At 42.5% G+C, this 284228-nt stretch overlaps 23 protein-coding genes, 1 long non-coding RNA gene and 1 pseudogene across 34 annotated transcripts; 10 read left to right on the top strand and 15 right to left on the bottom strand.

Moving 5' to 3' along the window:
- Positions 1-13129: 13129 nt before the first annotated feature.
- Positions 13130-16968, top strand: LOC100136485 (elongation factor 1-alpha, oocyte form). The gene is given in 9 exon segments (XM_014141923.2): positions 13130-13433; positions 14220-14380; positions 14916-14961; positions 14964-15094; positions 15218-15514; positions 15616-15766; positions 15871-16127; positions 16225-16459; positions 16555-16968. Coding segments are annotated over 8 exon segments (1383 nt in total). The 5' UTR covers positions 13130-13433; positions 14220-14236; the 3' UTR covers positions 16677-16968.
- Positions 16969-17276: 308 nt separating this feature from the next.
- ef1a (elongation factor 1-alpha) lies at positions 17277-21001 on the top strand. The gene is given in 8 exon segments (NM_001141909.1): positions 17277-17304; positions 17874-18023; positions 18607-18786; positions 18897-19193; positions 19355-19505; positions 19606-19862; positions 20094-20328; positions 20665-21001. Coding segments are annotated over 7 exon segments (1389 nt in total). The 5' UTR covers positions 17277-17304; positions 17874-17879; the 3' UTR covers positions 20790-21001.
- Positions 21002-21387: 386 nt separating this feature from the next.
- LOC106570029 (cyclic GMP-AMP synthase-like) lies at positions 21388-28749 on the top strand. 2 transcript variants are annotated; one of them, XM_014141921.2, is made up of 7 exons: positions 21388-21845; positions 22251-22558; positions 22852-23084; positions 26514-26742; positions 26990-27274; positions 27421-27520; positions 27652-28749. In XM_014141921.2, the coding sequence occupies exons 2-7, from the start codon at positions 22258-22260 to the stop codon at positions 28187-28189; spliced, it is 1686 nt and encodes a 561-aa protein (XP_013997396.2). In that variant the 5' UTR covers positions 21388-21845; positions 22251-22257; the 3' UTR covers positions 28190-28749. The 2 variants fall into 2 exon arrangements, with proteins under 2 accessions (XP_013997396.2, XP_013997397.2); XM_014141922.2 differs by having other exon boundaries at positions 22254-22558.
- Positions 28750-32232: 3483 nt separating this feature from the next.
- Positions 32233-36609, top strand: LOC106570028 (60S ribosomal protein L11). 2 transcript variants are annotated; one of them, XM_014141920.2, is made up of 6 exons: positions 32233-32287; positions 33004-33154; positions 33288-33394; positions 35591-35722; positions 35850-35960; positions 36530-36609. In XM_014141920.2, exons 1-6 carry the CDS (start codon positions 32282-32284, stop codon positions 36557-36559), a joined length of 537 nt encoding a protein of 178 aa, XP_013997395.1. In that variant the 5' UTR covers positions 32233-32281; the 3' UTR covers positions 36560-36609. The 2 variants fall into 2 exon arrangements, with proteins under 2 accessions (XP_013997395.1, XP_013997394.1); XM_014141919.1 differs by having other exon boundaries at positions 32249-32314.
- Positions 36610-37359: 750 nt separating this feature from the next.
- Positions 37360-47933, bottom strand: LOC106570027 (kelch-like protein 31). 2 transcript variants are annotated; one of them, XM_014141917.2, is made up of 6 exons: positions 47634-47933; positions 42239-42740; positions 41746-42092; positions 41078-41377; positions 40736-40911; positions 37360-39343 (listed from the first exon to the last, which is right to left on the bottom strand). In XM_014141917.2, the coding sequence occupies exons 2-6, from the start codon at positions 42678-42680 to the stop codon at positions 38557-38559; spliced, it is 2052 nt and encodes a 683-aa protein (XP_013997392.1). In that variant the 5' UTR covers positions 42681-42740; positions 47634-47933; the 3' UTR covers positions 37360-38556. The 2 variants fall into 2 exon arrangements, with proteins under 2 accessions (XP_013997392.1, XP_013997393.1); XM_014141918.2 differs by having other exon boundaries at positions 47650-47852.
- Positions 47934-50176: 2243 nt separating this feature from the next.
- LOC106570026 (elongin-A) lies at positions 50177-85099 on the top strand. The gene is made up of 12 exons (XM_014141916.2): positions 50177-50360; positions 51413-51469; positions 52082-52197; positions 52326-52846; positions 53243-53568; positions 53784-53895; positions 54180-54335; positions 54846-54943; positions 66603-66783; positions 76557-76686; positions 78149-78294; positions 84282-85099. The coding sequence occupies exons 1-12, from the start codon at positions 50250-50252 to the stop codon at positions 84341-84343; spliced, it is 2016 nt and encodes a 671-aa protein (XP_013997391.1). The 5' UTR covers positions 50177-50249; the 3' UTR covers positions 84344-85099.
- An 895-nt stretch (positions 85100-85994) lies between these two features.
- Positions 85995-88946, top strand: LOC106570142 (PITH domain-containing protein 1-like; annotated as a pseudogene).
- A 209-nt stretch (positions 88947-89155) lies between these two features.
- On the top strand, positions 89156-100122 carry lypa2 (Acyl-protein thioesterase 2). 5 transcript variants are annotated; one of them, XM_014141500.2, is made up of 10 exons: positions 89156-89231; positions 91414-91506; positions 95174-95205; positions 95921-95986; positions 96186-96233; positions 96697-96767; positions 96960-97033; positions 97220-97321; positions 97565-97741; positions 98035-100122. In XM_014141500.2, the coding sequence occupies exons 2-10, from the start codon at positions 91429-91431 to the stop codon at positions 98083-98085; spliced, it is 699 nt and encodes a 232-aa protein (XP_013996975.1). In that variant the 5' UTR covers positions 89156-89231; positions 91414-91428; the 3' UTR covers positions 98086-100122. The 5 variants fall into 5 exon arrangements, with proteins under 5 accessions (XP_013996975.1, XP_013996974.1, NP_001133254.1 ...); XM_014141499.2 differs by lacking the exon at positions 89156-89231 and adding an exon at positions 90920-90971; NM_001139782.1 differs by lacking the exon at positions 89156-89231 and having other exon boundaries at positions 91429-91506.
- Positions 100123-108478: 8356 nt separating this feature from the next.
- On the bottom strand, positions 108479-121028 carry LOC106597201 (golgin subfamily A member 4-like). Its single transcript, XM_014188421.2, has one exon. It carries the CDS (start codon positions 121026-121028, stop codon positions 109134-109136), a length of 11895 nt encoding a protein of 3964 aa, XP_014043896.2. The 3' UTR covers positions 108479-109133.
- On the bottom strand, positions 120753-122301 carry LOC123726615 (trichohyalin-like). The gene has a single exon (XM_045693761.1). It carries the CDS (start codon positions 122299-122301, stop codon positions 121135-121137), a length of 1167 nt encoding a protein of 388 aa, XP_045549717.1. The 3' UTR covers positions 120753-121134.
- LOC123726614 (trichohyalin-like) lies at positions 121881-123892 on the bottom strand. The gene has a single exon (XM_045693759.1). It carries the CDS (start codon positions 123890-123892, stop codon positions 122321-122323), a length of 1572 nt encoding a protein of 523 aa, XP_045549715.1. The 3' UTR covers positions 121881-122320.
- On the bottom strand, positions 123650-127367 carry LOC123726608 (trichohyalin). The gene has a single exon (XM_045693753.1). It carries the CDS (start codon positions 127365-127367, stop codon positions 123903-123905), a length of 3465 nt encoding a protein of 1154 aa, XP_045549709.1. The 3' UTR covers positions 123650-123902.
- LOC123726611 (cingulin) lies at positions 127020-129612 on the bottom strand. Its single transcript, XM_045693756.1, has one exon. The coding sequence runs from the start codon at positions 129610-129612 to the stop codon at positions 127402-127404; it is 2211 nt and encodes a 736-aa protein (XP_045549712.1). The 3' UTR covers positions 127020-127401.
- On the bottom strand, positions 129109-134468 carry LOC123726607 (trichohyalin-like). The gene has a single exon (XM_045693752.1). The coding sequence runs from the start codon at positions 134466-134468 to the stop codon at positions 129666-129668; it is 4803 nt and encodes a 1600-aa protein (XP_045549708.1). The 3' UTR covers positions 129109-129665.
- Positions 134469-136179: 1711 nt separating this feature from the next.
- LOC123726610 (intracellular protein transport protein USO1-like) lies at positions 136180-139369 on the bottom strand. Its single transcript, XM_045693755.1, has one exon. The coding sequence runs from the start codon at positions 139320-139322 to the stop codon at positions 136800-136802; it is 2523 nt and encodes an 840-aa protein (XP_045549711.1). The 5' UTR covers positions 139323-139369; the 3' UTR covers positions 136180-136799.
- Positions 139370-142942: 3573 nt separating this feature from the next.
- LOC123726613 (trichohyalin-like) lies at positions 142943-144914 on the bottom strand. Its single transcript, XM_045693758.1, has one exon. The coding sequence runs from the start codon at positions 144912-144914 to the stop codon at positions 143244-143246; it is 1671 nt and encodes a 556-aa protein (XP_045549714.1). The 3' UTR covers positions 142943-143243.
- A 3919-nt stretch (positions 144915-148833) lies between these two features.
- LOC123726584 (golgin subfamily A member 6-like protein 22) lies at positions 148834-151095 on the bottom strand. The gene has a single exon (XM_045693684.1). It carries the CDS (start codon positions 151093-151095, stop codon positions 148834-148836), a length of 2262 nt encoding a protein of 753 aa, XP_045549640.1.
- LOC123726585 (trichohyalin-like) lies at positions 150601-154227 on the bottom strand. Its single transcript, XM_045693685.1, has 2 exons — positions 153509-154227; positions 150601-153366 (listed from the first exon to the last, which is right to left on the bottom strand). Exons 1-2 carry the CDS (start codon positions 154225-154227, stop codon positions 151260-151262), a joined length of 2826 nt encoding a protein of 941 aa, XP_045549641.1. The 3' UTR covers positions 150601-151259.
- Positions 154228-154933: 706 nt separating this feature from the next.
- On the bottom strand, positions 154934-158696 carry LOC123726609 (trichohyalin-like). Its single transcript, XM_045693754.1, has one exon. The coding sequence runs from the start codon at positions 158694-158696 to the stop codon at positions 155232-155234; it is 3465 nt and encodes a 1154-aa protein (XP_045549710.1). The 3' UTR covers positions 154934-155231.
- On the bottom strand, positions 158349-160745 carry LOC123726612 (trichohyalin). The gene has a single exon (XM_045693757.1). The coding sequence runs from the start codon at positions 160711-160713 to the stop codon at positions 158731-158733; it is 1983 nt and encodes a 660-aa protein (XP_045549713.1). The 5' UTR covers positions 160714-160745; the 3' UTR covers positions 158349-158730.
- On the bottom strand, positions 160201-169621 carry LOC106596609 (trichohyalin). The gene is made up of 2 exons (XM_014187881.2): positions 166229-169621; positions 160201-164326 (listed from the first exon to the last, which is right to left on the bottom strand). Exons 1-2 carry the CDS (start codon positions 169619-169621, stop codon positions 160751-160753), a joined length of 6969 nt encoding a protein of 2322 aa, XP_014043356.2. The 3' UTR covers positions 160201-160750.
- LOC106570020 (trichohyalin) lies at positions 168938-172932 on the bottom strand. Its single transcript, XM_014141907.2, has one exon. The coding sequence runs from the start codon at positions 172930-172932 to the stop codon at positions 169651-169653; it is 3282 nt and encodes a 1093-aa protein (XP_013997382.2). The 3' UTR covers positions 168938-169650.
- Positions 172933-181386: 8454 nt separating this feature from the next.
- Positions 181387-183021, top strand: LOC123726616 (uncharacterized). Its single transcript, XR_006758673.1, has 2 exons — positions 181387-181604; positions 181883-183021. It is a non-coding gene; the product is annotated as an uncharacterized lncRNA (long non-coding RNA).
- A 19760-nt stretch (positions 183022-202781) lies between these two features.
- On the top strand, positions 202782-231048 carry LOC106570021 (splicing factor, proline- and glutamine-rich). Of its 4 annotated transcripts, none has more exons than XR_001320599.2 (12): positions 202783-203701; positions 204349-204537; positions 204658-204959; positions 205061-205156; positions 210683-210879; positions 210968-211052; positions 211135-211249; positions 211342-211384; positions 211607-211701; positions 229760-229811; positions 230728-230807; positions 230940-231048. XR_001320599.2 is itself a non-coding variant. In XM_014141909.2 (11 exons), the coding sequence occupies exons 1-10, from the start codon at positions 202913-202915 to the stop codon at positions 229784-229786; spliced, it is 1938 nt and encodes a 645-aa protein (XP_013997384.1). In that variant the 5' UTR covers positions 202783-202912; the 3' UTR covers positions 229787-229811; positions 230728-230808. The 4 variants fall into 4 exon arrangements, 2 of the variants coding, with proteins under 2 accessions (XP_013997383.1, XP_013997384.1); XR_001320600.2 differs by having other exon boundaries at positions 230964-231048; XM_014141909.2 differs by lacking the exon at positions 230940-231048 and having other exon boundaries at positions 230728-230808.
- A 15130-nt stretch (positions 231049-246178) lies between these two features.
- LOC106570019 (zinc finger MYM-type protein 4-like) lies at positions 246179-273615 on the top strand. The gene is given in 30 exon segments (XM_014141900.2): positions 246179-246791; positions 247110-249162; positions 249419-249565; positions 249781-249842; positions 250090-250251; positions 250419-250470; positions 253288-253558; positions 253825-254011; positions 254251-254454; positions 254721-254871; positions 254969-255084; positions 255316-255483; positions 255661-255811; positions 255920-256092; positions 259056-259206; positions 261708-261839; positions 262113-262150; positions 262901-263036; positions 264255-264367; positions 264605-264803; positions 265163-265222; positions 267720-267799; positions 267801-267930; positions 269123-269247; positions 269509-269686; positions 269871-270022; positions 270115-270229; positions 270478-270738; positions 272062-272194; positions 272371-273615. Coding segments are annotated over 30 exon segments (6168 nt in total). The 5' UTR covers positions 246179-246758; the 3' UTR covers positions 272606-273615.
- The last annotated feature ends 10613 nt before the right edge of the window (positions 273616-284228 follow it).

Below are 284228 nucleotides of genomic sequence, written 5' to 3' on the forward strand. Positions count from 1 at the left end.
TTTGTGGAGTGGTTAAAAACAAGTTTTAATGACTCCAAACTTCCGACTTCAACTGTATGTTTGTGGAAAGTGCGCGAAGACAACGAAGAAAATAATCGTCTGCCACAAATGTTAGTAGCAGGACACTTTCCAAAATCCCCAAGTTTGCAGCATGCGTAAAATCCCACACGGACGGAATATGGCGCACGAACTATGAAGACAGATGTTGATGCATTGGCTGCATTTTCATCACATACAAAACAAGTGGCCTAGTACCTCAACATGACTGCAGCATATCAGCTGGGAAAAGCTTCATGAATATATAAGTATAGGCTACAGAGTTTGATGATGGATGAAGTTATGTGGTCGTTGTTTACATTGAATTTACAAACAAGTACTGACTGTATGTAATGTGTAACCAAAACGAGTGAACAAAATGTAGGTTAAGCATGAAGGTTACGCATGTAAAATAAAAGGTGTTATAGCTTATTTTGGATTAATAATAATAATAATAATATTTGAATCTCCAAAATAAACAATGTTTGAGACAAAATAAACACCGAACAACTAAATAGGACTCTGACTGACTGCACATGCTAAAATAAATAGATTAAAGTTTGGGCAATCAATAAATTATACATGTTGAAGGTGGGCAGCAAGGCTTCTGTCTTTCCAAATTCAATTGTGTGCGTAATTTTGAGATGGTTAGTGCTATTCTTGGGACGTACCTACTCTGAACCTTAACTTCTAACCTATCCTTAATCTAACGCTAACCTAACCATTTTAAACGTCAACGTCAATGGGTGACATCAGAGTTGGGCTGTCCCAGGAATCCCTGATAGCAACTACCATTTTGACCCTCCAAAGTTTCACCAGTAAAAAAAAATGTATTCTGGAAAAAGATATTCAAGCACAATTTTCCCCCTTATAAAACCTTGATTTGGAATATAATAAAAATTAATTGGAAATCCATTTTCAAAGGCCTTTGGTTTGACAAGGGTATTCATTTTGTATGTGATTTGTTAGACAACACTGGGGAGTTTCTGCCGTTTGATGAGTTCATTGGTAAATGTCTGGTTAATATTACTCAGAGAGTATATTAAGGTTTGCAAAGCAAATCCACTTCCTTTACTTAAACATATTAAGAACACTTTGCTATATTATGAGGTTGTTCCCACTTTTAATGACTTGAAACAAGAAGTGGATACAATTGGCAGTTAATGAAGTAATTTTTTGTGATTATAATTAAATATATTTCTATGGAAGTGACCAACCCATGCTATGGTCAAAAGCGAGACAACTTTTTACCTTCATTGTCCAGTTATCCCAAAAGTTAAAGAAACTAATTTTAAAATATTTTCTTCTATCTACCCTGTTAATGGTTTCTTGCACAAAAGGGTTCGTTTTTTGTTCCTCTGATTCAGAATTTATAGAGCATTTATTTTTTTCATGCCGCCATTCTAGTAAACTATAGCTTGAAATTCATGAATGGTTGTGTATAAAATCTCCAGAATTACCTATGTTTACCTTTGATGAGGTTAAATTGCATTATGCTTATCCTTGTAATTCCGAAAATAACTATTTCATTAACATTATTATTCTCTTGGGCAAAATATTATATTCACAAATGTAAATGGGGTGGAAAAATGCCTTATTTTGTAGTTTTTTTCATAAAACTGTTACAATTTTATAAAACTTAAAAAGTTGGGAACATTATTAGAAGTCATGTCTCTGAATGTCTGTTAATGTCTCATTGCTTTGTCACATATAAATTATGTCCTGAATTCTTTTTTTTTTTTTAATTGGTCGGGATTCGTTTTATTTTTTCATTGCATTCACAGGAATGTCCCTGTATTGATTTGTAATATTGTTTTTATTGTTGCAATAAATAATACCAAATTATAAAATAGTTACATTTTGAGATTGCGACAGTTGCTTAAACTCCCACAAGAGGGCAATGAATAAAGACGTTTCTATTCTGTGTGTCAGGTGCTTGCCTCAGACATTGTGAATGATCCGGATGTACATTGCCTGGCCCGGTCGTGCGTAAACGTCATTGAGCTATAATAAGAAGTCAACTTGCGTAAACTATTCATTTGCGTCACTGTATAGAAATGTTACGCCACAGATTTTATATTATATTGACAAGATACTCGAGTGACTGTTCTAACAATGGAAATTCCGTGTCCTCAAAGATGGAAGGCAGGCGGAAGGAGGCGCGATCAGGTGGGACAATGGTAGCCAATGAGAGGGCAGATACGAGGGTGACCAACAGGCACAACTCCAATATAAAGTATATTTTTTCAAAGTTGCCGAAATGCCACGTTTGTCAACTTACATCAGTGCATTTGTGACAACCTAACCATTACAAAGCATCTACTCGATCAATAAGCCTCTCCCAGCAACTTCTCAATTGCCTATTTTATTCATTCAACCATGACACTGATTGACCTCCATACAAAAATTCCTCCCTTATGGGTCTTATTTTTGTTAATTCGTGGACAGATTTTGGGCGGAGTAAACCCTCTCGCTTCGCCTCTTCCTCTCTGACTACACAAACCAGTAGACCCAACACCACCCACTGCCCATACCTTTTTAGATCATGCTGATGTGTCTGCAGACACAAAGTCATTGGGGAAAATGTGTCATTCGTGCTCTGAGACAACAACTTAATTTATTTCCAAAATTGTCCCTTTGACTAGGCCTAACTGTTCTGTGACCTGGCTGTCACTTATAAAACCTCTATAAAATTGGATTCTCACTACAGTCAAATGGATACATGGACATAATCAGTAATAACTTAAAGGGTGACTGCACTTCCTAATTTGGCCTCGTTTTACATTTGGTCAGAGAGAAAGAGGCAAAGCTTGGCCGGATTTACTCCGCCGAAGCGGCACCAGAGCACCAAGTCTGGGACCAAAAGGCTCCTGAACAGCTTCTACCCCCAAGCCGCAAGACTGCTGAGCAGTTAATCAAATGGCTACAGGGACAATTTGCATTGACTCCCTTTTTTTTGCACTGATTCTCCTGCGCTGGCTCTACGGTAGGCATACTAACTGGACTCTACCCACACACTCACACATACTACACTGACACGCCAACACACACACACACACACACACACACACACACACACACACACACACACACACACACACACACACACACACACACATGCATATTGATGCCACACACACACACACACACATATACACACTTTCACACTTTTCACACACGCTGCTGCTACTCTGTTTATTATCTATCCTGATTGCCTAGTCACTTCTACCTCTACCTACATGTACAGTGCCTTCGGAAAGTATCCAGACCCCTTCACTTTTTCCACATTTTGTTACGTTACAGCCTTATTCTAAAATGGATTAAATTGTTTTTTCCCCCTCATCAATCTACACACAATATTCTACAATGACAAAGCAAAAACAGGTTTTTAGAAATGTTTGCTAATTTATTAAAAATTAAAAACTGAAATATCACATTTACATAAGCATTCAGACCCTCTATTAAGTACTTTGTTGAAGCACCTTTGGCAGCGATTACAGCCTTGAGTCTTCTTGGGTATGACGGTACAAGCTTGGCACACCTGTATTTGGGGAGTTTCTCCCATTCTTCTCTGCACATCCACTCAAGCTCTGTCAGGTTGAATGGGGAGCGTCAGGTTTCTCCAGAGATGTTTGATCGAGTTCAAGTCTGGGCTCTGGCTGGGCCAGTCAAGGACATTCAGAGACTTGTTCCGAAGCCACTCCTGCATTGTCTTGGCTGTGTGCTCAGGGTTGTTGTCCTGTTGGAAGGTGAACCTTCTCCCCAGTCTGAGGTCCTGAGCACTTTGTATCAGGTTTTCATCAAGGATCTCTCGGAACTTTGCTCCGTTCATCTAGTTTCCCAGTCCCTGCCGCTGAAAAATCTCCCCACAGCATGATGCTTCCACCACCATGCTTCACCAACACCATGCAATAACCTGATGGTCACTGTGAAGCATTGTGGTGGCAGCATTACGCTGTGGGGATGTTTTTCAGTGGCAGGGACAGGAAGACTAGTCAGGATAGAGGGAAACATGAACTTGAGAGGATCTGCAGAGAAGAATGGGAGAAGCTCCCCAAATACAGGTGTGCCAAGCTTGTAGTGTCATACCCAAGAAGACTCAAGGCTGTAATCGCTGCCAAAGGTGCTTCAACAAAGTAATGAGTAAAGGGTCTGAATACTTATGTAAATGTCATATTTCCGTTTTTATTTTTAATACATTTTCAAAAAATTCTAAAAACCTTTTTTCCCTTTGTGAATATGGGGTATTGTGTGTAAAAAAAAATATATTTAATCAATTTTAGAATAAGGCTTTAACATAACAAAATGTGTAAAAAGTCAAGGGGTCTGAATACTTTCCAAATGCACTGTATGTTCTGTGTTAAGACTTTCACCCTTCACACTTGGCCTGAGACCAAACAAAAGAAAAGGCTGACCAAATGGACTTTGTTTGCATGTGTGAATCAACTCCTTGATATTGCCAGAGGGTGACAGACTGTACAGACTGCTCAGACTCAGTGAGCATAGCCTTTCTTGCTATTGAGAGAAGATGCCGTAGACAGACCTGGCTCTCAAGAGAAGACAGGCTATGTGCGCACTCAGTGACGACCAGTCATCCAGTGCACTCTGCCCCACCTGTTTTGAGCCCCACCTGTTTAACTAAAAAAAAAAACATAAATTTGCAAACAATATAAAAATAATAATAATTGAGTTAATAAAGCCGCATACAAACATGGTCTCTTTTTTGCTTTCTTGAGTAAGGCAGCTCCAAAATGCAGGTGTTTCAGACTAGCTCAGTGCTTTCTGTGGTGGTGGGACAGCCAGTGGAAAATATGGAGCATAGGGGTTGGTAATGTTCTCTAGTTGCGACGTGATTGGCTCAGTGTTCTGTCACTCATGGGGACACTACGTCACAGTAAAATCTACGGGGAGAGCTTGAAAATAAAAGCCTCTTGGGTGCTGCCATAGATTTACATTAGAAGTGCCCATCCAAGAAAGCTCAAGGTCATTGGCCACAGATAAAATGATGTCAAATCACATTATATCTACCGTAGCATGTCAACATCATACTTTCAAAATATTAGCAAGTAAGCTAGACAAGCAGTCATCATTGTGAATCTAGTCAACAATCTACTGGCAAATCCTTTTCAATAATTGTTACATGAAGAGAAATTATAGATAAAACGTATCGGTGCTCATCGGCCATTGGACACAAACATTACACAACAAGTTGGAAATCGCAAATTCAACAATGAGTGGTTTGGAAGGAATCAGTGGCTAACTGCAAGCATTGCAAAGCAATCACTAGCCTGCGATTCAGTGGAGTCTGGGTTTAAGGGTCTCTTTTTCAAGCTTAAAAGGATAAACATTCATATGCAACACCATGGGCCAGAAAAAGGTTGAATACCTTGGCAATGCTGTCAATCCAGCATGACTTCTGCCGTGTTCAAAACAACTGGAAACTCAGAACTGGGAAATCTCAGACTTCAGTGAGTTCAAGACAAATGGGAACTATGAAAAAAAAAAACTCTGACTGGGAAAATACGTTTTTGAATGGTCATCCAACTCAGAATTCCAAGTCGGAAACTCAGGCCTCTTTCTATAGCTCTAACCTGAAGATCACTGACATTGTGATTCTAGCTTTTTTTTTTCCAGTTCCCAGTTGTCTTGAAAGCACCATAAATCCAGAGAATGCCAGACTTTGATGACAAAGTTTGATGACAACATTTGCCCACAAGAAGGGTTGCCACGCCACCTTCCTTTTCAAGTGAGCACAGTACAACAAGGTGAGTCAGAAAGTAATAATAATTGTATATTATGTAGTAAGCTGTAAGTAGCCATGTGCCTCACCCTAATAATTTGTTCCCTTTCCCCCTCATAACTTAGCCTCCTGTTCTGACTTGGTGGTGCACATGTAACCTATAGCCTGTTTTCGAGAAATGTAATCATTTAATATTTTAAGAGCTTTCATTGTCTGCTTATATGCCCCCTTTATTTATCCTACGGTTCTGACTTGGTGTACAGAGAGAATACTGTAAGAATGGCCCATGTTCTGAATTCTGTTGCTGTACATTCCATAAGTGCTGAACAAATTATTATATTGAGTACATTTGTCCTAGATCACTCATTAATGTCTTAATCTAAATTATGGATTGCCTCTTATCGTTCCCTTATGCCATAGTTTGTACAATTGTCAGTAGAAACTACATTTGCTTAAGCAAGTCAGCCATATAAAACAGCTGGAGGCAGGGCTGTCTCCTATAGAGCTACATTTTTATGGAAATATGTGAGAGACTCAGACTCGGTCTCGATCTTTAAGTCTTTACTGAAGACTCATCTGTTCAGTAGGTCCTATGATTGAGTGTAGTCTGGCCCAGGGGTGCGAAGGTGAACAGCAAGGCACTGGAGCGACGAACTGCCCTTGCTGTCTCTGCCTGGCCGGCTCCCCTCTCTCCACTGGGATTCTCTGCCTCTGACCCTATTACGGGGGCTGAGTCACTGGCATACTAGTGCTCTTCCATGCCGTCCCACGGGGCCACAGTGTCCCCTGACCCACCCCTGTCTCCAGTATCTATGCTGCAATTGTCTATGTGTCACACCCTGATCTGTTTCACCTGTCTTTGTGATTGTCTCTGTGTTCTCTGTTTGTCTGTTGCCAGTTCATCTTGTTTGTCAAGTCAACAAACGTTTTTGTGTCTCAGTGCCTGCTGTTCCCAGACTCTCTTTTTCTCGCCCTCCTGGTTTTGACTCTTGCCTGTCCTGACTCTGAGCCCACCTGCCTGACCACTCTGCCTGCCCCTGAGCCTGCCTGCCAACCTGTACCTTGCCCCTACCTCTGGATTATTGACCTCTGCCTACCCTGAGCCTGCCTGCCGTCCTCTACCGTTGCCCCACCTGAGTCTGCCTGCCTTGACCTGTCTATTGCCTGCCCCTGTTGGATTATTAAACTTTGTTAATTTGACGTTGTCTGCATCTGGGTCTTACCTTCACACCTGATACTATGTGCCGGTGGGCTAGGCACAGTCTGTTATATCTGGTGTAATTCTCCTGTCTTATCTGGTGTCCTGTGTGAATTTAAGTATGCTCCCTCTAATTCTCTCTCTCTTCCTCTCTCCCTCCCCTCCCGGAGGACCTGAGCCCTAGGATCATGCCTCAGGACTACCTGGCCTGATGACTCCTGGCTGTCCCCAGTCCACCTGGTCGTGCTGCTGCTCCAGTTTCAACTGTTCTGCCTGTGGCTAGGGAACCCTGACCTGTTCACCGGATGTGCTACCCTGTCCCGCACCTGCTGTCTCGACCTCTGAATGCTTGGCTATGAAAAGCCATCTGACATTTATTCCTAGGGTGCTGACCTGTTGCACCCTCTACAACCACTGTGATTATTATTTGACCCTGCTGGTCATCTATGAACGTTTCAACATCTTGGCCATGTACTGTTATAATCTCCACCCGGCACGAACAGAAAAGGACTGGCCACCTCTCAGAGCATGGTTCCTCTCTAGGTTTCTTCCTAAATTCCTGCCTTTCTAAGATGTTTTTCCTAGCCACCATGCTTCTACATCTGCATTGCATGCTGTTTGGGGTTACCGTTTCTTACCTAACAGTTTGTGAGCACCGTTTGTTATCGTTATAGTGCAATGAATGTATTGTTTAGTGTTGTCGTTTTGCTGGAATGCATAAAAAAAAATGTTTACCTCACCAAGATTTACATGCTAAAATCGCTACTGTGCATGACTATATTAGAGACACATATTTCCCTCAGATTACACAGACCCACAAAGCATTCGAAAAAAATCTAATTTTGATAAACTCCCATATCTATTGGGTGAAATACCATATTGTGCCATCACAGCAGCAAGATATGTAACCTGTTTCCACAAGAAAAGGGCAACCAGTGACGAACAAACACCATTGTAAATACAGTTGAAGTCGGAAGTTTACATACACCTTAGCCAAATACATTTAAACTCAGTTTTTCACAATTCCTGACATTTAATCCTAGTAAAAATGCCCTGTCTTAGGTCAGTTAGGATCACCACTTTATTTTAAGAATGTGAAATGTCAGAATAATAGTAGAGAATAATTTATTTCAGCTTTTATTTCTTTCATCACATTCCCAGTGGGTCAGAAGTTTACATACACTCAATTAGTACTTGGTAGCATTGCCTTTAAATTGTTTAACTTGGGTCAAACGTTTCAGGTAGCCTTCCACAAGCTTCCCACAATAAGTTGGGTGAATTTTGGCCCATTCCTCCTGACAGAGCTGGTGTAACTGAGTCAGGTTTGTAGGCCTTCTTGATCGCACACGCTTTAAATGTCAGTGAATTATAAGTGAAATAATCTGTCTGTAAACAATTGTTGGAAACATTACTTGTGTCATGCACGAAGTAGATGTCCTAACTGACTTTCCAAAACTATAGTTTGTTAACAAGACATTTGTGGAGTGGTTGAAAAACGAGTTTTAATGACTCCAACCTAAGTATATGTAAACTTCCGACTTCAACTGTACAACCCATATATATTTTAATTTATTTTCCTTTTGTACTTTAACTATTTGCACATTGTTACAACACTGTGTATAGCCATAATAAGACATTTGAAATGTCTCTATTCCTTTGGATCGATTCTGAGTGTAATTTTTTACTGTTCATTTCACTTTTGTTTATCTATTTCACTGGCTTTGGCAATGTAAACATGTTTCCCATGCCAATAAAGCCCAATGAATTGACAGGAGGGCACTGCCTTGCAAAACATTCTATTTGCATTAGCAATTAGACCCCTGAAGGTAAAATGTGTATGTGTACCTCACACATATATTTCAGATATCAATACTTTAAGTGTATGGCTTTATCAGTAGGCTAAATGAAGAACATGATTGTTATTTCACTAACATTCTATGCTGACACTTATGTAACTGCATGACCCAGTCTTATGTAACTGCATGACTAATGTTTCCATTCCATTAAGATTGGAATCTATACTGTCTATTGCTTAATAAGCCACACTAAGATAACAATACTGTTGCTAGCAGTCACAATCTTAACTGCCTGTTTAGTCATCTGGAACAGAAGGTTCAACCCTGCGCTGTGAGCAGGAACTTTGAAGAGGGCACAGCTAGCACCATGACATCCTCACTGACACTCTGCCAGACACCGTCCACTCTCTCTTCCTGAGTTAGTGTGTGAAATAAGACCTCAGCTGTCGTTTGTTGTAGGTGTGTGTGCTACTGACATTAAATCAAATCATAACCTCAGCACTGAATTGGAATCACTGTCTGAGGTTGACTTATAATAGTGTCGCCTGTGTGTGAGGCGGCCGGAAAGTCATGAGTTTCTCATCTACAGTGGCACCCGACAGGGGACAAAGGTTGTGTGATATTTATATGCTGGTGTGAGCCACTCAGGGACATCCTGACTAATTGGTGAGCGCAAGTATGTGTCTAGGAATGGGGAGGGCTGTGTGTGTTGTTTAGCCAGCCACACGGACAGCTGCAGTTATTCCTTTCAACTGCATCCAATCTCCCTCAGTTAAGTTATCCACTGCTCTTCAGTGTGTGTGTTTCTGTGTGTGTGTGTGTGTGTGTGTGTGTGTGTGTGTGTGTGTGTGTGTGTGTGTGTGTGTGTGTGTGTGTGTGTGTGTGTGTGTGAGAGAGTGTGTGTGTCGGTGTGTGGGTAACTGTGTTTGCGTACGTGTTCATTATCTGGGTGTCACTTTGAGTGCTTGAGCTCAACTTGGGTCTTTGCCAATGTCTGCGCTCCACCTCTCTAGCACTTCTGCTGGCCACTTGGAATGCTCAGCCCTCAGTAAAACTAATTTCCCTCTCTCTCTCTGAGTCTGCTGTACTGGTAACTGGACTTACAGGCAACTTCTGTTTTTTGCTGTAGAGAACAGTTAAAGTAGGGTTCTGCCCCAATTAAACAGTTATCTGCCTTGTCAATGTGATGTACATGATGTACAAATACAACATGATGTATTAGACAAATAAGGCAAAACTTGTCAGTTTAGTGAGGCCCTAAGACAAAATGACAGTAGCTAAAAGTAGTCTATTTGGGGTAAACCCTGTCGTTAAAGTGGCACTCCAGCCTTCGTTTCACCTCATTTAACAAAGGCAAATTGCAACAGCTGATCCAGGTAAATCATGATATAGCACAAGTGGGGGGTGGACCTTTCCTCTTTTGTTCTCTATTGCTCCCCTATTGTTCCTCAAGCAAGGGGGAAGGCCGATGACAACACGACTTCCCATCAAACCAACTCCTTGAATGCCCTACTCCTTGAAGTTTGTAGTTGTATCTAAAATACACTATTTTGCTAAAAATATGTATTTTTTTACCCTTTAGTGTGTGTACTTTAATGTATTTATACCTGGGAAATTGCTTTTCAACAGGAAAAGTTTAAAAATCACTGGAGGACGTCTATTACAGCATCATTTTCTCCTAGTCCCTCTTTATCAGTCACTCCTGCTGTTAAACTTAACTAAATATTCATAATACAACATAGGAATATGTTATTTGTCATATTTTATTATCATAACTGTTATGTCACATGTTAAAGCTGCATGCTTATTTTTGTCACTGCTTCCTTATTCAAACAGGACTGTATCTAGGAGCCCAAGAGAATATATTTTCATAACATTGTTGGGTGTGGTTTAGCAATGGTTTAATTATACAAGTTTGGGTGGTATTGGACGTCAGCAAGACAACCCAAGGCTGTAGCTTTAACAAATAGCCCTTTTGTAAAGAATTATGTAGTTCAGTTACATGTGCCTGATCTTCTGGTTTTAGTGCTGCAACCACCCTTTACTTGTTGGCTTTTTTACTATACTAGCTCCTTCCTCATTCTAAAAGGAAAATACAGTACTGTATAATCTTTGGGGATTAGAGACGACCAGTGCACATTTCCTGTGTTTAGTGTATTTATGATAAGTGCTTTAACATTTTTTCCACATAAAACCCAGCCGAATATGTGGGCCAGTATAATGTCATCGGGAAACTTTTATAGAATAAACCATTTGTCCTATTTTTACGATGTATCACGCCAACACTTTTAACAGACCCTCCAGAAGTCTCTGAAGCTCTGAGGAAGGCGTCTAACACGCTGAATTGTAAGCCTATTAGTTTGCCCTGGATAAACCTTAAGATCAATGTTGATATCTAATTTCTTCTCTGGGATAGTCATCTTTAACCTGGGGTAAGATGTTTATTTCTGGCTTCCTGAAATCCTGTTCCTGGCCAATGCCTCTCTGCTTCTATTCTCCTTTGCTTCCTTCTCTGTTTTTTTAACCTCTCCTGGCTTCCCATCCTATATCTCCCCTCTTCCTCAGACACAGTGCAGTTGCGGCAGCGTTCATACTGACCTTTTGCACCCCTACACTCCCACCTATTCGCTGCCCTACTCTGACACTGGCCTCCTCCCCAACTCTGGAACTCCCTCCCTCTCCATGTCAGAACCTCACAATCCATACACATATTCAAGTCCACACATAAGACACACCCCTTCACACAGGCTTACCTGGATTCTCTGTTGTCTTAGCTTTTCTCCTATGTCTAATTCACTTCCTTGGTTAGTCTGCCATCATGTTAGTGTCCTCCATGGTTAGTCTATCCTTATGTTTAGTGGACTTTCACATACTTACTTATTTTAACGTGTGATTTTATAGCTTTTAATCCTGATGATTTTCTTGTGTATGTAAAGTGACTTTGGGTGTCGTGAAAAGCAATTTAAATAAAATGTATTATTATTATTCACCCACTATCTGTGGTACGGTTTGCGAGTACCCTTCACCCTCGCACTCACTCTCTCCCCCTCTCTCTCTTTCTCTCTCTCACCTGCTCTCTCTCTCTCTCTCCCCCACTCACTGCGCTGTGAGCTGATTGAAAGCAGCAGCTGCTTTCTCAGTGGCTGTTACCTGAACTGAGGGAGGAAGAGATAGTTGGGGAGAGCCGTCAACGCGCCAAGGGATGACAGCTGTCCTATATCGGGAATTCAACAGTGATGGGGACAGCAAGGAGACTGCAAGGCCCTGAGTCTGACCTCTCCACAGCACCCAAAACACAGAATGGACTTCCACAGCATCCTTTGGAACAGGCTCTATAGATTAGAATATATTGATCATATATTGGGAAATAGCAATATGCACATCACCACATCTTTGTGATGCTGGAGATGAGATACATCAATGTTTACATTGTTGTTGACTGTTCTTTTGAAAAAGGTTGACTGAAATGTTGTAAAAAAAAAACACGCAGTCATTTTTATCACTATTTGTCATAAAACACAGTCACTGACTAGGGTATGGGGAAAAGGAAATGTAGACTGTAGAATGAAATGTAGAATGTAGAACTGCAATCACAGTTACATCACCCAACTTTGCTGCAGTGTTATTGAATTTAACATTGCTTTTGGACTGGGTGGGCAACACATAGGCCTACAGCAAGGAGAGGTTTAGAAAGCACTCAGCATTACAATGTGAATGGAGAATCTATCAGGACTCCCTCACACTTATTGATCACTGTAGTCACTCACCTTGGCCTGGTCTGAACCTCTTTTTGAATCTGAATGTGTGTGAAGGTGCCCTCCAGGTCATTGAAACAAGGAGTCTGGGTCTCCCTTCTCAGTGCACTGTTTGAGTGCAAATCTCTGAATTTGAATACTCTTGTTATACTGATTGGGTCACCTAGAATCAATACCGGGCCATTTCCTACACGCCTGCTCCTAAGGCAATAATCCAAGACAGTTTATAGTCCATTGAGAAAACTGTATAATCGAAATCTCTGAATTTGAATACTCTTGTTATACACTTGTATACTCTTGTAGGTCTACAGTCAACTGACTAAATAAAAAATATGATATGACAATTGTAAATGCTATGTGTTCATGTTGAAACCAAATTGATTAAATAATATCATTTCATTTCCAGAAAGCAGGTTTTAATAATCTCACTCAGGGTTATGAGACAACGGGGATTGGTTTGTTGAGATATCTAACCACACTCAACATACAGTGGGGTAATCTACTGTCAGATTTTTGTTAAACTCTTGTCAATTGAGTTATTGAATGAGTGTCTGGTCATTTTTTTCTCGTGCCAATAAAGAGTGTACTTGACCACATGTGGTTATTTAATCAATTTATCAATTACCTAGCTATATTGTTTTTAAACATTTTGATTGAATCAGAAAGGATTTCGTTCAAAATTGGAAAATGTTTCAAACATCATGACGTTTCACGACGGACGGGCATAGTTTTTCGCTGAATTGTGTGTGATTTGAGGGTTCGAGTAGGGAGGGGGAAGGGAAGCGGGGACGCAACCCAGTCTAGCCACCTCCCAGTGTATAAAAACTCAAACTCAACCAGCATTCTTTCTCTTTTTGTTACCTGGGTAGGGGCATCAGCAGTGGTCGAGTGAGCGCACAGTAACACCGGTAAGCGCGTTTATCCTATTTAGCCTCTAGCGGTTTCAAAAACAGGCCTAACATGTTAGCACGTTTGTTTTTGTAACTTGTTAGACACATTGCGAAAACGTAAGCTATTTCCGATAGTATTTAATGGTGTGGACAATGTTTCAATTAAAGTGAATTGGATGGTGTTGGGATGCTTTAACGTTCATTTTTAAGTTGGCTTATAAAATGGCGATGTGGTTTTAGTGAACTTCCAAGTTATATTTTGCCGGGAGAAAAAACGTTTTTCAACTGGGGGAGGGGGAACTGGGGGGGGGGACAAAGGATACTAAAGCGGTGGCCTGTGAGGATGAGTAGGTAGTTAAATGGAATGTCTTCCATGATCTGAACAACTGCACGAAAACCCAGGCGACTTTTGTCTAGTAAGGATAAATTCCTTCTGGATATTTGGAGTTCTTTCTGTAACTCTATACGATGTGGCCTGGAAGTAACACGTGTCGCTTTTGGCCCATGGCCGACTGAGGCCTAACAGTACGTGATCGTAGCTCGCTCACACACCCTTTGTCGGATGAGTTTAACGACTGAGTAGTTAGCTGTCAGTTGACTTTTTTTTTTCTCTCGATATAATTTTAATGGGATGTTGACTTTCTTTTTTGAATTTTTTTTGTTCATGGCCCATCGACAAATGATCGAATGCATAGTCTGAGTGACCCGGCGTTTTAATGCTGCACCCTTGTTCCCCAAGCAAATTATGTTACACTAACGTCAATGTTGCCTAGTTAAGTGGTATATCTGCTCATTTTATTTCAGAAACGAATTAAGCAACCATGGGAAAGGAAAAGATCCACATTAACATCGTGGTCATTGGCCATGTCGACTCCGGCAAGTCAACCACCACAGGCCATCTGATCTACAAGTGCGGAGGCATTGACAAGAGAACCATTGAAAAGTTCGAGAAGGAAGCAGCTGAGGTAAGCGGTTTTTTTCTGTTTGTTGAAGCTTTCTGTTCTGGTTACGTTACTTTGGATCAAAGATGGCGGCGGCAGTATTTAAAAAAAAAAATAAACTGGTGAAGCCGGCAGGGTGTGGGTAACGGGTGCGCGCATGTGGGATGGTGCTTGCGCAGTCCTAGCGTCCGGGTAATGACGATGCACTTTGTGTAATGGCGGCTGAGTACTTTATAGCGCTCATGGCTAGGAGGGATACAGTTTACATATTTACATCTCAAATATATATATATAACCTTTTCCTGACCTTGACATACTTATTAACCTGCTACAGACAAAAGCTATCCCGTCTAGTCAACATTAATATAATTAGTTCTCTACACTTAAGTTGTTGCATACATCAGAATCTGTTAAATTCTGTTAATGATTTGGGCCTTGTTTCCCAAATCCAATTTAGGCATAACCCTAAATGAGCTACTTGCTCACTATATTTTTGCTGTGTAGCATAGTTCACTGGTAAAATGAATTATTGAACAATGTGCCTTTCCTCTAATTTTAGATGGGCAAGGGCTCTTTCAAGTATGCCTGGGTGCTGGACAAGCTGAAGCTGAGAGGGAGCGTGGTATCACCATCGACATTTCCCTGTGGAAGTTTGAGACCGGCAGGTACTACGTCACAATCATTGATGCCCCTGGACACAGAGATTTCATCAAGAACATGATCACTGGTACCTCTCAGGTAATTGGGCCCCCAGTGCAATCAGAATATACTGTAAACCTGACAAATTAAGGTGATAAATGAACAAGTGTGTTGGGCTGACATGACTTTTCCCCTCCGATATCTTTGATTTCATCTTCTCAGGCTGATTGCGCTGTGCTGATTGTTGCTGGTGGTGTGGGTGAGTTTGAGGCTGGTATCTCCAAGAACGGCCAGACCCGTGAGCACGCTCTCCTCGCCTACACTCTGGGAGTGAAGCAGCTCATTGTTGGAGTCAACAAGATGGACTCTACTGAGCCCCCCTACAGCCAGAAGCGGTTTGAGGAGATCCAGAAGGAGGTCACCACCTACATCAAGAAGATTGGCTACAACCCTGCCACCGTTGCCTTTGTGCCCATCTCTGGATGGCATGGGGACAACATGCTGGAAGCCAGCGCCAATGTGAGTAGCCTATGCTCAGTGCATTCTACTACATTGAAAGTCTCACCCTGTCACTTGCATATGTCATGCTTTGTACATAAACAGAAATTATCCTATTCTAGATGGGCTGGTTCAAGGGATGGAAGGTCGAACGTAAGGATGGTAACGCCAACGGTGTGACTCTGCTGGAGGCCCTGGACTCAATCCTGCCCCCCTCCCGCCCCACAGATAAGCCCCTTCGTCTGCCCCTCCAGGATGTCTACAAAATCGGCGGTAAGAACCAGTCCTAGACTTCATGTTTGTATACGGACTGTGTACTTGCAAAGGCTTGCTTCTGCTCTTGATCGTTAATCTATTCTCCCCTGGTTTCCCATCAGGTATTGGAACAGTACCTGTGGGCCGTGTGGAGACTGGCACCCTGAAGGCAGGTATGATCGTCACCTTCGCCCCCGCTAACGTCACCACTGAGGTGAAGTCTGTGGAGATGCACCACGAGACCCTGGAATCGGCTATGCCTGGTGACAATGTCGGCTTCAACGTCAAGAACGTGTCCGTCAAGGATATCCGTCGTGGCAACGTGGCTGGAGACAGCAAAAACGACCCCCCAATGGAGGCCGGCACCTTCACCGCTCAGGTAGGCATGCTGTTTAAAATTGTTGGGTGGGTGAGCTGTCTTCCCATGACAATTTAATTGTTTTCATGCTCTAATCGACCATGTTTTGTTTTTACAGGTCATCATCCTGAACCACCCTGGCCAGATCTCCCAGGGCTATGCCCCTGTACTGGATTGCCACACTGCTCACATCGCCTGCAAGTTCAGCGAGCTCAAGGAGAAGATCGACCGTCGTTCCGGCAAGAAACTTGAGGATGCCCCCAAGTTCCTGAAGTCTGGAGACGCTGCCATCGTTGACATGATCCCCGGCAAGCCCATGTGTGTGGAGAGCTTCCAGGAATACCCTCCTCTTGGTAAGTAATCCACAAGCCCTCTTACCAAAGACGTTCCATTTTTAAGTATCTTCTATGCTTGGAAAAGGCCTCGTTCCTAATTCTCTTTCCCTCAGGTCGTTTCGCTGTGCGTGACATGAGGCAGACTGTTGCTGTTGGTGTCATCAAGGCCGTCGACAAGAAGGCTGCCTCCAGCGGCAAGGTCACCAAATCCGCCGTTAAGGCTGGTAAAAAGTGAATTCTCCTCCCACAGGACGTCCCTCGGGTGGTGGGGTCTGCAGCCCTACATCCTGCGGAGTCTCAAAACCTGAGCTCTATACTTAAGGACTGGTTAATGCTGATTAAAACCCATCGTAAAAGTTTTCGCAGGAAAAGAACCCAACGCAGATACACTTTGTCATATGACTGACAGTGCCTCTTTCAGTTACATTTGAGTAAATGGTTTAGAACTGCACCTGTTTGATGCCACAATTAAATTGGAAGAAAGCTGCTGGTAACTAATAAAGGTCTTTAAATGTCTTGACCAAAAAGTTTGCTCTGTCGTTTTCCTTAATCCTTGTTCTTGTTGTAGAGTGGGAGCTGTGCCATAGGATAGAACAAGTGCAGCACTGTATCTAACTTGGTCTTTGCAGCTGTTTTGACACAAGCTATCCCTGACTGCTGCACGGCTGTGCCCAGTGATGGTTTTTGCCAGCCAATCACCTAGGTGGGCTTACACTGGCATAACCAATGGCACTTTAATTCTCGTGACACCAGGGCTGTAGCTCCCGCCTCCCACTACACCGGTATAAAAAGAGATGTGGGCTCATATTCTGTCCTTTTTCTCCGGTCTAAAGCAGGAATACCCGTTATCTGTATTGTTTCAGGTTAGTGAAGAAAATGCTTATTTCAGGATGTAATTGTTACGTAGCTTAACTAAATGCCTCAATACTACTACACAAAAATTGCGGCATGGTTATGAAAGTGTTGTGGCAGCCTCATCTGTTGGGGGGGGGGGCGCATAATTTTTAGGACCGGTTTGATTTTTACAAGATGACTAAGTGATTTATAAAAATTGGTCAGTCTCATTGCAGACCACTAAGTTTAGTGGGTAATTGAAATTCGTTCATGGAAATGAAGTTTAACTGCATTGCTGTAATATTGCCTAGCTAGAATTTGAGTAGTCGGCTGTGCACGACGGCCGTAGAGCGGGGGTCGTTGATTTGCCTCAACATGGCCGGCTTGCTAGTCTTATGACTGAACATGGAGGGCGGTGGGAGGGGAATGATTTGTGGATAGCACATGGTGCATGAGTCAGTGGCACCTATCGGCAATCTGTCGAATTCATCAATTGATTACACCATTAATTTCTACTCCTGCAGCCATGTCGGCCATGTGTGTATTTTGTGTAAATAAAATTGTACATCGGTAGTTATGTCAGTTTCCTTTTCATCAGTAAATCATGGGAAAGGAAAAGATCCACATTAACATCGTGGTCATTGGCCATGTCGACTCCGGAAAGTCAACCACCACAGGTCATCTGATCTACAAATGCGGAGGCATTGACAAGAGAACCATTGAGAAGTTCGAGAAGGAGGCTGCTGAGGTATGTTTGGGAGCCCTGACATTTTCTAGGGATTCTGAGTTAGCTAATGCTGCTATCAATTGCGATGTTCCATAACGGGTGTGGCTAGAACAGAAAATCCTTCAACTGATTGCCTTGACACGAGCGCCGTCTACTGTACCACATGTATTGTTAGGGCCATTGTGCACTAAAGGCAAATGGAATATATTGATATTTAACTGATTAAAATCTTAAATCTATTTTTGTCAGTGCATTATGAGTATTGGGGAACACACACACATGAATGTTGGCAAATGGGATTGAGTGATCAGTTTGACTTTAGTCAAGACAAATATGGATTTTGGTAATGGGACTGATTTATTGCTCAGCTAGCAGAAGTTTATCTGATAAGGCAGTCATTTTTGGAGTAATTTTGTTGGTGGGATTGATTGTCAACTTGCAATTCATGAGTAATACTGTTGTAAATGGATTAAATTATTGTGATTGCATTTCATTAACTGACAAACTAGTACAAAATTCTATACTTTTGTAGTAGATGTAATTGGATCGATTTAGTCAACAAAAGAACTGTAGACAAAAGCAAACTTTTTTTCTGGTTGTGTAGATGGGCAAGGGCTCTTTCAAGTATGCCTGGGTGCTGGACAAGCTGAAGGCTGAGAGGGAGCGTGGTATCACCATCGACATTTCCCTGTGGAAGTTCGAGACCGCCAAGTACTACGTCACCATCATTGATGCCCCTGGACACAGAGACTTTATCAAGAACATGATCACTGGTACCTCTCAGGTAAAGACAAGCTTTAATGTCCAATCTGTTTCCTAACTGAAAGGATCTATCACTAGGTGCATTTTACCACAAGGTTTGGAGTGTCAATATCTATGACTTCATCTTCTCAGGCTGATTGCGCTGTGCTGATTGTTGCTGGTGGTGTGGGTGAGTTTGAGGCTGGTATCTCTAAGAACGGCCAGACCCGTGAGCACGCTCTCCTCGCCTACACTCTGGGAGTGAAGCAGCTCATTGTTGGAGTCAACAAGATGGACTCTACTGAGCCCCCCTACAGCCAGAAGCGGTTTGAGGAGATCCAGAAGGAGGTCAGCACCTACATCAAGAAGATTGGCTACAACCCTGCCACCGTCGCCTTTGTGCCCATCTCTGGATGGCATGGGGACAACATGCTGGAGGCTAGCCCCAATGTGAGTAGCTCATCTACACACGGTACACTAAACCACAGCAATGTAGGTCTAGGTGGTTATATGCATAAATGATTAGGGCTGGAACTTTATAGAAGGATAAACTCTGACAGGTAAGCAAGTCTGTGTAATTTTGATCTTGTTTCTTCTGTTGCCCATTGCAGATGGGCTGGTTCAAGGGATGGAAAGTCGAGCGTAAGGAGGGTGGGGCTAGCGGTGTGACCCTTCTGGAGGCTCTGGACTCTATCCTGGCCCCCTCCCGCCCCACTGACAAGCCCCTCCGTCTGCCCCTGCAGGACGTCTACAAAATCGGCGGTAAGAACCAGTCATAGATCAATATGTTTGAATGTACTGGTTATTTTCTTTAGACATGAATGGGTATGTGTCTTGTGGTTAAATACTTGTTTCCCATCAGGTATTGGAACAGTACCCGTGGGCCGTGTGGAGACTGGTACCCTGAAGGCCGGTATGATCGTCACCTTCGCCCCCGCTAATGTTACCACTGAGGTGAAGTCTGTGGAGATGCACCACGAGACCCTGGAAGCAGCTCTCCCCGGTGACAATGTCGGCTTTAATGTCAAGAACGTATCTGTCAAGGATATCCGTCGTGGCAACGTGGCTGGAGACAGCAAGAATGACCCCCCAATGGAGGCCGGCAACTTCACAGCTCAGGTGAGAGATGGAACTGATTTTGAATGTAGTTTTTGGAAAGATAATACAAAATACTAATATTCTAAGTCTACTTTACTACATGTCTTGTTTCTGGCCATAAATTAGAACTTTCATAAAAACATATTTTTTTTAAGTGCACTTTCTGAATTCAGTTTTGCCACGTCCCAAACCCCTTTCACTGTAGTTCTAGAGTCCAGCCCATCCTTACCCAAACTTTACCCCAATCTTCAGGTCATCATCCTGAACCACCCTGGCCAGATCTCCCAGGGCTATGCCCCCGTGCTGGATTGCCACACCGCTCACATCGCCTGCAAGTTCAGCGAGCTCAAGGAGAAGATCGACCGTCGTTCCGGGAAGAAGCTTGAGGACAACCCCAAAGCCCTGAAGTCTGGAGACGCCGCCATCATTGTCATGGTGCCAGGAAAGCCCATGTGTGTGGAGAGCTTCGCCGCCTACCCTCCCCTTGGTGAGTCACACACGAATGCCTAATGATGACGATTATGGGTTTTATTTATACAGTGCTATTGAAAAATGGAATGTTACGTGTTGGTTCCCATCACTGTATAGGACCCATCTGAGTATTGCAGCCTTTTGGTGTTGAAAGAATTCTCCACACATTTACTGTTGCATTGCTTGTAAGATGGTGATGAGATCTTACTAGTCCCAACCTTACAATGTCACTTACAAAAACAGTGAAGTAGGAACTTCAATGACTTCTGGAATATGCTGACACTCCATTTAGCAAAACCACACAAAAAATTGTTCAGACCCGGCCAGTAACCATTTCTCTTCGCTGTTGCAGGCCGTTTTGCCGTGCGTGACATGAGACAGACCGTTGCCGTTGGTGTCATCAAGGCCGTCGACAAGAAGGCTGCCAGCACTGGCAAGGTGACCAAGTCTGCCATTAAGGCCACAAAAGCCAAATGAATTCCTGCTCCAGACATCCAGCAACAACAAGGCGTGTCACCGGCATCCCATCCTGCAGTGTCTCAGAACCTGAGCTCTCTACTCAAGGACTGGCTAATGCTAATAAAAACCCATCGCAAAAGTTTTCGCAGGAAAGGAAAGCAAATGTTCGAAGAATTAATGCTTTAGGGAAAATTATGATAAAACCAAAAATAAAAAAACATGAACATTAACTGCCAAAACGCTGCTGTTTCTTGTTTCTCATAAGCCAAACGCTGAATCAGTTACTGTTGGATACATACTGGTATCTATCATGAAATTATATGTTGTGTTAGAATATGAAAATAAAGTCTGATTTCTGTTGCTGTGAAACATCGAGCTAGTTGTCAGATTTTGGATTGATTTGCTGAAAACGTTCCATTGGTTTACAATATTGACTAAAACAGAAAATAATAACTATCCATTTCTTTGGGGAATATTCAATAGATATGATTCACTGCCTCGGTTTTTCTCCTTAGAGTTACTTCAGAAATGTTAAGTGCTGTTGCTAAACATGTCAATACTGTAGATGCATACTTTCAGAAAAGTGTTTGCCCTGTAGGAAATTGTACACCAGTAAATATCGGCTACTGTTAAGTTATGGGGTTGTGACAGAAAGATAAACTAATTGCCAGTGGGTTTTTTTCTCTTAATATTAAAGCTTTCGCACAAAACGGCAAGCTTTCGCGAACCTAGTAGAGCATAACATTTTTATGACGGTACCTATACAATCCTCTGGTGAAAACCTCTTTCTTACAGTTTCATGTTCAGTATCAACCCATCACCTGGAATGCATTTGTGCGACCCGTAATCCACTGCTAAAAAGACAAAGGCGGGGCAATGCTCTTTCATCTTTGTTTCATATGTGACATCATACTTGGGAAAAAGAAAGCGAAAATGGGAATAGTGGCAGGAAACGGGGATGTGCTTTCACAGAGAGAAGCAACACAGTAAGTGAGCTGACACGGAGAAGAGCAATAGCGACGTCTGTCTGTCACCCTACCAAGCTGATATTTGTGACAAAGACGACAATAGCAGGTAAATCTTCACAACCCTTGTAACATTTCACAATGGTTGAATGATTCTTTAACAATCAGTCTGGGATTATGAATAAAATGTCTTGAGTAACATGTAGCCTGGGTTGGGGTCATTGTGGTTCAGGTAAGGTCTTGGAAACAACAATTATGTTAATTCTTCATGGCAGGACCTCAGCATTACTTTCATTGTACTAAAATTACATATAATTTAGTAATTTATTCTGATCTCTGTGGTGCTATGTTTATAAGCACCCACTAAAGGTTGAGTGAGGTAGTTTTTATTATTGAGCAGTCCTATCCCATATACATTCAACCTAGAAGGAAGAGGATATTCAAATTATATTTACGTCATACTTGCAGATATAGTTTCTCTGAATTGATTTGTGTTTGTGTGCGTTGATCAAAGTAGAAAGATGAACAGAAGCACACCTCAGAGGAGATTATCCTCCAGGAGACAGAGCTCAGTTCCATCCACACCCTCTGGAGAGCACCAGACAACTCCATCACGGGCCCTCAGAAGGACCCCATCCACCCCCATTGACCTCCAACCTAGCCTGGGCAGAGAGGCAGAGGAGGGTGGGTTTCTGGATGGAGATGGAGGTAGCCCTATAGAGGACTCTCAGACTGGGGCATTGCTGGGTCAGGATGATGGAAATGCCAGTATCCCAGCCACACCCACCTCACACCTCCCTAGGCAGAGACCACACCTGGCAGGTAATAGCATGGTAGACCTGCTCGCTTCAATGCTATTGTTGATTGTTCTCATCTGATGTGTGTATCAGTGTATGTCAAAGATGCTAAGACAATCAGTAACATGTTATATTCATAAATCTAGCCAGAATTGATATTCTGAGTTGAGTGAGTTTTTGCCTCTGAGACAGAAATATGTTTTGTAGATGAAGTTCATGTGTGCATAATCCTGTAAAACAGGGTGAAAATTACACCATTCATGCTTCAATACTATGCTCATCTGAGACAGTCCAGCCAATACATCAATCTGCCCACAGCCGAGAAACCCAAACCAGGGGACGAGCTGGCCCCTATCTCCCCAGAGCTGGCCCGCTGGATCAGGCTTCGGGCCCAGGACCTCAAGCTCCGCCAGAGTGACCGCCAGTGGGCCGTGGACCTGGTCAACCATCTCCGGGAAAGCCTGCTGGTCTTCCTCAAGAGCAGTGACGAGCAGCCCTACTTCCAGTCAGCCTCTGTGCTGAGCAGTGGTTCATACTACGAGATGGTCAAGGTAACTCACAAAATGAGACAGGATATGTATCTGGCTGTCGGCTCATTTAAAACACATGAACACAAGAGAACAAATTATCCACATTTCCACTTAAGGTGTGTTTTAAAAAACATGGATTAACCTTGAGTGACTGATTAGGCAGTATCGATGAGCCAATACTGCAATATGGCTGTCTGTCCTGCATTACCGGTAAATCTCTTACCCCCTCACCAATGCCCCACCTTAACACTGATAGGAATGTTTACTGTCCGTCAACAAATTCTTTCCACAAACATATACAGCAACAAAAAAAACTCACCCCCCAAACATATTCAGTTGAAGTAAGAAGTTTACATACACCTTAGCCAAATACATTTAAACTCAGTTTTTCTGAATTCCTGACATTTAATCCTAGTAAAAATTCCAGTGTTAGGTCAATTAGGATCACCACTTTATTTTAAGAATGTGAAATGTCAGAGTAATAGTAGAGAGAATGATTTATTTCAGCTTTTATTTCTTTCATCACATTCCCAGTGGGTATTTGGTAGCATTGCCTTTAAATTGTTTAACTTGGGTCAAACGTTTTGGGTAGCCTTCCACAAGCTTCCCACAATAAGTTGGGTGAATTTTGGCCCATTCCTCCTGGCAGAGCTGGTGTAACGGAGTCAGGTTTGTAGGCCTCCTTGCTCGGACATGCTTTTTCAGTTCTGCCCACAAATTTTCTATAGGATTGAGGTCAGGGCTTGTGATGGCCACTCCAATACCTTGAATTTGTTGTCCTTAAGCCATTTTGCCACAACTTTGGAAGTATGCTTGGGGTCATTGTTCATTTGGAAGACCCATTTTAGACCAAGCTTTAACTTCCTGACTGATGTCTTGAGATGTTGCTTCAATATATCCACATAATTTTCCTACCTCATGATGCCATCTATTTTGTGAAGTGCACCAGTCCCTCCTGCAGCAAAGCATCCCCACAACATGATGCTGCCTGCCACCCCTGTGCTTCACGGTTGGGTATGGTGTTATTCGGCTTGCAAGCCTCCCCCTTTTTCCTCCAAACATAACGATGGTCATTATGGCCAAACAGTTCTATTTTTGTTTCATCAGACCAGAGGACATTTCTCCAAAAAGTACGATATTTGTCCCCATATGCAGTTGCAAACCGTAGTCTGGCTTTTTAATGTTTTTTTATGTCAGTTTTGGAGCAGTGGCTTCTTCCTTGCTGAGCGGCCTTTCAGGTTATGTCGATATAGGACTCGTTTTACTGTGGCTATAAACTCAGCAAAATAAGAAACGTCCCTTTTTTTGGACCCAGTTTTTCAAAGATAGTTCGTAAAAATCCAAATAACTTCACAGATCTTCATTGTAAAGGGATTAAACACTGTTTCCCATCCTTGTTCAATGAACCATAAACAATTAATGAACATGCACCTGTGGAACAGCTTACAGACGGTAGGCAATTAAGGTCACAGTTATGAAAACTTAGAACACTAAAGACGCCTTTCTGCTGACTCTGAAAAACACAAAAAGAAAGATGCCCAGGGTCCCTGCTCATCTGCGTGAACGTGCTTTAGACATGCTGCAAGGAGGCATGAGGACTGCAGATGTGGCCAGGGAAATAAATTGCAATGTCCGTACTGTGAGAAGCCTAAGACAGAGCTACAGGTAGACAGGATGGACAGCTGATCGTCCTCGCAATGGCAGACCACGTGTAACAACACCTGCACAAGATCGGTACATCCGAACATCACACCTGCGGGACAGGTACAGGATGGCAGCAGCAACTGCCCGAGTTACACCAAGAACGCACAATCCCTCCATCAGGGCTCAGACTGTCCGCAATAGCCTGAGAGAGTCTGGACTGAGGGTTTGTAGGCCTGTTGTAAGGCAGGTCCTCACCAGACATCACTGGCAACAACGTTGCCTATGGGCACAAACCCACCGTCGATGGACCAGACAGGACTGGAGGGTCCGTCATGGTCTGGGGCAGTGTGTCACAGCATCATCGGACTGAGCCTGTTGTCATTGCAGACAATCTCAACGCTGTGCGTTACAGGGAAGATATCCTCCTGCCTCATGTGGTACCCTTCCTGCAGGCTCATCCTGAGATGACCCTCCAGCATGACAATGCCACCAGCCATACTGCTCGTTCTGTGCGTGATTTCCTGCAAGACAGGAATGTCAGTGTTCTGCCATGGCCAGCGAAGAGCCCGTATCTCAATCCCATTGAGCACGTCTGGGACCTATTGGATCGGAGGGTGATTGCTAGGGCTATTCCCCCCAGAAATGTCAGTACTTAGTACTGCAGTACTTAATGCAGCTGGTGGTCACACCAAATACTGACTGTTACTTTTGATTTTGACTCCCCCCTTTGTTCAGGGACACATTATTCCATTTCTGTTAGTCACATGTCTATGGAACTTATTCAGTTTATGTCTCAGTTGTTGAATCTTGTTATGCTCATACAAATATTTACACACGTTAAGTTTGCTGAAAATAAACGCAGTTGACAGTGAGAGGACGTTTCTTTTTTTGCTGAGTTTAGATACTTTTGTACCTGTTTCCTCCAGCATCTTCACAAGGTCCTTTGCTGTTGTTCTGGGATTGATTTGCACTTTTCGCACCAAAGTACGTTCATCTCTAGGAGACAGAACACGTCTCCTTCCTGAGCGGTATGACGGCTGTGGTCCCATGGTGTTTATACCTGCGTACTATTGTTTGTACAGATGAACGTGGTACCTTCAGGCGTTTGGAAATTGCTCCCAAGGATGAACCAGACTTGTGGAGGTCTACAATGTTTTTTCTGAGGTCTTGGCTGATTTCTTTTGATTTTCCCATGATCTCAAGCAAAGAGGCATTGAGTTTGAAGGTAGGCCTTGAAATACATCCACAGGTACACCTCCAATTGACTCAAATGATGTCAATTAGCCTATCAGAAGCTTCTAAAGCCAAGACATAATTTTCTGGAATTTTCCAAGCTGTTTAAAGGCACAGTCAACTTAGTGTATGTAAACTTCTGAGCCTCTGGAATTGTGATACAGTGAATTATAAGTAAAATAATCTGTCTGTAAACAATTTTTGGAAAAATGACTTGTGTCATGCACAAAGTAGATGTCCTAACCGACTTGCCAAAACTATAGTTTGTTAACAAGAAATTGGTGGAGTGGTTGAAAAACGAGTTTTAATGACTCCAATCTCAGTGTATGTAAACTTCTGACTTCAACTGTAGTATCACATACTGTACATAATAGGGAAATATGACATGCAAACATGGAGGTCCTTGTTCTTCTTGTGTTGAATGTTAAGTGTTGCTGTTTTTAAGTTCATCTGGGTCAGTCAAACCTGCCCTTTGCATTCAGTGAGTATACTTTACTTTTATTATAATCCTGTGAATGAAACTAAATTGTATATAAATAGTAAATAGTACTTATTGCCATTGTGTGCCAACAGATACTCAACCCAAATGAGTTTGACATGATGCTGAAGCTCCAGTCTCCTTCCCGCCTCAAAATGACTGAGCTGGACCAATACCACGGCCTCTTCTACGAAGTCGCCCTATCCCGACCAACCCGTTCCCACATACGGTCTTTCCTTTTGGACGATGGGCTCACCATCTCAGCCAGCAAGATCATAAGTGAAATGCACCGTCTGGTCCGCAAGTTCATCAGCACCTACAGAGGTGTGGTAACTGGTCTATATTCACCTGAGAGTATACGAATGCAGTCATACAAATGCTCACATACCCATACTGTATATCTTGTACAACTGGTTTGTCTGTAGATGCTATGTTGTTGAGGGGTCAATATGATTATTTGAGCTTTTGAGGTCAGTGGTCGTAGTCCACATCTCCAACCACCTGGGGCATTGTTTTGTCTAAATATGACATGACGTTGCCTGTATGCTTTTGTGTGTTCTTTGATCACCAGTGCCTGGAAATAGCTGGCATTGGGTTGTGAATAGGAAGCGTCCAAACTCACCAGCGGTGACCCTTTCCCTGTTGGAAGTGGATAATGAAAAACAGGAACTACTTTCTGTGGATGTGGTGCCCGCCCTGGAAGTGCCCTCCTCACAGGGCTGGCCTCTGGCTGCCCGCGCCGGCCCAGATGTGGACAACTGGCTGGGGAAGAAGACCCGGCGCTCTCTCACCCACCAAACTTGCTTCTTTGTGCCCAAGAAACCACCGGGACGAAACCTTAGTGAGGCAGCTAAAGGTGTGCGGAACATTGTTGTTTTGTGTCAGAGCCATTGGTGCATGACTCTGGATGTGTATAGTTTTTGTGACTGATACATGATTGATACACTGAATGTGAATGATATTTTCCCTTTGATTGAAAAGTTGCTGCTTTATCTCATGCAGAGAGTTGGAGGATTTCCTTTTCTCACATAGAAAAGGAACTGATCAAGACTCATGGGAACAAGAGGACCTGCTGTGAGAGCTCTGCCACCAAGTGTTGCCGGTCAGAATTCACTCGACTACACCGTTTACTATCACCTGTGACTCATTTAGCCCTAATACCGAACAAATAACTTTATGTGAAGTGATCGATATTATGAACAATGGCTCTCTTTCTCTCCTCCTCTCCTTTAGTAAGCAGTGCTTCAAGCTCCTTAAGTGCCTGATCGAGGGACTGAAGCAACGCTACCCTCAGGAGCTGGATGCTCTGTGCTCCTACCACGGGAAGACAGCCTTCCTACACACCCTCTCCATCAGGGCCCAGGACTCCCTCTGGACGCCTCGTCAGCTGCCTGCCTGCTTCATGTACCTCCTAAGGGCCCTGGAGGGCCACGCAAGCAGTGGTCTGCTCCCCCACTTCTTTGTCCCCACCTCCAACCTCTTCGCCCCACCAACCTTCCCGCGCAAAGCTTTGGTGTTTCTGATTGAGGCTCTGGAGGAGCAGAGGAGACAGTGGCTTCCCCTTTTAATGCCCCCGGCTCCTGCCCCACCACTGGCAGTACACTCCCACAGTGACTCCCAGCCCCAGCTTTCCCCTGTTGTACAGCAGACTCCTGTTATCCAGTATCCTGTCATCCTGCCACCCCAAGTTGTTGATATGAAATCCTTTGCGCAAATATTCAAAATTGTGGCTTTTGTTGTGGCTCTTATCTATGTTTTTTACCTCCTGTAGAGGTGTCTGTCCTGCCCATCGGTGGTAGGAAGGTGGCAGAGACAGTCTATCTACAGCAGATGGTGGTAAAACGACATGCAGCTGTAGAAAATGGTACGCCATTTTGAAACAGTATAACATAGGATAGGATTCCAGATTTGTATTTCTCTCTAAATCATGTCTTTGCTCTAGACAAACACAATGAAACATTTAGCCCAAAAGTTAAAGAAATTGTATTTGTATATACAGTGCATTCGGGAAGTATTCAGACCCCTTCCCTTTTTCCACATTTTGTTATGTTGCAGCCTTATTCTAAACTGTTCCTGAATAGTCTGAATACTTTCCGAATGCACTGACAATTATGCAAATTACCAAGAATATAGTAGCTACGCAATGTATTGTTAACTACTTCTGTTCACTACTCCAATGTACACTTACAGTAGTGCATACATTTTCATACGTTCTTCATACTTGTACTTCACGACAAACATTTAAATAAACATTATTATGTATCACTTGTCCTGCATGTATGATCTTATATTTTCTAATATGGTGTGTGTAAATTAAATCCTTGTTCCTTGCAGTCCTATAAGAGAGTTGTTGGTCTGTCGGTGATGAAATCTGTTTTACGGTAGGCCCTTCCAAAATCGGTAAAAAAATAAATATAAATAATGTATTGTGGGAAAGGTGATGGCAATTTCTGAAATCAAAACTAATGTAATGGCATAACTAAGATGGATGACTAACTGATGAACAGAGTACCACTGTATGTCATAATACACAAACAACCTAGTGGTTAAACAAGGAAATGGTTCCAATAATTTCCCCACCATTTATTTTCAGTGGCATGCATTCATGGATGCCAAGGGCAGCCAGGCAATTCTTTTACCAAGAAATATATATTTTTTAAATCTTTCATCTCTGTGTTTCATTATTTTCCTCCAATTCGCAAGAGGCTGAATGTATTTTACCAGAGAAAACATCAGAGCGAGCGAAACCGTGCCCCTCTGTATCTGTAGGCCACCTATCTGATACTGTCTAGTTAAAAAGAGTATGACATTGAATGCAAGGGAAACCAGAGAGCATTTGGCTTCCATTTATATCTTTTTTTTATAACATAATAGCCAATCAGCGTTGAGCTAAACTGAGTGAGCTCAACTGTATATGGTCCTGGCTCACCAAAACAAAGTGTCAAGGGAAACCAGTTTGGATTTGGCTTTACACCAATCACAAGCCAAACATCATTTACAGAAAAAACTTGTTGCATCTCCTTGTGTCGTTGTCCTCCGGTGGCTAGCTAGCTTGCTAAAATTGTCCCTTTCCTAAGTTAGCCATGGATGGAGATAGGGATATGGACTTCTGGTTTTACTTAATTATCCGTACTGGCAAATGATTATAACTGCGATTCTGATCTAACCATAAATTCATACGTTGTGCCCCTGGCCTGAGAGGATGGAAGTTCAATATGTAGCTAGATGTAGTAGGCTAAGAAACTAGCCTGTCGCGTTGTTGCCCATGAAAGGAAGCTAGGCTAGCGAGGAAGCATTTTAACCAGGTAGCCTAGGACAACAAAAACTAAAGTGTGATCTGCAGTGGCAATTTTAGCATGTAAATCTTGGTGGGGCAAAAATAAATAAACGCATGCCAGCAAAGCAATAACACAACACTAAACAATACATGAATTGCACTATAACGGTGACAAACAGTGCCCACAAACTGTTTAAATAAAGCTATCCCAACAGCAGAGCTTTCTTTTCAGCACCATGGAGTGAAACCTTACAACTATTACATCTGGCTATCAGCGGAGCCTTGTCTGGCAGCGAAACAGTTAATTCAGCCTCATTTACTGCCTTTTAAAAAAACAGAACTGATATGGCTGACTTGCTTAAAAATGTGGTTTCTACTGACAATTGAGATGTACAGACTATGGCATAAGGGGATGACGAGTAGATACGAGGAAATCTGTAATTTCAATTAAGACATTAATGAGCGAGCTAGGACGGACGTAGTCAATATAACTATTTGTTCAGCACTTTAGAAATGTACAGCAACAGAATTCAGAACATGGGCCGTTCTTACAGTATTCTCCCTGTACACCAAGTCAGAATCGTCAGATAAATAAAGAGGGCATATAGAGTGCATTCTGAAATTGTATTCAGACCCCTTCCCTTTTTTCACATTTTGTTACATTACAGCTTTCTTCTAAAATGTATTTTGTTTTTAATTGTCCTCATCAATACCCCATAATGACAAATAATGGAACACTAGTCACTTTAATAACGTTTAAATAATGTTTACATACTGCTTTACTCATCTCATATGTATATACTGTATTCTATTCTACTGTAATGAATGCCACTCCGACATTGCTCGATTTAATATTTATATGTTTCTTAATTCCATTATTTTACTTTTAGATTTGTGCGTATTGTTGTGAATTGTTTTAGATACTACAGCACTGTTAGATACTACTGCACTGTTGGAGCTACGAACACAAGCAATTCGCTACACTCGCAATAATATCTGCTAAATATGTGTATGTGACCAATAACATTTGATTTGAGGCTACATGTGCACCACCAAGTCAGAACAGTAGGCTAAGTTATGAGGGGGAAAGGAACCAAATTATTAGGGTGAGGCACATGGGCTACTAACAGCTTACTAAACAACATACGCTTATTAATACGTTCTTAGCTACAGTATACATATCTCCCTGGCATTTTACATAATTTATGCAGCAGCATACTATACATTTTTGGACTCACTTTGTTGTGCTGTGCTCACTTGAACAGGAAGGTGGCGCAGCGGTCCTTGTGGGCAAATTTTGTCATCAAAATCTGGCATTCTCTGAATTTATTGTGCTTTCAAGACAACTGGGAACTGGAGAAAAAAAAACAAGCTAGAATCACAATGTCAGTGATCTTCAGGTTAGAGCTATAGAAAGAGGCCTGAGTTTCCGACTTGGAATTCCGAGTTGGATGACCATTCAAAATGGTTCCCAGTTGTCTTGAACTCATTGAAGTCTGAGATTTCCCAGTTCCGAATTTCCAGTTGTTTTGAACACGGCAGAAGTCATGCTGGGTTGACAGCATGAATGTTTATCTTTTTAAGCTTGGTAAAGAGACTCTTAAACCCAGACTTGGACCACACACCCACTCCACTGAATAGCAGGCTAGTGATTGCTTGCAACGCTTGCAGTTAGCCACTGATTTCTTACAAACCACTCATTGTTGAATTTGCGATTTCAAACTTGTTGTGTAATGTTTATGTCCAATGGCCGATGAGCATCAATACATTTTATCTATAATTTATCTTCATAAGACAAGGATTGAAAAGGATTTGCCAATAGATTGTAGATGTGATTCAAAATGATGACTGCTTGTCTAGCTTGCTAGCTAAGATTTAGAAAGTATGATGTTGACATGATCAGTCCAATCAAAGCCATGGTAGATATAACGTGATTTGATGTCATTTTATCTGTGGCCACTGACCTTGAGCCTTCTTGGATGGGCACTTCTAATGTAACTCTATGGCAGCACCAAGGGCTTGAATTTTCAAGCTGTCCCTATAGATTTTGCGGTGATGTAGTGTCCCCATGAGTGACAGAACACTGAGCCAATCACGGCGCAAATAGAGGACATTACCAACCCCTACGCTCCATATTTTCCGCTGCTGCCCCACCACCACAGAAAGCACTGAGCTAGGCAGAAACACCTGCATTTTGGAGCAGCCTTAGTCCAAAACAGAGACCATGTTTGCATGCAGCTTTATTAACTAAATGATTATATATATTTTTTTACATTGTTTGCAAACTGATATGTGACACATATTAATGCCAAAATAACATGCAAATCAGGCAAAAAAATACGGATTACATTTTCCACTTGTAATTTTGCTTTAAATAAACCATTTTATTGTGTTCTTGAATCAAAATATTCTTTTTCAGCGCAACTGAATAATGATATATACAGTTTTACTGTACTTTATTATTGAATATTTGCGCCTATGGAACCTTTCTTCAAATGCATGATTTTACGTAGGGCTAATTTATTTAAACACTTCCCTATAAATGCGCTGGCCCGGAAATGTGTCGTCCTCTTCAAGTGATCAAACATGGCGGTGAGTGCAGGTTTTACGCATAAGGAGGCAAGATTTCGCGGTTTACCTTTTAAATCCACAATCATCATCGTTATACGGCCAATAACCCATTGTTTTTATAACCAGATATGAGTAGGTTCATGTTCACTATTGAAACAAAGTTGTATTACGCACAAAATATGCGTCATTGATTTTAATTGAAGCGTATGTTAGGGAAAGTGACATGGCTGTTGAAGTCGAGGTTTCTCCGACTATGTGTCTCAGTACTTTGTTACAGTTGACGCGACATCGGTAGAACGTTAACATGCGAACAGTGAAAATATGAACATTCACGAAATGGTAAAATTGACTGCAACATTGTGAACATGATACCTTAGCAAGGTGGCTAGCAGCAGCCGGCGATAAGCCATAGGATATGCACCGGCATGTCCTGGTGGCAGGAAACTGGCTATTTAGCCAGGAAGTTAAAGAACATATTGAATCACGTTTTTGAATATAGTGTAAACATGTGTGGCTGTTTGGAAACGGCTTAAAGATCACCAGTTGGGTATCTATTGACATTGACCAGGATTTATTAGCTAGTTAATATCGACATGTTGCTATGTTGGCAACTAGCTAGCTACCCAGCCAGGATGCAATGCGGACTGCTGATGTAGCTAGCGAAACATACAAAATGGAATAACGAAACGTAACTGTTAACCTCCCAGCCACCTAATGCCAACGTTTGAATTCAACAGGAACAGGGCGAGAAAAAGGAGAACCCCATGCGTGAGCTTCGCATTCGCAAGCTCTGTATGAACATCTGTGTAGGGGAGAGTGGTGACAGACTGACCCGTGCTGCTAAGGTGCTTGAGCAGCTCACAGGCCAGACCCCTGTCTTCTCCAAGGGTAAGTATCTTATATCTGTTTTGTTTATGATGTTAATCTGTGGCTGGGTGTTTGATTGTTACCCTGTCGATTGAAACATTGTTAGTGGAAAATGTTTGTACTTAATAAGTCTTCCTCCCCCTGTACCCCTCAGCCCGCTACACTGTGCGATCGTTCGGCATCCGCAGAAATGAAAAGATTGCTGTCCACTGTACCGTCCGTGGAGCTAAGGCTGAGGAGATCCTGGAAAAGGGACTCAAGGTGAGTTCAATATTTTATACACTGTCCATTTACTACACATTTATTACAACCACTGCATGAAGTGTTTTGAGATGTGGCCTTGTTGACTACGCAAAACTCTTAATCGCCATTCATCTGTCAAGGGAATGTTTCTTTCTGACACCCTTTAGGGTAGAGCTTAGTGTAGTGGGAACATTTGCCCCTATTTGTAGCTTTCTAGAGTTCCGCATACTAGATGTTGACCGATTATGATTTTTAAACGTCGATTATTGGAGGACCCCAAAAAAAAATATATATATATATATATTAATAATGACAATTACAACAATACTGAAGGAACACTTATTTTAACTTAATATAATACATCAATAAAATCAATTTAGCCTCAAATAAATAATGAAACATGTTCAATTTGGTTTAAGTAATGCAAAACAAAGTGTTGGAGAAGAAAGTAAAAGTGCAATATGTGCCATGTAAGAAAGCTAATGTTTAAGTGCCTTGCTCAGAACATGAGAACATATGAAAGCTAGTGGTTCCTTTTAACATGAGTCTTCGATATTCCCAGGTAAGAAGTTTTAGGTTGTAGTTATTATATTATTATAGGACTATTTCTCTCTATACGATTTGTATTTCATATACCTTTGACTATTGGATGTTCTTATAGGCACTTTAGTATTGCCAGTGTAACAGTATAGCTTCCGTCCCTATCCCCGCTCCTACCTGGGCTCAAACCAGGAACACATCGACAACTGCCACCCTCGAAGCAGCGTTACCCATGCAGAGGAAGGGGAAAAAACTACTCCCAAGTCTCAGAGCGAGTGACGTTTGAAACGCTATTAGCGCGCACCCGGCTAACTAGCTAGCCATTTCACATCGGTTACACCAGCCTAATCTTGGGAGTTGATAGGCTTGAAGGGGTGGGTATAATTTGTGGAACGTTCCAACAGGAATCTGTTCCAAAAAACGTAAAGGAAAAGGTTGCCAGCCAACAACGCATACAAAGTAGCAACGCATACAAACCTAGCTGCCGAATAGGCATCAACTCACCACGTAGCTTATTCTTAATGTTTGTCCATAGGCAAACAGACATGTGAGGACAGACATTTTTCGGAATAAACGTGATGAGTGAAAAACGCAATGAAATGGACCACTCCCTACCCGGTATCTTATTCTGCCGCTATACAACTTTGTATGCGTTGTTTTTTGGAAACCTTGTTATTTACGAAGTTTTTGGAATCGATTCCTGTTGGAACGTTCCACAAATTATACCCACCCAGGTTGAAGTCATAAACAGCGCAATGCTTTAAGGGCTGTTTGAATGAATGCTTACAAGCCTGCTGCTGCCTACCACCGCTCAGTCAGACTGCTCTATCAAATCATAGACTTAATTATAATATAATAAACACACAGAAATACGAGCCTTAGTTTCCAGATTCGACCCTATTAATGACCTATCTCGAAAACACTTTTTTTTTCTTCAGTGACATACGGAACCGTTCTGTAGTTTTTCTAACGGGTGACTAAGTCTAAATATTCCTGTTAGGCATTGATGTTTATGGTTTGGTACATTGGTGCAACGACAGTACTTTTTTCAATGAAAATTAACAGGCACCGCATCGATCATATGCAACGCAGGACACGTTAGATAACTACACATGGTTGATGATATTACTAGTTTAACTAGTGATTATGTTAAGATTGATAGTTTTTTATAAGTCTAATGCTAGCTAGCAACTTACCTTTGCTTCTTGCTGCCCTCACGTAACAGGTAGTCAGCCTGTTAATCCTTGTGGAGTGTAATGTAAGGCAGGTGGTTAGAGCGGTGGACTGGTAACCGACGGTTGCAAAAACAAATCCCCCCTGAACAAGGCAGTTAACCCCGTTTCTAGGCCGTCATTGTAAATAAGAATGTGTTCTTAATCTGACTTGCCTAGTTAAATAAAGGTGTACGTTTTTTTTTTTTTACAATTTGGCAAATCGGTGGCCAAAAATACCGATTGTTATGAAAACATGAAATCGGCCATTCCGATTAATCGGCCGACCTCTACCGTATACTTATGGTTAAGTTGTATCACTCGTGTTCGTCCTCAGCCAATGGTGTTTTGGCGCGGTGTCAACTTTGACCATTGTCCACATGGTTAGGAATGTATTTAGGCATATTGCTTAATGTTGCAAAAATGTTGCCCCTGCTAAATGGAATACCTCTTGCTTCCAAAGGTGCGTGAGTACGAGTTGCGGAAGAACAATTTCTCCGACACCGGTAACTTTGGCTTTGGCATCCAGGAACACATTGATCTGGGAATAAAGTACGACCCCAGTATCGGTATCTACGGACTGGACTTCTACGTTGTGAGTGGCTTCACGTACTTTAGAATTATTTTGAAATAGTTTTAATTTTACCTGCCAGTTGGGATACGATAGTGTTTACATGTCTTCTAATCTGAACCACGCTCTTTCTCACGCTTTTTGTTTTCAGGTCCTGGGCAGACCCGGTTTCAGCATTGCTGACAAGAAGCAGAAAACAGGTCGCATTGGTTTCAGGCACCGCATCCGCAAAGAGGAAGCCATGCGCTGGTTCCAGCAGAAGGTGTGGCTCTGTTTATAAAAAAAAATATATGTAGTATGTATGTATGTATGTGTGTATGTATGTATTATGTATGTATGTATGTAATATGTATGTGTATGAAGGGGTTCTCTTATACAGGGTGGGCAATCATACCTGCAAATGACTGTGGATGCAGATTATTTGCTGTGTGTTGCCAACCAAAATATCAGCAGTTTTTCACCGACTGTGTACCTAGTATCCCCGTTGGATTGTATCCACTGTTCTGAGGACCACATGAACTCGGTACTTGTTCCAGTTAAACAGTAACGCACACCTGAGTCTACTAATCAACAATTTGGTCTTCAATGTTCACTTTGATCATTTTGAATTGGCGGGTACGGTTTGGCTGAAATAAAAGCCTGCACTCAGTGCCCCCATGCAGGTATGATTGCCTACCACTGCTTGAATGCTGTTGGTAAGAACTGACTTGTATTGTATATTAAGGCTGAATGACCTGTGTAATATAAAATTGACAGCTTTTCTTGTGTGCAGCATGAGTAGACTTTCTTGCTAAGCATCTAATTGTTGTTTTATTTTTATTTTTTCTTCAGTATGACGGTATCATCCTCCCCGGGAAGTAAAGGACCATCATTGACCTTGTTTATAACTATAATAAAATGGAAAAATACCACTGTTTGGTTCTGTGGTCATTGAAGTGATATGAATCATATGCTGAATTTGATTATGTTCTTGAGTAATCCACATTTATAATTCTGCATAATAGGAAACTGTTGGCAGTAACATGACTCAAGGGACAGACTACAGTAATGGGTCTAGATTCTGGAAAGAATGGTGCTTGCTCCTTACAAGCACATATTAGTATGTTCTTAGTCTGCTCTCAAAACAGAATACTAAGGGTCTGTTGAGAAGCTTTTGCCTCTGAAGCTCAAATTGTAATTATACCATAGGAAGCTATTAAAGGGGAAATTAATATATAATCAGAATGCATGATGGAGACAATGTATTTGATTTTGAGTGATTTGCCCGACATGTACTTTCCTAAATGCAGCCAGTTGTATTGAACGGTTTGTGTATGTAGTACTTGGTGTTTCATTCTTCTGCCACATGATGGCAGTATTGGCTCTTAAAATGAATAGTCTGGGTGAATTGAGTATGTCTGGCGACACGATCTTTGGAGGTCACGGCTTTTGAAATCACGAATTAAGCAGCTGTCTGGTGTCTCTTCAGAATGCTTTTGGAAGAGTGTCGGAGACGAGTTGGTGCAGGCATAGGGGATTTTATACTACCAAACGCAGTGATGCCATGGCACTTCATCAGAGTTGGCCATTTTATATAAAAATGTGGCAATGGACAATGCAGAAATCGTTTCTTGGTTAATGTGACCACAAGTTAACTCAGGTTTGAAATAAGACAGGTCCCCTTAGGTCAGTTTAGCTTTATTCAGTGAAACACCAGTGTTACATTGCTTCTGGAATTGCTTGTCTGGACAGAAAATGGCTGTTTACACAGGCAGCTCAATTCTGATATTTTTCTACTAATTGGGCAAAAGATCTGAATTGGGCTGCTTATGTAAATGCCAAAAGCACCAACATACACTTACCCTGTGCCAGCAACTCTCAGTAAGACTAACACAGAGTGATTCCTCCAATCAAATAAGGCTAATTAGCATCCAATTACATTATGGTTGAGTCCTCATTTACTTGACCCCAATTTTTGCTAGGCAGGTTCCCATCTTTGGGCGTTTTACTGATTCCTGGTAGCTTGTCATTGTATCGCCTGGATGGAGCTGGCAAAGGTCGACTCTATAACAAACACAGGTGAGCTGGAACCCATGGCCTAGATACAAAACATGACCTGAGCCAAATCTAAACGGTCATCCATTTAATTTCCGAATCAAAGGTCTGCTGTTTTGTTTCTGGTAGGTGGAAATTCCTGTGAATAGGTCAGGGTCACAGGTTGCTGGGCTATCGCCCTGTCAGACATTCTCTACTTGTTCGTCAGTGGGTGACATTGTAATCATGTTATTTTGACCTCTAACCTTGTCCACCTTCCTTCAGCAGTCACAGCAACTCTCACTTCATTGCACTTAAACATTTTTAAATGATGTATAATAAAACTTTTCTGAGCTAAACTACTTTAGACAAACATACTTTACAGTACTGTTATACATATATTCGCTGATTGTATTTAATGAGAAATGTTGAACGTTTTGCTGAAAATCATATTGCAATATTTGTCATAAGATTGTATGGCTTAATGTAGAACACCCAGACACTATCATTCACTCCAGAATATTCACACTCTTGCAACCACACACACACACACGTAATCACCACAGTCGTTACATGTTCCACCTTACTAACTGCAATACATAACATACTGCAAATTGATTTAATTTACAGTCATATTCACATTCAACAACCACATAGGCCCTATTCCATTGAACTCCCTAATGTACTGTTGTCATACCAGTATAGGAGTTAATTCACTCTGCCTTCCATCTTTAATTTTCCTTCCTTTACTGCTCTGTTCCTCTATCTACAGCTCTCTTCTCTCCTCCACCTCTATCACTCCTCCCTTCCATATTCCTCTCTCCCTTTTTTTTTTTATCTCACTCTTAGGCAGTGATGGGCTGTGGGGCCACACTGCTCTCTCTCTGTGGCGGTAGCTGCTCCTCCTTGGTTGCTGGGGTGTTGCGGTGCTGTTGCCTGCGGGGGGTGTGGCGGGGTGGGAGGGTCAGGGTGCAGCAGGACACGCCCACAGTGGCCTCGGGCAGATTCTCCTCCATGGACCAGCTGTCAGTTGCCGGGGTGTACTTCTGCACGGCCGCCTTGTAGCGCTTCTCGGCCTCGTTCCAGCCACCCAGCAGGTACAGTTGTTCCGCGAGCGGCGACAGGCCTGCCGTGCTCACACCCAGGGGCAGGGGGGAGGCCCGGCTCCACTCGCTGTTCTCTGGGGAGAACACCTCCATGGACAGGACGTCCACACGGTCTCCGCTGGGGCCCAGCTGGCTACCACCCACCACGTACACCTTCCCTCCCAGGGTGGAGGAGCAGTGCCAGCCTCGGGGGGTCTCCAGGCTGGCCTTCTCACTCCAGGTGTCCGTCTCAATGTTGTAGCAGGCCACGGAGCGCGAGTAGGCGCAGTTGATGTAGCCGCCGGTCACCAGGATGTCTCCGGAGGGAAGCACGGCACTGGCGTGGCAGCAGCGTGGCATCTCCATGGGCGTCTTGAGCTGCCAGGTGTTGGAGGAAGGCAGGTAGCTCTCGGTGGTGGCCAGCAGGCCCTCCACGTTGCGGCCGCCAACAGCATACAGGCGCCCGCCGGTGGCTACCAGGCTGAAGTGGGTGCGGCGCTGGCGCATGCTAGCCAGATGCAGCCAGGTGTTGAAGCGAGGGTCGAACCTGAGGAGGAAGAGATTAACAGTGACAAGTCAGAATATGAAGTTGTCTAAATTGAAATTAAATCTACACATAACTAACAGCTTACAGACAGTAGGCAATTAAGTTCACAGTTATGAAAACTAGGACACTAAAGAGGCCTTCCTACTGACTTTGAAAAACACGAAAAGAAAGATGCCCAGGGTTCCTGCTCATCTGCGTGAACGTGCCTTACGCATGCTGCAAGGAGGCATGAGGACTGCAGAAATAAATTGCAATGTCTGTATTGTGAGACGCCTAAGACAGCGCTACAAGGAGACAGGACGGACAGCTGATCGTCCTCGCAGTGGTAGACCACGTGTAACAACACCTGCACAGGATCGGTACATCCGAACATCACACCTGCGGGACAGGTACAGGATGGCAACAACAACTGCCCGAGTTACATCAGGAATGCACAATCCCTCCATTAGTGCTCAGACCGTCCGCAATAGGCTGAGAGAGGCTGGACTGAGGGCTTGTAGGCCTGTTGTAAGGCAGGTCCTCACCAGACATCACCGGCAACAACGTCGCCTATGGGCACAAACCCACCATCACTGGACCAGACAGGACTGGCAAAAAGTGCTCTTCACTGGCGAGTCGCGGTTTTGTCTCACCAGGGGTGATGGTCAGATTTGCGTTTATCGTTGAAGGAATGAGCGTTACACCGAGGCCTGTAATCTGGAGCGGGATCGATTTGGAGGTGGAGGGTCCGTCATGGTCTGGGGCGGTGTGTCACAGCATCATCGGACTGAGCTTGTTGTCATTGCAGGCAATCTCAACGCTGTACGTTACAGGGAAGACATCCTCCTCGCTCATGTGGTACCCTTCCTGCAGGCTCATCCTGACATGACTCTCCAGCATGACAATGCCACCAGCCATACTACTCGTTCTGTGCGTGATTTCCTGCAAGACAGGAATGTCAGTGTTCTGCCATGGCCAGCGAAGAGCCCGGATCTCAATTCCATTGAGCACGTCTGGGACCTGTTGGATCGGAGGGTGAGGGCTAGGGCCATTCCCCCCAGAAATGTCCGGGAAATTGCAGGTGCCTTGGTGGAAGAGTGGGTTAACATCTCACAGCAAGAACTGGCAAATCTGGTGCAGTCCATGAGGAGGAGATGCACTGCAGTACTTAATGCAGCTGGTGGCCACACCAGATACTGACTGTTACTTTTGACCCCCCCCTTTGTTCAGGGACACGTTATTCCATTTCTGCTAGTCACATGTCTGTGGCACTTGTTCAGTTTATGTCTCAGTTGTTGAATCTTGTTATGTTCATACAAATATTTACACATGTTAAGTTTGCTGAAAATAAACGCAGTTGACAGTGAGAGGACGTTTCTTTTTTTGCTGGTGTTATACAGGATATCCATGTACCTGCTGAGGGTGCTGACAGCGTGCTTGGCCTGGTTGCGTGCATCGTTCTGGTCCTCTCCTCCTGCCACGTACAGGAAGCCGTCCATCACAGCCACACACTGGTTGAAGCTCTTAGCGGGCAGCTGGGACAGGTGGCGCCAGGTGGCCGCACCCTCACGTGGATCTCTCCACAGCACCTGGAAGGGAACCAATGTCAACAACTTAGCACTTCTCATTTTGGATAATACTGTTGAATCATGGTGATTGGTGAAACAGTAGTTTTCTAAAATGTTGGTTTACTTCTTCATCATGTCTTTGACTTCTGCCTAAAGTTTAGCCCACCACAAGATCCGCCACACTCACCACTCTGCTCAGTGCCCGCTCGGTGATGGAGGGACGCCCCCCAACAGTCAGCAGGGTGGCCTGTCCTCCACGCACCTGCGTGCGACGAGACTGCAGCGTGTTCTGTCGGTGGGGCAACAGGTGGTAGTTCATGGCATCCACCAGCAGGCGGTGGCAGTGAGGGTCCGTCATCATCCTCGCCACGGGTTGGATCTCGCTGACCAGCTCGCTGGCAGGGATGGTCTCGAAGCGCACGTGGGACAGCAGCTCGGCGGCGTGCACCTGACGCTTAGGGTCGAAGTCCAGCCACTTCATGGCCAACTGTGGTTGAATGAAACCAGAAATATACTTAGAATCCTATTCGATTCGGTTTGTAAATACCGCTCCCTCTCTGTTTCCTTGCAAAGTCTCTCATCCCTACTGCCCTACTGGTTTTGTGTATTAATAACTATACATACAGTGAGTTATACTGACTGAGTATTTCTATACACAGTAGGATGTCAAATAGCCAGGCAAGTGTCTGTTTACTAGGGTCATGTGGTTATATCATGTCCTTAACAGCTGGTTTGAGGATTGATTTAGGTTTCGCTCAAAATGGTTGTAGTTGGGGGTAGGGAATGAGGAGATCTGATCCTAAGTCAGTTATTACATGCAGAAAAGTAGGTTAAAGCAAGGTGAGCAGAGCTGACCTGGAAGGCGGTGACTTCAGATGGCAGAAGCAGGCTGTCCTCCTGGAGGAAAGCTGTGATCTGTTCCAGGGTCAGCTGGTTGAACAGGGGCGTCTCGGTGAACGCGACAAAGTTCTCCAGCACAAAGCGGCGGGCTGCGTCACGCACAGGAATCAGGCCGTAGGCGGCGGCGATGTTCCACACGTACACGCACGTTTGCACGTTCATCTCGGCCAGCAGGAAGTCCATGCACATCTGGAGCAGCTGGGGGATCTGGAGGGTGGCAGCAGCTGACACAGTGCAGCCGATGGTGTACAGGGACATGTGGACGCGGCCCAGGTAGGCAAAGGTGATCACGTTGGCCAGGCCTGGGAATAGGTGGACAATATCATCGCTTTATTCATGTGTTTTTGTCTATTAATGTGGACTTTGACAAATATGTTTCCAAACAAGACTGTTCCTGCCTTTAATAAATATCAGCTATAGATGCTAGGCGGTTAAGTTTGAAACCTACCGAGGGGGGAGAGTGAGGACAGCTCTAGACGCTTCATTCCGGGGTCCTTGGCCAGGATCTCCCGGAAGTACTGGCTGACGGAAGAAATGACCAGCTTGTGCACGTCGAAGGCCTTGGTCTTACAGGCTAGCTCCAGGTCAGTGAGGAAGCGCTCCTGGCGCATGCGGCTCAGCTCCTCCAGCAGGGCATTGCCGTGGAGGGGGCGGGTCACCTCACAGCCCAGACCCAGGCCCTTTTCTCCGGGCTTCATGATGGGAGGGGGCAGGGGGAGGTTGAGGTGGTTGAGCTGCACGATATCCAGTGCAGCCATCTCCTCGATCTTCTTCACGCTCTCCACCACCACCACTCCTCCTGCCATCTGAGTAGTAACAGTGGTCACCTGGGTGACAACTGGCTCAATGGCAATCTTCTTTGTACGATTGACCTTCTTCTTGGGGGCCATGGCGACAGCTACTTTAACAGTTGGGTTAAAGATTTTGGCTCTCGAGTTCTGACTGAAGCACTGAGGGATGAGGACAGAACAACTAATCAACAAATTGACAAAGCAGACTTTTTACTGAGTGTGATAAGGTGGACTTTCTTCATTGATAATCAACCACTGAAACACTGAGTGACTGTTGGACTAGCTATGTGTTCTCTACTGCTAACAGAAGGGGAACACTAGGAACAGATTGACAGACACCAGTGTGTAAGGGTGGTGGGTAGGTGGGGTTGGTCAGTTTCAGTGCGATAGCACACAGGACCTGAAAAAGAGAAAGTACTAAGTACCACAACATCAGAGAAAAAGGCCATGGCAATACAGTAACGACATATACTCTTTATCTCGCTCTCTATCACAGACGGAGTCTAAAAAAAGAGGGGTGTCTGATTGACAGCTGCAGGTTTCTGGGGGTGCTTCGGGTCAGGTTTATGGCTTATAGCAGCCAGACATACATGTGCTTGTATTCATACAATTCAGTATAAACGTTGCTTATACACATGCTGGTTATTCAAGTTTCAAAGTGTCTCAATCATTACGACAAACTAAGCACACACTTGTAACACATACCTGGAAAAATACAAAAATCTCACTAGCTCAACATCTTTGGCAACTTCAATCACAGATACACAGGCGCGCTCATGTCACCTAAAAATACACTAAGGGCAAAGCGAGTATAGTGGCGCCCCTGCCCCTTGGATTACTACCCAGTAAACCACCTCTCTGGTTCCACACCACATACCTGCCCCTCATCATATCCTCCCAGTGATTTGACATACTATACCCAAATGACTTTCATTCAGTGCTTATCACTTTGTAAATAAACATAGAAGGACAAGCTGGGACTGTGGCCTTTATAGATATAAAATACAAAGGATCACAGGCAATTAAAAGGATCATAGTGGGACAACCTAATCATGACTAACCCTTTGATTACAAGGGTACAGTGTCATTATCATCAACAGAGGACCAAAACCTGGAAATACTGCTGCTACTCTGTTCTTTTTTGAACTCTTATTATCTATCCTGATGCCTAGTCCCTTTACCCTGCCTTTATGTAAATATCTACCTCAAGTACCTCGTACCTCTGCACATTGATCTGGTACTGCTCCTCCCTGTATATAGCCTCATTCTTGTTTATTTTAATCCTCCTGTTATTATTTAAATTGTTCTTATTTTTAACTCTGCATTGTTGTGAAAGAGCTCGTAAGTATTTCATGGTAATTTGTTGTAATGGAATTGACCCCTGGGTCAATACTCTGGCAAAGAGTCTAATTTTGCTTCATGCCTGTTTTGAATTGTACAAATAGAAACACATGCTTTTTACATAGCTTGTGATATTCCTCTGCAGATTAATATATATATTTTTTTAAATAGAGTGGCAAGAAAGGAGATAATATGTATATGTTTTGTGTGAAAGGACATTTGTTTCTCTCTCAAAAACCAAATCAGATAGGCTAAATGGAGATGTTTCACTCCATGCTGCTTGTCACGTCCTGACCAGTGAAAGAGGTCATTTGCCATAGTAGTATGGTCAGGGCGTGTATGTATTTTGGGTTTTCTGTTTCTATGTGGGTTTTGCTAGTATTCTATTTCTATGTTTTGTTTTCCATGTTTTGGCCGGGTATGGTTTCCAATCAGAGGCAGGTGTCTTTCGTTGTCTCTGATTGGAAGCCATACTTAGGCAGCCTGTTTTCCTTTGGGGTTTGTGGGTAGTTGTTTTCCGTTCTAGTCTAAGTACCTGACGGGACTGTGTTGGTCGTTTTTGTTATTTTGTCAAGTGTCTTCATTAAAAGATTGAAAATGAGCACTATCCACGCTGCGTCTTGGTCTCCATTTCACGACCCGTGTGACACTGCTGATGTTCTCAGTAAACAGAATACCTTTCCATGGCCAGAGTCAGCGTATAACAGCATGTCAGAGTGCAGGTGCTTTCCACCACGTGTGTTATGAAAATACATACATGGAGATCCTGTCGGAGATTGACCCTCAGCCAAGGTTATTTATGTCCAGACTGTTGTTTACAGATCACCCACAGAAGCAGTGGATATGGGTCACCAATCATCCTTGACCTATCAAAGGGGTGTACATCTCCTCAATGTACTATGCTATATGAAGTACCAGTTTTAAGAGATACTAATTTCATTCAATGAATAGATGTGGTGCTATTTTTGGTTCCTGTGATGAAGTCTGATGTTGTTCTATTGTTGTGTCTATTTGCCATGGGGCGTCCAGTATGGGGGATGACACAGCAGCTGTGACTCCCACCAACCATTGTTACAGATATTTGTGAGGGTTAATGTGCTATGTGAAGGTTATTTTCATTTGATGTAATCACGTCGCATTGTTAGCTACATTTCTAGAACCTTGCTGAATATTCTAAGACCTTTGCAAATGTCTTCCTTTTGGTGGTCAGGTTCTTGCCCACCAGCAGAGAAGATTTAAGAAAGTGGTCTCAGAAATATCAGGTTCTTTCTTACATAAGCAGCCTCTACTTGTGTTGTTGAGGATGCTTATTGTTTCAAGGAGGATGCTTATCTTCACTTGCACTTCTCAAGAATGCCTGGCCAATCAACAATTTAGGTCAAACCGTCAGGGATCACTTTCCCCCATCATTCCAATAGTTCTCATCCCACTGGGCACACACTGGAACCAACGTGGAATAGACATTGAATTGACGTCCGTGCCCAGTGGAATCTCTGGTGCGGACCAGCTATAGGTCAGTAATGGTAGGTTATAATTTCGGCACCCAGAACAAATCTTGCGTAAGAGGTGGCCTCTGGCCATCTACTCGATTTTGGCAAGTCTGTCACAAGATATTATTAGTGGTACAGTACATCACTGGTCACTGCTGTTTCATCTCTTTTGGGGTGTGTTGCGACATCCAACTAGGTGGCTACTCACACCCTCCCTCTGGCATGTAACCAACTTATCTCCCAGTGTCAGCTCTCTCTCATATGACACCAACAACAGCTGCTGTCCTGTCCCCCTCTCCATATGGGGGGAACACAGCCCAGTCACAAGCATCGTCCACTGCACTGACCGGGGATATTTGAAAACATCAAGTTCAGAGAGAATGAGTAGGAGGGGAGGGAGCGAGGCAGAGAATCTAATACAGTATGCATGTGAATCTTTGTAAAAAGTAATGTAAGCTAGTTGAGGTCTGAGGCAGAGCTTAATGTTGGGAGGTTATGGTGTACATTTTCATTGGTTGCTGTTTGAGATTTTAGCCTGGGTTTCTGTATAGCACTATGTGACATCTGCTGATGTAAAAAAGTGCCTTATAAATAAATGTGATTGATTGATTGATTGATTGAGTGTACTTCTCAAATGTGTATCTCACGTCACCCCGCTCCTCCGCTCTCTCCACTGGCTTCCAGTTGAAGCTCGCATCCGCTACAAGACCATGGTGCTTGCCTACGGAGCTGTGAGGGGAACGGCACCTCCGTACCTTCAGGCTCTGATCAGGCCCTACACCCAAACAAGGGCACTGCGTTCATCCACCTCTGGCCTGCTCGCCTCCCTACCTCTGAGGAAGCACAGTTCCCGCTCAGCCCAGTCAAAACTGTTCGCTGCTCTGGCACCCCAATGGTGGAACAAGCTCCCTCACGACGCCAGGACAGCGGAGTCAATCACCACCTTCCGGAGACACCTGAAACCCCACCTCTTTAAGGAATACCTGGGATAGGATAAAGTAATCCTTCTAACCCCCCCCTTAAAAGACTTAGATGCACTATTGTAAAGTGGTTGTTCCACTCGATATTATAAGGTGAATGCACCAATTTGGAAGTCGCTCTGGATAAGAGCGTCTGCTAAATGACTTAAATGTAAATGTAAATGTATTGGAGTGACCGAGTGTGCCATAACCTCCATACGGAAAATATGTATTTGTCGAGGATGATGAGGGTCAGAATTGGTAGGAAAACAGGACAATAATGTGAAGGAAAGATGAACTACCAGATCCTATGAAAAACTTTGTATGGGATAGGTTAGGAACAGAGAGAACATCTTATGAAGCTAAAGAAAGAGGAGGACAGAAATGAAAAGGGGACATGAACATAAGGAAAATAGCGGAGATGGATCAAAATTGGCGGGAAAGATATTGGAACGTGGTAGAGGTAGCTGAGTAGGTGACACCGTGACAAAACAAAAACAAAGCCTGGAAGAATGATCATTAGCACTAACACCACCTGTTGTTTACCGGTGTTGATGCAAAATTTGGGCTCCCGAGTGGCGCAGCGGTCTAAGGCACTGCATCTCAGTGCTAGAGGTGTCACTACAGACCCTGGTTCGATCCCAGGCTGTATCACAACCGGCCGTGATTGGGAGTCCTATTGTGCGGCGCACATTTGGCCCAGCGTCCTCCGGGTTAGGGTTTGGCCAGGGTAGGCCCTCATTGTAAATAAGAATTTGTTCTTAACTGATTTGCCTGGTTAAATAAAATCTCAAAGCCCAGAACTCTGTGCGGTACACAATGCCATCATGCGTCCGACTCCCACCTCCCCCAGTGTCAGAATTTCTTTGCCTATCTCCAGAGATTATTTATAGATGCTGAGCAACACTGTGCCTTTGAGGCTATAGCTCGTATGCATCCTGCTATCAACTTGGCCTCATATTAACTGTTTGTGAGTGTGAGTGAAATAAAATGCAACTTCAGATTCTACATGGTGTGTAAATTGATGCTAGAATTATTGTGATTACATCCATTATTTAAGGTGATGAAATGTTTGAAAAGGTTCTTATTTGGGTATGTCTTTCATGCCAATGTCTGCACACTTGTATTTTGTATTATTGGCCATGGTTAATATAATATAGAAATGCTTTATGATTAGGATAGGCTATCTCATCAAGTTGGATAAATCATGACTCGAAGAATCATGCAAATAGTTAGAGAAAAATACAGTCAATATGCTTTACCTGTCTCTCCACTCACTTTCCTCTCACTCTTCTTCCTTTTCTTTCTTTGTTTCTTTCTTGGCTTTCTTTCACTTTGTTGATTTTCTCTCACAGGTTGCTCTCTCTTCCTGTTTCCTCTGTCCCTCTGTCCTCTGTCTGTCTTTCAGTGCACTGTGGTTCAGCGTTTGAGTGAGTCAAGGTCCAACCAAGTCTATGAAATGAGACCCCCTCCCTCTCTAATTTCCAGCTCACACCCCCTACAACTCCAAATGCAGGCACCCCCTCCCTCCCCACCAAAAATACTCCATATGTGGCCAGCCCTCTGCCATCCACCCCCTTCAGCCACTAGGCTGAGCAGAGTATGCCAATATGCTGTGCTCAAGTTTCTGTTGTCTCACAGTCTATCTCTCTGTGTTGTGTGTGTGTGTGTGTGTGTGTGTGTGTGTGTGTGTGTGTGTGTGTGTGTGTGTGTGTGTGTGTGTGTGTGTGTGTGTGTGTGTGTGTGTGTGTGTGTGTGTGTGTGCGTGCGTGCGTGCGTGCGTGCGTGCGTGCGTGCGTGCGTGCGCACTCGCGCACACGCATCAGGAAGAGGCTCTGGTGCTATTTTAACAAAGTAGTGGAAAAACTTGATGGGGTTGTTGACACACCGGATGTTGTGAGATTCTATCAACAAGAAAGGAGGCATGCACTATGACACTGACAACAATATCATTTTATTGATTATTAATACATTAGCATCTGAATACCAGTATTGTAAGGGCAATATCTAATGATGGTAAAAATATATGATAAAAACTATAAGATGTGACATTTCTATAGGGCCATATCAGTACATTATCACCAATATCATTATGATGTCACAAAGGATATTAAAGGCCCAGTGCCGAAAATATGTAATTTGCCTGTGTTTTATATATACATTTCCACACTATGAGGTTAGAATAACGCTGTGAAATTGTGAAAATTATGATAATCCCCTTTAGTGTAAAATAGTGGTTCCCAAACTAGGGTTTGCGAACCCATGTGGGGTTGCTGATATGAAAATGGGGTCGTGGGAGAATTTCCAAAATCCGGAAAAGAATGTAACATTATAGTAGACACTCTTATACAAAGTGACTTACATGAACAATTAGTGTTAAGTGCCTTGTTCAAGGGCACATAGACAGATTTTTAACCTAGTGGGCTCGGGGTTACTGGGCCAACGCTCTTAACTGCTAGGCTACCTGCCACCCAGATAATATTGTCTTTGTCTCTCAAAATCATTGTAATGTGGTTAACTTATAAAATCTAAATGAAAATGATTTCAATATAAAAGTTAAAACTCAACCAGAGAGCGCCCTTAGATCGTGAATGTGTAAGCTTGCTATGCTATGAAAACACACACTATTCCAGATACTTTGATATTACCAGCCACAATTGATAAAGTGAAGAAAATGTGTGGGAGGCAGAGGCACAGAAACTCACATCAATACCTTTGTCAGATAACACTGTGAAACTAAGAATTGATGCTATGGCTAACAATCAAGAGGAAACTGACTGAACGACTCAAAAACTCCCCACCTTATGCTCTCCAAATGGATGTTAGCTGTGAGGGCCGAGATGCCCATGCATTGACTTTTGTTTTCTAGGGGGAGGCTATTCACAAGTAAATATTGTTCTGTCTCACGATTCCCAAGCATGAAATGACACAGGGGATATTCAGTGTGCTGCGTGGCTATTTTGACAAAAAACAGGTTCCATGGGATTGAATGGTGGGCTTTTGCACAGCTGGGGCTACATCTATCAAGTAGCTGCAGAAAGCCTCTGTACTCTAGTTATGAATGTGTCTCCCTCTGCTATGTGGACGCATTGTATGATACACCCTCTGAGCTATAATGGATACACCGAGAGCAACTGGGGGCGAAAGAGCTGAGCGCACAACTCGGTGTATATGCAGCAGGTAACTTCGATTGTAAACTAAATCGCGCACACCTGTTGGCAAAACTATGTGGAGATATGGGATCAGAGCATGACAATGTTCTATTTCACACTGAGGGTTGGTGGTTATCGAGGGGGAGTGTTGGAAATATATTTTTAATTGAGAGAGAAATTGCTGTCAATCACAATGTATGTTAAACAAAAAAAAGACTTGACTTTCTATGTAATAAAATAAAATGTGGCTCCTTGGCTATGTAACAGACATATTTGGGAAACTGAACGAACTAAACGCAAGCATGCAGGGGAAATACACAAAAATTATACGAAATACTTTTGACTATGATCCTGGCTGTGTTGACATGCTGGTAAATCAAATCAAACCGCTGATCTAGCTGTCATGTGACCAAATGCTGCAGACTACACATTCATGGGCCACAATGTAGGAGTTTTGGTTCCTGACTCAAAGGGATATTTTTTTCTTTTTTACCTTTTTAATTGAACTCAATCACAGTAAGGTACTTAATTGTTACCCAGAAATGATTTTACAATGAGATAAAAAAAAAATATATAAAAAAACGGCTGCATTGGACCTTTCATCGTCAAACAGGTGTCTGGTTTATCCTTTGTCAGCTGTTTTATGACGTAGTTCCGTTAATCTCCATGTCAACTGCAGGCTGACTGAAGCAGTGGTTAGGACAGCGCTGACCCATTTCTGTTGTAATGAAGCAGCTTCCGGGTCACAGGACACCAGCACTAAACATGGCGGAGGAGCTGTTGGAAGTGGTGGAGAGACTTCAGTCTCGGCTCTCCGAAAACCTAGAGCCTCGCAAGGTAATAATCGTAAGGCCCAGAATGGAACGGCAAGGCTGTGGCGGATGGCTTGCGCTCGCTAGAATGTTTTCAAATATTGTCGCGTGGCAGGTAGTTCCGCGAATGTAGCTAGCGACTGATTTTTTTTCTTCTCCTAAGATCACGTCTCGATGCGTAACTTAGCCAACTAACTGGGTTTCTTAATCATAGTTCATGTTAAGTTTAACCGAGTCCTCGAGCTACCTGCCAAGTCCGCAGAACTGTACTTTATGCATTGGAGCCATTGGACATTGCCACTTTCAAATGCTAATAATGTAGCCATCTAGCTAGTGTTCAAGAAACGACACCGATTGTATAAGCTCTACGATCGAGTGACAGCGACATCAGCACGGGCCTAGTTGTTAGATTGTTGCACTTCACTCATGGACCAGTCCAAATTTTAAGGGAAACAACAATACATTGGGTTGTGGTGCGTTATTGTGATGTTCAACGAGACACAATCAAGAATAACAACGCAATCCCTGCACACACTGCCGTGTCGGGCTGGATTTTTATCAGCTGATCGACTTTAGTAAACACAACCCCCTCTCCGGATACGCGTAACTAGCCTACCTCACAACCCCCATAGGCCACGACAACGGACACATCTCGATGAGCCATGACAGTGCGCAATTCGGGCACATTTGTCAATTTCTGACCCAAATACATCCTGAATGTACTGCACAGTTTGGCATATATATAGCCTACAAAGTCAAACTACCAGTAGGCCTACACTTTTACACAGATAACGCTAGCGTACACTTTCACACAGTAGACCCATGTTGTCATCAATGCTGTGGTTTTGTAAATATTGTTATGTCGCTATGTTTTCTTTCATTCAATGCTCAGCAGCCTTGAATTAACCTGACCGTTACCTTTAACCAGCTATATCCTCCCTTTTGGCATACCTGAAATTTTGTGCACTTTGCTAGTGTGTAGACTGTTCTGTTTTTCTCAGAATCAGGCTAGTTAGGTCAATCAGTACCACGTATGTAGTGAGCACTGTGTAAATCTTCTGTATTTGCACTATTTAGCTCTTGAAGACCCTCAAAAGGCTGGGGGAGCTGCCTATGACTGTGGATATCCTTGTGGTAAGATATTGAAATAATGTATTGTCCCGTGTGGCTCAGTTGGTAGAGCATGGTGCTTGCAACACCAGGGTAGTGGGTTCTAAAATGGTTCTTTTTTTGTTAATAAATCAGTGCATGCTCACTACTGTAAGTTGCTCTGGATAAGAGCGTCTGCTAAATGACAAAAAATGTAAAAATGCTCATGTCACGATTTTGATAGCATCTCTTTCTTTAGTCTCAAAGCCCCACGTTGATTGCATTGCACCCTAGTTCCTCAGTCACTGTGAAGTGTTCTTTAGAAGAGGAAGACAAATACAGTCTTTGGTTTTGCAACCGGATGATGTGGCCCTGTGTAGCCAGTTTCTCTATAGGAGTTGATGTGCTTTTCAATATTGTTAAGTAACCTTCAGAGCATGCTCACTTCCTTTTATGATGGGCAATAATGCTAATGTGGCCTGTTTTATGTGCAATACTAAGTGTGCTGGCCTGCTCACTTAACCATTAGAGCTCCTGAATCTATACAAACCACCCATGTTGCTCTCAATGACACTAGTGTCAAAACATAATGTACTGATGAGGAGGACACCCTACTACTATCTGTGTCCCGCTTATATTTTGTTCTCTCTGGTGCAGGAAACTGGAGTAGGAAAAACTGTGAATTCGTTCCGGAAACATGATCTTGCTGGAGATCTTGCGAAGAGCCTTGTGGCCAAGTGGAAGAAACTGGTTCCCGCCCCGTCTGCTGAAAGGTACATTATTACTGAGGGATTTGAGGATATCTTCTGATTCTTCGTCTTCATTTTTTTCATTGTCTAGTGTATTTTCATCTGAATTCTACTGAAGTGTAGCTTTTTAATGTTTTTCTTTTTCCTCACAGACCCGGCAACGCGAAGGATGTACGGACGCACGCGCACCCTCGCAGCTCCGAGGGAAAAGACGGGAGGCGAGAACGTGTCCGGGAACTATCCCCGGAGGAGCCGCCTCATGTAGAGGAGGACGAAGAGGAGGAGGAAAGAGGCTACCGTACAAACTACTCCCCCTCCCCCCCTCAGCACCACTACAGCCCCCCACAGCTTGGCCACGGTGGCCAACGAGGGGGGTACCAGTCGGAGGGCTACGAGAGCCCCACTGAGGAAGAGCCAGAGCCCGCGCCCAGCCCCCCTCGCAAAGAGGTCCGACATGCCAAACCGCAAAAAGAGCCTGGGAGGGAGCATCACGGTTCCCACGGCGACCGGGGCGAGGAGAGACGGCAACGTCACGCCCAGGCGAGTAGCCGTGGTGGCGAAGGGAAGAAGAGCAGCGTGGGTAAGGAACCGCAGCACAGCGGCAAGGCCTCCAAGCACAGTCGGCACTCCACGCAGCACGAGAGCAAGAAGGACAAGAGAGGGGGAAGTGATGGTGAGTGTGCTGCTGAGAGAAGTTCGCTGTGACTTCTGTGTCATTGTGACATTTACAGAGAGGCTGGTTCTCAAATGACATCCTATTACATAGATGCCTCTTTCAATCTTTGAGTCAGTATTGGTCTGTTAATAGATGGTTTTCCAATCATGTATTATATTTATACATGTGGGATAATAAGAACTTTACTGTATTGTGGATATGGTGACCCATGGTCTTTTTCATCAGAACTCTGTAACAGTACTGCTATGGTTGATTAAAATATGCAATGATACTAGTGATTGTTACCATTTCCCCATTCATTTGACCCTTAAAGATGTGGGTTGTCTCACACTTCTCCCCCCCCAAAACAAGATACATCCCATAACATCCTTCCTTGTTCTCCTTACTCTCTAGGGAGGTCACGTGAGCCTAGGGACTCTCCTATATTAGCCCAGACACCTGAGGAGCAGGCAGAAGAGGCATTTGATACCCCCACCGTGTCGTTTGAATCCTTCCTCACATATGACGCCCCTACACCCACTAAGAAGAAGAAGAAGCCCGGCAGCAGCAGTCGGCCCTCCTCCCACCACCACACACCTCCTCGTCTGCCTGTCCAGCCTTCGCCTGCTGCTCCTTCCTCCTCCAAGGATTCCAAGCCCAGCAAGGCAAACGGGAACCGCAGCAAGAGGGCTGATCCAGCCCAGACGGCAATGACCCCGGTGCCTGAGAAACGCAGGAGGGTAAGAACAGACTTTCACTGTACTTTTCCTCTCACTCGATCATGCGTATGTTCAACTGGAGAATGTTATATTTGCTGTAAAAAAATGTTGGGTGCTGGACAGTAAGTCCTTACGATCGTGTATGTTTTTATTAACCAGTTGCCCTGACCCTGATGATGTTCTCAGGTTCTTGACTGAACTCTTCCTCTTTCAATGTACTCTTTCTTTTACCCCAGGTGGTCGAGGTTGTGTCCACACTTCCTGATATCCCTCTGCCAGCCATCCAGCCTAACTACAGACCTCTGCCTTCCATTGATCTCACACCATTGTCCCCTCAGCGGCGCAAAGGTACTTAAAAAAAAAAAAAGTTGGTTCCTCCTTCACACTGTGTGTATGTCTATGTGGGTACGTTCCAATATCCATAATACTGTACAACAGATTAATTCTATGTATTGGGAATGCAATCAATGTGTTATGATAGCGTGGATATTGGAAGTAGAATTTGTATGTGTTGGACTTTAATTTGGGTAAATGTGTATTAAGATACAGTATGTATTACTCTCTAGGCCTAAACCAGTTAGTTCTGATTGTCAGCAATTTGTCATGTTTAACTTTTCACCTCTTTCCGGCAGGTCCTGTGTCAAATGACGCCGAGGAGGACACCGGCTTCACCGGGAGACGCTTTAACTCTAAAATGACGGTCTACTCGGGTTCAAAGACGTCCTATCTGCCCAAGATGATGAGTCTGTACGAGCAGTGCATCAGGGTGCTACAAAACAACATTGACTGTGAGTGTTGTCTCCTAGCGACACTGTGAATGCCATGTAATGGCACTGTTATCATAATGCTTAGTTTATATTTCAGCGTCTTATCACATTATGTACTTCATTTAGTCAAGTGATAATGTCCTACACCTAACATCTCCCAGAAGGGAGAAGGCAAAGACATGGATTATTTACCTCATTTATAATGGGCTATTGTTCAAACACCACCAACTTAATTGTTGTGTGGATTCTTATGGCTGCTGGCCAACTTAGATCCACTTGTACACACTCTTGAAATCATTTAACCAAAACTAAGAGCAACACGTGATGTTCTCTTTAACATTACATTGACTGTTAGTATGTCTTACTCATCTAGGACTTTTATATTTCTCTAAATCCAGGAAATGTATTCTAACCACAGCTCTGTTCATGCCACAATTTTCAAATCACACTATCATTGTTTATCTTAGAGGTGCTTGACACTCTGCTGATTGTGTCATTGTATAATGAGACGCTTACTGCATGTTTGTCCAGCAATTGATGAGGTGGGAGGCGTGCCTTTTGAGATTCTGGAACCAGTACTAGAGCGATGCACCCCAGAACAGCTTTACCGCATTGAGCAGTGCAATCAGGTAACACAGACACACAAAAGTATGAATGCACAAACCCTCACCCAGTATGAAATGGTCCGTTTACATACACTTAGGTTAGTCATTAAAACTCATTTTTCAACCACTCCACACATCTCTTGTTAACAAACTATAGTTTTGGCATGTCGGTTAGGACATCTACTTTGTGCATGACACAAGTAATGTTTCCAACAATTGTTTACAGACAGATTATTTCACTTATAAAAGCTTCTGATAGGCTAATTGATATCATTTGAGTCAATTGGAGGTGTAATTGTGGATGTATTTCAAGGACTACCTTCAAACTCAGTGCCTCTTTGCTTGACATCATGGGAAAATCCAAAGAAATCAGCCAAGACCTCAGCAAAAAGATTGTAGACCTCCACAAGTCTGGTTCATCCTTGGGAGCAATTTCCAAACACCTGAAGGTAGCACGTTCATCTGTACAAACACTATGGTACCACGCAGCCGTCATACCGCTCAGGAAGGAGACTCGTTCTGTCTCAGAGATGCACATACTTGTGCAAAAAGTGCAAATCAATCCCAGAACAACAGCAAAGGACCTTGTGAAGATGCTGGAGGAAAAGGGTACAATAGTATCTATATCCACACTAAAACGAGGCTTGCAAGCCGAAGAACACCATCCCAACCATGAAGCACGGGGGTGGCAGCATCATGTTGTGGGGGTGCTTTTGCTGCAGGAGGGACTGGTGGACTACACAAAATAGATGGCATCATGAGGCAGGAAAATTATGTGGATATATTGAAGCAACATCTCAAGACATCAGTCAGGAAGTTAAAGCTTGGTTGCAAATGGGTCTTTCAAAATGGACAATGACCCCAAGCATACTTCCAAAGTTGTGACAAAATGGCTTAAGGACAACAAAGTCAAGGTATTGGAGTGGCCATCAAAGCCCTGACCTCAATCCTATAGAAAATTTGTGGGCAGAACTGAAAAAGTATGTGTGAGCAAGGAGGCCGACAAACCTGACTCCGTTACACCAGCTCTGTCAGGAGGAATGGGCCAAAATTCACTTAACTTATTGTGGGAAACTTGTGGAAGGCTACCCAAAACATTTGACCCATGTTAAACAATTTAAAGGCAATGCTACCAAATACTAATTGAGTGTATGTAAACTCCTGACACACTGGGAATGTGATGAAAGAAATAAAGCTGAAATAAATCATTCTAATTTTCTGACATTTCACATTCTTAAAGTGGTGATCCTAACTAACCTAAGACAGGGAAGTCTTACTAGGATTAAATGTCAGGAATTGTGAAAAACTGAGTAAATTTACTTGGCTAAAGTGTATGTAAACTTCCGACTTTAGCTGTCGTACCCTGCCAAGACATATTGTATACCAGGAACACCCTAGGTGAAGTGTGTAAACAAACTTGACTCCTAACTGTAATGCTTTAAGCATTGAATGGTGTTTACTCTCACTACTAAATTGTAGATAATAGTGCCTTTTTCCACATTTTAGTTGTGTTAGACTGAATTTAAAATGGATACAATGTAGATTTTTTTTTTGTCACTGACCTACACACAATAGCCCATGAAGTCAAAGTGGAATTATGTTTTTAGAAATGTTCACAAATTAATTAAATTTGAAAGCTGAAATGTCAAGTATTCAATCCCTTTTATGGCAAGCCTAAATACGTTCTGGAGTTAAATGTGCTTAACAAGTCACATGGACTCTGTGTGCAATAATAGCGTTTAACATGATTTTTGAATGACTACCTCATCTCTGTACCCCACACATACTGTAAGGTTCCCCACACATCTGTAAGGTTCCTCAGTTGAGCAGTGAATTTAAAACACAGATTCAACCACAAAGACCAGGGAGGTTTTCCAATGCCTTGCAAAGAAGGGCAAAAAAAATATATATATAAATTACACTTTGGATGGTATATCAATACACCCAGTCACTATAAAGATAGTCATCCTTCCTAACTCAGTTGCTGGAGAGGAAGGAAACCGCTCAGGGATTTCACCATGAGGTCAATGGTCCCATTGAAACAGAGTTTAATGGCTGTGATAGAACTGAGGATGGGTCACCAACATTGTAGTTACTCCACAATAATAATCGAATTGATAGAGTGAAAAGGAAGCCTGTACAGAATAAAAATAATCCAAAACATGCATCCTGTTCGCCACAAGGCACTAAAGTAATATTGCAAAATGTGGCAAAGCAATTAACGTTTTGTCCTGAATACAAAGTGTTATCTTCGAGGGAAATCCAATATAACACTTTACTAAGGACCACTCCTATTTTCAAGGATAGTGGTGGTTGCATCATGTTATAGGTATGCTTGTCGTTAAGGACTGGGAAGTTTTTCATGATAAAAAAGAAACGGAATGGAGCTAAGCACAGGCAAAATCCAAGAGGAAACACCTGGTTGTCTGCTTCCCACCAGACACTGGGAGATGAATTCATGGCGCCAGAGAAGATGGTTGATGTTTTACATGCTCCTAACCAGGTTTTTTATTTTATTTTTTGTAACCTTTTAAATTTTTTTTTTTTAACTCATTCTGTACATAATATTGCTGCTACCGTCTCTTATGCCCAAAATAACTTCTGGACATCAGAACAGCGATCACTCCCTACAAACTGGCAAAAGCTTATTTTTTTTTCTTTAACGAGCCCGACGTACTGCTTTCCCGGGAACAGGCCCAAATCCCCATTTGCGTAAAGAGAAGACAGAGAAAAAGAGGATGGAGGTCAGGCTGCCTTCTGACACCGTACACAAACCGGCCGCGCGCCAACATGCACAAATTGATTTTGTCCCCCCCACACCAAACGCGGTCACGAAACGCAGGTTAAAATATCAAAACACACTCTGACCCAATTATATTAATTTGGGGACAGGTCAAAAGCATTAAACATTTATGGCAATTTAGCTTGCTAGCTAATTTGTCCTATTTATCTAGCTTGTTGTTGCTAGCTAATTTGTCCTGGGATATAAACATTGAGTTATTTTACCTGAAATACACAAGGTCCTCTACTCTGACAATTAATCCACACTTAAAACAGTCAACCGAATCGTTTCTAGTCATCTCTCATCCTTCCAGGCTTTTTCTTCTTTGGACTTCGTATGGCGATTGGCAGCTAACTTTCATAGTTACCACGACGACCGACCTCAGTTCATCTTTCAATATAACCAATGAGGAGATGGCACTTGGGTATCTGCTTCTATAAACTCATGAGGAGATGGGAGAGGCAGGACTTACACCGTGTTCAGCGTCACAAATAGAACTGACTTCTATTTTAGCGCTTGGCAACGCAGACACTCGTTGGTGCGTGTGAGCATCTTACCGATCCTCGACTTCAGCGATGTCATTTACAAAATAGCCTCCAATACCCTACTCAATAAACTGGATGCAGTCTATCACAGTGCCATCCGTTTTGTCACCAAAGCCCCATATACTACCCACCACTGCGACCTGTACGCTCTCGTTGGCTGGCCCTCGCTTCATACTCGTTGCCAAACCCACTGGCTCCAGGTCATCTACAAGACCCTGCTAGGTAAAGTCCCCCCTTATCTCAGTTCACTGGTCACCATAGCAGCACCCACCTGTAGCACGCGCTCCAGCAGGTATATCTCACTGGTCACCCCCAAAGACAATTCCTCCTTTGGCCGCCTTTCCTTCCAGTTCTCTGCTGCCAATGACTAGAACGAACTCCAAAAATCTCTGAAACTGGAAACACTTATCTCCCTCACTAGCTTTAAGCACCAGCTGTCAGAGCAGCTCACAGATCACTGCACCTGTACATAGCCCATCTATAATTTAGCCTTAACAACTACCACTTCCCCTACTGAATTTATTTATTTATTTTGCTCCTTTGCACCCCATTATTTCTGCTTTGCACTTTCTTCCACTACAAATCTACCATTCCAGTGTTTTACTTGCTATATTGTATTTACTTTGCCACCATGGCCTTTTTTGCCTTTACCTCCCTTATCTCACCTCACTTGCTCACATTGTATATAGACTTTATTTTTCTACTGTATTATTGACTGTTTTACTCCATGTTGTTGTATGTGTCGAACTGCTTTGCTTTATCTTGGCCAGGTCGCAATTGTACCTGGTGAAATAAAATAAAAATGGCTACCCAGACTATTTGCATTGTCCCTCCCCACCCCCTCTTTTACACCACTGATAATGTCTTATCTATGCATAGTCATTTTAACTACCTACATGTACATATTTTCTTGAATTACCGGTGTCCCCGCACATTGACTCTGTGCTGATACCCCCTGTATATAGTCTCGCTATTGTTATTTCACTGCTGCTCTTTACTTCCTTTTATTTCTTACTCATTTTTTAAACTGTATTGTTGGTTAGGGGCACGTAAGGAAGCATTTCACTGTAAGCTCTACACCTGTTCTATTCAACTTTCAGCAGTACAATAACCTAAAACACAGTACAATAACCTAAAACACAAAATCTATACTGGAGTTGCTTACCAAGACAGTGAATGTTCCTGAGGGGCCGAGTTAGTTTTGACTTATATCTGTTTGAAAATGGTTGTCAAGCAAGCGTCACCCAATTTGATAGAGCTTGAAGAATAACAGGAAAATATTGTACTTAGAGATTTACCCAGAAAGACTCACAGCTGTAATTACCGCCAAAGGTGACTAACATGTATTGACGGGCGTGAATACTTGTGTAAATGATATTTCTGTATTTAATTTTAAGTTGCCAAAAAGGTTAAACATGTTTTCATTATGGTGGCTCAAAGTGCATAACAAAAAGGGAGACAACGTGGAGATAAGGAATAACAAAATATTTATTAAACTAAAGTGAACTAAATATAATTAACAATTGTGTGTAGTCAGTAATCAGTAGTGTAAGTGAGTGGTTGCGTGCATAAATGTGATAATGAGCGGTGTTGAAAGGTGCTAACGCAAACAACCAAAAATGCCACAACCAAAATCTGTGTCTGCATGGAGAGAGTCTCCTCAATGAATGGGGAACGAGGTGCATTTACCTGGGACACACCCGAACCCAGGTGTGTCCCATTTCACTGACGACCCTCCCGGCTCCACCCACCGATATCCTATTAAGGAAAACGAGCAAAGAGAAAGAATTCGCTGAAAAGTGGCAGGTGCATTACGCAGGCCAAACTCATAGCCAAATTGGAGTACAGACCAGAGGGTGTAATAAAGGCAGAGATTTCACGTGCCCTACTCGTCAGTGGCACCTGCCAATAGCCCTTTAACAGGTCGAATTTGTTCAAACTTAGCTGCTCCGACTTGATCAATGCAGTCCTCTATCCGAGGAAGCGGAAATGAATCTGGCTTAGTGACACTTTACCTTACGGTAGTCCGTACAAAATCTGTTTGTCCCATCCAGTTTACTGACCAAGATACAGGGAGAAGCCCAACTGGAGAAAGAAGGCTCTGCCATCTCACTCTCCAGCATGTACCTGACCTCAGCATCCAGACAACGCAGTTTCTCTGCAGAAACTCTATAGAACCGCTGACAAATGGGGTCAGCATCTCCAACGTCAATATCGTGTTCTATTAAGTTTTCAGATACACCTACATGTACAAACCTGGAAATCTCAGAATCAGACCTATCATCTCTTCCCGCCCATCAACGGGTAGATGAGCGAGAAGGCTGTCTAAAATATCCAGTGTCTGAATTTTTTTAATCTACCCTGCAATCGTCAGGACCAGGACCATCTTCCTCCGCATGCACGGACCTAGCATGACAAGAACCCAGCGAAATAACGGTATCGGCCAAAAGAACAGGTTTACTGTCCTCTGTAGAGTCCCACTGTTCAGCCTCAGAGAAACGTGCATAATAGGGTTAACTAATTTACATGGCACAGTCAGTGTTTTTTTTCTCCGTTCTGGAGTGGCAACAAGATTGTTTTGCTCAGTGCACTGGCTCACAACAGTATATGGACCTTGAAACTTGGCTTGAAAAGGAGAAGCAACAATTGGCAGCAGAGCAAGAACCTGGTCACCTGCACTAATGGACTAAAGTGACGAGGTTCAGTTCGCCAATCAAATATGCCCTTCATCCTCTCCTGTGAAGATGATAGCTTCTCTTTAGCCATTTCACCAGTGGCGTACAGGCGTCGCCGGAAATCACACACAAGATAACAAGGACTGAGGTGGCTCTGAAGACTTCCAGTCATCCTGGAGAACAGATAGAAGTCCACATACCCTATGTCCAAACACAAGGTCATTTGGACTGAAACCCGTACTCTCATGTGAAACCTCCCTAGCGGCTAACAGTAATCAAGGCAACCCCTCATCCCAATCCTTATTCATCTCAGTACAATAAGCTCTCAAAGACTTAAGTGTTTGATGGAAACGTTCCAGTGCTCCTTGACTTTGCGTGTGATAGGCTGTAGACAAATTGTGTTTAATATGGAGCTGTTGGGAGAACCTGACCAAACAGATTGGAGGTGAAATTAGATCCTTGATCACACTGAATTACCTTAGTTTCTCACGGTTTGGAATCCCTGAGTCAAAGCTTTTAGCACAGACTTAGTCGTGATAGACTGGAGAGGATAGGCAGCAGGAAACCTAGTGGTCTGACATCACTGTGAACAGGTAACTACTACCCTTTTCAGAACAAGGCAGAGGACCAACAGTCAATCAGAGACTCAAAAGGTTGGCTGAGTACAGGAATAGGAAACAGTGGTACAGGCTTGATTAGGTTTACCAGTTCATTGACAGGTGTGACAAGTTGATGAACTCAGACACATCCCTCTTTAACCTAGGCCAAAAGAAATGTCTTAGTATACAGTTGTAGGTTTTCGTCACACCCATATGTCCAGCAACGTCGTTGTGGGAAGTTGTCAACACCAACTCACGAAGCTTAACTGGTACCACAACCTGACTAATCGCCTCCCCAAAAAACAACTACCATGAGACACCCACTTTCTCATCAGGACATCCTCTTGGAGAAAATAGCCATGGGTGACATCTCCCAATTGTTCCACCGGTACAATTTGGTCACGCAACTGTTCTAATGTGGGGTCAGTCCATTGCGCATTGATTAGATGGGGGCGGGATACAGATAACAGGGAAAGCAGTGACAGACTTCTTTGTGGTATTCTCGTTAGCCGGTGCAGTGACCAGGTCGCCACAGCTCATAGAACGCGTCACTGCACACGCAGAGAACACCTCTGGGAAACTCTGCGCACTCTCATCAGGAATCCCTACAAATGACAGCTTAGCGGAAACCACTAGAGATGGAAACACGACAGGCCATACACGCTCACCAGCCATGTTATTCAAAAGGATAACGTCGATACCCTCAATAGGCAACGAAGGACGCACCCCCACAACAACCTCACCTTTCACCAGTCCACAATCCAACATCAGTTTATGCAATGGAACTGACAGAGTTTAAACCTATTCCCCTAATTAGAACACTATTTTCCGAATCAGTCTCAGCAGAGAAGGGTAACGCAGACTCCAACACAAACAATTCAGAAGCACCTGTGTCTCAGGATTTTCACTGGCACTAGGTCCTTAATTCCTAACAGACACAAAACCCTCTAATGAAAGGTAAATGGTCTGGGTCAATATGGACTTTCACGTCCCTGGGCATGAGACAATGTGTCAGGAGTGAACTGATGTGGAACAGGCGCAGCTGGCGCCGTAGGCTTAGATTTAACATAAGCACAAGTACTGAATTTACCGGACATTCGTTTTTACAATGACCCGAACCTTGACAGTAGTGACACACTTGACCAAAGTCAGCTTTACCACGGGAGTCAGGCTCAACCCTAGTTGAATGAAACTCTGCCCGTGAACCAGAGTATCTCGGTGAGCGAGGCCCAAATCTCTCCGAACACCCCCACTCACTCCGAATACGGGGCTCTGCAAAGACACTTTTGTGAGTCAAAACATACTCGTCCGCCAAAACCGCAGCTTCAGCGACAGTCTTTACGTTTCGTTCGTTAATGTACGTGGCTATACAAACAGGGGTTGTGTCCTTAAATTGCTCTAGCATAATCAGATCACACAGCCCTTAAAGTCATAACTGCAGAGGAGGAACACCAGCAATTAAACTGAAGATAATTCTCGTGCAAACTCAACATGAGTCTGTTTATCATCCCTTTTTAAAGTTCTAAATCGTTGGCGGTAAGCCTCAGGAACCAATTCGTAAATCTGTAACACAGCCGGTTTAACCTTATCATAACTGACACTGTCGGCTACACTAAGAGCTGAATATGCTTCCTGCGCTTTACCAGTCAACACACACTGCAACATTAAAGTGTGGTCAGAATCAGGCCAACTCCTACCATCGACAACACACTCAACGAAAAGTATGTCTCAGGGTCCTTTTCATTAAATTTAGGCAACAACCGTAAGTTCCCAACAATATCAAATGTGTCCCGGACACGACCAAAAGAGGAGCGACCTCTAGGTACATCTGGGTCACCTTCCCAGAGCAAACTCTCCCCTGAGAGCTTTCCTTTCCTAACCAGCTCTAGCTGCTCTTGTTGCAGCTTGATTTTTTAGCACGCTCCAAATCCTGTTTAAATGCCATTTTATTTTTCATACTCTACACGATCATGCTCTAGCTTCTCACGATCATGCTCTAGCTGTAACGAAGCAGTTCATTCTGCTGTTCAAAAAGAAGACTACTAGGGCTAACAGATGGAGTGGCCATTGTGACCTTACGGGGAGACGGCGAGTCCTCAGCAGAGGCTGCCCCAGTGGTAACTTCAAGAATACCACTCTCCATCAGATTGGCCTTCAATATTAACCTAATAGAATTTTAGACCTTGATCACTAATTTAAACCTGGTAGTGTTCAGCAACCTTCAACAGCTGTTCTTTAGTACATAATTCTAACAGTTCCTCTGATGGAAAGCGAATGAACTCGTCTACGTAAGACACCATAGTCACAAGAAACTACAACAACAACAAAAATCTTTCCCTCTGCTGAGCACACCAGACCACAATCACACTGGGCACCACAGAAGAGCGATGAGATATGGAGCTTTCCCAAAACCTACAGTAACTCAACCCTGGTCTTCGTGCGGATTTGCGGTGGGTAATTACGCACTGTAGCCCACTGGCAAGGAAATAAACCACCCAGCACACTGGCAGATTCTCCCAAGTCACAGATGTGTCCCTGAGACAACTGCTCAGTCGAGACACCACACAAAAATAACCATGCCCAAAATATTCCAAAGTGAAACACATCGCTAAGCCTAACAGAGGAAAAAAGGCTATAGTTCCGGGTAGCTAGTGTCACTACCCTACCCAAATCTCCCACTGAGGTACACAGCCGATTGTACTCACCTCAGACTGATGTCCCAATAGCGAGTAGAACAAGAGTCTCCAGCCCTGGCAGGGGCCTGGAAACTAACCAATGTACTTTCTCCAACGCAGCACACAACCAACTATCCACTGCAGTGGCAAGTTTACCAAACAAACAAAGGCAACCAGTATTGGGCACCAAACATTACAACTCAAACAAGCTGTAACAAAAGGATGCAAACAAAGCATCTGCAGAGTTTAACATTAACTCCACATTTTCTCCCAAACACAACACACATACTTGTAAGCCAAACGACACTAGTGTTAGTCCTTCATAATTCAACAAAGTGCTACAGTGGGTGGAAAAAGTATTTGATCCCCTGCTGATTTTGTACGTTTGCCCACTGACAAAAAAAGGATCAGTCTATAATTTTAATGGTAGGTTTATTTGAACAGTGAGAGACAGAATAACAACAAAAATATCCAGAAAAACGCATGACAAAAATGTTATAAATTGATTTGCATTTTAATGAGGGAAATAAGTATTTGACCCCCTCTCAATCAGAAAGATTTCTGGCTCCCAGGTGTCTTTTATACAGGTAACGAGCTGAGATTAGGAGCACACTCTTAAAGGGAGTGCTCCTAACCGCAGCTTGTTACCTGTAAAAAAGACACCTGTCCACAGAAGCAATCAATCAGATTCCAAGCTCTCCACCATGGCCAAGACCAAAGAGCTCTCCAAGGATGTCAGGGACAAGATTGTAGACCTACACAAGGCTGGAATGGTCTACAAGACCATCGCCAAGCAGCTTGGTGAGAAGGTGACAACAGTTGGTGCGATTATTCGCAAATGGAAGAAACACAAAAGGACTGTCAATATCCCTCGGCCTGGGGCTCCATGCAAGATCTCACCTCGTGGAGTTGCAATGATCATGAGAACGGTGAGGAATCAGCCCAGAACTACACGGGAGGATCTTGTCAATGATCTAAAGGCAGCTGGGACCATAGTCACCAAGAAAACAATTGGTAACACACTACGCCGTGAAGGACTGAAATCCTGCAGCGCCCTGCTCAAGAATACATATACAGGCCCGTCTGAAGTCTGCCAATGAATAGCTGAATGACTCAGAGGACAACTGGTGAAAGTGTTGTGGTCAGATGAGACCAAAATGGAGCTCTTTGACATCAACTCAACGTGTTTGGAAGAGGAGGAATGCTGCCTATGACCCCAAGAACACCATCTCCACCGTCAAACATGGAGGTGGAAACATTATGCTTTGGGGGTGTTTTTCTGCTAAGGGAACAGGACAACTTCACCGCATCAAAGGGACGATGGACGGGGCCATGTACCGTCAAATCTTGGGTGAAAACCTCCTTCCCTTAGCCAGGGCATTGAAAATGGGTCGTGGATGGGTATTCCAACATGACAATGACCCAAAACACACGGTCAAGGCAACAAAGGAGTGGCTCAAGAAGAAGCACATTAAGGTCCTGGAGTGGCCTAGCCAGTCTCCAGACCTTAATCCCATAGAAAATCTGTGGAGGGAGCTGAAGGTTCGAGTTGCCAAACGTCAGCCTCGAAACATTAATGACTTGGAGAAGATCTGCAAAGAGGAGTGGGACAAAATCCCTCCTGAGATGTGTGCAAACCTGGTGACCAACTACAAGAAATGTCTGACCTCTGTGATTGCCAACAAGTTCAAATAAACCTATTATTAAAATTATAGACATAATTTCTTTGTAAGTGGGCAAACGTACAAAATCAGCAGGGGATCAAATACTTTTTTCCCCCACTGTATATGCCAAAATGTCTAGGAACCAACCTCTGTGATCCTGGATGAGCCCCCACTTGTCATGAACCAGCATATAAAGGGAGACAACGTGGAGATAAGGAATAACAAAATGTATTTAACTAAAGTAAACTAAATATAATTAACAATGGTGTGTGTAATCAGTAGTATAAGTGAGTAGTTGCGTGCATAAATGTGATAATGAGGGGTGTTGCAAGGTGCCATCAAAAACAAACACAAAAATGCCACAACCAAAATCTGTGTCTGCATGGAGAGCGTCTCCTCAATGAATGGGGAACGAGGTGCATTTATCCCGGGACACACCCGAACCCAGGTGTGTCCCATTTCACTGACGACCCTCCCGGCTCCGCCCACCGACATCCTATTAAGGAAAACAAGCAAAGAGAAAAAATTTGGCAGACAGAGTGGGAGGGTCGTCACAATGGGGGTATGGGTAGATGGGTGAGGGGAAAAAATATATTTCATACATTTTTAATTCAGGCTCTAACACAACAAAATGTGGAATAATTCAAGGGATATGAATACTTTCTGAAGGCACTGTATTTCATGTCAATACTCTTGTAAATTGTATTGTAGTTTATGATTTTAACCCAAAATTTTCCTCTCAGTGTTTTATGGAGGACTCTGATGAGCTTTGGCAACGCCACTGCCAGCGGGACTTCAAGCGTGAGGCGCCCCAGGAGTACGAATCATGGCGGGAGATGTACCTGCGGAAACATGACGAGCGGGAGGAGCGCCTGCGCAAGCTCACCCAAAACATCAGCTCTGCCCATGCCAACAAGCCCAAAGGTTCTCTAAGTCCTATCTATGAGCTGGATCCTACTATACAGTAGTTATTACTAGGAGTTATTTCATCCATGAAAGTGTACCGAGGGTGTTTATTTTGAGTGAGCATATGTGTGTGTATATATATAGTACCAGTCAAAAGTTTGGACACCTACTCATTCCAGGGTTTTTCTTTATTTTTACTATTTTCTACATTGTAGAATAATAGTGATGGCATCAAAACTATTAAATAACACATATGGAATCATGTAGTAAGCAAAAAAGTGTTAAACAAATCTAAATATATTTTGAGATTTTAAGGGTAGCCACCCTTTTCTTTTGATAGCTTTGCACACTTGGCATTCCCTCAACCAGCTTCATGAGGTAGTCACATGGAATGCATTTCAATTAACAGGTGTGCCTTGTTAATTAGTGGAATTTCTTTCCTTCTTAATGTGTTTGAGCCAATCAGTAGGGGTGGTATACAGAAGATAGCCCTATTTGGTAAAAGACCATGTCCATATTATGGCAAGAACAGCGCAAATAAGCAAAGAGAAACAACAGTCCATCATTACTTTAAGACATGAAGGTCAGTCAATCCAGAAAACTGCAAGAACTTTGCTAGTTTCTTCAGGTGCAGTCGCAAAAACCATCAAGCGCTATGATGAAACAGGCTTTCATGAGGACTGCCACAGGAAAGGAGACCCAGAGTTACCTCTGCGTCTCACGCAGATAAGGTCATTAGAGTTACCAGCCTCAGCAATTTTTGCCCAAATAAATGCTTGACAGAATTCAAGTAACAGACACATCAACTGTTCAGAGGAGACTGTGTTAATCAGGCCTTCATGGTCAAATTTCTGCAAAGAAACCACTACTAAAGGACACCAATAATAAGAAGAGACTTGATTGGGCCAAGAAACACGAGCAATGGAGATGAGACCGGTGGAAGTCTGTCCTTTGGTCTGTGTCCACATTTGAGATTTTTGATTCTAACCTCTGTGTCTTTGTGAGACGCAGAGTAGGTGAACGGATATTATGTTTCACTATATTGGATCACTGTAATATATTGATATCACTCTGCGGCGGAGGGATACATCCGAGGTGAGGATTTACTCCAGTGTACACCTGTATCACGGCTGGGGCCCGCCCCTATAGACCCCATGGCCGCGACACGTTCTTTTTCATTTTCTCAGTGGATGTCCGTGTGGTTTGAGGTACAAACTTTCTGCGGTTTGCTTGGTAAGTCACTGGTAAGTGTAATATCTTGCATGGAAGTGCTCCACTCGCTGCACTCGTTTGATCTGTATCTTCCGCCCGTGGTTTGTCGTACTTGTGTTTCGTTAGCGTTACACTACAATTCCGTGTGCATCCATTAGTATGGTGGCTCTTGCTGCCACAAACTGTAATTTACCGAACACAACTTGCCCACTGGCTTGTTCTATGTGTGTGTTGTGAATTGCTTTAACATGCTACTCCCTGTGCTGTATGTTTGGATTCGCTGCTAATTACCTTGCAAGTTTTTTTTCTTTTCTTGTTCTTTCCCCTGCAGAGTGTAAGAGTATTGTGGTGGGCTTTCCATTACATTGAGACATTAACTTTGGAGTTCTTTAACCTCTTGGGGCTAGGTGGGACGCTAGCGTGCCACCTGTGGTGCACTCCATCAACAGCAGGTGCATTTCAAGAGCGGCAAATTTGAATCCAAATAAATGTCAAAATTCAAATTTTTCAAAAATACAACTATGTTACACCATTTGAAAGATAAACATCTCCTTAATCTAACCACGTTTTACGATTTCAAAAAGGTTTTACGGCGAAAGCATAAATTTAGAGTATGTTAGGACAGTACATTTACAAGAGTTGTGTGTAATGTTTTGTCAAGTCAAAGACAGGGTCACCAAAACCATAAAACCAGCTAAAATGATACACTAACCTTTTACAATCTCCATCAGATGACACTCCTAGGACATTATGTTAGACAATGCATGCATTTTTAGTTCTATCAAGTTCATATTTATATACAAAAACAGCGTTTTACTATGGCATTGATGTTGAGGAAATCGTTTCCCTCCAATAACCGGCAGTCAAGTCAGCGTCACAAATTAAATAATTAAAATTAGAAAACATTGGTAAAATATTATATTGTCATTTAAAGAATTATAGATTTACATCTTTTGAACGCAATCAACTTGCCAGATTTAAAAATAACCTTACTGGGAAATCACACTTTGCAATAATCTGAGCACTGTGCCCAGAAAAATACGCGTTGCGATACAGACTAGACGTCATGTTGGGGAGATCTAAAATCGAAAATACTATGTAAATAATCCATTACCTTTGATTCTCTTCATCAGATGTCACTTCCAGGTATCACAGGTCCATAACGAATGTAGTTTTGTTCAAAAAAGCTCATCATTTATGTCCAAAAATCTCCGTCTCGTTAGCACATGATGTAAGCCAGCCGGACTTCTCGTCATGAACGAGGGGAAAAAATATATTTCCGTTCGTTCAAACATGTCAAACGTTGTATAGCATAAATCATTAGGGCCTTTTTTAACCAGAACATGAATAATATTCAAGGTGGACGAATGCATAGCCTTTTATAACGTATTGGAACGAGGGTACCCAACATGAAGTAGCGCGCCAGGTGTCTAATGGGACATCACCGTTCCATGGCTCTTGTTCGGTCAGATCTCCCTCCAGAAGACTCAAAACACTTTGTAAAGGCTGGTGACATCTAGTGGAAGCAATAGGAAGTGCCAAAATATTCCTAAACCCCTGTGTTTTTCAATGGGATAGGTTTAAAATCAATACAACACATCAGGTATCCACTTCCTGTCAGAAAATGTCTCAGGGTTTTGCCTGCCAAATGAGTTCTGTTATACTCACAGACACCATTCAAACAGTTTTGGAAACTTTAGAGTGTTTTCTATCCATATATAATAAGTATATGCATATTCTAGTTACTGGGTAGGATTAGTAACCAGATTAAATCGGGTACATTTTTTTTATCCAGACGTGCAAATGCTGCCCCCTAGACCCAACAGGTTAACGGAGTTACTCCATCATATGATGCTGTTTTTACTGCTTCCATATTAAACCAGCTAGGTAATATTGCAGTTGGCGTAAAACAAATAAATAAAATCCATTACCTGGTTGCTGTTTTTTTTTTTTTTTTTTTCTGCCTGTTTTTCCCACACTGGTCTTCCCAGTTTTTTTTTTCTTCCAGATATACTGGGTAATTTATCTCTCACCGGGTTCCTATTCCTTCAAGCGGGTCATGACATAAGCTCTCCCAGGGCGTCAGACCCCTGCTTCGTGGCCTTGTAGGCTTGGCTGAGCTTATGTTTTCCCTCTGTGACAGGTGTGATGGTGGCATCCCCCCTGGGGATCCGCATACCTCGTGTATGCACTGCCTGGGTTCGAGTCATGCGGAGAGGGTGGTGGAGTACCCTACTGGATGCCTATTGTGTGGTGTTCTCAGAGGCCATGTGCGAGTGGTTCGGCCAGGCTAAGGCTGGGGACGAGCTCCCTCAGGAGTGGTGCGCCAGCAAGCTGTTAATCCCTCTCCTGGGCACAGTACCCATCCCAGAAAGCGTGGCCGGAGCCACCACAGGCGGAGCCCATCTGCTGCCAGTCCTGGATGGGGGCAGGAGTCAGACCGCTGGGACTACCTTGAACGGAGGGCGCATGCCCTGCGTCAGGAGGTTGATAGGCTGTTCCTGGGGAACGATGCTGGCACTGTTCACCACCGTGAGCGGGGCTGACAGGCCATCAGAAGCCGGCAGCGGGGATTCATCACCCCCAGCGGCTCGAGAGGCTATGAGGAACCTACTCACTCGGGTAGCCACTGTACTGGACATCAAACTAGTGGATAGTGATGACTCTCCATCTCTGCTGAGTTCTGCGAGGCCTTGCAGAAGAGCTGGGCCTCTGTCAGAGGGTGTTTCTGACTCACAGCAGAGACTGGACCATGGAGTTATGTTTGCAGGCGCAGAGTCATTCGGCCTCTGGGAGTACCCGATCATTGACACCATGATAGCTGCCATGGTCCTCCCGCACCGGGAGTTATAGGACTGAAGCCGGGACCATCCAGAGTCTTTGATGCAGACTTGAAAGCCACATATTGGTCCCTCTGCTTTCTTGGCCGCCCTACCAACTGCCTTACCACGCAGCTGCAGGCCTACCTGCATTCTCTGTTGCCCCGGCTGCAGGAGGGCACAGAGGAGCTCCTTCGGGAAGCAATGGAGGTGTCTTGCCTGCTTTCCCTGCTCCAGAGGGATGTGGCCCACGCCAACGGACGGGCAATGGCGCAAGTGGTTACCTCCCGTCGCCATCTCTGGCTGGCCCAATCCCGTCTGCCAGCTGCTCTCCAGAGCACGTTTGCCACTCTCCCCATCACCCCAGCGCTGACGTTGGGCCTAGGGGTTGATGACATTCTGGAACAGACCAATAAGGTTCGTAGGGATCGGGAGACCCCGAGACGGTTCATGCCGCCGCCCCGGGTCCAAGGCAGACGGACCGTCACCTTGGACCCGGGAGAAGCGGCCGTGGGAGGAGGGTGTGGAGTGCCCCTGGGTGTTGTCCAGAATGCTTGAGGGGTACCGACTCCAATTCCGGTGCCGGCCCCCGTTTTTCAGGGGCCTTTGTGTCACTACGGTCCGCAGGATCGAGACATCAGAACAGCTAGGTGGGTTCTACTCCACTTATTTTGTGGTCCCAAAAAGAGACGGAGGGTTTTGACCGATTCTGGACCTCAGCAACCTCAATGGGTATTTTAAGGTACTGAGGTTCCACATGCTGTCCCCAGCCCATGTGTTGCAGGCTGTGTCCAGGGACCAGTGGTTTGTGACGCTGGACCTGAGGGATGCGTACTTCCATGTTCCTGTTCACCCAGCTCATTGGCAGTACCTCCGATTCGCTTTCGAAGGGACGGCTTACGAATTCATGGTTCTTTCCTTCGGCCTCTCCTTGGCAACCCGCACTTTCACAAAGTGCATGGACGCTGTCCTGGCACCTCTCACGTCCCGAGGATTTTTGATCCTTAATTACCTGGACAATTGGCTGATTTGTGCCCCGAACAGGACCCAGGTCCTGTCAGAGACATGCTCCTGACCCACATCGGCAGGCTGGGCATTACTGTAAACAACAAGAAGAGTCGTCTGACTCCCACCCAGAGGGTGGCCTTCATTGGCATGGAACTGGACTCAGTCCTCATGAGAGCACTCCTGCCCATCAGAAGGGTTCAGGTGATCTTATCTTGCCTCGACCACTTTCGGCAGGGGCGGGTGGTATCCGCCCTGACCTGCCAATGCCTGTTGGGCTTGCTGATGGTGGCCTCTTCAACAATGGTTCAACTCTCACCGGCTGCACCCAAAGCACCACCCTCACCGCCAGCTGCGGGTGACCGCACAGTGCCTCAGGGCATTGTTGAGGTGGCGCTGTCGCTCCTTTCTCTCAGGTAGGGTGGAGATGCTGAGGATGTGCAGCTGTTGGCTACCCCCTTGGAGCGGCAGGCACATCAATGCACTACAGCTATACTGCTGGCCCTGTGGTCTTTCCTTCCACATCTGAAGGGAAGACCTGTCCTGGTGAGAATGGACAACACCACAGTGGTGGCTTACATCAACCATCAGGGTGGACTGAGGTCCCACCGCCTCCATCTTATGGCACGGAGCTCCTTCTCTGGGCTCAGGGATGTCTAGCATCTCTATGTGCAACGCACGTACCTGGCATCCTGAATGTGGCTGTGGATATGTTCTCGAGGAAGGGCCTGCCACATTGGGACTGGAGCCTACATCCCCAGGTGGTGCAGCACCTGTGTGACAAGTTCGGGAGGGCACAGGTGGACCTGTTTGCCTCCTTGGACAATACATACTGCCCCCTGTAGTACTCCATGTCAGAGCCACCAAGGCCTCTGGGCATGGATGCTCTGGCTCATGATTGGCCAGGGCTGGAGCTTTTACACATTCCCCCCTTTTCCCCTGATCCAGGCTGTGCTGGATGGGACCAGGATGGTGGAGAATCGTCTGCTGCTGTTGGCCGCATACTGGCCCAGATGACCCTGGTTCAGCCTTCTCCTGTCCCTGTTGTTTGGGACACCTTGGCAACTGCCCCTGAGACCCAACCTGCTGTCTCAGGCCGGGGGAACTCTGTGGTATCCGAGACCGCACCGCCTCAGTCTGTGGGCTTAGCCACTGAACGGCACCAATGGTCCATGTTAGGACTACAGGAGGGCGTAATGAACACCATGCAGAGCGCAAGGGCACAACCGCGGCATACCAGTTGCGCTGGCGGTTGTTCTGCTTTTGGTGCACTGGTAATGAGGTTGTGCCTGAGTCATGCGGGGTGCTGTGTGTCCTCCAATACCTGCAGTCTCGCTTGGAAGAGGGCTTTGCAGCCTCTACACTGAGAAAGCATTTGGCTACTGTAGCTGCCTGCCATGTGGGGTGGATGGACAAGCCAGTGGGGCACCATCCCTTGGTCTCCAGGTTTATGAAGTGGGTTCGTCGCCTGCATCCAGCTAGGACCCGCTCAATGCCGAGCTGGGATCTGGTCTTGGCAGCTTTGGCAAAGCCTCCTTTCGAACCGTTGGGAGTCTGCCCTCCTGAAACACTTCTCTATGATGGTGGCTTTCTTGGGTAAGCTCCATGCTCTTTCGGTACGTTCTTAGTGCTACCGGATGGACCCCGGTGGGAGGAGTATATCTCTCCACCCCAACCCTTCATTCCTCCCGAAGGTTCTATCAGACAGGCATGTGAACATCCCTTTTATCCTGTCTGCTTATGACCCCCCCCCGGCAGTGGCGGGAGTCTAGGCCTCACTCTGGCATGCTTTGCCCTGTGCGGGCACTGGCTGCCTATGTGGAGCGGACACGGTCAGTGAGAACAACAGACCAGCTCTTTGTCTGCTATGGTGAGAGAGTCCTGGGGGCTGGGCTCTCAAAGCAGAGGCTCTCTCACTGGATCGTGGACACGATTACGACAGCATACCGACTGGCTGGCAAGCCAGTGCTGGGATCTGTGGTGGCACATTCAACGTGAGGTGTGGCTATGTCCTGGGCTCTACTGAGAGGAGTGTCCTCATGATATCTGTGCTGCGGCCAGCTGTGCTTCCTTTTGCACCTTTGTTAGGTGCTATCGGGTAAATATGGCACCTCCCCCTGCGGTTGGTTCAGCGGTCCTGGGCGTCGCCTTCCCTTCCGGGGACTGTGCCAGGACCCCCCCCCCTTCCACATTGACGGCCCCTGCATCTCGGTCCCGCGCTAGGACTTCGCTGCTGGCTGGCCAGGTCCCTCTAGCACCAGCTAAATCTGGTACGGGTATACCAATGTATTAGAGTGATCCAATATAGTGAAACATAACGAAGGTTACGTGAGCTATATGGATCACTCCAATCCTCTACAGTGCTAGAGGTGCTTCTAAAATGATTTGGAGAACGTCTGTCGCGGCCATGGGGTCTGTATATATAGGGGCAGACTCCAGCCGTGATACATGTGTACACGGGAGTAAATCTGTAAATCCTCACCTCGGATGTATCCCTCCGCCGCGGAGTAATACCAATAAATTGGAGTGATCCACATAGCTCACATAACCGTGGTTACATACGTAACCTTTGATCTCCGCATGTGTGGTTCCGTCCTTGAAGCATGGAGGAGGTGTCATGGTGTGGAGATGTTTTGCTGGTAACACTGTCTGTGATTTATTTAGAATTCAAGGCACACTTAACCAGCATGGCTATGCCAGCATTCTGCAGTGATAGGCCAGTCCCACTAAGCGCAAAGCAGATGGGATATCATTTGTTTTTCAACAGGACAATGACCCAACAATCCTCCAGGCTGTGTTAGGGCTATTTGACCAAGAAGGAGAGCGATGGAGTGCTGCATCAGATGACCTGTCCTCCACAATCACCCGACCTCAACTCAATTGAGATGATTTGGGATGAGTTGGACCGCAGAGTGAAGGAAAAGCAGCCAAAAAGTGCTTAGCAAATGTGGGGACTCCTTCCAGACTGTTGGAAAAGCATTCCAGGTGAAGCGGGTTGAGAGAATGCCAAGAGTGTGCAAAGCTGTCATCAAGGCAAAGGTTGGCTACTTTGAAGAATATAAAATATACACTGCTCAAAAAAATAGGTTAGGAAGCAACACTGATTGACAATAAATTTCACATGCTGTTGTGCAAATGGAATAGACAACAGGTGGAAATTATAGGCAATTAGCAAGACACCCCCAATAAAGGAGTGGTTCTGCAGGTGGGGACCACAGACCACTTCTCAGTTCCTATGCTTCCTGGCTGATGTTTTGGTCACTTTTGAATGCTGGCAGTGCTTTCACTATAGTGGTAGTATGAGACGGAGTCTACAACCCACACAAGTGGCTCAGGTAGTGCAGCTCATCCAGGATGGCACATCAATGCGAGCTGTGGCAAGAAGGTTTGCTGTGTCTGTCAGCGTAGTGTCCAGAGCATGGAGGCGCTACCAGGAGACAGGCCAGTACATCAGGAGACGTGGAGGAAGCCGTAGGAGGGCAACAAGCCAGCAGTAGGACTGCTACCTCCGCCTTTGTGCAAGGAGGAGCAGGAGAAGCACTGCCAGAGCCCTGCAAAATGACCTCCAGCATGCCACAAATGTGCATGTGTCTGCTCAAACGGTCAGAAACAGACTCCATGAGGGTGGTATGAGGGCCCGACGTCCACAGGTGGGGGTTGTGCTTACAGCCCAACACCGTGCAGGACGTTTGGCATTTGCCAGAGAACACCAAGATTGGCAACTTCGCCACTGGCGCCCTGTGCTCTTCACAGATGAAAGCAGGTTCACACTGAGCACATGTGACAGTCTGGAGATGCCGTGGAGAACATTCTGCTGCCTGCAACATCCTCCAGCATGACCGGTTTGGCGGTGGGTCAGTCATGGTGTGGGGTGGCATTTCTTTGGGGGGCCGCACAGCCCTCCATGTGCTCGCCAGAGGTAGCCTGACTGCCATTAGGTACCGAGATGAGATCCTCAGACCCCTTGTGAGACCATATGCTGGTGCGGTTGGCCCTGGGTTCCTCCTAATGCAAGACAATGCTAGACCTCATGTGGCTGGAGTGTGTCAGCAGTTCCTGCAAGAGGAAGGCATTGATGCTATGGACTGGCCTGCCCGTTCCCCAGACCTGAATCCAATTGAGCACATCTGGGACATCATGTCTCGCTCCATCCACCAACGCCACGTTGCACCACAGACTGTCCAGGAGTTGGCGGATGCTTTAGTCCAGGTCTGGGAGGAGATCCCTCAGGAGACCATCGACCACCTCATCAGGAGCATGCCCAGGCGTTGTAGGGAGGTCATACAGGCACGTGGAGGCCACACACACTACTGAGCCTCATTTTGACTTGTTTTAAGGACATTACATCAAAGTTGGATCAGCCTGTAGTGTGGTTTTCCACTTTAATTTTGAGTGTGACTCCAAATCCAGACCTCCATGGGTTGATAAATTGGATTTCCATTGATTATTTTTGTGTGATTTTGTTGTCAGCACATTCAACTATGTAAAGAAAAAAGTATTTAATAAGATTATTTCTTTCATTCAGATCTAGGATGTGTTGTTTAAGTGTTCCCTTTATTTTTTGAGCAGTATATTTTGATTTGTTGGACTGTTGTTTGCTTACTACATGATTCCATATATGTTATTTCATAGTTTTGATGTCTTAACTATTATTCTACAACATAGAAAATTGTAAAAATGAAGAAAAACCCCTAAATGAGGAATTTGTGTCCAAACTTTTGACTGGTACTGTATGTGTGTGTGTTTTCCTCGCAGGTCGACAAGTTAAAATGGCATTTGTGAACTCGGTTGCAAAACCTCCACGTGATGTCCGCCGGCGACAGGAGAAGTTTGGCACCACAAGCACCTCCACTGCCAGCTCCACCGCAGCTGCTGCTCCGATCAAGTATGTGGACACTGGTGTGCATACCACTATCAAATACTGCATAGTACTGCATGTTGGCACTTCCATGTTTATTTTTTCCTACTTACATTTCCTTATCTGAAGACATGATTGGCTGAATGGTAACTTTGTATGCTAACATGTAATTCAGACTCTCAAACTTATTCTCAAAGGTTCACTAGATCATATTTTCATCAACAAGTTGACCGTTATGATTATTCTAAAAATATTTTTACCCTGTTTTTCACCCCAATTTTGATCTTGTCTCATCTCTGCAACTCCCCAACTGGCTCGGGAGGCAAAGGTCGAGTTATGCGTCCTCAGAAACATGACCCGCCAAACCGTGCTTCTTAACACCCACCCGCTTAACCCGGAAGCCAGCTGCACCAATGTGTCGGAGGAAACACAGTTCAACTGACAACCGAGGTCAGCCTGCAGTCGCCCGGCCTGCCACAAGGAGTCGCTAGAGCGCGATGAGCCAAGTAAAGCCCCCCCCCAGCCACACTCTCCCCTAACCCTGACGACGCTGGGCCAATTGTGCGCCGCCCAATGGGACTCCCGATCATGGCCGGTTGTGATACAGTCCGGGATTGTACCCGGGTCTGTAGTGACGCCTCTAGCACTGCAATGCAGTGCCTTAGACCGCTGTGCCACTCGGGAGGCCAACCGTTATGATTCTGTGAATTGTGGCAACGTCATCATGGGAAGTTTATAAAGGTTATCAAGTTCACGCAGAGGGATTACGATTCCTTACATTGAAATAAAATGCTGAAACTCCCCCTGACATTTTTTGGCTGTTCTGAACTTGCAGGAGGACACACAGCTTCAGGGATGCCAGAGTAGCCAGAGGACCATATGTTAAACAGGAAAAGCAAGAGACTAAATCTAAAGATTTCCCAGTGTTCAATCTGGTGTCAGGGTGAGGATGGGGAGGCTGAAAGAGAAGAGCACATACAAACATTCCAGAATTCCTTTAATCTCTCCACCACCATCAAACATTTGGTTATACTGGCACTTACATTTTCATATACACAGAAATGCTTGGCTGAATGCTAACTTAAGATAATATGCACTTCAGCATATTTGTATCCAAAATTTGAGGCAAATATGTCTTGTTTTGAAGAATGAATGAGTAGCCATAAGATATCAAGTTTCAACACACTGGAGGATGAAATGGAATAGAGAGAGAAATTCTGACGTTTTCTGGCCGTTCCGAACATGCAGGGAGACGGCAAGCTTCAGAGACATTGTGAAAGCCTGACAGGAAAAGAAAGCGAGACAGTTGTTCAATCTGACGACAGGTTGAGGATATAGCAGCTAGGCTACATGAGTAAAGAAGAGCAAATTGAAACTTTCTTGAAATGTTGATTCTGAGAACTATTAAATGATGTAGATGGTGCTTATAATGCCCCCCAGGATTGAAAACATACTATTATGAAACTTCCTGTTTTTTTTTTTTTTCCAGAATAAGGCCAGCCATGTCTTATAGCTCTCACTTGGCTGAGCCCAGCCACTCCTCCTCTCACGACAGTCCCCCTGAGACCGCTCGCTCCTCAGGCCCCAGCGGTGGGGGTTGCCCCAGCGCAAGAGACAACAAGCCACAGGTCAAAAGTGAGTATCGTGTGTGTGAGAAAATGGGTGCAGAAATGTACACTAACGTTCAAAAGTTTGGGGTCACTTAGAAATGTCCTTGTTTTTTAAAGAAAAGCACAGTTTTTGTCCATTCAAAATAACAGTGTAGACATTTTTTAATGTTGTAAATGACTACTTCCTTCACAGAACAGAGCAAACTGGCACTAACCATAATATAAATAGGAGTGTGAGGCCCCGGTGCACAACTGAGCAAGAGGACAAGTACATTAGAGTGTCTAGTTTGAGAAACAGACACCTCAAGTCCTCAACTGGCAGCTTCATTAAATAGTACCAGCAAAACACCAGTCTCAACAGTGAAGAGGCGACTCCGGGAGGCTGGCCTTCTAGGCCAAGTTCCTCTGTCCAGTGTCTGTTCTTTTGCCCATCTTAATCTTTTCTTTTTATTGGCCAGTCTGAGAAATGGCTTTTTCTTTGCAACTCTGCCTAGAAGGCCAGCATCCCGGAGTCGCCTCTTCACTGTTGCTGTTGAGATTGGTGTTTTGTGGGTACTATTTAATGAAGCTGCCAGTTGAGGACTTGTGAGTTGTCTGTTTCTCAACTAGACACACTTATGTACTTGTCCTCTTGCTCAGTTGTGCACCGGGGCCTCCCACTCCTATTTCTATTCTGTTTAGAGGCAGTTTGCCCTGTTCTGTGAAGGGAGTAGTACACAGCGTTGTACGAGATCTTCAGTTTCTTAGCAATTTCTCACATGGAATAGCCTTAATTTCTCAGAAAAAGAATAGACTGACGAGTTTCAGAAGAAAGTTCTTTGTTTCTGGACATTTTGAGCCTGTAATCGAACCCACAAATGCTGATGCTCCAGATACTCAACTAGTCTAAAGAAGGCCAGTTTTATTGCTTCTTTAATCATAACAACTGTTTTCAGCTGTGCTAAAATAATTTCAAAAGGGTTTTCTAATGATCAATTAGCCTTTTTAAAATGATACATTTGGATTAGCTAACACAACGTGCCATTGGAACACAGGAGTTGCTGATAATGGGCCTAAATGGTTTTAGGTTGAAGTTGTGTAGACTGTGAACTGACGAAAGAAAAACAAAAATGTTCTTAACAGAAAATGAAACTGAAATATGACGGACAGGCTGAGCTGCATGAGTTTAGTCACGGTGATCGAGTACTTGCACTTCTGCCTCTTGTAAGTTCACCTTTTCAGGCAAAATACTGTGGTCCTTTCACTGTGTTGCGCAAAGTGTCAGATTTGAACTATCTTATTGAAACCCCTGGTCATAGGAAGTCCTCTAAATTATGCCATGGGAACCTGTTAAAATGTTATCACTCCCGTGATCTAAGCAAAGTGGAAGGCACTTCAGCGGTGAGGTCAGCGTTGACTGCTGCTCCAGTCACTGCATCTTGTGGCTTTAACTTTGTGGAGGGGGGAGAAGAGGAGGTACCGTAATTTTCGGACTATTAAGCGCACCTGAATATAAGCCGCACCCACTGAATTAAAAAATATATATTATTTTGAACATAAATAAGCCGCAGGTGCCTACCGCTACATTGAAACAAATGAACTTTACACAGGCTTTAACCTCTTACATCTAGACGTTCCGCTAGCGGAACACCTGCTCCAATATCCAATGATGGGCGTGGCGCGAAATACAAACTCCTCTAAAATCCGAAAACTTCAATTTTTCAAACATATGACTATTTTACAGCATTTTAAAGACAAGACTCTCGTTAATCTAACCACACTGTCCGATTTCAAAAAGGCTTTACAGCGAAAGCAAAACATTAGATTATGTCAGCAGAGTACCCAGCCAGAAATAATCAGACACCCATTTTTCAAGCTAGCATATAATGTCACAAAAAACAAAACCACAGCTAAATGCAGCACTAACCTTTGATGATCTTCATCAGATGACAACCCTAGGACATTATGTTATACAATGCATGCATGTTTTGTTCAATCAAGTTCATATTTATATAAAAAAACAGCTTTTTTACATTAGCATGTGACGTTCAGAACTAGCATACCCCCGCAAACATCCGGTGAATTTACTAAATTACTCACGATAAACGTTCACAAAAAACATAACAATTATTTTAAGAATTATAGATACAGAACTCCTCTATGCACTCGATATGTCCGATTTTAAAATAGCTTTTCGGTGAAAGCACATTTTGCAATATTCTCAGTAGATAGCCCAGCCATCACGGCTAGCCATTTAGACACCGACCAAGTTTAGCCCTGACCAAACTCCGATTTACTATTACAAAAGTTTGATTACCTTTGTTGTCTTCGTCAGAATGCACTCCCAGGACTGCTACTTCAATAACAAATGTTGGTTTGGTCCAAAATAATCCATCGTTATATCCAAATAGCGGCGTTTTGTTCGTGCGTTCAAGACACTATCCGAAGTGTAAATAAGGGTCACGAGCATGGCGCAATTCGTGACAAAAGATTTCTAAATATTCCATTACCGTACTTCGAAGCATGTCAACCGCTGTTTAAAATCAATTTTTATGCCATTTTTCTCGTAAAAAAGCGATAATATGCCGACCGGGAATCTGCGTTTAGGTAAACAGACGAAAGAAAACAAGGCATGGGGTCGACGCGGGCACGCGCCTGAGTCTCACAGTACTGTAACCAGCCACTACCCAAACGCGCTACTTTTTTTTCAGCCAGAGCCTGCAAAGCCACGATTCAGCTTTTTGCCGCCTTCTGAGAGCCCATGGGAGCCGTAGGAAGTGTCACGTAACAGCAGAGATCCTCTGTAATGGATAGAGATAATCAAGAAGGGCAAGAAATTGTCAGACAGGGCACTTCCTGCATGGAATCTTCTCAGGTTTTGGCCTGCCAAATGAGTTCTGTTATACTCACAGACACCATTCAAACAGTTTTAGAAACTTTGGAGTGTTTTCTATCCAAAGCTAATAATTATATGCATATTCTAGTTTCTGGGCAGGAGTAATAATCAGATTAAATCGGGTACGTTTTTTATCCGGCTGTGAAAATACTGCCCCCTAGCCATAACAGGTTAACGAAACACGGCTTGTAACAAAAATAAATAGGCTTTAACGAAACACGGCTTGTAACAAAAATAAATAGGCTTTAACGAAACACGGCTTGTAACAAAAAATTTAAAATTAGCAGTAAGCTTTAGTTGTCTTTTTGCACTGAGTCAATTTCTCACGCTGCTGTTTCCAACGTCTTTTATCGTCGACTCATTAAGACCAAGCTCCCGTGCAGCAGCTCTATTTCCTTTTCCAACAGCCAGATCAATCGCCTTCAACTTGAAAGCTGCATCATATGCATTTCTCCGTGTCTTTGCCATGATGAGGGTGACAAAATGACTACCGTAATCAGAATGATGGGAAGTTTGAGAGCGCTCGATTTAATCTAAACAGTAAACAAAAAAGTTGTTTGACCTTAACCCGTTCGGCAATTTCATTGGTCTAATGAAAGCTTCATGCCGCCAAAAAACTGAGCACGTCACAGAATGTGTTTTTTTGGAGAAAAAAAAATTGAAAGCGGGAAAAATCCATATATTAGCCGCGTCATTGTTTTAAGCCGCGAGGTTCAAAGCCTGGGAAAAAAGTTGCGGCTTATAGTCCGGAATTTACGGTAGTTAGGGTTTCGGATGAGGTCTTACAAGGTCGGTTGAAAAACTCCCCGACTTTGCAAAACCTTGGGGTTTTGGTAGATCCTTTAGACTCTGAGAAACGTGATGAATTGGTAGCTCTTATTAGAAGCTACCCTGTTTTGTTTTCTGACACTCTATCGAAAACCCACTTAATTGAGCATGACATAGACATCGGAGATGCTAAGCCTATCAAACAGAGATTTTATCGTTCATCTAAGGAGAAGAGACTGCAATTGGAAACAGAGGTGCAGTATATGTTGGACAATGGTATTGCGGAGCCATGTTGTTCAAATTGGGCTTCACCCTGTCTTCTGGTCAAAAAGTCTGATTCCACTTTCCCTTGCACTGATTATAGAAAAGTTAACAATGTTATGAAAGCAGACCTTTACCCTCTTCCTAGGATGGAGGACTGTATTGATCAAGTTGGGTCAGCAAAGTATGTTAGCAAATTTGATCTTTTAAAGGGATATTGGCGAGTACCGCTTGCCAAAAGAGCTTGTGAAATTGCTGCCTTTATAACTCCATCTGGTTTGTTCTCTTATACAGTGATGCCTTTCGGTTTGCGGAATGCTCCAGCCACCTTCCAGAGGCTGATGAATCGGGTGGTCTCAGGTCTGGAAGGGTGTGCCGTGTATTTGGACGACGTGGTCATCTACTCGGACTCCTGGGAGGAGCATGTCTGTAGAGTGCGAGCCCTGTTCGAAAGACTGGTGTGGGCCAGGTTGACTATCAATTAGGCAAAGTGTGAGTTGGCCAAAGCTACAGTCACATACCTAGGCAAGGTTGTTGGTCAGGGTGTTGTCTGTCCCGTGGAAGCCAAGGTCCAGGCTGTGAAGCAGTTCCCACAGCCCTCCAACAAAGAAAGAACTGATGCGCTTCCTGGGAATGGCGGGGTACTACCGTGCTTTCTGTAAAAACTTTTTGGTAGTAGTGTCCCCACTGACCAATCTGTTGAAGGCCAAGGCTGAATTTATCTGGTCCACCCAGTGTAAAGAGGCATTTGATGCAGTTAAGGCTCTTTTGTGTTTGGCACCCGTGTTGGTAACACCAAATTTTGAGAAACATTTCAAATTGCAGGTAGACGCCAGTCAAATCGGTGCTGGGGCTGTGCTTCTCCAGGAAAATTATGACAATGTTGAGTGTCCAGTCAGTTTCTTTTCCCGGAAATGTAATAAGTATCAGCAAAACTATTCTCTAATTGAAAAGGAGGCTTTAGGTCTCATTTGGGCTTTACAGCACTTCGAGGTCTGTTGGTTCTGGTTTGACCCCTTTAACTGTGTTCACTGACCACAACCCCCTTATTTTTCTGAAGTCCCTGCAAAATCCCAACCAGCGCCTGATCCGTTGGGCTTTGTTCTTGCAACCATTCAACCTGGATATTAGACACATTAGTGGTAAGGATAGTATCATTGCTGATGCTCTGTCCTGTGCTCCTTTAACCTAGTTTGTATTTTCTCTCTGCTGACCTCTGCGGGCTGTCTGCGCCTCTTTCCTCTTAAATTGCTCCCCAGGTACCAGGGCTGCTGAGTTTGAGGGGGGACAGTCAGCTAGGGGACACGGGGCTACTGCTAGGAGCCGGGACTGGTTTCCATTTTTTTGTTTTTTGGGGGGGGGAATTTTGGATTGTTTTAAATATGTTGGGTCGAAATTTGGGTTCAGGGTGGGACCCTCATTTTAAGGAGGGGGGCGTCACGGCCCCTCCTCTGCAGTGCAGGGGCGGTTCCTCATGCAGGCAGAGGAGGGTCGTTAGTGATTGGAGCTGGCGTGATTGGAGCCACCTGGGCTCAGGGTATTTAAACTGCTTCACTAACCACTCTCTCTCTCTGCTCCTCCAGGTGTGATCCTGTTTTGTTTGTTCCTTTTGTAGGTTTACTTAGTTTCCACTCAGTCATGTTCACACACACAGATTCATGCATCCATGCACTTTACATACACCCTACATTATGACATTTCCACACCTCATTCCTTTTTCTTTGTTTAAAGGTAACAGTTTTTGGTTTACAATAAAGAACCTTTTGATTGGCCTATACTTGTTGTTCATGTCCCCTCATTTTTGCCACAGGCTATGAGCCGGCCTGTGACAATGCCTATGTAGATATTCCATGAAAAATCTGCCGTTTCCAGCTACAGTAGTCATTTACAACATTAACAAATGTCTACACTGTTTTTCTGATCAATTTGATGTTATTTTAATGGACAAAAAAATTACCTTTTCTTTCAACAATTGGACTCAACATTCATGTTAAAAAATATATATATTTTCTGATTTTAAGACATTTTGACTTCAATCTTTGTTGAGCTGACATGTCTGTGTGGCTAACTTTTCTGCTGTTACAATGTCACGTCTGTTTGTCTTGCAGAAATCGCCCCCATGATGGCTAAAACTATCAAAGCTTTCAAGAACAGATTCTCCCGCCGATAGAGTTGGAGAGAGATGAATGTATGGAGTTATTGAGAGGAAGAGAGAATGTAGGAGCTAAGTGAGCTAAGCTCTTCTTTTTTTTTTATTCAATGAATTATGGAAGATCTACAAGTCCTGACCAGACATGTGTACACGCGCACACACACACAGATTTATTCCATTATTTTAGCATTTCTTAAATACACACACAATTATGTCCTCTATTTTGAACTGTTCCCAGTTTGACCCTGGCAAACACACACTTGTACACACACAGACAAAATAACATTTCAAAGGTGAAACTAGTCATTTGTTACAAGTTCATACAAGCAGTATCACACTACAGAGGGACTCTGATACACAGAACTATTCTTTATTATGGTACGCGTAAGTTAAGACATCAAACTACATAGTGCTGTTACAGTCAGTCATGTTTTTTAAATACAATTGAGTAGACATCCTTTTACTCCAGTGCATCCACACCTTGTTTTCCTACTGTGTTCAGTGTTGAACCACATGTGCATCCCTACTTTTATCTGGTTCACTGTGATGAGTGAGGAATGAAGTGACTGCGGGAAGAGGAAAACACAAAAAGGGAGAGAGTAAAGAGCAAGTGATAGGACCCTGCAGCTTCACTCGTATGTATTTATTTTAAATTCTGGGACCCCTGGGTCACCCTGAACCCAGACCCAAATGGAAGTGGATGAAATAGTCATTTTAATAGATTTTAATAAATGTTATATGGACATTTTTAATAAAATTGACTTTTTGCCCTCATATGTTAATGGTCTATTTTCTTCGGTCTGTGTTGATGTTGAAAAACACAGCTCAAATCTAGCAATGGAACCAAGCCATAGTCCACTGAATAAGTTGCTGTAATAGGGTACATTCTGTATGCCCCACACTGAGAACAGAGAATGTCATTGTTCAGCTTTATATTGTATCACTGTAATAATGACTACTGAAAGAAATATGCAATGGATGCTGGGTGTCAATTTTGACTTTGTGGCTGTGCAATCTGACTGTGCATAAAACAATTATGTATACAAACCCTGGATTGCAGATGCTATGTTTTGGCTATTGAGAGGCTTTTGAGGCCACGCCAGTAGGAGCAGTTCTCCACAGGAATTAATAGAATTCAACGGTATTTCAATGAAATGTTTTGTTGTAGTGGGGACGCTAACATTAGTGATCTCTAAAAGTTATACATTAAAGAATTTTATATTTTTTATGTTTACTCACCTAGTATAATTTTAAAAGTATGCATTAAGGCACGTGTCAAACTCATTCCATGGAGGGCCGAGTGTCAGCGGATTTTCGCTGCTTCCTTGTACTTGATTGAGGGGAGTAGGAACTCTCCTCACCTAGTTGTCTAGGTCTTAATTCGACACAAATTGACGGAAAATAACGAAAACCAGCATACACTTTGCCCTCCATGGAATGAGTTTGAAGCCCCTGCATTGAGGTGTCTAATAGAATAAACGTCGCAAAAAGGAATGTTGATTGACATTAAATGCATTTCTAAAGCTTCCAAACTGTTTTACGATGTTGGGGTTGTGCCAAGATGGAGGAACGGTGGCTTCAACACGGCGTCCCCAATCAATTAGTAATTCTAGTGTGTATATATAAATGATTTATAAGTCATTGGTCAAAAATCTAGTGAAACCTTGTGCTTGTTCATTGGTGTTGGCCATGCCAAACAGAGAGCACTTTGACGTTGTGCGTCTGTACGTCCATCTTGATTGGCTAGTAACGTTAGTGTCATTTTAAAATGCTTCTCTCCAGAATGTTGTGGAAAAGTGAAACCAGCCAAGTCAGTCTGAAACAAATAACTTAGCTAGTTAGACAGCCCGTATCATCACTAGCTAGGACTTATATTTCCCTAAAGTGCGATATATAGTTAGTACCTGCGATGTCTGGGCGCGGCCACGGTCGGCACAGCCACGGCTGCTGTGAAGACGAGCACGAGCCAGCGGAACGGGGCCTGGAGTATGCACTGTATCAGCACATTGACATTGAGAAACTGCAGTGCCTCAACGAAGCAAGAGAAGGCGATGGGAAACTCGTATTTAAACCATGGGATCAACGGACAGACAGGGAGAAGGTAATGTTATCGACTCATTGAACGTATCATCTTAAATGAACCATTTTGGTGTAGAATCCTCCACTTAAATTACGTGGCTCTGCGTTAAATCAAACATTGAAAAAATGAACACCCATGTTTACTTATTTTGTACACTGAACGAAATATGTACACAGGTGGTGGAACATTTTAGTGTCAATGAGCCTTTCCTTAAAGCTGATCTGGACCTCTTCCATTGGTGAAGTCAAATGTCCTCTTCTTTCACTTAAGGCCAAATTCTTATAACCTTTCTAATGTGATGAAAGGCCACTGTTGGTTAACTTTCTCATAACTGTTATGTGATACTAATGAATTAATTCTCTTGTATTAATTATCTTGAAATGCTCCCTATCTTCTGCAGTTTGTTGAGAGTGATGCTGATGAAGAGCTCCTGTTCAACATCCTGTAAGAATCCCCCCTTCAACCACCTTCTCACCCTTTATCCTGTCATTTTAACTTCAAACTTGTTTCATCATATTGTGTTTATGCGTTATCTTTCACAAATCATGTTTTTCTCAGGTTCACCGGAAGTGTCGCCGGGGAAGACGATGAATCGCACCCTACCTGAAATGAGACTGTGAGTGAGTATTGTTTTTGCCTTTCAGAAACACCTTGAGCCGGTGTAGCATGTATCAACTCTTTGAGATTTGATGGTTATTACTCACAAAAGTCAACCGGTGTGTATTCATTTGTGCAAAAGGGGTTACAACGGGAAATGTTTTACAACAAGTTTCTATTGGACAAATTCAGGTAGGTCCTTCCACGTTTAATTCTGTTTGCTTTCGTTTGGTTCATAGTTAATACACCCCCCCAGCTCTGAGCCAGCTGTGCAAACTGAAAGAGCAAGTATTGTAGCTAGCTTATTGCTCCGTGAGTGACATTTGACTCATTATTCACCCCGTGAGATCAAGACGGCTAGTGAGAAATTAGATAAAATGCAGCTCCATGCCGATGTAGCAGAAGCTATTTATTGTCAGCGTGTGTGGTTTTGATAACTAACTATGTGTTGTTTTTGCATTGTCCCTGTAGATACAAGAACATATGACACATGCAGAGAACCTGAACAAGTCTTCCGTCTCAGTAGAGATCCACTGGCTCAGCTGGAATACACAACTAGGTAAGAGCAACAGAAGTGCGCACACACACTAAAAGCAGTATTGTTTTCCCAGAAAACAATGGGGTTTGTGGTCATTGCTCACCCGTAGACTATTTCTGAGACAAAATAACAAACAAAAAAATTGTTTTTAATTATACAATTTCGGTGAACTATGCCTAAGCACCCACCAAACCTAAAACACACCAAACGAATCAACCCTAAATTGACATTCTTTCCAGGATTGCCCGTTTTTCCAACGTTAATCACTTGTCAGTTCACATAACACGGAACTTTGGGACAGAGTCCACACGGGTCTGAGAGGGGAGTACTCCCAGGTGAGAACAAACATGAGACCAACGTTCAGTAAATTATCTTATACAGCTCTGACAGTGTATGCCTCAGCTGAGTTTATTTTTCTTATTGCTCTAAGGATTTCCACAATTGTTTCACTTATGTATCAGACTTTACTTTGACTGTTATATGTTGTCCATTTTTTTTAAATGGCAAAACACCTCACCTCTGTCTCATCTGTTTTGCTCTCTTCCTCCCAGGCTCATAGACATGAAGTGACCATCTGCAACTACGAGGCATCCGCTAACCCCGCAGACCATAAAGTCAACAGCATCATCCCACAAACAAATGGAATCTCCTGAGAGAAAGGAGGGGTGGGATAGTTGCATTGACAGAGATGGGTCAAAAGGAAGTGTGATGGATACTTAGGCCTGGTGGGTGAACTTTCTCATTGGAGGTCAGGTATGCCTAATACTGAACATCAGTGTCTAATCTGGATTTTCTCAGTTACACTTATTGTACCACCGAGTGGAGGCTGAAAGAAGTAAGTTTTAGTTTGGTAAATGAATACATTTAATGTCAGCTGCTGGTAACCCTGTTATAAAGCATCACGGTGCTTTTATCTAAAACTATATCTGGACACTGTCTCCCACCTAGTGGTTTGTTGTAATATGACAACTTGTCTCAGCAAAACTGGAATGACTCAAGTTCCCTGCAGTGGGAGCTCACTCACATTCTTTCATCCAAGTTCTGAATGGCATGGCAATAATGTGACTATGTAGACATTTTGACACAACCAAAGTAGATCAGCATAAGGTTTTCATTTGATTAGATTAGACCCATATACACACATTTACTTTAGGGGTGAGTTGCGTACTATACCACACAGCTTTCTTTGACACCCACCAAACACAAAAGCTATTTAACTCATGATTTCATTGCATTATTAATGTGGTGTCACATTGCGGTCACGCCAGTGGCTGAATGTGATGGCTTGGTGCGACATATTGGAGTTGGGAATTTGCTGTATGCGTAGGCTGAGAAATAGTAAATGTTCTCTGCTGTTGTGTGTAATGTAATTATTTGAAGAATAAAGATGTGTTACATAATATATATTTTTAATGAGTATAGAATTGAATCGAAATGTAGATTTTGGATTAATAAAGGACAGTATTGTTATTTGTGTAAAAATATGCTTTTGGAATTTGGTATAATATATTTGTTTATTGTAAATTGGACTAGAATGTATTGCCTATCAAAGTAACTATCAATTGATGGAGAGTGTACGGTAAGCGCGAGCTCGAGAGAGGTTGGGGACGTCATCATGACATCACTACGAATAATCCCCGCCCCTCTACACCAGTAGCGGAAGTTCTGTTGATATTCTTGGACAGCAAGTGGTGAGTGTATGAATTTGTATTAGCGGGCCGCGGTTTTACAATACTAATTTACCCCGTCCGTACCGAACCCACATGGGCCTTTGGTTACCACTGGGGTTCAAGGGCATGGGGAAGTGATGTATTCAAATACCTGGTCGAATTTAGGCCACATGTCAATCGAACCAAGCTCGAATGGCAGCGGAAGGCAGTGTACTGAGACAATGCAGATTGCTGCTGTGTGGTTAGCTTTCTAAACTAGTCATTGTGATGATTTATAGCCAGCTAAACAGGATTAAACTGGCTACTTGGATGTAGCTAACTAGCTTTTCCATGTTTGAAACAATCTAGCTAGTGGCTTTGTACTAATCCTCTCCCGAATTCTCCCACCGGGTCGCTCAACGACTGGGTTAGTGAGCTAAGCTGCTTCTCAGTCCCATTGTTTCTTTATCCCCACCCCCTTCCTTTCCTTTAGCTAGCAAATGAACAAAATATCCGTAACCTGAATCGCAGGTTGTCTATGTATAGCCACATATGTCTACTTCAAATTATCGAAATAAAGTAATATAAAAAGATAACTGTTGCAAGTAGCCACTCCAGCTAGCTAGCCTGCATAACCAAGCTGGCTTTTAAAATTAGCGGTGTAATTAGTCCAAACAGTTCCGTTTTGCAACTAAAACTAGATTTCTACTGGAAAACATCAGGTAGGTCCCTCCCTGTTCCGTTTATGAAACGTTTTGCAACATAATCGGCGGAATGAATACACCCCAGGTGTTGCTGGTGAAAGATGGCTATACTGACTGCCGCATATGACTTGATACTTGCCAGGTGGCTAGAATTTACGCACCGGGTAAACCTTACAGGGCCTTTATCCCAGTAATTATTGCTCTTGACTACTGAGGAAATCGAGCCATTAGCTGCTGTAAATGCAAGTGAATAAAGAGCCAAGGGGGACATCTTCTTACGCCAACCACTGAACCAGTCAACGTTTAGTTTGTCCCAGCCAGTTTAATGCAAGTCAGATGGGAACTCGTGATGGTGTAGTTGTGCATGGGCGGCATTGTTTGTATCATCAGCAGAAGCCTTGCGCAGAGGGAGAGAGAGGTGACTGTGAAATCAGTGCATTTCCATCCGATTAGCTATTTGTGGTCTTTCTGTTATCTCTGAAGGGACTGAGGATGTTTGCATTGCAAACACAATTATAGGCTGCCTAACATTAAGTGATGGTATGAAGTCAAAGGACTACACTGGCATGCTGGAACAAAGCCTCATCTGTGTCATTGATGCTAGATGCTACTATCCAATTGCTTCAGAACAGGCCTACTATCTAGGGAGCACATCATATCGGGTTAATGCTATCTGGGGTCCTTGGTACGTCCCTACGTAACATAACTTATACCTAACCTTAACCATTTTAAATGTCAACTTCAATTGGGTAGGGATGTCCCAAGGATTCTGGATAGCAAGGACAGAGTGCTGTAGGCCTACCTTCCTGGGGGAATCATATAACTTGGTCTATTAAAGCATGCAATAGCTAACACAGTCACAAGGAAATGAGGCAAAGGCACAATGAGCATGCGTGTCACTGCAGTTCAGAAAGTTATTGTGATGTGTGATGCACGGCCCTGTTCTTTCTCCCTATTGAGCCTGTCATTTATCATTCCCCTGATTTGGCTCTTTTTCTGTCTCTCCCTTTGCTTTCACTAACTGCCGGTCATTAGGTGGATGGAACTGTAACTAACTCGGTGTATGATCTCCTTGAAGGTTTATACATTAACCTCCTTACTTTTCCTTTCATTTTCTCCTCTCATTGTTTCTTTCTCTCTTGCTTGCCTCATCTTTTTGTTGTCATATGTCGCTCAACCTGACTCTACGAGGGTATTAAAATGAGTTGATTTTGAAAACAATATGCTCTAGCTAGCCGATATCCATTATCAGTGGATAGGCAGTGGCATCAGTCCTAGCCTATTGGCATCTTGGTTAATTACATAAATACAGTTAGGAAGAGTACATTTAGTTAATGAGTTTCGAAACTTGCTGACTGAAGAGATTCTTCTCAGTATTCAGCCTGTCTCTTTGGTTCAAAGCAGCCATAATCTGTGGGAGTTTCAGTTCTTTTGTCATCATGTCTGTCCCTATGCTGAATAGCTGCGTTGATAACCAGCCAACGTCATTGATATGCCCTTTTCCCCCGTCCTCTCTCTAGCACCCCTTACAGTGTATGTGTGGCAACAACATGTCTCTGCCGCTGCTTGCCGAGGCTGTGACGGTGTCCGGGACAGAGAAGGAGACCGCTGCGGTGAGAGACCACACCAACACCATAGTGTAACTTATGGCATCCATCAGCAAATTTGCCCACTTGTTGCAAAGTATCAAAGGAAGTGCAAGAGTTGCCATGCTAAACCTAATTTGTAGTTCAGAGGCGCTGTAAACTAGGGCTGGGACGATACTAGTATTGCTGTATTTTTTTCCATGGCAAAAATGTAAAACCAAAGTCTTTAGTCCTTTAAAAACCTGCTTTATGTAAAATATTGTGTTCTTTGAATTGGAAAATAAATAAATGATGACAGATGTTTCTCTTAAATTAGGACTTTTTCCTAAAGAAGTTAAATCTGCTTCGTGTTTTGTTTGCTTGCCAAGATACTGACAAGTATTTATTTTCCAATTCAAAGAACACTATTTTATCTACAGCAGGTTTTTAAAGGACTAAATACTTTGGTTAAAAAATTTTGCCATGGAAAAATTCTGCAATACTAGTATCGTCCCACCCCTAGTTTACAGCAACAAGTATTGTGATATTGGTATCGTCCCGGCCCTACTGTGAATCCATTGGGCAAAAAGTGCTTTAATCAACGTTTTTTCCCCATGTGATTTCAACAAAAATAATCAATGTGTTGATGTTGAATCAATGTGGGAAAACTGATTGGATTTGCAAAAAGTCCTCAACGTAAGGTAATTTAGTCTTTTTTTTTTCACCCAACTTTCGTGCACTGCTCCCGAGCATACAACTCGCCATTGTCCAGTCTCTTGACAACAAGGTAGACGAAATCCGAGCAAGGGTTTCCTTCCAGAGAGACATCAGAGATTGTAACGTTCTTTGTTTTACGGAAACATGGCTCACTCGGGATACGTCATCAGAGTCGGTACAGCCACCTGGCTTCTTCACGCATCGCACCGACAGAAACAAACATTTCTCTGGTAAGAAGAGGGGCGGGGGTGTATGCCTTATGATTAACGAGACGTGGTGTGATCATAACAACATACAGGAACTCAAGTCCTTTTGTTCACCTGACTGAGAATTCCTTACAATCAAATGCCGACCACATTATCTACCAAGAGAATTCTCTTTGATCATAATCACAGTCGTGTATATCCCGCCCCAATCAGACACATCAATGGCCCTGAAATAACTTAATTTGACTCTATGTAAACTGGAAATTTATTGTAGCTGGGGATTTTAACAAGGCTAATCTGAAAACAAGGCTCCCTAAATTTTATCAGCATATCGAATGCACAAACCGGGCTGGCAAAATCCTGGATCATTGTTATTCTAACTTCCGTGACGCATATAAAGCCCTTCCCTGCCCTCCTTTCGGAAAATCTGACCACGACTCCATTTTGTTGCTCCCAGCCTATAGACAGAAACTAAAACAGGAAGTGCCCATGCTCAGGTCTGTTCAACGCTGGTCCGACCAATCGGATTCCACGCTTCAAGATTGCTTCGATCACATGGACTGGGATATGTTCCGCATAGCGTCGGACAAACATTGATGAATACGCTGATTCGGTGAGTGAGTTTATTAGCAAGTGCATCGGTGATGTTGTACCCACAGCGTCTATTAAAACATATCCCAACCAGCAACTGTGGATTGATGGCAGCATTCGCGCAAAACTGAAAGAGCGAACCACTGCTTTTAATCAGGGCAAGGACCATACCTACCTGACACCCTAGACCCACTCCAATTTTCTTACCGCCCCAATAGGTCCACAGACGACGCAATCACACTGCACACTGCCCTAACCCATCTGGACAAGAGGAATACCTATGTAAGAATGTTGTTCATCGACTACAGCTCAGCATTTAACACCATAGTACCCTCCAAACTTGTCATTAAGCTCGAGACCCTGGATCTTGACCCCGCCCTGTGCAACTGGGTCCTGGACTTCCTGACGGGCCGCCCCCAGGTGGTAAGGGTAGGTAACAACATCTCCACCCCGCTGGTCCTCAACACTGGGGCCCCACAAGGGAGCGTTCTCAGCCCTCTCCTGTACTCCCTGTTCACCCATGACTGCATGGCCATGTACGCCTCCAACTCAATCATCAAATTTGCAGACGACACTACAGTGGTAGGCTTGATTACCAACAACGACGAGACAGCCTACAGGGAGGAGGTTAGGGCCCTCGGAGTGTGGTGTCAGGAAAATAACTTCACACTCAATGTCAACAAAACATAGGAGATGACCGTGGACTTCAGGAAACAGCAAGGGGAGCACATCGACGGGACAGTTGTGGAGAAGGTGGAAAGTTTTAAGTTCCTCGGCATACACATCACGGACAAACTGAAATGGTCCACCCACACAGACACCGTGGTGAAGAAGGCGCAGCAGCGCCTCTTCAACCTCAGGAGGCTGAAGAAATTCGGCTTGTCACCAAAAACACTCACAAACTTTTACAGATGCACAATCGAGAGCATCCTGTCGGGCTGTATCACCGCCTGGTACGGCAAATGCTCCGCCCACAACCGTAAGGCTCTCCAGAGGGTAGTGAGGTCTGCACAACGCATCACCGGGGGCAAACTACCTACCCTCCAGGACACCTACACCACCCGATGTCACAGGAAGGCCAAAAAGATCATCAAGGACAACAACCACCCGAGCCACTGCCTGTTCACCCCGCTATCATCCAGAAGGGGAGGTCAGTACAGGTGCATCAAAGAGGGGTACGAGAAACTGAAAAACAGCTTCTATCTCAAGGCCATCAGACTGTTAAACAGCCATCATTAACATTGAGTGGCTGCTGCCAACATACCGACTCATATCTAGCCACTTTAATAATGAAAAATGGATGTAATACATGTATCACTAGCCACTTTAAACAATGCCACTTTATATAATGTTTACATACCCTACATTACTCATCTCATATGTATATACTGTACTCTATACCATCTTGCCTATGCCGTTCGGCCATCGCTCAGTCATATTTTTATGTACATATTCTTATTCATTCCTTTACACTTGTGTGTGTATAAGGTAGTTGTTGTGAAATTGTTAGATATTACTGCATGGTCGGAACTAGAAGCACAAGCATTTTGCTACACTCGCATTAACATCTTTGATTTGAATTCACGTTAGTTAACAATTCAACCAAATGTAAATAACATAACGTTGAACTGCCGTCTGTGCCCTGTGAGATATTATTTGGTGTGGTTGCACAGCCCTATCAGAACTGTGCTATGTTAAAATATTGCCCCTTGAAGGCATAACAAACTGATTACACCAAAGTTATTTGGGTCTGTAAGCACTTGTAAGGTGAAAACCAACTCAATTGAATTAATTTGTGAATGCTCATATTTGATTTTTACCGATTTTTATTTATTTTTTAATTTTTATTTATATATATATATATATATATAATTTTTTATTATTTTTATTTATTTATTTATATATATATATATATATATATATATATATTTTTTTTTGTTGGTACGTTCTATCTGGCTCGCCAAATTCATTTTGTTTCTCTTATGCTGCCTCTGATTAAATACTATTATTTAGAGTTGGCAAGCAGTAATATCAACTGAGTAGGAATTTGCCCGTTGTTGGGCCTGATTCACTTGTTCATGGTGTTCATATGCAAATACAGTGCAGTAGCCAGTAAACTGGCATGCTCATTGATGTTCTCTGTGGTTCGTAATGCACCATTAACCAATGTAAAATGGTCAATCTCCCCTATTCTACCACAGGTGATCTTCCTTCATGGTTTGGGTGACTCAGGGTGAGTTTTCTGTCTGAAGCCCGTTGCATGCTTCCCAGTCAACAGTTTGCATGTATTAAAACAACATTTTGAGACGTTTTGGTGTTCGGCAGGTTTTTTTCCGGCTGTTCATGCACACATCTTTTTTTTTTCTTCTTGAGGCAAGTCGAAGTTCGGTAGCCGAAGTCTGCGCCCCTTTGTCAGGGATTGATCAACAGTACTACTCCTAGTAGGATTAGGTACTATGGACGGGATTCTTCAATTAAAGTGTTTCTTGTCATTCAACGAGAGACGACTAGTTTCATGCAAATGTTTTCACTTGAGAAATACTGCACCAAACATGTTAGTTAGATGTAAAATTGCGCGACTAAGACATCCTCTTCAAAAATGTCAATTTATTACAGTTTTCATGATTTATCTTAGATTAATTCAGACTATTTTGAGGAAGTGTGCACCTTCATATATACGGTCATTGTTGTATAATGACTTGTTTTACGGCGTCTCAAGAGGGACAAATGGTAAAAAAAATAATAATAATTGTTTTTCAAGCGACAGTCTTTTAAGGGAGTATGCGAGGCACAGACGTTCACTTCGCCTAGCCAAGTTCTGCTATGAGGAAACTGAACCTAGTATGAGGGCGCCTTTATACTCTGTATAAATCGTTCTGTCTTATAGCCTAATCTGTATAGAGTACAACGTTCTCTCTCTGACTTGCTCTTTTTCTTCCTGTTGTCAGGCATAGCTGGGCAGATGCCATGACGGCTATCCGACTGCCACATGTAAAGTATATCTGCCCCCACGCGTAAGTCTGTAGGATTATCTCACATTTTCTGACAAGTTTATTTCTCTGCTTAAGTGCCTCTGTCTCAATTTCCAGAGTAGGATGTAATCAGAGAGTTGAATCTTCTATTTGGTAGTGTCTCATCTCTGATCTTTCTATACAACCACTTTGTATTCCTCCACCCATGTGTACTCACATTGATTCACTTGTTTGTCCGCAGACCCAGAATCCCCGTCACTCTCAATATGAAGATGACCATGCCCTCATGGTGAGTTATATGTTTGCACTGATCTGAAAAATATGTCATTGGCCAATGGCTTGACTCTAACCTACACTTCAGTGGAAAAGAGATTTCCTTTGGGTAAGAGATTTGTCGAACGAGGAATTCCTTCAAAGACGGATTCACACACTATCAGGATACCAGGGGCACATAAGATATACAGTAAGCTCCAAAAGTATTGGGACAGTGACATATTGACGGTTGAAGTGTAGACTGTCAGCTTTAATCTCAGGGAATTTGAGCTTTTGGTCCCCTAAAATGTACAAAAAGTGCTATAATTTCTAAACGGTTCATCTGATATGGTCTGCACTTTAACCTCATCGACATTGAATCATTTCAAACCCAAAGTGCTTGAGTACAGAGCCAAAACAACAAAACATTTCACTGTGCCAGTACTTTTGGAGTTCACTGTATGAGATGTGTATTCAATTGACTGACCATGGATCTGTAGGTTTGACCTGATGGGTCTCAGCCCAGATTCTCCAGAGGACGAGGCTGGCATCAAGAGGGCAGCGGAGAACAGTAAGTCATTCAGTGTGACACCAGTACTATATATATATATATATATATATCATTGTAGATGCATATAGATATCATACCAAGCTCTATTCACACAACCATGTTAGCGAAAGCACAGTGTGCATCATTACTAGACATTATCAGCCCCACTATATACTGTATATGTTCAATTTCCGTTTTCATTCTTTTCCACAGTCAAGGCCATAATCGACCATGAGGCAAAGAATGGGATACCCGCCAATCGTGTGCTCCTTGGAGGGTTCTCTCAGGTAAGCGTCAATGTGAATTGCTACGGAGGTGTTGTGCAAATGAAGTCCTCTTTTTTTGGAGTTCCTGATTATCAGTGATTTTTTTTTTCTCTTCTCAACATTGCTGTTTAAACTGTGTTAACCATGTGAACATTATAGGTCAAAACACATTCTACCCCTATTTCCCTCTATTGTTCCGTCTCCCAGGGTGGGGCTCTGTCCTTGTATACCGCTCTCACCTGTCAGCAGCAATTGGCGGGCGTGGTCGCTCTCAGTTGCTGGTTACCGCTTCACAAGAGTTTCCCACAGGTACAGTTACACAGCTTACTTGTTTGTCCAAAATGCACGGTACTCTCCGGCCCCTGAACATTCCACAGAGCTGTTTCTTTTATTACTGGGCTGGATTCCAAACTGGAAAATGTACTCTCCGTTGGTCTTGATGATTTTGCTGTGTAGATATGAATGAACTGGATATGTGATTTGGTGTTAGAACCTGGTCTTGGTCTTCACCTATTGTATTAATTGGATGTAATGGTCTGTTGTTCCCATTAGGCGGCGAGCGCCAGTGGGAACAGAGACATGCCCATACTGCAATGTCATGGGGAGATGGACCCCATGATCCCAGTGCAGTTTGGGGCCATGACGGCCGAGAAGCTCAAGGTCATCGTCAACCCTCAGAAAATTACCTTCCGGACCTACCCGGGACTTGTGCACAGCTCCTGTCCTCAGGTAAAAGGGGATGTTGGTTGTAACATGCATGAGTATCGATGTTCTATGTGTGCTAATGGTTTTCTATGAGTATCAATGTTGTTTTATGTGTGCTAATGGTTTTCTATGAGTATCAATGTTGTTTTATGTGTGCTAATGGTTTTATATGAGTATCAATGTTGTTCTGTGTGTGCTAATGGTTTTCTATGAGTATCAATGTTGTTCTGTGTGTGCTAATGGTTTTCTATGAGTATCGGTGTGGAAGTATTCATGGTGTTCGGTTTCTTATAAGCCTCTTTATTTTGATTTTGCAGGAGATGGCAGCAGTGAAGGAATTCATTGAGAAGCAGTTGCCCCGAATCTGACCTCGCCTCAACCCCACTGTGACCCTTAGACACTGACTTCTCACCTCTGACCTGCCATTCTCCCACTGGAAACAGCCATGAGCACTGCCCCCTCCCCATACATACATACACAGTAACACTTAATTTCACATATCATCATCATCATATGCACATAATACATTCAATAAAAATCCAACCAACGCACATCATACTGGACGCACCATTTATAAACGCACATTTGTTAACACACTGAAGTGCACACTCAAGTCTTACTTTTTTGAGCGAGAATCACTCACTCACACAGTACATTCCCCTGGGATTCTTTTCTCTCTTATCCAACCCGCCATTGTCCCCTCTTTCTTTCTCTCAATCTCTCTCTCCTTTCACAACCTCCACTCCTGTTTCCCTCCTATGCTGTGTGTCAGTCAGTCAGTCAGTCAGTGAAGCAGTTAGTATGCAGGTGGCCCTGTTGCTAGATGCCACCTGGTGTCAGAGAGCCTGGCTCAGGTTCAGCAGCCTGTGGTTCTGGTCCTCAGGCCCCGAGGTCTGGTGCCGCCTGGAGTGACTCTGGTGCCGTCTGGAGTGACTCTGGTGCCACACTGCTCTGCATGCTGTTCCCAACGGGTTCACGGCCACTGGTGGGGTTGTGGTCACACCCCAGCTACCCATGGGTTCCCGTTACTCCTGGGTGCCCCTACTTGTGCTGATTCAAATATCTGACATTATTAAAAAAAAAATAAAGGAAATAAAGGAAACCTATGGATCATTACTTTTGCCACCATCTTCTGTTCTTTACCACAATTTAGGGCTATTGATGATGTGGATAAAGTGTACATTTTATGATTTATTTGGTTTGACATGAATGGGAATGATAACAAAAATAAATGTATAAAATCAGACATTATTTCCATTGCATGTCCAAAATGACGTGGCAGGATTTCATAAAAATGTATTGACTGATAAAGATTAAAATATTGAATTTCATACACCTTAGGGCTTAAAAAAATCCTAGAAATTATTTTAGCTGCTTGTTCGTTTATTGCACGAAATAAATAGTCAGCAAAGCTAAACCTAGATTGGTAATGTCTCACACCAGATGGAACCAGACCAGGACATAAAGTGTAGTAGACAGAACTTGACTCATTTGACTGCAACTCTTCCTAGCCGTTCCCTCTCAGCATCTAGCATTTGACCAGTGAGCCAAGTTCCATTCCATCCATGTGTCCAGCACAAATCAGTTTCAGCTCTCACGCTGACAGGTCATTTTTACTGTCGAGCAAAACTATTTACTCATTTGACAACTTACTGGCACCCACTAGTAAAGTGTGAAAAGGTCCTAGTTACATTTTAAAATGGGTATACACTGGGAAGGCTTTGATAGAAAAAAGCTGTTCCTTTTAATTGAAGGGTGATTTTTTTTTAAAGCATTAATCTTGAACAACTTGTGGCGCTTGGGTGTATGACTAACTCTGAGTTAGTTTGCTATAATAAGGTGTTCTGTATTTTCCTTTTGTCAATGTTTTCTCTGTATGATGACCTATTCTGTGTTACTGAAACCTAATTTAAAAGGGTAGACATTGGAGAATAAAAAATCTCTATTGATTGTTCCGCTATTTAATGAATGTCTCTTACTCCCTAATTTGTCTGTTATTACATGTTTCCCCATGTTATCTTCCTTGACCCAACACATCTGTTGTTACTTTTCACTTGTACTAGTGGGCTACCTTTTGTATTCTTTTCTCTGTTACTTTCTCTTGTCTTCCATCCCTTTTCGCCTTCTAGTCCCATCCTGTCACCTAATTCCATGTGGGACAAGGTTGGATAAAGTGTCTCATATGTTCTCCTGAGTTGGACTTTGTAATTGTTTGAATTTTTACGGTTGTGACTCATTTTGATTTGTCATTTTGTCTCAATGCGTTTGGTCACTTTGTCATCTCATCTTTGTGTCTTTTTAATTTGACTGGCTAAAACATGTTGAGCGACTGTTTGTCCCTCAGGTTATTTTATTTTTCCAAGACACCTGTATGTGTGGAATAAATGATGCAAATAACAACAGTGCATTTGAGTTGAGCTTTTTTGTTGTGGAATGGTTATGGTAGTAATATTTCTGGTCTGTGAACTGCACATCACATCGTTCAAGAAATTAGGGACAGCCAAAGCGTGCATGTGCACGTCTCTTGTGCAGACTTCTGCAGTGCAGACCATAGAGAATGATAGAGGCCTCTAGTGGCCCAAAGGGTGTTTTAGCATGGGCAGCGCCATTGAGGGCTTCCACCATGCTTCTGCCCTTTTTTAAAGTAGCCAACTGGATGGGAATTCCTATGGGTTGTAGCCTCAATGGCGCTGCCCATGCTATCACAGACGCTGTAATGACACCGATATAAAGTTGAGTCCTAAAAAATGTATCTATTTGGGTAGTTAAGTGGTCGTTAACACGCTAAATGAACAGAACAAGCTATATAACATAAATATTTCAGGGAATGAAATGATCGAGTCTGTTTGAAAGGAGTCTGTCACTTAAGTGTAGCCTAATGACATGCATGAATTGTTCTACTACCTTAACGGCTTCAGAAAGGTTAACTTAATGTTTCTTAAGACATTTAGCTATATAATAGTTTGTTTTTTTTGCCTTTGAGTTGTGTTTCAGAAAGTTAACAAAAGTCGGCCTGTCCCCAAGAGGAGTGAGGTGAGTTCAGAAACTCAGGAAATGGCATCTGTTTGCAGCACGGCATTGTCGACCATTGTCTTATAGTTCATCACATTTCACAAGCCTATTTTCGTGAAAAAAGGCACATATAGTTAACCACTGCCTGCAAATCTCTCAAAATATAATATGTAGGCTAGGAGATTGCATCTGTGGTAGGCTTTCTTGCCACCGATGCAATTGTTAGGACTTTTTCCAGACATGGGGGTGCTTATTACATTCGATAATGCGAAGCACAAATTCACAGATAAGCTATAATGATGTGAGGGGAATGACAAAAGAAACAGAACACATTTATTAATGGTGTCTTTATTGGGTTATAGGCAAACAGTAATTTGACAAAAATGGTAAATAGGATCCAGGCACATGAGTGTGTAGCAAAAGCACAAAGAATGGCTGTGGGGTCTCCTGTACAATATTCAACTTCCCCTACTGTTTCCTTCGATGACCCTATTTGGGTAGAGAGAGCAGTGGCGGAAGAGGATGACTCACTTGACTGGATACAATTGTTACAGGAAATGGGGCTAGATAACTTGTCTAGCATACCATGAGATAGATAACTTGTCTAGCTGAAAGCATAGGCAGAGTTTAAAAGAGTATATAAGGAGATAGAATTCAATGGGAGAGTGTGACCAGATTTTAGAGACAGAGCTACTGCACTGCACGGCTAGCGAATTCTCTTAGAGCACCAATTGGAATCTTATTACGCTATACACGGAGATCTAAATAAGTGTAACTAGAACTGGTGGTCCCAGCGCGCACGACCCACGTGGAGTTCCACGTCTCCGGCAGCCTCTGGAACTGCCGGTCTGCGGCCAACAAGGCAGAGTTCATCTCAGCCTATGCTACCCTCCAGTCCCTCGACTTCTTGGCGCTGACGGAAACATGGATTACCACAGAAAACACTGCTTCTCCTACTGCTCTCTCCTCGTCTGACCACGTGTTCTCGCATACCCCGAGAGCATCTGGTCAGCGGGGTGGTGGCACTGGAATCCTCATCTCTCCCAAGTGGACATTCTCTCTTTCTCCCCTGACCCATCTGTCGATCTCCTCATTTGAATTCCATGCTGTCACAGTCACTAGCCCATTCAAACTTAACATCCTTATCATTTATCGCCCTCCAACACTACTCACTCTGCCCCTACTCAGATGGTATTGCGCCGTCGCAACCTTCGCTCTCTCTCTCCTGCTACTCTCTCCACTTCCATCATATCATCTCTTCCCTCTGCTCAAACCTTCTCCAACCAATCTCCTGATTCTGCTTCCTCAACCCTCCTCTCCTCCCTTTCTGCATCCTTTGACTCTCTATGTCCCCTATCCTCCCGGCCGGCTCGATCCTCCCCTCCTGCTCCGTGGCTTGACGACTCATTGCGAGCTCACAGAACAGGGCTCCGGGCAGCCGAGCGGAAATGGAGGAAAACTAGTCTCCCTGCGGACCTGGCATCTTTTCACTCCCTCCTCTCTACATTTTCTTCCTCTGTTTCTGCTGCTAAAGCCACTTTCTACCACTCTAAATTCCAAGCATCTGCCTCTAACCCTAGGAAGCTCTTTACCACCTTCTCCTCCCTCCTGAATCCTCCTCCCCCTCTCTGCGGATGACTTCGTCAACCATTTTGAAAAGAAGGTTGACGACATTCGATCCTCGTTTGTTAAGTCAAACGACACCGCTGGTCCTGCTCACGTTGCCCTACCCTATGCTTTGACCTCTTTCTCCCCTCTCTCTCCAGATGAAATCTTGCGACTTGTGACGGCCGGCCGCCCAACAACCTGCCCGCTTGACCCTATCCCCTCCTCTCTTCTCCAGACCATTTCCAGAGACCTTCTCCCCTACCTCACCTCGCTCATCAACTCATCCTTGACCGCTGGCTACGTCCCTTCCGTCTTCAAGAGAGCGAGAGTTGCACCCCTTCTCAAAAAACCTACATTCGATCCCTCCGATGTCAACAACTACAGACCAGTATCCCTTCTTTCTTTTCTCTCCAAAACTCTTGAGCGTGCCGTCCTTGGCCAGCTCTCTTGCTATCTCTCTCAGAATGACCTTCTTGATCCAAATCAGTCAGGTTTCAAGACAGGCCATTCAACTGAGACCGCTCTTCTCTGTGTCGAGGAGGCTCTCCGCACTGCTAAAGCTAACTCTCTCTCCTCTGCTCTCATCCTTCTAGACCTATCTGCTGCCTTTGATACTGTGAACCATCAGATCCTCCTCTCCACCCTCTCCGAGTTGGGCATCTCCGGCGTGGCTCACTCTTGGATTGCGTCCTACCTGACAGGTCGCTCCTACCAGGTGGCGTGGCGAGAATCCGTCTCCGCACCACGTGCTCTCACCACTGGTGTCCCCCAGGGCTCAGTTCTAGGCCCTCTCCTATTCTCGCTATACACCAAGTCACTTGGCTCTGTCATATCCTCACATGGTCTCTCCTATCATTGCTACGCAGACGACACACAATTAATCTTCTCCTTTCCCCCTTCTGATAACCAGGTGGCGAATCGCATCTCTGCATGTCTGGCAGACATATCAGTGTGGATGACGGATCACCACCTCAAGCTGAACCTCGGCAAGACGGAGCTGCTCTTCCTCCCGGGGAAGGACTGCCCGTTCCATGATCTCGCCATCACGGTTGACAACTCCATTGTGTCCTCCTCCCAAATGCTAAGAGCCTTGGCGTGACCCTGGACAACACCCTGTCGTTCTCAGCTAACATCAAGGCGGTGACCCGATCCTGTAGGTTCATGCTCTACAACATTCGCAGAGTATGACCCTGCCTTACACAGGAAGCGGCGCAGGTCCTAATCCAGGCACTTGTCATCTCCCGTCTGGATTACTGCAACTCGCTGCTGGCGGGGCTCCCTGCCTGTGCCATTAAACCCTTACAACTCATCCAGAACGCCGCAGCCCGTCTGGTGTTCAACCTTCCCAAGTTCTCTCACGTTACCCCGCTCCTCCGCACACTCCACTGGCTTCCAGTTGAAGCTTGCATCTGCTACAAGACCATGGTGCTTGCCTACGGAGCTGTGAGGGGAACGGCACCTCCGTACCTTCAGGCTCTGATCAGTCCCTACACCCAAAGAAGGGCACTGCGTTCATCCACCTCTGGCCTGCTCGCCTCCCTACCTCTGCGGAAGCACAGTTCCCGCTCAGCCCAGTCAAAACTGTTCGCTGCTCTGGCACCCCAATGGTGGAACAAGCTCCCTCACGACGCCAGGACAGCGGAGTCAATCACCACCTTCCGGAGACACCTGAAACCCCACCTCTTTAAGGAATACCTGGGATAGGATAAAGTAATCCTTCTACCCACCCCCCCAAAAAGATATAGATGTACTATTGTAAAGTGGTTGTTCCACTGGATATCATAAGGTGAATGCACCAATTTGTAAGTCGCTCTGGATAAGAGCGTCTGCTAAATGACATAAATGTAAATGATATACCGAACGACTCTGATAGAAGGTGTAAGATTTCAACGAAAAGTCAAGTACAATCTAGGAACTCTGCACAAACTTAGCCCTGATACGGCTAGACTGAGTACCTTCCCTCACGTACTTGATACTAGTGAAACAACCTCAGAACGAGGTTGTTCTGGCCACTGTCTTGTAGTTGATCAATCCAAAGGTCTCAAAGTACACTTATCGACTCAAGGAAGTATAAGCGATAGCGTTCCACCCAAAGGAACATAGCCGACTAAAATAATTCATAGTACACTCTCCTGGATTGGACTCCTAATACCCTCTACTCGTGTCAACAAGGAACTGGTAAATATTCTTACACGTAGACATGCTGTAAACTGATATAGGAACAACAGGATAGGAATTATTTGTAAAAGTGTCTTAAACTGCTTATGTGATACAGATTTTTTAAATATTTTTTTAATGTATTTTTTATTTCACCTTTATTTAACCAGGTAGGCAAGTTGAGAACAAGTTCTCATTTACAACTTCGACCTGGCCAAGATAAAGCAAAGCAGTTTGACACATATAACAACACAGAGTTACACATTGAGTAAAACAAACATACAGTCAATAATACAGTAGAAAAACAAGTCTATATACAATGTGAGCAAATGAGGTGAGATAAGGGAGGTAAAGGCAATAAATAGGCCATGGTGGCGAAGTAAATACAATATAGTAATTAAAACACTGGAATGGTAGATTTGACAGTAGACGAGTGTGTAAAGTAGAAATACTGGGGTGCAAAGGAGCAAAATAAATAAATAAATACAGTAGGGGAAGAGGTAGTTGTTTGGGCTATTTATAGATGGGCTATGTACAGGTGCAGTGATCTGTGAGCTGCTCTGACAGCTGGTGCTTAAAGCTAGTGAGGGAGATAAGTGTTTCCAGTTTCAGAGATTTTTGTAGTTCGTTCCAGTCATTGGCAGCAGAGAACTGGAAGGAGAGGCGGCCAAAGGAGGAATTGTCTTTGGGGGTGACAAGTGAGATATACCTGCTGGAACGCGTGCTACGGGTGGGTGCAGCTATGGTGACCAGCGAGCAGAGATAAGGTGGGTCTTTACCTAGCAGGGTCTTATAGATGACCTGGAGCCAGTGGGTTTGGCGACGAGTATGAAGCGAGAGCCAGCCAACGAGAGCGTACAGGTCGCAGTGGTGGGTAGTATATGGGGCTTTGGTGACAAAACGGATGGCACTGTGATAGACTGCATCCAATTTGTTGAGTAGGGTGTTGGAGGCTATTTTGTAAATGACATCGCCAAAGTCGAGGATCGGTAAGATGGTCAGTTTTACGAGGGTATGTTTGGCAGCATGAATGAAAGATGCTGTGTTGTGAAATAGGAAGCCGATTCTAGATTACATTTTGGATTGGAGATGCTTAATGTGAGTCTAGAAGGAAAGTTTACGATCTAACCAGACACCTAGGTATTTGTAGTTGTCCACATATTCTAAGTCAGAACCGTCCAGAGTTGTGATGCTGGAGGGGCGGGCAGGTGCAGGCAGCGATCAGTTGAAGAGCATGCATTTAGTTTTACTTGTATTTAAGAGCAGTTGTAGGCCACGGAAGGAGAGTTGTATGGCATTGAAGCTCGTCTGGAGGGTTGTTAACACAGTGTCCAAAGATGGGCCAGAAGTATACAGAATGGTGTCGTCTGCGTAGAGGTGGATCAGAGACTCACCAGCAGCAAGAGCGACATCAATGATATATACAGAGAAGAGAGTCGGCCCAAGAATTGAACCCTGTGGCACCCCCATAGAGACTGCCAGAGGCCCGGACAACAGGCACTCAGATTTGACACACTGAACTCTGTCGGAGAAGTAGTTGGTGAACCAGTCGAGGCAATCATTTGAGAAACCAAGGCTGTTGAGTCTGCCGATGAGGATGTGGTGATTGACAGTCGAAAGCCTTGGCCAGGTCAATGAATACGGCTGCACAGTACTGTTTCTTATCTATGGCGGTTAAGATATCGAAAGAGAGGTTGAACAGGCTAGTAATAAGGGTTGCAACAATTTCGGCAGATAATTTTAGAAAGAAAGTGTCCAGATTGCCTAGCCCGGCTGATTTGTGGGGGTCCAGATTTTGCAGCTCTTTCAGAACATCAGCTGGCTGGATTTGATACAAGGAGAAATGGGGAAGGCTTGGGCGAGTTGCTGTGGGGGGTGCAGTGCTGTTGACCGGGGTAGGGGTGGCCAGGTGGAAAGCATGGCCAGCCATAGTAAAATGCTTATTGAAATTCTCAATTATAGTGGATTTATCGGTGCTGACAGAGTTTCCTATCCTCAGTGCAGTGCGCAGCTGGGAGGAGGTGCTCTTATTCTCCATAGACTTTACAATGTCCCAGAACTTTTTTGAGTTTGTGTTGCAGGAAGCAAATTTCTGCTTGAAAAAGCTAGCCTTGGCTTTTCTAACTGCCTGTGTATATTGGTTTCTAACTTCCCTAAAAAGTTGCATTTCACCGGGGCTGTTCGGTGCTAATGCAGAACGCCACAGGATGTTTTTGTGTTGGTTAAGGGCAGTCAGGTCTGGAGAGAACCAAGGGCTATATCTGTTCCTGGTTCTAAATTTCTTGAATGGGGCATGCTTATTTAAGATGGTGAGGAAGGCATTTAAAAAAATAACCAGGCATCCTCTACTGACGGGATGAGGTTGATATCCTTCCAGGATACCCCGGCAGGTCGGTTAGAAAGGCCTGCTCGCTGAAGTGTTTCAGGGAGCGTTTGATAGTGATGAGTGGAGGTCGTTTGACCGCTGACCCATTACGGATGCAGGCAATGAGGCAGTGATCGCTGAGATCTGGGTTGAAAACAGCAGAGGTGTATTGAGAGGGCAAGTTGGTTAGGATGATATCTATCAGGGTGCCCGTGTTTACGGCTTTGGAGTTGTACCTGGTAGGTTCATTGATCATTTGTGATGATTGAATACAAAATAAATACGCAACTTTGACACTTAATTGTTAAGCGCTTGCTAACTATAAATGACGACTCTGCAGTATCATTATTTAAATCAGGAAGTATAATACTCTGAATACTTAGATCTCCTACAAAGGAAGGAGAGGGACGCCCTCTACTGGAAACAGATGAGTCTATAATAGTAAGATATTAAAAGGGATAAAGAATCTAGCACAAAGGAACTACCACTAAAAATCTCTAACTCAGGAAGCACTAGTCTATCTGGTAGAATTGATGCTTTATACTCTAAGTCCCATACCCAGCAATAAACACGAGAGGACAAGGAATCGGACTAAGAGCACCAAGGACAGGTTCGGCTGACCCCTATCTCCAGTGATACCCACAGGAGTACAAATCTAAGGAACTAAGGTGATAAACCACCCTAGCTCTGCCCCCACCGCAACAAGTGATTGATGGATTTCCCAGGCATTGCAGCTGTGCTTTTCCACTGGAATATGAATGTTCCCTCCAATGTCAGAAATGTAATTTTTTTATTTGGATATTGCACTTTTAATAGTGTCTGTCAAATTGTGAGTGAGAATTGCTTTTTATTCCTGCATCTCCCATCGGTCTTTGGGTCAAAATGATACTTGAGAGAATAATCTAGTTAAACCTATTCCTGAACTAAAAATAAAAAGTATGCATAGTCTCCATATCCTTTTTAGACCAGGAAACAGGCCCATAGTGCATTGATTCTTTTGACATGACATGAAGCTTTCGTAAAACTTCAAACTCAGCTCTCACAGACCACTGTTGTGGGGCAAGTGTGTATGCCCCACTGCCAAGTTCCTGTGCCAACTTTGAGTAACTTTCCTTGCCATTCACGACAAGGAACATAAGCAATTTCCTAAGCAATTTAAGCAATTTCCTGGGTAATGACTACTTTATTAGTGTCCCCTTTCAGCTGCCTCCGACAACAATGGTTTAGGTCTGCTGAGGCCAACCTAACCCTCTGTGTCTGGGTTACTGTCATAGCTGATTATTGACCCAACCTTGCAATGTAAATGCTTTTAAATTAGGACTGACTGAGTGAATCACAGACCTCACTGAAGTTCATAAAGGGAGCCATTACTCATATCAAAATAATCCAGTGTATTTTGTACTTCTTCAGTCACTACTAGTATCCATTACTGCACTGTAAATTCATCCCATATGAGAACATAATAACAAATGTTTGTTGTAATTGTGGATGTATAGAGAAAGAGATGCAGAAATAACCAAATCAAATACATTCGAATCACACGCTTATAAATGAATTACAAGGCTTTTACACTTACAAAGTACTGGCTTAAAGAACAACAACTGTCCCTGAGAAAAATATAGAATAGCGCTTTGTTTATTGCAAATTCCGTGTGTATAAAAATAAGAAAACTAAAAGTAATAGAAATAACTTGTTTTGACAAATTATTACGACAAATCTTGATGAGAGTCCATTCAGTATCCAGTGCACCTTTAACAAAAGCTGTAAAAAGATATAATAAATATATATTTCATTATAAAATATAATAAATAAATAAATAAAGGTACGTTTTGCTCTCTCTAGATGCAATATTCAGTGCAAACTTAGTTCATCATAATTGTAAATACATAGCACTGCAATACTGCACAACACTTACAACACTGCAATTTAGCCATATAAATCAGGTTGTTGCATATTGTAATCTCAACGATTTCATATCACTTGGGCATAGTAGAATACATATCATACATGATGTAACTGAATGAATAATAACTGATGGTGTTGTTTCACAATTCATATTACTGAACGAGATTTTTTTCACACAGTCTTTACATAGCAATTCATTTATTTTGAGCCCCACTGATATTGTTGTGAAGGCTGGCGATACTATTGCACACTAAATGCAACTATCTGGAAAAGCTATGAAAAAATAAATACACATTGAATTAAAGTTGTTTAACTTCATGTACTCTAAGCTTCTATTGAAGCACAATTTTGCTGACTTAAGAGTTGGGACTATACTATGTTCTCCTCCTCTTCTTCACACTCCCTTCCGCAGCAGTCACAACAGCGGCAGCAGCTACAGCAGTAGCGCCAAAGCCACCGTAGCAACCTGCTGAATGGAGAAGCTTCTGCTCCTACTACGCTCATCTGAGCATCCTCTATCACTGTGAGCTCCTCTGATTGACCCTGGAGCTCCAGTGATGAACTGGCGAATGTCATATCCACTGTGGTTTGCTCTGTTTCTTGACTTATTTCTGCCAGCATACTGTACTCCTCCATTGTTGATTCCTCCATCAACCACATTCTCTCTTCTTCTATGGTTAATACCATGTCTGAGGTTTGGATACCTTTGTCACTTGTCTTGAGTGTTTCCATCTCTTTTTCCATATTAACCTGCAGTCTCTCGATCTCTCGCAACATCTCCACTTTTAGCATCTCAAGCTCTTGGTCCTTCTCCCGAAGTTTCCTCCTGCCTCTGTCCCACTCTGTTTGCAGAGCTTGGCTGTCTCTCTCCAACTCTTCTTTCATCTTCTTTAGCTCTTCTTTCTCTCTTTGTATCCTTGTTCTCTGTACCAACTCATGTCTCTGAATCACTGCTAGTCTTTCCTCTAGATGTTCTTTCATCTCATGAACTCTGTGCTTAATCTTCTCAATCTCTTCTTTGTCTGCCTGAGCCTCTTGACGGATTTTCTCCAAAGGATCTCTCTTTGGGAGCCTTTCATCTGTTGTCTGATCCAACTCCACTTGCGTTGTAGTTGTCTTCTGTCCGAGGTTGTTCTCAGTTTCTTCTCTGAGTTGAGTGGAATCTTTGATCTGTCTCTGGATCTCAGTGGAATCTTCGACCTGTCTCTGGATCTCAGTGGAATCTTTGACCTGTCTCTGGATCTCACTGGAATCTTCGACCTGTCTCTGGATCTCACTGGAATCTTCGACCTGTCTCTGGATCTCACTGGAATCTTTGATCTGTCTGTGCATCTCAGTCTCCACCAGTTCTTTTTTGGCTGTCTGTGTCTCAGCTCTGATCTGTTGCAGCTCCTTCTTCTGTCTCTCTATTTCCACCATGTTGTTTTCAATCTCTTTTCTCTGTTTGTCTATTTCAACCATCAGTAGTGCAAGCTCACCCTCCTCATCCTTATTCTTCAGCTGTCCTACTTCCTCAATTTCTTGCGTTTGTGTCACAGCATTTATATAGCTCCTTTTGTCTTTATACTCAGTTTTGCTTACATCTTTTTCTGTTTCTTGCTTTACCAGTTTGACTTCCTCCATGTCTCCACTTTCTTGTTTTGTCTCTGCTGTATGTGTTATTTCTTTCTTCTTGTCCATCTCTCTACTGCCTACTGCCATTATATTGTTTGCTCCTGAGCTAAGAGTGTCTGTCTCTGCAGAAGACAGCTCCAGGTGTTCCATTTTCCTCCCCTCCTCTTCTTTATGTTGAGTAATCCAGTAACCTTCTGTATCCTTTTCTCTCTGGAACTCAACCCTTATCTTTTCCAATTGATCCCTCTCACTCTTTAATATGTCATGCTTATTTTGTATGTCATTCATAACCTCATCCAGCACTTCTCTCTCCACCTGTAACTTTTGCCTCAAGCTTTCTATTTCCTCCTCATGCTGGTTTAGTAGTAACTGTCTTTGTTCCAACTCATACTTCCCCCAATCTGTCACATTCTTGCTTTTATTTCTGTCTTCCATGTGTTTTTGTATGTCAGCTCTCATTTGTTCTAGATCATCTCTGTCCTTCTTGATTGAGTCCATCGTTTCTTCCTTTGTCTGAAGTGTCTCAACCTCGCTTTGTTCGGGTTCATCCTTTATTTTTTCTGTCTGTGTTGTATCTGAGATGAAGACGACTTCAAAACTCGGTTTCTGATTGCTGTCTTCTCTTTCCTCCAGCTGAGGCACCTCCATCATTGCTGCACCCTTTCTTTTGTCAATTTCCTCCTTCGGTCTTTCTATTTTAGCTGTCATGTGTTCCAACTCATCCATCTCAGACCTTGTCTTTTCCAGTTCATCTCTCTCTCTTTCCACCAAGTCCATATTGTTCATCATCTCTTGTCTCTGTCTTTCCATATCAGTCTTAAATTGCTCAAGAGTGTCCTTCTCATCCTTTAAGACGGTTGTAATTTGTTCAATTTCGCATCTTTGCTGTGTAATCTTAGACTTCATTTGTTGCAGGTCATCCTTCTCCCTTTCAATCATGGCCTTGTTAGAGTCTATTTCTTCTCTCTCACTTTTCATCTTAACATTCATCAGCTCTAAATATGCCTTCTTTTGCTCCATCTCCTCAATGATTCTCACATTGTCCTCCATTTGCTTTTGTATTTGGATAGCCATTTCCTCTGTACCCTCTTTCTCCATGGTTTCCTCCACAACGTTCTCCAGATCTTCCAACACTCTCTGGGAATCTATGTTAACCCGTTCTAACCCATCCTTCTCCCTCTCTGTCTTCTCTTTTATGCCCTTAGTTTCCTCCTTTCTTTCTGTTTCTTTCAGGCATTCAAGTTCTTCTCTGTCGTGTTTCAGAGTTTCCATCAGGTTGTCTTCCATTTGAGCTTTCTGTTCCTCTATTTCAGCCTTTATCCTCATCACATCCTCCTTCTCCCTCTTTGTCATTTCAATGATGGCTTCCACCTCCTCCGTTTGTTTTTGCATGCCAGCAAGCTTCTCTTCCAGTTCATTCTTTTCCATGATTATAGCATTTTGTGTTTTGTCCATCTGTTCTTTTTGTCTGTCGATGTCCATTTGAATGTTTTCCAACTCTTCTTTTTTGACATTTAACTCTTCCATTTGGGTTGCAATGTCATCTCTCTGTAGTTGTATTTCAGCATTAATCTGCTCTAAATTTTCTTTCATCTTCCCAATATTCTCTTTCATACTCTGCTCTTCCTCTTTCAGTGAAGCCATCAGATTTTTCATTCCATCTTCTTCTCCTTCTAACTCAACCCTTCTTTGTTCCAGCTGACTAATATCAATTTCTATCATGTCCTTGGTGTTATCCAATTCTTGTATTTCTTTTTCCATCTTCATCTTAATTTGTTCCAAGTCACGTTTCTCCTTTGATATCATGTCCTTCAGGTTGAATGTTTCTTGTTTCTCTGTCTTTATCTCAGCTTTCAACATTTCCAGTTCAGCGTTCTTTGTCTTGCTATCCTCAATATCATGCTCAATTTCCTCCTTGTCCTTCTGAATTTGAACAGCCCTGTCCTTAACATTCTCCTTTTCCCTCTTTGTCTCTTCCATGAGGTTGTCTAGATTCTCTGACCGTTTCTGTAAATCATTCTTGATCTTTTCAATCTCATCCTTCTCATCCTGTATCTTTAGTTTGTTCTCCTCTATTTCCTGTCTTTGTTTTACTATTTCAGACTTCATGGATGCCAACTCATCCCTCTCTATCATTGTCAGCCTGTTGGTTTGTTCCAGGTCCTCTTTATCTATGCCATGACCTTCAACTTCTTCCATGTCCCTTTTGAGCTGTTCCTCCAAGCTGTCTTCCATGGGCTCTGTCTGTGTTTGTACTTCAGCCATTATTACATCTTTCTTCACAATAGCTGTTGGTTCCATGATTTTACCCACCTCTTCCCTTTGTTTTTGCAAGGCAGCAGTCCTCTCGTCCAGTTGATTCTTTTCCACAAATATATATTTTTTAATCTCATCATGTTCTACTTTCTGTCTGTCTAGATCAGCTTGGATGTTTTCCAAGTCTGATTTTTTTACATTTATCTCCGCCATTTGGGCTGCAATGTCCTCTCGCTGTAATTGTATTTCAGCATTGATCTGCTCTTGGTTGTCTTTCATCTTCTCGATATCCTCCCTCATTCTTTGCTCTTCTTCTTTCAATTCATAAATCCACTGTTCATCCTCAAACTTTCTTCGTTCTAGCTTACCAACATCTGTTTCTAATGTTCCCTTGCTTTTATCCATTTTCTCTCTCTCTCTTTCCAATTCAAGCCCAATTTGTTTCAGATTGTTTTTCTCGCTTGATACCATGTCCTTGATGTTTTGTGTTTCTTCTTTTCCTTTCTCTATCTCAGCTTTAATTAATTTCAATTCATCTTTCTTTGTCTTGATATCCTCAATAACACTTTTAATTTCCTCCTTTTGCTTCTGGGTTTGGACAGTCATGTCCTCAATAGTCTCCTTCTCCATCTTTGTCTCCTCAATTAGATTGTCTAGAAGTTTTGATCGTTTTTGTAACTTTATCTTAATCTGTTCCAGCTCATACTTTTCATCTTGCATCTTTTGTTTCTCTTGTTCCATTTCCTCCCTCTTGTTTTGCATGTCCTCTTTCTGTCTGTTGATACTTGTCATGGTGTTCTCCAACTCTTTCTTTTTGACATTCAGCTCTTCCATTTTACTTTCAATGTCCTCTCTCTTCAGCTGCATTTCAGCATCAATCTGCTCCAGATTGCTTTTCATCTTCTTGATAACCTCCCTCATTTGTTGTTCTTCTTCTTTCAGTTTTCTCTCTGTTACAACCTTTGTCGCTTCCAGCCTTTCCATATCGATTGCTATCTTGATCTTGGTATTATCAATTTCTTCTCTTTCTCTTTCCATCTCAATCTTCATTTGTTCCAGATACTTTTGATCCTTTAATACAATGTCCTTGATATTCTCTGTTTCTTCCTTCTCTACCTCCACTTTTGTAAATTCCAGTACTTGTCTTCTTATCTCGGGTTCTACCATTACACTTTGAATTTCCTCCTTTTCCTTCTGGAATTGGACAGCCATGCCCTCAACATTCTCCTTTTTGCTCTTCATCTGTAAATCAGCCTTGATCTGTTCCAGCCCATCCTTTTCATCTTGTATATTTTGTTTCTCTTCTTCTATTTCCTTTCTCTGGTTTTGTATTTCCTCCTTTTCTCTGTAAATATCGGTCAACATGTTTTCCAGCTCTCTCTTTTTGACATCCAACTCTTCCATTTTACTTTCAATATCATCTCTCTTCAGCTGTATTTCAGTATCTAGGTTTTCTTTCATCTTCCTGATATCCTCCCTCATTCTTTGGTCTTCCTCCTTCAATTCAGCAATCAGTTTTTCAGATTGATATTTTCCATTCTCTACCTCAGCCTTTCTATTTTCCAGCTCATACATATCCATTTCAATTTTGCCCTTGGTGATATCAATTTCTTCCTTCTCTCTTTCAATCTCAATCGTCATTTGTTCTAGTTTGTCTTTTTCCTTAGAGATCATTTCCTTGATGTTTTCTGTTTCTTGCTTCTCTACTTCAGCCGTTGCTTTCATCAATTCCAGATCAGCTTTCCTTGTCTTGATATCCTCAACAATACTTTCAACTTCCTCCCTTTCCTTCTGAATCTGAAAAGCCATACTTTCAATGTTCTCCTTCTTCCTCATTGTCTCCTCAATGAGGTTTTCCAGATTATCTGATCGTGTTTGTAACTCCATCTTGATCTGTTCCAGTTCATCCTTTTCATCTTGCATCTTTTGTTTGTCTTGTTGTATTTCTTCCCTTTGATTTTGTGTTTCCTCTTTTTTTCTGTTGATATCTGTCATAGCCTTATTCATCTCAGCCTGTTTTACATTCAGCTCCTCCATCTTGCTTTCAATGTCTTCTTTCTGTAGTTGTATTCCTGTCTGGATCTGTTCCAGGTTCTCCTTCATCTTGCAGATTTCCTCCTTCACTCTTTGCTTTTCCTCTTTCAGTTCAGCCATCCAACTTTCTGCTTCATATTTTCTATTCTCTATCTCAGCTTTTCTCTGTTCCAGCTCATTCATATCAACTGCAATATTGTCCTTAGTGTTATTCATTTCTTCTCTCTCTCTTTCCATCTCAATCTTCATTTGTTTAAGATCATTCTTTTGCTTTGATAGCACATCCTTGACATTTTCAGTCTTTGATTTCTCTTTCTCTAGTTCAGCTTTCATCAATTCCAGTTCCTCTCTCTGTCTGTTGTTGTTGACTGTCAAGTTTTCAATGTCCTCTTTTTCTTTCTGGATTTGGACAGTCATGTCATTAACATTCTCTTTCTCCCTCTTTGTCTCGTCCATTATGTTGTCTAGATGTTCAGATCGTGTCTCTAACGCCATCTTGATCTGTTCCAGTTCACTTTTCTCCTTTGTTACCATGTCCTTGATGTTTTCTGTTTCTTGTTTCTCTTTATCCACCTCAGTTTTCATGAATTCCAGTTTCTCTGTCCGTTTGTTGTTCTCTTCGACAACACTTTCAATTTCCTTCCTTTCCTTCTGGACTTGAATAGCCATTATCTCAGCATCCTCTTTCTCCCTCTTTGTTTTCTCAAAAAGAGTTTCTAGATTTTCTGAACGTGTCTCTATCTCCATCTTCATCCTTTCCAGATCATCCTTTTCCTTTATCATCTGTTGTTTGTTTTGTTCAATTTGCTGTCTTTGGTATTGCATGTCCTCTTTTTGTCTGTCAATATCTGTCATAGCATTTTCCAACTCAGCCTTTTGGACATTCAGCTCCACCATCTTGCTTTCAATGTCTTCTCTCTGTGGTTGTATTCCAGCTTTGATCTGCTCTAGACTGTCTTTCATCGTGCACATTTCTTTCTTCATACTTTGCTCTTCCTCTTTCAGTTCAGCCATCAGCCTTTCTGCTTCATATTTTCCATTCTCGATCTCAGCTTTTCTCTGTTCCAGCTCATCCATCTCCTTCACCATCTTGCCCTTGGTGATATCAATTTCTTCCCTCTCTCTTTCAATTTCAATCTTCATTTTTTCGATGTTGTCCTTTTCTTTTGAGATCATTTCCATGATATTTTCTGTTTCTCGTTTCTTTGTCTCAATCTCCGTTTTCATCACTTCCCAATTAGATTCTTTTCTCTTGAAATCCTCAATAACACTTTTCATTTCCTCCCTTTCCATCTGGATTTGTTTTATTTCTTCCAACTGTCCCTGGGTTTCAGACTTCATCAGCTCAAACTCATCTCTTTCTTTCATGGTCAATCCCTTCTTTCTCTCAAAGGCTTCTTTTTCCTTCTGTATCTCCTCCTTTACATCTTCAAGTTGTTGTCTTTCCCTCGTGAGCTTTTCCTTCCAGTCTTTTTCCATAGGCTCGGTCTGTGCTTCTGCTTCAGCCTTCAAGCTCGTCAAGTCTTCCCTTTGTCTTTTCATCAGTTCAAGACTGATATCCAATTCCTCTTTCTCCTTACTGATCTTATCTCGCCTCTCTTCCAACTGATCTTTCTCTTTCAGTACTTCATCCTTCCTGTCCTTCACTTCCTTCTTCTCTCTATCTAGTTCTTCACGCATTTTTTCCAACTCAAGCAATTTTGCATTCAGCTGGTCCTTTTCACTGTCAATTTCATCTCTAAGTCTTTTGATTTCATGACTTTCCTGCTTCAAGTTGTCCATCTTCCTTCCTATTTCTTCCCGCATTCTATCCTCTTCATCTTTGAGTCTAGCCATCTTGTTTTCCATGTTCTCCTTTTCTCTCACCATTTCTGCCTCTTTCAATCTCAGTTCACCCATTGAGCTTTCTATCATTTCCTTGTCATTATCCATCTCTAGCAACTGTTTTTTCATGTCCGTCGTCATTTGTTCCAGATGTTCTTTCTCTTTCCTTTGGTCTTCCATGTGAGATTCTGTCTCCTCTCTCTGTCGCTGTGTCTCATTCCTCATTTGTTCCAGCTCCTCTCTCTCCTTTGTTAGCACATCCCGACTTTCTTCGAGGTCTTGTTTCTCTCTTTCAATCTTGACATTCATGAGTTCCAGTTCGTTCTGCTTTTGTTTGATCTTTTCCATGAAACCCACCATTTCTTCTCTTTGTTTTTGAGTTTGGATAGCCAGTTCTTCAACCTTCCCCCTCTCCCGTCTTGTGTCATCCATGACCTGATTTATGTTTTCAGATCGCCTTTCTAACTCAGCTTTGATCTGATCCAGCTTTTCCTTCTCCACACGAATGTCTTGTTTGTTTTGTTCTATTTCCTCCATTTGTCCCTGGGTTTCAGACTTCATCAGCTCAAACTCATCTCTTTCTTTCATGGTCAATCCCTTCTTTCTCTCAAAGGCTTCTTTTTCCTTCTGTATCTCCTCCTTTACATCTTCAAGTTGTTGTCTTTCCCTCGTGAGCTTTTCCTTCCAGTCTTTTTCCATAGGCTCGGTCTGTGCTTCTGCTTCAGCCTTCAAGCTCGTCAAGTCTTCCCTTTGTCTTTTCATCAGTTCAAGACTGATATCCAATTCCTCTTTCTCCTTACTGATCTTATCTCGCCTCTCTTCCAACTGATCTCTCTCTTTCAGTATTTCATCCTTCCTGTCTTTCACTTCCTTCTTCTCTCTATCTAGTTCTTCACGCATTTTTTCCAACTCAAGCAATTTTGCATTCAGCTGGTCCTTTTCACTGTCAATTTCATCTCTAAGTCTTTTGATTTCATGACTTTCCTGCCTCAAGTTGTCCATCTTCCTTCCTATTTCTTCCCGCATTCTATCCTCTTCATCTTTGAGTCTAGCCATCTTGTTTTCCATGTTCTCCTTTTCTCTCACCATTTCTGCCTCTTTCAATCTCAGTTCACCTATTGAGCTTTCTATCATTTCCTTGTCATTATGCATCTCTAGCAACTGTTTTTTCATGTCCGTCGTCATTTGTTCCAGATGTTCTTTCTCTTTCCTTTGGTCTTCCATGTGAGATTCTGTCTCCTCTCTCTGTCGCTGTGTCTCATTCCTCATTTGTTCCAGCTCCTCTCTCTCCTTTGTTAGCACATCCCGACTTTCTTCGAGGTCTTGTTTCTCTCTTTCAATCTTGTCATTCATGAGTTCCAGTTCGTTCTGCTTTTGTTTGATCTTTTCCATGAAACCCACCATTTCTTCTCTTTGTTTTTGAGTTTGGATAGCCAGTTCTTCAACCTTCCCCCTCTCCCGTCTTGTGTCATCCATGACCTGATTTATGTTTTCAGATCGCCTTTCTAACTCAGCTTTGATCTGATCCAGCTTTTCCTTCTCCACACGAATGTCTTGTTTGTTTTGTTCTATTTCCTCCAATTGTCCCTGGGTTTCAGACTTCATCAGCTCAAACTCATCTCTTTCTTTCATGGTCAATCCCTTCTTTCTCTCAAAGGCTTCTTTTTCCTTCTGTATCTCCTCCTTTACATCTTCAAGTTGTTGTCTTTCCCTCGTGAGCTTTTCCTTCCAGTCTTTTTCCATAGGCTCGGTCTGTGCTTCTGCTTCAGCCTTCAAGCTCGTCAAGTCTTCCCTTTGTCTTTTCATCAGTTCAAGACTGATATCCAATTCCTCTTTCTCCTTACTGATCTTACCTCGCCTCTCTTCCAACTGATCTCTCTCTTTCAGTATTTCATCCTTCCTGTCTTTCACTTCCTTCTTCTCTCTATCTAGTTCTTCACGCATTTTTTCCAACTCAAGCAATTTTGCATTCAGCTGGTCCTTTTCACTGTCAATTTCATCTCTAAGTCTTTTGATTTCATGACTTTCCTGCTTCAAGTTGTCCATCTTCCTTCCTATTTCTTCCCGCATTCTATCCTCTTCGTCTTTGAGTCTAGCCATCTTGTTTTCCATGTTCTCCTTTTCTCTCACCATTTCTGCCTCTTTCAATCTCAGTTCACCTATTGAGCTTTCTATCATTTCCTTGTCATTATCCATCTCTAGCAACTGTTTTTTCATGTCTGTCGTCATTTGTTCCAGATGTTCTTTCTCTTTCCTTTGGTCTTCCATGTGAGATTCTGTCTCCTCTCTCTGTCGCTGTGTCTCATTCCTCATTTGTTCCAGCTCCTCTCTCTCCTTTGTTAGCACATCCCGACTTTCTTCGAGGTCTTGTTTCTCTCTTTCAATCTTGACATTCATGAGTTCCAGTTCGTTCTGCTTTTGGTTGTTCTTTTCCATGAAACCCACCATTTCTTCTCTTTGTTTTTGAGTTTGGATAGCCAGTTCTTCAACCTTCCCCCTCTCCCGTCTTGTCTCATCCATGACCTGATTTATGTTTTCAGATCGCCTTTCTAACTCAGCTTTGATCTGATCCAGCTTTTCCTTCTCCACACGAATGTCTTGTTTGTTTTGTTCTATTTCCTCCAATTGTCCCTGGGTTTCAGACTTCATCAGCTCAAACACATCTCTTTCTTTCATGGTCAATCGCTTCTTTCTCTCAAAGGCTTCTTTTTCCTTCTGTATCTCCTCCTTTACATCTTCAAGTTGTTGTCTTTCCCTCGTGAGCTTTTCCTTCCAGTCTTTTTCCATAGGCTCGGTCTGTGCTTCTGCTTCAGCCTTCAAGCTCGTCAAGTCTTCCCTTTGTCTTTTCATCAGTTCAAGACTGATATCCAATTCCTCTTTCTCCTTACTGATCTTATCTTGCCTCTCTTCCAACTGATCTTTCTCTTTCAGTACTTCATCCTTCCTGTCTTTCACTTCCTTCTTCTCTCTATCCAGTTCTTCACGCATTTTTTCCAACTCAAGCAATTTTGTATTCAGCTGGTCCTTTTCACTGTCAATTTCATCTCTAAGTCTTTTGATTTCATGACTTTCCTGCCTCAAGTTGTCCATCTTCCTTCCTATTTCTTCCCGCATTCTATCCTCTTCATCTTTGAGTCTAGCCATCTTGTTTTCCATGTTCTCCTTTTCTCTCACCATTTCTGCCTCTTTCAATCTCAGTTCACCCATTGAGCTTTCTATCATTTCCTTGTCATTATCCATCTCTAGCAACTGTTTTTTCATGTCCGTCGTCATTTGTTCCAGATGTTCTTTCTCTTTCCTTTGGTCTTCCATGTGAGATTCTGTCTCCTCTCTCTGTCGCTGTGTCTCATTCCTCATTTGTTCCAGCTCCTCTCTCTCCTTTGTTAGCACATCCCGACTTTCTTCGAGGTCTTGTTTCTCTCTTTCAATCTTGACATTCATGAGTTCCAGTTCGTTCTGCTTTTGTTTGATCTTTTCCATGAAACCCACCATTTCTTCTCTTTGTTTTTGAGTTTGGATAGCCAGTTCTTCAACCTTCCCCCTCTCCCGTCTTGTGTCATCCATGACCTGATTTATGTTTTCAGATCCCCTTTCTAACTCAGCTTTGATCTGATCCAGCTTTTCCTTCTCCACACGAATGTCTTGTTTGCTTTGTTCTATTTCCTCCAATTGACCCTGGGTTTCAGACTTCATCAGCTCAAACTCATCTCTTTCTTTCATGGTCAATCCCTTCTTTCTCTCAAAGGCTTCTTTTTCCTTCTGTATCTCCTCCTTTACATCTTCAAGTTGTTGTCTTTCCCTCGTGAGCTTTTCCTTCCAGTCTTTTTCCATAGGATCGGTCTGTGCTTCTGCTTCAGCCTTCAAGCTCGTCAAGTCTTCCCTTTGTCTTTTCATCAGTTCAAGACTGATATCCAATTCCTCTTTCTCCTTACTGATCTTATCTTGCCTCTCTTCCAACTGATCTCTCTCTTTCAGTATTTCAACCTTCCTGTCTTTCACTTCCTTCTTCTCTCTATCTAGTTCTTCACGCATTTTTTCCAACTCAAGCAATTTTGCATTCAGCTGGTCCTTTTCACTGTCAATTTCATCTCTAAGTCTTTTGATTTCATGACTTTCCTGCCTCAAGTTGTCCACCTTCCTTCCTATTTCTTCCCGCATTCTATCCTCTTCGTCTTTGAGTCTAGCCATCTTGTTTTCCATGTTCTCCTTTTCTCTCACCATTTCTGCCTCTTTCAATCTCAGTTCACCCATTGAGCTTTCTATCATTTCCTTGTCATTATCCATCTCTAGCAACTGTTTTTTCATGTCCGTCGTCATTTGTTCCAGATGTTCTTTCTCTTTCCTTTGGTCTTCCATGTGAGATTCTGTCTCCTCTCTCTGTCGCTGTGTCTCATTCCTCATTTGTTCCAGCTCCTCTCTCTCCTTTGTTAGCACATCCCGACTTTCTTCGAGGTCTTGTTTCTCTCTTTCAATCTTGACATTCATGAGTTCCAGTTCGTTCTGCTTTTGGTTGTTCTTTTCCATGAAACCCACCATTTCTTCTCTTTGTTTTTGAGTTTGGATAGCCAGTTCTTCAACCTTCCCCCTCTCCCGTCTTGTCTCATCCATGACCTGATTTATGTTTTCAGATCGCCTTTCTAACTCAGCTTTGATCTGATCCAGCTTTTCCTTCTCCACACGAATGTCTTGTTTGTTTTGTTCTATTTCCACCAATTTGACCCTGGGTTTCAGACTTCATCAGCTCAAACTCATCTCTTTCTTTCATAGTCAATCCCGTCTTTCTCTCAAAGGCTTCTTTTTCCTTCTGTATCTCCTCCTTTACATCTTCAAGTTGTTGTCTTTCCCTCGTGAGCTTTTCCTTCCAGTCTTTTTCCATAGGCTCGGTCTGTGCTTCTGCTTCAGCCTTCAAGCTCGTCAAGTCTTCCCTTTGTCTTTTCATCAGTTCAAGACTGATATCCAATTCCTCTTTCTCCTTACTGATCTTATCTCGCCTCTCTTCCAACTGATCTTTCTCTTTCAGTACTTCATCCTTCCTGTCTTTCACTTCCTTCTTCTCTCTATCTAGTTCTTCACGCATTTTTTCCAACTCAAGCAATTTTGCATTCAGCTGGTCCTTTTCACTGTCAATTTCATCTCTAAGTCTTTTGATTTCATGACTTTCCTGCTTCAAGTTGTCCACCTTCCTTCCTATTTCTTCCCGCATTCTATCCTCTTCGTCTTTGAGTCTAGCCATCTTGTTTTCCATGTTCTCCTTTTCTCTCACCATTTCTGCCTCTTTCAATCTCAGTTCACCCATTGAGCTTTCTATCATTTCCTTGTCATTATCCATCTCTAGCAACTGTTTTTTCATGTCCGTCGTCATTTGTTCCAGATGTTCTTTCTCTTTCCTTTGGTCTTCCATGTGAGATTCTGTCTCCTCTCTCTGTCGCTGTGTCTCATTCCTCATTTGTTCCAGCTCCTCTCTCTCCTTTGTTAGCACATCCCGACTTTCTTCGATGTCTTGTTTCTCTCTTTCAATCTTGTTATTCATGAGTTCCAGTTCGTTCTGCTTTTGGTTGTTCTTTTCCATGAAACCCACCATTTCTTCTCTTTGTTTTTGAGTTTGGATAGCCAGTTCTTCAACCTTCCCCCTCTCCCGTCTTGTCTCATCCATGACCTGATTTATGTTTTCAGATCGTCTTTCTAACTCAGCTTTGATCTGATCCAGCTTTTCCTTCTCCACACGAATGTCTTGTTTGCTTTGTTCTATTTCCACCAATTGACCCTGGGTTTCAGACTTCATCAGCTCAAACGCATCTCTTTCTTTCATGGTCAATCCCTTCTTTCTCTCAAAGGCTTCTTTTTTCCTTCTGTATCTCCTCCTTTACATCTTCAAGTTGTTGTCTTTCCCTCGTGAGCTTTTCCTTCCAGTCTTTTTCCATAGGATCGGTCTGTGCTTCTGCTTCAGCCTTCAAGCTCGTCAAGTCTTCCCTTTGTCTTTTCATCAGTTCAAGACTGATATCCAATTCCTCTTTCTCCTTACTGATCTTATCTTGCCTCTCTTCCAACTGATCTTTCTCTTTCAGTACTTCATCCTTCCTGTCTTTCACTTCCTTCTTCTCTCTATCTAGTTCTTCACGCATTTTTTCCAACTCAAGCAATTTTGCATTCAGCTGGTCCTTTTCACTGTCAATTTCATCTCTAAGTCTTTTGATTTCATGACTTTCCTGCTTCAAGTTGTCCACCTTCCTTCCTATTTCTTCCCGCATTCTATCCTCTTCGTCTTTGAGTCTAGCCATCTTGTTTTCCATGTTCTCCTTTTCTCTCACCATTTCTGCCTCTTTCAATCTCAGTTCACCCATTGAGCTTTCTATCATTTCCTTGTCATTATCCATCTCTAGCAACTGTTTTTTCATGTCCGTCGTCATTTGTTCCAGATGTTCTTTCTCTTTCCTTTGGTCTTCCATGTGAGATTCTGTCTCCTCTCTCTGTCGCTGTGTCTCATTCCTCATTTGTTCCAGCTCCTCTCTCTCCTTTGTTAGCACATCCCGACTTTCTTCGATGTCTTGTTTCTCTCTTTCAATCTTGTCATTCATGAGTTCCAGTTCATTCTGCTTTTGTTTGTTATTTTCCATGAAACCCACCATTTCTTCTCTTTGTTTTTGAGTTTGGATAGCCAGTTCTTCAACCTTCCCCCTCTCCCGTCTTGTCTCATCCATGACCTGATTTATGTTTTCAGATCGTCTTTCTAACTCAGCTTTGATCTGATCCAGCTTTTCCTTCTCCACACGAATGTCTTGTTTGCTTTGTTCTATTTCCACCATTTGACCCTGGGTTTCAGACTTCATCAGCTCAAACTCATCTCTTTCTTTCATGGTCAATCCCTTCTTTCTCTCAAAGGCTTCTTTTTCCTTCTGTATCTCCTCCTTTACATCTTCAAGTTGTTGTCTTTCCCTCGTGAGCTTTTCCTTCCAGTCTTTTTCCATAGGATCGGTCTGTGCTTCTGCTTCAGCCTTCAAGCTCGTCAAGTCTTCCCTTTGTCTTTTCATCAGTTCAAGACTGATATCCAATTCCTCTTTCTCCTTACTGATCTTATCTTGCCTCTCTTCCAACTGATCTTTCTCTTTCAGTACTTCATCCTTCCTGTCTTTCACTTCCTTCTTCTCTCTATCTAGTTCTTCACGCATTTTTTCCAACTCAAGCAATTTTGCATTCAGCTGGTCCTTTTCACTGTCAATTTCATCTCTAAGTCTTTTGATTTCATGACTTTCCTGCTTCAAGTTGTCCACCTTCCTTCCTATTTCTTCCCGCATTCTATCCTCTTCGTCTTTGAGTCTAGCCATCTTGTTTTCCATGTTCTCCTTTTCTCTCACCATTTCTGCCTCTTTCAATCTCAGTTCACCCATTGAGCTTTCTATCATTTCCTTGTCATTATCCATCTCTAGGAACTGTTTTTTTCATGTCCGTCGTCATTTGTTCCAGATGTTCTTTCTCTTTCCTTTGGTCTTCCATGTGAGATTCTGTCTCCTCTCTCTGTCGCTGTGTCTCATTCCTCATTTGTTCCAGCTCCTCTCTCTCCTTTGTTAGCACATCCCGACTTTCTTCGATGTCTTGTTTCTCTCTTTCAATCTTGTCATTCATGAGTTCCAGTTCGTTCTGCTTTTGTTTGATCTTTTCCATGAAACCCACCATTTCTTCTCTTTGTTTTTGAGTTTGGATAGCCAGTTCTTCAACCTTCCCCCTCTCCCGTCTTGTCTCATCCATGACCTGATTTATGTTTTCAGATCGTCTTTCTAACTCAGCTTTGATCTGATCCAGCTTTTCCTTCTCCACACGAATGTCTTGTTTGCTTTGTTCTATTTCCTCCAATTGACCCTGGGTTTCAGACTTCATCAGCTCAAACTCATCTCTTTCTTTCATGGTCAATCCCTTCTTTCTCTCAAAGGCTTCTTTTTCCTTCTGTATCTCCTCCTTTACATCTTCAAGTTGTTGTCTTTCCCTCGTGAGCTTTTCCTTCCAGTCTTTTTCCATAGGATCGGTCTGTGCTTCTGCTTCAGCCTTCAAGCTCGTCAAGTCTTCCCTTTGTCTTTTCATCAGTTCAAGACTGATATCCAATTCCTCTTTCTCCTTACTGATCTTATCTTGCCTCTCTTCCAACTGATCTTTCTCTTTCAGTACTTCATCCTTCCTGTCTTTCACTTCCTTCTTCTCTCTATCTAGTTCTTCACGCATTTTTTCCAACTCAAGCAATTTTGCATTCAGCTGGTCCTTTTCACTGTCAATTTCATCTCTAAGTCTTTTGATTTCATGACTTTCCTGCTTCAAGTTGTCCACCTTCCTTCCTATTTCTTCCCGCATTCTATCCTCTTCGTCTTTGAGTCTAGCCATCTTGTTTTCCATGTTCTCCTTTTCTCTCACCATTTCTGCCTCTTTCAATCTCAGTTCACCCATTGAGCTTTCTATCATTTCCTTGTCATTATCCATCTCTAGCAACTGTTTTTTCATGTCCGTCGTCATTTGTTCCAGATGTTCTTTCTCTTTCCTTTGGTCTTCCATGTGAGATTCTGTCTCCTCTCTCTGTCGCTGTGTCTCATTCCTCATTTGTTCCAGCTCCTCTCTCTCCTTTGTTAGCACATCCCGACTTTCTTCGATGTCTTGTTTCTCTCTTTCAATCTTGTCATTCATGAGTTCCAGTTCATTCTGCTTTTGTTTGTTATTTTCCATGAAACCCACCATTTCTTCTCTTTGTTTTTGAGTTTGGATAGCCAGTTCTTCAACCTTCCCCCTCTCCCGTCTTGTCTCATCCATGACCTGATTTATGTTTTCAGATCGTCTTTCTAACTCAGCTTTGATCTGATCCAGCTTTTCCTTCTCCACACGAATGTCTTGTTTGCTTTGTTCTATTTCCTCCAATTGTCCCTGGGTTTCAGACTTCATCAGCTCAAACTCATCTCTTTCTTTCATGGTCAATCCCGTCTTTCTCTCAAAGGCTTCTTTTTCCTTCTGTATCTCCTCCTTTACATCTACAAGTTGTTGTCTTTCCCTCGTGAGCTTTTCCTTCCAGTCTTTTTCCATAGGCTCGGTCTGTGCTTCTGCTTCAGCCTTCAAGCTCGTCAAGTCTTCCCTTTGTCTTTTCATCAGTTCAAGACTGATATCCAATTCCTCTTTCTCCTTACTGATCTTATCTTGCCTCTCTTCCAACTGATCTTTCTCTTTCAGTACTTCATCCTTCCTGTCTTTCACTTCCTTCTTCTCTCTATCTAGTTCTTCACGCATTTTTTCCAACTCAAGCAATTTTGCATTCAGCTGGTCCTTTTCACTGTCAATTTCATCTCTAAGTCTTTTGATTTCATGACTTTCCTGCTTCAAGTTGTCCACCTTCCTTCCTATTTCTTCCCGCATTCTATCCTCTTCGTCTTTGAGTCTAGCCATCTTGTTTTCCATGTTCTCCTTTTCTCTCACCATTTCTGCCTCTTTCAATCTCAGTTCACCCATTGAGCTTTCTGTCATTTCCTTGTCATTATCCATCTCTAGCAACTGTTTTTTCATGTCCGTCGTCATTTGTTCCAGATGTTCTTTCTCTTTCCTTTGGTCTTCCATGTGAGATTCTGTCTCCTCTCTCTGTCGCTGTGTCTCATTCCTCATTTGTTCCAGCTCCTCTCTCTCCTTTGTTAGCACATCCCGACTTTCTTCGATGTCTTGTTTCTCTCTTTCAATCTTGTTATTCATGAGTTCCAGTTCGTTCTGCTTTTGGTTGTTCTTTTCCATGAAACCCACCATTTCTTCTCTTTGTTTTTGAGTTTGGATAGCCAGTTCTTCAACCTTCCCCCTCTCCCGTCTTGTCTCATCCATGACCTGATTTATGTTTTCAGATCGCCTTTCTAACTCAGCTTTGATCTGATCCAGCTTTTCCTTCTCCACACGAATGTCTTGTTTGTTTTGTTCTATTTCCTCCAATTGTCCCTGGGTTTCAGACTTCATCAGCTCAAACTCATCTCTTTCTTTCATGGTCAATCCCGTCTTTCTCTCAAAGGCTTCTTTTTCCTTCTGTATCTCCTCCTTTACATCTTCAAGTTGTTGTCTTTCCCTCGTGAGCTTTTCCTTCCAGTCTTTTTCCATAGGCTCGGTCTGTGCTTCTGCTTCAGCCTTCAAGCTCGTCAAGTCTTCCCTTTGTCTTTTCATCAGTTCAAGACTGATATCCAATTCCTCTTTCTCCTTACTGATCTTATCTCGCCTCTCTTCCAACTGATCTTTCTCTTTCAGTACTTCATCCTTCCTGTCTTTCACTTCCTTCTTCTCTCTATCTAGTTCTTCACGCATTTTTTCCAACTCAAGCAATTTTGCATTCAGCTGGTCCTTTTCACTGTCAATTTCATCTCTAAGTCTTTTGATTTCATGACTTTCCTGCTTCAAGTTGTCCATCTTCCTTCCTATTTCTTCCCGCATTCTATCCTCTTCGTCTTTGAGTCTAGCCATCTTGTTTTCCATGTTCTCCTTTTCTCTCACCATTTCTGCCTCTTTCAATCTCAGTTCACCCATTGAGCTTTCTATCATTTCCTTGTCATTATCCATCTCTAGCAACTGTTTTTTCATGTCCGTCGTCATTTGTTCCAGATGTTCTTTCTCTTTCCTTTGGTCTTCCATGTGAGATTCTGTCTCCTCTCTCTGTCGCTGTGTCTCATTCCTCATTTGTTCCAGCTCCTCTCTCTCCTTTGTTAGCACATCCCGACTTTCTTCGATGTCTTGTTTCTCTCTTTCAATCTTGTTATTCATGAGTTCCAGTTCGTTCTGCTTTTGGTTGTTCTTTTCCATGAAACCCACCATTTCTTCTCTTTGTTTTTGAGTTTGGATAGCCAGTTCTTCAACCTTCCCCCTCTCCCGTCTTGTCTCATCCATGACCTGATTTATGTTTTCAGATCGTCTTTCTAACTCAGCTTTGATCTGATCCAGCTTTTCCTTCTCCACACGAATGTCTTGTTTGCTTTGTTCTATTTCCTCCATTGTGTCCCTGGGTTTCAGACTTCATCAGCTCAAACTCATCTCTTTCTTTCATGGTCAATCCCGTCTTTCTCTCAAAGGCTTCTTTTTCCTTCTGTATCTCCTCCTTTACATCTTCAAGTTGTTGTCTTTCCCTCGTGAGCTTTTCCTTCCAGTCTTTTTCCATAGGCTCGGTCTGTGCTTCTGCTTCAGCCTTCAAGCTCGTCAAGTCTTCCCTTTGTCTTTTCATCAGTTCAAGACTGATATCCAATTCCTCTTTCTCCTTACTGATCTTATCTCGCCTCTCTTCCAACTGATCTTTCTCTTTCAGTACTTCATCCTTCCTGTCTTTCACTTCCTTCTTCTCTCTATCTAGTTCTTCACGCATTTTTTCCAACTCAAGCAATTTTGTATTCAGCTGGTCCTTTTCACTGTCAATTTCATCTCTAAGTCTTTTGATTTCATGACTTTCCTGCTTCAAGTTGTCCACCTTCCTTCCTATTTCTTCCCGCATTCTATCCTCTTCGTCTTTGAGTCTAGCCATCTTGTTTTCCATGTTCTCCTTTTCTCTCACCATTTCTGCCTCTTTCAATCTCAGTTCACCCATTGAGCTTTCTATCATTTCCTTGTCATTATCCATCTCTAGCAACTGTTTTTTCATGTCCGTCGTCATTTGTTCCAGATGTTCTTTCTCTTTCCTTTGGTCTTCCATGTGAGATTCTGTCTCCTCTCTCTGTCGCTGTGTCTCATTCCTCATTTGTTCCAGCTCCTCTCTCTCCTTTGTTAGCACATCCCGACTTTCTTCGATGTCTTGTTTCTCTCTTTCAATCTTGTTATTCATGAGTTCCAGTTCGTTCTGCTTTTGGTTGTTCTTTTCCACGAAACCCACCATTTCTTCTCTTTGTTTTTGAGTTTGGATAGCCAGTTCTTCAACCTTCCCCCTCTCCCGTCTTGTCTCATCCATGACCTGATTTATGTTTTCAGATCGTCTTTCTAACTCAGCTTTGATCTGATCCAGCTTTTCCTTCTCCACACGAATGTCTTGTTTGCTTTGTTCTATTTCCACCAATTGTCCCTGGGTTTCAGACTTCATCAGCTCAAACTCATCTCTTTCTTTCATGGTCAATCCCGTCTTTCTCTCAAAGGCTTCTTTTTCCTTCTGTATCTCCTCCTTTACATCTTCAAGTTGTTGTCTTTCCCTCGTGAGCTTTTCCTTCCAGTCTTTTTCCATAGGCTCGGTCTTTGCTTCTGCTTCAGCCTTCAAGCTCGTCAAGTCTTCCCTTTGTCTTTTCATCAGTTCAAGACTGATATCCAATTCCTCTTTCTCCTTACTGATCTTATCTCGCCTCTCTTCCAACTGATCTTTCTCTTTCAGTACTTCATCCTTCCTGTCTTTCACTTCCTTCTTCTCTCTATCTAGTTCTTCACGCATTTTTTCCAACTCAAGCAATTTTGCATTCAGCTGGTCCTTTTCACTGTCAATTTCATCTCTAAGTCTTTTGATTTCATGACTTTCCTGCTTCAAGTTGTCCACCTTCCTTCCTATTTCTTCCCGCATTCTATCCTCTTCGTCTTTGAGTCTAGCCATCTTGTTTTCCATGTTCTCCTTTTCTCTCACCATTTCTGCCTCTTTCAATCTCAGTTCACCCATTGAGCTTTCTATCATTTCCTTGTCATTATCCATCTCTAGCAACTGTTTTTTCATGTCCGTCGTCATTTGTTCCAGATGTTCTTTCTCTTTCCTTTGGTCTTCCATGTGAGATTCTGTCTCCTCTCTCTGTCGCTGTGTCTCATTCCTCATTTGTTCCAGCTCCTCTCTCTCCTTTGTTAGCACATCCCGACTTTCTTCGATGTCTTGTTTCTCTCTTTCAATCTTGTTATTCATGAGTTCCAGTTCGTTCTGCTTTTGGTTGTTCTTTTCCATGAAACCCACCATTTCTTCTCTTTGTTTTTGAGTTTGGATAGCCAGTTCTTCAACCTTCCCCCTCTCCCGTCTTGTCTCATCCATGACCTGATTTATGTTTTCAGATCGTCTTTCTAACTCAGCTTTGATCTGATCCAGCTTTTCCTTCTCCACACGAATGTCTTGTTTGCTTTGTTCTATTTCCACCATTTCACCCTGGGTTTCAGACTTCATCAGCTCAAACTCATCTCTTTCTTTCATGGTCAATCCCTTCTTTCTCTCAAAGGCTTCTTTTTCCTTCTGTATCTCCTCCTTTACATCTTCAAGTTGTTGTCTTTCCCTCGTGAGCTTTTCCTTCCAGTCTTTTCCATAGGATCGGTCTGTGCTTCTGCTTCAGCCTTCAAGCTCGTCAAGTCTTCCCTTTGTCTTTTCATCAGTTCAAGACTGATATCCAATTCCTCTTTCTCCTTACTGATCTTATCTTGCCTCTCTTCCAACTGATCTTTCTCTTTCAGTACTTCATCCTTCCTGTCTTTCACTTCCTTCTTCTCTCTATCTAGTTCTTCACGCATTTTTTCCAACTCAAGCAATTTTGCATTCAGCTGGTCCTTTTCACTGTCAATTACATCTCTAAGTCTTTTGATTTCATGACTTTCCTGCTTCAAGTTGTCCACCTTCCTTCCTATTTCTTCCCGCATTCTATCCTCTTCGTCTTTGAGTCTAGCCATCTTGTTTTCCATGTTCTCCTTTTCTCTCACCATTTCTGCCTCTTTCAATCTCAGTTCACCCATTGAGCTTTCTATCATTTCCTTGTCATTATCCATCTCTAGCAACTGTTTTTTCATGTCCGTCGTCATTTGTTCCAGATGTTCTTTCTCTTTCCTTTGGTCTTCCATGTGAGATTCTGTCTCCTCTCTCTGTCGCTGTGTCTCATTCCTCATTTGTTCCAGCTCCTCTCTCTCCTTTGTTAGCACATCCCGACTTTCTTCGATGTCTTGTTTCTCTCTTTCAATCTTGTCATTCATGAGTTCCAGTTCGTTCTGCTTTTGTTTGTTCTTTTCCATGAAACCCACCATTTCTTCTCTTTGTTTTTGAGTTTGGATAGCCAGTTCTTCAACCTTCCCCCTCTCCCGTCTTGTCTCATCCATGACCTGATTTATGTTTTCAGATCGTCTTTCTAACTCAGCTTTGATCTGATCCAGCTTTTCCTTCTCCACACGAATGTCTTGTTTGCTTTGTTCTATTTCCACCATTTGACCCTGGGTTTCAGACTTCATCAGCTCAAACTCATCTCTTTCTTTCATGGTCAATCCCTTCTTTCTCTCAAAGGCTTCTTTTTCCTTCTGTATCTCCTCCTTTACATCTTCAAGTTGTTGTCTTTCCCTCGTGAGCTTTTCCTTCCAGTCTTTTTCCATAGGATCGGTCTGTGCTTCTGCTTCAGCCTTCAAGCTCGTCAAGTCTTCCCTTTGTCTTTTCATCAGTTCAAGACTGATATCCAATTCCTCTTTCTCCTTACTGATCTTATCTTGCCTCTCTTCCAACTGATCTTTCTCTTTCAGTACTTCATCCTTCCTGCCTTTCACTTCCTTCTTCTCTCTATCTAGTTCTTCACGCATTTTTTCCAACTCAAGCAATTTTGTATTCAGCTGGTCCTTTTCACTGTCAATTTCATCTCTAAGTCTTTTGATTTCATGACTTTCCTGCTTCAAGTTGTCCACCTTCCTTCCTATTTCTTCCCGCATTCTATCCTCTTCGTCTTTGAGTCTAGCCATCTTGTTTTCCATGTTCTCCTTTTCTCTCACCATTTCTGCCTCTTTCAATCTCAGTTCACCCATTGAGCTTTCTATCATTTCCTTGTCATTATCCATCTCTAGCAACTGTTTTTTCATGTCCGTCGTCATTTGTTCCAGATGTTCTTTCTCTTTCCTTTGGTCTTCCATGTGAGATTCTGTCTCCTCTCTCTGTCGCTGTGTCTCATTCCTCATTTGTTCCAGCTCCTCTCTCTCCTTTGTTAGCACATCCCGACTTTCTTCGATGTCTTGTTTCTCTCTTTCAATCTTGTCATTCATGAGTTCCAGTTCGTTCTGCTTTTGGTTGTTCTTTTCCATGAAACCCACCATTTCTTCTCTTTGTTTTTGAGTTTGGATAGCCAGTTCTTCAACCTTCCCCCTCTCCCGTCTTGTCTCATCCATGACCTGATTTATGTTTTCAGATCGCCTTTCTAACTCAGCTTTGATCTGATCCAGCTTTTCCTTCTCCACACGAATGTCTTGTTTGTTTTGTTCTATTTCCTCCAATTGTCCCTGGGTTTCAGACTTCATCAGCTCAAACTCATCTCTTTCTTTCATGGTCAATCCCTTCTTTCTCTCAAAGGCTTCTTTTTCCTTCTGTATCTCCTCCTTTACATCTTCAAGTTGTTGTCTTTCCCTCGTGAGCTTTTCCTTCCAGTCTTTTTCCATAGGCTCGGTCTTTGCTTCTGCTTCAGCCTTCAAGCTCGTCAAGTCTTCCCTTTGTCTTTTCATCAGTTCAAGACTGATATCCAATTCCTCTTTCTCCTTACTGATCTTATCTCGCCTCTCTTCCAACTGATCTTTCTCTTTCAGTACTTCATCCTTCCTGTCTTTCACTTCCTTCTTCTCTCTATCTAGTTCTTCACGCATTTTTTCCAACTCAAGCAATTTTGTATTCAGCTGGTCCTTTTCACTGTCAATTACATCTCTAAGTCTTTTGATTTCATGACTTTCCTGCTTCAAGTTGTCCACCTTCCTTCCTATTTCTTCCCGCATTCTATCCTCTTCGTCTTTGAGTCTAGCCATCTTGTTTTCCATGTTCTCCTTTTCTCTCACCATTTCTGCCTCTTTCAATCTCAGTTCACCCATTGAGCTTTCTATCATTTCCTTGTCATTATCCATCTCTAGCAACTGTTTTTTCATGTCCGTCGTCATTTGTTCCAGATGTTCTTTCTCTTTCCTTTGGTCTTCCATGTGAGATTCTGTCTCCTCTCTCTGTCGCTGTGTCTCATTCCTCATTTGTTCCAGCTCCTCTCTCTCCTTTGTTAGCACATCCCGACTTTCTTCGATGTCTTGTTTCTCTCTTTCAATCTTGTCATTCATGAGTTCCAGTTCGTTCTGCTTTTGGTTGTTCTTTTCCATGAAACCCACCATTTCTTCTCTTTGTTTTTGAGTTTGGATAGCCAGTTCTTCAACCTTCCCCCTCTCCCGTCTTGTCTCATCCATGACCTGATTTATGTTTTCAGATCGCCTTTCTAACTCAGCTTTGATCTGATCCAGCTTTTCCTTCTCCACACGAATGTCTTGTTTGTTTTGTTCTATTTCCTCCAATTGTCCCTGGGTTTCAGACTTCATCAGCTCAAACTCATCTCTTTCTTTCATGGTCAATCCCGTCTTTCTCTCAAAGGCTTCTTTTTCCTTCTGTATCTCCTCCTTTACATCTTCAAGTTGTTGTCTTTCCCTCGTGAGCTTTTCCTTCCAGTCTTTTTCCATAGGCTCGGTCTGTGCTTCTGCTTCAGCCTTCAAGCTCGTCAAGTCTTCCCTTTGTCTTTTCATCAGTTCAAGACTGATATCCAATTCCTCTTTCTCCTTACTGATCTTATCTCGCCTCTCTTCCAACTGATCTTTCTCTTTCAGTACTTCATCCTTCCTGTCTTTCACTTCCTTCTTCTCTCTATCTAGTTCTTCACGCATTTTTTCCAACTCAAGCAATTTTGCATTCAGCTGGTCCTTTTCACTGTCAATTTCATCTCTAAGTCTTTTGATTTCATGACTTTCCTGCTTCAAGTTGTCCACCTTCCTTCCTATTTCTTCCCGCATTCTATCCTCTTCGTCTTTGAGTCTAGCCATCTTGTTTTCCATGTTCTCCTTTTCTCTCACCATTTCTGCCTCTTTCAATCTCAGTTCACCCATTGAGCTTTCTATCATTTCCTTGTCATTATCCATCTCTAGCAACTGTTTTTTCATGTCCGTCGTCATTTGTTCCAGATGTTCTTTCTCTTTCCTTTGGTCTTCCATGTGAGATTCTGTCTCCTCTCTCTGTCGCTGTGTCTCATTCCTCATTTGTTCCAGCTCCTCTCTCTCCTTTGTTAGCACATCCCGACTTTCTTCGATGTCTTGTTTCTCTCTTTCAATCTTGTTATTCATGAGTTCCAGTTCGTTCTGCTTTTGGTTGTTCTTTTCCATGAAACCCACCATTTCTTCTCTTTGTTTTTGAGTTTGGATAGCCAGTTCTTCAACCTTCCCCCTCTCCCGTCTTGTCTCATCCATGACCTGATTTATGTTTTCAGATCGTCTTTCTAACTCAGCTTTGATCTGATCCAGCTTTTCCTTCTCCACACGAATGTCTTGTTTGCTTTGTTCTATTTCCACCAATTGTCCCTGGGTTTCAGACTTCATCAGCTCAAACTCATCTCTTTCTTTCATGGTCAATCCCGTCTTTCTCTCAAAGGCTTCTTTTTCCTTCTGTATCTCCTCCTTTACATCTTCAAGTTGTTGTCTTTCCCTCGTGAGCTTTTCCTTCCAGTCTTTTTCCATAGGCTCGGTCTTTGCTTCTGCTTCAGCCTTCAAGCTCGTCAAGTCTTCCCTTTGTCTTTTCATCAGTTCAAGACTGATATCCAATTCCTCTTTCTCCTTACTGATCTTATCTTGCCTCTCTTCCAACTGATCTTTCTCTTTCAGTACTTCATCCTTCCTGTCTTTCACTTCCTTCTTCTCTCTATCTAGTTCTTCACGCATTTTTTCCAACTCAAGCAATTTTGTATTCAGCTGGTCCTTTTCACTGTCAATTTCATCTCTAAGTCTTTTGATTTCATGACTTTCCTGCTTCAAGTTGTCCACCTTCCTTCCTATTTCTTCCCGCATTCTATCCTCTTCGTCTTTGAGTCTAGCCATCTTGTTTTCCATGTTCTCCTTTTCTCTCACCATTTCTGCCTCTTTCAATCTCAGTTCACCCATTGAGCTTTCTATCATTTCCTTGTCATTATCCATCTCTAGCAACTGTTTTTTCATGTCCGTCGTCATTTGTTCCAGATGTTCTTTCTCTTTCCTTTGGTCTTCCATGTGAGATTCTGTCTCCTCTCTCTGTCGCTGTGTCTCATTCCTCATTTGTTCCAGCTCCTCTCTCTCCTTTGTTAGCACATCCCGACTTTCTTCGATGTCTTGTTTCTCTCTTTCAATCTTGTTATTCATGAGTTCCAGTTCGTTCTGCTTTTGGTTTGTTCTTTTCCATGAAACCCACCATTTCTTCTCTTTGTTTTTGAGTTTGGATAGCCAGTTCTTCAACCTTCCCCCTCTCCCGTCTTGTCTCATCCATGACCTGATTTATGTTTTCAGATCGTCTTTCTAACTCAGCTTTGATCTGATCCAGCTTTTCCTTCTCCACACGAATGTCTTGTTTGCTTTGTTCTATTTCCACCAATTGTCCCTGGGTTTCAGACTTCATCAGCTCAAACTCATCTCTTTCTTTCATGGTCAATCCCGTCTTTCTCTCAAAGGCTTCTTTTTCCTTCTGTATCTCCTCCTTTACATCTTCAAGTTGTTGTCTTTCCCTCGTGAGCTTTTCCTTCCAGTCTTTTTCCATAGGCTCGGTCTGTGCTTCTGCTTCAGCCTTCAAGCTCGTCAAGTCTTCCCTTTGTCTTTTCATCAGTTCAAGACTGATATCCAATTCCTCTTTCTCCTTACTGATCTTATCTTGCCTCTCTTCCAACTGATCTTTCTCTTTCAGTACTTCATCCTTCCTGTCTTTCACTTCCTTCTTCTCTCTATCTAGTTCTTCACGCATTTTTTCCAACTCAAGCAATTTTGCATTCAGCTGGTCCTTTTCACTGTCAATTTCATCTCTAAGTCTTTTGATTTCATGACTTTCCTGCTTCAAGTTGTCCACCTTCCTTCCTATTTCTTCCCGCATTCTATCCTCTTCGTCTTTGAGTCTAGCCATCTTGTTTTCCATGTTCTCCTTTTCTCTCACCATTTCTGCCTCTTTCAATCTCAGTTCACCCATTGAGCTTTCTATCATTTCCTTGTCATTATCCATCTCTAGCAACTGTTTTTTCATGTCCGTCGTCATTTGTTCCAGATGTTCTTTCTCTTTCCTTTGGTCTTCCATGTGAGATTCTGTCTCCTCTCTCTGTCGCTGTGTCTCATTCCTCATTTGTTCCAGCTCCTCTCTCTCCTTTGTTAGCACATCCCGACTTTCTTCGATGTCTTGTTTCTCTCTTTCAATCTTGTCATTCATGAGTTCCAGTTCGTTCTGCTTTTGGTTGTTCTTTTCCATGAAACCCACCATTTCTTCTCTTTGTTTTTGAGTTTGGATAGCCAGTTCTTCAACCTTCCCCCTCTCCCGTCTTGTCTCATCCATGACCTGATTTATGTTTTCAGATCGTCTTTCTAACTCAGCTTTGATCTGATCCAGCTTTTCCTTCTCCACACGAATGTCTTGTTTGCTTTGTTCTATTTCCACCATTTGTACCTGGGTTTCAGACTTCATCAGCTCAAACTCATCTCTTTCTTTCATGGTCAATCCCTTCTTTCTCTCAAAGGCTTCTTTTTCCTTCTGTATCTCCTCCTTTACATCTTCAAGTTGTTGTCTTTCCCTCGTGAGCTTTTCCTTCCAGTCTTTTTCCATAGGATCGGTCTGTGCTTCTGCTTCAGCCTTCAAGCTCGTCAAGTCTTCCCTTTGTCTTTTCATCAGTTCAAGACTGATATCCAATTCCTCTTTCTCCTTACTGATCTTATCTTGCCTCTCTTCCAACTGATCTTTCTCTTTCAGTACTTCATCCTTCCTGTCTTTCACTTCCTTCTTCTCTCTATCTAGTTCTTCACGCATTTTTTCCAACTCAAGCAATTTTGCATTCAGCTGGTCCTTTTCACTGTCAATTTCATCTCTAAGTCTTTTGATTTCATGACTTTCCTGCTTCAAGTTGTCCACCTTCCTTCCTATTTCTTCCCGCATTCTATCCTCTTCGTCTTTGAGTCTAGCCATCTTGTTTTCCATGTTCTCCTTTTCTCTCACCATTTCTGCCTCTTTCAATCTCAGTTCACCCATTGAGCTTTCTATCATTTCCTTGTCATTATCCATCTCTAGCAACTGTTTTTTCATGTCCGTCGTCATTTGTTCCAGATGTTCTTTCTCTTTCCTTTGGTCTTCCATGTGAGATTCTGTCTCCTCTCTCTGTCGCTGTGTCTCATTCCTCATTTGTTCCAGCTCCTCTCTCTCCTTTGTTAGCACATCCCGACTTTCTTCGATGTCTTGTTTCTCTCTTTCAATCTTGTCATTCATGAGTTCCAGTTCGTTCTGCTTTTGGTTGTTCTTTTCCATGAAACCCACCATTTCTTCTCTTTGTTTTTGAGTTTGGATAGCCAGTTCTTCAACCTTCCCCCCTCTCCCGTCTTGTCTCATCCATGACCTGATTTATGTTTTCAGATCGTCTTTCTAACTCAGCTTTGATCTGATCCAGCTTTTCCTTCTCCACCACGAATGTCTTGTTTGCTTTGTTCTATTTCCACCATTTGACCCTGGGTTTCAGACTTCATCAGCTCAAACTCATCTCTTTCTTTCATGGTCAATCCCTTCTTTCTCTCAAAGGCTTCTTTTTCCTTCTGTATCTCCTCCTTTACATCTTCAAGTTGTTGTCTTTCCCTCGTGAGCTTTTCCTTCCAGTCTTTTTCCATAGGATCGGTCTGTGCTTCTGCTTCAGCCTTCAAGCTCGTCAAGTCTTCCCTTTGTCTTTTCATCAGTTCAAGACTGATATCCAATTCCTCTTTCTCCTTACTGATCTTATCTTGCCTCTCTTCCAACTGATCTTTCTCTTTCAGTACTTCATCCTTCCTGTCTTTCACTTCCTTCTTCTCTCTATCTAGTTCTTCACGCATTTTTTCCAACTCAAGCAATTTTGCATTCAGCTGGTCCTTTTCACTGTCAATTACATCTCTAAGTCTTTTGATTTCATGACTTTCCTGCTTCAAGTTGTCCACCTTCCTTCCTATTTCTTCCCGCATTCTATCCTCTTCGTCTTTGAGTCTAGCCATCTTGTTTTCCATGTTCTCCTTTTCTCTCACCATTTCTGCCTCTTTCAATCTCAGTTCACCCATTGAGCTTTCTATCATTTCCTTGTCATTATCCATCTCTAGCAACTGTTTTTTCATGTCTGTCGCCGTTTGTTCCAGATGTTCTTTCTCTTTCCTTTGGTCTTCCATGTGAGATTCTGTCTCCTCTCTCTGTCGCTGTGTCTCATTCCTCATTTGTTCCAGCTCCTCTCTCTCCTTTGTTAGCACATCCCGACTTTCTTCGATGTCTTGTTTCTCTCTTTCAATCTTGTTATTCATGAGTTCCAGTTCGTTCTGCTTTTGGTTGTTCTTTTCCATGAAACCCACCATTTCTTCTCTTTGTTTTTGAGTTTGGATAGCCAGTTCTTCAACCTTCCCCCTCTCCCGTCTTGTCTCATCCATGACCTGATTTATGTTTTCAGATCGTCTTTCTAACTCAGCTTTGATCTGATCCAGCTTTTCCTTCTCCACACGAATGTCTTGTTTGCTTTGTTCTATTTCCACCATTTGACCCTGGGTTTCAGACTTCATCAGCTCAAACTCATCTCTTTCTTTCATGGTCAATCCCTTCTTTCTCTCAAAGGCTTCTTTTTCCTTCTGTATCTCCTCCTTTACATCTTCAAGTTGTTGTCTTTCCCTCGTGAGCTTTTCCTTCCAGTCTTTTTCCATAGGCTCGGTCTGTGCTTCTGCTTCAGCCTTCAAGCTCGTCAAGTCTTCCCTTTGTCTTTTCATCAGTTCAAGACTGATATCCAATTCCTCTTTCTCCTTACTGATCTTATCTTGCCTCTCTTCCAACTGATCTTTCTCTTTCAGTACTTCATCCTTCCTGTCTTTCACTTCCTTCTTCTCTCTATCTAGTTCTTCACGCATTTTTTCCAACTCAAGCAATTTTGCATTCAGCTGGTCCTTTTCACTGTCAATTTCATCTCTAAGTCTTTTGATTTCATGACTTTCCTGCTTCAAGTTGTCCACCTTCCTTCCTATTTCTTCCCGCATTCTATCCTCTTCGTCTTTGAGTCTAGCCATCTTGTTTTCCATGTTCTCCTTTTCTCTCACCATTTCTGCCTCTTTCAATCTCAGTTCACCCATTGAGCTTTCTATCATTTCCTTGTCATTATCCATCTCTAGCAACTGTTTTTTCATGTCCGTCGTCATTTGTTCCAGATGTTCTTTCTCTTTCCTTTGGTCTTCCATGTGAGATTCTGTCTCCTCTCTCTGTCGCTGTGTCTCATTCCTCATTTGTTCCAGCTCCTCTCTCTCCTTTGTTAGCACATCCCGACTTTCTTCGATGTCTTGTTTCTCTCTTTCAATCTTGTTATTCATGAGTTCCAGTTCGTTCTGCTTTTGGTTGTTCTTTTCCATGAAACCCACCATTTCTTCTCTTTGTTTTTGAGTTTGGATAGCCAGTTCTTCAACCTTCCCCCTCTCCCGTCTTGTCTCATCCATGACCTGATTTATGTTTTCAGATCGCCTTTCTAACTCAGCTTTGATCTGATCCAGCTTTTCCTTCTCCACACGAATGTCTTGTTTGTTTTGTTCTATTTCCTCCAATTGTCCCTGGGTTTCAGACTTCATCAGCTCAAACTCATCTCTTTCTTTCATGGTCAATCCCGTCTTTCTCTCAAAGGCTTCTTTTTCCTTCTGTATCTCCTCCTTTACATCTTCAAGTTGTTGTCTTTCCCTCGTGAGCTTTTCCTTCCAGTCTTTTTCCATAGGATCGGTCTGTGCTTCTGCTTCAGCCTTCAAGCTCGTCAAGTCTTCCCTTTGTCTTTTCATCAGTTCAAGACTGATATCCAATTCCTCTTTCTCCTTACTGATCTTATCTTGCCTCTCTTCCAACTGATCTTTCTCTTTCAGTACTTCATCCTTCCTGTCTTTCACTTCCTTCTTCTCTCTATCTAGTTCTTCACGCATTTTTTTCCAACTCAAGCAATTTTGTATTCAGCTGGTCCTTTTCACTGTCAATTTCATCTCTAAGTCTTTTGATTTCATGACTTTCCTGCTTCAAGTTGTCCACCTTCCTTCCTATTTCTTCCCGCATTCTATCCTCTTCGTCTTTGAGTCTAGCCATCTTGTTTTCCATGTTCTCCTTTTCTCTCACCATTTCTGCCTCTTTCAATCTCAGTTCACCCATTGAGCTTTCTATCATTTCCTTGTCATTATCCATCTCTAGCAACTGTTTTTTCATGTCCGTCGTCATTTGTTCCAGATGTTCTTTCTCTTTCCTTTGGTCTTCCATGTGAGATTCTGTCTCCTCTCTCTGTCGCTGTGTCTCATTCCTCATTTGTTCCAGCTCCTCTCTCTCCTTTGTTAGCACATCCCGACTTTCTTCGATGTCTTGTTTCTCTCTTTCAATCTTGTCATTCATGAGTTCCAGTTCGTTCTGCTTTTGGTTTGTTCTTTTCCATGAAACCCACCATTTCTTCTCTTTGTTTTTGAGTTTGGATAGCCAGTTCTTCAACCTTCCCCCTCTCCCGTCTTGTCTCATCCATGACCTGATTTATGTTTTCAGATCGTCTTTCTAACTCAGCTTTGATCTGATCCAGCTTTTCCTTCTCCACACGAATGTCTTGTTTGTTTTGTTCTATTTCCACCATTTGACCCTGGGTTTCAGACTTCATCAGCTCAAACTCATCTCTTTCTTTCATGGTCAATCCCTTCTTTCTCTCAAAGGCTTCTTTTTCCTTCTGTATCTCCTCCTTTACATCTTCAAGTTGTTGTCTTTCCCTCGTGAGCTTTTCCTTCCAGTCTTTTTCCATAGGATCGGTCTGTGCTTCTGCTTCAGCCTTCAAGCTCGTCAAGTCTTCCCTTTGTCTTTTCATCAGTTCAAGACTGATATCCAATTCCTCTTTCTCCTTACTGATCTTATCTTGCCTCTCTTCCAACTGATCTTTCTCTTTCAGTACTTCATCCTTCCTGTCTTTCACTTCCTTCTTCTCTCTATCTAGTTCTTCACGCATTTTTTCCAACTCAAGCAATTTTGCATTCAGCTGGTCCTTTTCACTGTCAATTTCATCTCTAAGTCTTTTGATTTCATGACTTTCCTGCTTCAAGTTGTCCACCTTCCTTCCTATTTCTTCCCGCATTCTATCCTCTTCGTCTTTGAGTCTAGCCATCTTGTTTTCCATGTTCTCCTTTTCTCTCACCATTTCTGCCTCTTTCAATCTCAGTTCACCCATTGAGCTTTCTATCATTTCCTTGTCATTATCCATCTCTAGCAACTGTTTTTTCATGTCCGTCGTCATTTGTTCCAGATGTTCTTTCTCTTTCCTTTGGTCTTCCATGTGAGATTCTGTCTCCTCTCTCTGTCGCTGTGTCTCATTCCTCATTTGTTCCAGCTCCTCTCTCTCCTTTGTTAGCACATCCCGACTTTCTTCGAGGTCTTGTTTCTCTCTTTCAATCTTGTCATTCATGAGTTCCAGTTCGTTCTGCTTTTGGTTGTTCTTTTCCATGAAACCCACCATTTCTTCTCTTTGTTTTTGAGTTTGGATAGCCAGTTCTTCAACCTTCCCCCTCTCCCGTCTTGTCTCATCCATGACCTGATTTATGTTTTCAGATCGTCTTTCTAACTCAGCTTTGATCTGATCCAGCTTTTCCTTCTCCACACGAATGTCTTGTTTGCTTTGTTCTATTTCCACCATTTGACCCTGGGTTTCAGACTTCATCAGCTCAAACTCATCTCTTTCTTTCATGGTCAATCCCTTCTTTCTCTCAAAGGCTTCTTTTTTCCTTCTGTATCTCCTCCTTTACATCTTCAAGTTGTTGTCTTTCCCTCGTGAGCTTTTCCTTCCAGTCTTTTTCCATAGGATCGGTCTGTGCTTCTGCTTCAGCCTTCAAGCTCGTCAAGTCTTCCCTTTGTCTTTTCATCAGTTCAAGACTGATATCCAATTCCTCTTTCTCCTTACTGATCTTATCTTGCCTCTCTTCCAACTGATCTTTCTCTTTCAGTACTTCATCCTTCCTGTCTTTCACTTCCTTCTTCTCTCTATCTAGTTCTTCACGCATTTTTTCCAACTCAAGCAATTTTGCATTCAGCTGGTCCTTTTCACTGTCAATTTCATCTCTAAGTCTTTTGATTTCATGACTTTCCTGCTTCAAGTTGTCCACCTTCCTTCCTATTTCTTCCCGCATTCTATCCTCTTCGTCTTTGAGTCTAGCCATCTTGTTTTCCATGTTCTCCTTTTCTCTCACCATTTCTGCCTCTTTCAATCTCAGTTCACCCATTGAGCTTTCTATCATTTCCTTGTCATTATCCATCTCTAGCAACTGTTTTTTCATGTCCGTCGTCATTTGTTCCAGATGTTCTTTCTCTTTCCTTTGGTCTTCCATGTGAGATTCTGTCTCCTCTCTCTGTCGCTGTGTCTCATTCCTCATTTGTTCCAGCTCCTCTCTCTCCTTTGTTAGCACATCCCGACTTTCTTCGATGTCTTGTTTCTCTCTTTCAATCTTGTTATTCATGAGTTCCAGTTCGTTCTGCTTTTGGTTTGTTCTTTTCCATGAAACCCACCATTTCTTCTCTTTGTTTTTGAGTTTGGATAGCCAGTTCTTCAACCTTCCCCCTCTCCCGTCTTGTCTCATCCATGACCTGATTTATGTTTTCAGATCGTCTTTCTAACTCAGCTTTGATCTGATCCAGCTTTTCCTTCTCCACACGAATGTCTTGTTTGCTTTGTTCTATTTCCACCATTTGACCCTGGGTTTCAGACTTCATCAGCTCAAACTCATCTCTTTCTTTCATGGTCAATCCCTTCTTTCTCTCAAAGGCTTCTTTTTCCTTCTGTATCTCCTCCTTTACATCTTCAAGTTGTTGTCTTTCCCTCGTGAGCTTTTCCTTCCAGTCTTTTTCCATAGGATCGGTCTGTGCTTCTGCTTCAGCCTTCAAGCTCGTCAAGTCTTCCCTTTGTCTTTTCATCAGTTCAAGACTGATATCCAATTCCTCTTTCTCCTTACTGATCTTATCTTGCCTCTCTTCCAACTGATCTTTCTCTTTCAGTACTTCATCCTTCCTGTCTTTCACTTCCTTCTTCTCTCTATCTAGTTCTTCACGCATTTTTTCCAACTCAAGCAATTTTGCATTCAGCTGGTCCTTTTCACTGTCAATTTCATCTCTAAGTCTTTTGATTTCATGACTTTCCTGCTTCAAGTTGTCCACCTTCCTTCCTATTTCTTCCCGCATTCTATCCTCTTCGTCTTTGAGTCTAGCCATCTTGTTTTCCATGTTCTCCTTTTCTCTCACCATTTCTGCCTCTTTCAATCTCAGTTCACCCATTGAGCTTTCTATCATTTCCTTGTCATTATCCATCTCTAGCAACTGTTTTTTCATGTCCGTCGTCATTTGTTCCAGATGTTCTTTCTCTTTCCTTTGGTCTTCCATGTGAGATTCTGTCTCCTCTCTCTGTCGCTGTGTCTCATTCCTCATTTGTTCCAGCTCCTCTCTCTCCTTTGTTAGCACATCCCGACTTTCTTCGATGTCTTGTTTCTCTCTTTCAATCTTGTTATTCATGAGTTCCAGTTCGTTCTGCTTTTGGTTGATCTTTTCCATGAAACCCACCATTTCTTCTCTTTGTTTTTGAGTTTGGATAGCCAGTTCTTCAACCTTCCCCCTCTCCCGTCTTGTCTCATCCATGACCTGATTTATGTTTTCAGATCGCCTTTCTAACTCAGCTTTGATCTGATCCAGCTTTTCCTTCTCCACACGAATGTCTTGTTTGTTTTGTTCTATTTCCACCATTTGTCCCTGGGTTTCAGACTTCATCAGCTCAAACTCATCTCTTTCTTTCATGGTCAATCCCTTCTTTCTCTCAAAGGCTTCTTTTTCCTTCTGTATCTCCTCCTTTACATCTTCAAGTTGTTGTCTTTCCCTCGTGAGCTTTTCCTTCCAGTCTTTTCCATAGGATCGGTCTGTGCTTCTGCTTCAGCCTTCAAGCTCGTCAAGTCTTCCCTTTGTCTTTTCATCAGTTCAAGACTGATATCCAATTCCTCTTTCTCCTTACTGATCTTATCTTGCCTCTCTTCCAACTGATCTTTCTCTTTCAGTACTTCATCCTTCCTGTCTTTCACTTCCTTCTTCTCTCTATCTAGTTCTTCACGCATTTTTTCCAACTCAAGCAATTTTGTATTCAGCTGGTCCTTTTCACTGTCAATTTCATCTCTAAGTCTTTTGATTTCATGACTTTCCTGCTTCAAGTTGTCCACCTTCCTTCCTATTTCTTCCCGCATTCTATCCTCTTCGTCTTTGAGTCTAGCCATCTTGTTTTCCATGTTCTCCTTTTCTCTCACCATTTCTGCCTCTTTCAATCTCAGTTCACCCATTGAGCTTTCTATCATTTCCTTGTCATTATCCATCTCTAGCAACTGTTTTTTCATGTCCGTCGTCATTTGTTCCAGATGTTCTTTCTCTTTCCTTTGGTCTTCCATGTGAGATTCTGTCTCCTCTCTCTGTCGCTGTGTCTCATTCCTCATTTGTTCCAGCTCCTCTCTCTCCTTTGTTAGCACATCCCGACTTTCTTCGATGTCTTGTTTCTCTCTTTCAATCTTGTTATTCATGAGTTCCAGTTCGTTCTGCTTTTGGTTGTTCTTTTCCATGAAACCCACCATTTCTTCTCTTTGTTTTTGAGTTTGGATAGCCAGTTCTTCAACCTTCCCCCTCTCCCGTCTTGTCTCATCCATGACCTGATTTATGTTTTCAGATCGTCTTTCTAACTCAGCTTTGATCTGATCCAGCTTTTCCTTCTCCACACGAATGTCTTGTTTGCTTTGTTCTATTTCCACCATTTGACCCTGGGTTTCAGACTTCATCAGCTCAAACTCATCTCTTTCTTTCATGGTCAATCCCTTCTTTCTCTCAAAGGCTTCTTTTTCCTTCTGTATCTCCTCCTTTACATCTTCAAGTTGTTGTCTTTCCCTCGTGAGCTTTTCCTTCCAGTCTTTTTCCATAGGATCGGTCTGTGCTTCTGCTTCAGCCTTCAAGCTCGTCAAGTCTTCCCTTTGTCTTTTCATCAGTTCAAGACTGATATCCAATTCCTCTTTCTCCTTACTGATCTTATCTTGCCTCTCTTCCAACTGATCTTTCTCTTTCAGTACTTCATCCTTCCTGTCTTTCACTTCCTTCTTCTCTCTATCTAGTTCTTCACGCATTTTTTCCAACTCAAGCAATTTTGTATTCAGCTGGTCCTTTTCACTGTCAATTTCATCTCTAAGTCTTTTGATTTCATGACTTTCCTGCTTCAAGTTGTCCACCTTCCTTCCTATTTCTTCCCGCATTCTATCCTCTTCGTCTTTGAGTCTAGCCATCTTGTTTTCCATGTTCTCCTTTTCTCTCACCATTTCTGCCTCTTTCAATCTCAGTTCACCCATTGAGCTTTCTATCATTTCCTTGTCATTATCCATCTCTAGCAACTGTTTTTTCATGTCCGTCGTCATTTGTTCCAGATGTTCTTTCTCTTTCCTTTGGTCTTCCATGTGAGATTCTGTCTCCTCTCTCTGTCGCTGTGTCTCATTCCTCATTTGTTCCAGCTCCTCTCTCTCCTTTGTTAGCACATCCCGACTTTCTTCGATGTCTTGTTTCTCTCTTTCAATCTTGTTATTCATGAGTTCCAGTTCGTTTCTGCTTTTGGTTGTTCTTTTCCATGAAACCCACCATTTCTTCTCTTTGTTTTTGAGTTTGGATAGCCAGTTCTTCAACCTTCCCCCTCTCCCGTCTTGTCTCATCCATGACCTGATTTATGTTTTCAGATCGTCTTTCTAACTCAGCTTTGATCTGATCCAGCTTTTCCTTCTCCACACGAATGTCTTGTTTGCTTTGTTCTATTTCCACCATTTGACCCTGGGTTTCAGACTTCATCAGCTCAAACTCATCTCTTTCTTTCATGGTCAATCCCTTCTTTCTCTCAAAGGCTTCTTTTTCCTTCTGTATCTCCTCCTTTACATCTTCAAGTTGTTGTCTTTCCCTCGTGAGCTTTTCCTTCCAGTCTTTTTCCATAGGATCGGTCTGTGCTTCTGCTTCAGCCTTCAAGCTCGTCAAGTCTTCCCTTTGTCTTTTCATCAGTTCAAGACTGATATCCAATTCCTCTTTCTCCTTACTGATCTTATCTTGCCTCTCTTCCAACTGATCTTTCTCTTTCAGTACTTCATCCTTCCTGTCTTTCACTTCCTTCTTCTCTCTATCTAGTTCTTCACGCATTTTTTCCAACTCAAGCAATTTTGCATTCAGCTGGTCCTTTTCACTGTCAATTACATCTCTAAGTCTTTTGATTTCATGACTTTCCTGCTTCAAGTTGTCCACCTTCCTTCCTATTTCTTCCCGCATTCTATCCTCTTCGTCTTTGAGTCTAGCCATCTTGTTTTCCATGTTCTCCTTTTCTCTCACCATTTCTGCCTCTTTCAATCTCAGTTCACCCATTGAGCTTTCTATCATTTCCTTGTCATTATCCATCTCTAGCAACTGTTTTTTCATGTCCGTCGTCATTTGTTCCAGATGTTCTTTCTCTTTCCTTTGGTCTTCCACCTGAGATTCTGTCTCCTCTCTCTGTCGCTGTGTCTCATTCCTCATTTGTTCCAGCTCCTCTCTCTCCTTTGTTAGCACATCCCGACTTTCTTCGATGTCTTGTTTCTCTCTTTCAATCTTGTTATTCATGAGTTCCAGTTCGTTCTGCTTTTGGTTGTTCTTTTCCATGAAACCCACCATTTCTTCTCTTTGTTTTTGAGTTTGGATAGCCAGTTCTTCAACCTTCCCCCTCTCCCGTCTTGTCTCATCCATGACCTGATTTATGTTTTCAGATCGTCTTTCTAACTCAGCTTTGATCTGATCCAGCTTTTCCTTCTCCACACGAATGTCTTGTTTGCTTTGTTCTATTTCCACCATTTGACCCTGGGTTTCAGACTTCATCAGCTCAAACTCATCTCTTTCTTTCATGGTCAATCCCTTCTTTCTCTCAAAGGCTTCTTTTTCCTTCTGTATCTCCTCCTTTACATCTTCAAGTTGTTGTCTTTCCCTCGTGAGCTTTTCCTTCCAGTCTTTTTCCATAGGATCGGTCTGTGCTTCTGCTTCAGCCTTCAAGCTCGTCAAGTCTTCCCTTTGTCTTTTCATCAGTTCAAGACTGATATCCAATTCCTCTTTCTCCTTACTGATCTTATCTTGCCTCTCTTCCAACTGATCTTTTTCTTTCAGTACTTCATCCTTCCTGTCTTTCACTTCCTTCTTCTCTCTATCTAGTTCTTCACGCATTTTTTCCAACTCAAGCAATTTTGCATTCAGCTGGTCCTTTTCACTGTCAATTACATCTCTAAGTCTTTTGATTTCATGACTTTCCTGCTTCAAGTTGTCCACCTTCCTTCCTATTTCTTCCCGCATTCTATCCTCTTCGTCTTTGAGTCTAGCCATCTTGTTTTCCATGTTCTCCTTTTCTCTCACCATTTCTGCCTCTTTCAATCTCAGTTCACCCATTGAGCTTTCTATCATTTCCTTGTCATTATCCATCTCTAGCAACTGTTTTTTCATGTCCGTCGTCATTTGTTCCAGATGTTCTTTCTCTTTCCTTTGGTCTTCCATGTGAGATTCTGTCTCCTCTCTCTGTCGCTGTGTCTCATTCCTCATTTGTTCCAGCTCCTCTCTCTCCTTTGTTAGCACATCCCGACTTTCTTCGATGTCTTGTTTCTCTCTTTCAATCTTGTCATTCATGAGTTCCAGTTCGTTCTGCTTTTGTTTGATCTTTTCCATGAAACCCACCATTTCTTCTCTTTGTTTTTGAGTTTGGATAGCCAGTTCTTCAACCTTCCCCCTCTCCCGTCTTGTCTCATCCATGACCTGATTTATGTTTTCAGATCGCCTTTCTAACTCAGCTTTGATCTGATCCAGCTTTTCCTTCTCCACACGAATGTCTTGTTTGTTTTGTTCTATTTCCTCCAATTGTCCCTGGGTTTCAGACTTCATCAGCTCAAACTCATCTCTTTCTTTCATGGTCAATCCCGTCTTTCTCTCAAAGGCTTCTTTTTCCTTCTGTATCTCCTCCTTTACATCTTCAAGTTGTTGTCTTTCCCTCGTGAGCTTTTCCTTCCAGTCTTTTTCCATAGGCTCGGTCTGTGCTTCTGCTTCAGCCTTCAAGCTCGTCAAGTCTTCCCTTTGTCTTTTCATCAGTTCAAGACTGATATCCAATTCCTCTTTCTCCTTACTGATCTTATCTCGCCTCTCTTCCAACTGATCTTTCTCTTTCAGTACTTCATCCTTCCTGTCTTTCACTTCCTTCTTCTCTCTATCTAGTTCTTCACGCATTTTTTTCCAACTCAAGCAATTTTGTATTCAGCTGGTCCTTTTCACTGTCAATTTCATCTCTAAGTCTTTTGATTTCATGACTTTCCTGCTTCAAGTTGTCCACCTTCCTTCCTATTTCTTTCCGCATTCTATCCTCTTCGTCTTTGAGTCTAGCCATCTTGTTTTCCATGTTCTCCTTTTCTCTCACCATTTCTGCCTCTTTCAATCTCAGTTCACCCATTGAGCTTTCTATCATTTCCTTGTCATTATCCATCTCTAGCAACTGTTTTTTCATGTCTGTCGTCATTTGTTCCAGATGTTCTTTCTCTTTCCTTTGGTCTTCCATGTGAGATTCTGTCTCCTCTCTCTGTCGCTGTGTCTCATTCCTCATTTGTTCCAGCTCCTCTCTCTCCTTTGTTAGCACATCCCGACTTTCTTCGATGTCTTGTTTCTCTCTTTCAATCTTGTTATTCATGAGTTCCAGTTCGTTCTGCTTTTGGTTGTTCTTTTCCATGAAACCCACCATTTCTTCTCTTTGTTTTTGAGTTTGGATAGCCAGTTCTTCAACCTTCCCCCTCTCCCGTCTTGTCTCATCCATGACCTGATTTATGTTTTCAGATCGTCTTTCTAACTCAGCTTTGATCTGATCCAGCTTTTCCTTCTCCACACGAATGTCTTGTTTGCTTTGTTCTATTTCCACCATTTGACCCTGGGTTTCAGACTTCATCAGCTCAAACTCATCTCTTTCTTTCATGGTCAATCCCTTCTTTCTCTCAAAGGCTTCTTTTTCCTTCTGTATCTCCTCCTTTACATCTTCAAGTTGTTGTCTTTCCCTCGTGAGCTTTTCCTTCCAGTCTTTTTCCATAGGATCGGTCTGTGCTTCTGCTTCAGCCTTCAAGCTCGTCAAGTCTTCCCTTTGTCTTTTCATCAGTTCAAGACTGATATCCAATTCCTCTTTCTCCTTACTGATCTTATCTTGCCTCTCTTCCAACTGATCTTTCTCTTTCAGTACTTCATCCTTCCTGTCTTTCACTTCCTTCTTCTCTCTATCTAGTTCTTCACGCATTTTTTCCAACTCAAGCAATTTTGCATTCAGCTGGTCCTTTTCACTGTCAATTACATCTCTAAGTCTTTTGATTTCATGACTTTCCTGCTTCAAGTTGTCCACCTTCCTTCCTATTTCTTCCGCATTCTATCCTCTTCGTCTTTGAGTCTAGCCATCTTGTTTTCCATGTTCTCCTTTTCTCTCACCATTTCTGCCTCTTTCAATCTCAGTTCACCCATTGAGCTTTCTATCATTTCCTTGTCATTATCCATCTCTAGCAACTGTTTTTTCATGTCCGTCGTCATTTGTTCCAGATGTTCTTTCTCTTTCCTTTGGTCTTCCATGTGAGATTCTGTCTCCTCTCTCTGTCGCTGTGTCTCATTCCTCATTTGTTCCAGCTCCTCTCTCTCCTTTGTTAGCACATCCCGACTTTCTTCGATGTCTTGTTTCTCTCTTTCAATCTTGTTATTCATGAGTTCCAGTTCGTTCTGCTTTTGGTTGTTCTTTTCCATGAAACCCACCATTTCTTCTCTTTGTTTTTGAGTTTGGATAGGCAGTTCTTCAACCTTCCCCCTCTCCCGTCTTGTCTCATCCATGACCTGATTTATGTTTTCAGATCGTCTTTCTAACTCAGCTTTGATCTGATCCAGCTTTTCCTTCTCCACACGAATGTCTTGTTTGCTTTGTTCTATTTCCACCATTTGACCCTGGGTTTCAGACTTCATCAGCTCAAACTCATCTCTTTCTTTCATGGTCAATCCCTTCTTTCTCTCAAAGGCTTCTTTTTCCTTCTGTATCTCCTCCTTTACATCTTCAAGTTGTTGTCTTTCCCTCGTGAGCTTTTCCTTCCAGTCTTTTTCCATAGGATCGGTCTGTGCTTCTGCTTCAGCCTTCAAGCTCGTCAAGTCTTCCCTTTGTCTTTTCATCAGTTCAAGACTGATATCCAATTCCTCTTTCTCCTTACTGATCTTATCTTGCCTCTCTTCCAACTGATCTTTCTCTTTCAGTACTTCATCCTTCCTGTCTTTCACTTCCTTCTTCTCTCTATCTAGTTCTTCACGCATTTTTTCCAACTCAAGCAATTTTGCATTCAGCTGGTCCTTTTCACTGTCAATTACATTTCGAAGTCTTTTGATTTCATGACTTTCCTGCTTCAAGTTGTCCACCTTCCTTCCTATTTCTTCCCGCATTCTATCCTCTTCGTCTTTGAGTCTAGCCATCTTGTTTTCCATGTTCTCATTTTCTCTCACCATTTCTGCCTCTTTCAATCTCAGTTCACCCATTGAGCTTTCTATCATTTCCTTGTCATTATCCATCTCTAGCAACTGTTTTTTCATGTCCGTCGTCATTTGTTCGAGATGTTCTTTCTCTTTCCTTTGGTCTTCCATGTGAGATTCTGTCTCCTCTCTCTGTCGCTGTGTCTCATTCCTCATTTGTTCCAGCTCCTCTCTCTCCTTTGTTAGCACATCCCGACTTTCTTCGATGTCTTGTTTCTCTCTTTCAATCTTGTTATTCATGAGTTCCAGTTCGTTCTGCTTTTGGTTGTTATTTTCCATGAAACCCACCATTTCTTCTCTTTGTTTTTGAGTTTGGATAGCCAGTTCTTCAACCTTCCCCCTCTCCCGTCTTGTCTCATCCATGACCTGATTTATGTTTTCAGATCGTCTTTCTAACTCAGCTTTGATCTGATCCAGCTTTTCCTTCTCCACACGAATGTCTTGTTTGCTTTGTTCTATTTCCACCATTTGACCCTGGGTTTCAGACTTCATCAGCTCAAACTCATCTCTTTCTTTCATGGTCAATCCCTTCTTTCTCTCAAAGGCTTCTTTTTCCTTCTGTATCTCCTCCTTTACATCTTCAAGTTGTTGTCTTTCCCTCGTGAGCTTTTCCTTCCAGTCTTTTTCCATAGGCTCGGTCTGTGCTTCTGCTTCAGCCTTCAAGCTCGTCAAGTCTTCCCTTTGTCTTTTCATCAGTTCAAGACTGATATCCAATTCCTCTTTCTCCTTACTGATCTTATCTTGCCTCTCTTCCAACTGATCTTTCTCTTTCAGTACTTCATCCTTCCTGTCTTTCACTTCCTTCTTCTCTCTATCTAGTTCTTCACGCATTTTTTCCAACTCAAGCAATTTTGCATTCAGCTGGTCCTTTTCACTGTCAGTTTCATTTCGAAGTCTTTTGATTTCATGACTTTCCTGCTTCAAGTTGTCCATCTTCCTTCCTATTTCTTCCCGCATTCTATCCTCTTCGTCTTTGAGTCTAGCCATCTTATTTTCCATGTTCTCCTTTTCTCTCACCATTTCTGCCTCTTTCAATCTCAGTTCACCCATTGAGCTTTCTATCATTTCCTTGTCATGATCCATCTCTAGCAACTGTTTTTTCATGTCCGTCGTCATTTGTTCCAGATGTTCTTTCTCTTTCCTTTGGTCTTCCATGTGAGATTCTGTCTCCTCTCTCTGTCGCTGTGTCTCATTCCTCATTTGTTCCAGCTCCTCTCTCTCCTTTGTTAGCACATCCCGACTTTCTTCGATGTCTTGTTTCTCTCTTTCAATCTTGTCATTCATGAGTTCCAGTTCGTTCTGCTTTTGTTGTTATTTTCCATGAAACCCACCATTTCTTCTCTTTGTTTTTGAGTTTGGATAGCCAGTTCTTCAACCTTCCTCCTCTCCCGTCTTGTCTCATCCATGACCTGATTTATGTTTTCAGATCGTCTTTCTAACTCAGCTTTGATCTGATCCAGCTTTTCCTTCTCCACACGAATGTCTTGTTTGCTTTGTTCTATTTTCCAACTTTGACCCTGGGTTTCAGACTTCATCAGCTCAAACTCATCTCTTTCTTTCATGGTCAATCCCTTCTTTCTCTCAAAGGCTTCTTTTTCCTTCTGTATCTCCTCCTTTACATCTACAAGTTGTTGTCTTTCCCTCGTGAGCTTTTCCTTCCAGTCTTTTTCCATAGGCTCGGTCTGTGCTTCTGCTTCAGCCTTCAAGCTCGTCAAGTCTTCCCTTTGTCTTTTCATCAGTTCAAGACTGATATCCAATTCCTCTTTCTCCTTACTGATCTTATCTTGCCTCTCTTCCAACTGATCTTTTTCTTTCAGTACTTCATCCTTCCTGTCTTTCACTTCCTTCTTCTCTCTATCTAGTTCTTCACGCATTTTTTCCAACTCAAGCAATTTTGCATTCAGCTGGTCCTTTTCACTGTCTATTTCATCTCTAAGTCTTTTGATTTCATGACTTTCCTGCTTCAAGTTGTCCATCTTCCTTCCTATTTCTTCCCGCATTCCATCCTCTTCGTCTTTGAGTCTAGCCATCTTGTTTTCCATGTTCTCCTTTTCTCTCACCATTTCTGCCTCTTTCAATCTCAGTTCACCCATTGAGCTTTCTATCATTTCCTTGTCATTATCCATCTCTAGCAACTGTTTTTTCATGTCCGTCGTCATTTGTTCCAGATGTTCTTTCTCTTTCCTTTGGTCTTCCATGTGAGATTCTGTCTCCTCTCTCTGTCGCTGTGTCTCATTCCTCATTTGTTCCAGCTCCTCTCTCTCCTTTGTTAGCACATCCCGACTTTCTTCGATGTCTTGTTTCTCTCTTTCAATCTTGTCATTCATGAGTTCCAGTTCGTTCTGCTTTTGTTTGTTCTTTTCCATGAAACCCACCATTTCTTCTCTTTGTTTTTGAGTTTGGATAGCCAGTTCTTCAACCTTCCCCCTCTCCCGTCTTGTCTCATCCATGACCTGATTTATGTTTTCAGATCGCCTTTCTAACTCAGCTTTGATCTGATCCAGCTTTTCCTTCTCCACACGAATGTCTTGTTTGCTTTGTTCTATTTCCTCCATTTGACCCTGGGTTTCAGACTTCATCAGCTCAAACTCATCTCTTTCTTTCATGGTCAATCCCTTCTTTCTCTCAAAGGCTTCTTTTTCCTTCTGTATCTCCTCCTTTACATCTTCAAGTTGTTGTCTTTCCCTCGTGAGCTTTTCCTTCCAGTCTTTTTCCATAGGCTCGGTCTGTGCTTCTGCTTCAGCCTTCAAGCTCGTCAAGTCTTCCCTTTGTCTTTTCATCAGTTCAAGACTGATATCCAATTCCTCTTTCTCCTTACTGATCTTATCTCGCCTCTCTTCCAACTGATCTTTCTCTTTCAGTACTTCATCCTTCCTGTCTTTCACTTCCTTCTTCTCTCTATCTAGTTCTTCACGCATTTTTTCCAACTCAAGCAATTTTGTATTCAGCTGGTCCTTTTCACTGTCAATTTCATCTCTAAGTCTTTTGATTTCATGACTTTCCTGCTTCAAGTTGTCCACCTTCCTTCCTATTTCTTCCCGCATTCTATCCTCTTCGTCTTTGAGTCTAGCCATCTTGTTTTCCATGTTCTCCTTTTCTCTCACCATTTCTGCCTCTTTCAATCTCAGTTCACCCATTGAGCTTTCTATCATTCCCTTGTCATTATCCATCTCTAGCAACTGTTTTTTCATGTCTGTCGTCATTTGTTCCAGATGTTCTTTCTCTTTCCTTTGGTCTTCCATGTGAGATTCTGTCTCCTCTCTCTGTCGCTGTGTCTCATTCCTCATTTGTTCCAGCTCCTCTCTCTCCTTTGTTAGCACATCCCGACTTTCTTCGATGTCTTGTTTCTCTCTTTCAATCTTGTTATTCATGAGTTCCAGTTCGTTTCTGCTTTTGGTTGTTCTTTTCCATGAAACCCACCATTTCTTCTCTTTGTTTTTGAGTTTGGATAGGCAGTTCTTCAACCTTCCCCCTCTCCCGTCTTGTCTCATCCATGACCTGATTTATGTTTTCAGATCGTCTTTCTAACTCAGCTTTGATCTGATCCAGCTTTTCCTTCTCCACACGAATGTCTTGTTTGCTTTGTTCTATTTCCACCATTTGACCCTGGGTTTCAGACTTCATCAGCTCAAACTCATCTCTTTCTTTCATGGTCAATCCCTTCTTTCTCTCAAAGGCTTCTTTTTCCTTCTGTATCTCCTCCTTTACATCTTCAAGTTGTTGTCTTTCCCTCGTGAGCTTTTCCTTCCAGTCTTTTTCCATAGGATCGGTCTGTGCTTCTGCTTCAGCCTTCAAGCTCGTCAAGTCTTCCCTTTGTCTTTTCATCAGTTCAAGACTGATATCCAATTCCTCTTTCTCCTTACTGATCTTATCTTGCCTCTCTTCCAACTGATCTTTCTCTTTCAGTACTTCATCCTTCCTGTCTTTCACTTCCTTCTTCTCTCTATCTAGTTCTTCACGCATTTTTTCCAACTCAAGCAATTTTGCATTCAGCTGGTCCTTTTCACTGTCAATTACATCTCTAAGTCTTTTGATTTCATGACTTTCCTGCTTCAAGTTGTCCACCTTCCTTCCTATTTCTTCCCGCATTCTATCCTCTTCGTCTTTGAGTCTAGCCATCTTGTTTTCCATGTTCTCCTTTTCTCTCACCATTTCTGCCTCTTTCAATCTCAGTTCACCCATTGAGCTTTCTATCATTTCCTTGTCATTATCCATCTCTAGCAACTGTTTTTTCATGTCCGTCGTCATTTGTTCCAGATGTTCTTTCTCTTTCCTTTGGTCTTCCATGTGAGATTCTGTCTCCTCTCTCTGTCGCTGTGTCTCATTCCTCATTTGTTCCAGCTCCTCTCTCTCCTTTGTTAGCACATCCCGACTTTCTTCGATGTCTTGTTTCTCTCTTTCAATCTTGTCATTCATGAGTTCCAGTTCGTTCTGCTTTTGGTTTGATCTTTTCCATGAAACCCACCATTTCTTCTCTTTGTTTTTGAGTTTGGATAGCCAGTTCTTCAACCTTCCCCCTCTCCCGTCTTGTCTCATCCATGACCTGATTTATGTTTTCAGATCGCCTTTCTAACTCAGCTTTGATCTGATCCAGCTTTTCCTTCTCCACACGAATGTCTTGTTTGCTTTGTTCTATTTCCACCAATTGACCCTGGGTTTCAGACTTCATCAGCTCAAACTCATCTCTTTCTTTCATGGTCAATCCCTTCTTTCTCTCAAAGGCTTCTTTTTCCTTCTGTATCTCCTCCTTTACATCTTCAAGTTGTTGTCTTTCCCTCGTGAGCTTTTCCTTCCAGTCTTTTTCCATAGGATCGGTCTGTGCTTCTGCTTCAGCCTTCAAGCTCGTCAAGTCTTCCCTTTGTCTTTTCATCAGTTCAAGACTGATATCCAATTCCTCTTTCTCCTTACTGATCTTATCTCGCCTCTCTTCCAACTGATCTTTCTCTTTCAGTACTTCATCCTTCCTGTCTTTCACTTCCTTCTTCTCTCTATCTAGTTCTTCACGCATTTTTTCCAACTCAAGCAATTTTGTATTCAGCTGGTCCTTTTCACTGTCAATTTCATCTCTAAGTCTTTTGATTTCATGACTTTCCTGCTTCAAGTTGTCCACCTTCCTTCCTATTTCTTCCCGCATTCTATCCTCTTCGTCTTTGAGTCTAGCCATCTTGTTTTCCATGTTCTCCTTTTCTCTCACCATTTCTGCCTCTTTCAATCTCAGTTCACCCATTGAGCTTTCTATCATTCCCTTGTCATTATCCATCTCTAGCAACTGTTTTTTCATGTCCGTACGTCATTTGTTCCAGATGTTCTTTCTCTTTCCTTTGGTCTTCCATGTGAGATTCTGTCTCCTCTCTCTGTCGCTGTGTCTCATTCCTCATTTGTTCCAGCTCCTCTCTCTCCTTTGTTAGCACATCCCGACTTTCTTCGATGTCTTGTTTCTCTCTTTCAATCTTGTTATTCATGAGTTCCAGTTCGTTCTGCTTTTGGTTGTTCTTTTCCATGAAACCCACCATTTCTTCTCTTTGTTTTTGAGTTTGGATAGCCAGTTCTTCAACCTTCCCCCTCTCCCGTCTTGTCTCATCCATGACCTGATTTATGTTTTCAGATTGTCTTTCTAACTCAGCTTTGATCTGATCCAGCTTTTCCTTCTCCACACGAATGTCTTGTTTGCTTTGTTCTATTTCCACCAATTGTCCCTGGGTTTCAGACTTCATCAGCTCAAACTCATCTCTTTCTTTCATGGTCAATCCCTTCTTTCTCTCAAAGGCTTCTTTTTCCTTCTGTATCTCCTCCTTTACATCTTCAAGTTGTTGTCTTTCCCTCGTGAGCTTTTCCTTCCAGTCTTTTTCCATAGGATCGGTCTGTGCTTCTGCTTCAGCCTTCAAGCTCGTCAAGTCTTCCCTTTGTCTTTTCATCAGTTCAAGACTGATATCCAATTCCTCTTTCTCCTTACTGATCTTATCTTGCCTCTCTTCCAACTGATCTTTCTCTTTCAGTACTTCATCCTTCCTGTCTTTCACTTCCTTCTTCTCTCTATCTAGTTCTTCACGCATTTTTTCCAACTCAAGCAATTTTGCATTCAGCTGGTCCTTTTCACTGTCTATTTCATCTCTAAGTCTTTTGATTTCATGACTTTCCTGCTTCAAGTTGTCCACCTTCCTTCCTATTTCTTCCCGCATTCTATCCTCTTCGTCTTTGAGTCTAGCCATCTTGTTTTCCATGTTCTCCTTTTCTCTCACCATTTCTGCCTCTTTCAATCTCAGTTCACCTATTGAGCTTTCTATCATTTCCTTGTCATTATCCATCTCTAGCAACTGTTTTTTCATGTCCGTCGTCATTTGTTCCAGATGTTCTTTCTCTTTCCTTTGGTCTTCCACCTGAGATTCTGTCTCCTCTCTCTGTCGCTGTGTCTCATTCCTCATTTGTTCCAGCTCCTCTCTCTCCTTTGTTAGCACATCCCGACTTTCTTCGATGTCTTGTTTCTCTCTTTCAATCTTGTTATTCATGAGTTCCAGTTCGTTGTGCTTTTGGTTGTTCTTTTCCATGAAACCCACCATTTCTTCTCTTTGTTTTTGAGTTTGGATAGCCAGTTCTTCAACCTTCCCCCTCTCCCGTCTTGTCTCATCCATGACCTGATTTATGTTTTCAGATCGTCTTTCTAACTCAGCTTTGATCTGATCCAGCTTTTCCTTCTCCACACGAATGTCTTGTTTGTTTTGTTCTATTTCCTCCAATTGTCCCTGGGTTTCAGACTTCATCAGCTCAAACTCATCTCTTTCTTTCATGGTCAATCCCTTCTTTCTCTCAAAGGCTTCTTTTTCCTTCTGTATCTCCTCCTTTACATCTTCAAGTTGTTGTCTTTCCCTCGTGAGCTTTTCCTTCCAGTCTTTTTCCATAGGCTCGGTCTGTGCTTCTGCTTCAGCCTTCAAGCTCGTCAAGTCTTCCCTTTGTCTTTTCATCAGTTCAAGACTGATATCCAATTCCTCTTTCTCCTTACTGATCTTATCTCGCCTCTCTTCCAACTGATCTTTCTCTTTCAGTACTTCATCCTTCCTGTCTTTCACTTCCTTCTTCTCTCTATCTAGTTCTTCACGCATTTTTTCCAACTCAAGCAATTTTGCATTCAGCTGGTCCTTTTCACTGTCAGTTTCATTTCGAAGTCTTTTGATTTCATGACTTTCCTGCTTCAAGTTGTCCATCTTCCTTCCTATTTCTTCCCACATTCTATCCTCTTCGACTTTGAGTCTAGCCATCTTATTTTCCATGTTCTCCTTTTCTCTCACCATTTCTGCCTCTTTCAATCTCAGTTCACCCATTGAGCTTTCTATCATTTCCTTGTCATTATCCATCTCTAGCAACTGTTTTTTCATGTCCGTCATCATTTGTTCGAGATGTTCTTTCTCTTTCCTTTGGTCTTCCATGTGAGATTCTGTCTCCTCTCTCTGTCGCTGTGTCTCATTCCTCATTTGTTCCAGCTCCTCTCTCTCCTTTGTTAGCACATCCCGACTTTCTTCGATGTCTTGTTTCTCTCTTTCAATCTTGTCATTCATGAGTTCCAGTTCATTCTGCTTTTGTTTGTTATTTTCCATGAAACCCACCATTTCTTCTCTTTGTTTTTGAGTTTGGATAGCCAGTTCTTCAACCTTCCTCCTCTCCCGTCTTGTCTCATCCATGACCTGATTTATGTTTTCAGATCGTCTTTCTAACTCAGCTTTGATCTGATCCAGCTTTTCCTTCTCCACACGAATGTCTTGTTTGCTTTGTTCTATTTCCTCCAATTGTCCCTGGGTTTCAGACTTCATCAGCTCAAACTCATCTCTTTCTTTCATGGTCAATCCCTTCTTTCTCTCAAAGGCTTCTTTTTCCTTCTGTATCTCCTCCTTTACATCTACAAGTTGTTGTCTTTCCCTCGTGAGCTTTTCCTTCCAGTCTTTTTCCATAGGCTCGGTCTGTGCTTCTGCTTCAGCCTTCAAGCTCGTCAAGTCTTCCCTTTGTCTTTTCATCAGTTCAAGACTGATATCCAATTCCTCTTTCTCCTTACTGATCTTATCTTGCCTCTCTTCCAACTGATCTTTCTCTTTCAGTACTTCATCCTTCCTGTCTTTCACTTCCTTCTTCTCTCTATCTAGTTCTTCACGCATTTTTTCCAACTCAAGCAATTTTGCATTCAGCTGGTCCTTTTCACTGTCAATTTCATCTCTAAGTCTTTTGATTTCATGACTTTCCTGCTTCAAGTTGTCCATCTTCCTTCCTATTTCTTCCCGCATTCCATCCTCTTCGTCTTTGAGTCTAGCCATCTTGTTTTCCATGTTCTCCTTTTCTCTCACCATTTCTGCCTCTTTCAATCTCAGTTCACCCATTGAGCTTTCTATCATTTCCTTGTCATTATCCATCTCTAGCAACTGTTTTTTCATGTCCGTCGTCATTTGTTCCAGATGTTCTTTCTCTTTCCTTTGGTCTTCCATGTGAGATTCTGTCTCCTCTCTCTGTCGCTGTGTCTCATTCCTCATTTGTTCCAGCTCCTCTCTCTCCTTTGTTAGCACATCCCGACTTTCTTCGATGTCTTGTTTCTCTCTTTCAATCTTGTTATTCATGAGTTCCAGTTCGTTCTGCTTTTGGTTGTTCTTTTCCATGAAACCCACCATTTCTTCTCTTTGTTTTTGAGTTTGGATAGCCAGTTCTTCAACCTTCCCCCTCTCCCGTCTTGTCTCATCCATGACCTGATTTATGTTTTCAGATCGTCTTTCTAACTCAGCTTTGATCTGATCCAGCTTTTCCTTCTCCACCACGAATGTCTTGTTTGCTTTGTTCTATTTCCAGCAATTGTCCCTGGGTTTCAGACTTCATCAGCTCAAACTCATCTCTTTCTTTCGTGGTCAATCCCTTCTTTCTCTCAAAGGCTTCTTTTTCCTTCTGTATCTCCTCCTTTACATCTACAAGTTGTTGTCTTTCCCTCGTGAGCTTTTCCTTCCAGTCTTTTTCCATAGGCTCGGTGTGTGCTTCTGCTTCAGCCTTCAAGCTCGTCAAGTCTTCCCTTTGTCTTTTCATCAGTTCAAGACTGATATCCAATTCCTCTTTCTCCTTACTGATCTTATCTTGCCTCTCTTCCAACTGATCTTTCTCTTTCAGTACTTCATCCTTCCTGTCTTTCACTTCCTTCTTCTCTCTATCTAGTTCTTCACGCATTTTTTCCAACTCAAGCAATTTTGCATTCAGCTGGTCCTTTTCACTGTCAATTTCATCTCTAAGTCTTTTGATTTCATGACTTTCCTGCTTCAAGTTGTCCACCTTCCTTCCTATTTCTTCCCGCATTCTATCCTCTTCGTCTTTGAGTCTAGCCATCTTGTTTTCCATGTTCTCCTTTTCTCTCACCATTTCTGCCTCTTTCAATCTCAGTTCACCCATTGAGCTTTCTATCATTTCCTTGTCATTATCCATCTCTAGCAACTGTTTTTTCATGTCCGTCGTCATTTGTTCCAGATGTTCTTTCTCTTTCCTTTGGTCTTCCATGTGAGATTCTGTCTCCTCTCTCTGTCGCTGTGTCTCATTCCTCATTTGTTCCAGCTCCTCTCTCTCCTTTGTTAGCACATCCCGACTTTCTTCGATGTCTTGTTTCTCTCTTTCAATCTTGTTATTCATGAGTTCCAGTTCGTTCTGCTTTTGGTTGTTCTTTTCCATGAAACCCACCATTTCTTCTCTTTGTTTTTGAGTTTGGATAGCCAGTTCTTCAACCTTCCCCCTCTCCCGTCTTGTCTCATCCATGACCTGATTTATGTTTTCAGATCGTCTTTCTAACTCAGCTTTGATCTGATCCAGCTTTTCCTTCTCCACACGAATGTCTTGTTTGCTTTGTTCTATTTCCACCATTTGACCCTGGGTTTCAGACTTCATCAGCTCAAACACATCTCTTTCTTTCGTGGTCAATCCCTTCTTTCTCTCAAAGGCTTCTTTTTCCTTCTGTATCTCCTCCTTTACATCTTCAAGTTGTTGTCTTTCCCTCGTGAGCTTTTCCTTCCAGTCTTTTTCCATAGGCTCGGTCTGTGCTTCTGCTTCAGCCTTCAAGCTCGTCAAGTCTTCCCTTTGTCTTTTCATCAGTTCAAGACTGATATCCAATTCCTCTTTCTCCTTACTGATCTTATCTTGCCTCTCTTCCAACTGATCTTTCTCTTTCAGTACTTCATCCTTCCTGTCTTTCACTTCCTTCTTCTCTCTATCTAGTTCTTCACGCATTTTTTCCAACTCAAGCAATTTTGCATTCAGCTGGTCCTTTTCACTGTCAATTTCATCTCTAAGTCTTTTGATTTCATGACTTTCCTGCTTCAAGTTGTCCACCTTCCTTCCTATTTCTTCCCGCATTCTATCCTCTTCGTCTTTGAGTCTAGCCATCTTGTTTTCCATGTTCTCCTTTTCTCTCACCATTTCTGCCTCTTTCAATCTCAGTTCACCTATTGAGCTTTCTATCATTTCCTTGTCATTATCCATCTCTAGCAACTGTTTTTTCATGTCCGTCGTCATTTGTTCCAGATGTTCTTTCTCTTTCCTTTGGTCTTCCATGTGAGATTCTGTCTCCTCTCTCTGTCGCTGTGTCTCATTCCTCATTTGTTCCAGCTCCTCTCTCTCCTTTGTTAGCACATCCCGACTTTCTTCGATGTCTTGTTTCTCTCTTTCAATCTTGTCATTCATGAGTTCCAGTTCGTTCTGCTTTTGTTTGATCTTTTCCATGAAACCCACCATTTCTTCTCTTTGTTTTTGAGTTTGGATAGCCAGTTCTTCAACCTTCCCCCCTCTCCCGTCTTGTCTCATCCATGACCTGATTTATGTTTTCAGATCGCCTTTCTAACTCAGCTTTGATCTGATCCAGCTTTTCCTTCTCCACACGAATGTCTTGTTTGCTTTCTTCTATTTCCTCCAATTGTCCCTGGGTTTCAGACTTCATCAGCTCAAACTCATCTCTTTCTTTCATGGTCAATCCCTTCTTTCTCTCAAAGGCTTCTTTTTCCTTCTGTATCTCCTCCTTTACATCTTCAAGTTGTTGTCTTTCCCTCGTGAGCTTTTCCTTCCAGTCTTTTTCCATAGGCTCGGTCTGTGCTTCTGCTTCAGCCTTCAAGCTCGTCAAGTCTTCCCTTTGTCTTTTCATCAGTTCAAGACTGATATCCAATTCCTCTTTCTCCTTACTGATCTTATCTTGCCTCTCTTCCAACTGATCTTTCTCTTTCAGTACTTCGTCCTTCCTGTCTTTCACTTCCTTCTTCTCTCTATCTAGTTCTTCAAGCATTTTTTCCAACTCAAGCAATTTTGAATTCAGCTGGTCCTTTTCACTGTCAATTACATCTCTAAGTCTTTTGATTTCATGAATTTCCTGCTTCACGTTGTCCATCTTCCTTCCTACTTCTTCCCGCATTCCATCCTCTTCGTCTTTGAGTCTAGCCATCTTGTTTTCCATGTTCTCCTTTTCTCTCACCATTTCTGCCTCTTTCAATCTCAGTTCACCCATTGAGCTTTCTATCATTTCCTTGTCATTATCCATCTCTAGCAACTGTTTTTTCATGTCCGTCGTCATTTGTTCCAGATGTTCTTTCTCTTTCCTTTGGTCTTCCATGTGAGATTCTGTCTCCTCTCTCTGTCGCTGTGTCTCATTCCTCATTTGTTCCAGCTCCTCTCTCTCCTTTGTTAGCACATCCCGACTGTCTTCGATGTCTTGTTTCTCTCTTTCAATCTTGTCATTCATGAGTTCCAGTTCGTTCTGCTTTTGTTTGTTCATTTCCATGAAACCCACCATTTCTTCTCTTTGTTTTTGAGTTTGGATAGCCAGTTCTTCAACCTTCCCCCTCTCCCGTCTTGTCTCATCCATGACCTGATTTATGTTTTCAGATCGCCTTTCTAACTCAGCTTTGATCTGATCCAGCTTTTCCTTCTCCACACGAATGTCTTGTTTGCTTTCTTCTATTTCCTCCAATTGTCCCTGGGTTTCAGACTTCATCAGCTCAAACTCATCTCTTTCTTTCGTGGTCAATCCCTTCTTTCTCTCAAAGGCTTCTTTTTCCTTCTGTATCTCCTCCTTTACATCTTCAAGTTGTTGTCTTTCCCTCGTGAGCTTTTCCTTCCAGTCTTTTTCCATAGGCTCGGTCTGTGCTTCTGCTTCAGCCTTCAAGCTCGTCAAGTCTTCCCTTTGTCTTTTCATCAGTTCAAGACTTATATCCAATTCCTCTTTCTCCTTACTGATCTTATCTTGCCTCTCTTCCAACTGATCTTTCTCTTTCAGTACTTCATCCTTCCTGTCTTTCACTTCCTTCTTCTCTCTATCTAGTTCTTCACGCATTTTTTCCAACTCAAGCAATTTTGCATTCAGCTGGTGCTTTTCACTGTCAATTTCATCTCTAAGTCTTTTGATTTCATGACTTTCTTGCTTCAAGTTGTCCATCTTCCTTCCTATTTCTTCCCGCATTCCATCCTCTTCGTCTTTGAGTCTAGCCATCTTGTTTTCCATGTTCTCCTTTTCTCTCACCATTTCTGCCTCTTTCAATCTCAGTTCACCCATTGAGCTTTCTATCATTTCCTTGTCATTATCCATCTCTAGCAACTGTTTTTTCATGTCCGTCGTCATTTGTTCCAGATGTTCTTTCTCTTTCCTTTGGTCTTCCATGTGAGATTCTGTCTCCTCTCTCTGTCGCTGTGTCTCATTCCTCATTTGTTCCAGCTCCTCTCTCTCCTTTGTTAGCACATCCCGACTTTCTTCGATGTCTTGTTTCTCTCTTTCAATCTTGTCATTCATGAGTTCCAGTTCGTTCTGCTTTTGTTTGTTCATTTCCATTAAACCCACCATTTCTTCTCTTTGTTTTTGAGTTTGGATAGCCAGTTCTTCAACCTTCCCCCTCTCCCTTCTTGTGTCATCCATGAGCTGATTTATGTCTTCAGACCGTCTCTGTGTTTCAAGATTTTTCTGCTCTGTGTTCTTTCTCATCCTATTCATCTCGTTTGTTATACTCTCTTCTTCTTTTTTAAGCTCGACAATCATGTTTTCTACTTTTCTCATCTCACACTTTCTCTGCTTTAGCTCATCCATATTCTGCTCTATCATTTTCTTTTTTCTGTCCAACTCACATCTCTCTTGTTCCATCTCTGTCTTTGTCTGATTAATTAGAAATGTCTCTTTAATTTGCTCTTTTTCAATCTCTTCTCTCTGATTGTTTACCTTTGTTCTGAGTTTATTCAGATCTTCTCTCTCCTTTGATAGAATGTCTTGTTTGCTGTGTATTTCCTCTTTCTGTCTTTTTATTTCAGCTCTCATCAATTCTTCTTCTATTTTACTCCTCTTTGTCTCCTCCACCAAACAATCAATTTTGTTCTTTTGTTGTTGTATTTGGATAGAAATTTGTGATGCACTTACTTTCTCCCTTTTTGTGTCTTCTATGATCATATCTAGGTCATTGGACTTTCTCTGTAACTCCAGTTTCATTTGATCAAGCTTTTCTCTCTCAACTTGTACCTTAAGCTTCTCTTGTTCCATCTTCCCATTTTCTTTCTGCGTCTCAGATCTCATCAGCTCCAAGTCCTTTTTCTCTTTTTCCGAAATGTTCCTGTTTCTTATCATGTCCTCTTTTTCTTTTTGCGTCTCACTTTTCAGATATTCAAGTTCCTTTCTTTCTCTTTTCAGGCTTTCATCCCATTCGTCTTTGTCTTCTTTCCATCCCTCTATTTTAGCATTTAAGTTCAGCAGATCTTCATTCTCCTTCTTTGTCATTTCAAGGATGGCTTCCATCTCCTCCTTACGTTTCTCTATGTAAGCTTGCTCTACTGCTAATTTCTTTCTTTCCGCCACGGTAGCCATTTTGATGTTTCCCATTTCAATTTTCTCTTTGCTAAATTTAACTTGCGTTTGTTTAAACTTATCTTTTGCTTTTTTAAAGTCCTGCATCTTTTGTTTTTTATATTGCACTTCCCTTACGATTACCTGTCTTTTTCTTTGCATCTCTGCATCCATTTGCTTGAGATTTTCTTTTTTCTTTTCTATGTCCTCAATAATTTGTCTGTCCTCTTCTCGTTGTTTTGTGATCAGGTTTTCCATCTCAGCCTTTTCCTTCTCAAACTCGGCTTTTGACTTTTCCAGGTCATACTTCTCTCTCATAATCCTTTTCTCTCTGCGTTCCAAGTCTCTTCTTTCTTTTTCAATGGCGGTTCTTAGCTCTTGTGACTCAAATGGTATCTCAGTTGTCATATCAAGATATGTTTTTTCTGTTTCATCCTGTGGTCTCTGGACCATGGCCTTCATCATTGGCATTTCCTTTTTCATTCCGTTATTTTCCTCTTTCTGTCTGTCAAGCTCAGCTTTCATAGACTCCATCATATCCTTTCCAAAGCAGAACATTGATTTGAGCTTAGAAACTTGCCTTCTGGGCACTTTACATAGAAACTACATTATGTCTTAATGAATCAATTTCACAATTTGACATTCACCCTGTGGATAACTGTAATGAGGATGGAGAGCTCCATATACATAGTTACTTAAAGTTACTTCTCTGATTCATTTTGAAATATACATTGAACAAAAATATAAAAGCAACATGCAACAATTTCAGTTCAGTTCATATAAGGAAATTAGTCAATTTAAATAAATTCATTAGGTTCTAATCTATGGATTTCACATGACTGGGAATACTGATTTGCATCTGTTGGTCAAAGATACCTTAAAAAAGTAGGGGTGTGGATCAGAAAACCAGTCAGTATCTGGTGTGACCACGATTTGCCTCATGCAGCGCGACACATCTCCTTCACATAGAGTTGATCAGGCTGTTGATTGTGGCCTGTGGAATGTTGTCCCACTCGTCCTTAATGGCTGTGCAAAGTTTCTGGATATTAGCGTAAACTGGAAAACGCTGTTGTACACGTCGATCCAGAGCATCCCAAACATGCTCAATGGGTGACATGTCTTGTGAGTATGCAGGCCATGGAAGAACTGGGACATTTTCAACTTCCAGGATTTTTTTTACAGATCCTTGCGACATGGGGCCGTGCATTATCATGCTGAAATATGAGGTGATGGTGGCGGATGAATGGCATGACAATGGGCCTCGGGATTTCGGCACGGTATCTCTGTGCATTCAAATTGCCATTGATAAAATGCAATTGTGTTTGCCTGCCCTGGATACCCTGACGAAGACAGCTTTGCTGTCGAAACATTGGTTATTAGGTTATTACATTTTTGCATCTGAGCTCTTAGAGTGTGCGGCTTTCCCTTATTTTCTTGTTTGCCTGCCCATGCCATAACCCCATCGCCACCATGGACCACTTTGTTCACAACATTGACCTCAGCAAACCGCTCACCCACACGATGCCATCTGCCATCTGTCCGGTACAGTTGAAACCGGGATTAATCCGTAAAGAGCACACTTCTCCAGCGTGCCAGTGTCCATCAACGTGAGCCTTAGCCCACTGAAGTTGGTTATGACGCCAAATTGCAGTCAAGTCAAGACCCTGGTGAGGATGACGAGCACGCAGATTAGCTTCCCTGACGCGGTTTCTGACAATTTGGGCAGAAATTCTTTGGTTGTGCAAACCCACAATTTCATCAGCTGTCCGGATGGCTGTCCAACCAACCCGCAGGTGAATAGCCAGAGGTGGAGGTCCTGGGCTGGCGTGGTTACACGTGGTCTGCGGTTGTGAGGCCGGTTGGATGTACTGCCAAATTCTCTAAAATTACGTTGGATGCGGCTTATGAGATATTAACATTCATTTATCTGGCAACAGCTCTGGTGGACATTCCTGCAGTGAGCATGCCAATTGCACGCTCCCTCAAAACTTGAGACATCTGTGGCATTGTCTTGTGTGACAAAACTGCACATTTTAGAGTGGCCTTTTATTGTCCCCAGCACAAGGTGCACCTACGTAATGATCATGCTGTTTAATCAGCTTCTTGGATTATCTTGGCAAAAGATAAATGCTCACAAACGGACGTAAACAAATCTGTGCACAACATTTGAGAGAAATACGTTTTTGTCCAACACTTCACATGTTGCGTTCATATTTTTTTTCAGTATATTTTATTGATGGCATTATAAAAAAATTGCAAGTTTCTGTTTACTTCAATTCCTGTGTTGATTTATTTTGAGTTTGGACTTGTGTAATTAGCAGAGATCAGAGATTTTTGCATGTGAATCAGAGATTTTTCCACAACAAATTTGACAACCAATCTTTGGGATGTTGGCCCTAAAAGTCTTGTAAAAAATATGTAACACAATAATTCGGTACATACCTTCACTTTCTTTGCATTGTCCTCTTTGATCATCCTTTTTTCTCTTTGTATCTCCTCCCTTGCCAGGTCTATCTCTGCAACCGCTCTCTGAATTTCATCTTTCATCTGTTCCATGTTTTCACTCTCAGTCTTTCCATCTTCCATCTTCTTTTTCAGCTCTTCCTTTTGTCTCTGTATCTTTGACTTCACCAGTTCTAACTCATCCCTCTCTCTCATGATCTTCTCCATCCTTTGCTCCAGCTCTTTTTTTCTTTTTTGTGTCTCTGTCTTCATCAGTCTGAGTTTGTCCTTTTCCCCTTTTAACTCCTCCTTGCTCTGTTCCATTTCTTCTTTCACCCTTCTTAACACCTCTCTGGTTTGTTCCACCTCTAGAATCAATCTCTGGATTACAGCATTCACTCTGTCTTTGTCACCCATCTCCATATTGCTTTCTTCCATCCTGTTTTCCATTGCCACTTTTGTTTGTCGTACCATTTCTCTGGTTCGCTCTACCTCTTGGATTAATCTCTGTATCTCATCTTTCATCTGTTCCTTCTCATCAATATCTCTAAAGCTCTCTTCCAGACAAATCTCCAGTTCCTCTTTTGCTCTTTCTATTTCAGCCTTCGACTGTTCAATTGCATCTCTCTCCCTTTTGGTCTCTTCCCTTCTTTGTTCCATCTCTTCTTCAGCTCTCTCTATTTCTTCCTTCATCTTTTCCATTTCTTCCTTTTTTCTCATAGTCTTTCTCATCATCTGTTCAAGGTCCTTTTTCTTCCTTTGCATCTCAGTCTTCACTAGTTCCATCTCTCCAATCTCTCTCTTGGCCTTTTGCATCATGCTCTCAATCTCTTGTCTCTGTCTCTGAATATCTTCCCTCACACTTTTCAACTCATCCATTTCTGTCTTTGCTTGTTGCATTTTGTTTTCAATTTCCTCTTTCTGCTTCTGTATCTCAGATTTGATCCTTTCCATCTCATCTTTCTCACTCTTTGTTTTTGTCATCTTGTTTTCAATGTCCTCTTTCTGTCTTTGTATTTCAGCCTTCGTCTGTTCCAGCTGGTCCATCTCTCTCTTTGTCTTCTCCATCCTTGCTTCAATCTCATCTCTCTGTCTCTCTAGGTCAAATTTAATTGTTTCAATCTGGTTAAGCTCTTTCTTAATTTCCTCCATTCTCTTATTCAACTCCACATTTTCTCTCTGCAGTTTGGCTCTCTCTTCCTGTTCGTCCCTCTGTACATCGTCCCAGAGTTTTTCCATCTCTTCTTTTACTCTGTTTAGCTCATACTTGACCTTTTCATAGGGTTCTTTCTCTCTTATTGTTTCTTCCCTTATTCTCTCCAAAAGTTCTTTTTCTCTCTGAATTTCATCTTTCACCTGTTCCATCACATCTCTGGCTTGCTTTGTCCTCTCAATGGATCTTGTCATTTCCTCGTGCTGGGTCTGTATTTCAACCTTCATCCGTTCAATTTCGTCTCTCTCTAGACTTGTGGCATCCCTGCCTTGTTTTAACTCCCTCTCTATTTTCTTCTTGGTTCTCTCTATCTCCTCCCTATCTCTCTGCATTTCAGCTCTCAGTTCAAGCTCTTCCTTGACAGCTTCATCCTTCTTTTTCTCAAACTCCTGCTTTTTCTTCAGGGTCTCACACCGAAGCAATTCCAAGTCGTCTCTTTCTCTTGTGATTTCATGGATTTGTCTTTTCAATATGGCCCTTTCTGACAAAACCTCCGTTTTAATTTGCTCAAGCATCTCCCTCTCTTGCTTTGTTTCATCCATCTTTTTTTGTAAGTCCCCTTTTTCGTTCTGAAGCTGTATTTCTTTGGAATCTTTAGCTCTCTGTATCTCATCTCTTATTTTCTCCAACATTTCTCTTTCTCTTTGGATTTCAGCTCGTTGTTCATATCTCTGTTTCTCAATTTCATCTTTCATCTGTTCCATGTTTTCACTCTCAGTCTTTCCATCTTCCATCTTCTGTGTCAGCTCTTCATTTTGTCTCTGTATCTTTGACTTCACCAGTTCTAACTCATCCCTCTCTCGCATGATCTTCTCCATCCTTTGCTCCAGCTCTTTTTTTCTTTTTTGTGTCTCCGTCTTCATCAGTCTGAGTTTGTCCTTTTCCCCTTTTAACTCCTCCTTGCTCTGTTCCATTTCTTCTTTCACCCTTCTTAACACCTCTCTGGTTTGTTCCACCTCTAGAATCAATCTCTGGCTTTCAGCATTCACTCTGTCTTTGTCACCCATCTCCATATTGCTTTCTTCCTTTATCCTCTCCAAAAGTTCTTTTTCTCTCTGAATTTCATCTTTCACCTGTTCCATCACATCTCTGGCTTGCTTTGTCCTCTCAATGGATCTTGTCATTTCCTCGTGCTGGGTCTGTATTTCAACCTTCATCCGTTCAATTTCGTCTCTCTCTAGACTTGTGGCATCCCTGCCTTGTTTTAACTCCCTCTCTATTTTCTTCTTGGTTCTCTCTATCTCCTCCCTATCTCTCTGCATTTCAGCTCTCAGTTCAAGCTCTTCCTTGACAGCTTCATCCTTCTTTTTCTCAAACTCCTGCTTTTTCTTCAGGGTCTCACACCGAAGCAATTCCAAGTCGTCTCCTTCTCTTGCTGTTTCATGGATTTGTCTTTTCAATATGGCCCTTTCTGACAAAACCTCAGTTTTAATTTGCTCAAGCATCTCCCTCTCCTGCTTTGTTTCATCCATCTTCTTTTGTAAGTCCCCTTTTTCGTTCTGAAGCTGTATTTCTTTGGAATCTTTAGCTCTCTGTATCTCATCTCTTATTTTCTCCAACATTTCTCTTTCTCTTTGGATTTCAGCTCGTTGTTCATATCTCTGTTTCTCAATTTCATCTTTCATCTGTTCCATGTTTTCACTCTCAGTCTTTCCATCTTCCATCTTCTTTTTCAGCTCTTCATTTTGTCTCTGTATCTTTGACTTCACCAGTTCTAACTCATCCCTCTCTCGCATGATCTTCTCCATCCTTTGCTCCAGCTCTTTTTTTCTTTTTTGTGTCTCTGTCTTCATCAGTCTGAGTTCGTCCTTTTCCCCTTTTAACTCCTCCTTGCTCTGTTCCATTTCTTCTTTCACCCTTCTTAACACCTCTCTGGTTTGTTCCACCTCTAGAATCAATCTCTGGATTACAGCATTCACTCTGTCTTTGTCACCCATCTCCATATTGCTTTCTTCCATCCTGTTTTCCATTGCCACTTTTGTTTGTCGTACCATTTCTCTGGTTCGCTCTACCTCTTGGATTAATCTCTGTATCTCATCTTTCATCTGTTCCTTCTCATCAATATCTCTAAAGCTCTCTTCCAGACAAATCTCCAGTTCCTCTTTTGCTCTTTCTATTTCAGCCTTCGACTGTTCAATTGCATCTCTCTCCCTTTTGGTCTCTTCCCTTCTTTGTTCCATCTCTTCTTCAGCTCTCTCTATTTCTTCCTTCATCTTTTCCATTTCTTCCTTTTTCTCATAGTCTTTCTCATCATCTGTTCAAGGTCCTTTTTCTTCCTTTGCATCTCAGTCTTCACTAGTTCCATCTCTCCAATCTCTCTCTTGGCCTTTTGCATCATGCTCTCAATCTCTTGTCTCTGTCTCTGAATATCTTCCCTCACACTTTTCAACTCATCCATTTCTGTCTTTGCTTGTTGCATTTTGTTTTCAATTTCCTCTTTCTGCTTCTGTATCTCAGATTTGATCCTTTCCATCTCATCTTTCTCACTCTTTGTTTTTGTCATCTTGTTTTCAATGTCCTCTTTCTGTCTTTGTATTTCAGCCTTCGTCTGTTCCAGCTGGTCCATCTCTCTCTTTGTCTTCTCCATCCTTGCTTCAATCTCATCTCTCTGTCTCTCTAGGTCAAATTTAATTGTTTCAATCTGGTTAAGCTCTTTCTTAATTTCCTCCATTCTCTTATTCAACTCCACATTTTCTCTCTGCAGTTTGGCTCTCTCTTCCTGTTCGTCCCTCTGTACATCGTCCCAGAGTTTTTCCATCTCTTCTTTTACTCTGTTTAGCTCATACTTGACCTTTTCATAGGGTTCTTTCTCTCTTATTGTTTCTTCCCTTATTCTCTCCAAAAGTTCTTTTTCTCTCTGAATTTCATCTTTCACCTGTTCCATCACATCTCTGGCTTGCTTTGTCCTCTCAATGGATCTTGTCATTTCCTCGTGCTGGGTCTGTATTTCAACCTTCATCCGTTCAATTTCGTCTCTCTCTAGACTTGTGGCATCCCTGCCTTGTTTTAACTCCCTCTCTATTTTCTTCTTGGTTCTCTCTATCTCCTCCCTATCTCTCTGCATTTCAGCTCTCAGTTCAAGCTCTTCCTTGACAGCTTCATCCTTCTTTTTCTCAAACTCCTGCTTTTTCTTCAGGGTCTCACACCGAAGCAATTCCAAGTCGTCTCCTTCTCTTGCTGTTTCATGGATTTGTCTTTTCAATATGGCCCTTTCTGACAAAACCTCAGTTTTAATTTGCTCAAGCATCTCCCTCTCCTGCTTTGTTTCATCCATCTTCTTTTGTAAGTCCCCTTTTTCGTTCTGAAGCTGTATTTCTTCGGAATCTTCTTTAGCTCTCTGTATCTCATCTCTTATTTTCTCCAACATTTCTCTTTCTCTTTGGATTTCAGCTCGTTGTTCAAGCTCTTCTTTCACTGCTTCATATCTCTGTTTCTCAATTTCATCTTTTAGTCTTCCAGCCTCATCTCTTTGCTTTTTCAGCTGGGACTCCACTTTTTGTACGACCACCTTTGCCTGATCCACCTCATATTTTGCTCTGTTTGCCTCCTTCACACGGTTCTTTATTTCTGTCATCTGTTTTTGGAGTTCAGCCTTCATCTCTACGATCTCTTCCTTCTCTTGCTTTATGACTTGCTTGCTCCTCTGGATGTCTTCCCTTTCTTCCTGAAGTTTACGCTCTATTTCCTTTAAGTTCTCATTCTTTATTTTGGCCTCGTCTGATATTTTCTCTGCAATGTTTTTCTCGTCTTTTACACTGGCTTTAATTTTTTCTAGGTCTTCTCTTTCTCGTTGCGTTTCCACCTTGTTTCTTTCTATCTCCTCTTGCACTTCCTGTTTTTCCTCCTTCAACCTTTCAAGTGTTTCCTTCTCTTGCTGTGCTCTTGCTCTCTGTTCCATCTCTTCTTTCTCTGTTTCACACCATTTCCTTTCCATTTCCTCTTTCAATTGAATTATCTCATACTTAACCTCTTCATAATATTCTCTCTCTTTCTCTGTCTTTTCCCTTCTACTCTCCAAATCTTCTCGTTGTCTCTGTATCTCTGCTTTCATTTCTTCAATTTTGTCTTTTGCTTGTTGTGTCTCTTTAACTTTATCTTCTATATCTTCTATCTGTCTCTGTATATTAACTTTCATCTGCTCCATTTGCTCCTTTTCTCTTTTTGTGATCTCCCTGCTTTGCTCATTCTCCTCTTTCATTCTCAATGTTTCAAAATTAATCCTCTCCAATTCTTGTCTCTCTCTCATTGTCTCTTGCTTTTTCCTCTCCACGTTGTATTTTTCCTTCTGAATTTCAGCTCTCAATTGTTTGATCCCATCTCTCTGTCGCTTTACTTCTTCACTCCACTTTTTGGCTTCCTCTCTCTCTCGGTTTTCTCTTATTTTTTCAATGTCCTTGGCTTTCTGCATTTCAGACTTTAGCATTTCCACTTCTTCCCTCTGTCTCTGTATTTCAGCTCTCTGCTCCAGCTCCTCCTTGACAGTCTCATACCTTCTTTTTTCTATTTCCTCCTTCACTCTTCTGGTGTCATCTTTTTGTTTCTCCAGTGCTTCTTTCGTTCTCTGTATCTCTGCTTTTACGTTTTCCATTCTGTCATTTTCTTGCTTTGTCTCCTCAATTTTTCTCTCAATCTTTTCCACTTGTCTCTGCAGTTCAGCTTCCCTCTGTTCCATTTTATCATTCTCTCGCTTTGCTTCCTCTCTGTTTTGCTCAATCTCCTCTTTGTCCATTTGAATCGCATACTTGATCTGCTCCAACTCCTTTTGTTTTCTTAATGTTTCTTGTTTGTCCTTCTCAAGTGAATCTTTTTCTAGAAGAATCTCTGCTTTAATTTTGTTGACCAGGTCCTTCTCTTGCTTCGTCTTCTCCCTGTTTTGATCAACCTCCTCTTTAGCTCTCTGCAGCTCAGCTTTTACATTTGCAAGTTCCTCTTTCTCTTGCTGGATCCTAACTCTCTGCTCAAGCTCTTCTTTTTCAGTTTCATACCACCTTCGATCCATCTCTTCTTTTACTTTGTTTATCTCACATTTAATCTGCTCAAATTGTTCTTTTTGTCTTTTAATGTCATCTCTTTTTGTCTCCAGCTGACCTTGCTCCCTGTGTACATCGGCCTTCATCGCTTCCATTTTTTCTTTTACTTGATTGGTTTCTGCAATTCTTATTTCCATGTCCTCTATCTGTCCCTGAATGTCAGCCTTTATCTGTTCCATTTTCTCCTGCTCTTGTTTTGTTGTTTCCTTGCAGTGCTCCATCTCCTCTTTTGCTCTCAATGTCTCATACTTGATCAATTCCAAACTCTGTCTCTCGTTAATGGTCTCGTTGTGTCTTCTCTCCAGAATGTCTTTCTCTGTTTGGACATCAGCCCACATTTGTCGTATTCTGTCTTTCTCTACATTTATTTCCTCCATGTTCTGTTTCAGTTTTTCATTCACATTCTGTATCTCCATCCTCATCAGCTCCATCTTTGTGTTTTGCTCTTGTTTCTCAGCCATTAGCCTTTCTATTTCATCTTGTTGTTGCTTAATCTTTGCTTTCATGTAGTTAGTTTCATTTCTCTCCATTCTTGACCCCTCCCAAAGTTTTTCAATCTCCTCAATTGCTTGCATTGTTTCTTGTCTTCGTCTCTTAAGAGATTCCTTTTTTGTCTGTATGCCAAGTTTTGGTGTTGTCTTATCCTCTAATATTGTGGTATCTCCATACCTTTGATCCAATCCTGTCTGTGTCATCTTACTGTTTCGTTGTCTCTGCTCTGTTGTGGGTGAGGAAGAGCAATACATCAGAGTTTTCTTAAAGCAAACCAGTGAGCATAGCATTTATAAAAAGGTGAGCACTTTTTCAGATAAAGAACACCTGGCCATACTTTAAAGCAGCCTTTCTTAAAGGTGCTACATGTAGAATGTCTCACCCATGTGGAAGCTAGATGAATTGCAACAACAACTAGGCATTTCAAATATCCCCCCGTGCATACTGTTATCCTGTAACATGGTAGAGAAGTGACCAAAAGCGGACATGCAAAAATGTACGTTATTTTGTTTTGGGGGGGGACATATTGAGGTCTCAACTTACTGAGGTCTCAACCTTGAGGTCTCAACCTTAGAATATAAGGTACAATTTCGAAATATGGTTGTGCATGAGAAGTCTTTCTCTTGTTATAGCAGTCACTGACAGTCACTCAATTAGCCATGTCAGCTAACAATTTTTTGATTCCTAAGTTAATCTAGCCAGCTATCGAAACTTGTAGTACTCATGGCCGAATACTGACTAGGCACACAGGGCAGGTGACCAAGGGCCCTGACCTCCAGGGGGTCCCCCATTGATTTTGTTTGTCACTCTCATTCAGATATAATATTACATGGTATAAGTCATGGAAAAATGTGTAGAATTGTAGGAAATTATCCAGGGGCTGGAACCAAAATAATTTTCCTATCGTTTCATTCTGACAAGGAACCAGTATTTGTGAAATTGACATTGTTTTTACATTTAGCTCATTATATTATTCCACCAATCAGTGCAGATAGAGCAGCTTTCTATGGACGGGCAAGGTAGTTCTTCACATGCTTGATGGACAGACAAGTGTAGGGCGCGAGATGTAACTGAAATGGTTGAGGCTTGGCTTGAAGCGCTGGGCATCATGATTTGACGTGCATTATAATGTGTTTAGGGTATCAGTAGGCCTATCATTACTTCACTGAATTATATAATTATATACTAGCTAGATACCTACGGAGGAGCAGCTAATATGGAGGAACTTTGAATGTCTGAGAGTTGGCTCAACGCTAAGGCTAGATCAACGCCCTGGACCAGAGATAGCTAACAAGTTGGTGTATCCAGCAACACTGGAATTCAAAACACGTCTTACCTTTTTGTAAGTAATAAATCCACTGTGAAACGTGATAACTATAGTATCCTTAACTAGCCTAGAAAACTAGTAGGCAGACGGTTCTAAGTGACAGAATGAGTGCTTTGTTTAGGTGCTTTAATTGCGTTTTTTGAGGGACTGAAAAAAAATGCTTGGAACATTATTAACCAGTTCCTATGCTTTTAAAATAATGTTTCTGTTCCGGAACACTAGAGATCACTTTCATGCCCGGTTCTGTTTCCGTTCCTCGAAAATGTTTACTATTTTCCGGTTTTAGGTTCTGTTCCTTGAACCGGTTCCAACCCCTGTTTAAAGCTGAAAAGATTTCTCTACACCCTATGGCAAAATGGGTAGAATTGCAGGAGATTAGCTGTAAAACAGCAACAAAAAAATATCACTGACCCATGGCAAAATTTGTAGAATTGCATGAAATTTGTATTTACATTTCAGAAATTTCAGAAACGTTCTTTAAAACAGCGATATTATCTTTACACCTCATGATAAAAAGTTTAGAATTACAGGAAATGAACTTTAAAACTAAAAAAAACTATCTCCGCCGTCAACAAAATCTTGCTCGTCTTGATAAAAAAAACAGTGTTGTTCGTTTAATAACAACTTTATGGCAGATACATTTATGGTGAAGAGCATGTCTAGAATGTTCCAACACTTTTATAATAAGGTGGACCGAAGATTATAAATATGAATTCATCTTACCTAGCTTGTCCATGAGTTCAGGCTCTTTCCGTCTCAATATCAGATGGAATGCAAGTTTGGTTTGGGGTGTCTCTCTCTCTACGGCTTCAAACAGAGCCCTCATCTGGTCTTGTGTGGTCTGGGCTGCACGGACGCTGTGTGCCAGCTCTTCTGGGATAAGATGTTGTGAGATCACAGCGTCTGCTATGGGCCCAGATAATCTCACCTGCGCAATGATCTGCTCTCTGAACTCCTCCAAGAAGTCCCCCACTAGGATTTAATAAATTAATATCAATGAGTTGCTGAATGTATTAATTATCATGTAGCTTAATTTGAAGTATAACTGGCTAAGATTTTTGTAAGATTCTATAACATTTTATATAGTTACAGGTGACTCCTGATAAGTACAAACTGAATAAATTGTAATTTTTACTTGTTCTAGATGTCAATATTTTATGATTCAATGCACACACATGCCAAGGGTGAAATGTCAATCAAAAAACACATATCGAAAGATGTCACAAAATAGAATTATAGTTTCATTTTTAATCATTGAAAATAATATAATACTATAATTTATCACTCACTAGAAAATGATGGCTGAATGATTATATATATATAAATCATAATAAGAACTCAATCCTGAAGAGCAAAAGGGTATATACTGTTTTGCAGAACGCAAGATGTACCGTGGTTTCTTGATTTTGCCATGTTTGCCTCTTCCAATGTTCCTTAGGGGGCTGCTGTCTATGAGATCACTGGCCTGGTTGAAATGGATAAGGTGGCTTTATGTTATCAAACTCAGTTTGAACACGCACGCACGCAGGCAGGCACACGCGCACATGCGCGCGTGCATACACACCAAATATTTATACTCATATAGACATAAGTATGATTCACAAAAAAATATCACGACAAGATGAGAAATAGGTTTCAAATTTCACATTTACAAAACATATCGATATGCCAACAAATAACACCTTTAGAGACCTTGCGTTTTCGTCTGTTTCTTATTTTCAAATAACAACTTTCTCACTTCTGTCCTCCCTACTGTATGTCCCTGAATTTTCTCTGTAAGGTTTTGGTTCCGGTTTTTTTTGTAGTACACATTTTTTATAGAACATAATATCTAATATATTGGTGTATTGGTAGATAATCTACAGTATGTCATATCAGAGGAGTTGGGGAAAAAGCAGAAGACACTTTTCCATCTAGAATGTACCAATAAAGTATATAGTATCTTATCTGAGTCAGTTATTAAAACAACATCTCACCTTAGTACTCACCTACCTGTGAGTAGAATTTATTCCGTTTGCTTGTCCGATGTGGTGTTGGTGTAGGTTTTGCAGTCATACCAGATCAGTAGAGAAAGCAAATAGGCAGAGGTTTCATAAACATTTGATATCTTCTCTTTCCACACCATTGGTGTCCACTTAATTTGAATGTGGATAAATGTAACAGAAAGTGAGCTTCCATTTGATTGGTTGGAAGGCAACACAGGGGTGGTAAAATATCTTAATATGCATCTTGCCCTTAGTCTGGCCCTCTCTGATAAGGGTGGGGTCCTGATAAGGGTGGGTGCCAGACAACCCGAAGTCCCCAACCCAGAACTTGCAAAATAATCATGTGAACACACCAGTGGCGATTTTAGCATGTAAATCTTGGTGGGACAAACTCAACATTTGTTTTTTAGATGCATGCCAGCAAAGCCACAACACAACAATAAACATTAAAATTAATTGCACTAGAACGGTGAACAACAGTGCACACAAACTGTTAGGGCAATACATAAAGCTGTCTTTCTTTTCAGCACCATAGAGTGAAACCTTACCACTATTACATCTGGCTATCAGCAGAGCCCTGTCTGGCAGCGAAACAGTTCATTCAGCCTCATTTACTGCCTTTTAAAAAAACATAACTTATATGGCTGACTTGCTTAAAAATGTGGTTTCTACTGACAATTGAGATGTACAGACTATGGCATAAGGGGACGACGAGCAGATAAGAGGCAATATCTGTAATTTCAATTAAGACATTAATGAGCGATCTAAGACGGATGTAGTCAATATACAGTTGAAGTCGGAAGTTTACATACACTTAGGTTGGAGTCATTAAAACTCGTTTTTCAACCACTCCACAAATGTCTTGTTAACAAACTATAGTTTTGGCAAGTCGGTTAGGACATCTACTTTGTGCATGACACAAGTCATTTTTCCAACAATTGTTTACTGACAGATTATTTAACTTATAATTCACTGTATCACAATTCCAGCGGGTCAGAAGTTTACATACACTAAGTTGACTGTGCCTTTAAACAGCTTGTAAAATTCCAGAAAATTATGTCATGGCTTTAGAAGCTTCTGTTAGGAGAATTGACATAATTTGATTCAATTGGAGGTGTACCTATGGATGTTTTTCAAGGCCTACCTTCAAACTCAGTGCCTCTTTGCTTGACATCATGGGAAAATCAACAGAAATCAGCCAAGACCTCAGAAATAGAATTGTAGACCTCCACAAGTCTGGTTCATCCTTGTGAGCAATTTCCAAATGCCTGAAGGTACCACGTTCATCTGTACAAACAATAGTACTCAAGTATAAACACCATGGGACCACACAGCCGTCACACCGCTCAGAAAGGAGATGCGTTCTGTCTCCTAGAGATGAACGTACTTTGGTGCGAAAAGTACAAATCAATCCCAGAACAACCTGTTTCCTTGTACCTGGAGGAAACAGGTACAAAAGTATCTATATCCACAGTAAAACGAGTCCTATATCGACATAAACTGAAAGAAGCCACCGCTCCAAAACCTCCATAGAAAATCCAGACTACGGTTTGCAATTGCACATGGGGACAAATATCGTACTTTTTGGAGAAATGTCCTCTGGTCTGATGAAACAAAAATAGAACTGTTTGGCCATAATGACCATCGTTATGTTTGGAGTAAAAAGGGGGAGGCTTGCAAGCTGAAGAACACCATCCCAACCATGAAGCACGGGGGTGGCAGCATCATGTTGTGGGGGTGCTTTGCTGCAGGAGGGACTGGTGCACTTCACAAAATAGATGGCATCATGAGGTAGGAAAATTATGTGGATATATTGAAGCAACATCTCAAGACATCAGTCAGGAAGTTAAAGCTTGGTCGCAAATGGGTCTTCCAAATGGACAATGATCCCAAGCATACTTCCAAAGTTGTGGCAAAATGGTTTAAAGACAACACAGTCAAGGTATTGGAGTGGCCATCACAAAGCCCTGACCTCAATCCCATAGAAAACTTGTGGGCAGAACTGAAAAAACGTGTGCGAGCATGGAGGCCTACAAACCTGACTCAGTTACACCAGCTCTGTCAGGAGGAATGGGCCAAAATGCACCCAACTTGTTGTTGGAAGCTTGTGGAAGGCTACCCGAAACGTTGAACACAAGTTAAACAATTTAAAGGCAAATACTAATTGAGTGTATATAAACTTCTGACCCACTGGGAATGTGAAGAAATAAATAAAAGCTGAAATAAATCATTCTCTCTACTATTATTCTGACATTTCACATTCTTAAAATAAAGTGGTGATCCTAACTGACCTAAGACAGGGAATTTTTACTAGGATTAAATGTCAAGAATTGTGAAAACTGAGTTTGTCTTTGGCTAAGGTGTATGTAAACTTCCGACTTGAACTGTAACTAAATGTACAATATAGAATTCAGAAAATGGGCCATTCTTACAATATTCTCCCTGTACACCAAGTCTGAACCGTAGGATAAATAAAGGGGGCATATAAGAAGACAATGAAAGCTCATTATTATTGAGTTAATAAAGCCACATACAAACATGGTCTCTTTTTTGCTTTCTTGTGTAAAGCAGCTCCAATCATCAGGTATCACTGTTGAAATATCAAATGTGTATTCGAGCTCTAGCTGAACCATGCTATTAAGGGTATTCAGCAGAAAGACAGCACTTATTATCATTGAATAAAGGACACCTGAAAATGCTTCCAGTGATGGGTCGTTCCACCAATTCGAATGAGGGGGTGGATTTTAACATTCTGCCATAAGCACATGTTCAACTTCATAAAAAAACATGTTTTCCCATCTCAAGAGGTTAAATAAAAAAAATACCATAGTAAGTGCCTATTAAGTGCCATATAAGGTAACAGAGTTGACAATTTCATCTTATATCAGCCATAAATCCGGTTGTGACAGGGTGAATGGAAACTTGTGTGCAACAGGAAGTGGCAATTGAATGCAAGCTTCACAAAACATTTATATTGTTAAAACATTCTAGCCTGTCTATCTATATGAGCCAGGGTTGACGTGTTATGTTTGACCTGCTCAGTTTTCAACCACAAAAAAAAAAGAAAATGTCAGAAAATAGTAGAACCAGCTCACCTGCTTTTACACTATTTTGACTATTAGATGTTCAATATTTTTAAATAGATTCACCATATTAAAATGAGAGTTCAGTTCATGTAACAGGGTTGACATTAAAATAAGGGACAGAGGTAACTGAATCACTACCCACAAATACTAGTTTACTATAGAATTCTTTAGTATCCTGAACTCCACACTGATCGTGAAGTGCTTACACATTTTTTTTAGGGTTCTATATAATCGTTGGGTTCTTTGGACGAGATTAAAGGACCCTTTACTAAAAAAGGCTATATATACACACTATATATACCCAGTGAAGGCAAAGAACCGTGAGGGTTCTATCCCTACCGCAGAGTGTAATAGGGATTTTAGAAATGAATAGCTAACAAAAGCTAACCCAGTCACATCAAACTCTGAAATGACAGCGAACATTCCCTTTTCATTTTTTTTAGCTGTTTTCCATTGACATTTACAGTGCATTTGAATTCAGAGCTCTTGACTTTTTCCACTTTTTTTTACATACAGCCTTGTTTTAAAATGTATTAAATCGTTTTTTTCCCACTCATCAATCTACACACAATACCCCATAATTACAAAGCAAAAACAGGTTTAGAAATGCTCACTAATTTTTGTATATATAAATGAAATATCACATTTACATAAGTATTCAGACCCTTTACTCAGTTCTTTGTTGAAGCACCTTTGGCAGCGATTACAGCCTCGAAGCTTGGCACACCTGTATTTGGGGAGTTTTTCCAATTATTCTCTGCAGATCCTCCCAAGCTCTGTGAGGTTGGGTGGAGAGCGTCGCTGCACAGTTATTTTCAGGTCTCTCCAGAGATGTTCGATCGGGTTCAAGTCTGGCCTACTCAAGGACTTTCAGAGACTTGTCCCGAAGCCACTCCTTTGTTGTCTTGGCTGTGTGCTTAGGGTCGTTGTCCTGTTGGAACCTTTGCCCCAGTCTGAGGTCCTGAGTGCTCTGAGCAGGTTTTCATCAAGGATCTCTCCGTTCACCTTTCCCTCAATCCTGACTAGTTTCCCAGTCCCTACCACTGAAAAACATTCCCACAGCATGATGCTGCTACCACCATGCTTCACTGTAGGGATGGTGCCAGGTTTCCTCCAGATGTGACGCTTGTCATTCAGGACAAAGAGTTCAATCTTGGTTTCATCAGACCAGAGAATTTTGTTTCTCATGCTCTGAGAGTCCTTTAGGTGCCTTTTGGCAAACTCCAAGCGGCCTGTCATGTGCATTTTACTGAGGAGTGGCTTCCGTCTGGCTACTCTACCATAAAGGCCTGATTGGTGGAGCGCTGCAGAGATGGTTGTCCTTCTGGAAGGTTCTCCCATCTCCACAGAGGAACTCTGGAGCTCTGTAAGAGTGACCAAGAACCATCGGGTTCTTGGTCACCTCCCTGACCAAGGTCCTTCTCCCCTGATTGCTCGGTTTGGCCGGGCGACCAGCTCTAGAAAGTGTCTTGGTGGTTCAAAACTTCTTCCATTTACGAATAATGGAGGCCTTGGGGTTCTTGGTGACCTTCAATGCTGCAGGTACCCTGCCCCAGGTCTGTGCCTCGACACAATCCTGTCCCGGGGCTCTACAGACAATTCCTTCGATCTCTTGGCTTGGTTTTTGCTCTGACATGCACAGTCATCTGTGGGACCTTATATAGACAGGTGTGTGCACCTTTCCAAATCATGTCCAATCAATTGAACTTACCACGGGTGGACTCCAATCAAGTTGTAGAAACATCAAGGATGATCAATGGAAAACAGATGAACCTGAGCTCAATTTCGAGTCTCATCGCAAATGGTCTGAATACTTATGTAAATAAGGTATTTGCCAAAACATTTTTGTATGAACCGGTTTTCACTTTGTCATTTTTGGGAATTGTGTGTAGATTGAAGAGGATTTTTTAAATTTAATACATTTTAGAATAAGGCTGTAACGTAACAAAATGTGTAAAAAGTCAAGGGGTCTGAATACTTTCCGAATGCACTGTGCCTTTAAAAAAGGTAGGGGCGTGGATCAGACTGGCATGTGTTTTGCAAGGTGGTGTGTCCTGAACTGATAGTGAGCTCAAAGGGTTATAACGTGTACATGGGCTAGGAGGCCCATTGGGAAGTTGCCCCTGCCTCTTCAGGAAGAATATTTCATAGGGTGAAAATACAAAGACAGAATGGACTTCCTTGTGGACTCGTGGAGTTCTATATCAGCAACGAGAAAATACACAACGGGAACTTCAGTGATGGTGGGCTGACAGGGGATTTTAGGTTACGTGTGCTTATTTCTTTTAAAGGTTGGGATATAATGGAATTGAAATTGTTTGAGTTAGTGGATGCTCTCCTTTTACAGAGCCAGTGCATTATACATATGAATACTAAGGATGTTGATTCAAAGGAACCCCCAGAAGGGTCAACCCCTGAAAAAAACTAAGTATGCTGGTGTTACGTTAACCACGCCCCGATCCCAAAGGAATGGTTCAACAATAAAACAGGTGACCATAAAGCCTCTGGTTCTTCATTTCAGGATATACCATGGATATTCATATACCATATCAGGACTCCGATACGTCATGGGTACCAGACCCTAATGCCTCACAGCCCTCCTTTCTACTCCCCCCAGGTAAGCCCCCGACACCCCCTACATATACACAGCATGAGGATGTGTTTGATGGGGTGGTCAGTACTCTTTTTGTGGATACCATCATGGCCTCTGTAGCCGCACTTTTAGATGTGGTGATTGGAGAGTTATTAAGGAAAAATGCCACGGTTGTGAGATCAATCACCCCAGCCAACAACGACATCCGTGTTTATATGACCCACCCAAGTACTTTTTCTTCAACCACTTTGATGAACTGGTGAAAAGACTGTGGTCCGACCGTTTTATAACATCAATGGTCAGAGCCCTGGAGTCTATGGGTCTGTGCCATCTATTCCTAGGGTTTATGGTGTAACAGTAGCCTTCCTACATGAACTGAAGGAGGCGATCTTCATCCATGAGAAACTCAAAGAAATCAGGCAATCACTGGTGGACGACAACAAATACAAGGAAGCTTTGGTGGCGGATGTGGTTAAGTTCTGGCTCAATAAACCCTAAGAAAACGAGTAACATTATTATATATTTTTTAAATTAGATATAAAGAAATGGGTAACTATTTGCATACTATGTTAGAGAGAATAACTACATCTTCTCTTTTGAGATAATTTACAACTCTTATGCAACAAATGATTGAAAATAAAGTGGACAATGTCTCGCTCTACACAGCCTACAGTACAGGGGTTAATGCAGAGCGTGTGTTAAAAATGAAACAAATCATGAATCATGTAAGACATACGGGGAAGACTCTACAATGGTCACAACTGGTATCACGGCTTGTGGATGATTCTGAAGAACTAGAAACATCCTTGTCTAAGATTTTAGTTTATTTGTTTGAGCCGTCATTTAATTGTAACATGTATCATATTGTTTGTGTATATACTTATATAACGGATGTATGTGTTTTTATTCAGCAATATAAGCCTGTAAATGTAAACCAAATATATCATGTGTTGCATGCCTGGGTCATTGAGAAAAAGGGTAATAATATCTTGCTACGTATCCTAAATTGTATGGATACGTAATACTTAAAAATGTATGCAAAAATTAAATGCTAAATGAAAATGAAATGGGTTCATTACTGTTATTGTCCATCAAAGAGGCAAGATGGATGGCTGAGCAGATGCATGTATTATATTATACCCCCTCTAACCTAGGGTCTTTCGGGGGAAGGAGAGGTTCCAGAGAGCTATAGCTGAAGAAACAGGTAGCAGGTTAAGCGATGCTCAAATGAATGATTGGCTAGCAAAGCAAGATGCTTACACTCTGCATAAACCTGTGCGAAAACAATTTCCTCGAAATAGAGTTTTTTTCTACTCATCCCTTGTCCCAGTTTCAGGCGGATCTGTGTGACATGCAGGAACTTGATGATAAAAATGATGGAAATCGATACATGCTAACGGTTATAGACATTTTCTCTAAAATAGCATTTGTAAGGGTCTTAAAAAATAAGAGTGGGGCAGAGGTGACCCGGGTCTTTGACTCTATCTCGGAGGACGGAGGAGCACCCAAGAAAGTGCAGACTGACGGCGGTAAATGCTATTTTAATAATACTTTTCAGAAACTAATGATGAAGCACAATATCGTACATTTTGCTACAGGTTCGGATTTGAAAGCTTCAGTTGTTGAACGCTTTAACAGGACTTTGAATGAGAGAATGTGGAAATACTTTACGGCTCACAACACCCATAGATACAGTTGAAGTCGGAAGTTTACATACACCTTAGCCAAATACATTTAATCCTAGTAAAAATTCACCGTCTTAGGTCAGTTAGGATCACCACTTTATTTTAAGAATGTGAAATGTCAGAATAATTATTATTTATGTCAGCTTTTATTTCATCACATTCCCAGTAGGTCAGAAGTTTACATGCACTCAATTAGTATTTGGTAGCATTGCCTTTAAATTGTTTAACTTGGGTCAAACGTTTCGGGTAGACTTCCACAAGCTTCCCACAATAAGTTGGGTGAATTTTGGTGCATTCCTCCTGACAGAGCTGGTGTAACTGAGTCAGGTTTGTAGGCCTCCTTGCTCACGCAAGCTTTTTCAGTTCTGCCCACCAAATTTCTATAGGATTGAGGTCAGGGCTTTGTGATGGCCACTCCAATACCTTGACTTTGTTGTCCTTAAGCCATTTTGCCACAACTTTGGAAGTATGCTTGGGGTCAATGTCCATTTTGCTTCAATATATACACATAATTTTCCCCCCTCATGATGCTATCTATTTTGTGAAGTGCACCATTCCCTCCTGCAGCAAAGCACCCCCACAACATGATGCTGCCACCCCCGTGCTTCACGGTTGGGATGATGTTCTTCGGCTTGCAAGCTTCCCCCTTTTTCCTCCAAACATAACAGGGGTCATCATGGCCAAACAGTTCTTTTTTATGACGGTTTTGGAGCAGTGGCTTCTTCCTTGCTGAGCTGCCTTTCAGCTTATGTCGATATAGGACTTTGTACCCGTTTCCTCCAGCATCTTCACAAGGTCCTTTGCTGTTGTTCTGGGATTGATTTGCACTTTTCGCACCAAAGTACGTTCATCTCTAGGTACGTTCATCTCTAGGAGACAGAACGCATCTCCTTCCAGAGCGGTATGACAGCTGCGTGGTCCCATGGTGTTTATACTTGCGTACTATTGTTTGTAAAGATAAACGTCGTACCTTCAGGCATATGTAAATTGCTCACAAGGATGAACCAGACTTGTGGAGGTCTACAATTTTTTTTCTGAGGTCTTGGCTGATTTCTTTTGATTTTCCCATGATGTCAAGCAAAGAGGCACTGAGTTTGAAGGTAGGCCTTGAAATACATACACAGGTACACCTCTAATTGGCTCAAATTATGTCAATTAGCCTATCAGAAGCTTCTAAAACCATGACATCATTTTCTGGAATTTTTCAAACTGTTTAAAGGCACAGTCAACTTAGTGTATGTAAACTTCTGGCCCACTGCAATTGTGATACAGTGAATTATAAGTGAAATAATCTGTCTGTAAACAATTGTTGGAAAAATTACCAGTGCCATGCAGAAAGTAGGTGTCCTAACCAACTTGTCAAAACTATAGTTTGTTAACAAGAAATGTGTGGAGTGGTTGAAAAGCGGGTTTTAAGGACTCCAACATAAGTGTATGTAAACTTCCGACTTCAACTGTAAGTGGATATAGTTCAAGATTTGGTAAAGGGTTATAACTACAGTTACCACAAGAGTATCCATATGAAACCCTTTGAGGTGTCTTCGGAAAACTCTTTTCAAGTCTTTAAAAATCTGTGTGGTTTGTTTCCCCTTTGCCGTAAGATTTATTTATATTTTAAATTCATAGTGGGTGACTTGGTACGTATATCCAAGTTGAGGGGTGTTTTCAACAAAAAATATGAGCAAGGTTACAGCGATGAGTTGTTCACAGTTACTGAATGTTTACCACGTGTACCGCCTGTCTACAAGTTAAAAGATTATGATTGGGAGCTCTTAGAGGGTTCCTTTTATGAGAAGGAACTCCAGAAGGTAAAGATGGGTAAAGACTTGGTCTTTCACGTGGAGGAGATTCTGGATCAAAAGAGAGAAAAGGGGAAAAAATGGGTGTTGGTCCGTTGGAAAAACTGTCCACAAAAGTTCAACAGTTGGGTATTAGAGGAAGAGGTGGTGGAGGCCGGGGGTGTGAACTTAAACCCTCATGCAGGATAAAAATACATTCATTCGAGCGTACACTGTAGTGCATCATGGAGCACAGCGGATTTTACCTGACTCTCCCCAGTAACACGTTTGCAGATATATATGGGAATAACAATGTTCGAATTATACAACCAATTTTCCAAAACCTATAGAGTTATCAGAGGCCTGGGAAGTAGGTCTCAGCGAGATTACAGACCCCCATGGTTGGTATAATATCAAGAATAAGGACTGTGATTTTTATTTTAAAAGGATATCTGAACCCCCTAAACATCTTGAGCTTAAAAAAGGATTCTATAGAACTGTAGAGAGGATCATCTTTGAGTTGAACGGCCTCCTAACCCTGAACCATATGAAAATACTATTGAACTACAACCCTATTCAAAAATGTGTACAAATCACAGGGGATGATGAGCTAGCTATACAGACCAGTAGTAATTTAGCCTACATGTTGGGGATGAAGCCCAATAAATGGGTGGCTGTGAAGGATAAATTATTCCCACTGCCTGCGGATATACATGCATGGTTTTACAACATGTTTGTGCATACCGAACATCATATCCTATCAAAGGGTAGGATGCAGTTATGTACCCCTCCTGGAACAATACATACAGATGGAAAGGATGGTGATGTAGTCACTGTTAACTATGACAAGCCACACTACGTACCTGTAAGCAAGAAATATATTGAAAACAGTCAGGTTGAGCTTAAAATGAATCAGAACCAAAATATAGATTTTACTTATGGTAAAGTGATTGTAAAACTCCACTTTAGACCTGGCAACGCTTCTCTACATATCTAATAATAAAAACAAATGTTTAAATCTTTATTTTTATATATATAAACATAATTTTAAAAATGTAAAATGGTTATGGTATGTATCATACTACCGCTATGTATCATACTACGTTGATCAAGTGGGTAATGGATTACCCGGTTATCATGGAACCCCTACCATGTATGGTTCGGGGATAGGTGGTATATTTCGCAACCTCTTTAGGATGGTTATACCCTTTATGAAGAGAGGCATTAGCATAGTCAAACCTTATTTGAAATCAGCAGCCAAAAACATAGTAAGTGAGGTGGTGGCTAATGCTATGACTAGACGTGCGTCATCAGATCATGAACATCAAGAAGGCTCAGGTCTTATGCTGTTGTCTCGAAGACCAGCAGAAGGCGTATGTCCGCCCTTAAAAAGCGATAGCTAAACATTAGAAGAACGTCTGTAAGTCAAAGACATCGTAAAGTGAGGAGGTCTCGACCAAAAACGGTAAAAAGAATACTCAGAAGCATTTTCTAAAAGAACAAGCAACGTGGCTCTTTTACACCGCATGTCCTCTGAAGCTATAAAGACAGAGCTCGATCTTTTCACGGCCCCCTTAACCCAACATTCAATAGATAGGTCCAGTTATGTGGAGATAGCCCCACTCTCTGCCATTACAGACAACGGTCCTATAGAATTTTTATACCAGGCCAGGGTGACAACAACCTGGACCTCAACAACACCTTATTACATTTACATCTCAAAGTGACCAAAAGAGATGGTACCAATATTGCAAATGATGCCAAGGTGAGCCTCATTAATTACCCCTTGGCAACCATCTTCTCCCAAGTGGATGTGACTTTGGGTGAATGCCTTATCAGTCAAAGCAGTGACACCTATCCTTATATGGCTATCCTGGAATGTTTACTAAACTACTCCGAAGACACTTTGAAGACACAATTCAGCGCTGGACTGTTTAGTAAGGATACTGCAGGAGCTTCGATGGAAGCCATAGTGTCACGTCCTGACCAGCAGAGGGAGTAGTTGTTTAGTATTTTGGTCAGGACGTGGCAGAGGGAAGTTTGTTTTGTATGGTGGTGGTTTTGTGTGTGTTGTAGAGGGGTGTTTGATTTATGTGTTCCTGGGTTTTGGGTGTATGTTCTACATTCTGTCTAGTTTATCTATGTTTAGGTTTGGGTGCTGGACTCTCAATTGTAGGCAGGTGTTTCTAGTTGCCTCTGATTGAGAGTCCTATATAGGGGTGTGTGTTTGGTTTGATAGGTTGTGGGTAGTTATCTTTTGCATTGCTGTCTGTTCAGCCTGTGAAACTGTCGTGTTTGTTTTTTCGTGTACATCATTTAATAAAATGATGTGGAGCACGCAACCCGCTGCGTATTGGTCTGACAGTGATTTTGAAATATCTTCAGATGAAGGTGAAGATCGTGACACATAGAGCCCCCCTACCGGTGAAAACAAAGGTCTGGAGGCTCATGCTCTCTACTGTGCAGCATCTCGATAGTTTCATCTGCTAGGTCCTATACACTCATTTACTCTTAAATTCAGTTGATTTAAGGATAAAATTAACAAGGGCCAAGGATGAGTTTTGTCTGATGGCTGCCCGAGACGGTGACTTTAGTTTAAAAGTGTTGGGTGCTCGGCTTTTTATTTAAAAAAGTGTCTATCTCCAGCAGTTCGTCTGGGTCGTTCACAGGCTTTGATGAAAGGATATGCCCTTTACGCTCTACAAAGAATTACCATGAAAACATTCAGCATACCTGTGGGGAGTATAATCTGCAGTCAAAACCTGTTTTTAGGCACGTTACCCCTCTACATTGTTATAAGATTGGTTGATCACACCTCTAATACAGGCAGCTTACATTAAAAAACGTTACATTTTCAGCATTTCAATGCAGAGTATGTTGCTTTCTGCCAGGACGGAAGTCAGGTCCCTGCTAAGGCCTTCCAACCACAATTCAATAACATATCCATGTGAGAATTTTACAATCTATTCCTCGCTACAGGGAGGCATCTAAAAGATCTCTCTTTACCTATTGACAGAAATGATTTTGCAGAGGGTTACACATTGTATGCTTTCAATTTATCACCTGATGATGACACCTCAGGAAATCTGTCTGTGGTGTCCCAAGGTAATGTCACAGGCGTCGTAGTGAACAGACCAAGGCGCAGCGTGTTGAGTGCTCATCTTTTATTTTTGAATGAAAAAAGCACTTCACAAAGAAAAACAAATGACAGCCAAACAGTTCTGTCAGGTATCCTAACATACTAAACAGAAAACAACCACCCACAAAACCCAAAGGAAAACAGGCTGCCTAAGTATGGCTTCCAATCAGAGACAACGAAAGACACCTGCCTCTGATTGGAAACCATACTCAGCCACACATGGAAAATGAAACATAGAAACAGAAAACTAGAACAAATTCCCCTAGAAACAAACCAACCCCAAAACACACAAAACAACCCCTCTGCCACGCCCTGACCATTCTACTATGGCAAAATGACCCTTTTCACTGGTCAGGATGTGACAGGTAACCTCAGGCTGGAAATGCGTTTCCGTACACCTTTAGATTGTACAGTTAGTATGATTGTTTATGCATGCTCTGATTCAATGTTGGTGAATGCCCGAAGACAAGTCTTAGTGGATTATTATTCATTAAGATATTAAGGAACATTGAGCAAAACATGAATACCCAAGAGCTACAAGGTCTCATGAGCCGCTTGATGGGAAAACAATTTTGTGGAGTATGGCCTTGTGATGAACTTCCTATTGAGAAATGGAAGGATCGACCGGCCATGTTTATTGTCAGTACCCATCCTAAACACATGCCTGGTGAACATTGGCTAGCTGTGACATTAAAAGATGACGAAGGAGGTAGAAAATTCTCAACCTTTTTTGATTCCAAGGCTTTCCCCCCGGATTTTTGCATTCCCCCCCCCCCCATCTATTAACAGTTTTTGAACAAAAATGGATCAAAGATCTACTACAGCATCAAACAAGTACAATATAACCTTTCTACAACATGTGGTTAACACTGTTTATTCTACCTATGCCAAAGAGCCCGTATAGTTTCTTTTGAAGATGTTATGTCTCTTTATAATGATGATTTAAGATGTAATGATACCACCATAGATTGTTTTGTTAGAAAATATCAAAAGTGTTTAAGTATGTGTCCGTTAAGAACCTATAATCAATCTGTATGCTCACGTCAAATGTTTAAAGAATGTCACAAATGTTAAATTGTATCATTTAACACAAAATGTTTTTATTGAATTTAATCAAAAGTCATTCAAGAGATCAAGGTGGCGCCCCTCCTCGGTTGGGCGGCGCTCGGCGGTCGTCGTCGCCGGCCTATTAGCTGCCACCGATCTATGTTTCTGTGTCTTTTGGTTTTGTCTGTCTATCCCGCACCTGTTTCGTGTCTGTCATTAGTGGGGGGTTATTTAGTGTGTATTTTCAGTTTGGGTTTTCATGCGGGATTGTTTATTGTCCACTCAGGACAGTTATGTGTGTGGCCTGTTTCGCTGGCCTGTATACGATTTATTGCCGGGCTGCGCCCCGTGCGCTTTTCTTCGTGTTTTCTTTTGGGAATGTGTTTTCCTGGCGGACTTATTTAAGCGCCCTGTGCCTTTCGGCTATTGTGTTTTGTTTACCATGGCATTAAAACACTGTTGCTCCGGGCCTCTGTCTCCTGCGCCTGATTCCGCATCTCCACTGGTCCTAGAATTCCGTGACACTGTTGGCAAAGCTTACAGTTTGGTACACCCGAGAGGGAAATGTTGAGGATTGCCAGGGCTTTAAGAAACTGACGCCGCCCAGGAGGTCTTCTGTCATCAGCAATCTTGTGGGATGCAGTGATACTTTTATGCAAGTCCATCATATGAGAACCCTTGACAACATCCCCTTGAAAGATAAACTCTCCTTTGGCGCAGGAGAAGAAGGCAGACGTTTAATGTGCCCCCAGCCGATTGTGTTTTTTTGTTCGTTTATTTCCATTGTTTGTAACTTATTTTTGTACTTATTTTGTACATAATGTTGCCTCTACCGTCTCTTATGACCGAAAATAACTTCTAGACATCAGGACTGTGATTACTCACCATGGACTAGCAGATTCCTTTTTTTTACTTTCACGACTCCGACGAGCCCGACGCGAAGGATATACTGCTTCCTCGGGAACAGGCCCCGATCCCCGTGATCTGGTAAGACAAGGGGCGGCGGTCTATGTATTTCTGTAAACAACAGCTGGTGCACGATATCTAAGGAAGTCTCGAGCTATTGCTCACCTGAGGTAGAGTATCTTATGATAAGTTGTAGACCACACTACCTACCGAGAGATTTTTCATCTGTATTCTTTGTAGATGTTTACATACCACCACAGTCAGAGGCTGGCTCTAAGACAGCATTGAATGAGCTGTATTCCGCCATAAACAAACAAGAAAACGCTCACCCAGAGGCGACGCTCCTAATAGCCGGGGACTTTAATGCAAGGAACCTTAAACCCATTATACCAAATTTCTATCAGCATGTTAAATGTGCAACCAGAGGGAAAATAACTCTGGACCACCTATACTCCACACACAGAGATGCATACAAAGCTCTCCCTTGCCCTCCATTTGGCATATCTGACCATAATTCTATCCTCCTGATTCCTGCTTACAAGCAAAAATGTAAGCAGGAGGCACCAGTGTATGATCAATAAAAAAAGTGGTCAGAGGAAGCAGATGCTAAGCTACAAGACTGTTTTGCTAGCACAGACGGGAATATGTTCCAGGATTCCTCCAATGGCATTGAAGAGTACACCACACCAGTCATTGGCTTCATCAATAAGTGCATCAATGACGTCGTCCCCACAGTGACCGTACGTACATACCCCAACCAGAAGCCATGGATTACAGGCAGCATCCTCACTGAGCTAAAGGCTAGAGATGCCGCTTTCAAGGAGCGGGACTCTAACCCGGAAGCTTATAAGAAATCTCGCTATGCCCTCCGACGAACCATCAAACAGGCAAAGCATTAACACAGGACTAAGATCGAATCGTACTACACCGGCTCTGATGCTCGTCGGCTGTGGCAGGGCTTGCAAACCACAGCCGAGAGCTGCCCAGTGACACGAGCCTACCATCTATAATTTAGCCCAAACAACTACTTCTCCCCTACTGTATTTATTTATTTATTTTGCTCCTTTGCACCCCATTATTTCTATTTCTACTTTGGACTTTCTTCACCTACAAATCTACCATTCCAGTGTTTTACATGCTATATTGTATTTACTTTGCCACCATGGCCTTTTTTGCCTTTACCTCCGTTATCTCACCTCATTTCCTCACATTGTATATAGACTTATTTTCTACTGTATTATTGACTGTATGTTTGTTTTACTCCATGTGTAACTCTGTGTTGTTGTATGTTGTCGAACTGCTTCGCTTTATCTTGGCCAGGTCGCAATTGTAAATGAGAACTTGTTCTCAACTTGCCTACCTGGTTAAATAAAGGTGAAATAAAATTGAATAAATAAAGATGAGCTAAACTACTTCTATGCTCACTTCGAGGCAAATAACACTGAAACATGCATGAGAGCACCAGCTGTTCCGGAAGACTGTGTGATCATGCTCTTCGCAGCTGATGTGAGTAAGACCTTTAAACAGGTCAACATTCACAAGGTCCCCAGGGCCAGACGGATTACCAGGACATGTACTGCGAGCATGCGCTGACCAACTGGAAAGTGTCTTCACTAACATTTTCAAACTCTCCCTGTCAGAGTCTGTGATACCAACATGTTCTAAGCAGACCACCATAGTCCCTGTTCCCAAGAACACTAAGGTAACCTGCCTAAATGACTACCGACCCGTAGCACTCACGTCTGTAGCCATGAAGAGCTTTGAAAGGCTGGTCATGGCTCACATCAACACCATCATCCCAGAAACCCTAGACCCACTCCAATATGCATACCACCCCAACAGATCCACAGATGATGCAATCTCTATTGCATTCCACACTGCCCTTTCCCACCTGGACAAAAGGAACACCTATGTGAGAATGCTATTTATTGACAACAGCTTAGCGTTCAACAACATAGTGGCCACAAAGCTCATCAATAAGCTAAGGACACTGGGACTAAACACCTCCCTCTGCAACTGGACCCTGGACTTCCTGACAGGCCTCCCCAGGTGGTAAGGGTAGGTAACAACACATCCGCCATGCTGATCCTCAACACAGGGGCCCCTCAGGGGTGCGTGCTAAGTCCCCTCCTGTACTCCCTGTTCATTCATGACTGCACAGCCAGGCACGACTCCAACACCATCATTAAATTTGCCGATGACACGACAGTGGTAGGCCTGATCACCAACAACGATGAGACAGCCTATAGGGAGGAGGTCAGAGACCTGGCTGTGTGGTGCCAGGACAGCAACCTCTCCCTCAACGTGATCAAGACAAAGAGAAGATTGTGGACTACAGAAAAAAGAGGACCGAGCACGACCCCATTCTCATCGATGGGGCTGCAGTGGAGCAGGTTGAGAGATTCAAGTTCCTTGGTGTCCACATCACCAACAAACATGGTCCAAGCATACCAAGGCAGTCATGAAGAGGGCACGACAAAACCTATTCCCCCTCAGGAAACTGAAAAGATTTGGCATGGGTCCTCAGATCCTCTAAAGGTTCTACTGCTGCACCATCTAGAGCATCCTGACTGGTTGCATCACTGCCTAGTATGGCAACTGCTTGGCCTCCGACCACAAGGCACTACAGAGGGTAGTGCGAACAGCCCAGTACATCACTGGGGCCAAGCTTCCTGCCGTCCAGGACCTCTATACCAGGCGGTGTCAGAGAAAGGCCCTAAAAATTGTCAAAGACTCCAGCCACCCTAGTCATAGACTGTTCTCTCTGCTACTGCACGGCAAGCGGTACCGGAGCACCAAGTCTAGGTCAAAGAGACTTCTAAACAGCTTCTACCCCCAAGCCATAAGACTCCTGAACATCTAGTCAAATGTCTACCCAGACTATTTGCCGTGCCCCTCACCCCCTCTTTACAACACTGCTACTCTCTGTTGTCATCTATGCATTGTCACTCTACCTACATGTACATACTACCTCAACTAACCAGTGATCCCGCACATTGACTCTGTATCGGTACCCCCCTGTATATAGTCTCGCTATTGTTATTTTACTGCTGCTCTTTAATTACTTGTTACTTTTATCTCTTATTCTTATCTATTTTTTAACTGCCTTGTTGATTAGGGGCTCGTAAGTAAGCATTTCACTGTAAGGTCTACACCTGTTGTGTTCGGCGCATTTGACTAATAACATTTGATTTAATTTTATTTGATTTGAAGTAGCGGCCCCCTTTGGGTATTTTATTTTATTCATAATGTATCTAAAAAATGTCCGGTTACGTACTGGAACATGTGTCAACATGTCATGCATAACAGTATCTTCAACATGCATTTGATCTTCAACCTGTAAGATCTCCGGTCCGGGCATTACAGGAGCAGGGCTCTCTCTATGCGCTTCATCCTTTAACGGTTCCGGTAGGGAAAGTGATAAATGGTTGGTCTCTCTCTCACCTTGTTTTACCAATGCCAAATACCTTGTGTATTTTTGTACTTTATCATAGGGATTCAATCCTTTTCTGTTCAAAATATCCTTCATGGCCATATCAAACCATTTTCTGCGGTTTGTCTGATATTTTTAGGACCCTGTAATTGCTGTTTAAGTCTATCCAACTCTTATTGAGGCACCAAGCACATTTTATTTGCCATCACACTCTGTGTTCAACCCCCACGTCTGGCAGCAAGGCTGGTGATGAAGGGCACGGCTATACTGAGTAAAGGTAGAAGAAAAACCCCAGACTGTTGTATGGTATGTCTTTTCTTTTGAAGACTTACCCTTTTATTGGCAAAGAGTTTAATTTCTGTCTTTTGACTCTTTAATGTTTTTAATTGGGTCAGGGTGAGTGGAACGCGTCCTTTGAGAATATTCAAAGCAATCTCACATAGTGATAATATGAGATCTGAAGAACAATGACCCAAGATGGCCTTACTGTCACGACACCGACGGATGGTGGCGCCCCTCCTCGACCGGGCGGCGCTCGGCGGTCGTCGTCGCCGGCCTACTAGCTGCCATCGATCCTTTTTGTTTCACTTTCTGTTGGTTAGGTCTAGGTAGGCACGCACCTGTTTTGGTTTAGTTATTAGTAGGGGGGGTTATTTAGTCTAGCAAGGTATGTCTGTGTTTGTGCGTGATTATTTTCGTCAGGTTGTACGTCTGGGGAACAGGTGTTTTTTCCCTTCTGCCTGTAGGTTTTAAGGCAGTGTGTTTTGGGCTGCGTCCCTACGCTGTGTTCGGGCTGTTTATGGGTATTTGTTTTATTTTGCCCTGCACTACCTGTTTTTGGCAAGCGTGGATTATTTATTAAAAAGAAACGAGTGTTCACGGACTTGTGTCTCCTGCGCCTGACTTCAACCCTCCTGCTTCCTTGAGCATTCTGACACTTACGTTGTTTATGGGTAGCCCCAACTAGGGATGTCAAGAGCGGTAGGTTACTTTTTAAACGCAGAGACATTATTTTACTTTTTTGGAATGTAAACTGTTGACCACTCTCACAGAAACAATCCTGTTCTGAGCCTCAGGTGTTCTGGAGTATTCGATTTTAAATCCACGATTAAATAATAAAATGGTGCTTTGGTAGCGTCCTCATAGCTTTCTATAAAGTAGTGTCATGACGTTGGCCTGTGGGTAAGATTTATGACCCCCCATAAATACCTTTCTCCTTTTCCTCTCTTGACTCTACTGAAGGACTCTTGAAAAGCCTTTGTTAAACATAGAGAATCGGGGAACATCAAAAGGTGGGGGGAAAGGAACCATATTTTGGTAATCCAACTAGTTGAAAATATGCGTTGGTACTTAATGAATATGATGTCAGATCGGTTGTCATCTGAGACATTATGACTGATGACAGGACGACATAAACTGTATCTGGGAAAGTCTACACATTCTAGTTATCAGATTCACATGGAAATGTTGTGCAATTTAAATGTTTAAATATGAAACTATTTGTGAAAAGATGAAATGTAATTTTAGCTTCCAAATGAGGGAATTGGGTTTTCATAAGGTTAGAGCTCTGCTCAATCAGTGGCCCGCCCCTGTGAAGAGACATTGGTTATAAACTATGAAACACACCCTTCTGTCCCTCCACTATTTAAGCCCTTGACGAAAATGTAACCTCCTGTTCTGAGGACGTGAGGACGACGGTCCCACGTTAAAAGGACTAACATGTCAACTACAGAACTAAGCCAACCTCAGCGTGAGCTTTGGTTGCCAATGGTATGAACTTTGAACTCTTATTCACTACAGAAGTGATACCTCCTAGCCGTTGAGTTAGCAGCGGCCGCTGTAAACGTGGGCTAGGAAAGGATGGACGACCTATCCCGTCTACCACACAACGACGTTACTACAACGTATTCAGTTTACCACCAGAGACACTCTTCAAAGGACAAGGAAGATGTCTGTTGGGCAACATGTCCTTCCATCTACCACCAACCTATTGAAGCGCAGCTCAGAGTAAATATTTATTGCATTTTCCTTTTCCAAATGGGCAGTCATTTAGAATGCATAAGATAATGTATTTATGATAGCATAGCTTCTCCTTTTGTTCCTCAGTCTTCCTGCTCTTTCACTCAAACCCAACCCCCTTTCCTTTGTGTAACCAGCCGTCATGTCGGCTCCGTCCACCAGGGATGTTTTCTGTATGACATAATTAGCATTCTGTGTATATGTAATTCTGTGATTAGTTAGGTATTTAGTAAATAAATACTTAAACCACATTTTGTATTGCTGATTCAACTTGTTAGCCAGGGTTCGTGAAGATAACCAAGAATTCTACGATGTTCAGATGAGACTGAAACAAGGTGACAAATAATATTGACTGCTATTGATGTAAAATATTACTAGGTCTTTAAGAGTTTATTCGGAAAATAACAGCTCTATAAACATTCTTCGTGGTGCCCCGAATTTCTAGTTAATTATCTACCTGATTAGCTTAATCAGGTAATATTAATTACAGAGAAATGATTTTATAGAATAGCATGTCATATCGCATAATCCAGCATAGCTAAAGACACGACAGTAGGATTTCCATCCAGGTTACATCTGCTGAGGTAGAATGTTTATTTGTAGTTTGTCTCTAGGGTTTTTGAACAAAACCAAGTAATTGGCGTTCAAACTAATGGTACGGCTATTTTTACCTTGGTGAAACACATTTTGTACCAAGTAAAGCGCTGTGTCACGTCGTGTGTGTAGGTGGCAGGGAAGTCAGGCGCAGGAGAAACAAACTTGGTGTAACTTGTGTAGTTTAATAAAATTAAAAACAAACTCCAAAACCAAAGTACATAATAAAATAAACATGGGTACAATAACCCGTCGCGCACCAATCCAACAACACGAGCACATAACAACAAACGATCTCTGACAAGGACATGAGGGGAAACAGAGGGTTAAATACACAACATGTAATGAATGGGATTGGAACCAGGTGTGTAGGAAGACAAGACAAAACCAATGGAAAATGAAAAATGGATCAATGATGGCTAGAAGACCGGTGACGTCGACCGCCGATCACCGCCCGAACAAGGGGGGGCATCGACTTTGGCAGAAGTCGTGACACGCTGACAGGTTTCGATTATGTGTATATTGAGTAAAAGCTTGAGCTATTTCAGGATGTTCACTACCGGAAAAAAGCATATTATCCATAACCAGCTGATTGTTTTTATGAGGAGGCAAGAGTTCATCATCAGACAGGGATGCGGGTATTCCTTCAACAAACTTGACTTTTATTTTCTTCAACAACTCATCATACAAAGGTTGATAACATGAATAACACCACACAATATTGTCAGGTTTCTGAGATAATATATGTTCAGAATTCTCCAAAATACTTTTTACAAAACAATATTTACCGCTATTGGATGGTCCTGCGATTAAGGCTGAAAATGGTAGCTGCAACCTGGGATCAAAACCTTCTACAGCATCCGTTATATCTTAAGGGTTAAGACACACAAGGATTGTAACATAAAGTCAGTAGCCAAAGGGCAAGGTGGTCCTGTCAGGTAAATTCAATCTCTTGTCATAGACTACCCAGAATATTTTAGTAAGTGAGGCATTACGTAGATGGAACCCCTTTAAATCCCTAACAATCTTTTTGTAGGAGTTCAACATTTCTAATACACTATTTCGGTAATTTATAAAACCCTCGACTAAGCGTGTGATTGATTCCAAGTTTACACGCGGGGCATTTTCATAGTTTTGTGTCACACCATTGGCTTTCAACACCACGTGATTGTTTTTTAGTCCTCAAAGCATAGCTTTTGGGTCCACATGATGACCACTCTATAATATGGTCACCATCTTCGAGTTCACTCGTTAAACCACCAGATAGTTGTTAAGAGGGGGGTTCCAATCACCAGGTTTGCTTACATAGATCACAGAGTCTGTGTTTGGTAAAGAACCCGACTCTGCAGCTGCTCCGTAAGTGTGTATAGTTCAAGTCGACCATAGGCCGTGGTAAATGCTGCAAGAAACACGTTTACATTACCAGGGGGTAGAACCCACTTCTTGTTATGTCTCCATTGCACCAGAGCTATGTCTTGATTCAAGAATGGAAAATGTGAAATTTAATATTGGTCTGAGAAAGCAAATTCCATAAATTCTTTGGAATCTTTAAAGATCGACTTTGTCAACATATTGTTTTTTGGGGATAGCTTCCCCCAAAGACTATTCAAGAAAAAACTTTGAGAGAGGTTTCTTTTGGTTTTGTTGACCTCTACTCTGTCAGGGTCAAGACGTATGCCCTCTTTTTCATGACAGTCCTGAATGTATCTGTATTTGCTCTCTTGATCAGTGACTGATGCAGGATACCCTGAAGCCATTTGCTTGCATCTCAAGAAGGTCTTGATGTACTCTTTAAAAAGAGTGTCTGATTTCCTGGGAAAGTTCCACACTTCAAAGACTTTGGCCACACGATACCCCTTCTCTATAGCTTAAGAGAATTCAATGGTGACCCATACACCGGTCAAAGCTCTTTCTTGATCTGAATGATCACAAGGCTTTTCCTGGTTGTTGTATGCTCTTCAACCGATTGCTGCCCGCACCCTCCCGCCCGACTAGCATCACTACTCTGGACGGTTCTGACCTAGAATATGTGGATAACTACAAATACCTAGGTGTCTGGTTAGACTGTAAACTCTCCTTCCAGACTCACATCAAGCAGCTCCAATCCAAAATTAAATCTAGAATTGGCTTCCTATTTCGCAACAAAGCCTACTTCACTCATGCTGCCAAACATACCCTTGTAAAACTGACTATCCTACCCATCCTTGACTTCGGTGATGTCATTTACAAAATAGCCTCCAACATTCTACTTAGCAAACTGGATGTAGTCTATCACAGTGCCATCTGTTTTGTCACCAAAGCCCCATATACTACCCACCACTGCGACCTGTATGCTCTCGTTGGCTGGCCCTCACTACATATTCGTCGCCAAACCCACTGGCTCCAGGTCATCTATAAGTCTTTGCTAGGTAAAGCCCTGCCTTATCTTAGCTCACTGGTCACCATAGCAACACCCACCCGTAGCACCCGCTCCAGCAGGTATATTTCACTGGTCATCCCCAAAGCCAACACTTCCTTTGGCCGCCTTTCCTTTCAGTTCTCTGCTGCCAATGACTGGAACGAATTGCAAAAATCACTGAAACTGGAGTCTTATACCTCCCTCTCTAACTTTAAGCATCAGCTGTCAGAGCATCTTACCGATCACTGTACCTGTACTCAGACAATCTGTAAAAAGCACACCCAACTATCTCATCCCCATATTATTACTTACCCTCTTGTTCTTTTGCACCTCAGTATCTCTACTGGCACATCATCATCTGCACATCTATCACTCCTGTGTTAATGCTAAATTGTAATTATTTTGCCTCTATGACCTATTTATTGCCTACCTCCCTACTCTTCTACATTTGCACACACTGTACATAGATGTTTCTATTGTGTTATTGACTGTACGTTTGTTTATGTGTAACTCTGTGTTGTTGTTTTTGTTGCACAGCTTTGCTTTATCTTGGCCAGGTCGCAGTTGTAAATGAGAACTTGTTCTCAACTGGCCTAACTGGTTAAATTAAGGTGAAATAAAAAATATATATATAAAAAATAAAATTGTATGGATATAGTCAGCATGCCAAAAGTTCCCGGATGTCGTACTAAATTCGCCAAAATATGAAGTATACACGCAGAGGACATTATTTCCGTACTTTAGGGCCCATAATGCAATTCTTCAGGAAATGTACGTGGCTTCACATCGTTTCCAGATTGGAAGAAAATGGCAGAAAATATGCAGCCGAAGTTCAACGAGAGCGGATACAAACTAATTATGACAAATGTTAAGAAAATGCTGAGCAATGTAATAAAGTAATGACTTTTCAAATAAGTTATCTTACACGCTATGTTGGAATGGTATAGTCGTTCTGCATTCTCAATGGACATTTGGGTGCTTTCGTAAATTCGCTCTGGCTATCTACTCCGATTTCATATCACACTCGTCTGAGTGTGTTGAATATGGCCGTGTCATTAAACATCGGCAAAAAGGCATCAGTAAATTGTTGCCCTCAGCACAGTTACAATCACCAACGCTCTGAATAACATGAAAACTGCCTAGCCAGCTCTGCTAGGGTGAGTAAAATGGTCAGAGTGGTCTCGTTTGTGTCTGGAAGTAGCTAGCAAGCTAGCAAACGTTAGCCTGGGTGCCTGACTGCCATTGTAAGGTCAGAACGCTCAAATCAACCCTACTCCTCGGGCTGAGAGTCCAGAGTGCACTCTGAATTTACAAACGGACAATCTGACAACGCTCTGAATTTACAAGCGCACTCTGGCACTCCAGATTGAATTTAAGAACACACCCGAAGTCGTAAAATGTCTAAATAGTAATTTGTTACGCTAACTAGCTAGCAAGAGGTTGCATAGCAACAGCATCAACTTCCGGTAGACAGACGAAGAGCTTGTACGCTCAACTGAAAGGATACTGTTCCTTTACAGTATGCTAAAATGAACTAATACACTGCTCAAAAAAATAAAGGGAACACTAAAATAACACATCCTAGATCTGAATGAATGAAATAATCTTATTAAATACTTTTATCTTTACATAGTTGAATGTGCTGACAACAAAATCACACAAAAATAATCAATGGAAATCCAATTTATCAACCCATGGAGGTCTGGATTTGGAGTCACACTCAAAATTAAAGTGGAAAACCACACTACAGGCTGATCCAACTTTGATGTAATGTCCTTAAAACAAGTCAAAATGAGGCTCAGTAGTGTGTGTGGCCTCCACGTGCCTGTATGACCTCCCTACAACACCTGGGCATGCTCCTGATGAGGTGGCGGATGGTCTCCTGAGGGATCTCCTCCCAGACCTGAACTAAAGCATCCGCCAACTCCTGGACAGTCTGTGGTGCAACGTGGCGTTGGTGGATGGAGCGAGACATGATGTCCCAGATGTGCTCAATTGGTTTCAGGCCTGGGGAACGGGCGGGCCAGTCCATAGCATCAATGCTTCCTCTTGCAGGAACTGCTGACACACTCCAGCCACATGAGGTCTAGCATTGTCTTGCATTAGGAGGAACCCAGGGCCAACCGCACCAGCATATGGTCTCACAAGGGGTCTGAGGATCTCATCTCGGTACCTAATGGCAGTCAGGCTACCTCTGGCGAGCACATGGAGGGCTGTTGCGGCCCCCCAAAGAAATGCCACCCCACACCATGACTGACCCACCGCCAAACCGGTCATGCTGGAGGATGTTGCAGGCAGCAGAATGTTCTCCACGGCGTCTCCAGACTCTGTCACGTCTGTCACGTGCTCAGTGTGAACCTTCTTTCATCTGTGAAGAGCACAGGGCGCCAGTGGCGAATTTGCCAATCTTGGTGTTCTCTGGCAAATGCCAAACGTCCTGCATGGTGTTGGGCTGTAAGCACAACCCCCACCTGTGGACGTCGGGCCCTCATACCACCCTCATGGAGTCTGTTTCTGACCGTTTGAGCAGACATATGCACATTTGTGGCCTGCTGGAGGTCATTTTGCAGGGCTATGGCAGTGCTCCTCCTTGCACAAAGGCGGAGGTAGCGGTCCTGCTGCTGTGTTGTTGCCCTCCTACGGCCTCCTCCACGTCTCCTGATGTACTGGCCTGACTCCTGGTAGCGCCTCCATGCTCTGGACACTACGCTGACAGACACAGCAAACCTTCTTGCCACAGCTCGCATTGATGTGCCATCCTGGATGAGCTGCACTACCTGAGCCACTTGTGTGGGTTGTTGACTCCGTCTCATGCTACCACTAGAGTGAAAGCAACGCCAGCATTCAAAAGTGACCAAAACATCAGCCAGGAAGCATAGGAACTGAGAAGTGGTCTGTGGTTAACACCTGCAGAACCACTCCTTTATTGAGGGTGTCTTGCTAATTGCCTATAATTTCCACCTGTTGTCTATTCCATTTGCACAACAGCATGTGAAATTTATTGTCAATCAGTGTTGCTTCCTAAGTGGACAGTTTGATTTCACAGAAGTGTGATTGACTTGGAGTTACATTGTGTTGTTTAAGTGTTCCCTTTATTTTTTTGAGCAGTATAGTATATAGTATGTAGTATATACTCATTAAGTATGTAGTATACAGTATGTTAGTATGGATATTCAAACACAGCTCATGTCTTCGCAGTGACCGTACCAAAATAGTTAACACCATTCAGTTAGACTGGTATAGCATTGCTTTGGGGATATCTGGTGTGTGTGTGACTTAGCCTCCAAGGACAACATTCATTTACCACATTATTTATAGGCTAATCCCCCTGCACTGAAGTGGTAGCTTCCACTTGAGCCACATACTAGAAATCACCCAGTTTTCATAGCCACACCAATATTACAACTTTAATTTTCAAACAAATAAAGGTACATTTGAAACATGTGAAAAACTATATAGAAATCTCAATTTTACAGTGCCGAAAAATGAGAAATTGAAAAACATTTTCAATTTAAACGAGTGGATCAGACAATTGAAAACTTGAGAAATTCAAACGAATATTATATTACTGCATTTGAACAAGTGTATTAGATTATTAGACTGATAATCGTTACATGGACTGTGAACTTATTATGATTTCCATCAAAAATAGTATTTATTTTATATATATATATATATATATATAAAAGAAATACTATTGCACAACAATATAAAGAAACAGGCTTGTTTTCCCCAAAAAAATATATCACATCAGATGGAGACGCCCGGTATGTAAATACTTCTGGGCGGAGATACGCAGGCGCAAGTGGGATTCCTTTCAAAATCACTACGACGACGTTTTTGAATCGCCATTTTAGAAAAGAAGAAGAGCTGTTCGGAACAAAAGCAGTTAGTTAGCGACATACGCTTAACGGTATATTACATATTTGGATTTTATCCAGTGATCCTACAACGCAGAAATGTCTCGGGACAGATTTAACATTAACGTTAGAGGAAATAACCGTGGAGCTGGATTTCAACGCCGGGGAGCTGGGCCTGGTGGTCCGATGCGAGGTGGAATGGGTAACCTGAATAATTTCAGACAAAACCAACACCCATTTCAAAGAGGGCCTCATCCCGGTAACTTTGGAAAACCACCCAACCAGATACGTCAGATAACCCCTCAGAAGCCTCTGCCACCCACTATTTCCCAGCCAGGCGCTCAACCGATTCGGCCACCACCTACTCCTGGCCCTGCGCTAACCATGAAGGGCCCCGTACAGCAACAGCAGGCCGCGGCCGCAGCAGCACCTCCGGCGACCGCAGCAACACCTCCGGCGCCCACAGCAACAACTCCAGCGACTGCAGCACCGGCGGCCGCACCTCCGGCGGCCGCAGCAGCACCTCCGAAAGCCGCAGCAGCACCTCCGAAAGCCGCAGCAGCACCTCCGAAAGCCGCAGTAGCACCTCCGAAAGCCGCAGCTACACCTCCGGTGGCCGCAGCAGCAGCGCCGGCAGGTCAACCAAAAATGCAGTCCCCACCTCCGAAGCCTGTTCCTCCGAAACCCGCAATCTCATCTCCCCCACCAAACCAAATGAAGAAACCAGCACTTTCATCTCCCCCACCAAACCAAATGAATAGGAACCAGCAAAGACCAGGACCAGGCAACGCCAATGGAAATGGGCATAAATCGGCACCTTTGAACAAAAAACCTGAACCTCAAACTCAGAGTACTTCAATGGAGGCCGAGGAAGCCCAGCACCCCAAGGTTAGTAAGGACGGCAGCCAGTCACGCTAACATTCCGTAATTAGCATGTTAACTAGCTACTGTCTTTTAGCTAATGTTAGATATGCAGCTGTGTTATGTTAATTACAAGTGGATCCACTGAGCTAATAAAGCTTTCCATTCAAAACGAAATACGTTACGGAGTTAGCCAGCGAACGTTAGCTAATTAAGCTAGGTGGCTAACTGTTACATGGGAGACACGTCGGCCATTTTGTGTGAGAATCTGGCGACGACGGTGTATACATTTTTCTTAATTTTTTTTATTAGGCCACGGGTACATTTCGACAATGTTACTGAAACTGATTTCTATATATGCATCCAACACGACGCAGTTAACAAGCGCATGGAAGAAGCCACTGAGAAGACGCAACTAAAAGTTGGGCCTTTTTCCTCAACTGTGAGGGGGGGGTGTAAATCGGTTGAGTAACATGCATATACCCTAGCTAGTACTAACTGGATCCTTTGTCCCCATGATCATTTCATACAAACCAAATAGCGAATCTTATCCCAACTACTTTTACTTTTTGGTTTTGTTTACTTAACTACGGTTAAGGTTAATTACAAGTAATGTTCAAGTAACACTATCATTGACATTTTAGTATTGGAAACTGAACGTTGTCTGTCTGTAGGAGTTGAGAGCGACGTTGTCATCGCTGCGCAGACCTGGGGAGAAGACATACACTCAACGATGCCGCCTTTTCATTGGAAACCTTCCCAATGATATCTCAGATGACACATTCAAGAAGCTGTTTGCTAAGTATGGCGAGCCCAGTGAGATTTTCATCAACAAAAACAAAGGCTTTGGCTTCATACGCCTGGTAAGTGCACCACACTGTAGTTGCATAACCATTGTCATTTTGGTAGTTGGCTCTACTATAAAGTAATTTTTGGTGATTTAGTGCCCTCTCTAGTTAGTTAAAGCCTTTCTACCATTCTAGGAATCCCGTGCATTGGCTGAGATAGCTAAAGCTGAGCTGGATGATGTGCCCATGAAAGGCAGACCGCTTCGGGTGCGCTTCGCAACTCACTCTGCTGCACTGTCTGTGAAGAACTTGTCACCTTTTGTTTCCAATGAGCTACTGGAGGAGGCCTTCTCCCAGTTTGGAGTGGTAGAGAGAGCTGTGGTAATTGTAGATGATCGTGGGCGCTCCACTGGCAAGGGCATTGTTGAATTTGCCTCTAAGCCTGCGGCACGAAAGGCCCTGGATCGTTGCAACGATGGCGTCTTCTTGCTCACCACGTAAGTTATATACATTTATTTGTCCACATTCAGTAGAACATGAAGCTTTCTCCTTAATGGCTCATGCTGTTGCGCTGTAACTGATACTCTTAATGTCTTAGGTCACCTCGTCCAATTGTCGTTGAGCCCCTTGAACAATATGATGATGAGGATGGTCTACCAGAGAAACTGGCACAGAAGAACCACAACTATCATAAGTAACCCTCACTTTATATAACTAAATGGCTTTAATTCAATAGCATATGGGATTTTGTGCTTGATTGGTGTGCATATTTTGTTTTCTTATTACCACACCCACAGTATACCTTTGATGTTATGCTCATTTTGAGTTGAGGTGAGAATTGGAAATATAGCTATTGTAGCCAGGTGCTGCCCGGGTGGATCTTTTCATGCAAATTGCGTCATTCCCGAGATTGCAGCATTCATGTCCATATTTACCCTAACAATGAAGTGTTATACCATTTTCTTTTCAGGACAACAAGGGCTGCAAGTAGAAAACAAAACATTTTGACATAAACTGTTGCATTCCTGAGTTTTATTGACAAATGCCAATAAAAATAAGCACAGTCAAAGCACAAACCTGTCGCAAATGAATTTGTATGAATCATAGAGCAAAACATGTAACGTTTTCGTGAGTCTCAGCTTTTAATAGTTTGTACATCTAGATGTGCCGCTAGCGGAATGCCTCGCCAATATCCAATGATAGAGCGTGGCGCGAATTACAAACACCTCCAGAAATCCAAAAAACTTCCATTTTTCAAACATATGACTATTTTACACCATTTTAAAGACGAGACTCTCCTTTATCTAACCACATTGTCCGATTTCAAAAAGGCTTTATAACGAAAGCAAAACATTTAGATTATGTCAGGAGAGTACTGTTAACCTCTCTAGGGCAGGCGGGACGAATTCGTCCCACCTACGTAACAGCCAGTTGAATCCTGTGGCGCGATTTTCAAATACCTTAAAAATCCTATTACTTCAATTTCTCAAACATATGACTCTTTTACAGCTATTTAAAGACAAGACTCTCGTTAATCTAACCACACTGTCCGATTTCAAAAAGGCTTTACAACGAAAGCAAAACATTAGATTATGTCAGCAGAGTACCCAGCCAGAAATAATCAGACACCCATTTTTCAAGCTAGCATATAATGTCACAAAAACCCAGAAGACAGCTAAATGCAGCACTAACCTTTGATCTTCATCAGATGACAACCCTAGGACATTATGTTATACAATACATGCATGTTTTGTTCAATCAAGTTCATATTTATATCAAAAAACAGCTTTTTACATTGGCATGTGACGTTCAGAACTAGCATACCCCCGCAAACTTCCGGGGAATTTACTAACAATTTACTAAATTACTCACGATAAACGTTCACAAAAAGCATAACAATTATTTTAAGAATTATAGATACAGAACTCCTCTATGCACTCGATATGTCCGATTTTAAAATAGCTTTTTGGTGAAAGCACATTTTGCAATATTCTAAGTACATAGCCCAACCATCACGGGCTAGCTATTTAGACACCCGGCAAGTTTAGCCTTCACCAAAATCAGATTTACTATTACAAAAGTTTGATTACCTTTTGTTGTCTTCGTCAGAATGCACTCCCAGGACTGCTACTTCAATAACAAATGTTGGTTTGGTCCAAAATAATCCATCGTTATATCCGAATAGCGGCGTTTTGTTCGTGCGTTCCAGACACTATCCGAAATGGTAAATCAGGGTCGTGCGCATGGCGCAATTCGTGACAAAAAAAATTCTAAATATTCCATTACCGTACTTCGAAGTATGTCAACCGCTGTTTAAAGGAATTTTATATCTTGATGATAATAATCCATAATCAATTCGCCTTGACTAATGCCCAAGGTTTGTAAGACAATGGGTTAAAATACTTAAACAAGGACTCAGCTTTCTGCAAAATGTGTCTGTAGCTTTATTCATGAGAACGTTCCTGCCGTCAGGATAACAAAACAGTCATTATATAGTTCTTGCTTACTTACGCACATGCATTTACACACAATCTGTTGGTGACCTGCAACCCCCATAAACTTCTCACACTGTTTATCACCTTCTGGCTCAGCCTGTTCCTTTCCTTCAAGGTTAGGAACTCTCTGAAGTTTTACTCCCTTGACCTATCTGCTTCTCTAGCTCTCTATACTAATTGCATACACACATTTCTTTCCCTCTCCAGTGGTTGCTGGACTTTCCGGAACTAATCAGACCAATCGATCCCTACATTGATCATTACATTGATTATTCATTAACCCTGCTGTATGACTAATAATTCATCATGGTTTATCTATTCATTTACCTTTATTAGATAATTCTCTTATCAAGTACCTAGCCAGAAATAATCACACACCCATTTTTCAAGCTGGCATATGTCACAAAAACCAAAACCACAGCTAAATGCAGCACTAACCTTTGATCTTCATCAGATGACACTCCTAGGACATTATGTTATACAATACATGCATGTTTTGTTCAATCAAGTTCATATTTATATCAAAAACCAGCTTTTTACATTAGCATGTGACGTTCAGAACTAGCATACCCACCGAACACTTCCGGTGAATTTACTAAATTACTCACGATAAACGTTCACAAAAAACATAACAATTATTTAAAGAATTATAGATACAGAACTCCTTTGTGCAATCGCGGTGTCCGATTTTTAAAATAGCTTTTTGGTGAAAGCACATTTTGCAATATTCTGAGTAGATAGCCCGGCCATCATGGCTAGCTATTTTGGCACTCACCAAGTTTGGCACTCACCAAACTCAGATTTACTATAAGAAAAATTGGATTACCTTTGTTCTTCTTCAGAATGCACTCCCAGGACTTCTACTTAAACACCCAATGTTGTTTTGGTTCCAAATAATCCATAGTTATATCCAAATAGCTGCGTTTTGTTCTTGCGTTCAAGACACTATCCGAAGGGTGACGCACCGGCGCGTATCGTGACAAAAAAATTCAAAATATTCCGTTACCGTACTTCGAAGCATGTCAAACGCTGTTTAAAATCAATTTTTAATGCAATTTTTCTCGTAAAATAGCGATAATATTCCGACCGGGAGACCTCGTTTTCGTTCAAACACTGAAAATAGAAAATGGAGCCTTCACATGCACGCGGGCGCCCGTGTCATTGTTCTCAGAACGACCACTTTCCAAAAGCCCTACTGTTTTTCTCCCAGGGACTACAGAGTTATCATTCCCCGTTCTGGCGCCTTCTGAGAGGCTATGGGAGCCTTAGAAAATGTCACGTTACAGCAGAGATCCTCTATTTTCGATAAAGAGGCTATAGAAGGACAAGAAATGGTCAGACAGGGCACTTCCTGTATGGAATCTTCAGGTTTTTGCCTGCCATGTGAGTTCTGTTATACTCACAGACACCATTCAAACCGTTTTAGAAACTTTAGGGTGTTTTATATCCATTATATGCATATTCTGGTTTCTGGGCAGGAGTAATAACCAGATTAAATCGGGTACGTTTTTTTATCCGGACGTGAAAATACTGCCCCCTATCCTAAACAGGTTAAAAACCCGGACCCAGCCTCCCGGGTGGCACAGCGATGTTAAGGCACTGCATTGCTGTGCCACCAGAGATTCTGGGTTCGGGCCCAGGCTCTGTCGCAGCCGGCCGTGTCCGGGAGAACCATGGAGCGACGTGCAATTGGCCCAGTGTCGTCCGGGTTGGGGAGGGTTTGGCTGGCAGGGATATCCTTGTCTCATCGCGCACTAGCGACTCCTGTGGCGGGCCGGGTGCAGTGCACGCTGACCAGGTCGCCAGGTGTACGAAGAAGCAGTGCGGTTGGGTTGTGTTTCGGAGGACGCATGGCTCTCGACCTTCGCCTCTCCCGAGTCCGTACGGGAGTTGCAGCGATGAGACAAGACTGTAACTAGTACCAATTGGATATCACAAAATTGGGGAGAAAAAAGGGGTAAAAAAAAAAAACATTTCTCACCAACACCGCTCTAGCTCAGCCCCCTTTAATCACACAGACGAATGGTTGGTATCTACGGATGCAGAAATGGACAAATCCAATGCCGCAACCCACAAGTCTGTAGCTCAAACAACAAGGTTTAACCTCTCTAGGGTAGGTGGCACCAAATCGTCCCACCTACGTAACAGCCAGTGTAATCCCGTGGCGTGTTATTCAAAAACCTCAAAAATGCCAAAACTTCAATTTTTGAAACATGACTATTTTACACCATTTTAAAGACAAGACTCTCGTTAATCTAACCACACTGTCCGATTTCAAAAAGGCTTTACAACGAAAGCAAAACATTAGATTATGTCAGCAGAGTACCCAGCCAGAAATAATCAGACACCCATTTTTCAAGCTAGCATATAATGTCACATAAACCCAAACCACAGCTAAATGTAGCACTAACCTTTGATCTTCATCAGATGACAACACTAGGACATTATGTTATACAATACATGCATGTTTTGTTCAATCAAGTTCATATTTATATCAAAAACCAGCTTTTTACATTAGCATGTGACTAGCGTGTGACTAGCATTCCCACCGAACACTGCCGGTGAATTTACTAAATTACTCACGATAAACGTTCACAAAAAGCATAACAATTATTTAAAGAATTATAGATACAGAACTCCTCTATGCACTCGATATGTCCGATTTTAAAATAGCTTTTCGGTGAAAGCACATTTTGCAATATTCTCAGTAGATAGCCCGGCATCACAGGGCTAGCTATTTAGACACCCAGCAAGTTTAGCACTCAAAGTCAGATTTACTATAAGAAAAAATGTTATTACCTTTGCTGTCTTCATCAGAATGCACTCACAGGACTTCTACTTCAATAACAAATGTTGGTTTGGTTCAAAATAATCCATCGTTATATCCAAACAGCGGCGTTTTGTTCGTGCGTTCAAGACACTATCCGAAAGGGTAAATAAGGGTGACGCGCATGGCGCAATTTGTGACAAAAAAATTCTAAATATTCCATTACCGTACTTCGAAGCATGTCAACCGCTGTTTAAAATCAATTTTTATGCCATTTTTCTCATAAAAAAGCGATAATATTCCGACCGGGAATCTGCGTTTAGGTAAACAGACGAAAGAATATAAAGCATTCGGTCGACTCGGGCACGCGCCTAAGCCCATAGTACTCTGATCGGCCACTTGCCAAAAGCGATAATGTGTTTCAGCCAGAGCCTGCCTCGATATCGTTCAGCTTTTTCCCGGGCTCTGAGAGCCTATGGGAGCCGTAGGAAGTGTCACGTTAGAGAAAAGAGCCAAGATGAAACACAACTTCTCAGACAGGCCGCTTCCTGCATGGAATCTTCTCAGGTTTTGGCCTGCCATTTGAGTTCTGTTATACTCACAGACACCATTCAAACAGTTTTAGAAACTTTAGGGTGTTTTCTATCCAAAGCCAATAATTATATGTATATTCTAGTTACTGGGCAGGAGTAGTAACCAGATTAAATCGGGTACGTTTTTTATCCGGCCGTGTCAATACTGCCCCCTAGCCCTAACAGGTTAAGAAGGGTTATAACTCCAAAACGGGCATGTGTTAAGGTGGGACTCGTTGGGCTAAAGTGCTTACCAGATGTTGTGTTGACAGGCGCTGTTAAAAATCCATTCCAGTTGATTTTCTGATAAAATGATTACCCATGTTGAGTACCCCTCTATGTACTTCTTGGTTACTACTTTCTATTCTAACAATTTGTGGCTGCAGGGAGCGGGAGGAGCCACCCAGGTTTGCCCGTCCTGGCACGTTTGAGTTTGAATACTCTAAGCGCTGGAAGTCCCTGGACGACATGGAGAAGCAGCAGCGGCAGCAGGTGGAGAAGAACATTCGCGAAGCCCGCGAGAAACTGGAGGGAGAGATGGATGATGCGTTCCATGTGCACCAGGCCAACATGATCCGCCAAGGCAAGTTTAGCTTGGGACAGATGACCACTTTTCAAAATAGAAAAGCAGTTAGCAGTGTCTTACATGTATGTTCTTGCACTCTGTTTAGATCTGCTGAGGCGGGAGGAGGAACTACGGCGCATGGAAGAGATGCACAGTGCGGAGATGCAGAAGAGGAAAGAGATGCAGCTCAGGTATTGAAACTTGTTTGAGTCACTGTTTGTTCCACAATTTATTCATTGGAGTGTTACTGAAACTTTGCAGTGTGCATAACAGGCAGGAGGAGGAGCGTCGCATACGCGAGGAGGAGATGCTTCGCCAGAGGGAGATTGAGGAGCAAATGCGCCGCAAGCGTGAGGAGGCCTACAGAAGTGGCAACTTCATGGACAATGTAAGTTAAGTTAAGCTGAGCAGAGTATCATACAACCATTCAGATCTTGACATTTGCAACTGAGCTGTGTCTTCTTACTGTCTTGATTTCAGAGGGATATGAGAATGACTCAGGGTGGCGCCATGGGCATGGCTGGTGAGTAGTATCTTATAACAATTTGTTTTCATGAATTGTAATTTGTGTGTTGTGTTCTTGCAACCCATATCTTGATTTTCAGCTTGACCCAGAAATGTGTTTTGAAACGGGAGTACGGCGTTTGACTGCTTTTCTAAAAGCATATGACAACATAGCACCACCTTAAGGGCTGCCCTGACTCTCATTTTAATGTATGACGTGTAGTCCTGTTGTCCCTACTAGACAATCAATTTGGCTCACCCAACCAGAAGTTCCCCATGGGACACCAAGGCATGGGGGGACCCAGCGCTGGGGGAGCCATGATGCCCAACGAAATGGTAATGTATTCCAAATGGATTCCAACACTAATAGGGCCCAGTTGAGTGTGGGTTTTTCCACTGGTTGCTGTAGTTGTCATCAGGGAGAGTGAAGTAGATGGTTTTGCTCCAGTTGGCCAAGTTTGGAAGCGTGTTGCAGAAATGAAGCTTGTTTGCATCTTCTGAGGCGTCTCTGCCATGTCGGGATTAAATTTGTGCTCAACAGCTGTTTTCAGCAACAGCATGTTCCCTCAGTTCCTCTACTCGTATTTCAGCTGAAAATAATCAACCTGTACTAAACCCGGTGAATTGCGTTCCAGTGCTTTCTCAAAGCTCCTACTTTGTGTAATGGACCAGTTGCAAGCCCTGTCTTGTGTGAGCCAGACAGGCACTTTTTCTTGGCAAGTGGAAAGATGTCACCCGGCAGCATTTTTTTGTGGCAATTTGTGGATTTATTTTTTTTTTTTTAGTTGGAGTACTTTCCCATACTCTCATTGAACTTCATGCTATCACATGAAATGGTACAGATGCTGTCTTGGTGTAACCTGGAAATATTTTTAGGAGCCTCAGTGTGAAAAGTGAACTTCCTGCAATGTTCTCTTGTGGCATGGATTGACTACCTAGTTGTTGTAACATTTCCCCAGCCACCACCTTGTCCAAGCAATTCAAATGAGGGGTTTTAGTACAGGTTGCTTAATGAAGCAAATGTCTCTTGACATACCATTAAGCAAATGGGTGAGCTCCTTAGTGCATCTTGCATAACAAAATATGAAGAACTGAGGATGACAGGCTTTGCTTTGACTGCTTGGAAACGTGTGCTATTTGTACCCTGTGGGTGAAACTCTCTAAGGCCCAGAATGTGATGAAGGCATCCGCATTAGGCCTATGGCAGGCAGGTGTATTAATGTCCTTTCTATGTTATAGGCTAAATGCAATTAATAAGTTGACCAGTTAAATATCTGGTAACTTCCTTAAATGGTCTGACGCAAAGCTCTTAAGTCCATTTTAAAATGGATACAGCTTGCGGTTTGTATCAGTTAAGTTTTTATACTGTCAAGGATCTATCAATTTGTGTAATGGCACACGGCCGCTTTGACGCAAGGGTGGCAAAACAATCTAACATGGAAAAACAGCACAACAGGTCGGCTGCTTTTGCAATAGGTGAGCAGTTGTTGCTTTTTGATACTGGATTGTGCAGTTCGACAACGTGTCTTACTGATAGCTCCACATGTCAGTTTTTCTGTTCTTCAGTGCAAGCAATGCAAAATGACCTCACCGTTTTATAGTGCAGGGATCGCATAGGGGAAGGGAAGATGGCTAGTAGATATGTTACTGTCTGGTCTTGCCGCTACACACATGGACGCAATGACAAATCGGGATGCCATTTATTGAAGTTGACATTAGAACTACCATTAATTGGCCAAGCATTTATTTGTTTGAAGAAAAGTGTGAAACATGGCTTAATTCAAACCAAAGTATTCTGAATATGACTGGGGTAAAAGGTCTAGAAGTGTTCAGGACATCATTCCTATATCTGAAGTAAATCTCTATTTTTGATGTAAAACTGAAATGTTCTAGAAGGGTCCAGACTAGAGGTCGACTGATTAATCGGCATGGCCGATTTCAAGTTTTCATAACGATCGGTAAGCAGCCTTTTTGGATGCCGATTTATGAACGATTACATTGCAATCCACGAGGAAAGCGCGTGGCAGGCTGACCATCTGTTACGTGAGTGCCGCAAGGAGCCAAGGTATGTTGCTAGCATTAAACTTATCTTATGAAAAACAATCAATCTTCACATAATCACTAGTTAACTACACATGGTTGATATTACTAGGTTAACTAGCTTGTCCTTCATTGCATGAAATTAACAGGCACCACATTGATTAATCATTGAATTGCAGCCAACTTCAACTTTGCCAAATGGGTGATTTTTTTTTTTTAGATTTTTTTTAAGATTTTTCTTTAAGAAAAGTGCATTTGGGAAAAAGCACAATCGTTGCACAAATGTACCTAACCATAACATCAATGCCTTAAGGTTAATACACAAGTGTTAAAACATTTTTTTTTAATAAAAAATGTAAACCTGCATATTTACTTAAAATAAATCCATGTTTGCAGGCAATATTAACTAGGGAGTTTGTCACATCTCTTGCATATACCCTGACTCTGCTTGCACTGAACGCAACAGTTTGGGCTTCCTGGCTCGTTGCGAACTGAACTAATTTGCCAGATTTTTACATAATTAGGACACAACATTGACTGTTGTGCGATGTTACAGCAATATTTACAGTTTGATAAAATACGGAACGGTTCTGTATTTCACTGAAAGAATAAACGTTGTTTTCGAAATGATAGTTTCCGTATTTGCCTATATTAATGTCCAAAGGCTTGTATTTCTGTGTTATATTATAATTAAGTCTATGATTTGATAGCGCAGTCTGAGCGGTGGTAGGCAGCAGCAGGCTTGTAAGCATCCATTCAAACAGCACACTACTGTGTTTGCCAGCAGCTCTTAGCAATGCCTGATGCACAGCGCTGTTTGACTTCAAGCCTATCAACTCCCGAGATTAGGCTGGCGATACTATAGTGCCTATAAGAACATCCAATAGTCAAAGGTATATGAAATGCAAATGGTATAGAGAGAAATAGTCGACGCATCAATTCCTATAATAACTACAACCTAAAACTTCTTAACTGGGAATATTGAACCACCAGCTTTCATATGTTCTCATGTTCTGAGCAAGGAACTTCAACGTTAGCTTTTTTAAGTGGCACATATTGCACTTTTACTTCTCAACACTGTTTTTTCATTATTTATTTGAGACAAAATAGATTTTTCTTTGTATTATACTAAGTTATTGTAATAGTCATATTTAACCTCTAAGGGCTCGGTGGGACGCTTGCGCAGCCAGAAATAATCAGACACCCATTTTTCAAGCTAGCATATAATGTCACATAAACACAAACCACAGCTAAATGTAGCCCTAACCTTTGATCTTCATCAGATGACAACCCTAGGACATTATGTTATACAATACATGCATGTTTTGTTCAATCAAGTTCATATTTATATCAAAAACCAGCTTTTTACATTAGCATGTGACTAGCGTGTGACTAGCATTCCCACCGAACACTGCCGGTGAATTTACTAAATTACTCACGATAAACGTTCACAAAAAGCATAACAATTATTTTAAGAATTGTAGATACAGAACTCCTCTATGCACTCGATATGTCCGATTTTAAAATAGCTTTTCGGTGAAAGCACATTTTGCAATATTCTCAGTAGATAGCCCGGCATCACAGGGCTAGCTATTTAGACACCCAGCAAGTTTAGCACTCAAAGTCAGATTTACTATAAGAAAAATGTTATTACCTTTGCTGTCTTCGTCAGAATGCACTCCCAGGACTTCTACTTCAATAACAAATGTTGGTTTGGTTCAAAATAATCCATCGTTATATCCAAACAGCGGCGTTTTGTTCGTGCGTTCAAGACACTATCCGAAAGGGTAAATAAGGGTGACGAGCATGGCGCAATTCGTGACAAAAAAATTCGAAATATTCCATTACTGTACTTCGAAGCATGTCAACCGCTGTTTAAAATCAATTTTTATGCCATTTATCTCATAAAGCGATAATATTCCGACCGGGAATCTGCGTTTAGGTAAACAGAAAAAAGAAAATAAAGCATTTGGTCGACTCGGGCACGCGCCTAAGCCCATAGTACTCTGAGCGGCCACTTGCCAAAAGCGATAGTGTTTCAGCCAGAGCCTGCCTCGATATCGTTCAGCTTTTTCCTTGGCTCTGAGAGCCTATGGGAGCCGTAGGAAGTGTCACGTTAGAGCAAAGATCCTCAGTCTTCAATAAAAAAAGAGCCAAGATGAAACACAACTTCTCAGACAGGCCACTTCCTGCATGGAATCTTCTCAGGTTTTGGCCTGCCATATGAGTTCTGTTATACTCACAGACACCATTCAAACAGTTTTAGAAACTTTAGGGTGTTTTCTATCCAAAGCCAATAATTGTATGCATATTCTAGTTACTGGGCAGGAGTAGTAACCAGATTAAATCGGGTACGTTTTTTATCCGGCTGTGTCAATACTGCCCCCTAGCCCTAACAGGTAAAAAAATAAAATAATAATTGGCTGATTTTAATCGGTAACTGCTTTTTTTTTTGTCCTCCAATAATTGGTGTCGGCGTTGAGAATCATAATAGGTCAACCTCTAGTCCAGACACCAGTTGTGATATGGCTTATTTTGAGAAATGTACCCCCCATCGTGATTTGACACAAGGAGCAATGAGGAAGTGCATCAGGGCACGCCAAAGAAATGAACAAAAGCACCCAAACACATCCATTTAGTATAATGATGTAGGTCTTTAATGTTGTAAACAATTCTTTTCCCCAACTTTTTTTGCAGCGTTGTAATCCCATTTTGGTTGAGTCGCGCTGTTTACCTCACGCAGCTCTGCAGGATGAGCCTGTCCCTATAGTACATGGACAGACTGCGCAACACAGCTGGTAGAAGAAATGGCTTGAGTCAAAGAAATTGGAACATAACGTTGTGGAAAAAGTTTGGAATGTCATGTGTACAACATCTAAAGACCTACGTTACTATACTGACAGCGTGTCTGTTTCTAAAATGACATGTTTTTTGTTACGTTTGTTCATGTCTTTTGCATGCTCTGATGCTGCACAACGAGCAATGAGGTGAATCGCGGCTGGGTTAAGTTTCTCCATCAAGCCAAATCACAAAAAAGGTTCTAAAACATCCTATTTGCATAAATTGAGATTTACTTCAGAAATGGGAAATTTCACCTTTTTTAAAAAACATAATATTGTAGTTTCCCACCGGAAGTGTACAGGAGCAGGGTGGCAATTTGTGTGTATGGAACATGGTCTTTTTCGTCCAGGAACTTCAGTAGATAGTCTGGATTTGCCACAACTGCTGTGAAACTTCGGTTTTGAGTCTTAACCAATATGGACTTATTTTGCCCAACTACTGGCATATTTCCAAATATGCGCTTCGTATTAAATTGTAGAAGGTTTGGTTCGTGAAATGGCACTCTATAAAGCATAGACTCTACAAATAACATGGCAGGATTAGGCTAATGAACATCTACTTGAATTAGTTCTAGCCTATTGGCGAGCCTGTAGACTTGTAGTTTGTAATGTGAAATTTACCCCCCCTCGGTCCAGTGTTTTACTAAGGCCATGAAAGCTTCAAGTTTAACAAATGGCTAAGACTTCATGTAGGCTCATTGATTAAAATCATATTTTTCCCATTTTCTTTATTGCTGTTTGAAAGGTCAGCAATACTGTAGTCGTGCAGTGATATCCTACTAGTGTGTTTTAAGCAATAGAGGCGATGCGAGCAACAGATTTACAGCTATATTGTTAAATAGGCCTGATATAGTTCTACACAAAGCATTTTAAGAAAGTGGAATTGTATCGCTGAAGTGCATTTATTGTCTGGCCTACCTGTAGGTTTTGGCATTAAATGTAACTGTTGGGCCATAGCAAACTGGCAGTCTTCCCCAAAAATGCTCCACATGATGCCAGTAGTGAATGATGTAGCCCAGCCTTTGGCATGCACAGCAGACTATGGTAGGACCTAACTAACGAAAACATTACCCTTTCTTCCTTCTCCGTATGTTACCTGTGGCACCTGTGGATCTGCGTATTGGAACTATTTCAACGAACGTTTCCCTTGGACATGTCTCCTGCTGTTTATTTTGTCAAATGGCTCTCAAACAAACCCAATTCTCTCTACCCCCTCCCCTGAATATGGACTTGAACTGTGTGCATTGCACTGCCCTCCCCTCACCCCCTACAATCTGCCTCCTTGGTATGGTTGTTAATCCCTATAGCGAAATGAGCGAAACTTCCCTCAGGGAGGCCGGGGGGGACTGGGTCCTAACAACCCAGGGTTTGGCAGGGTCCGTGAGGAGTTTGATGGGCCTGCCAAGAAGCCCCGCTTTTAAATCTGTTCAGTGTCATTCATAGCAGCGTTTTTGTGTAGATTCTCTGAACATCTTCACATTGAGTCATAATTGTTGTATTTAAGTTGAAAGTGTTCTTGCATTTTTAGCCTGAAGACTCATTCATTTTTATGGCAAGTTAGGTTTTTTATTTTTTTGATTTTGTATTTGGAGTAGTGTGAAATTAATACATTGGTCACCCTCAGTGATCATAGCGCTATCTCACCTATGTATAACTTTCTTTCCAGTTGTATCATGCTCTGTGACTCGTGTCGTAAATGGTGATAAATGTCAACTTTTCTCACCTTTCAATGGCTGTGTTTTGTGCCATTTAAGATTTGAAGTAAAAACATGTAACTTTACAATAAAGACTTCAGTTGGTTCTCTCCAAACCCTCTTAAAGCTTATTTTAGCCCAATTTCGAGTTATCCTAAATAAGGCCAGCAAGAGTTTTCAAGCCTTTTGATTTAGCCATCATCTATTAATTGGGTCAATTATTGACTAATATATTGTCTAGCATAACCTGGATTTAGTATGTTGGAATGCCCAGGGGTGACTTTTTAATGTTATTTATCACCATGTTCCCATGTGAATGAAATTGAACAAATATGCATACTGAGACAGTATTGCTAAATCCAAGAAAGTTGACATTTTAGAGCACAGTTAGGCCAAGTAGAAATTGTACTTGTGGGGCCCAATGTTGACAATGGAAATAAGCAGTCCTGGTGGCAAGCGCGACTAATGTTTCTAGAAGTGTTTTGTTTATAATAAAACCAATATTTTAAAAAAAATCTGGATTTAGTAATGCCCTTAAAGTCTCAGTTAAACTGAAAGTTTCAGTTCAGCTTTGCAACTTTCATTAACAATTGTTTTAATCGTATGACTTTGTCTAGCCCTAATTGAAGTGATGTGGTCTTTGACAACTGCTGTTTCTTTGGCGTTGATAAAAGGAATTATATTGGACTGTTCTGAAGTCGGCTACATATTGAACCAAGGTCAAAGGTCCACCTTGACCAGCGCTAATGTTTAAAAGCAGCACTTCATAAGTCTCTTGACATTGCATTATGTAATCTGTTACATTCCAATGAATGTATCATACAAGAGAACGTATGAAAAGGATCTACGAATGTTACCCTAAATAATTCTAGTTCCAGCCACTCTCTGACATGTGTAGGTCATAATTCAAATGGTCATGTTATTATGAGAAACTGAAGGGAACTGGTAACGTAGAACTTTTCAGCCTCCTTTTTATTTATGGATCCTTCGCTGGATTTCTTTAGTAGCTCTCCTAGCCTAAGCGCTGATGATAACCCAAGAGTGGTGTAAACTGGTTCATTCCAGCGAGTACCACTGTCACTTTGAATTTTCACATGCAGATTAGACAACTGAGTCTGAAACCATCATGGAAGCGTTAAAGGGGTGGTTTCGCGAGCCAATGCTAGCGTTAGTGCTAGCTTAGCGCAAAGACTGGAAGTCTTGAGGATGTTACCTGTACCTGAGAACTCCCCGTCTTTGCGCTAAGCTATTTAGCGTTGGCTTGCTAAACTACCTTTTTCTTCAAACTGGATGCAGAGACCAATGGTAGCTAGAAGTTCACCTGACTCTGGGGAATTAAATAATGGGCTCAAACTTTCCCTAGGATTAGGGCAGATTGACTGTTTTTAACCAATTATTTTTAACACATTTATGAAGATGCGTTATGAAAGTGCTAGCCCTTTGCAACAAATATATATATATTTATTTTTTTAAGTCTTTGATTACACCTTTAAATGTATTTTCCAACTGAGACTTAAGGCAACACACACACTTAAGGGTAGATATGTCAGCAATTTAAAATGAGAAACATTTTTATTTATTTATTTTTTTAACCAAAAAGACTACAAAGAATAACATTTTCTGTGTAGGAACATTTCTTTATTGAAGATAAAACTTGCTTCTCCTAGTTAGGATTTTTACATCGGCATGGAAATGGCACCAGTCACAATGTACTTGAACTCAATAGGCTCTTACAATTTCGACTAAATTTCTAACTCAACTATTACAGTAAAAAGATCGTTCATGGCTGTGCAGCATGTTAATCAAATGACTATAAACATTCAGTTTATCTAACCCGTTGTCTACTCAAATATCTGAGTACCTTGACAAAAGTAATGTAAACCATTCAATGTTTCTGTTTTCTGTACATTTCTTCTTTGACAGGTTTGGCCACCTTATTTAAGGTTGCCGTGTGTAAGGAGTCCTTTCTAAACCAAGAAATCATAGGCCTAACTGAGTAGCACTTAATATAGTTTACTCAGACCAACCTGATGAAGACCGTCTTGCCTTAGTGAAGAGTTGGCAGTTAAGATTCAAGTCACTATTCAGTAACAGGGTACCAGTTGGTGAAATAGTTTTTGATTTAACTGATTGGAACAGACACCCCATCTAATATTCTTACTGGGTTTTATTTCCAATGGATCTAGGTGATTTGGAAGACTATGGGATCCAGTTTGCCTGAATGGCTGAATAACAAGACCAATGATTGGATCTGGCACTGTTTGTTAGGGTGTATGTTTCTTGGTGAACTCTCTCAGCTCTTGCTGGACTACTCACCAAGTTGGTCAATTTGCACACTAATGTAGGCCTACAGGCAACTCAGTTGGATATAGGCCCAGTAGTAGCAATACACTGAGAAAGATCTGACCTCATTTTAAATGGAATTTTGACTTGATCTGTGGAGATCTGATGTTAACAAAGAATTACCAGGGGTTGCTTTATTTTAGCTTCTTGGGCTGCATTTACAGGCAGACCAATTCTTATTTTTGTCCCACTAATTGGTATTTTGACAGATCTTTTCAGAGCTGGTCTGATTGGTCAAAAGAACAATTAGTGAGAAAATAATCATTGGGCTGCCTGCCTAAACGCAGCCATAGTATCATACTCTTATGTTTGCAGATGGAATCGCAGATCAGGGGACAAACTAATGGTTAAAATGTTGCTAGCTTTGTTATATGCACCTGTAGTGGGGATGTAGACCACCCCTTAGTTTTTTATATATATACTGAACAAAAATATAAACTCAACATGCAACAATTTCAAAGATTTTACTGAATTACAGTTCACATAAGGAAATTGGACAACTGAAAGAAATTCATTGGGCCCTAATCTATGGATTTTACGACTGGGCAGGGGCAAAGTCATGGGAGGGCAAAGGCCCACCCATTTGGGAGCCAGGCCAAGCATAGTTCGTTTTTCCCTACAAAAGGGCTTTATTACAGACAAATACTAGTCAGTTTAATCAGCTGTCCAGGTGGCTGGTCTCTGATCCCGCAGGTGAAGAAGCCAGATGTGTAGGTCTTGGGCTGGCGTGGTTACAAGCGGTTGTGAGGCCGGTGTGACAACTGCGTATTTTATTGGCCCTTTATTGTCCCCAGTACAAGGTGCACCTGTGTAATGATCATGCTGTTTAATCAGCTACTTGATATGGTACACCTGGTGGATGGATTGTTTTGGCAATGGAGGGATGTAACCAAATTGGTGCACAACATTTGAGATGTGCCTTTTGTGTGTGTGGATCTTTTATTTTAGCTCATGGGACCAACACTTTACATTTTGAGTTTTATATTTTTGTTCAGTATATCTATTTTAGAATAGTTTTCTCCTGGCTTTGTATGGATTATGGAAGTACTCAACTCTATAGTTTTGTATCAAAGACCTTGTATAACCGATGGAAGTCTTTGGTAGAACTTCCCCTTATTCCCCGTCACCCTTCAGCAGACTCAGGAGACCTGCGTACCTATAAGGAGCGAGAGGCTTGTCTTTTTCAAGTGTCTTGAGTGCATGGGGGTGCAGTAGCTGTGCAATAAAGTCCAACAGCCAGCCTGCCCCATTCCACAGTAGAGGCTCCGGCAGTTGGTTACGTTGAGGATCAGTAGTTCTGCAGAAGTCAGTGGACAGTAGAGCCTGGACTTGTGTGCAGCGAGAGGTATGCTTACAGAGCCATTGAAAAGGTAAGTGTTCCTGTTTTATGATTTGTTTAAATACCAAACTTAACTGCTCTACCTTCCTCTGTCACGTAACGTGACGATACAGGGGTTCTGGCATCACACTTCTGAAAAATGGAATCACAGTGCAGTACTTGTTCCTCCCTCCTGTATGTGAACTTGTGGCAATGTTTGTTTTTTAGCCTGTGCAGTATCTGATATTTTCCCTTTCATTTTTGACCAAAGCTGGTCTCTGTATGAAACGAGCTCTATATGGATGGCTGTGTCACTGGCTCAACAATGAATAGTGTATGATGGTGTATACCCTCAACTCTACTTTAGGTCAGTGCAGTCAACACAACTCCTTTTGCAGATACTTCTCTTTCAAGCTGTAATGACCTTTTGAAACCAGGTGCAAAGTTCTCACAAACGTATTGGGGGGGTGTTGGATTTAGCTGGCATTAGGATTTTGACATTGAATTCATGGCTCCTTTGGCACTTTAGAAGGGCCTCGTAACCAGTTGGTAGTCACAAGAAATCGTTGTTGGGCGGCGCTTTATTGTTGATATCCTATTCATGACATTGAATTTGAATCAAGTAATAGAAGTGATTTGTGAACAGTGTTTCCCTAGTATTACAACAGCATTTACTTTGCCTATATTGCAAACCTTGACTTGTAGCCTACATTTAGACCTAGGCCAAAATGTTGCAAGTAAGGTGTATCGTAGTACTTGAGCACAGGACTCCGACTCGAGTCGGACTAGTTATTTGCAATAGTGTTGATGTAAACAATATTCAGAGCTTGACATTTGTTCTGGGGGGTGGGGGTTTGTCTGGGGAAATGAGAATGAGAATTTTTTTTTTTAACTTGACGTGTGCTCTACATGGACTGACGTGTTTGGGAGTCTGCAATGCAACACTGGCTAGCGATATTTGCCCTGTCCATTTCAATATTAAGGCAAAACTCAGAAGGACCTCTAACGAGTCAATGTATTTTATCAGATTTCAGACTGTCTGAATACCCATACTAGCGTACTACATACTTTACTCAGACACATACCGTTTAGTAAAAAGTATGATGCATGCGGCTCCTGAGTAGGTGGGGCGGGGCCAATTGTGGGTGAATTCTTCCTAATTCAACAGACATGCATTGAATTAACCAGCCTGATAATGGATCATTTCCAATTCAATATTTCTCTTAATTAGGGCTGTCCCCGACTTAACCACCCTAGTCAACAGCCAGTGGAATCGCGTGGAGCGAAATACAAATACTATAACTTCAATTTCTCAAACGTATGACTATTTTACACCATTTTAAAGACAAGACTCTCGTTAATCTAATCACATTGTCCGATTTCAAAAGGCTTTACAGCGAAAGCAAAACATTAGATTATGTCAGAGTACCCTGCCAAAAATAATCACACAGCCATTTTCAAAGCAAGCATATGTCACAAAAACCAAAACCACAGCTAAATGCAGCACTAACCTTTGATCTTAATCAGATGACACTCCTATGACATTGTTATACAATACATGCATGTTTTGTTCAATCAAGTTCATATTTATATCAAAAACCAGCTTTTTACATTAGCATGTGATGTTCAGAACTAGCATACCCACTGCAAACTTCCGGTGAATTTACTAAATTACTCACGATTTAACCTCTTACATCTAGACGTTCCGCTAGCGGAACACCTGCTCCAATATCCAATGATGGGCGTGGCGCGAAATACAAACTCCTCTAAAATACAAAAACTTCAATTTTTCAAACATGACTATTTCACAGCATTTTAAAGATAACTCTCCTTTATCTAACCACACTGTCCGATTTCAAAAAGGCTTTACAACGAAAGCAAAACATTAGATTATGTCAGCAGAGTACCAAGCCAGAAATAATCAGACACCCATTTTTCAAGCTAGCATATAATGTCACAAAAACCCAGTAGACAGCTAAATGCAGCACTAACCTTTTATGATCTTCATCAGATGACAACCCTAGGACATTATGTTATACAATACATGCATGTTTTGTTCAATCATGTTCATATTTATATCAAAAACCAGCTTTTTACATTAGCATGTGACGTTCAGAACTAGCATACCCCCCCGCAAACTTCCGGGGAATTCGCCAACATTTTACTAAATTACTCACGATAAACGTTCACAAAAAGCATAACAATTATTTTAAGAATTATAGATACAGACCTGCTCTATGCACTCGATATGTCCGATTTTAAAATAGCTTTTTGGTGAAAGCACATTTTGCAATATTCTAAGTACATAGCCCAGGCATCACGGGCTAGCTATTTAGACACCCGGCAAGTTTAGCACTCACCAATATCAGCTTTACTATTATAAAAGTTTCATTACCTTTTGTTGTCTTCGTCAGAATGCACTCCCAGGACTGCTACTTAAATAACAAATGTTGGTTTGGTCCAAAATAATCCATCGTTATATCCGAATAGCGGCGTTTTGTTCGTGCGTTCCAGACACTATCCGAAATGGTAAAGAAGGGTCGCGCGCATGGCGCAATTCGTGACAAAAAAATTCTAAATATTCCATTACCGTACTTCGAAGCATGTCAACCGCTGTTTAAAATCAATTTTTACGCCATTTTTCTCGTAGAAAAGCGATAATATTCCGACAGGGAATCTCCTTTTCGGCAAACAGAGGAAAAAAATCACAAAGGCGGGGGCGGTCGGGTCACGCGCCTAAGCCCAGAGTCCCTTGATCGGCCACTTGAGAAAGGCGATAATGTGTTTCGGGCTGGGATGACGACATTCTGTTTTTTCCCGGGCTCTGAGCGCCTATGGACGACGTAGGAAGTGTCACGTTAGAGCAGAGATCCTTAGTAAAAGATAGAGATGGAAAAGAAGTTCAAGAAATGGTCAGACAGGCCACTTCCTGTAAAGGAATCTCTCAGGTTTTGACCTGCCATTTGAGTTCTGTTATACTCACAGACACAATTCAAACAGTTTTAGGAACTTTAGGGTGTTTTCTATCCATATGTAATAAGTATATGCATATTCTTGTTACTGGGTAGGAGTGGTAACCAGATTAAATCGGGTATGTTTTTTATCCAGCCGTGAAAATACTGCCCCCTAGCCATAACAGGTTAACGTTCACAAAATACATAATTATTTTAAGAATTATAGATACACAACTCCTTTATGCAATCGCGGTGTCAGATTTTAAAATAGCTTTTCGGCGAAAACACATTTTGCAATATTCTGAGTACATAGCTCGGCCGTCACGGCTAGCTATTTTGACACCCAAGTTTGGGGCTCACTATTAGAAAAATTGGATTACCTTTGCTGTTCTTCGTCAGAATGCACTCCCAGGACTTCTACTTCAACAACAAATGTTGTTTTGGTTCCAAATAATCCAAAGTTATATTCAAATAGCTCCGTTTTGTTCGTGCGTTCAGGTCACTATCCGAAGGGTGACGCGCGAGCGCATTTCGTGACAAATGTCAAAATATTCCATTACCGTACTTAGAAGCATGTCAAACGATGTTTAAAATCAATTTTTATGCAATTTTTCTTGTAAAATAGCGATAATATTCCAACCGGGCAATGTTGTATTCATTCAAAGGCTGAAAGAAAACAATGGAGTAGTCTCTTGAACGCACATCTCAGTCTCACTGTCCCCAGGCTGACCACTTACAAACTCTGCTTCTGTTCTTTGCCCAGAGACAGCAGACACCCCATTCCACTTTCTGGCGGCTTTAGAGAGCCAATGGAAGCCTTAAAGTGTCACGTTACAGCACAGATGCTGTATTTTCGATAGAGATGCAACAGAAGGACAACAAATTGTCAGACAGGGCACTTCCTGTATGGTATCTTCTCAGGTTTTGGCCTGCCATATGAGTTCTGTTATACTCAGACACCATTCAAACAGTTTTAGAAACTTTAGTGTTTTCTATCCAAATCTACTAATTATATGCATATTCTCGTTTCTGGGTAAGAGTAGTAACCAGTTTAAATCGGGTATGTTTTTTTATCCGGCCATGCAAATACTGCCCCCTAACCCCAACAGGTAAAAAAAATCTTGGTTGACTAAGGAGTCTGTTCATTTGACACTTTTTACATTCTTCCATATATAGACAACCAGAAGAAGACCTTAACAATTCTCCTGCTGGCTTTTGCAGATTCTGCCGTTACTCTCCTGAAGTTGCCAGTAATGGGCTACACGGAGTTAGCCACCTTTTTCCCTTATTTGGAATACTTATATATTTCTAACGATCTGTGCCAGTTATGGTTTTCATATGCATATTTTCCTGTAACAGTTTCATTTATAATAACCTCTTCATATTTCCAAATCATTGTCATGATCTACTCAACATTATTTGAAAATGATAAACTGGAAAGGATCTTCTATTGCCATTGTCAACTATGTGAAACTAGTCTACGTAAAGCCAACAAACATTAGAGTGTGTGTGTGTGTGTGTGTGTATGTATGTGTGTGACTAGTGAATGTTGCAACATTGTATAAAATATTCTGGGCCCTCAGTTTCCTGTGCCAGTGAGCTCGGGACAGACACAGCTGTAGGCTGCTTGCGCAGGAGATAAGAAGCAGTGCTTAACTTGGACAGGAGCTCACTGGAGCAGAGTACCGGCACCTCAAATGTTCTACTGCTTAAGCTCCTGTTCCTCTTTTATAGAATATTAGCTCAAAAGTATCGTGGAGTTCCTGCACCTAAAAATAAACAGTACTGGAACCTATTTCAGTCCAAGTCGAGCACTGATAGGCATATTTTATCTGATTTAATTCTTATGTTTCCACTAGATCAGAGCATGCTATTCCTGGAAATATTTTTAAAATGCATTGAGGAACTATTGTCATTCTCAATGGATGTAAAAACCGACTGAGTTGAAGGAATAGTTTTTACTTTGAGTACCTCCACAGCTCATTGGTGCGTTTAAGCCAGTTATAAATACTATCAGATCTCCAAATGGACACTTTTTATATGGGCTGCAATTTCTGAGGCTGGTAACTCTAATGAACTTATCCTCTGCAGGAGAGGTAACTCTGGGTCTTTCCTGTGGTCCTCATGAGAGCCAGTTTCATTATAGCACTTGATGGTTTTTGCAACTGCACTTAAACTTTCAACGTTATTAATTTTACGTGCTGACTGACTCATGTCTTAAAGTAATGATGGACTGTCGTTTCTCTTTGCTTATTTGAGCTGTTCTTGCCATAATATGGACTTGGTCTTTTACCAAATAGGGATATCTTCTGTATACCCCCCTACCTTGTCACAACACAACTGATTGGCTCAAACGCATTAAGAAGGAAAGAAATTCCACAAATTAACTTTTAACAAGGCACACCTATGAATTGAAATGCATTCCAGCTCACTACCTCATGAAACTGGTTGAGAGAATGCCAAGTGTGCAAAGCTGTGAAGGCAAAGGGTGGATACTTTGAAGAATCTCATTTTGATTTAACACTTTGGTTACTATACAATTCCATATGTGTTATTTAATAGTTTTGAGGTCTTCACTATTATTCTACAATGTAGACAATAGTCAAAGGATAATCCCTGGAATGAGTAGGTGTAACTTTTTGCTACTGATCGACTAAATAAAAATCTCAATTTCCACAACTCTGTCCTCGGGACCCCAAGGAGGGGGGAGAAAAACAAACGTGCCCCAACACTTCACTTTTTTTTTTTTTGTTTTAATTTTTACACGATCCAAGCTTGAGGATTAGATGATTATTTCAATCAGCTGTGTAATGCTGGGGCAATAACTGAAACGTGCACCCCTTGGTGTCCTGAGGACCGTGTTTGGGAAACTCGGGTGTATGTCTCTAGTGACTGTGCACATAGTTTGGGTACCATTGACTATTTAGTGGTCTTATGAAGCTGTCTCTGAGCCTGTTGGGCCGAGAGCTGATGCTTCGGTAGCGGAGTGAAGTCTGTCTTGGGTGGCAGCAGTCTGGCAATTTTTGGGCCACCTTCTGTCACAGCTGGTCAGCAACATAATACACTAAAGCACTGTTCATTGGGAACGAGATGATGACTGCAACAGCTTGATCATAAATATTTAAATGTTAAAATCAGGAGGCCTGAATTATAATTATTATTATTATTATTATTATTATTACTTTTTTATATATACACATAACGTCGATAACCCAGACACATACCGAGTCCCCGGTGCTGACACTTTCAGTAATCAAAAGATTATTTAGTAAAAACAAAATACACTTTTCCATGAGAACAGATCAACTTTTGGTTTCAAAGATTTAGCCTATGATGCAATACTCGATCATTTTAAGATGAACAGAATACTTAGCCTACATTTGAACACCACCGCAGAAGCTTTGCTATTCGACGTCTTCCGAGTTAAGTGGCCTAGTTTTGTTTGACTACTTGAAGAGCCTATCCCTCGCAGTACACCTGTTCCAATGCAGTATGGGAAAGTGTGCATCGAATTCTACTAAATGAAGAGCTGAAATTAGTGTAACATTTTGGCATTTAAACCATACTATTTACAGAAATTAACATGTTATAACATTCTATTTATTCACACTGAGAATGAGTCATGCGAGATTGTATTCTTTCCCACTATTTGATTTTGGTAGCACATTCCCATATCTAATTGGTCAGCTGAAATGATGACATCAGGGCATTTTAAAGTATACTCTATCAATATGTTGCATACTATTGAATTTTTTTGTTGCATACTCAGCCTATTTAGGACGCAAGTATGGGTGTTCGGACACGTCCACTGCATTCTCAATGAAGAAATACTAGAGCAGTGAATTGTATTAATATTTGGGGTCTTTGTCATAGGCAGAAATGCTGTCTTGTCACGTACAAGTAGCCCGTTTTAGTTTAACGTGACCTTTGTTAGACCCAGCTTTAATTTATTTACTGTTAGGTAGTAATGGTAATAATAATTACCTTACTGATTTAGGGAACAGCCTAAGTTATGTAGAATGTAACTTTGGTGTATTGCTAAGCTCAACTAGAACGTGTTAATCGACTGGGCTGTTCCTGGGCGGGGTGGACAGTCATGAGACTGGGTTTGGGTCTATCTGCGTCATTCACAACCTAGATATGCATAAAGAGCACTTGGGCACTTAACTTTAGTGTGGCAGCTGCCATAAAAAAGGCTCTTTCTCTCTGTGTTTTGAAACGATCTGTGGCACTGTCAAAAAATGACAGCCTGTTTTTTATTTTTATTTTTTATTTTTTTCTCCTTGTGCGTTTCATACTTCAAAGTATCGTCAATTGTCCTTATCAGTGACTTTCTCAAGCCAGTGACCAGCCAGCCAATCAATTGTAAAGGGTTCTTCTGTACAGTTCACAAGGACTGTGCCAACCTTGGTGTAGCAGCTTGTATGTAAACGGTGTCTCATGCAGCAAACTTAGTGTTGGTAATCTTGGACTAAGCGTCTTGTGTAGAGAACTACCATGAGCAGTGAAATCAGCCCTAGGGCTGTCGAGTGTGTCTGTCTGCACTGTGATCCATTTACCCTCGGAGGTCTCCTCTTTGAGTGGTCAGTCTGCTTCTCAGTATCCCCTTCAGAGTGTGATGCCAGAACTACCCTCCAGGGCCTTAGGGCTGCTACTGGAAGGGCTATGCCCTTTCCAAACTCGCTCTGCAAGACCGACGTCGCAAATGCCCATCATGATGTATAAGGTGAAAGCGTCTTCATAGGTGCAACTCCTGACGTTTTGGGGATTTGTTATAACAATACTTTTCCAGTGTCAACCAAGTCAAGCTTACCTTGCTTTGTAACCGTTTCCAGTTCTCACGTATTTGCATGATTGGTGTCATGGCTCTTACGCATTTGCCTGTTACCACAGAAATTACAAAAAACATTAGCTATAAAGTGACCTAGGCTACATACCAACTAGTTGTCAAAATGCACCTGTATCATTGGGTTTGCTCTATTTAATTTATGTATGTCTTTGGCACAAGTTCTTTACTTTCACATTTTACACTGTCAGTCAATTAAATCTAGTGCATGCCTGTACTATAGTTTTTCATTTTAAATTCCCATAAACATCCTCTAATTGTAGTTTAGCACTCAATTCCACAGCTATTAGTATAGGAGTGTCTTAGGATCACTTTCCCAAGTTCCTAGCTTCGAACTCATTGTTTCTCTCTCACTGCAGGGGCCTCGGGTGATTGTAGGAGGCTGATGAGCTGCTCCTGGTTGAACATATGGTAAGTTGCCTCCCGAGTGGCTCGGTGGAAGACTGTCATTGCACCGAAGGGCAAACACTAGTCTGAATTGATGTAATGTTGCAGAGGCATTGTGTTCCTTTTTTTTTTTTAAGCATTTGTCTCTTAACCCATAAGTCTATAAGCCCTTGCTAAGCCGGGGGGGGTTCTACTAAGCTTTATGGAATTTAAGGGCATAAGGATTATTTAGCTATTTTTAATTTTAAGACTTGAAGTATGAAATTAAAGTATTTTTAGCCTTACTGCTATTAGCCCTACACATCAAAGAGAAGTCTGTTCTATATCTGAGAGATACTAAAGTCTCCATATGTACTTATATACATTTTTTCAACCGGTACCGGGGTAACCAGTTGAGGCCTGTGGGCGTCCTAGAGCAAAAACAAACATCTTCCTGAGTCTCACCTTTTCCACAGCAGGGTCAAATTAGTGTATAGCCCAAACTATTTGCACGCTACAGACAGAAGTTGGTAGATCAGCTGTACCAACTTCACAGGAGTCCCAAGACGCTTGTGGGGGTCGTAGAGCAAAACGTAGAACACCATCGTGTTCGTGAGTCATCTTTCCATAGAGGGGGTCGATAGTTTATAGGCCAAACCGTTTGGTCGCTACAGATTTTCAGGATGTCTGTCTGACAAACACCACTCTAGCCCTGTCACCTTTCACTGCAAATGCGCAAGTGCGACGTAAGTGGATGCGGTGGATTGAGACGCATCCAATCTCTAGCTAAAACAGACATTTTGATGGATTTTTGTATTATGTTAATTAGATTTCCGAGGGGCATGGACAACCTTACGGGGTCAAGTACTTTATATTAAACAAATGGAACTCTTCGTTTTTGACAATGTTGCTTTGTTCTTAGTGGAAGTTGTTGACTCATGTACATGTATTTTTTTTGCAGGTTAACTGAAGAGACTGATGTCTGTACAAACCTGAGCAGGGGCCTTTCTGGTCTCCTAAAGCCAGGAAATGGTTCAGCAGGTTGGTTGAACTATTCTTAAACACGTTGGTCTAAATAGTGTGGTTGAGCTGTTATTCCTTGATTCACATTTCCAATGGATGACATTTTGTAGCGACTCATTCCATTTCTTTTCTTTTTCTGTCTCCCGTAAGGGAAAAATTCTGACGCTGCACCAGGATCCAACCAGCAGAGAAGCTAGAAGTTCAACGGGAGATGACTTATTTTTTTTCTACAAGCTATTGTAATAAAAGGTTAAACTTTGAGACGTGTCTTTTTTTTAATACATCTGTAATTGTTATAGTGCATCTCTAGAGACTACTATCCACAAGGATGTTTTGGCCATTTTAATAGAACTGGTAGCACTTTATCTTACACTACTGTTTCAACTTACTATTTTGCCTGGTAAATTCCAGTGAACACAATTGGTACTAAATTGCCTAGTGAAGCTTGTCAATTTACCATAATTAAAGTGTCATTTAAAACCTAAAATAAAGTACTGCCTCTATTTACTTTCCTTATTCAACGATTGAATAGTACTGATTGAACTTATGTGCAGGTTTTACATGTAAATCCACTTACCATTATCACCAAGTGTGACAACATGTTTATAGATCTGCCATGAATAGATTTTGGTTGACCCATTTAGCTAGTTCTGACTGAGGCCTTGTACTGGTAGACCGGGATCACATCAAAGCATTTAAACTCGCAACCACACACAATGCTTATTCTCACCTATGTCTTGGAAGCCTCATTGTCCTGTTACAATTAAGGGGAAGGTGCAGTGTTTCCCTGTACTGGAGCACTCTTGTATCCTGTGGGTTGGCTGTCAATGCTGTAGATGGTCCAGCTGAAGGCACAGCAGGAATGGGTTGGTTTTGTTTGGTTTGACTTGCGTTGCGTCCTGGCAATAGTTATTTGGGCAGAAACATTGCCCCAATGCTCTAGTCACTTAGAGTAGACATTTCATGACTTAACTTTTTTTTTAATCCATATCTCATATTATATTACTGTCCTGATGTAATTGTTGCTTTCATACAGAGCAACCGAAGACTATGCTGGAAATACTCAGGTTAATGTGGGGGGTGTGTGTGTATATATAACCATTTTTAAAGAACCAGAAGGCAGTGATTTTGACTTGTTCATATTCAACATGAAGCAGACTTAAGTAGTCCTTGCTCTGACTTGAATGCTTCCAAATGTCTCAACTCCAAACATCAAAAGTAAAACTTCCACTCTGCCCTGCAATATTTGACTACTTCTGAAGTTTAAAATAAATAGAGGTGAATCATGGCCCACAATAGCCACTTGTACCTACCTGTGTAAATTGACCCCTGGAAGAAGGGTAGAGGGAATACGGTAGCTGGCATCCACCTGGCCTGCCTCATCGATGCATCTTTAATGGGCATGAATCATTGATCAGCCTCACCTGGCTGCATGCACCCCCAGGGGCGCCAGTGCACACACTGAGACGGGCCTGTGCAGTCCGCTGGAGACATGAGCACCACTGGAGCCCGTCCTGGCCTTAGCCTGGATGCTGGTGGGCTATGGAACCAGAGAGCCATGCAGAGGAGCAGAGCTCTAGTCCGAACCTACCTCCAGTCCAACTCTGTGGCCCCTCTGCCTCAGCCCAATGGGACCCGGCAAAGGGACACTGTCCGACTGCCTTCCCTAGCTGCCGTTAAAGCCCAGCAAAGGCAGACCACCATGCCTCCGCTCTGGTAAGTTGATACCCGTACTTCTAGGACCAGCCTGGGGCACGTGCAACCACTATAGCCTTGGCTGCTGAATGCATTGTTCTTGTTATTGGAGGTCTTAATTGCGAACCAAATATAATGGAGGAACTCTTTATACGTGAGTTTTGTGCTGTATTCTCATTGGTGCAATGTTCAAAAGATACATTGTGTAAGAATCCTTCAATTGCCTATCTAAACTGTTGTCTTGGTATCTGAAAAATATTGTGATATTGATTCATAATACATTATCATACAGTGAATTGAGTAGGTAATGAGGAAAGGAAGGATGGTGATTATTTGCTGATTTGTCTGGAAATTGCCCCAACTTAACTTCTGTTGGAAAGAAGCAAAGCAAATTGCGTAGTTCCCAGCAATTAAGTATCAAATTAAGTACTTTATACACTTCGCTTTGCTTTGCCAACAGAAGCCTTCCTCCATAAATCTCAGGTGTAAGAGGATATGTTTCTGTTTGGGACACTGTAACTACAATGTGGTGCAGGAACAATGCAGTGTTTGTGTGTCTTGGGAGATAGGAGGTGAAACCTGAGTGAGACACTTAAATACCTCGCGAATGGAGACACTCCCCAGCAGCACACATCCCCTGACACCACATGTTCTGCTGCAGTCAGTCAATGTAATCATCTCTAGATTGCAGGTTTTGAATAACTGACAAACTTAATTCACACTGTCTATCTCAACAAGACACGATACTGTATTTCCTCAATGAAGACAACAAATGTACAATTGGTTAACCGCTTCCTTTGGCAGAGTAGGACTTAAATGCTTGTTTGAATGTAGTTGGTTTGTTTCTGTTCAGGCCCCTGATACACAAATGATTAAAGGATGTTTAAAGTGTGTCAACATTTCACCTTTTACGCCGTCATGTCTAGTTTTACAGTATGTTTTATGTATGTTATTTTCCTGTAGTTGCTGATCAGTGTTTCTCTTTGCCTCTGTCCCACCTTCACCTGTCTGACTGCTCTCCTCACACCATCAGCAAGCCCTCCCTCTTCACCCCGGGAGAACGAGCCTTGTTCGAGGGGTTTTCCCGCAACCGCCGTCACCCTCTGCGGAAACGACCTCTGCCTCTCTGCATGTCCTGTGACACAGTAGTAGGAAATAACCTAAGCCAGAGCAGCAGACCAGTGTCCACCCACTTCTCCTACCCCATCAGCCCCAACCCAAAGCTGGTGAAGCCCAGATCACAAAGCCTGACCCTGGCCACGGAGCAAGGCGAGCTCCGTCCTCTGGTGATACAGTACCGCCAGTCGTCACAAGGGGAGGGTCTAACAGTGAGAGGAAAGCCCTGCCTGAGCCTCCCCAACCAACCTTTGCCTCCCGCCGCTCCTATGCCAGCACGCACACAGCTTCACATATTCTTGCCCACGGAAGGATTTGGAAAGGGGGATGAGGGGGACAGTGAATCTGTGGATGAAGGGTTTATGGACGAGCTGGATAGTAAGATCACTTCCCTAAAACTCCAGGAGGGGGAGGCCAAGATTCACACGCACCCTGATTAGGCCCCTGGAAAAATAAAGTGACTTCCCACGACCCACTAAGGAAGTGTTCTGGGTTTCATGTTTAGGAACAACGGGTCTTAATTGAGGACTGCTCAGTTATGCAAGCCACTTTGTATGGTGGTCTTTCAGTTGATCCCAGGCATTTAGCCTGAAAAGAGCCTTGGATAGTTCTACACTTTCAAAGTGTGTAACAAATCTTCTTACCTGGAAAATACTGTAAGTTGGAAAGGCTCGAAATTAGATCACTAGTTATTTTTTTGGCAAAGTGTATGTGTTGGCTCAGAATAGAATAGAGCATGGACTGGGAATTTGTCACAGAATAATAAATAAATCCAACCACTGATGAGCTTTTTAATGTGCACTACCTGTAAATACAAGTTCCTTCAATTAAACTATTTTATAAGAACATTAAAGGTTCAAAAAAAATTTTAGAAAAGGAAAACACTGTTACAACAGTATATACATACACTACATGGCCAAAAGTATGTGGACACCTGCTCGTTGAATTTCTCATTACAAAATCATGGGCATTAATATAGAGTTTGTCTCCCCTTTGTTACTATAACAGACTCCACTCTTCTGGAATGGCTTTCCACTAGTTGTTGGAACATTGCTGTGGGGATTTGTTTCCATTCAGCCACAAGTGCATTAGTGAGGTTAGGCACTGATGTTGGGTGATTAGGCCTGGCTCGCAGTCGGGGTTCCAATTCTTCCCAAAGGTGTTCGATGGGGTTGAGGTCAGGGCTTTGTTCAGGCCAGTCAAGTTCTTCCACACCGATCTCAACAAACCATTTCTGTATGGACCTCGCTTTGTGCATGGGAGCATTGTCATGCTGAAACAGGAAAGGGCCTTCACCAAACTGTTGCCACAAAGTTGGAAGCACAGAATCATCTAGAATGTCATTGTATGCTGTAGCATTAATATTTCCCATTCTACAGTCAATGTTTGTCTATGGAGAATGCATGGTGGTGTGCTTGATTTTATACACCTGTCAGCAAAGGGTGTGGCTGAAATAGCTAAATCTACTAACTTGAGGGGGTGTCCAAATACACTGTATGTACACAAGTATGTAGAACCAGGGGAAATCTAGAAAACAACTAGATAAAAGGTTAAGGTAACCTGTTGGGGAAGTATCAGGCCACGAGGGCTGTCATGAATACAGGACACCATTCTGTTCTATCTAATATTATGACATCTAGTGGCCCTTATGGGTACTTTGCTTGAAAATCAGAGACGAGGTTTGAATATTGCTGTCCATCAATGATTCCCAACCAAATGTAATGCGCTTGAGCATTATTGACAAAAACAATGGCTTTATGTTGCCCTAAGAGTTGTGCAGAATTGGTAGAATCTTAATGAAAATGATTCACAGCTGTAATGGCTGCCAAAGGTCCTTCGACCAAGTATTAACTCAGGGGTGTGGAGACATAATTACTTTCACTTCAAAAATGTGGAGTAGATTGTATAGATCTGTAGTGACTTTTTTTTATTTCATCCCTTTAAAACAAAAAAACAAAAAAAATGTACGGCAGCAAAATGTGAAAAAGTTCAAGAGGCTTAGAGAGGATAAGGTAGACAGGTGTGTGTGTGTGTGTGTCAAAAATGTGTCACAAGTATCCATTCAAATTGCCCAGAATGCAACAACCCATGTTGCTGAGATTGTAGAACTAAACCAGGGGTTCCCAAACTTTTTTGGCCCACGACCCCATTTCGATATCTGAAAATTCTCGCCACGGCAACAATGTGTTTTTTGTTGATGTAATTAACAACCAATGTCAGTGGAGGCTGGTGCGAGGAGCTATAGGAGGACGGGCTCATTGTAATGGCTGGAATAGAGTAAATATAATGGCATCAAACATATGGAAACCACGTTTGACGCCGCTCCTTTAATTCTATTCCAGCCATTACAGTGAGCCCATCCTCCTACAGCTCCTCCCAACAGCCTCCACTGGCCAATGTTGACTTTTTTTATTTGGGGCTATGGTAGTCAATTGAAAAACATTCTAACAGTATTTCTGATTGTCTTCTCAATTCACCATCACATTCTTATAACGTGGGGCTAGACTGTCAATTACAAATGAGTCTGACATAATGTCTCTTATCTCACCACCACTAATGAGATGGGTGTGCTTGATGGATGTCGCGTTGGAGTTTCTCAAAGTCAAGAGGCGTGGTTCGACAGTATTAATCTCTGCTGTCACATCCAACCTGGATCGATATTTGGTTTTAATGCAGACGAGAGCACTGAATCCAGCAGGGGCGGAAATCCCGGGGGGGACGGGGGGACACGACCCCCCCATCCTGGGAAAATTTTGATTTGTCCCCTCCAATATATCACTGAAGCATAACTATGTAATTTAAATAATATTAATAATACGCAATGAAAGCAATTGTGCTGATTATAGACACTTAATAGCGCGTTTTTAAGTTTCAAAAGATTGCAACTCCCCCACCCTTTGCCTCACAATGGTTTGATCCACTGCCAGTTCCTTAGCTTGCTAGGTAACAGAGAGGTCGTATCTACTGTCTGAAAGGCACTCAATGCACGTAACTGACTTGCATTGAGTGCTAGCGCGCAAATATTAACTATTAAGCTAGCTAGTACCTATTCCATTTATGTGGCGTCGTCAAAGATGGAATCAGCATGCAGATGATGTAAGTTAGTGCTTCAAAGTCCCTGTGATAAGGTTAGCGATAAACTGAAATCCAAACTGAACAGGACTACACTCTCTTCTACCATTGTCTTAAATATATTTAATGGTCTCGTTGCAAAAGCTAAATTGTCGCAAGTGAACTTTTATTTATTTATTTTATTTCACCTTTATTTAACCCGGGTAGCAAAGATTATAGCAAACACCACTGAAACTGAATTGGTGCTCGCTAGCTTTGCAAATTCAGCTATTGTTGGAAGCCAGCCAATATGAAACAAACTATTAAAATTACAAAAGGTTGCAGCATATGTTGTGTAAATGGTGAACTCATACAGCTGTCAACTCTTGTCATTTTAATCCGTTTCACATTTGCTAGCTACCTTTTAGATCGAAGCCCAAATAGAATGATTGAAGATGATATAAGCCCATCTCCTACTGTAAATAACCTACACACTGTGTGTGTAGCCAGCCAGCCAGCCAGGTAGAAAAATGGCAGAAAAATAAAAGACGGACATCAGAGTATTTTTCAATCCACCAAAACGCATAGTAAGAACCCTAGTAGCCTAATATCTCAAAGACTAGTTGATAAAATGTTCATAAGAAAGAAATGAAATTCTAATGGAAATGTTTCACAATGATGTCATTAGGCAGAGCAGGCAACAGATGGCACACAGACAGCAGAGTTGGGGACAGATATGCAGGGACAGACTGGCAGAGACAGGGAGTCTCAGGTAAGTTTGTTGAGTCTTTGTTTGGCAACATTATGAAAGGTTCTCAATTTTTGGGACTTGTAAAATAGGAACATAATTGGAAAATGCCATGGATACCCCCACTCTCAACTTAAACTGGTGACTGAACTAAGATTTGTTAAAGGCAATGGTATTGCTGTTGTGATTAGTTGTGTAGTTTTGGGTACCGGTAGTTAGGAGTACGGTAAACACCTTATTTCTTTGGTTCCTTAATATACATTTACCATATTACAATGTAGGCTATGTGTTACAGCACTACTTTTGGTGTCCCCCTCAGGAATTGCTCTTGAGAAAATTTCATGTAATTGTCCCCTCCAAAGTTGATATCAGATTTTCGCCCCTGGAATCCAGCTTCACCCAGATATGAGTTGGCGAAGGGTACCGTGAGTTTTAATGCTAAAAGGGAGACAGCAGGGTATTCCCTTTGAGTCAGGAACCAAAACTCCTCCGTCACGACCCGTGAATGCGTTGTCTGCAGCAATCGGTCACTTGACAGGTCGATCAGCTGTTTATTTAACTTACCTGCATGTTGACTGAACCAGGATCACAGTCAAACGGATTAGGAAGTCGGTCCCAAAGTGCTCTTCCAAGCGTGGGAGCTGAGCAGTCATCACTCATGTGGTGACACTTATGCCTAATGATGCTGTTTTATGTTAGAAACATGCACAGCTGAGGGAAGGGGGCATGGTTCACTTTTGAAGACTCTCTCCCTGATAACAATTCTTCACTCTGAATCCACTGATTTCGGTCACTCATCTGTAGAATGTTTTTGGATTTCCTCTGCATGCTTGCTTTCAGCTCATTCAGTTTCCCGTATGTCTGTTACATAGGCGAGGAGACACATTTTATTTCCGTTACATTGAAAGTCAACCAAGTCTGTATTTTTTGTTGTTGACATCAATTGTGATTGACAACCGTTCCACGCTCAATGCGAAAAATCTTTCCAACACTCCCCCTTCATAACCACCAAGCCTTGGTGTGAAATAGAACATTGTCATGCTCTGATCCCATATCTCCGTGTAGTTTTGCGAACAGGCGGGTGCCCAGTGGATGTGGTTTGATGTAGTTTACAATTGAAGTTACCTGCTGCAGTATATCTCTGAGTTCTGTGCTCAGCTTTTTTGCCAGCAGTTGCTCTTGGTGTATCATACCATAAGGCAGAGGGTACATCATCAGAGGGTACACTGTCTAAATTCATAACCATAGTTTAGGGGCCTGCTTGCCGTCCCGCCATAGATCGATCCCCATCTGTGAAAAAGCCCACCATTCGATACAAAGGAATCTGTTTTTTCGTCAATATAGCCACACAGCACACTGAACATTCCCTGTGCCGTTTCATGCTTGGGAATCGTGAGATAGAACAATATGTCCTTGTGAGTAGCATCCCACGACATGAATAGCGAACACAAGTCAATGCATGGACATCTCGGCCCTCACTGCTAACGTCCATTTGGAGAGCATTAGCTGGGGAGTTTTTGAATCGTTCAGTCAGAGTTTCCTCTTGATTGCTAGCAATTGCTTAAATTCTTCATTTAACAATATTATCTGACAAAGGTATTGATGTGAGTTTCTGTGCCTTTGCCTCCCAACACGTTGTTTTCACCATATCAATTGCGGACGGTATTAACAAAGTGTCTGTAATGGTGTTTGTTGGGTCATAGCATATGGGGCCTAGCCATTCACCGTGGGAATGTCATGAAGGTCAGTCAATACGGAACATTAAGAACTTTGAAAGTTTCTTCAAGTGCAGTTGCAAAAACCATCAAACGCTATGAAACTGGCTCTCATGAGGACCGCCACAGGAAAGGAAGACCCAGATTTACCTCTGCTGCATAGCACCAATTTCTGAGGCTGGTAACTCTAATGAACTTATCCGCAGAGGATAAGTTCATTAGAGTTACCAGCCTCAGAAATTGCAGGCCAAATAAATGCTTGACTGAATTCAAGTAACAGACACATCTCAACATCAACTGTTCAGAGGAGACTGCGTAAATTAGGCCTTCATGGTAGAATTGATGCGAAGAAACCACTACTAAAGGACACCAATAAGAAGAGACTTGGTTGGGCCAAGAAACACGAGCAATGGACATTAGACCGGTGGAAATCTGTCCTTTAGTTGAATGAGTGCAAATTTGAGATTTTTGGTTCCAACCTCTGTGTCTTTGTGAGACGCAAAGTGAATGGATGATTCTCCGCATGTGTGGTTCTCACCGTGAAGCATGGAAGAGGAGATGGTGATGGTGTGGGGGTGCTTTGCTGGTGACACCGTCCGTGATTTATTTAGAATTCAAGGCACACTTAACCAGCATGGCTACCACAGCATTCTGCAGCGATACACCATCCCATCTGGTTTGCGCTTAGTGGGACTATCATTTGTTTTTCAACAGGACAATGACCCAACACACCTCCAGGCTGTGTAAGGGCTATTTGACCAAGAAGGAGAGTGATGGAGTGCTACATCAGATTTTCTGGCTTACACAATCACCTGACCTCAACCCAATTGAGATGGTTTGGGATGAGTTGAACCGCAGAGTGAAGGAAAAGCAGCCAACAAGGGCTCAGCATATGTGGGAACTCTTTCGAGGCAGTTGGAAAAGCATTCCAGGTGAAGCTGGTTGAGAGAATGCCAAGGGTGTGCAAAGCTGTCATCAAGGCAAAGTGTGGCTACTTTGAAGAATCTCAAATATATAATATATTTTTTGGTTACTACATGATTCCATATGTGTTATTTCAAAGTTTTGATGTCTTCACTATTATTTTGCAATGTAGAAAATAGTACAAATAAAGAAAAATCCTTGAATGAGTAGCTGTGTCCAAACCTTTGACTGGTGCTATATATGTGTTTTTATTGTTATTTTTGCAGCATTTGGGAAATTCTCCCTCAACCCCATTTTCATATCAGGGGACTCCACATGGGGTCGCGACCCCTAGTTTGGGAATCACTGAACTAAACCCATTCAATGAACCACATTCATTCACATGTTGAACAACATTTTCCTCCTGCTTCTATTCAAATGGACCAGATTGGTCCAGCCCAACAATCCAGGTGGCTGAGATTGTAAAATTCAATCCATTCAATGCTGCCACAGAGTTTTAATGCTGCTGCTGAGATTGTAAGACTCAAGCATAGCCTGAAGCTCGGCCGCCTGGTGTGATCTGCCTCAGGTAGGATATGTTTGAATAGGCCTACACTAGCTTATTTTGTATTGTGTCACTGTCAGCAGAGAGAATGGGCCGATTTTAAGGAGGACAATATATTTTATACGCTGTAAGATCGTTGGACCAGGGAGAATACGTATTGCGATACGAACTTACTCCTCTCATCGTACCCAGTCAATCACCAGCAGATATAGGCCAGTAATATGGGTCCGCACAGGGCAAGTACACCTAACCACAGGGCACATCGGGGTGGAGAAGAGGGGAATGCATACAGGCGTGGATGGATACCTGGCTGGAAGAGCCTTCATCATGACCCAGGCCAGCTGTGGTGATATCCTTCTGCCCACCACAAGACCCCCACCCAGTGGCGGATTTAGGTATATGGGCACCCGCCCAGGGCGGCATCTTGCCGAGGGCGGCACAGGGTGCCCGCACAAAAATATTTGGAATGGTGACATTTGCGCGATTGGTTTTCTATCGCTCATTTGCACGTCACGTCAATGATATCATGTCACTGTGTGGGACTGTGGGTCAATTAACTTTGTCGGAGTGGGCGCCCTGATTCTAGTTTGTGAGCTAGGCAGGCTACTGCCTGGGAAGGTCTCCCACTCAGAAGTACGAGATGGGGAGGAGGGTGGGGGTAGGTTGACCTCAGGCCTCCCCACTGGAAGCCAGAGGTAGGGGGAGCAGGGGAATCTATCAAATAGCGCACCTCTAGCTTTGTACAGTAATAATGCAATTAGTCAAATCAGTCACACTACGAAATGTTACCAAATAAACCACAATTAGTCTCAAGGTGAATTAGTTTAGTCTTGACTCTTGGTTGACGGTGTTGGGGGATGGGTAATGTATTGATGCTCGACTGCCAAATCAACACAAAAGAATAAGAAAAGGTCTAAGCCATCAGGTGCCCAGTTTAGGAAAAAGAGGAAAGAAGAAGAGGTGAAACGCGCAAAAGATAAAAGGTATGCAGCTATGTCATCTCTTTATGAGTATAATATTATGCATGTAATGAAATAGGCTAGTATATCACTTATGTTTGTTATCCTATGTTGCTTGCTATGCTATTACACATAGGGCGACAATATTCCCTTTTCTGTCCAACTAGCTTGGATATAATTTCACACAGTTTCATCATGATAATGTGTGTAGCCTGCAGCAAAACGATTACAACCTAACTAGCACATTATTGATTTGGTTAACTTTCATTGAGGTGACATCATAACAGTTTTCTGTGATTGTATTGACTAGGTCCTGAGCTCAGTATGGAATTTCCAAAGCTGTAGGCTAACTTGAATGACGTCTATATTATGCTGATATTTTGTATCTTTTGTGATATATTGAGTCTTTTGGGGTGTTTTATGCATAGAATTGTATGGTTCATTTGGTTCCTATTCTGAAAGTTTGATAAATTGTGCATAATGACATGTATATTTCATTGTGCAACAAATGTATTTATGGTGCCAGACTCGTATACTGTATTTCAATGCAAATTCAGGGGCACTTCTGAAATATTTTGGAGCACCCTCTGGCACTGGCCAGGATGAGGAGCCATCTACCTCCTCAGCCACACAGGCCTCTTCAGAAATGATCTCAGAGCATCAGGATGAGGAGCCATCCACCTCCTCAGCCACGCAGGTGTCTTCAGAAATGATCTCAGAGCATCAGGATGAGGAGCCATCCACCTCCTCAAATGTTGTCTGAGCCTGAGGATGAAGACCCATTTGCTTCCACTTCTCCTCAGCAGGATTCTTCAGGTGTGTTTGTGCGCACTTGTGTGTGTGTGTGTGGGTACACGCACATGTGTTTATGTGTGTGCATCCCTGCATAACATAAACAAAAGAAATAATTTCCCTTTTGCAAAGTTTTAAGTTTCCATATTGCAGGTAACAATGATGATTTTATTATCGCTGGGTATGTATGTGGGATGTTCCACCAATATAAATGCTGTGAATAACGTGTGTAAACTAATGTCCATGTGCTCTCCATTAGAAATACCTGCAGCAGCATCCCCACCAAATCCTGCTGCTGAGGATGAACCACTGTCTACAGACACTGTCTACAGACCCTGCTGACTGGCCTTCAGTTTTCACTGACAGAATTTGGACACAACTAGTTTGCAGAGGACCAAGTGAGGTACCACCTAACTTTGTTTTCCCAAGGAATGAGAGTGATGGAAGAAGTTGCCACCACCAGTATTTCAGGAAGACCTTGGTGAGTGATGAAAAAATCCCTAGAAGTTGGTTGGTGCATTCTGAAAGAAACAACAGCCTCTTCTGCTTCTGCTGCAAACTGTTTTCTAAGAAGGACATTTATTTAGCAAACTCAGGACTGACAGACTGGAAACATGCAAGTTCTTTGCTGACTTCACACGACAGCAGTCCAGAACACCAAAACTGCATGAAAACATGGGAATAAACTGGCAATGAGGATCAAAAAAGGGGAGAAAAAAATTTGGAGGCTGAGAGGATAAGATGGAGAGAGGTGTTGACATGTCTGACTGCTATTGTGCAGTCTCTGGCAATTAGAAATCTGGCACTAAGGGGACACAGAAACACTGTACTGTGTGTTTTTTGTTAGCAATAGGTTAATGGTGTAATAATTCACTTCTCTTTTTTATTTGTATTTATATACTTCAGTTTGTTTCTATTTGTCTTTGTTACTTCTTTTTGATATTTCTGAGGCTTATTTTTGTATGTGTTTTTATACTTATATAGTTTTAAATGTTACGATTATTTATTTGTGTTGTTCCAAATGTCTGAATAAAAATTACAGTTAGTGCAGAATGGAAGTGTTATAATAACCATAAAACCTCGCTGTCAAACAGGGAAATGGTTCCAATTGTTTTTCCACCATTCATTTTTCCCATAGGGGTTTTAGAAACACTTCAAATAAGGGTTGTGCTTTGTGTAGGCTTACACTAGCGTGAAATTTTGATAACCATGTAAATCTCTAGGGACAAGGTGACTTTAATCAATATATTTGGCTCTATTTACTCTCAGATTCGAAAATGCTAATTAGCATCAAAGTAAACATCATGCAAGACTACAAATCCCTGCAAGCTCCTGCACGTCATCTCGAGGTGACGACTTTGCTAAAAGGTATTGTGCCAATTTAAAAACTTGCACAAAAAAGTTCACAGACTTGACCATTTAAAGAAATGTAGCCAATTTATGAATTACTACATTTAGCTAACATTAGATAGTTAATCCAGAGATTCTTACCTTTGTCATGACTCAGCAGATTAGCAGCTGTTTAGCATTTCATATTTATTTATTTATTTTTATTATATTTTTTTTGTTTTGGGGGGGGGAATATATTGATAAAAGTCACCTTGTCCATGAGAGATTTACATGTTATCAAAACTTCACACCAAGGTAAGCTTACATGAAACACAGCCCTTATTTTAAGTGTTTCTAAAATCCCCGATTGGAAAAATGATTGGAACCATTTCCGTTTGACCACTAGGTTTTATGGGTGTTATGATTCATACTGTGGTACTCTATTTCGATCATCTAATAGCAGGGTTTCCCAAACTCTGTACTTTGTTCAGAAATAGGCTACATTTTCTTAGATAAAATGCCTATTATTCCCATATAATGTTGGGACAATGAATCATTTAAATAGGGGGTGGGAGGTCATATAAACACAAACTTACTTCCTTGACAACAGCTCTGCTATGTGAAGCTCAAGTAGTATGAAATCCCTGACTTCTTATCGGATTGACCATTTATAACCTTTAAAAGGCTGTACATGGTCAATCCAATGTCAGCAGTGGCTGTACATCATTTACTGCATAGGGCCTATGCAGAAGTCAGGGCATTTATTTTTATTGTGCTTACCTGAGAAGAGCTGTTGTGAAGGAACTTGTCAAGGAAGTGAGTTTGTGTTTATACTGGACCTCCTGCCCCCACATATCCTCAACCAATCATGTCAATGCAGAGCTATATGGAGCCCTCCACGTTAATTTTTTTGGGGGGCAGTGCAGGGTAGTACAGAGCTCAATTTGGCCTCAACATGCCTCCGGAGGCTCCGCAATTGCGTCACACCATCCATATGGCGCCTCCGACCACATTTTTAGATTAAGCATAAATTGGCTTTAAGCCTTATGTTCACCAGATGTATCAAACTCTTTACGTTCCGGTGGAAGTCATTCATTGTCAATGGAGCAGTCCGCAATGCTAGTTGGGGATGCCGCAGTCACGCCATATGTCCACCAGGTGCACGTGCGTTTTGCCATAAGTTGTTTTTTCATGTTTCAAGTTTTAATGTCACAAGTACAATGAAATGCCTTTCTTGCAAACTCAAAACCTAACAATGCAATAATCAATAACAATGTAATACTAGAAGAAAAAAAACACAATAAATAAGAAGAAATATGAAGAACACAATAAGTAAGTAAGCATACTATATACAGGGTCAGTTCCAATACCATATTTATAATCTGCAGGTATACTGGAGTAATGGAGGTAGATATGTACGGTCTATAAGTGCATAATGTTATATGGACGTATGTCTACAGTTCAGGGAAAAAAAGACTGAAAAAGCAGAGGATGTTCAAGATCGTGGGCTACCTTTCAATATAATAGTGCAAGGCATCAGGATATAAGATAAACAGAGTAGCAGCAGCTTGTATGTGAGTGGGTGTGCGTGTGTGTAGAGTCAGTATACATGTTATGTGTGAGTGAGCAGATGATGGAGTGTGTGTGTGTAGTACCGTGTGAGTGTGTATAGAGACATAAATAACCATAAAAAGGTAAATGAGGATACAAGGTTAACTCTCTTTTTGCCGGATATCTAGCCCGCATTTTCCAAACTTGATGCACATCTGCTTCACAAGGCTGCAGAACGGTTTGCAGCCTGGTTCGACCAAAGCCAATAATTAGACTAGATTCAAGTTATTCTCCTATGACCTACTCGTTTCATAGGCTGCACACAAGGGCGCTTTACAACAATTAATCTAGTTTGTTTATATTCTTCTGTCACATTCATCTCTAGCAACATGTTCCCATTTAGCAAGGATCACAACTAGATTCAGCCGCTGGCCAATTTTTTTCTTGAGCAGATGGTCGGCTGGAACGTAATTACAAATAATTTGTAGATTGCAAATTGACCGCAAGAAGCCTTGTAATTATTCTTTGTATGATAATTAGTATAGAATATCGATAATTGGGCCAAAAATTAGCGAAGTATACAGGATTGGACTTTTATTCTGAAGAATTCCAAAAATCCGTGACCCAGAAGTAGTTGGTTATTCTTGACCACTTAGCACATCTGTGAAGCAGGCAAGAATAACTAAGTACTTCTGGGTCACAGATTTTGGAATCCTTCAAAATAAAAGTCACGTTCAGACATTGGATTGACCATGTACAGCCTTTTAAAGGTTATAAATTGTTAATCCGATAAATACAGCATTTACTGTGATATGGCCTCTGCAGAAGTCAGGTATTTCATACTTCTTGAGCTTCACATAGCGAAGCTGTTGTCAAGGAAGTAAGTTTGTGTTTATATGACCTCCCGCCCCCACCTACCATCAACCAATCATGTCAATGCGGAGCTTTACAGGCATGCACAGAGCCCTTAACATTGTTACAACATTTAGGAGGCGCACAGAGATGTGGTGTGGACCTTGATTTTGAAGCCTCGCAATTATGCCACATCCTCTATACAGAGCCTCCGGAATCGCATTGCCAGATCAAGCATAAATTGGCTTTTATTATTCTCGTTGGCGGAACTGAGGTGTAGAAATGTAGACGTGAATCAGGAAATGACATAGCCAGGTCTTTCATGTTTACGCAGATGTATGCTTCGCTAGTTTCTTCGAGGAGCTGTGCAGAGTGAAAATGCAAAGGACTTGACTTCTGTAAAGTTATAACTCACCGACATTGATATATCCGAAGTTAACGTCATATGCATGGAAAAGCTTAAGAACCTTATTCGGTAATTCAAATTAAGACTCGTTTTAGCTGGCTACATATCGTTGCTACAAGTTGGCTAACGTTACCTAGCTAGCTTTCCCCACAACAAGGAGGCGGCAGAAGTAGCTAATGCATGTTGGCTAGGCAAGCCTCTGTTCCGTTTTTAGTATATTTTGGTGGACCTATATTGTGAGTGAGTGACAATAAGAGCTAGTCGTCTTTTGCCGTTGGAAGCAAGTCATGGCTGAATCCCAGAAAGCGGACCAGTCAGAGGTAATTGGACGTTTTTGAATTAATGCTAGCTAGTTAGGTCTTCTGCAAGCGAGGTAGTTAGTTATATCGACCCTCCCCTTCATTTCCCGCGCAAGAAAATCAACAAACTTAAACACTGCACTCTCAAACTTGGTTCTATTTGGTTTTCACTAAGTTGGTATTTGATTTTAAGCATGAGTTCGACATTACCCTCAGTAGCCATGACACTTGATCTGTCTGTTAACTGTTCTTGACTTTGACCTGGTCAGGTCATGTTGTAATGAAAACTCAGGACACTACTTATAGGACCATTATTAATAGAATATTGTCTTAACTCAGCATACAGGCGAGCCAAACGAGGAGATGGAGAAGCCATCTCAGGCTGGAGCATCAGTGGATTCTGTGGACCCAGGAGCATCACGCAGCAATGCACCAACAGCCTCGGCAGATGGAAACAGTGGGGATGATGCTACCAATGCAGTCAGTGCAAGTACCTCAACTATAGACGGGGCAGGGGATGCTGGTAATTCAGAAACTGTGAAGGAATCCTATGCAGAGAATTCAAAGACAGTGGAAGAAATGATAACAGATGCCTTGCTGACTGTGGGAGAAATGGCCAGTGAAGAGGATTCACAGAGAGAAAGAGAAACGGCCAGTGTGGATGCTTCACAGACGGAAGTAGAAACGGCCAGTGTGGATGCTTCACAGACGGAAGGAGAAACGGCCAGCGTGGATGCTTCACAGACGGAAGGAGAAACGGCCAGCGTGGCTGCTTCACAGACGGAAGGAGAAACGGCCAGCGTGGCTGCTTCACAGACGGAAGGAGAAACGGCCAGCGTGGCTGCTTCACAGACGGAAGGAGAAACGGCCAGCGTGGCTGCTTCACAGACGGAAAGAGAAACGGCCAGCGTGGCTGCTTCACAGACGGAAAGAGAAACGGCCAGCGCGGCTGCTTCACAGGCGGAAAGAGAAACGGACAGCGCGGCTGCTTCACAGGCGGAAAGAGAAACGGACAGCGCGGCTGCTTCACAGGCGGAAAGAGAAACGGCCAGCGCGGCTGCTTCACAGGCGGAAAGAGAAACGGACAGCGCGGCTGCTTCACAGGCGGAAAGAGAAACGGACAGCGCGGCTGCTTCACAGGCGGAAAGAGAAACGGCCAGCGCGGCTGCTTCACAGGCGGAAAGAGAAACGGACAGCGCGGCTGCTTCACAGGCGGAAAGAGAAACGGACAGCGCGGCTGCTTCACAGGCGGAAAGAGAAACGGACAGCGCGGCTGCTTCACAGGCGGAAAGAGAAACGGCCAGCGCGGCTGCTTCACAGGCGGAAAGAGAAACGGCCAGCGCGGCTGCTTCACAGGCGGAAAGAGAAACGGCCAGCGCGGCTGCTTCACAGGCGGAAAGAGAAACGGCCAGCGCGGCTGCTTCACAGGCGGAAAGAGAAACGGCCAGCGCGGCTGCTTCACAGGCGGAAAGAGAAACGGCCAGCGCGGCTGCTTCACAGGCGGAAAGAGAAACGGCCAGCGCGGCTGCTTCACAGGCGGAAAGAGAAACGGCCAGCGCGGCTGCTTCACAGGCGGAAAGAGAAACGGCCAGCGCGGCTGCTTCACAGGCGGAAAGAGAAACGGCCAGCGCGGCTGCTTCACAGGCGGAAAGAGAAACGGCCAGCGCAGACGCTTCACAGACGGAAGGAGAAACGGCCGGTCCTGACGCTTCACAGACGGAAAGAGAAACGGCCGGTCCTGACGCTTCACAGACGGAAAGAGAAACGGCCGGTCCTGACGCTTCACAGACGGAAAGAGAAACGGCCAGTGCAGACGCTTCACAGACGAAAAGAGAAACGGCCAGTGCAGACGCTTCACAGACGGAAAGAGAAACGGCCGGTCCTGATGCTTCACAGACGGAAAGAGAAACGGCCGGTCCTGACGCTTCACAGACGGAAAGAGAAACGGCCGGTCCTGACGCTTCACAGACGGAAAGAGAAACGGCCGGTCCTGACACTTCACAGACGGAAAGAGAAACGGCCAGTCCTGATGCTTCACAGACTGTGGAAGAAACAGGCAATACAAATGCTTCACAGACTAATGGTGAAACAGACAGCACAGACATACCTCTGGACATGGGAGTAGTGGATGCTGATGAGATGGAGGTCAGTGCTATCAAAGTGGAGGATGAACAGATGCAGGACGAGCACAACTTGGAGGGGATGCCTGTGATAACTGCTGTGGAACAGGGAAGCGACATGGACGCGTTTAGCAGCAACTCCCTGGATCATGGGGATGAAGTGGAGAAGATGGACACCGGGACGGATGCACTGACAGAGAAGCAAATAGGGCAGCCCAGTAAGACCGGGCAAGTGGACAACACTGATTCCATGCCTTCTATTGTGGATACAGGTAATAAGACTGCTGCCTGCAGCTTTTTGTTGGCTATACAAGTTTAGGATCAGGATTATCAATTGTTTCCGTAGTTTGCTTAATTCATTTCTTCAGGTTGTGTTTGTTTTTACGGGTGGGATGCTACCTTAAACACTTCGCTATCTTGCTTGACTCTCCATTGCTGCTGGAATGCCCCAGTGTCGAAAGTCCTCAGACTTCAAACACGTCACCTTACTCACTCTATCCCATCTCTCAAACATTGTCTCCACGACAGAGGACACGGAGCAACCTGCTGAGCAGACCAACTTTGAGGAGGCTAGCGGCTCGTCTCCACCTATGGAGGAGGACCATTCTGAAGATGTCAAACCATTTCACCCCAGTCCCACCTCTAGCGAAGCTCTTCTCCCACAGAACAGTAAAGGTGAGAGGCCACAAGAGTCAGTCTTTGGAATATACAGTCTTTGGCTGCATGATGTTCAGACATGACCCAAATACTTGAATGTTAGTGTGGTCCCTCACAATATTCAGATGCTAATGAGTACCCTTCTGTTTCTCAGTAATGGCTTTACTGTTCAAAAAAATGAATAATAATAATACATTCTCAAGCTGAATGACCGGTTGCTTGTTTTTCTGCAGGCTCTGACAGTCCTGCAGGGCTGGAGAATGGAGTGACAGGACAGCCAGTCAAAGTTGTGGATGTGAGTATCCTCTCTCCATCACAACCGATAGAATAGAGTGAATGAATTTCCGCCCGAGTGACTACACAAGCTTAAGTTTGGCAGAAATGTGGCCACTGCTTATGTGTATTGAAGATTTGGAGGTGTTGCGAAGGCTTTGTCAGAATACCCGTGTAATAGATGGCCTGTAACCATTCACATTAACTTGCATGATTCCATCTAAAATTCGTACTGAATGTTACATGCTGCTGTTGAATGTTCTCTGCAGTCAACCCAGTGTGCCCAGGCGACAGCAGAGCCGGTGTCCACCAGCGTTGACACCCTCTCCATGGTGAATGTGAAGGATGAGCCAGTAGATGAGGAGTATGATCAGGCCCTGGCTCCAGTTGTCCTCACAGAGGGCGTCAAGGATGAACCAGACGCAGCAGAGGTACGACATCTCTAAACTCACTGGCCTAGTTCAAACTGGGCATTTCTGTTGTCTGAGTTACATGAAGGTTGTCTATTGACATCAATGCATATAGTTCAAGCTGTGTGTGCATTTAATCCCAAATCCTGTGTGCGTGTTAAATGTATGTCACCTTTTGTTATTTACAGGAGTTGAAAATCAGTAACGTCTTCTCTGTGGGCGGCGCCCCTACCCCAATCGGTGAGCAGGGCATTTTGATATTTGTACACATCAGGACACGTTAGTGGTCGCTCAACGGTCAAAGCCCTGAGGCAGTGTTTCCTAATCATGGTCATGGGGACCCAAATGGGTGCATATTTTTGCCCTAGCACTACACACCTGATTGCACTAATCAAATCATCAGCAAACCTGATTAGTCGAATCAGTGTAGTGCTAGGGCAAAAACAAAAATGTGTCCCCAGGATTAAGAAAAACTGCCTTAATAATGTCTAAACCTGCCTGCAGGTTTTTTTCTGGATCAAAAAGGGCCTTAGGGGGTGGCAGGGTGGCAGTTGAATTTTACAGAACTTTAACGGTCCTTATTTTGGCGGGGTAGAGAGTGTTAAATTTGTAAGCCAATTTCCTGCAATTCTAAAATGTTCTAGATAGAGCGGAGATACATTTGTGCTGTTTTAATGCAAGTTTCCTTTGATTATACATATTCTGCCATGGAGCTGAGAGAAACTTTTGTGGTTTTAAAGCTAATTTCCTGTAATTCTATTCATTTTGCCATGGCTTATGCTGGGTTCTTTTGCTCAAACATACTAACAAAATTAATACTGCTAAATGAATTGTTTTTGGAATTTTCAATTCTCACTGAATGTCTAGCTTTTTTTTTTTGGTGATTGATAGTTCTCAAAGATTGTGTTATTAAAAAAATCTACAGTGCCATCGGAGGTATTCAGACCCCTTGCCTTTTTTTGTTACGTTACAGCCTTATTCTAAAATGTATTAAATTGTTTTTTTTCCCGTCATCAATCTACACACAATACCCCATAATGACAAAAAAACTGTTTTTTTAGACTTTTGCAAATTTATTTTTTAAAAATAAATCACATTTACATAAGTTTTCAGACCCTTTACTCAATGCTTTGAAGCACCTTTGGCAGCAATTACAGCCTCGGGTCTTCTTGGGTATGACCCTTCAAGCTTGGCACACCTGTATTTGGGGAGTTTCTACCATTCTTCTCTGTAGATCCTCTCAAGCTCTGTCAGGTTGGATGGGAAGCGTTGCTGCACAGCTATTTTCAGGTCTCTCCAGAGATGTTCGATCGGGTTCTAATCTGGGCTCTGGCTGGGCCACTCAAGGACATTCAGAGACTTGTCCCAAAGCCACTCCTGCGTTGTCTTGGCTATGTGTTTAGGGTCGTTGTCCTGTTGGAAGGTGAACCTTCGTCCCCATCTGAGGTCTTGAGCGCATTGGAGCAGGTTTTCATCAAGGATCTCTCTGTACTTTGCTCTTTTCATCTTTCCCTCGATTCTGACTAGTCTCCAAGTCCCAGCCGCTGGAAAAACATCCCCACAGCATGATGCTGCCACCACCATGCTTCACCGTAGGGATAGTGCCAGGTTTCCTCCAGACGTGAAGCTTAGTATACATGCCAAAGAGTTCAATCTTGGTTTCATCAGATCAGAGAATCTTGTTTCTCGTGGTCAGTCCTTTAGGTGCCTTTTGGCAAACTCCAAACAGGCTGCCATGTGCCTTTTACTGAGTGGTTTCCGTCTGGCCACTCTACCATAAAGGCCTGATTGGTGGAGTGCTGCAGAGATGATTGTCCGTCTGGAAGGTTTGCCCATCTCCACAGAGGAGCTCTGTCAGAGTGACCATCGGGTTCTTGGTCACCTCCCTGACCAAGACTCTTCTCCCCCGGTTGCGCAGTTTGGCCGGGCGGCCAGCTCTAACAAGAGTCTTGGTGGTTCCAAACTTCTTCCATTTAAAAATGGTGGAGGCCACTGTGTTCTTGGGGACCTTCAATGAGGCAGATGTTTTTTGGTACCCTTCCTCAGATCGGTGCTTTTTTGCCCTGACATGCACTGTCAACTGTGGGACCTTATATAGGTAGGTGTGCCTTCCCAAATCATGTCCAATCAATTGAATTTACTACAGGTCGACTCCAATCAAGTTGTAGAAACATCTCCAGGATGATCAATGGAAACAGGATGGGGTTCTGAATACTTATGTAAATAAGGTATTTTCTGTTTAGTATTTTTAATAAATTTGCAACAATTTCAAAAAACCTGTTTTCACTTTGTCATTACGGGGTATTGTGTTTAAGTTGCTGAGTATTTAAAACAAAATTTAAAAAATCAATTTTAGAATAAGGCTGTAACGTAACAAAATGTGCAAAAGGTCAAGGGGTCTGACTGCTTTCCGAAGGCACTGTAGGTACATTCTTTTCTACGTACTTTATATCTGGTTTTAGGTGTTAGTTCACACGGAAAGCGTTTTAATTTTTTTTTTTATGTGTACTATTTCTCCTCAATTTCGTAATATCATATTGCTAGTTAGTTTTGTCCCGTATGGACTCGGGAGAGTCGAAGGTCGAGAGCCATGCGTCCTCCAAAACACGACTCCGCCAAGCTGCACTGTTTTTTGACACACTGCTCGCTTAACCCGAAGCCAGTCGCACCAATGTGTCGGAGGAAACAAACCCTCCCCTAACACGGACGACGTTGGGCCAATTGTGCGCTGCCTCATGGCTCTCCCGGTCGCGGCAGCCTGCGACACAGCCCGGGATCGAACACGGATCTGTAGTGACGCCTCTATCACTGCGGTGCAGTGCCTGAGGCCGTAAAGCGTTTTTTTACCATCCCAAAAATTTGATTGACATCCCAACATGAAAAAATATATATATATTTTCATGGCAGAAACATCCCTGGGCTGTTGAGTGGTTCTTTATAGTCTACCGCAGGCTCTGTAGGAGCAAAATGTGACTGATTACCACCTTACAGGTGATATATTTCTCTCTTCCCTCAACCTCCACCTGTCCTCCATCCCTCTCTCTCTATTATTCACAGCCACATCCATGCCAGTGACCGCCCTCTCCAAGACGGCAATGCCTCCCTTGACCCCGGCCGCCTCCTCCATCCCTCCGCTTATGCCCATGGCTATGCGGGTGGCCTGCTCGGCCTGTAACAAGGTGTTGCTGAAGGGCCAAACAGCCTACCAGAGGAAGGGCTCCTCGGACCTCTTCTGCTCCACGTCCTGCCTCACCACCTACAGCCCCCCGTCCGTCGTCAAGACGACTGCCCCCTGCACGGCCAAGAAACCCTGCCACTACTGCCTCAAGTGAGTCCTGCTGTTGTCATGCAAATGGAGTAGCTATGTAGATAATATTTAAGGAAGATAAAGGAATGGACCAAACTCCCAAGGTGACGACCAGTAAAAATCATTTGATTTACCTTTTGTACTTATTAGCCTTACACTATGATTCCCATTTTACTTCCACTGTGCTACATTTTTCTACATGCATTTTAATGTAAGGCACTGTGAGCTACCTGAATGTAAACAAAAATACGTTCATAGATCAATGATGAACTTATCACCCCCCTCAGGGAGGTTGCTAACCCCAAGGACGTGATCACAGCTCCTGTGGACACCATGGGCACGGTGAAGGACTTCTGCAGCCAGACCTGCCTGTCCTCCTTCAACTTCAAGAGGAACTCTGCTGTCTCCACCCTCTCCTCCCTCTCCACTATGACTGTGGCCGTCAAGTGCAGCATGTGCAAAAAGGCCTGCATTGTAAGGGACTTATCGTCTCTGAGCGTGTCAGTGTGGTCGTTGCTAGCAGTAACAAAATTGGCAATAAAAAAGTGGTAATGTCAGAGTTGACAGGGAAGTGAACAATTTTGGATTGACAGACTTTTTTTTATAGTAGGTTTTAGTGGGTTAAAGTATAAAACTGGACTCCTTTTGAAATATTTATTCCTGCCCCTCCATTGTGTCATCTCAACATCAGCTCCTTGTTCTCTCCCACACAGAGTAAACACGAGGTGATCTTCCAGGGTAGCATGCACAGGCTGTGCAGCGAGGTGTGCTTCACGCGCTTCCGCTCCACCAACAAGCTGTCCATGAACAGCTGTCAGAGCTGCAACAACTACTGCTACGGCAAGGTCACCGTGCTGGTCATGCAGGGGGTCAATAAGACCTTCTGCAGCGCCGGCTGTGTCACCACCTTCAAACAGGTAAGAATGTCATCCCTGAGATGCAGGTCACGCAGTCAGAAGAAGCTGGTGGACTGTAACTAGGGCTGTTTCTAAAAATGTTACGATTTGTCAAATCCTTGCTTCTGCCACCCTTGTTTTCTCAATTCCTGTCAAAGCTCTTCGGAGGAGGAGATCCCAGGGAGGGACCTTGGATCTTCTCCAGTACATAAAAAACATCTACCTGTAAGTTAAAGCAAGCAAAAGCACTCACTCTCTCTCCCTTTGTGGTCGGTCTGGTTTTTCAGAAAGCTAAGAAGTCTGTGGCATGTACTATGTGCCGCAACTTCCGCGCGCCGGCGGAGATGGTCGACAGCGCCGACTCTGACGGCAAGCTGGAGATGTTCTGCTCTACTGGCTGTGTTACAGCCCACAAAGTACAGACTGTCAGCTCCTCAGGTACAGCTAGGCTAACCCCCTCAGCAACTCAGTCACTCACTCACTCATATGCATTTACATTTATAACACTCCCTCTCCTCCTTTCGTGTCATCCTAGGTGCTCAGGTAGAGTGCAACACCTGTGGTCAGAAGACGGTGCCCTCCTTCCACCTGGCCATGTCGGACGGCTCCATCCGGAACTTCTGCACCATGAACTGTGTCGTCACCTTTCAGGTAACACCTCCTCTGGGTTAATCAATTAGCTCAGTTGAAACGTTAATTAGAGTAGAAATATTTAAAGGATGGCAACTTAATGACCTTCAATGATGTTAATTGAGGCTCTAATAACGCTTGCTTTTGATATTTTACGCTTTGTTTATAAAACATAGCCATGTATGCTGTACAAAGCACTGTTTGCTGTCCTGCACTGACACTACAATGTTATAATATTTCTGTGGCCTGTAGGATCAGTTCAATAAGAGCAACTCCCAGAGCCAGATGAACGTGGCCCCGAGCACAGGGACCACAGCGGCCCCAGGCCAGACCAGGGACAGGGGATCCCAAGGGACCAGACTGCCCTGCTTCCAGTGCCACCGCCTCTTCTCCTCCAAGCCCGAGCTCATTCAGTTCAAGGTATTTCATTTCTCTCTCTATCCCCCTCATTTCTCTTTCTCTTCTTTGCTTTTCCATCTTCCTCCATTTTGTTGAACTCTCTCGCCCTCTCACAAACACACCTCCCCTCTATTTATGTTGACAGCCTCTATTAATGCTGCTATAGAGTTGATTGAATGTATGTCTGCAACCCTACAGGATAAGATGGTATTCCTCTGTTCAGTAAATTGCTCCGAGGAGTACAGAAAGATCAACTATGAGATGGCGCGCTGCGAGTACTGCAAGATTGAGAAGCCAGCCAAGGAGGTCAAGAGAATCAACAATAGGGACTACACCTTCTGCAGTGAAGGTGAGGATGGAGATCATACGTGTTTTAATAGGCCTGCTACTTCCAGGAGTTCGCACCTTGCTGTATAAAGACACATTTCCCTGTCTGTCTTCTCTCCTCCATATCCAGGCTGTAAGCTGCTCTACAAGCACGACCTGACCAAGCGCTGGGGGAAACACTGCAGAAACTGTGCCTATTGCGCATCTACCGCGCAGGAGGCCATCACAGGCCAGTACGGAGGCAAGATGGAGGAGTTCTGCTCGGATGAGTGCAAGTCCCACTACACCCTGCTCTTCTGTCAGGTATAGGAAGGAACCATGCTAAAGAACTGAACAAAACACCTAGGGTTCAATGAAGCTCAATACTTAGAAGCAGTCTTCTGTTGGTGTGTTTCTCCTTTTTCTTTCAGTTTAAATGGACCTGAAATGACTCAAATACAAACTTTTGTAGACTTGTCTGAAAACGGAAAACTTGTTCTCTCATATTAGTGCAGGTGGAAGGAAGAAGTTGGGGATAAGAAACCCCATGTGAATTAATTGAACTTTCCAAATGGTATATCCAATATGGCAATTGGAATAGCTGTTGGCAGGGCAATTAGTGATAGTGCTTCAGTCTCCCCTGTTTTCTCAGCAGCAGCTGTAAAGGCATCCATGTCAGCAGCAGTCTCGTCGCAAAACGAAGACTGACGCCAAAACAAAGACGGTTCTTTGTTCTGCCGAGTTATTCCAGGATGGAAAGAGATGAAGGCTCCACACCACTCTCTCACTTAAATATCTTACCTAGTTATTTTCACATCTCATTTTGCTCTTTTGTGTGTGTGTGTGTGTGTGTGTGTGTGTGTGTGTGTTCTGTACCCATTTGCTCCTCTCGCTGTAGGCTTTAAAGACGCTCCCCACCCACTGGCTGCAACCCTTCTAGTTTAGTTTACAGTGAGTGCACAACCTATGTGGAATTCCTGGTCTCTGGCAGTGTTTGGACCAATGCAGAGTTCATCTCAGCCTATGCTACCCTTAAGTCCTTTGACTTTTTGGTTCTGACGGAGACATGGATCACCCCAGAGAACACTGCTGCTCTCTGTTCATCTTGACTACATTTCCCCTCACAGCCCGAGAGCATCTGTTCGTTGCGGTAATGGCACAGGGCTGCTAATGTCTCCTGAGGGGAGATGTTCTCTTTTCTCCCTCACCTTTCCTCCCGGCCGCACGGGCCTCCGTGGCTGAGTGACTCATTGCGATCTTACGGAACAGGGCTGCGGGCAGCTGAGTGAAAATGGAGGAAAACTACACTTGTGGACGGCCTATCATCCTTTCACCCCCTCCTCTTTACCTTCTCTTCCTCTGTATCCTCTGCTTAAGCCACTTTCTGTCACTTTAAATGTCAAGTTTCTGTCTCTAACCCGTAGGAAACTATTTTCCACCTTCTCCTCCCTCCTTAATCCTCCACCCCCTCCCTCGTCCCTATCTGCGGACGACTTTGTCAACCACTTTGAAACGAAAGCTGAAGACATCTGCTCTTCATTCACTCAGCCTATAAATCCTGCAACTATTGAGGTCCGGCCGCCCGACAACCTGCCCGCTCGACCACATACCCTTCTCCAGACCATCTCTTGAGACCTCCCATTCCTCACTTCCCTTATGTACTCATTCCTGATCATTGACTGCGTCCCATCAAAATGGCCCGATTTCACTCCCCTCCTCAAGAAGCAAACGCTCGTCGACTCTGACGTCAAGAAATGCAGACCGTTATCCCACCTTTTCTTTCCAAAACACTTGAGCGTGCTCTCTCTGACCAACTATCTCATTATCTCTCTCAGAACGATCTTCTTGACCCTAACCGGTCAGGCTTCGAGACTGGTCGCTCAATCGAGACTGCTCTTCTCTGTGTCATGGAGGCTCTCCGCACTGCCAAAGCTGTCTCTCTCTCCTCTGTTCTCATCCTCCTAGATCTATCTGCTGCCTTTGACACCATGAATCATCAGATGTTTCTTCCACCCTCTCAGGGCTGGGTGTCTCAGGCTCTGCACACTCTTGGATTGCATCCTACCTGGCAGACCGCTCCTGCCAGGTGACATGGAGAGGATCTGTGTCTGCACCACGTACTCTCACTACTGGTGTGCATTATTACGATTCACATATAGCTAGCAGATAATTCTGAAGTAAAACAGTTGCTTTGTGTTTCTTGTTTAGTTTCTACTGCCATTGTTGTCCTGGCTGAGAGATGGTTCAGTGAATGGGTAAGTCGATAGGGCTAGCTAACTAGCCATGAAGAATTGGTAACTACCCACAAAAAAGGTACATCTAGCTCACATAACATTCATTTTAGTTCATTTTTGCCTGTTTAACTAGCTGGCTTGCTTGATTATTACGATTCACATATCTAGCTGATAATTAAGTAAAACATTTGTTTTGTGTATATCTTGGAAGAAGGTTCAGTGAATGGGGAGGTGAAGAGTGAGGTAATACAGTAGGGGGAGTGAGATTGATCCTCAAAATGTATTGTTTTATGCTTTCTCCACACTCATCCTCCTGAACGTACTCAAGAGAATTCACTCGGAGCACGAGTGTGGATCACAGCAGTATGCATATTGAGGAAAACACCTCGTGTCTTTACCTGCAAACATCAAAGCAGTGACTCGTTCATGCTCTACAACATCCGTAGAGTACGACCCTACCTCACACAGGAAGTAGCGCAGGTCCTAGTCCATCTCCCGTCTGGACTGGTGCAACTCGCTGTTGGCTGGGCTCCCCGCTTGTGCCGTCAAACCCCTGCAATTGATCCAGAACACTGCAGCCCACCTGGTGATCAACCTTCCCATGTTCTTCCATGCCACCCTGCTCCTCTGCACACCATACTGGCTTCTTGTTTACGGAGCAGCAAGAGGAACTGCTCCTCTTTACCTTCAGGCTATGCTCAAACCCTTCACCCCAACCCGAGCACTGCGTTCTGCCACCTCTGGTGTCTTGGCCCTCCCACCCCCTATGGGAGGGCAGCTCCCGCTCAGCCCATTCCAAGCACTCCTCTGTCCTGGCATCCAAATGGTGGAACCAGCTTCCCTGTGAAGCTAGGCCAGCGGAGTCCCTGCCCATCTTCTGAAAATCTGAAGAGGTAGGGTTTCAGATGTTATCTTAAATAATTGAGGAAACATTTACTTACTGTGATATGTGGATGTCCCACCTGGCTATCTTAAATGAACGGACTAACTCTTAAGAAATTCTTACTGATGTACTCTCTAACTGCTATTTCTACATCTTGATTTTTACCTCAGGTGGCCAAGTGTGACGCGTGCGAGCGCCAGGGGAAGCTGATTGAGACCCTGCCGATGCTGGGCGAGGTGAAGCACTTCTGCAACCTCCAGTGTCTGCTCGACTTCTGCAGCCTGCAGACCCAGAACCAGGGCAAGCCCCAGGGCCAAAAGGGTAGGACTTACGTTATAGCACATTGTAATGTTTCATTATAGGGTATTACATTTACATTTAAGTCATTTAGCAGACGCTCTTATCCAGAGCGACTTACAAATTGGTGCATTCACCTTATAATATCCAGTGGAACAACCACTTTACAATAGTGCATCTAAATCTTTTAAGGGGGGGGGTTAGAAGGATTACTTTATCCTATCCCAGGTATTCCTTAAAGAGGTGGGGTTTCAGGTGTCTCCGGAAGGTGGTGATTGACTCCGCTGTCCTGGCGTCGTGAGGGAGCTTGTTCCACCATTGGGGTGCCAGAGCAGCGAACAGTTTTGACTGGGCTGAGCGGGAACTGTGCTTCCTCAGAGGTAGGGAGGCGAGCAGGCCAGAGGTGGATGAACGGAGTGCCCTTGTTTGGGTGTAGGGCCTGATCAGAGCCTGAAGGTACGGGGGTGCCGTTCCCCTCACAGCTCCGTAGGCAAGCACCATGGTCTTGTAGCGGATGCGAGCTTCGACTGGAAGCCAGTGGAGAGAGCGGAGGAGCGGGGTGACGTGAGAGAACTTGGGAAGGTTGAACACCAGACGGGCTGCGGCGTTCTGGATGAGTTGTAGGGGTTTAATGGCACAGGCAGGGAGCCCAGCCAACAGCGAGTTGCAATAATCCAGACGGGAGATGACAAGTGCCTGGATTAGGACCTGCGCCGCTTCCTGTGTGAGGCAGGGTCGTACTCTGCGAATGTTGTAGAGCATGAACCTACAGGATCGGGTCACCGCCTTGATGTTGGTGGAGAACGACAGGGTGTTGTCCAGGGTCACGCCAAGGCTCTTAGCACTCTGGGAGGAGGACACAAGGGAGTTGTCAACCGTGATGGCGAGATCATGGAACGGGCAGTCCTTCCCCGGGAGGAAGAGCAGCTCCGTCTTGCCGAGGTTCAGCTTGAGGTGGTGATCCGTCATCCACACTGATATGTCTGCCAGACATGCAGAGATGCGATTCGCCACCTGGTTGTCAGAAGGGGGAAAGGAGAAGATTAATTGTGTCATTGTGTTGCCTGTCACAGCTCATGATTTGAAAAGAGAGGTACACATAAAATCATACAAACTTGGAGTCCTCCAGTGTAGATGAAGGGGAGACAGGTTAAAGAATGATGTTTAAGCATTGAGACATGGATTGTGTATGTGTGCAATTCAGAGGGTGAATGTGCAAGACAAAAGATTTAAGTGCCTTTCAACAGGGTATGGTAGGTGTCAAGAACTGCAACGCTGCTGGGTTTTTCACGATCAACAGTTTCCCATGTGTATCAAGAATGGTCCACCACCCAAAGGACATCCAGCCAACTTGACACAACTGTGGGAAGCATTGGAGTCAACATGGGCCAGAATCCCTGTGGAACGCTTTCGATACCTTGTAGAGTCCATGCCCTGATGAATTGAGGCTGTTCTGAGGACAATATTAGGAAGGTGTTCTGAATGTTTGGTATACTCCTTGCCTATAGAAAGTCTACACCTCCTTGAATCTTTTTCACATTTTGTTTCTTTACAACGTGCGATTGAAATAGTTCTAATTGTAATTTTTTGTCATTGATCTACACAAAATGCGCCATAATGTGAAAGTGGAAAATAAAATGAGATTATTTTACAAATTAATAAAAAGGTAATAACTAAAATTGTCATTGCATAAGTATTCACCCCCTTTGTTTATGCAAGTGTAAAATTAGAAATGAAGTAAAATTTGGCTTATCAAATCACTTAAATTATATTGATTCACTCAGTGTGAAATAATAGGGGTTGACATGATTTTTGAATGTGACTACCACTTCCTCTGTCCCCCATACATACATCTGTAAGGTCCCTCACTGAAGTATTGAATTTCAAGCACAACTACAAAGACCAGGGAGCTTTCCGAAAGCCTCATAAAGAAGGGCAGTGATTGGTAGATGGGTAACAATAACAAATCAGACATTGAATACATCTTTAAGCATGATCAAGTTAATACTTATGCCGTTTGATGACAAAGATGCAGTCGTCCTTCTGAGCTGCTGGACAGGAAATAAAACTCCTTAGAGATGTCGCCATGAGGCCATTGGCTATTTTAAAACCGCTACAGAGTTCAATGGCTGTGATGGGAGAGAACTGAAGATGAATCAACAACATTGTAGTGGCTCCACAATAATGACCTAAATTACAGTGAAAATAATGATTTGAAATATCCCAAAACATACATGCAGTGCATTCGGAAAGTATTCAGACCCCTAGACTTTTCACACATTTTGTTAAGTTACAGCCTTATTCTAAAATTGATGAGGGGAAAAATGATAATTTAATCAATCTACACAATACCCCATAATGACAAAGCAAAAACATTCTTAAATGGAAGAATTTTGGAACATCCAGCATTTTTGTGTAGATCGTTGACAAAAAAAAAAGACCAATCCATTTTAATCACACGTTCCATAAGCACTGCAACATTTTATCTCACGCTCTCATTCTTTCTCTTCCACTCATCCTTCCAGTGGCCATCTCAATCGCTCAATCCCCCTCCAATACTACCACTGCTACGAGTGTGTCTGATCCAGTCATCGCCAACGTAGTCTCACTAGCCAGCTCCCCCATTGGCCAGCCCAACTACACCACTGCTCTGCAAGGTAGTTAAAGTCGGTTACCAGTTAAATACAATTTACTGTATACACACAAGGTGTTGTACACTAAGTGTAACTGGAGAGTGTTCACCCAGTGTGTTCATTCATCAGTAAATGTCTTTGAATAGGGTTGAGTTGTTGCTAATAGCGTAGCCTTTTGACACCCATTAAGGTGCAGGTTTAATTACAGATGAAATTAGGTTGATAAATGATCTCATTAGCAGGCCTGACTGACTGTGGTGTTATAATACTAACTCATGTTTTGTTGTGTCATTACAGGGACTGTTCCAAGAAGACATGTGAAGTATGTTGGAAATGTAAGTTGTGCATAGGTGTTCTTTTTGCGTCAAGAATTGCAACACTGCTGGGGTTTTCACGCTCAACAGTTTCCTGTGTGTTTCAAGAATTTTTCTAAGAATTTGAATTTATTTGGCGTTTTATTTAACTAGGCAAGTCAGTTAAGAACAAATTCTTATTTACAATGACGGCCTAGGACAGTGGGTTAACTGCCTTGTTCAGGGGCAGAACAGATTTTTTTACCATGTCAGCTCGGGGATTCAATATTGCAACTTTTCGGTTACTAGTCCAACGCTCTAACCACTAGGCTACCTGCCCACCACCCAAAGGACATCCAGCAAACTTGACACATTCTTGGGAAGCATTGGACTCGACATGGGCCAGTGTCCCTGTCCCTGCCCCGACGAATTGAGGCTGTTCAGAGGGCAAAAGTGGGGGGGTGCAACTCAATATTAGGAAGGTGTTCCTAATGTTTGGTATACCCAGTGTATGTTTGTGTTATGCACATGGGGGCGAATTGGAACTTGCACTAAGTTGATTTTTCACTTAGGCTGCGTTTACACAGGCAGCCTAATTCGTATATTTTTTCACTAATTGGGCTTTCAACCAATCAGGTCAGATATTTTGCAAATAATTGGGCAAAAGATAAGAATTTGGCTTACTGTGTAAACTCAGCCTAAGTCCTGCATTTATGTCAATTGGAAATTAAGTGAAATTCAAGTGGAATTAGGTTTGTCCCATGGTTACTAACTCTATTCATTGTGTGGCAGGCCAGCACACAGACACAGGCCCCTCGGGCCCCTCCACCCAAGGTTCAGAAGAACAAGGCACTACTCTGTAAACCCATGGTCCAGAACAAGGGCGTCATGTGTAAACCCAACTTCACCACCTCAGGGTGCCAGACAGGTACAACACCACACACAGCATATATACCACATGCACTATTTGTATTTATTTGCACTCAAGAAAATACAAAACAATATGAAGGTTTAAAAGCTAACCTGTGCAGGAGAGGTAAAAACTAAAAATGAGGCTTTTAAGGCCCCTCCCCCTTTAAAATGAAAACATGGTGAATTAGGGGGTAAAACACATAATTCAAGTAAATGCATAAACAAAATAAATGCCTATGATAGGCCATTGAATACATACACTATACATACAAAAGTATGTGGACACCCCTTCAAATGAGCAATTTCAGCTAAACCCGTTGCTGACAGGTGTATAACAGCCATTGTAATCTCCATAGACAAACATTGGCAGTAAAATGGCCTTACTGAAGAGCTCAGTGACTTTCAACGTGGCACCTTTCCAACGAGTCAGTTTGTAAAATGTCTGCCCTGCTAGAGCTGCCCCGGTCAACTGTAAGTGCTGTTGTGAAATTGAAACATCTAAGAGGGTCAACGGCTCAGCCGCGAAGTGGTAGGTCACAAGCTCACAGAACGGGAGTGCTGAAGCGCGTAAAAATTGTCTGTCCTCGCGTGCAACACTCGCTACCGAGTTCCAAACTGCCTCTGGATGCGACGTTAGCACAAGAACTGTTCGTCGGGAGCTTCATGAAATGGGTTTCCATGGCCGAGCAGATGACCATGTGCAATGCCGAGCGTCGGCTAGAGTGGTGTAAAGCTCGCCGCCAACGGTCTCTGGAGCAGTGGAAACGCTTTCTCTGGCGTGATGAATCACGTTTCACCGTCTAGCAGTCCGACGGACGGTATCTGGGTTTGGCGGATGCCAGGAGAACACTACCTGCCTGAATGCATATTGCCAACTGTAAGGTATGGTGGAAGAGGATTAATGGTCTGGGGTTGTTTTTCATGGTTTCTGACTAGGCCCCTTAGTTCCAGTGAAGGAACTAATGCGAGCCAGGACTAATCGCCCAACAGTACCCGACTTCCACTAATGCGAGTCCCCGCAGCAATGTTCCATCTAGTGGAAAGCCTTCCCAGAGGAGTAGAGGCTGTTATAGCAGCTAAGGGGGGACCAACTCCATGTTAATGCCCATGATTTAGTAATGAGATGTTCGACGAGCAGGTGTCCACATACCTTTTGGTCATGTAGTGTACATATTCAAAGGCGCACACGTCTACATTTTGTATTTCTATTTACCTTGACATTGTTGGTCCACAGACGATAATTTCCCCAAGGTGATCGTAGTGCCTGTCCCAGTACCGGTGTATGTCCCAGTCCCCATGAACCTGTACACCCAGTACGCCCCCCAGCCTGTTGGACTCCCCATACCGGTATGTTAACACCAAACACGACCTAGACTTCACCTCAGTCTGTCACACAGGCTCACAGATTTCTCCTCAAATTCTCTGTAAGAGCTGTGTGCTCTGGACTAATTTGAAACCAACTAACATTGAATATCAGTTGAAGGTTGGCTGATACATGCTCTTGCAGAACAGAAGTGTTACATGAACAAAGAATTGCAGCCCTCATAGCCTCCACATCTAACCTTTTATCCGCCCCATTTCCAGCTGCCCGTGCCCATGTTCCTGCCGGTGACTCTGGACAACGCTGAGCGCATCGTGGAGACCATCCAGGACATCAAGGAGAAGATCCCCTCTGACCCGTTCGAGGCAGACCTCATCCTCATGGCCGAGATGGTAGCCGAGGAGGGGAGGGAGAAGTCCCCGCCGCGACCCCCTGAAAGGCCAGCCCCTGCAGTACAAGATGGTAACCAGGGGAGGGAGTCAGGGATTGGGATGAGACCTGGGTCATGTTCATTATGCACCAAATGGAAGAAAACGGACTGCAACATGGAGAGATTACATGGACTTGCACAACATTTTCTGTTGCGTGGCCTAATGAACATGAGCCAGTTGGAACTTGTGAGACCCTCTCTATGGCTTCATAGGCCAAGCTACAGCTGTGAATGTGTGTTTTAACTGGGGTTTCTTGGCGCTTCCACCAAGTCTCTCTTTTAAAAGCAATTCACAGTTGAATGGGAGTCTAAAAAGCTATTGGTAATTTGAATTCCGCGTTATTTTTCAGGTAATGTATTGGTTCATTGAGCTTATTTTCCCCCTTTTCAGATATGAGAAGTTTGCCTCGCCTCTCTACTATAGATTCCTCTTTTTTAACCCTTATTGTAGGTAAGTTCACTGAGGATATATTCTCCTTTGCAGCAACCACCTAGGGGAGAGGTGAGGGGATGAATGAGCCAATTGGACAGCTAGGGGTGGTATGTGGTCCAGGCTGGGACTTTAAGGACTGTCTAGAACAACCAAACTCTGAGGGACGTGGGAGATGATAGGGAACGCTTTATTTTACGGCCCAGTTTAAGATCGGACTTACCTTGTGTTTACAGTGCATTCGGAAAGTATTCAGACCCCTTCACTTTTTCCACATTTTGTTACGTTACAGCCTTATAATATAAAATTGCCCCCTCCCCTCAATCCACACACACTACACCCCATAATGAGAAAGCAAAAACAGTTGTTTAGAGTTTTTTTGCTAATTTATAAAAAATTAAAACTGAAATGTCACTTAAGTATTCAGACCCTTTACTCAGTACTTTGTTGAAGCACCTTTGGTAGCTATTACAGCCTCGAGTCTTCTTGGGTATGGCGCTACAAGCTTGGCACACCTGTATTTGGGGAGTTTCTCTCATTCTTCTCTGCAGATCCTCTTAAGCTCTGTGAGGTTGGATGAGGAGTATCACTGCACAGCTATATTCAAGTCTCACTCGAATCTGACTGGTCTCCCAGTCCCTGCTGCTGAAAATCATCCCCACAGCGTGATGCTGCCACCACCATGCTTCATCGTAGGGATGGTATTGGCCAGGTTATGAGTGGTGCCTGTTTTTCCTCCAGACGTGACGCTTGGCATTCAGGCCAAATAGTTAAATCTTGGTTTCATCAGACCAGAGAATCTAGTTTCTCATGGTCTGAGAGTCCTTTAGGTGCCTTTTGGCAAATTCCAAGCAGACTGTAATTCCTTTTACTGAGGAGTGGCTTCCGCCTGGCCACTCTAACAGAAAGGCTTGATTGGTGCTGCAGAGATAGTTGTCCCTCTGGAAGGTTCTCCCATCTCCACAGAGGGACTCTGGAGCTCTGTCAGTGACCATTAGGTTCCTGGTCATCTCCCTGACCAAGGGAGGCTGGGCGGCCAGCTCTAGGAAGAGTCTTGGTGTTTCCAAACTTCTTCCATTTAAGATTTGAGGCCACTGTGTTCTTGGGGACTTTCAATGCTGCAGAAACATTTTGGTACCCTTCCCCAGATCTGTGCCAGATATGTGCCTTTTTGCTCTGACATGCACTGTCAACTGTGGGAACTTGTATAGACAGGTGTGTGCCTTTCCAAATCATGTCCAATCAATTGAATTTACCACAGGTGAACTCCAAGTTGTGGAAACATCTCAATGATGATCATTGGAAACCTGAGCTCAATTTCGAGTCTCATAGCAAAGGGTCTGAATACTTAGGTAAACAAGGTATTTTTTTCATACACTGGCACATTTTTGCATTGTCGTGATGGGGTATTGTGTGTAGATTGATGAAGGAAAAAATGTTTTAATCAATTTTAGAATAAGACTGTAACGTAACAATGTGGGAAAAGTGAAGGGTCTGAATACTTTCCAACTGCACTGTATGCTTTTCGATTTTTTTTTTTAAACAAATGAATTAAATGAAAAGCTGAAATGTCTTGAGTTAATGTATTCCACCCCTTTTGTTATGGTAAGCCTAAATAACTTCAGGAGTAAATATCTGCGTAACAAGTCACATAACAAGTTTCAAGGACTCACTCTGTGCAATAAGTGTTTATCATGATTTTTGATTCACTACTTCATCTCTGTACACATACAATTATCTTTAAGGTCCCTTAGTCGAGCAGTGAATTTGAAACCCACATTCAACCACAAAGACCAGGAAGGTTTTTCCAATGCCTAGCAAAGATGGGCACCTATTGGTACAAAAAAACATTGAATATCCCTTTGAGCATGGTGGTATTAATTACACTTTGGATGGTGTATCAATACACCCAGTCACTATAACAGAGTTTAATGTCTGTGATAGGAGAAACCTGAGGATTGATCAACAACGTTGTAGTTCTCAATACAACCAATTTGACTGAGCTTGAAGAATTTTGAAAATAACAATGGTCACAGAATTACCCAGAAAGACTCAGCTGTAATCGCTGCCAAAGGTGTTTCTAATATGTATTGACTCAAGGGGTTGAATACATACAGTATCTAATCAAGATATAGTGTTTCATTTTTTTCATGTTTATTTTTTCTAGTGTTAATTTGTCTTCCACTTTGACATTAGAGTATTTATGTGTAGATCGTTTAATTTTTATAAAAATTAAATCCATTTTAATCACACTTTGTAACAACAATGTGGAAAAAGTCAAGGGGTGTGAATACCCATGTATTAACAATAGTTTGTTACTTACCTCAAATAATTCAATACTAGTAACTACGTGGTACATGGTGATATAAATTAATGTCAAAGAAACTGTGTAATTGAGATGACCATTTTAACAAGTACTTCCTACTTAACTGTTAAATAAATAACAGGGGTTACCAATGAATATGTTGAAAGCTGTCCCATAACTTGAACGCTTTTGTGTTTTCTCTTCGGGGACCAGACCAGGGAAGCACCTACAGTGGAGACCTGGACACAGAAGAATTGAGTAACTTCCTGACCTCTTGGCATGACGAGCCACCTCCCACCCCCGGCGTCTCCTCGCGCCACAGTCGACCCTACGCCCACGAGACGCTCCGACCCATCATGGACATTCACACCCCCACCACACCCCCACCCCCCCATCATGGACATAGAGGCTGACTTCCCTGTCCGTGAGTAATGCTGGACTTTTCCCACCTTCTCGGAGTTCTCAGGGATTCCTGATTTGAGCGTTGTTTACATGGACTCAGTCTGAGACTTTTTTTTGGTTTCTGATGTTTCCCAGTATAACTTGTATAGTACTTCAAATCAAACTTTATTTGTCACATGCCCCGAATACAACAGGTACCTTACCGTGAAATGCTTACTTACAAGCCCTTAACCAACATTGCAGGTCAAGAAGAGTTTTTATATTATTTACCTAATTTACCTAATAATCTAAAGTAACACAATAAAATAACAATAACGAGGCTATATACAGGGGGTACCGGTACAGAGTCATTGTGGTGGCTATATACAGGGGGTACCGGTACCAAGTCAGTGTGCGGTGTTACAGGTTAGTCGTGGTAGTTTGTACATGTAGGTAGGGGTGAAGTGACTGCATAGATAATAAGCAGTGAGTAGCAGCAGTGTACAAAACAAATGGAGGGAGGTGTCAATGTAAATAGTCCAGGTGGCCATTTGATTAACTGCTCAGCAGTCTTATGGCTTGGGGGTAGAAGCTGTTAAGGAGCCTTTTGGTCCTTGACCTGGCGTTCCGCTACCGCTTGCCGTGCGGTAGCAGAGAAAACATTCTGTGACTGGAGTCTCTGACAATTTTATGGGCTTTTCTCTGACACCGCCTATTATATAGGTGGTGGATAGCAGGAAGTTGGCCCCAGTAATGTACTAGGCCGTACGCACTACCCTCTGTAGCACCTTACGGTCAGATGCAGAGCAGTTTCCATACCAGGCGGGATGCAACCGGTTAGAATGCTCTCAATGGTGCAGCAGTAGAACTTTTTGAGGATCTGGGGACCCATGCCAAATCTCCGGGGGGGTGGGGGGGATGTTTTGTCGTGCCCACTTCACGACTGTCTTGGTGTGTTTGGACCATGATAGTTCGTCGGTGATGTGGACACCAAGGAACTTGAAACTACTTATACCTTGGTTGAAGACTTTGATGAGGGTAATTATATGGTCAAAACATATTGACTTTATAGTGAATGGCTTCTAGCTCTATATATCTCCATCTTTCAACTGCCCTGCTATATTTTAACCATGTAACAAGCATCAGTTAGTCAAACCCTTCTTTGATACTACAATTCTTCTGGCCTCATTCTCATTGTAGTCTGTTGTAGTCAAATATCTCTATCGTTTTGTCAGAAACCCTGGAGCTGATGGCCCATTGGAGGGATCAGGAGAGGGATAGAAGTCCCAGTCCTCCACCTTCTCCTCCACGACGAAGAGCCAGAAGGAAAGCTCGGGATGGCTTGCCACAGAAGAAAAAGGTACAATCCCCAAAAATAAGTCTAAATGAGACCCCTTTCAAAGAGCGCCTTGTGCGATTTATTTATTTTTATTTTTTATCCATATTTCGACTCCCAGCAGTGCGCCTTTTTTAATTTCTTTTAATTTTCCTCATTCTTTGTAATTCTGGCAAACACTTTACTTGACACTGGGCTTCAAGTTAAGTGTTACCTAATTCTGTGGTGTGTGTGTGTGTGTGTGTGTGTGTGTGTGTTTGTGTGACTACCCCGTTGACCCCACAGAGGCGTAAGTCGAAAGCAGCAGAGACTGCGTCAGTGGTGGCGTCACTGGGTGAGGCACAGAGTGATGTGGTGCCCGGCGAGCCCCCTAAACTGCAGCACATGTACGGTGTGGACGCCTGGAAGAGATGGGTCCAGTGGAGCAAGACCCAGCCTGACCTGGAGAAGCCTCGATTTGGCTGTGGGTCTGCTCACTGATACACTTGACTATTATGAAAATCCTGATATCACACATTTTGTTGATTTGCTTCTTCCTCATTTACTGCCTCCTTAAAGAATTAAACCTACCTCTTAATTGCCTATGGGAATCATTTAACTTAGTAGACTGAATAAGTTAACCTTGACGTTCTGTTCCCCCGTTACAGCGCGACCAATGGAGATAAAGGAGGATGTTTTAAAGTGCACTACAGCAGAGCTGGGCTACGGTCTCTGTCGGTTTATCTGTGAAGTCAAACGACCCAACGGAGAGTCCTACAGCCAGGACAGTCTGTTCTATCTCTGTCTCGGCATCCAGCAGGTAGGACACATTTAACACAGATATACATACAAAAACACTTCTGATGATGTCATTCTGTTAAATGTAATGTATAATGGCCCCTCTTTCTGCAGTACTTATTTCAGAATGGGCGCATGGAGAACATATTCACTGATCTCTTCTATGGCAAGTTTACCCTGGAGATCACCAAGCTGCTGAAAGGCTTCAAACCTACCATAATGGCCAGTGGTAAGACAGCACATACACACACTCATACACCCAGTGGGGAAAATAAAGTTTATAACAAAAAAATGGTATTAAGGCCTTTGCTTTGACCTCTTATTCCATATCTCGCTCCTCCATCTTAACTCCCGCTCTCTCTCCCCTTCTCTTCCTTTCCGTTCAGGTATAGTAGGTAGGTTGATGGCGTTGGGGTTGTGTTATTAGTATGCTTATTGAACGGTCTTTAATGTTGGAATCTCTCCCCTCCCTCCCAGGCTACCTGCACTCGCGGGTGGAGGAGGAGTACCTGTGGGACTGTAAACAGCTGGGGGCCTACTCTCCCATCGTGCTGCTCAACACGCTGCTCTTCTTCTGCACCAAGTTCTTCCAGTTCAAGACAGTGGCCCAGCACCGCCAGCTCTCCTTCGCCCACGTTATGCGCTGTACCAAGTCCATCCACGACAACACCAAGTCCAACTTCCTGCGCTTCTACCCGCCCATCCCCAAGAAGGACCTGGCTACCGAGACAGCAGCAGGTGCTTTTAGTCTTGTTGTCTCCTTCACTCACCTCTCTACCCTTCGCTCTTGTCTTGATCATGTGTCTTTTTGTGCTTTCTGATACTGTGTTTTGCATATGTTTCTGCTTCGATAAAACATTGCAGGTTTTTACTTATTTTTCCATGAGACTGGAAAATAATGGACTAGCTTCTCCGGCGAGGCGCCGAGCTGCTTGGGAGTCCTACCGGAGAGTAGGAAGCAAAGACGCCGACGGAGAGGCAGACGTGAAGTGGTGAGATTAAGACGCTGGGCGACCAGTCCTCCATTACCGAGCTTACTACTCATCAATGTTCAATCATTAATGAACAAACTTGGCCAACTCAGAGCGAGGATCTCCTTCCAGAGGGACATCATCAGATTTTGCAACATATTTTTGAGACTTGGCTTTCCTCCGACAACCAAATGGATTATATGCAACCAGCGGGTTTTACAGTTTTTTGAGCGGATAGGAAGCAGCCTCTCTCTGGCAAGCGCAAAGGTGGTGAGCTCTGCTTTATGACTAACACCCTATGGTGCGACGGAGGAAATGTACAGGAACTTGCAAGCCTCTGATGTCCACTATCCTCCCCGTGCCCAAGAAAGGGAAAGGAACTGAATGACTACCGACCAGTTGCACTCACTTCCGTCATCCCTAAGTTTGTTTTACTCACTGCTTTAGCACACTCTGCCAACCCGGATGTCTTAGCCGTGTCTGAATCCTGGCTTAGGAAAACAACCACAAATCCCTGAAATCTCCATCGCTAACTATAACATTTTCCGCCAAGATAGAACTGCCAAAGGGGGCGGTGTTGCAATCTACTGCAAAGATAGCCTGCAGAGTTCTGTATTACTATCCAAGTCTGTACCCAAACAATTCGAGCTTCTACTTCTAAAAATTCACCTTTCCAGAAACAAGTCTCTCACTCTTGCCGCTTGCTATAGACCTCCCTCTGCTCCCAGCTGTGCCCTCGATACCATATGTGAATTGATTGCCCCCCATCTATCTTCTGAGCTCGTGCTACTAGGTGACCTGAACTGGGACATGCTTAACACCCCGGCCATCCTACAATCTAAGCTTGATATTATCAATGAACCTACCAGGTACAATCACACCTGCAACCCTGTACATGACTATTAAACACTGTATCTCTGAGTGTTGCCTTCAAGGTTTCTTCCTACTTAGGGAGTTCTTCCCTTGCCACTGTTGCCTTGGCTAACTCTTTAGGGGATTTGTGTGTGGGTTGCTGTTTTTACTCATGCATTTGTGAAAAGTATGACCGATCAAATTTGATTCATATGTAATCATGGACCTGTGTGTGTAGCAGATGTAGATGGTGTGGCAGCGAAGAGGAAGAGGGATGACGAGGAGAAAGAGGAGGTGCTGGAGATGATGGAGAACAGTGAGAATCCCCTCCGCTGTCCTGTCCGATTGTACGAGTTCTACCTTTCTAAGTGGTGAGTGACACACACCATCTCCCCATGCTGCATGCCAATCTAACAGTAGTGTAACCTGAAATTCTTCTTCTTGACATTGCTTTTCAAAACTCCGCTTTTCTGAGCTCTTTCCTCATCAGTGAAAACGAGCCCTCTCTAACACAGAGCTCTTCTCCTCACCCTCTTCTCTCCTCCAGCTCGGACTCGGTAAAGCAGCGCACCAATGTGTTCTTCCTGCTCCCAGAGCGCTCGTGTGTCCCCAACAGCCCCATGTGGTTCTCCTCCCAGGGCCTGGACGACCACACCCTGGACACCATGCTGACACGCATCCTCACCGTCAGGGAGATCCATCTGGGAGACCCCCAGAGGAACAAGCCCCAGTCCAAGGACCCTGAGTGGGTCCCCGACCAACACGACGACAACTCGGATTGACCATGAGGACTAGTACACACACACACGTACAGTTATAAGCTTTTGTTTACACACAAACACTACGTGTTGATCTGTAAGGACTCCTAGGATCCACCTTCAGCCGTGTGTGAAGAGGAGTGGGTTCACACAGTTCTAGACTGAGACGGTGTCATGTACACACATTGTGTAGGAGATGTGTGTACATGCAAATTATAAACAGATGCTCAACTGCTCAATGGAGACACTGTTCATGCTGTCTGGTCACTACAAGGCAAATGGAGGGAAGAAGTAGGAGGAATCACTTTAAGAACTGCCATACTGCCTTTGTCAGCATTATTGTGGTCGTAGCTATTTTCAAGTTTTTTTTTAACTTCACCATAGGAGAGAGACGATGCTCTCCAGCCCTTTTCAACATGGACTCCGTTTGGGGAAAATGGTCAAAAGCTTTTAAGAATTTGGGCTCCCATATCTGACCAGGTCCTTTCTACTGCTGAATTCAATATTCCTTGTCTTTCTTTCTTTATTGGGTCACTGCAGAAATTACAATAGATTGAAAAGAATGCCAGTGATTACGATATCATTCAGCCATGTCAGCAAAGTAGTTTGAGAGTTTGTGTGTTAAAGGGGATTAACCTTGTTGTTTTGGGAATGAGATAATCTTGTACGAACACCGAGTGATATAACTTGCTGTTAGTGGTGTTGTCCATTGCCTACTAAAATTGATGGCTGACAGACATTCCTTGAATTGACTACGAGTTATATTGAGTCATTTCAACTTGTCAAAATGCTTGATGTCACGTCAGTGCTCCTACATGCATGTATAATGTTGAAGGGGAAAAATGTAATTGTTTCCTGATGTAGAACACTTGTGATGTCAGGAAAGAGGACGTTGAATTGTTTGTTCATTTGGAAAGACACTTGCACTTTACCTTGCAAGTGCTCCCCATACTAGTTCAAAATTGCGTTGATTTTGTTCTGAGAAATGTTTTTTTTTTTAATCAAATATTTTTAAATAAATGCTGAAAAACAAATGTTTAACTTTGGAAGCTTTATTAATGCAGAGAATTACAGATATGATTTAAAAATATATATATTATTATTTAGGCCTGAACTCAATCTAAGAAGCATGCTCAAAGTGAAGATCTCTGATACATTTTGTCAGTCAGTTTTAGAAAGCAATTAGTTACAACATAGCAAAGCAGTATTACAGTAGAACTTCAGTCATCAGCTCACAAACCCCTTTAATACTCATTCATCAATGCTAGCAAATGTGATACTTGAAATGTACTATTTAAAATAAACTAATATTCTGACCTTTTATTTGGACCTAGAGGTGTTGTCCACCCATAATTATATACTATTAGTTAAACACAGTAAAATACCCTTAAATTATTAAAGAAAATGCATAATTTTGCTTACGACTTAGGAATTGAATAGCAATGGAATTGCTGTAGATGCAATTCATTACATTGTCAGTTAAGCATCAAAGCTATCTGCTACTCTGGGCTGTCTATAATGATCAGGTGTCCCCCCCCCCATGGAGACGACAGTCATCCCGACTCTGTCCAGGTCAGTGTATTACTAGATAAACAATACTTTCCCCCATAATACAGTGCCTTCAGAAGGTATTCACACCCCTTTTACTTTTTTTTCACATTTTGTGTTACAGCCTGAATTTCAAATGTATTAAATGTAGATTGTGCCACTGATCTACATGCAATACCCCATAATGTCAAAGTGGGATTTTGTTTGTAGAACAATACAAAATGTCAAGCTGAAATTTGTTTAGTCAAGTATTCAACCCCTTTTGTTATGGCAGGCCTAAAAATGTGCTTAACAAATCGCATTAAGTTGCATGGACTAATCTCGTGTTCAATAATAGTGCTTAACAAGATTTTGGAATAATTACCTCCTCTCTGTACCCCACACACAACTATCTGTAAGGCCCCTCAATTGAGTAGTGAATTTCAAGCACAGATTCAACCACAAAGACCAGGGAGGTTTTTCAATGCCTCGCAAAGTAGGGCACCGATTGGAAGATGTGTAAAAAAAAAAAAAATGTAAAAAGCAGATCCTGAATATCCCTTTGAGCATGGTGAAGTTATTAATTAGGCTTTGTATCAACCAGTCACTACAAAGATACAGGCGTCATTCCTAACAGTAGACGGAGAGGAAGGAAACTGCTCAGGGATTTCACCACGAGGCCAATGGTGATTTTAAAAACGATTACAAAGTTGAATGGTTAAGAGAACTGAGAATGGATCAACATCAGTTACTCAACAATACTAACCTAAATGACAGCAGTAGGAATACAAGGATATAAGATCTATAGAAAAGACAGGAATTTCTACGGGGAAGGTGTTGCTGTATATATTCAAAGTCATATTCCTGTAAAGCTCAGAAAGGATCTCATGACCAATGAAGTGCTGTGGTTGCAGGTTCCCCTGCCTCATCTGAAGCCTCTTCTTTTATGTGTGCTGCTATAGGCCACCAAGTGCAAACTCAGTATCTGGAGAATGTGTGATTTTAGATAAGGCCTCTGATACTAACAAATGTATTTTCTTGGTGACCTGAACATTGATTGGTTATCTACCATAACATTGTGGCAATAACAAGTAAAGTCAAAGTACCAAATGCAGGGCCTAAAGTGATGAGATCATAAATGTTGTTGAAGATGTAAAAAATGTGTTGGTCTGGTGTGTACGAGGAGAATCCAGATGCAGCGCTTAGCGTATTTGTAAAATGATTCTTGCCAGTTGTTGACAAGCATGCACCTGTTAAGAAACAGAACTGTTAGTGCCTGTTCATCGATGACAAATTAAAACATTTTATGGTGCAAAGAAAGGTGGCGAACAAGTCAGGCTGATTGGGTGACATGCTCTAAATGGAGAAATTGTGACTGAACTTCAAAGAAGTTGTATTACCAAAACAAGAAATGACAAACAATGAAAAAAGACGTTGGAGCACCTTAAATTATATTATGGGCAGAAAAGCCAATTAATCTCCATTGAAGTTGATGGGTCATTTATAACAAACCTTTTGATATAGCCATCATTTCAATAACTATTTCGCTGGTAAAGTGGACAAACAGAAGGGAATTTAAAACAGTGAACAGTGAACCATTTATTTGTGTATTGAAGATCTAATAATGAAAGAAGTATTGCTGTTTTGAATTTGGTCAAGTTTGTGTGGAAGAGATGGGAAAACTATTGTTATCCATCAATAATGATAACCCACCAGGTATAGATGACCTAGATGGAAGACTATTGAGAATGGTAGCAGACTGTATTAACCACCCCTATTTGGATATCTTTACCCAAAGCCTAAAGTAGCTGAAGTAATTCCACTACCTAAAAATATTAAAGCACCTTTTACAGATCCCAGGTTGGGGCTGGTGTAGCATATAATAGTTCCTATAACGCAGGATAAATGTTGAAACGGGAGAACGTGGCATCTCTTTCAAAGGTTCTATCAATTATGAGAACACACAGGTGCAGGATCGCATATAGTCCCATTACGAAGTGAACACGTCTCACTGCCCCCTACTGGCCAACAGTAGTATAAATGCATCGCAATGGCCAACCCTTGGAGGACTGATATTTCAGTAAAAGCCAACAAATCTGTTTGCTGCCTGTTCTTAGTAAACTGATGGAGAAAATTGTGTTTGAACAAATACAATGCTATTTTTTAAAGAACAAGTTACCTACTGACTTTCAGCATGCATATAGGGAAGGGTACTCAACTTGTACTGCGCTGACTCAGATGGTTGGCAAAAAATAAATGGATAATAAGATGATAGTTGGAACTTTGTTAGATTTCAGTGCAGCCTTGATGTTATTAATCATAATTTCTTATTGAAAAACTCACTTATGGCTTTACATCACTTGCCATCACATGGTTGGAGAATTACTTATCCAATAGAACTCAGAGTATTCTTCAATGGAAGCTTTCCTAACATCAGATATGTATAGGGCAGTTGCCTCGGGCCGTTACTCTTCTCTATTTTTCCAAATAATTTGCCAATTGTCTTACAAGAAGCTAAAATGACAATGTATGCTGATGATTGCTCACTCTACAAATCAGCACCTACAGCCAGTAAGCTCACTGAGACTTAGCAAGGAGTTAGTCCGTGTCAGAATGGGTAATTAACAAACCTGTTTTTAAATACATCAAACACTTAAATCATTGTATTTGGTTCAAAGCCTTCTCTTAGACCTAAACCTCAACTTCATAAAGGGTGTGACCATTGAAGAAGTTGAACTCCTAGGAGTAACATTGGATAGTCAGATCATGGTCAAGTCATATTGACAAAGTTATGAAGATGGGGAAAGGTACACATGGCCAAAATGATGTGGACACCTGCTCGTCAAACATCTCATTTCAAAGTCATGGGCATTAATATGGAATTGGTCCCCCTTTGCTGCTATAACAGCCTCCTCTCTTCTGGGAAGGCTTTCCACTAGATGTTGGAACATGGCTGCGGGAACTTGCTTCCATTCAGCCACCAGAGCATTAGTGAGGTCAGGCACTGATGTTGGGCGATTATCCAATTCATCCCAAAGGTGTTCAATGAGGTTGAGGTCAGGGCTCTGTACAGGCCAGTCAAGCTCTTCCACACCGACAAACCATTTCTGCATGGACCTTGCTTTGTGCATGGAGGCATTATGCTGAAACAGGAGAAGGTCTTCCCCAAACTGTTGCCACAAAGTTGGAAGCACAGAATCGTCTAGAATGTTATTGTATGCTGTACCATTGATTGTCCCTTCACTGGAACTAAGGGGCCTAGCCCGAACCATGAAAAACACTTCATATTTTCAAGCATGGTGATGGCTTTCAAGTCATGAGTATGCTTGTTATCAGCAAGGACTGCTTGTCAAACACAAAGCCAAATTTACACTGGAGTTGCTTACCAAGATGACATTGAATGTTCCTGAATGGCCTAGTTACGATTTTGACTTAAATCGGCTTAATCTATGGCAAGACATGAAAATGGCTGTCTAGTAATGATCAGCAATCAACTTCACCAGAGCTTGAAGAATAAAAAAAAATTGGCAAATATTGTACAATCCAGGTGTGCAATGCTCTTAGTAACTTACCCCAAAAGACTCACAGCTGTAATCGCCTTCAAAAGGTTATTCTACAAAGTATTGACTCAGGGGTGTGAATACTTAGTTCCAGTCAAAAGTTTGGACACAGCTACTCATTCAAGGGTTTTTCTTTATTTTTATTGTTTTCTACATTGTAGAATAATAGCGAAGACCTCAAAACTATGAAATAACACATGGAATCATGTAGTAACAAAAAAGTATTAAAATATATATTTTAGATACTTCAAAGCAGCCACCCTTTGCCTTGACAGCTGTGCACACTCTTGGCATTCTCAACCAGCTTCATGAGGTAGTCACCTGGAATGCTTTTCCAACAGTCTTGAAGGAGTTCCCACATATGCTGAGCACTTGTTGGCTGCTTTTCCATCACTCTCTGGTCCAACTCATCTCAATTGGGTTGAGTTTGGGTGATTGTGGAGACCAGGTCATTTGATGCAGCACTCCATCACTCTCCTTCTTGGTCAAATAGCCCTTACACAGTCTGGAGGTGTTTTGGGTCATTGTCCTGTGGAAAAACAAATGAAAGTCCCACTAAGTGCAAACCGGATGGGATGGCATATCACTGTGGTAGCCATGCTGGTTAAGTGTGCCTTGAATTCTAAATAAATCACTGACAGTGTCACCAGTAAAGCACCATCACACCTCCGTGCTTCACGGTGGGAACCACACATGCGGAGATCATCCGTTGTCTAGCAATGATCAACTTGACAGAGTTAAAAGAATGTGCAAATATTGTGCAATCCAGGTGTGCAAAGATCTTAGACTTACCCAGAAAGACTCACAGCTGTAATCGCTGCCATAGGTGAATGTATGTATAGACTCAGGATTGTGAATACTTATGTAAATGAGATATTTCTGTCTTGAATTTTCTATAAATATGCTAAGATTTCTAAAAACATGTTTTCACTTTGTCATTATGGGGTGTTGGGTGAGAATAAAAAATTGTTTAATCAATTTTGAATTCAGGCTGTAGGCCCTCCTCAGGCATTAGTAGCCGCGATCGAAAATAACCAGACCAAACTAGACGAGTGCCAAACCCACTCCAAACAGTAACAAAATGTGTAACAAGTCAAGGGGTAAGAATAGCTTCTGAAGGCACCATAGGTGCAGAAAAGAGTGGTTCTTCAAGATGTTAGGAGTAAGTGTGAATGAGGCTCCATTTTACCAATCTAACAATGAATAGTGTGACCACTCAGTCTACTGCAAAGCTGCATGTATTACACTTGTAGTGGGTAAGGTGACACTAATCAAACTTTAATACATTGTAACTTTTAGGCTGTGAGTCAACTCTCAACATATTGAATTTCCTACCTTTTCAATATTCTTGATACATCACCAGAAGTGTACTGTATAGCTATCCAGTCATCTCTAGTTTGTTGTCCCTGAACTAATGTAGGTAATATAAAAAATAAATAAAGCTGAACATACTTTATTAATAAAAATGGATTCCAGATGTTTAGATATTGTATGCACACAACATTCTTGTTTTCAAACCTTAGGTCTAGAAACACTGAAAAGCAGAAATGCATGTGTACAAAACACAATCAACATGGTGTGCTATAAAGAGACATTGCGTGAACGGAAGATATCCGACATGGTTTTTTTGCCAGGCTGAGTTATACATTTGGTTTGTGTTACACCATAATATTTAAAATATATATGAAAGTTGTAATGTATGTAGAAAATGAGCAGGAATCTCCTGTACCCCACTCACCAATACAGTTTCTACTCATCAACGCTAGCTAAAAATATTTTTAAATACTTGTGTTCAGAGCAAAATTCAAGATACTGTTTCATGCACTTACAGTGGGGGGAAAAAGTATTTGATCCCCTGCTGATTTTGTACGTTTGCCCAGTGATAAAGAAAGGATCAGTCTATAATTTTAATGGTAGGTTTATTTTGAACAGTGAGAGACAGAATAACAACAAAAATATCCAGAAAAACGCATGTCAAAAATGTTATAAATTGATTTGCATTTTAATGAGGGAAATAAGTATTTGACCCCCTCTCAATCAGAAAGATTTCTGGCTCCCAGGTGTCTTTTATACAGGTAACGAGCTGAGATTAGAAGCACACTCTTAAAGGGAGTGCTCCTAACCGCAGCTTGTTACCTGTAAAAAAGACACATGTCCACAGAAGCAATCAATCAATCAGATTCCAAACTCTCCACCATGGCAAAGACCAAAGAGCTCTCCAAGGATGTCAGGGACAAGATTGTAGACCTACACAAGGCTGGAATGGGCTACAAGACCATCGCCAAGCAGCTTGGTGAGAAGGTGACAATAGTTGGTGCGATTATTCGCAAATGGAAGAAACACAAAAGAACTGTCAATATCCTTCGGCCTGGGGCTCCATGCAAGATCTCACCTCGTGGGATTGCAATGATCATGAGAACGGTGAGGAATCAGCCCAGAACTACACGGGAGGATCTTGTCAATGATCTCAAGGCAGCTGGGACCATTGTCACCAAGAAAACAATTGGTAACACACTACGCCGTGAAGGACTGAAATCCTGCAGCGCCCGCAAGGTCCCCCTGCTCAAGAATACATATACATGCCCGTCTGAAGTTTGCCAATGAACATCTGAATGATTCAGAGGACAACTGGGTGAAAGTGTTATGGTCAGATGAGACCAAAATGGAGCTCTTTGGCATCAACTCAACTCGCCGTGTTTGGAGGAAGAGGAATGCTGCCTATGACCCCAAGAACACCATCTCCACCGTCAAACATGGAGGTGGAAACATTATGCTTTGGGGGTGTTTTTCTGCTAAGGGGACAGGACAACTTCACCGCATCATTTGACGGGGCCATGTACTGTCAAATCTTGGGTGAGAACCTCCTTCCCTCAGCAAGGGCATTGAAAATGGGTCGTGGATGGGTATTCCAGCATGACAATGACCCAAAACACACGGCCAAGGCAACAAAGGAGTGGCTCAAGAAGAAGCACATTAAGGTCCTGGAGTGGCCTAGCCAGTCTCCAGACCTTAATCCCATAGAAAATCTGTGGAGGGAGCTGAAGGTTCGAGTTGCCAAACGTCAGCCTCGAAACCTTAATGACTTGGAGAAGATCTGCAAAGAGAAGTGGGACAAAATCCCTCCTGAGATGTGTGCAAACCTGGTGGCCAACTACAAGAAACGTCTGACCTCTGTGATTGCTAACAAGGGTTTTGCCACCAAGTACTAAGTCATGTTTTGCAGAGGGGTCAAATACTTATTTCCCTCATTAAAATGGAAATCATTTTATAACATTTTTGACATGTGTTTTTCTGGATTTTGTTGTTGTTATTCTGTCTCTCACTGTTCAAATAAACCTACCATTAACATTATAGACTGATCATTTCTTTGTAAGTGGGCAAACGTACAAAATCAGCAGGGGATCAAATACTTTTTTCCCCCCACTGTAAGATTGTCTCATATTATTCTCTGAGGCGTATCACAGTTGACAACAAAACAAAACTTGGTATTTACTACCCAATTCTAGCAGTCTTCAGCATTGAGATTTTCTACATTTTCTCCTGGCCAGTTATCAGGCTCATTGCCATACCAGAAGCTAGGGTAGAAAGATGGTAACATAAATAAATAAACATTTGGGGTAAATAACCCTCATGATTTCCCCAGTATTTGTGTGCCGTGTCAGTCATGGAAAACACATCACAATATACACTACCGTTCAAAAGTTTGGGGTCACTTACAAATGTCCTTGTTTTTGAAAGAAAAGTAAAATGAATTTGTCCATTTTAAAATAACATCAAATTGATCAGAAATACAGTGTAGACATTGTTAATGTTGTAAATGACTATTGTAGCTGGAAACGGCAGATTTTTTTTTAATGGAATATATACATAGGTGTACAGAGGCCCATTAACAGCAACCATCACTCCACATTGTGTTAGCTAATCCAAGTTTATCATTTTAAAAGGCTAATTGGTCATTAGAAAACCCTTTTGCAATTATGTTAGCACAGCTAAAAACTGTTGTCCTGATTTAAAGAAGCAATAAAACTGGCCTTTAGACTAGTTGAGAATCTGGAGCATCAGCATTTGTGGTTTTGATTACAGGCTCAGAATGGCCAGAAACAAATAACTTTCTTCTGAAATTCGTCAGTCTATTCTTGTTCTGAGAAATTAAGGCTATTCCATGCGAGAAATTGCCAAGATACTGAAGATCTCTTACAATGCTGTGTACTACTCCCTTCACAGAACAGCGCAAACTGTCTCTAACCAGAATAGAAAGAGGAGTGGGAGGCCCCGGTGCACAACTGAGCAAGAGGACAAGTACATTAGAGTGTCTAGTTTCAGAAACAGACGCCTCACAAGTCCTCAACTGGCACCTCCATTAAATAGTACCTGCAAAACACCAGTCTCAACGTCAACAGTGAAGAGGGGACTCCGGGATTCTGGCCTTCTAGGCAGAGTTGCAAAGAAAAAGCCATATCTCAGACTGGCCAATAAAAAGAAAAGATTAAGATGGGCAAAATAACACGGACACTGGACAGAGAAAGATTGGAAACAAGTGTTATGGACAGACAAATATAAGTTTGAGATGTTCGGATCATAAAGAAGAACATTCGTGAGACGCATTAAAAAATGAAAAGATGCTGGAGGAGTGCTTGACGCCATCTGTCAAGCATGGTGGAGGCAATGTGATGGTCTGGAGGTGCTTTGGTGGTAAAGTGGGAGATTTGTACAGGGTAAAAGGGATCTTGAAGAAGGAAGGCTATCACTCCATTTTGCAACGCCATGCCATACTCTGTGGACGGCGCTTAACTGGAGCCAATTTCCTCCTACAACAGGACAATGACCCAAAGCACAGCTCCAAACTATGCAAGAACTATTTAGGGAAGAAGCAGTCAGCTAGTATTCTGTCTATAATGGAGTGGCCAGCACAGTCACCGGATCTCAACTATTGAGCTGTTGTGGGAGCAGCTTGACCGTATGGTACGTAAGAAGTGCCCATCAAGCCAATCCAACTTGTGGGAGGTGCTTCAGGAAGCATAGGGTGAAATCTCTTCAGATCACCTCAACAAATTGACAACTAGAAAGCCAAAGGGCTGCAAGGCTGTAATTGCTGCAAATGGATGATTCTTTGATGAAAGCAAAGTTTGAAGGACACAATTATTATTTCAATTAAAAATCATTATTTATAACCTTGTCAACGTCTTGACTATATTTCTTATTAATTTTGCAACTCATTTCATGTATGTTTTCATGGAAAACAAGGACATTTCTAAGTGACCCCAAACTTTTGAGCGGTAGTGTACATGGCAGCAATATTTAACTGAATGATCATGCTTTATGTATAGTGAGTTGTGATTTGAAGTAAATGCATTACTATTTGAATACAAAATATCTGATCTTTTCATCTAGAGGTGGGTTGTCCACCCACAACCACGTTTTCTCTTGTTGTGCATCCGATCTAGAACTTGATGTCATTGTTAAGGGTCTTTTTAAGAAGTTTCTCATCTAAAAAGGTCTTCACCAGAAACTTTAACTGAAGATGAATATTAGAGTACTGCTCTGGGTTAACACAGACATCTAAGGCCTTAGTAAAAGGTGATTTAGGTGTACTGGCTCCTGTTGGCCTTCTATGATGACCAGGAGTCCCCCCATGGAAATACACATATCCCGACTGATTCCAGGTCAGTTAATCAGTGGAGAAGTAATAGCACATTCCCCCCCTATGTTGCTCCCAGCCTTTGGCACATAGACTGGTATTCCCTGTGGAATGGGAACAGAAATAACCCTAATGCCATTCAGTGTCCCACATCAATTATATGTCTACAGTCCCATTCCAAAAACAGAGTATTTATGTAATAATATACCATACTATATGAACAGGTCAAAGGCATTAGTCTTTCATGTTACTGACAGCATAGATTCATATATTGACCTGAGACATTTTCACAACTGCCATTATGAATATAAACATGTTGTTTTACTATCCATATATATTTCACCTGCCTATATAGGAATAAGGAGTGACTAAAACTTAAACCTAACATTTCACCTATAAAACCATTGATTTCTGTGTATTTCTTATTCCATTTTGTATCCTGGAAATGTACATTTGTTATATTAATTCCAATTTAGTAAATTTTATAAATGAAAAACACATGCCTATTTAACATTTTAAGGTTTTTAGGTAATACTTTTAGGTAGTACTGAATAGTGTGCCACCATTTGGGACATTCCTGCATAGTAGAATCTACTCACCTGTGGTTGTGGGGCAAGTGGGTGGAATTCTCTGCTCAATCAATTCTTGATTTAGTTGTTTTTTTTAAACTAAGAATAAATAAATAAAAAACCTATTCACATGACTCCCACTTCTCTCTTCTTGTTGAATCATAATTAAACATTTTACATCATGAAATCCATAATTTACTCATAAATGTAATGGTAAAGCCCATAACATAAAAGCACACTTTTCTTATATACTTTTTTATAGGGATGAAAATGTTTATAAACTAAGCACGCTGGTGCACCCGATTAGCCACCAATCACCCCATGGCTAATTGGGTGTTAAGTGATAGTTTGAG

Source organism: Salmo salar, chromosome ssa14 (genome assembly GCF_905237065.1).
Source record: "Salmo salar chromosome ssa14, Ssal_v3.1, whole genome shotgun sequence".
Lineage (NCBI taxonomy): Eukaryota > Metazoa > Chordata > Actinopteri > Salmoniformes > Salmonidae > Salmo > Salmo salar.

Bases quoted from the DNA above. Each gene is read 5' to 3' on its own strand.
- LOC106570029 (XM_014141921.2), top strand. From the start codon at position 22,258: ATGAACAGAAGCACACCTCAGAGGAGATTATCCTCCAGGAGACAGAGC. The intron at 27,275-27,420 runs GTGTGCGGAACA...TATCTCATGCAG, and splicing joins CCTTAGTGAGGCAGCTAAAG to AGAGTTGGAGGATTTCCTTT. The intron at 27,521-27,651 runs GTCAGAATTCAC...CCTCTCCTTTAG, and splicing joins TCTGCCACCAAGTGTTGCCG to TAAGCAGTGCTTCAAGCTCC.
- LOC106570028 (XM_014141919.1), top strand. From the start codon at position 32,282: ATGGCGGTGAGTGCAGGTTTTACGCATAAGGAG. The intron at 33,395-35,590 runs GTGAGTTCAATA...TTGCTTCCAAAG, and splicing joins TCCTGGAAAAGGGACTCAAG to GTGCGTGAGTACGAGTTGCG. The intron at 35,723-35,849 runs GTGAGTGGCTTC...TTTTGTTTTCAG, and splicing joins ACGGACTGGACTTCTACGTT to GTCCTGGGCAGACCCGGTTT.
- LOC106570027 (XM_014141917.2), bottom strand. From the start codon at position 42,680: ATGGCCCCCAAGAAGAAGGTCAATCGTACAAAGAAGATTGCCATTGAG. The intron at 42,093-42,238 runs GTAGGTTTCAAA...ACCTATTCCCAG, and splicing joins GTCCTCACTCTCCCCCCTCG to GCCTGGCCAACGTGATCACC. The intron at 40,912-41,077 runs GTGAGTGTGGCG...GTTCCCTTCCAG, and splicing joins AGCGGGCACTGAGCAGAGTG to GTGCTGTGGAGAGATCCACG.
- LOC106570026 (XM_014141916.2), top strand. From the start codon at position 50,250: ATGAAGCAGCTTCCGGGTCACAGGACACCAGCACTAAACATGGCGGAG. The intron at 53,896-54,179 runs GTACTTAAAAAA...TCTTTCCGGCAG, and splicing joins GTCCCCTCAGCGGCGCAAAG to GTCCTGTGTCAAATGACGCC. The intron at 54,944-66,602 runs GTAACACAGACA...TTTTCCTCTCAG, and splicing joins GCATTGAGCAGTGCAATCAG to TGTTTTATGGAGGACTCTGA.
- lypa2 (XM_014141499.2), top strand. The intron at 91,507-95,173 runs GTGAGAGACCAC...ATTCTACCACAG, and splicing joins CAGAGAAGGAGACCGCTGCG to GTGATCTTCCTTCATGGTTT. The intron at 97,034-97,219 runs GTAAGCGTCAAT...TCCGTCTCCCAG, and splicing joins TCCTTGGAGGGTTCTCTCAG to GGTGGGGCTCTGTCCTTGTA.
- LOC106597201 (XM_014188421.2), bottom strand. From the start codon at position 121,028: ATGGTGGGTTTCATGGAAAAGAACAACCAAAAGCAGAACGAACTGGAA.
- LOC123726615 (XM_045693761.1), bottom strand. From the start codon at position 122,301: ATGAAAGAAAGAGATGCGTTTGAGCTGATGAAGTCTGAAACCCAGGGT.
- LOC123726614 (XM_045693759.1), bottom strand. From the start codon at position 123,892: ATGATAGAAAGCTCAATGGGTGAACTGAGATTGAAAGAGGCAGAAATG.
- LOC123726608 (XM_045693753.1), bottom strand. From the start codon at position 127,367: ATGGATGAGACAAGACGGGAGAGGGGGAAGGTTGAAGAACTGGCTATC.
- LOC123726611 (XM_045693756.1), bottom strand. From the start codon at position 129,612: ATGAAAGAAAGAGATGAGTTTGAGCTGATGAAGTCTGAAACCCAGGGT.
- LOC123726607 (XM_045693752.1), bottom strand. From the start codon at position 134,468: ATGAGGAATGAGACACAGCGACAGAGAGAGGAGACAGAATCTCACATG.
- LOC123726610 (XM_045693755.1), bottom strand. From the start codon at position 139,322: ATGCGTGAAGAACTAGATAGAGAGAAGAAGGAAGTGAAAGACAGGAAG.
- LOC123726613 (XM_045693758.1), bottom strand. From the start codon at position 144,914: ATGAGGAATGAGACACAGCGACAGAGAGAGGAGACAGAATCTCACATG.
- LOC123726584 (XM_045693684.1), bottom strand. From the start codon at position 151,095: ATGACGACGGACATGAAAAAACAGTTGCTAGAGATGGATCATGACAAG.
- LOC123726585 (XM_045693685.1), bottom strand. From the start codon at position 154,227: ATGACGACGGACATGAAAAAACAGTTGCTAGAGATGGATAATGACAAG. The intron at 153,367-153,508 runs GTTAGAAAGACG...AACCAAAAGCAG, and splicing joins CTGGATCAGATCAAAGCTGA to AAACGAACTGGAACTCATGA.
- LOC123726609 (XM_045693754.1), bottom strand. From the start codon at position 158,696: ATGGATGAGACAAGACGGGAGAGGGGGAAGGTTGAAGAACTGGCTATC.
- LOC123726612 (XM_045693757.1), bottom strand. From the start codon at position 160,713: ATGGTGGGTTTCATGGAAAAGATCAAACAAAAGCAGAACGAACTGGAA.
- LOC106596609 (XM_014187881.2), bottom strand. From the start codon at position 169,621: ATGGAACAAAGAAGGGAAGAGACCAAAAGGGAGAGAGATGCAATTGAA. The intron at 164,327-166,228 runs GTATGTACCGAA...TGCTTTGGAAAG, and splicing joins ACAATGCAAAGAAAGTGAAG to GATATGATGGAGTCTATGAA.
- LOC106570020 (XM_014141907.2), bottom strand. From the start codon at position 172,932: ATGGCTGAGAAACAAGAGCAAAACACAAAGATGGAGCTGATGAGGATG.
- LOC106570021 (XM_014141908.2), top strand. From the start codon at position 202,913: ATGTCTCGGGACAGATTTAACATTAACGTTAGAGGAAATAACCGTGGA. The intron at 204,960-205,060 runs GTAAGTTATATA...TTAATGTCTTAG, and splicing joins GGCGTCTTCTTGCTCACCAC to GTCACCTCGTCCAATTGTCG. The intron at 211,385-211,606 runs GTGAGTAGTATC...TGTCCCTACTAG, and splicing joins TGGCGCCATGGGCATGGCTG to ACAATCAATTTGGCTCACCC.